At 41.4% G+C, this 282,985-nt stretch overlaps 18 protein-coding genes across 39 annotated transcripts in view; 9 read left to right on the top strand and 9 right to left on the bottom strand.

Annotated features, from left to right (window-relative positions):
- Positions 1-290: 290 nt before the first annotated feature.
- Positions 291-13,313, top strand: LOC115375805 (metallophosphoesterase 1). The gene is made up of 9 exons (XM_030075353.1): positions 291-1,160; positions 1,342-1,450; positions 2,078-2,181; positions 3,077-3,157; positions 4,521-4,629; positions 7,020-7,100; positions 9,960-10,082; positions 10,351-10,491; positions 12,265-13,313. The coding sequence occupies exons 1-9, from the start codon at positions 910-912 to the stop codon at positions 12,448-12,450; spliced, it is 1,185 nt and encodes a 394-aa protein (XP_029931213.1). The 5' UTR covers positions 291-909; the 3' UTR covers positions 12,451-13,313.
- Positions 13,314-15,199: 1,886 nt separating this feature from the next.
- On the bottom strand, positions 15,200-56,756 carry gnal2 (guanine nucleotide binding protein (G protein), alpha activating activity polypeptide, olfactory type 2). 2 transcript variants are annotated; one of them, XM_030074404.1, is made up of 12 exons: positions 56,053-56,756; positions 48,577-48,649; positions 47,765-47,819; positions 47,468-47,587; positions 40,645-40,742; positions 21,160-21,214; positions 20,982-21,055; positions 19,172-19,230; positions 18,850-18,970; positions 18,263-18,393; positions 18,037-18,104; positions 15,200-16,569 (listed from the first exon to the last, which is right to left on the bottom strand). In XM_030074404.1, exons 1-12 carry the CDS (start codon positions 56,564-56,566, stop codon positions 16,423-16,425), a joined length of 1,515 nt encoding a protein of 504 aa, XP_029930264.1. In that variant the 5' UTR covers positions 56,567-56,756; the 3' UTR covers positions 15,200-16,422. The 2 variants fall into 2 exon arrangements, with proteins under 2 accessions (XP_029930264.1, XP_029930265.1); XM_030074405.1 differs by lacking the exon at positions 56,053-56,756 and adding an exon at positions 48,939-49,378 and having other exon boundaries at positions 15,201-16,569.
- On the top strand, positions 56,405-72,202 carry LOC115375092 (serine/threonine-protein kinase MAK-like). The gene is made up of 16 exons (XM_030074402.1): positions 56,405-56,498; positions 60,265-60,416; positions 60,613-60,757; positions 62,495-62,549; positions 63,173-63,294; positions 63,989-64,071; positions 64,405-64,537; positions 64,840-65,011; positions 65,901-66,068; positions 66,746-67,075; positions 67,435-67,625; positions 67,706-67,824; positions 68,696-68,800; positions 70,830-70,949; positions 71,290-71,385; positions 71,739-72,202. Exons 3-16 carry the CDS (start codon positions 60,657-60,659, stop codon positions 71,888-71,890), a joined length of 1,947 nt encoding a protein of 648 aa, XP_029930262.1. The 5' UTR covers positions 56,405-56,498; positions 60,265-60,416; positions 60,613-60,656; the 3' UTR covers positions 71,891-72,202.
- Positions 72,187-75,168, bottom strand: LOC115375094 (transmembrane protein 14C-like). 2 transcript variants are annotated; one of them, XM_030074406.1, is made up of 5 exons: positions 75,053-75,168; positions 74,817-74,906; positions 73,061-73,162; positions 72,883-72,970; positions 72,187-72,697 (listed from the first exon to the last, which is right to left on the bottom strand). In XM_030074406.1, exons 2-5 carry the CDS (start codon positions 74,890-74,892, stop codon positions 72,640-72,642), a joined length of 324 nt encoding a protein of 107 aa, XP_029930266.1. In that variant the 5' UTR covers positions 74,893-74,906; positions 75,053-75,168; the 3' UTR covers positions 72,187-72,639. The 2 variants fall into 2 exon arrangements, with proteins under 2 accessions (XP_029930266.1, XP_029930267.1); XM_030074407.1 differs by having other exon boundaries at positions 74,817-74,903; positions 75,059-75,121.
- Positions 75,169-75,279: 111 nt separating this feature from the next.
- On the bottom strand, positions 75,280-81,245 carry pak1ip1 (PAK1 interacting protein 1). The gene is made up of 10 exons (XM_030073554.1): positions 80,915-81,245; positions 80,425-80,587; positions 79,269-79,389; positions 79,089-79,163; positions 78,943-78,995; positions 78,684-78,829; positions 77,499-77,596; positions 77,129-77,228; positions 76,692-76,821; positions 75,280-75,611 (listed from the first exon to the last, which is right to left on the bottom strand). Exons 1-10 carry the CDS (start codon positions 80,990-80,992, stop codon positions 75,502-75,504), a joined length of 1,074 nt encoding a protein of 357 aa, XP_029929414.1. The 5' UTR covers positions 80,993-81,245; the 3' UTR covers positions 75,280-75,501.
- Positions 81,246-82,384: 1,139 nt separating this feature from the next.
- On the top strand, positions 82,385-90,101 carry LOC115375214 (poly(U)-specific endoribonuclease-C-like). 2 transcript variants are annotated; one of them, XM_030074598.1, is made up of 7 exons: positions 82,385-82,445; positions 84,728-84,827; positions 86,676-86,787; positions 86,912-87,033; positions 88,050-88,162; positions 89,198-89,351; positions 89,582-90,101. In XM_030074598.1, the coding sequence occupies exons 1-7, from the start codon at positions 82,435-82,437 to the stop codon at positions 89,840-89,842; spliced, it is 873 nt and encodes a 290-aa protein (XP_029930458.1). In that variant the 5' UTR covers positions 82,385-82,434; the 3' UTR covers positions 89,843-90,101. The 2 variants fall into 2 exon arrangements, with proteins under 2 accessions (XP_029930458.1, XP_029930457.1); XM_030074597.1 differs by lacking the exon at positions 82,385-82,445 and adding an exon at positions 84,242-84,366.
- Positions 90,102-90,907: 806 nt separating this feature from the next.
- cc2d1b (coiled-coil and C2 domain containing 1B) lies at positions 90,908-108,734 on the top strand. The gene is made up of 26 exons (XM_030074520.1): positions 90,908-91,009; positions 91,306-91,425; positions 91,560-91,704; positions 91,950-92,053; positions 92,187-92,306; positions 92,958-93,101; positions 93,779-94,106; positions 94,861-94,979; positions 95,957-96,035; positions 96,639-96,719; positions 97,486-97,631; positions 98,038-98,110; positions 98,395-98,534; positions 98,647-98,776; positions 99,103-99,275; positions 100,156-100,281; positions 101,070-101,128; positions 101,348-101,464; positions 101,891-101,964; positions 102,280-102,338; positions 102,453-102,504; positions 103,216-103,315; positions 104,414-104,504; positions 105,000-105,122; positions 105,232-105,281; positions 105,518-108,734. Exons 2-25 carry the CDS (start codon positions 91,363-91,365, stop codon positions 105,241-105,243), a joined length of 2,658 nt encoding a protein of 885 aa, XP_029930380.1. The 5' UTR covers positions 90,908-91,009; positions 91,306-91,362; the 3' UTR covers positions 105,244-105,281; positions 105,518-108,734.
- A 1,387-nt stretch (positions 108,735-110,121) lies between these two features.
- zfyve9a (zinc finger, FYVE domain containing 9a) lies at positions 110,122-144,331 on the bottom strand. 3 transcript variants are annotated; one of them, XM_030074518.1, is made up of 19 exons: positions 136,206-136,381; positions 129,299-129,404; positions 128,179-128,286; positions 124,572-126,034; positions 122,991-123,090; positions 122,269-122,445; positions 121,783-121,946; positions 120,532-120,640; positions 119,923-120,045; positions 118,863-119,018; positions 117,509-117,733; positions 116,002-116,084; positions 115,669-115,773; positions 114,625-114,775; positions 114,335-114,415; positions 113,974-114,136; positions 113,321-113,426; positions 112,557-112,733; positions 110,122-111,706 (listed from the first exon to the last, which is right to left on the bottom strand). In XM_030074518.1, the coding sequence occupies exons 3-19, from the start codon at positions 128,246-128,248 to the stop codon at positions 111,545-111,547; spliced, it is 3,615 nt and encodes a 1,204-aa protein (XP_029930378.1). In that variant the 5' UTR covers positions 128,249-128,286; positions 129,299-129,404; positions 136,206-136,381; the 3' UTR covers positions 110,122-111,544. The 3 variants fall into 3 exon arrangements, with proteins under 3 accessions (XP_029930378.1, XP_029930377.1, XP_029930379.1); XM_030074517.1 differs by having other exon boundaries at positions 120,511-120,640; XM_030074519.1 differs by lacking the exons at positions 128,179-128,286; positions 129,299-129,404; positions 136,206-136,381 and adding an exon at positions 144,325-144,331 and having other exon boundaries at positions 111,545-111,706; positions 120,511-120,640; positions 124,572-125,594.
- Positions 137,207-142,933, bottom strand: LOC115375163 (transcription factor BTF3 homolog 4-like). The gene is made up of 6 exons (XM_030074524.1): positions 142,808-142,933; positions 141,652-141,713; positions 140,778-140,891; positions 139,784-139,985; positions 138,195-138,254; positions 137,207-137,883 (listed from the first exon to the last, which is right to left on the bottom strand). The coding sequence occupies exons 2-6, from the start codon at positions 141,703-141,705 to the stop codon at positions 137,837-137,839; spliced, it is 477 nt and encodes a 158-aa protein (XP_029930384.1). The 5' UTR covers positions 141,706-141,713; positions 142,808-142,933; the 3' UTR covers positions 137,207-137,836.
- Positions 143,752-149,220, top strand: txndc12 (thioredoxin domain containing 12 (endoplasmic reticulum)). The gene is made up of 7 exons (XM_030074523.1): positions 143,752-143,925; positions 144,362-144,422; positions 144,649-144,701; positions 146,936-147,009; positions 147,276-147,345; positions 147,788-147,871; positions 148,166-149,220. The coding sequence occupies exons 1-7, from the start codon at positions 143,826-143,828 to the stop codon at positions 148,243-148,245; spliced, it is 522 nt and encodes a 173-aa protein (XP_029930383.1). The 5' UTR covers positions 143,752-143,825; the 3' UTR covers positions 148,246-149,220.
- Positions 149,221-149,275: 55 nt separating this feature from the next.
- On the bottom strand, positions 149,276-168,248 carry gipc2 (GIPC PDZ domain containing family, member 2). Its single transcript, XM_030074522.1, has 6 exons — positions 167,597-168,248; positions 155,342-155,527; positions 153,583-153,763; positions 152,565-152,677; positions 151,764-151,845; positions 149,276-150,806 (listed from the first exon to the last, which is right to left on the bottom strand). Exons 1-6 carry the CDS (start codon positions 167,867-167,869, stop codon positions 150,655-150,657), a joined length of 987 nt encoding a protein of 328 aa, XP_029930382.1. The 5' UTR covers positions 167,870-168,248; the 3' UTR covers positions 149,276-150,654.
- A 2,131-nt stretch (positions 168,249-170,379) lies between these two features.
- dnajb4 (DnaJ heat shock protein family (Hsp40) member B4) lies at positions 170,380-174,528 on the bottom strand. Its single transcript, XM_030075276.1, has 3 exons — positions 174,067-174,528; positions 172,614-173,194; positions 170,380-171,486 (listed from the first exon to the last, which is right to left on the bottom strand). Exons 1-3 carry the CDS (start codon positions 174,275-174,277, stop codon positions 171,256-171,258), a joined length of 1,023 nt encoding a protein of 340 aa, XP_029931136.1. The 5' UTR covers positions 174,278-174,528; the 3' UTR covers positions 170,380-171,255.
- Positions 174,529-178,065: 3,537 nt separating this feature from the next.
- Positions 178,066-184,493, top strand: slc25a24l (solute carrier family 25 member 24, like). The gene is made up of 11 exons (XM_030074860.1): positions 178,066-178,129; positions 178,256-178,405; positions 178,524-178,650; positions 179,100-179,187; positions 179,495-179,606; positions 179,828-179,983; positions 181,692-181,829; positions 183,092-183,202; positions 183,474-183,641; positions 183,724-183,862; positions 183,952-184,493. The coding sequence occupies exons 2-11, from the start codon at positions 178,283-178,285 to the stop codon at positions 184,131-184,133; spliced, it is 1,344 nt and encodes a 447-aa protein (XP_029930720.1). The 5' UTR covers positions 178,066-178,129; positions 178,256-178,282; the 3' UTR covers positions 184,134-184,493.
- An 883-nt stretch (positions 184,494-185,376) lies between these two features.
- On the top strand, positions 185,377-197,512 carry fubp1 (far upstream element (FUSE) binding protein 1). 8 transcript variants are annotated; one of them, XR_003929718.1, is made up of 21 exons: positions 185,377-185,534; positions 185,997-186,120; positions 186,609-186,644; positions 186,769-186,808; positions 186,922-186,968; positions 187,080-187,151; positions 187,261-187,318; positions 187,412-187,574; positions 187,736-187,834; positions 188,250-188,345; positions 188,438-188,540; positions 188,934-189,173; positions 190,088-190,248; positions 190,441-190,592; positions 190,854-190,930; positions 191,098-191,232; positions 191,575-191,649; positions 192,271-192,333; positions 193,691-193,848; positions 194,176-196,224; positions 196,830-197,512. XR_003929718.1 is itself a non-coding variant. In XM_030074902.1 (20 exons), the coding sequence occupies exons 1-20, from the start codon at positions 185,442-185,444 to the stop codon at positions 194,182-194,184; spliced, it is 2,001 nt and encodes a 666-aa protein (XP_029930762.1). In that variant the 5' UTR covers positions 185,377-185,441; the 3' UTR covers positions 194,185-197,512. The 8 variants fall into 8 exon arrangements, 7 of the variants coding, with proteins under 7 accessions (XP_029930762.1, XP_029930764.1, XP_029930766.1 ...); XM_030074902.1 differs by having other exon boundaries at positions 194,176-197,512; XM_030074904.1 differs by having other exon boundaries at positions 191,101-191,232; positions 194,176-197,512.
- A 73-nt stretch (positions 197,513-197,585) lies between these two features.
- Positions 197,586-216,840, bottom strand: miga1 (mitoguardin 1). 3 transcript variants are annotated; one of them, XM_030074910.1, is made up of 16 exons: positions 216,722-216,840; positions 215,171-215,348; positions 212,616-212,787; positions 211,275-211,396; positions 210,267-210,399; positions 209,831-209,967; positions 207,642-207,765; positions 206,367-206,467; positions 203,301-203,410; positions 202,816-202,888; positions 202,535-202,621; positions 202,346-202,444; positions 201,647-201,781; positions 201,265-201,318; positions 200,883-200,999; positions 197,586-200,081 (listed from the first exon to the last, which is right to left on the bottom strand). In XM_030074910.1, the coding sequence occupies exons 2-16, from the start codon at positions 215,267-215,269 to the stop codon at positions 199,866-199,868; spliced, it is 1,779 nt and encodes a 592-aa protein (XP_029930770.1). In that variant the 5' UTR covers positions 215,270-215,348; positions 216,722-216,840; the 3' UTR covers positions 197,586-199,865. The 3 variants fall into 3 exon arrangements, with proteins under 3 accessions (XP_029930770.1, XP_029930771.1, XP_029930772.1); XM_030074911.1 differs by having other exon boundaries at positions 216,669-216,786; XM_030074912.1 differs by lacking the exon at positions 216,722-216,840 and adding an exon at positions 216,316-216,384.
- A 1,523-nt stretch (positions 216,841-218,363) lies between these two features.
- usp33 (ubiquitin specific peptidase 33) lies at positions 218,364-242,839 on the top strand. Of its 4 annotated transcripts, none has more exons than XM_030074451.1 (24): positions 218,364-218,523; positions 222,569-222,667; positions 223,888-223,941; positions 224,108-224,170; positions 228,770-228,916; positions 229,313-229,421; positions 230,759-230,828; positions 232,375-232,488; positions 233,201-233,279; positions 234,598-235,051; positions 235,209-235,349; positions 235,595-235,710; positions 236,204-236,376; positions 236,709-236,779; positions 236,886-236,919; positions 237,048-237,093; positions 237,218-237,398; positions 237,560-237,686; positions 238,282-238,451; positions 239,411-239,492; positions 239,636-239,744; positions 240,394-240,496; positions 241,210-241,278; positions 241,613-241,770. In XM_030074451.1, the coding sequence occupies exons 2-24, from the start codon at positions 222,584-222,586 to the stop codon at positions 241,768-241,770; spliced, it is 2,754 nt and encodes a 917-aa protein (XP_029930311.1). In that variant the 5' UTR covers positions 218,364-218,523; positions 222,569-222,583. The 4 variants fall into 4 exon arrangements, with proteins under 4 accessions (XP_029930311.1, XP_029930314.1, XP_029930312.1 ...); XM_030074454.1 differs by having other exon boundaries at positions 235,598-235,710; XM_030074452.1 differs by lacking the exon at positions 218,364-218,523 and adding an exon at positions 222,393-222,410.
- Positions 242,840-243,023: 184 nt separating this feature from the next.
- On the top strand, positions 243,024-265,602 carry zzz3 (zinc finger, ZZ-type containing 3). 5 transcript variants are annotated; one of them, XM_030074291.1, is made up of 13 exons: positions 243,024-243,171; positions 248,636-248,910; positions 248,947-250,448; positions 253,831-253,969; positions 255,034-255,181; positions 256,563-256,675; positions 257,456-257,527; positions 257,934-258,035; positions 258,407-258,502; positions 258,739-258,888; positions 261,655-261,786; positions 263,473-263,573; positions 263,748-263,892. In XM_030074291.1, the coding sequence occupies exons 2-13, from the start codon at positions 248,701-248,703 to the stop codon at positions 263,890-263,892; spliced, it is 2,910 nt and encodes a 969-aa protein (XP_029930151.1). In that variant the 5' UTR covers positions 243,024-243,171; positions 248,636-248,700. The 5 variants fall into 5 exon arrangements, with proteins under 5 accessions (XP_029930151.1, XP_029930152.1, XP_029930150.1 ...); XM_030074292.1 differs by having other exon boundaries at positions 248,636-248,874; positions 248,935-250,448; XM_030074290.1 differs by having other exon boundaries at positions 248,636-250,448; positions 263,748-265,602.
- A 1,040-nt stretch (positions 265,603-266,642) lies between these two features.
- ak5 (adenylate kinase 5) overlaps positions 266,643-282,985 on the bottom strand; it is an 89,379-nt gene continuing 73,036 nt past the window's right edge. Inside the window, exons 12-14 of the mRNA XM_030075176.1 lie at positions 270,218-270,334; positions 269,305-269,514; positions 266,643-267,526 (exon numbers count right to left, since the gene is read on the bottom strand). Coding sequence (XP_029931036.1) covers positions 267,452-267,526; positions 269,305-269,514; positions 270,218-270,334 — 402 coding nt within the window. The 3' untranslated portion in view covers positions 266,643-267,451. The remainder of the gene's footprint in view (positions 267,527-269,304; positions 269,515-270,217; positions 270,335-282,985) is intronic.

The raw sequence follows: 282,985 nt of genomic DNA on the forward strand, positions 1-282,985 counted from the left end.
CATGATGGTTCCCCAGAAAAATCCCGGATGTTGTAGGGTTTTGATTTCAAAATAAAAGTGTGAAGTTGGCACGAAAACAGAACGAACAGTTGCTTTTGTGGTGTAAAGAGCATCACATCGCAACGTAGCCTACTGCAACTACAGAACCTAGGACGTACCACTTGATAAATTCAAATTACCCAACTACTTTAAACCTGACACCTCGTTCTGTTAGTTATAGCCTATTTTAAATGCCACCATTTTCTCTTCTTCTTTATTAGGCTTGATTTTGAGTTGATACCATGTGTAATGTGATTAAATCGCCGCTGCAGTCCTTATATGTGCAAACCTGGCCGATTAAATGTTAGGGTGAAAGACTGTTCAATAATGAGGGTGTAATAGGCCTACATAGTGTATTTGTGTACATAATGCACATGCATTTTTTCTACAAAATTTCAGTGGACATGTTTTTGTATTGCTTATTTCTTGTGCTCATATTAGGCTATATTCTTCTCTTGGGAGTTTGAGCGACTGCATCTGACACAATCTCCCACTGGGGATCAATAAAGTATTTCTGACTCTGATTTTATTTCGAGATTAATGACCGGAAGTCCTTCATTCGTTTGGTCTAACTTGGCACTAGTGAGAGCTGAGAAGAGCGCCCCGATTGCGAAATCAGCGGCTGAGTGCTCGTTTGGCTCTGTGACCACAGGCTGAAGAGGCGCAGGGGACATTTGTTTTTTTCATTCAGCCAGACCAGACGGGATAGTTAACCGGTGCGGCTGCCGAGCAAAGTGCCATGAGCATCAGGCTGGAAACCTAAAAAAAAAAAAAAAAACACTGAGGTTTGGAAAAGGGGAAGATGCCTCATGGACCGCTCCATCACCAGTGCGCCAGTTCAGGGCATCCCAAAAGCCGAATAACAAAGAAATGCCGAGGTTTAGCGCCAGATGGATCGCTGTGGTCGTGCTGATTTTCGTGGTCAGCGGCGTTTTCTTCTTCTGCGAGTACCTCATTTATTTCCCGACGATCCTGAAGTGTGCTTGGCCGAAGATCAGTCATGTGCGTGGGGGAGAGGGCATTGACGGCCGGCCGATGGACTCAACTCTTCGCGCAATGGTGCTGTCGGACACGCACCTTCTCGGAGCCGTCGGGGGACACTGGTTCGACAAGCTGAGAAGGTATTTCAGCACTCATTCATTGCTGTAATCTCGATGCAATCCCTCAAATCCCCCCTCCCCTCTCCCGGCCCCCACTCCCCCCCTACCCCCCACCCCCTCTTGCATGTGGTCAACACAGCTCTGCAGAAGTGATTTGTAAACAACAATAACACCGGTGACCGACATGTGTCCAAACGCACAGGGAATGGCAGATGGAGAGGGCTTTCCAGACCGCACTGTGGCTGCTCAGGCCCGAAATAGTGTTTATTCTCGGGGATATCTTCGACGAAGGCAAGTGGAGCTCGCAGAAGGTATGCAGAGCTCCTTCACGCTGCTTTGTCTCCAACACTGATGATGTTTATGCAATATGTGCATGCACAGGGCCACCGGTCCCCAGCTTTCGTGAGCCATGCAGGCCCAAGAGCATGCAGGTTGTCACTCCAAGCCAAACAGACAGGGCAGCTGCGACCTGCGTCCTTCTGACTCTAATTCATGGGAATTCCTATACCATGAAATATGATTGCAGTGAAGCACTCACTAGATTCTCATTAATTTTCTGAACTGAGAGGCATTCATGTCTTAATTTGTATGCCATGGCTATTTTGCCAGAGGAAGAATCCAAACCCTTGAATTTGTCCTTGACACAAAATGAAAGAGAAATATTAAACATGGCAACAGGGATAATTTCGATACATATCACTATGGAAACCATGATGTAAATCTGGTAGAAGTGGACATCAAGATGTAGCTGAAGGTATTTAATAGGAGATATTGGTCCCCTGCAGGTACAAATATGATTAAAGAATCTAAATCAAAGCCCGTGGTGACCCGCAGGGATCCCATTAACTCTCATGGGTTTCCCAGGGGAGTTTTCCATAAGGGATAATTGAAAACTGTTGGCAGACGCTACAATGCTGCCTGTGTTGTTCATCCTACAGGACTGGGAGGATGATGTGCGCCGTTTCCACAGGATGTTCAGGCATACCACTGACACTGAACTGGTTGTGCTTGTTGGAAATCATGACATCGGCTTCCATTACGAGTAAGATTATGCTTTACAGTCTCATTTTATTGGCTACAACCTTTGATCTTTGATACCGTCTGGCTCTGTAGATCATTATCAGGCTCACTCTGAGAAAAAAAAAAAAAAAAAACTACATATGGCAGTGGTTCCTAGACTCCTGTCTGGGGAGTGAAGAGGCTCCCTGAGTGGTTTCAAGATGGTCCCCAGCAAAATGAGTTGTAGCCTAGTTTAATTCCACTGTTTCTTCACTCCCTAGACATTGGCAGGGTGGTATAATGTATGAGAGTGACAGTTTTGATTAATGGATTCATTATTCTAGTCACAAAATTATGCATGCAGTCAAATCTGACCACAAAAGTGTTCTCAGATCGCGTTCATAGGGATGAAAGCTTATCATGTGTGTCTGCTGGGAAGTCCTTGACTTAAAAAGTTCAGCTCCAAGGGAGGCGGAAGTTATTGGTTGCTTGAAAACATCACACAAAGCCTTGTATATTCATGCAACAAAGCCGGTACACAAAAAGAGCAGATTGGCTTCCTCCATATTACATTTCCTTTGAGGAAAATATTTGATGAGACAAATACTTAAAATTTCAGTCAGATATATGTGATTTTTTTTGTTGGAAACTGTTTTTCTTAACATCATAGGAAAGGGAATCAGCAGCGTGCCTCATTATACTGAGATGCACTAATCTATACACTATGGTGCTTTTTGCCTGTGATTTCATGGAGAGGATAGGCAGGATTAGGGAGACATGCAGTGGCTTAAATGTGCTTTGATACGACATTTGCAGCAGGAAGTAAAATGGCACACCTCTTATGTAACAGTGGAATGATATACGGCTGGAGCTTTAGAAAGCGACAGCGCAGCAGGTCTGAGGAGAGCGGCCTGTGATGTGCACTTCTGTCTCTGCAGGATGGACTGGTTCAAGTTGCAGCGCTTCGAGAAAGTCTTCAACGCCACCTCCACTAGGATCGTCACCAAGAAGGGAGTCAAGTGAGTAACAAATGTCAAACTGGGCTGCCCAGGACTTGACGCAGAGCTGCACGGAGGACCTGGGATTCAGAGGTCACAGGCTTAATCCCCTGTGTGCCAAAGTGCCTCTGAGCCCGACACCAGTTTTAGCATCCTGTGGCCTGAAATATGTGTTGATGTGTTGACAATAAACACACAAAAGGAGAAGTCAAGGCATGCTGTGTGAGAAACGATAAAGAAAATAGATAGATGGGATTTTATTTGCATTGGGTGACACATGTGAAACAAGGTTATTATGTTATTATATATTATGGATATTATGAACCAAATTTAGGATGAAAGCTACATGTAAAAACTGTCAGATGGAATTTTAAAACTTGTAATCTGGAATAAAAAATAAAGCAGCTCCCTGTCAAAATCATAATCTGAACCAAAACTATTTTCAAACTAAACCAAAATAAGAATATAGGCCTGGTGAAGTCATGTCTAGTCTCTTTTTTGTTTGTTTGTTAGGAGGGGGAGAAGAAAATTGGATTAGGAATGACAAATTTAGAAGGAATTATGAATGGGAAAAATAGGAATCCTTAAAATATCTGATTTAATATTTGTATTACGTAATACCTGTTACAAACATTTACAAAATGTCTGTTCTTAACTTCCAGGATTAAATTCTTTTAAAATACCTCCCCTACCATAAAAACTAAAAATACTGAAGTAACAACTGAAACTAAATAGAAACTATAACTAAATATTTCTAATACGAAATTAATCTAGACTGACAAGCTGAAACCAGACAATTATAATAAAGAGAAAAACAAACCCCAGATTTACATAATAATCATGATTTTAAAAAACTTGCATTTTCACAACATCATTCATCAACATGTCGATGCCTCTTTTTAATTCATTAAGAAAAAAAATGAAACTGTGCAGTGCAGCAGCATTTCAACAGGATTTTTTTTCTCTGTAATCTGCTCAGGCCTGTCAGAGAGGCCTTTGTGATGAAGCCTGGAAATTAACTTGAACCTCAGTGTGCGTTCTGAGTCTGGTTCACCTGAGAGAAACGGATCAAACCACGACATTTCTGAACTATTAGAAATCTACGACGGCGTACCAGGGCCATAGAGAAAAAATTATGGAGCTAGGGGAGGAGAGGGGTGTTGTTCAGAGAAAAAAACTTTAAGAATTTCAGAGGTTTTTTCCTCATCAATATACGACATTAATCTCTGTTGTTTTTTTTTCCCCTTAGAATGTTACCCTCTCCTCCCCCGGCTCTGTAGTTTTTTTTTTTTTTTCTCCCTGCAGTGGCCCCAGTAAGCCGCTGTAGAAATCATCCCGGTGTGATAATGTGTGTTTGATGGTGCTTTGCTGTGTGTCTCCTCAGCTTTCTGCTGGTGAACAGCGTGGCCCTTCATGGTGACGGCTGTCCGATCTGCCAGTCGGTGGAGAGGGAGCTGATCAAACTCTCCAGAGACCTCAACTGCTCTCTTCAGGTGGGGATCAGATTCCTGCGATAAGACAACGATCAATACTGTGGTGGCAAGTCAACACCAGGGTTTTGAAAACAATACCAGTGGCCAATTGAACCAATCAACTCAACTACTGTTTAGATAGATAGATAGATAGATAGATAGATGTACTTTATTGATCCCAAAGTCATGCAGCAGCAGGTTGAGCAGACGTTATGCAGGAATAATATTAGACAACACAAAAGAGAAATCTGTATCTTAAGAAAAATAAAACACAACAAATAACACAATCAACACAGTGGATCAGTACAAAGAATATAAGAAAGAAGAACAACCTTTGCCTCCACTATAAGAGTAATAATAAAATATATATATATATATATATATATATAGATATATATATATATATATATATATACTAAAATATATCTACAGAATATCTATAGATCTTTCACCTTTGAACCTTTGCATAAACTGTATGTATAATGAAATATATCTGCAAAACATCAGAATAGAAAATGCATATATGGAATAGATGTAAATTCATAATTTATGATTTTTAATATAATTTCAATGTGGCTGACTGGGTGGCAGAGACTGTCAGCTGTATGGAAAAACATTTTTATAATATATATAATTCAGCTTATAAGTATACATAGAACATATATCTATATATAATTAAATAAAAAATATATAGATGTAAATATTTATTTTAATTATGTGTTGATATATATTCTATATATACTTATAAACTGAATTAAGGTGAACTTGCCAGAGTAGTATTGACTTTTATTATTGTTTGTTATTGTAATATGAGGGTATTATGATAATATGAGGGTATTTTTTTATATCACAATATGGTGACATGCTGTGTTGTCTTTTCCTGGTTTTCCTGGAGTTTTCTGAACGTATTAGATGTTTATAGCTGCTCTGTTATTCGCCTCTACCTGCTTAGTCATCATATCCACATCGCCACAAGGATTTTTTTTTTTTTTTACGAAGAAAATAGGGACTAAAGATCTAAATATCAATACCATTATAGGAGAATTTGGCCAGCCCTGCCTCGCTCTGTGTTCTTATTGCCTTATTCAAATACCTGAATCACTTAAAGCTGCAGTTTATAGGAGTGTAAATCAAAATGAGAGCAGATAAAACCATCACAACAGGACATTTTCATTCAGCTCCTCTGATTTGAAACCACTAGTTAGTTGGGTTGCCTTGTTTTCTGTTTGAAGGCTGTGGGTCAAAGTTTCTGTTTCCCTGTTAATATTTATACCAAGCCTTCGCTGTGCTATCAAATCAGGTGTTGAGAATCATGGAGTTTCACCGGTATTGATTGGTATTAAACTTTATTCATATAGCACTTTTCATACAAAGAAATGTACCGGTAATTCAAAGTACTCGACAAAATAAAAAAGAGCAGAAACAAAGGGTAATATAAAAACACAGGAATTTAAAACACATTAAAACAGTTAATGAAATAATTAAGAAGTAAATAAAAAGATTGAAGAATACAATTGTATATTAAAACCACTCCTGAGGTTAAAAGCTAGGCTCAAGAGGTGAGTTTGAAAATTCCTTTTAAATGCATTAAGTGGCGACGCGGTGCTCAGGTCCTCTGGCAGGCCGTCCCAAAGACACAAAATGCTGCCTCGCCAGACGCCCTGGTCCCTCTCCTGGGAGCAACCGGAGGACCCGAGTGACCGCCGGGGCACATGTCTGTATCGGGGGCTGAGGCCATTTAGAGATTTATTCACTCATAAAAGAATCTTAAAATGCCATTAAAAGCCAGCGAGGAGGTTTTAGGACGGGGTAATGTGCGGTCTCCGGCTGGTCTTTGTCAGCAGGCGGGCTGTAATCTGCCCAGTGCGCTCTCAGGTGGACCAGACAGGAAAGCACTACAGTAATTAACTACCAAAACTCCGAGTACGCCGACATCCCCATTAGTTTCTGGAAGTCAGTCACACACTGAGAGCCTGTCAGAACCTCAGACGAACTCCACAAGTGCTCATGTGGTGTGAAAAACGTGAGGCAAGTGATGAAAAGACTGAGGGGGGAAAAAAAACTCTTGAATTGCTAAAGAGAAAAAAAAAAATCCTGATTCTATATCTGTGATCCAATCATACTTGGGATGAGAGTTTTGTTCTTTGACACATCAGCAGTATCTGCAGCCTCCACAGATCTTGAAACGGCTCGGAAAAGGAGTTTAGGCGGCGTGATAAAAGTGGCTGTTGACAGACTTTTTGCCTGTAAACAGTCGCCGTCCTCCCCGAGCAGAGGCAGGGGGGAGGAGACGGACATGAAATAAAAATGTTGACTGGTGTTCAGGAGTGCAGCATGTGATTGCAGACAAGACAGTCAATGAATAGTTGATGTGTGTGTGTGTGTGTGTGTGTGTGTGTGTGTGTGTGTAGAGCGTGCAGTCCAGCGGCAGCGTGAAGGACAACTGTGAAGGCTCGCAGCTCTATCCTCCCACACCGCCCGTCATGTTACAGGTACACACACGTCAGCGTGGGTGGTTTCCACTTTGCTGTCATTAACACGACTGGAATAAACTTCTCACGGCCACAAAAACTGAACTGGGAAAAGTTGGCTTCTTCATTGGCTCATTTGTATTTTCTTTTTTCTTTTTTTTTTTAACTTTAATCCATTGACTCCAGTGATTTCACGATCTTCAGTTCATCTCACAATGTGATGTATGATTTTCTGACCAATCACAATGAGTTTGGCAGGTGAATTAGCAGCCTGGATTGGTTGAGCCAGGTGTCGCTGGGTAGATTTTACTGTTACTATTTAGTAATTAAGTAATTAATAGTACTATTTGGTATTACTGTTTACTATTTTACCAGGTGAACCAGTGATTTCCTTACAGACAAGACAGTTGACAAGGACCTATCACCTAATCATTTCCCATTGATTACACCTGTGGCCGAGGCGATGTAATTTGCTCATTTGCAGCCTGAGGAAGGTCACACTTCACACTATTCTTTATTCTGGTTGCCATCAGCCTCCCGAAAGTCTGTAAGCTTCCTGAGGTTCACGCAACAAAAGCAACGATAAAAACAAGCAATGATTAAAATCACGTTGTATCGATAACACCAAAAGACAAATACAAGCCAAAGTAAATAAGTAAGATTACTCTACATATGAAACAAATATAGTAACCAACAATGAAAACAAAAATGGAACTGGAAAAATGGCAAATATGTGGCAAGGAAAAGCATAAAAAAAATGAAGAAAATCAAAAATTCTGAGACAGAAAAAACCCAATAATATCCATAAGAAATTCAGGAGTTTTTTTGAGTGACTCTGCCAGAGCATCTATTCTTTTTTTGTTTGAAATTACCGGAAAGGTCACACCTGCTCCACAGGTCAGACTCACGGTGCGTTTGGATGATCCTCGGCAACTCGAGCACCCACCTGTCAGCGCCAGAAATCAGCAGTCGAACAGTGGAAATTAAATACGAGCACTAAGCCCAGGCTTTATAATGTGTGTAAATGATTTTAACCCAGTGCAGGCCAGCCAGCACACAAGATACTGCTCCATCCACTTTATTAGGTCCACCTGCACAATCTTAATACATTCCAATCCAAATGTTTCGCCTTAAAGTTTGCTTTCCTGCTGCCTGTAATGCTCAGGTTTTCTTTCTGTCACAGTAACAGAGGTGTTCATTCAATTCTGTGTTTGGCACTGAGCTCATAGTTAGTGCTGCTGTTGGACTGGACTGCATTTTACTCAGAGGTGTTTCCACTATTCTGTCTCTCCTCACGCATATAAACAGGGAGGACAAAAAATTAGAAACACCTCTCAATATAACGTAGTCCAGTGCAAGATCTCTGCAAACTACAACCTCAATAATAAACATAGAATTAAGTTGACACATTCTCCACAAAGTCAACACAAGAACTGAACATGATGAACTTTGTTAAAAGGTAGAATTGATGGCAGAGCTGCTGCACTGAACTGCATTAGACTGTACAGGTGGAGCTGATAAAGTGGACAGTGTGCATCAGTGAGTCCATTACCACCCAAACACAAACACCTGGTGATGATGAGCAGGTCAGGAGACAGTTTTCTGACTTCAGCAGGAGATGAGATCCACCTGAACGCAGCATCATTTTGACTGTCACTGGAGGAGATAATGGGCACTCTCCATTTGGATGTGCTGCATATTACATGGTGACAAGGGCAAAAAAAAAAAATGGAATGTAAGCAGTTTATACTCTACATGACTCCTGCCCAGCTGATCAGACACTGGGAGACGCGGTGGTGCCGTCCAGGCCAAACATCAAACTCACACTGCAGGTCTGAACAGGAGCAGCAGACCTACATTAAGTTTTCAGTGTGTCAGTGTGACTGACATCAAGTTCTTGTTTATTTCTGTGGTCACCGTCATGATGCAGAGCACGTGGTCATCCTCTCCTCTAATGCTGAGTCAGCACAGCACAACCGGCATGTGCTGGTTTGTGTGCCAGATTTAAACGGAGAGGACGGCACTGACCGGTGCGGTGCCGAGAATAGCTCCCCTGCCAGAAAGTGACTTCTTTTGGCCAAAGCGCTGCATTTTATGACACGTTTCATGTGATATTGCAGTTATCATACATTTTTGAGGAAATAGTATACAGATATGAATTATTCCTATGTATTACTGAACACTTTAAGGATTTCTATACTTTAAGCTGATTAAAAAAAGAGGGATGCCTTGGTAACTTTTACTACTGAAGCTATTTTGGCCACAGTGTCCTTGGTTTGAATCCGGCCCAGGCCCTTTGCTGCATGTCATCTCCTCTGTCTGCCCTGCCTTCCCTCTCTCGATTCACTGTCTGTCTAATAATACCAAAAAATAATAATCTAAAAAAAAAAAAGAGAGAGAGAAAACAGGTGACTGATATAGTGAAATCTTCAGCCGCAGTCTTCATTCTAAGGTAAAAATGAGGTGATGCAATGATTAATGTGGCCAGAAATATTAGTAAGATTTTCTTTTCACTGGCGCTGTGCAGGTCGGATTTTAGAGTGCACCAAATTATACATCAGCGAACAGTTTTAAGGGGTTTTGCAAATGTCATGAAATCACTGGAGAGGGTCGACACATGTTGCCTTGAAGTGCTGAGAGAGATTCAGAGTGCTGTTCGGGCCTCGAGATCTCAGGCAGGCAAACGCAGCGTCCTCTTTGGCATCTCCTCTCAAAACTCACCAATACAAATGATGTGATTATCATTATTAATATCATCCATTTTAAAGAATAGAGTTGGTTAGTGGCTGCACATGTGCGGCTGTTGTCAGAGCTTCATATTTCTTTTCCACACATGAGCAAAGGTCGCTTGTTCCCCTGACTGGCTGCTCTGCTCCCCAGCACTACCCTCTGTACCGGGTGAGCGACGCCGGCTGCACGGGCCAGGACGCTGCACCGCCTGAAGAGCGACATCTGCTGTTCAGAGAGAAGTACGACGTGTTGTCAAAAGAGGCCTCCCAGAGGGTGAGCATCCAGCACTCCAACCACACTGCCTGTCGTTTCTTTTTCTTTTTTTCCCCCCGTCTCTCTCTCTCGCAGCACAGATTTCCTCTGAAGCCGCGTTACCCAGTGAAAATACAACACTGCTGCCTGCTGTCAGAATGAGTCCCGTACAGAAATAACAGATGATGATGATGATGATGATGAAATTGATGATGTAAGCGAGCAGCAACCGGTTTCCTCTCGGCTACATGTTAAAACACCGGCTTGTCCACTGTCTCTTGTTGCTCAGCTACTGCAGTGGTTTAAGCCCCGCCTCATCCTGAGTGGCCACACCCACAGCGGATGCGAGGTTCTCCATGACAACAAGTACCCAGAAATCAGCGTGCCGTCCTTCAACTGGAGGAACCGCAACAACCCCAGCTTCATCCTGGTAACTATGACACCGCTGTGATGTGAAGAGTTTTGCTCCAAAAATAGTTATCCACCATATGGTGTAAAAAAAAAAAAAAAAAAAAAAAGACAAATGCTTTTTAGGAAATGATGTTAGGACAAAAATAAAACATAAATGGCATTTGGAGGATTGTGGGTAACCTAATTCCCCGGGAAGAGAAAATGATAACACTTGTACAGACAGAATCCTCTATTAGATTCAGCATCAACATCTGACAACATCTGAATTATTATTTTGAAGAGAAAAAAAAGGATGCAGACTGCAAACTCCTCATGTTTACCTCACGGCGTACAACCGTCCAGATGATGGATGAACAGTAGCTTTCACGCTGATTAATTTTTTTGAACAAAATAAGAGAGTAATCCCTCCGACCTCTACCTGTTCAATCAAATATCTAATGCATCGTTGCGCATTAGAGAAAATTCAGTGCATGCCAGACTTCTGTGTCAAAGTTTAATTTATTTGACAAGCTGTGATCTCACCTGTGCCGGAAAAAAATGGACATCATGGACAGATCAGTCCCATAAAGGTGCCCTCCACCTTTTTATGTTTATGTGCCTTAAAAAGATCATTTCCATGTCTATAAGGCTTTTGAAAAGTCTATCTCAGATCAGTAAAGTAAGGAATTTCAAAGTATTGAAATAAGTAAATAAATGCATAACTAATTTCCTTGTAAAATAAGAAAATAAGGGAAAAAATCTGCAACAAGTTATCCACCAACATGACTGTTGTTGTTAATTGTTTTGGTGTGTTTTAAATTTTAGTCAAGGAAAGAAACCCTCACAATTCATGTTTTAGAAAATCATGGAAAAGTCAGGGAATTTTACATTTGATGGAGTGAGAATCCTGTGGTTTTTTTTAATTAATTAATTTATTTGTAATGACCTGTCCTTTTGTCAAACTTATTATTTTATCTTGTGTATTATGCAAACTTTCCCTTTATCGCTTCAGTTGATGTTATAAAAGTGCAGCAAAGGCTGGACTCTGAGGGAGGAAATGTGCAAAAACATTAAGAGAAGGTGCACATTTTTGGTTCACTTTTGAAAAACAAAGAAAAAAAACGTTCAGCACTGATAATTATCTTACTGTCAAGTGGCTCTAATGTGTTGCTAAAAATGTGACTGAAAAGTAAATCTAGAGGTATTGATAATATGGGTTAGGATTAGACTAAAGTCAAACAGACAAGAGGCATAGTTGAATGAACACTGAACTATGCAAATCAAGTAGGGATGTACTGATATGTTTTTTAGGCTGATACCAATACACACTGTATCTTAACACCCATAAGAGCTGATAATAATGTGCATTTTTGTTAAGAATCGTAATACAAATGCATGTTCAAAACAGGTTTGGCTTGTCTGACAGGCTTATCTTAAGACAGTTTTGTTTAAACAGAAGATCATGTTAGTTTTACTTTGTTTGCAAAATTTTGCACTCATCTTAAGTGACACACTCCAAGAATAAAGGTCACACAAGTGCCAAATTCACAGTCAGCCAAATACAGATAGTAAAAATAATATTGGAACGATACAAATGTGGTTTCTAAAAGCAGATATTGGCCCGATACCAAAAGTCTGCGGATGTATCGGTCTGTTATCGGTCTGCTCCTGAAACAAAGTGTTGCCAAAGTGTGTCATCCACCAGTAATGTGAAGTGAGGAGAGCCAAAACATCTGTTTGTCCTGACAGCACTGAAATCCTCACCTCTGAACCCATAAAATTCACCAGTGCTATCCCACTCCCCCTCCTCCAGGCGTCGTTCTCAGCCGGCAGCTACGCTCTGTCCAAGTGTTTCCTCCCGGAGGAGAGCACGGTCATCGCCGTCTACTGCTCGGCCGGCGCCTGCCTGCTCTTCTTGTTCCTGGCTCACTGTCTGTGGATGAAAGGCCTGCTGCAGTGTTTCAGCCTCTGCCTCCTGGGCAAGCACAAGTCCCTGTGAACTCCGTTTCCCAGCTCACCCAGCGCCGGGCCGCAGCCACCAGCCCACCGGGGATGGTAAAATAAATACTTGATTTGAGGATTTGCAAATGTGACGTTCCTCTACCGAATGGGCCAAAAATGTGTTCACACTACCTTGATTTGGTTGTCAAAATATTTTGCTGCACTGTGAAGGACATCCAGCACATAAAAATGTATATTTTAAAGGTCTTAAAACACTCAAACTTGATTACTTGTGATATCGATGATGATAATAATGGGGTTATAGTGATGACAAAGCTGACATGAGCCAAATAGTTTTCAAATTATTACTGACACTTGTTTTAACTTCTTTTTGGAGAACCAGATGGATGGGTTTGCTACATCAGGAAAACTGTCAGGTGAACTGTCAAGCACAGAAAAGTGAATTTCACTGACTTTCAAATACTCTTCTGTGATTGGCTAAATGGTGTGGCCCTCATTTTATTTGCCTATGTAGAAAACTTCACACATCTGGCATTTACACAAGATGAAACGACAAAAATGTATATGTAAATACCATTTGTCTCAGACCTGACATGAGGTTTTAGCTGGTCAGATGTATGTTGGTGGTTTATGTCTCTTCACTCTGATATTAACCTGTGATCTGATGTAAGCACTTTGATAGTTTTACATCCTGAACAGTTGTTTCCGTTTTTGAATTAATGTCCGATAATGCATCCAGATTGACACTGGTTTCTCTTCGTTTTTATGACGCACATCTTAATATATTTATTGCTGACTTTTTGTGCCAAATGTTTGTGAGGGTTTTTGCCAAACTGTTCTGAATTGCCAAAAAGTTTGTGATGAACTGTACATAATAATAAAGCAGAATCTGCCATCTTACAAGTGTGAGGGATTGATTATTGGGAACTCAGGCATGGATGAGGACCGCTCCTCACACTGGAAAATGTCACAATACATTACGTAACATTCAACTGTTATGTTGTCACCTTATAATTCAAGACATGGAAATTAGGGCCAGGTGAGGTGGACAGAATAAATATTACCATAATCAAAAGAAATGATTCTGACACCAACATCAGCTAACATATGCAAAATCATGTCAAATACACATTGTAGACATTTTACTGATTTTGAGTTGCAGCCCCCTTTGCACAATCCACATTGCAGTTGTCCCAAAAGCTTAACTGGTATAGATTTAATACGGGAAATCAATATGCAATAATGGCTTTTATGTGGCTTCACCTCATCAGTGTACTTCACTAAAAAGAGCAAAACATCCTTAGTATTTTGTACATTCATTGAACCGCATGGTGATAATAAAGTACGATCAAGCTGTAATCCCCAACTCACACTTGTGCTAATTTGGATCAGGTCTTAGTTTGAGAGATTTCATTTGACAACAGTTGGTGTGTCATGGTAACTCGGTATAATTTAATCATGATATGACTGTTGAAAGATGATAAACAAAAGCACTGAATTACCGCCCAGCCTGACCGGAAATCCTCTGGTTGACTTCCCATTATACTTGTCAAAAACTTGTGTAGGAACCTTTGCAATAAAATGAAAGTGGCATCCGTGACATAACCCAGCGGTAACAAATTTGCACACAACTGGACACCAAGATGGAAATAAAGCAAAGTCCTCTAATGTGCCTCTTTATTTAAAGAAAATAAAAATGTCATTTAATCATCCTCCCAGGCCAAACAAGGTTTCGCACCTCCAGTCAGTTCACTCTCTTTTGGGGATAGACGTGTACTGTAGCAGAAGAAAAGGCTGATGCTGTTTGTACAAGGAGAAGAGCTTGTCTTGTTGGGTGCTGCTCACACATTCATAGTGCCTGTGCCATTGGGTATGGCTCCAAAGGACCAAAGAATTACTAATATTGCACGCTCTCATTTATTCATCTCCATTCTAAACATGCTTTCCTATGTGTGTATGTATACATATTTACCGTATACATACATAGGTATGTACACCTAGGCACACACATAATTAAACATGTATAATTGTACATATATATTTATATAGACCTATAAATTTACATGTACATACATTTATAAAAGATTACACACAATGTACACTCGCTCTCATACACACACGCACGCACGCACACAATGCGTCTGTGAGTCTATGTTTGTTTTATGTACACATGCGCACAGGCACACACATCAGTACAGATCTCAAACATACTTCATATCGAAAAAACGTTGGTTCCTATTAAAACAACACCAGGTTGCAATTTGGACACTTTCAATGGATTTCCAATGTTTGTTTAAAGCTGTGAAATTCAAAACAAAAAGGAGGAAAAAAAAACAAAACAAAACAAAACAAACAAACAAAAAAAAAGGCATGGCGCTGCAACATCTGGTCTTCACTGCAGGTAAGTGGTTAATTTGCATAATGTATACAGGTTTTTAGGATTTTTTCCCTATTTTTTATTTTTTACTAAACAGCATTTCCTTTTTTTATAAACCAGAAAAAACTAAACTCTACAGAGAAAGTCCCCTACCCGCAGTCTTCCGCTGCCGATAGAGTTTGACATCAAGCTGTACAGCGCAGTCGAAAACATACTTACATCTGAGCTCATTTACAGGTACAGCCATAATCAAGGCACAAAGATCTACAAGTAGATTTGTTTTTCTTTCAATAAAGTTGTACAAAATAATATTACATTTTACAGTCTGTACAGGATAAATCAACCTTGCACAGTGTACAAGTTAACCAAAAAAAAAAAAAAAAAAAAAGAGAACAATACATTTTTCTCTCCCATCCCCACCCCTCCCACCCTATCCCGATCAATATCTCTAAGCTAAAAGGATGGTTGTGTGGAAAAAGGGACAGGTCCGAGTCTGTGGAGGCGGCAGCTCCATCTCCGTCCAGGACACACCAGGCTGAAAGCGGCGGCAGGGCTAAGGTGCAGAGAGCTCAGTCCTTCTCCTTCATTTGAATCCTTCTTCTTTCTTGTCATTTTCCTGACACCCCCACCCCTTTCCTCCTCCTCCTCGTCGTCCTCCCGTCCTCCCCCTGGCTCACTCCCTCCATCCGCTCCACATGTGTGTCTCTCAGCCGCTCGGTCCGCCCTGCAACTCGGCGCGCTAACATCGTGACAGAGTAATAAATATTGTGATGCTACATTGTGTGTATGCTTCCTCCAAAAAAAGTTATTAAGGAACCTGATGCAAAGTGCATTATCTCTTCATCCGCTCTTTTTTTTCTCTCCCCCCCTCCTCTCCTCTCTGTTCATCGTCTTCCACGTGGAGAGGAGAAGTACAGGAACTGTTATGGTGGGGGGGACGGGGCAAAGGGCAAAGGTCATGGTGGCGATGCCAGCTCTTTTAACCGGCAAGTGACACACAAACATAAACACACAAGCACACACTCGCAAGCACACCATTCCTGTCTCTTCCTTTCTCACTGACGCACACATTTACACACATACACACACATACACACACACAGCCTCTACACTGAGGTCCTGTAGGTGTGTTTTACGTATCCACACCCACCAGTCCAGGTCCAATGACAAAGCTAATGTCAAATAAGAAGGGCATGAAGGGGGGAGGGAGGAGGGGGAAATAAGGAGGTAGCCCAAGGCTTAGTGGAATGACAAAAAAAATCAAGGCATTCAAAAGGATTAAAAGATCAAAAAAAAAAAAAAAAGAAAAAAAAGAAAAAGCGGCACGCAACAACTTTGTTCCCCAACCTTCCTTTTACATCGGTGAAATGGGGATGAATAGGTCTCCAAAAAACAAAAAAAAAAAAAAAAGAAAAATACAAAAAGCTAACTTAAGAAGAGGAAGAGGATTTGACACACTTCAGTAGTACTTTATAGTCCTCAACAGGAAAGGTGGTCAGGGGTGGGTGGGTTTTGTTTTTTTCTTTTTTGGAGGGGCAGAGGGTGGGCTGCAGGGGGCGGGGCAGGGTGGGACTGGGGGTTAAGGATGCAGACTGGTGGAGAAAACACAGAAGGCTGATGGAGGCGCTCCCATCACAAGAGTTCGTACTGCCGGAGGTGCATTCTCTGGATGATGTCCCGGCAGTCGTTGAACACCCGCCGGATGTTCTCTGTGTCCACGGCGCAGGTGAAGTGGGGGTAGCAGTAGTGTCTGCCGTCGCCGCTCGCAGTGCTGATCCGCTGAGGGAGAGAGACGAGACACGTCAGGAGGGCTGAAACAGAATCTGGGACATTCAGAGGCTGTGAGAGTCGGCTCCTGTGTCGACAAGTATCCGGCCTGCTGAAGTGTCGGTGAACAAAGACACTGAATTCCTACCAGCAGCTGAACCTGACCTCTGACCTCCACGTGAAGACAATTTCCCTTCAGAGATCAATGAAGTATCACAAGGTGTTACAATGAAGACCCAGAAGAACCGCTGGCACGTAAAACCAAATCTGGTTCCAGTCCCTGTAACTTTAGCTAAGCATGATGAACTAATCTGTGCTGGAATTTACCTTTTCTAGGCTTCGTATCGGTAAAAGCACATGACCAAACAGCTGAATATGAGAATCGTCCAGACTGCGGTTTAACTTTTTGTTTACGGGTAAAAAGAATTTAATCTTATATTGACTCAGTTTGTGCTTGGTTCATTTTGTTGTCAACATTTTCCAAGCATGGTATACTCAAAAGACAGCATGTTTTGGGGTTGATTTCTTAAGTTTCTTTGGAATATGTTCTTACACCTGTTGAACAGCACAGCAGTTTGTTTGAAAAAGGACTGAGACTTGCATTTTCAGGCATCTCAATGTGGTTATTTGGCACAAATATTGTTCTCACATGGTCATCTGGGTGAAGGAGTAAACCAAACTGCAGGAGTCAAATGCACAATCTCAAAAGGGGAAGCATTAGAGCCCGCTGAACACCATGGGATTAATGGATTTACTGTGCATTAACAAAGTAACTGATGGGTACTATTCATACTCAAATACAGACGAGCTGGCATCCATACTGATGTGTTAATGTCTCTTCAGTGATCTGAGATAACTGATATATATATATACAGTAATACTACTAATAGTAACAATAATAGGACTGAATGTATGACGGGCAGGATGTAATAAACTTCAGAGGTAATGTTGCACAGAAGTTCATCTGCAGCCAGTTTTAACTGCCCACAAAAGTGAGCATCGGCCAGCTGTCTCTGGTTTATCAAGCTGCAAGAAGTGTAAATGCAAGACAACCCAGAGGCACTGACTAAAAAAATACTCAGTTATGAATTAACCAGATGAAAACTGGTCGTGAGGCTGCACTGGACCCTGATGCTGTCTTAGGTGAGATAAGACAATACTATGTTGGTATGTGTTTTCTAAGGCTCTAATTGGCAATTGTTTTTTTTTTTCTTTGTTCGTTTGTTTTGTTTCATTACCACTCCACCATCAGTAATTTCATGATGTGAACTACAACTGAACTGGTTTGGTGCTGAAAAGCCTCTGAATGCTGAGTGCTGAAAGCTTTGTCTCGTGCTGTTGTTGTTAGATGTTTTCTTCACTCATTAACTTGTTGGTTAGTGTATCAATATAGGCTAAGGCCGGTGGGTAATTCGGGCACCCGGCAGGTTATGACCTCTGTCCACCACTGCACTGGAGTCAGGCCTCACACATACTTACAAGAAACTCGTCTCGGATGAAGAACTTAGCTCTCGTCACTTTTGGGTCTTCACCAGGTTCAGGAGTTGCTGAAAGAACCACAGAAAAGGTTATATTTTGGATATGTTATGTTTAATTTTGGAGAAAAGTATTGATCTCAGTTGTGTGATCTCATCATTTTTATGTTACAGAGGAAACATTAGTTTGGTGTTTTTGTACTATGCTAGGTACGTGGTAAGTAACAAACCTTCATTTGGTATGGTGTAGCGAGCATATTCAGGGAAGTAGTCTTCAATTTTGGATTTTCCAGCTAATACTTTCTCAGCCAGCATATCCTGCTTGTTCAGGAATAAGATGACCGATATAGTGCGTAACCATCTGAAAAAGAAATACATAAATACCAAACACCATGAGAATGGGATGTTCACAAAAACGGGCACATTTTGCAGGTTCTGAAACCCTTGAAAGCCGAACTGCCTCCACTTCAACTGTCTTGGAGGAAGCTGACCTCAAACTACAAACCACAGTGATGCTCAAAGTTTTGACTGACATGGGGGTGAGATACCTTGCTAACACAAAATGAGCTGTTCAGAGCAGAGTTACACAGATATCAGGGCCATATTGACATTTTATTAAATACTATATATCAACCAGTCAATGTTTTTCCACCTATGTAATTCTGTGTCTTTATTAAGACAACAGGAAAGTAGCAAAGTAGGAGGGATGGAGAGAAAATGCTCTGCTGGACATCATACGTGGCTCCGAAGGAAAAAGATCGACAATTTGGTTATCTCTGAGCAAAAAGGTCAAAGTTAATTCAAAGTACTGACTCACCTGTTGTTCCAAATACTGCGGAAGAGGTCCAGGGCTTCCCGTAGCCTGTTAGTGTTATTGTCTTCCCTTATTACCATGTTGTAGCTGCTGCTGGCCACCACAAAGATGATAGCAGTGACGTCTAGACAGAGAGCAGAGGACCATCAGACACTGTCTACGTATTACGCACAACTCCAGCTAACATGATACTGTGCCGGGCTGAAAATATTTCTTGAGAAAAAAATCTGATCAACGGTATGTGAGACACATTCTGTACTTGGTAAACAACATACAGTGTGTTTATTTCAATAAAACAACAAACACAGGAGGCTGAAAGTCTCACCATTAAAGCACTGGATCCATTTTCTCCTTTCATCTCTCTGGCCCCCAACATCAAACATGCTGTGGAGGAGACAAAATACTGGGTCATGCTCATACACAAGACACTCACTGTTGCCCTCAAGCACATAGATGGTTAGTGTAAAAGCATTTCCAGGGCAGCCCTTTAAAGGATTATTCTTATTAAATTTTTAATTCTTGCCATCATTACATTTCATTGTATTTCTGTTTCAGGCTGATGTGCTCCCTGTCTCATGTTTCCCTTGTACGAGATGTCTCAATGGGAAACACCTGGATATGCAAACAATCAATTATTGAATAAATAATATGCAGAAACCTCCCTATTTGCATGTACTAAATACCTGGTGTTACCCTGCTTGGTTGCTTGGAAGTTATTAAAGCTGAATGGTGAAGAATATACACCCAAAGGCCAGTCATGTCATGCTGCTTATCTATCAATCATTTACAGTCATCGAATCAGATACAGAGGCCCGTTTCAGATTGTAGAATAAATGTGCTATGTTTGCGACTACGGCAATGGGTCATCTCAACTGACATCATCAAAGAAGTTACACAACATTTACTTGAGCCTTTTACTGGTTGCTGTTTTAACTGTAATAAACAGTCCATAACTTAACTGGCTCAGAAATCACTGCAGCTAAATGCAGGGGCTGACGTTTTAGACAGTTAGCTGATGCTCTTTTCCAACACCTCAGCACGTTGGGCTTCAGTGCTTTCTTCATGGACATGTTGCGCAGAACAAATTTATGACGTTTCAGTCTCTCACCACAAATCTAGGGCTGCAATTAATGAATATTTTATTGATATTGATTGTTATTGATTTTAAATTAATCATTTCATTTATAAAATGTTAAAACTCATGACAAATGCCTTTCATAAGTTCTAAGAGCCCAAAGTGATGTCTTCAAATTGTTCCCTTAGAATGGCCAGCAACCAAGAAAAAAAAAATCAGAATGGTGTCTAAAATGGAGGTAGGCCCGCACACAGCTGTATCTTGTACAATGTCTTGATTTTATTCACAAAAAGAACTGTGACATTTCACTCAGAGACCTTCATTTATTGTGCAAAATGTGCAGAAATTGTTCATTTACATTTTGTAATGATATTGAACTGAGAAAAGCAACAGAGTCAAACAAAGTCCACACACACACACACACACACACACACACACACACACACACACACACACACACACACACACACACACACACACACAACTCTACACTTGTGGTCTACACAGCTCCAAAGTAAATGTTCCTAACCGCTGCCGGGAGAGACAGCCTACTGACAACAGAAAGTGTGAGCTGGTGTGTCACTAAATAATTGTAGGTTGGGGTAAGGCTTCTGAAAACTAACCACATTATACCAAAGTAAAAAATCATTATACTTATGATTATGGGAACACTGGTGATGCTAGAAACACAACGCATCCCCAAGGATCATCAAAAAGCAAGTCCTCAAAGGTATTTGCACTTCTACATGGTTACCAATGCATGTGTGTCAATGCATGTTATCTGAAATCTATGCTTTAGGTAGTATATATAAGAAATTTAAGATACAAACAGCAAAAAGCAGCCACTAACTAGCTCCCAGGTTAGCAAATAGACACATAGCTAGAATGCTGTTGTTGTTGTTTTTTTGACCTACTCAATTTCTTAAATAAAATGTTTCACAGTAATGAATACGACAAGAATCAACTAAAACGCCACCAAAGAGCAAACTCAAAGTAACCACACTGAGGCTGTTACCATTATCATGTGAATGTGCTTGACTGAAATCTGAGGAACACTTACTGAAAGTTCACTTTGTCTACTTGGAACCTTGTCTCGAAAATCCCTGAAGTTAACACTCGGCAGCGAAGCAGGTCCTGGAAAGCAGGGAAGTGAACAGATGATTTTGTAACTTTAATACAGGCAAGACTTTGGAGGAGATGCCTTGCATTGAATCTAGGAGACTAACAGGGAGACTAACCTGGTCCGTTGGTGTGTAGTCGCTCTGTCTTACAGAGTCAATTCTGTCCAGGAAACTGCAAAGAGAAACACCAAACAGAATTAGATTTCACATAACAGTCTAGCTATTTCATAATGACATGGAAAACAGATATGATCAAGATTCAGGAACACAGAAAATCAAGGGAAAGAGCTGCATAACTATTGAAAACTAAGAAATGAATGGTAGTTGTGTCAATAAATACAGATTCCTTGAAAAATGGCATCCGTCAAAATTGCTTACTGGACAAACAACCCTTAAGCCACTTTTTGTTTAGACCAATAGGAAAACAGAGCAAGTTAAAACCAGACAACACCTTTAACACTGTCTGCATCACAAATCCCGGCTCCTCTGATCACATGTAACACATGTTAGATCATTCACTAAACTCATCTGTTGTGTAGAATATGAACAGCGACACAGACTGTCATATGAGTTACAGTATATGTTGTGAGTGGATGATGGCGGCCGCCATGTCTGCCTCCCTGTAGGAGGTTTGGCAAGCTGGTGCTACGGCAGCATGCAGCCACAAGAGGGCAGGGCTGCTCAGCCTGGGCTATTTTGGTCTGTCTCTAGCTGGAGTGATTACATAAGGCGGTTATTGTGGAGGTTAGACAGCTTGCTGTTGCTGTCTCTCCACTACTGAGAGCATGTGCAGCGGCAGCAGCAGCAGCTGGGCCTCTCTGCAGCACAGCAGGCTCAGGACACACAGTCACACAGACCCCTGGTTGGTCTGGATCACACAAGGATGCCAGCACAATAAGGCAGCGATCACAGTGCTTAAGATAATGCATAAGCAGCAAAGCATACTGCTTCTCTTTCCCCATGGAAATTTCCCTGATACAACCTCTATTGCGGTTGCATTGGTTTGTTGGTTCCTGGGAGTCCCGCCCTGTCAGATTCTGATAATTTGGAATGGTCAGAATGCCCAAAACCTTGCTAGATTATGTTGAAATGACATTGATGAGCAAAGCTTTTCAGCCTAGAGTTGAGCCAAGTTGAACATGAAGCGCCATGGAACCAACCTGCCACCCTCAGCTCCACTTCGGAGCTCCTACAAGGTCGGCCATGATCCACTCGAGAGGAAGCCAGCAGTTCAACAATGAAGTTTCATCAAAAAGTATATTGTTGCATTTATGTGTTAAATTTTTTAAAAAAATAATAATGTATTTGTTTTTACTGGATGACAGAAGCTTCATCTAGGGGCGGGCAAGAATAGTCCACTAGTTAACAATAGACTATTCAGCGAAGCTTACTAATTTTTTCCTTTTTTATGCTTGAGATTTATATCATAACACAAACCAATAATATTTGGGATGGTACATTTAGAGACATCCTCTTAGATTTACATCATTACTTCTGCAGCACTGCATGCTTTCACCAATTTTTTTTGTGACCAGGAAAAAGTTGCGTATCCCACGAATTTTATAAGGGTTGTGGAAAGCAGTTTTAAGTATGGCCTATTAACATTTCATCATTCATCCGAAATATGTCATCATACAAAGACTGCACATTAGACCAAAGATGTAGGCCCATGTTCAACACAAGCACAAAGGAAGAAATAGAACAGAAAGATGTAATTAATTTAACATGACACAGATGATTAGTGCCACCCAAAAACATACAATTCATGCGTTTTCATTATTAAGATAGCCCAGTAACATATTCCTGAGCCTATCCACAGGAGAGCCTATTCAAGCGTGACTAGTGGACTAATCATTTGAACAACCAACAAACTAGTTGACCTTGAAAAAAAAATGTGACCTGCACAGTCTCTCCTTCTATCAGTCCAGATTGAAATTCTGTAATTTTCCAGCAAGCCGTTTGACCACCAGGTATCTTCGATAAGATCTTTGATATTGTAAAGAAGAATGATTAAGTCTTTTAGAAACAGTTTGCATCTGGTTACTTTTACAGTTTACATTTCAAGAATTTGGTTTGTACTTATTCAGGCTGATTTACAATGAATACCACAGTGGACAATGCTTCAATTCCTAAATGCCCATGATTTCAAGAAGCCAACTGTAAGGAAAGCACAGGTCACAGTCATATTAGTGACTCGACAGCAGACGTGAGTAAGACGTTCTAGAAGGAGAAATATAAGTAAGCGCTAAAGAGAAAGGTAAGTACTTTTTCAGTCACAGTAAATCAGTGCTAACAGAAGGTGAACATGGTAGAGGGGAGATGGAAGGGTCGGGTACATATTGAAGAGATTTTCCAGCCTACAGCAGAAGCATTCCAGCATTTCCAACCTATAGCAGAAGTTTTCCAGCATTTCCAGCCTATAGCAGAAGATGGGGAATGACTCCTGGTTACTGTATATAGGACACAGATGTGGGTCAAACAGGCTATCTTAACACACAACCCCTCTATTTTTCACCCAAACTGACTGTAGCCTCTGAATGTCACAAGACAGACAACATCACTGCAGCTGCACATAAAGTTACAATTACTGTGGTCAGTGTTCACTGCATGGCTTCAACCAGGGCTGGTTGTCAATTCAGTGTCAATTAAACCCATCCAGGAAACTGATTTTTGATATCTACAAATGTGAAAACCCCCAACAAAGTGATCTGCTATTAAATAACTGAGAATGAATGGTCTGTTATGAACCTTTAGATAATGGTTACACTTTGCAAACTGAGACACCACTCATGCTCCGACAACAGTATTTTAATCAAATCAAACAGTCCTACTACCTCCGAAAGCGTCTGTCTACCTCACACAGCCCAGAAAAAGGAGAAGTACAGGTATTAAGGAACTCAAGAGTTTCTCAAATCACAGACCAAATGATGCATCTAAAACCAGGCAGCACAACAGATACCAGCAAATGAAAGAGAGTCAAGGGTCAGAGGGTGGGAAGTGGTAAAGAAAAAAATATATACATTGTTATGCTCCAATCAGTAGCCTATAATGATTTTATCCAATTTTGTGAGATGTGACACAAGGGAAAAAGTAACTGCCAAGCTACAAAAAAAAAAAAAAAAACACTTCAATATTTGAATTTCATTTCATTTTTTTTTTATTTTTTTTTTTTTTAGCTTTTATCATTAAATAATTACAATGAAATAATTCCAGTGGCCACAATTCAATACCATGTACTTATTAATCGAACAAGACAGCGCTATGTTTTCTTCCAAATCTGATCAATCTAGCCTTGATGTGACAGTATGTAAAATTCCCACAATCCTTTTCTGACTTTAGAGTACCTCTATAACCCAGAAACTGTCCATAGAAGGGTTATTACTTTTTGGCCGAGTTGCAAAGCCAAACAATTTAACATTACACATCAACTCTGACCTGAACATCAACCTCTCTGGAGGCCTTAATGCCTAAACCTGAACCTTGCAACTTGTGGCTTGCTTTAGGACTCAGCAGGTTCCTTGAAGAATTCAGCAAATCACACATTTAATGAAATCGATTTGTTAAATAGAACCCAGTTGGAACAAGGCTAACACATCCTGCAGTCCTTGACTCTCAGTTTAAAAAATAGAATATATGGTATCAGGGTTTCAAATTTCCAAACTAGAAAATTAATTCATGCAAGAACATACTTCCCCCACAAAAACACATTTATATTCACAAAAAAACATACAATGATATGCAAACTATGCTCAGACACTGACACACAAACAGGCAAAACAGCTCCAGCTTTTTGCCCCATCACTGCAACAATGTGGGAGTATTTTTAGCCAGCCTTCCTTGCAAAAACCTAGGTTATAATTACTGAGCGCTTTGTGACTGCCATGTGACAGAAGTGCTATTGGTAGAGCACTGGAGAGCCAAATATAGTCCTCGTACCCAGCAAGAAAAGAACAAGGGTCCTGGATCCAGAGGGAAAAAAAGCCGAAAAAGATAACATTGATTATCAAGTGGCTTTCCAGATAATGCCTTATCAAAAGGTTTGGGTGCAGTTTCAGGGACTACAGCTGTTCTGGTCCAGTGCTGCAAATAGACGAGCTGGGTTTCAGGTCCAGTGAGATCTGTGGTCTGTGTTGGTTTGTCCAATTTCCTCCCAGAGCCATTCTCTATTGGCATCAAAGATCATTCAGTCCTGTGGTCTTCCTGGGCAAGTGTATTTCTGCATGATGGTTTAGTTGAGTAATGTGCTTCTGTCTGCATTTTTGGGGCAGTTGCTCTCTTTTTCTGCCTTTGTGAGTTTTACTAATAGGCTACCGTTTTTTCATTATGTTCTTAGTATGTCTGCAATACATTTAATTTACTTGTTATGATTTATTATTTGGTATGACTCTGAAGGCATTTATTTGCTCCTGTCAAGTCTTTTGGAAATTAACAAGCAACATTAATCCAATTGTGATTCTTGTCTGTCTTCTACCCCAGCATCAAGAGGCTTTTGCCATCCTACCACAGTAAAAAGAATTTGCTTTTAATTGGTAGGTTGGATTAAACAAACAAACAAACAAACAAACAAACAAATACACTACTGTGACTGTTACATCTTACAGTCTCTCTTTGTGTCTTCAGGGCTGGGTTGTCTCTGTATTTAGCCGACTCACATTGTACTCATCTTGTGGGCCAGTCTGTGTTGCTATGTATAGGCTTGGCTGTGGACAGTATCTCTCGACTTGGCCTGGTCTTTCTGTGTGTTGTTGGCCTCATCTTTCCAATAAACACAGACACAAGCATGAACACACAGACACAGACACAGAGTATGGGTAGGGACAGTTGAGGCTGTGGGGCCTAAGGGGCAGCCCCCACACTCCCACGTGGTTCAGGTCACATGTGTTGCTGCCCATTGAGCACTGAGGAGGGTGGAGGGGAGATAAGGGGGGTGGGGGTGTGTGTGGTGTGGGCAGGACAGTAAAGCGCTCAGTACTGGGCTTGGGGACATGGGTCACCCAGCTCCACAGGGGCTCGTTCCTTCCACCAGAGCACCAATACAAGCACCGCAGCCAGGCCACTCTGTGCCATTAGGTTGTTTTCTCTTAGTTATGGAGAGCTACAAACTAACAAACAAACAAGCAAACATGCCAAAATACAAACAAAGCTACAAACAAACAAGCAATGATGGCCAACTGGCAAAGGCCTGAGCCAGACATGACATCCTAGAGGCAACACTGAGATGATTACAGATTGCTTCAAACCGAATTAAACATTAAAAATTGTGCCAAATTAAACAGTATGTATCAGGGCCTTGCCCTGTGGCTGCATTACAGCAGAACGTGGTCATTTGTAACTAGCGGTGGTGTCCAAAAAGCAAAAATTGCCAGGGAACATTAATGAAAGCGAAGTAATAGTGAAAAGTTGCAACGACGCAGCGATGAAGGCTGGAAAAAAGCCCCCACGGACAGACAGGCAACCTTCACATCAGTGCCAGTGGCCAGCCTCATGTGCTCATTTGATAATTGGGTTGACTTTTTACAAATAGTGGACCATCTTTAATTAGCAGTGGAGAGAGTCCGATCAATAGTTTCCATATTTTGAGCCGCTCAGACTGGCATAATGGACTTTCACTTTAGCTTCCAACTGAGTAGTGACAAGCGCTTTAAAACTCACTGCTGGATGAGGCAGTAACACTGTTAAACTTCCTCTACACAGCACAGCAGTGTAGAGGAAGTAATTAAATGTGTTTAAAAACTTGTGCAGTATTTAAATGCATCTTCTTAGGGTGAACGTGCATTTAAACAAATCTATTCCTTTACCATGTGCAACTATTTTCATTTATTATGTACTCATCATGCTATTGCAAGCTAATTTTGCAGAACAAACAAACAAACAAACAAACAACAAAAAAACAAAAAAGAGACACTTAAAGTAACAATCCAAAATACACAATAATCATTTTCAGACTGACAAATGACCATTTTGCAACTTCTGAATGCAGACTGACTGAAGCCTGTGCACAGATCACAAAAGGTTTTCCATTTGCTGTTCTAAACACTCAGATGACTGGTAGGTCTTCTTCGGGAAAAATCCACAGGCACACAGGAAGTGATGCATTATGCCTTACTGGGAGCAGTGACAGCAGTTTGTTTGGAGTAAGTACAAAAAATCGTCACTGCACTGGACACACTGTTTGACTGACAGGTGATCTCTGGGAAGTGCAGTGCAAAAACACCACAGTAATGACAGCCTAGCTTCAAAAATATCACACACACACACACACACACAAAAAATAGAACCTCATGGATTACCACTTCCAATCTTTGATTACTTACAAAAGCATAAGTAGTATACAGTCAAGCTGCATTCTCATTTTAGTCTGAAGACATTTACTGTACTTTTCATCTGCTCCTATCAATCACACACAATATCTTCAGCCACACAACAATGTTCATCAGAAGACAAACCGTGTCAGATACACAAAGGTGGCACAGCAGATGAATCCACGTGCAGGACAAAGTGAGGGTGGTGCTGTGTAGGCTCCTGGTCACCTGGTGGAAAGATCTGAGCCCAGGTTCAACTCATTCATCCAGACAGAAACACTGTGCAGTTTGGGAGATGGATCTGAAACTAGACAAATCCATCAACGGCTCAGTGGGTACTTCCTAAATATAGGAGCGAGAACGGAGACACTCCTGAAAGTCAAACCGAATCTTGTGTAAACAAAAGTGCCTGCTTTATCTCAAGGCCGCCAATTCGCTCTCCAGGGCCGCATCAAGTCATGGTTTTGAAAGGTGTTGTATAAAAATGTAAAATACATTGTAATGCCCTTTTGTCTCTGTTCAGTGTCTACAAGGACCATTACATTACATCTGCTTAAAATAGTCTCAGTCCCCAAATTCAGTGTTTAAGCTACAGTGGGAACACGGGGACTCCTTGTACAAAGCCTCAGATCAGGCCTGTGGAGCTGTCCACTCCCAGCCACACATTTCATAACTAAACTGACTTGAGGTTACCTCTAAATAATATTTCAGTCTGATATTAATGCTCTAGATGTCACTAGGTGCTAAATTAGTCTGGGTAAAAATAGGAAACCAAGTAAAAATAGTCTAATCTAACAACACTGGGAAGGTTTCAAAGCCCTCACCCATGAACGGCTACAGCCTTGATGTCAAATAAGTTGTTCCGGTTGGAAGTCGACTGATGACCCAGTGAAAATGAGCTTCTCCTCTTTTGCCTAATCAAAAGTCAATAACCAATATCCAATATCAGACAGTGGAGTCTCCAGTATCCGTGCAGATTGCATAACCCTGAGCTGAGCTCGGGCCTAACAGAGACATCGAGGGTACTTAGAAAATAACTGCATCTACACTGAGGATATTAAGCGCTCCACAAGAACCAAAGTATGTTTTTCTTTGATGTTTCATATTGATCAGATGTTAAGTACATAGATTTCCCTCAATCAAATCTGGCCAAAGCTGGACAGAGAAACTCAGGCTGACCAGGCCTGAGTGCTGGTGTAGCAACAAATGCTGTTTGTGTAGTTCTGAAACTGGCCTCTGGGTGGCATCCCTTCGCTCCTGCTACAGACAGTCTCTCTTCCACACTGACCCTGCCTGCTTTTAGCAGCTGGGTTCCCATGGCAACCCCAGTCGGTCGATACCACTCCTCTCTCTCTCTCTCTCTCTCTCTTTCTCTCTCTATCCCCCCGTCTCTTCCTAAGCCAGGCCGCACTTGTATCCTTCCATTCCCAGACTCTCCCATACATCAACACAAAGCAGAACCATGCATCTATGCTAGCTCTGTCTGTGGTGTTTGTGTGTGTGTGTGTGTGTGTGTGTGTGTGTGTGTGTTTGGTGGGAGGGCAATGCAAATTTAGGCCTATGAAGAGAATTTAAAAAAAAAGTGCCACAGTCTCAAGCACATAACCAAAAATAAGTCCCATTTCAGATGAGGAGGGGAGTGTAGCCTATATTGTGGAAAGAGACACAAGATAGAAGCTACAAAACTCAGTGATAACCTGAAAGATGCAGCAGCAATGTTCTAAGAATTGAGAACTGAACCATAGGGATAACTAAAACAGATACTACAGTTCAGTCAACTGGACCCCTGTGAGATTAGATCGGTTATAGTAATGCACACAACAAAATGACTGTTTTATGGCCAGGTTAATGCTTCCCTATATACACAGATAGATAGATAGATAGATAGATAGATAGATAGATAGATAGACAGACAGACAGATAGACAGATAGATAGACAGATAGATAGACAGATAGATAGATAGACAGATAGATAGATAGATACTATGCATACACACATGAAAGAGGAAATGCTTATGCTGTTTGATGAGGTCATTTACTAAGGTTCTTAAAGGGTCTTCCTGTTCAAAGTGCTGATTGGGAAACACAGGGTTCAAACCCAGCACATTGGCTTAAGGCATGCTGCTTAGACAGCAGCCAGTCTGCACAAATTACTAAGGTAGTTTCCTAAATCATTTCCATGATACCGGCAGATCAAGGGAATTTGATCTGATGAGATTTGATGCGTCAGTGATTAGTGGGACATCTGTACAAAGTAATGAGGGCACAATGTCACGACTCAATGAACAATGAACAGGTGAGAACAGAGGTTCTCAAAACAGGGCCAGAAAACCCACAGAGGTCCTGTAGATGATTTCAGTGGTTCTTCAGCAAAATATTATCTTTTTATTCAATTTGCTGATTAGTACAATGATCCTCCTTGATTGAATCAACTACTTAGCTTACTCCACTTCTACACAGTAGCAGGAAATGCTAAATATATAATGTAAAAACAGCAAATATAAATTAAAACTGCAACAATGATTTGTTTTTAACCTGCATGTGAGTTTTTGAACAGGAAATGTTTTCACTTCAAATTCTGACAAAGCTCCACTTCCTCAACTGACTGGACTGAAAGTAAATTGATCTTAGCTAATTCTAATATTGCACCTCTGGGCTAAAGGTTTGACATAGGATGCTCGTCTATTAGGTTTTTCTTGGTACAGAGAAGCTCTAGAAGCCTTTGATAAGAATGCCTACAACAGCAAATCATCCAAATTTATGGCTAAACCAAGGTTTGTGCTCAAGTCAAATGTTTGCCTAAGTTAGCCTGCAAGCTACCTCCTGCAGTCCAGCCTGATGAAACACCCAACAGCTCAAACTGTCTTGGTAAACAAACGGCAGTGAGGGCAAAATATAAAAGGTTTCTATAAATAGCCCTGTGCCCCCCTTTGACCACATTCCGCAGGAGGTGAAAGTTTAGGCTTGTTTGACCGGTGGCAGAGGTGGAGCAGCAGGACCTTTGGCCTGGGTGTGGCTGGACACCGCTAGCTGCTAGCCTCGCTGCTATCCAGACCCACAGGAAGAGGCTGAAACCTGAGCTAGCCAGGCCAAACTTCAGCAGCCGCTGTGGGTTTAAAATCCCATGTGATAAAGAACATGCTAGTGTCGATGCTAACACAAATGGTCATGTGCTTTCTGATGGATTTAGCATGCCTTTAAGTCTGGTGCTGCACTCTGATAGGCCCGGCTCAGCAGCAACAGGGAGGAAGTGAGGAGCTGGGAGCCCCTGTCATGATTAGACAGCAAAATGTCTCCTTGCGTGTCAAACCTCTCTTTGATCAATTCAGTTGCCCCTCTCTGTCTTTAGTAGGGCTTGTGCAGGGAGGAAAAAACATTTGAGCTCTTTCTGTGTGTACATGTGTGTGCATGTGTGTGTGTGTCTGTGTGTGCGTGTGTGAAGGAGAGAAAGACAGAGGGAGGGAGCAGGAGATCATATGGGTGCATTCATACAATCTTGCATGTGTTCACTTCAATGATGTGTTTTATGTCAAGGCATTAACGCAGAAGGTATGGTGCGGACGTATATATACGCACGCACACACACACTCGCAAAACCAACACAGAGGCGTTTTGTGTCTCACCTTCTGCTACTGACCTTCCCTTTGTTTACAGCGCATTGGCGGGATACTCCCTTTGATTCGGCTGCGCACACGTGACCCTCCGCCAGTTTCTGCTCTGCAGTGCTGCTGCTAAAAATAGCCTCAGCTTGCCCTGGCTCCACAGCTAGTTTACATAAGCTCTAAGGGGGGTGGGGGGTGGGGGGGTGGAGGGGGAGGGGGAGAAAAGGGAGCAATGGAGGGGTGGGGGGAGAGGAGGGGGAGCCTCAGTGAAAAGAGAGAGAGAGACAGAAAGAGAGAACGAGAGAGAGAGAGAGACAGTGAGCGATCGAGAGAGAGAGAGAGTTAGAGAGAGAGAGAGAGAGAGAGAGAGAGAGAAGGGAAGGGAAGCTATGGACGACCATGCCACAATCTCTGAGCAGGGAACCTGCAGCGCCACTGCTGTCCTCCAGCAGTCTGTGCCTTTACACTCCTGGTCAGCAGCAGAGAGTGTGTGTGTGTGTGTGTGTGTGTGTGTGAGAGAGAGAGCGAGACAGAGAGAGAAAGGTATGTGTGTATGTGCGTTTGTGCGCGCGCGCAGTCGGTACACAGTTACAGACTCGCAGATATCCGCCATTCACCAGCCTTATTCCCCACTCTGTGTCTCTGTCTGTCCTTTAAAATGGACGCACATTTTAACCCAAAAATAAAAATCTATTTATAGCTACAATTCCCCTTCTTTAAGTGGAACACAAAAATCCCATTTTCCTCAGATTTTTCCCTCCATCACTGTTAATATTATAGATTAGCCATACAAAGCTGATGATTAACAGAGTTTCATATAATCTAAAGGTGAAACAATTGGGTTAATTAGATACAAAATACAAACACCAATAATATGAAAGTTACTAAATATTTGCCCAAAAGAAAAAAAAAATGTGTTCATTCACCATCAGCAATAGTCCTAATGATCATTTTGGTTTTCAACAGCCTTTTTCCTGTGTTGTTTTTCCAATATTACTCAAATCACTGACTAAACTGCACACAGGTTGTCAGAGCTTTACAGCCCTCTGGTCTCTAGAAACAAAATAAAAACACACCAGCAGTGTGTAGCTAATCTTGTGACATGTAGCATGCTATGCTGGGCAGCTTTAGGCCCTCTTAACCATTCCCAAATGCCCAGAATAAACAATAGAGCTTTCTAGACTCAAAATCAACAACTTCCCCTCATCACTTTTCTTTTAACATTTAAAAGGCTCTAAACGGACAGCAACAAACACTCATCACTGACATTAAAATGTTACTATTAGAAAAATGTGTCTCCAGTGCCTTCAAACACATGAAGATGTGTTGCAAAATCATGTACATGGCTTTTCTGAAAAACCTTTCACACACTCCATGGCAAAGGCCTCATATAGGAATCTATATGTGTTCAACAACATCTTCTTTGGTGTAGCTTTGTGGCCTCCAGAGAGAACTAGAAAGATAGACTGAGAAAAAGAGAGGGGGGCAGAGTGAGAGAAAAAGAGAGAGAGAGGGAGAGTCCCACAGGGGGTTCAAACAACCTAAGGACAGTGGTTTGTGTAGATGGGAGTCCCACTGAGCTCCCACTGGATCAGATTCTACAGAACAGCTCAACTTCAGACAAGAAAACCACCTCTTCCTTTCACTCAGCAATGATGCTCATGTACACAGAGACTCAAACACACACACATACATACAAACACACAAACTTTCCTAGTTATTTCTTTGAATATTCCTCAGACAGCTGACCACAGGTCATCTGATTTCCACAAGTGACACAAAGGTTTTTGTTAATCTGGATTAGGGCTGCCTGATATGAAACATATACATGTATATCTATATCTATCTATATTATGTACACACAAATACGCACGATTGTGTGTACAGTATACATATTTCGTGAATATTTTAGTTAAAATTGTGATTTATTTTGCGATATGATAAATATTTGAGCTAACATGTTATTCTTAGAAGGCTAAAATTAATGATGCAGTTCTGTTTGAAACGGGGCATAAGTAAACATTAATATATATCTATATATATATATATATATATATATATATATATATATATATAGATATAGATATAGATATATATATATATGTGTGTGTGTGTGTGTATACATATGTGCGTGTGTGTGTGTGTGTGTGTGTGTGTATAAAAACATGTTAACTTGTGAAAGTGCTGTGTATTCAAAAGCGCTTTTCAGAATAAGGTTTGGTACTGTTTCACAAGGCAATTTCTAGTGTTGAAATTCAACTTGACATTCACTTTTACTGTTTCCTTGGCATTTGGTCATTATGCATTTTCATGCAGGTCCCTTGTGTTGAAACAACTTGGTTGTGTAGCCAGTGTTACCTGTCTATAACTGTCTAAGCAAAACTTCATGTTTTACATAGGACCTGAGATTGTCAGACCAAAAACACTGCCAACAAAATACTTCAGATACTTTATGGGGACACATTAACTAATCTTGACATGATACTATTTAAAATGCTGCACTACCTATAGCACTACCTGTTGGTAGGTCTTACCAAACAAATTTATAATCAACAGTCTAGGAGATAATCCTTAACTTCTGTGTCAAACAAAAACAGATAACCAATCAAAAAAGCAAATGCAGTGAAATATAAACACACAAATCACTCAAAGATGTAGTAAACAATTCATGCCTGCCTATAGCCCACAGAGTGCCTCGGTCCATGTCATTCTGCAGCCCTGCCTTGAAATGGTATGTGGATGCTAAAATGGCTAAAACATGAATATACTGTGAAACTAAATGGTGACAGAAAAAAAGCAACAGTGACATGCAGCCGGTGTATAAATATCGCTCTCTCGGGCTCTTCTGTGAACAGAAGAGGCTCCTTATTGAGGAGAGCCAGTGTTTGAGAAGCGTAGCCCTTCTGTTTCTCTAGGCCCTTCAGGGGCCGGGGCTGGCTGACAATGCTGGCCATTCTTACTGCTTTACTGCCCCAGATGACTGTGTCAGTGGCCCCCAGGCTGGTGACAGAGTCCCGTGACCACCACTACACCCCAGCCCCAACCCCGGCCCCAGCCTAGGCCAATAGCCATCCCAGCCTATGTGCCTGTCCTTAGCACCATCTCCAGCTCAGCTCCAGAACAGCTGTGATCCCACCCTAAGTCACACTGCCCCATACTGGACCAAAAACTATTATATCTACATCTCCGTTCCCAGCCCCGTTCCAAGAAAAAAAAAAAAAAAAAAAAAACCTCACCATGGGCTGGCTTAGGTAGACCCATGTTCTGCCAGACTGTTATTTTGTGCTATTAAAGCAACAAAAATGCCATAACTCTCTTTGCAATTTAAACATTTTTCATAAATGTGAATTTTTTTCCATCATAAAAGGTTGTTGTTTATGTTGAAAGGTTGATAAATCATATATACATAAAGGAAAGACAATATCTTCGAATCATTCATTTAATTTAACTGATATATCAATGCACAGACAGGAAGGACAAGTCATCGTGCTCCATGCCCATATCCCCTATTTCATGATCATTCTTGTGATATCATATAAAGGATCTAAATTACCATTAAAGGCAACTTTATTACAATTTTTGGAGCGATTGTACTTCATTTCAGAAATGCACTAAGCACAACAGTACAAAGTTCAGATGTGCTGAAGATTTCATAGGTCAAAATGTTAAAATGAAGACATGGGTTTGAACATTTTAACATATGTCTTCAAAACAGTGACCATGTTGCCAGTTTCCCTGCTCAGTGTAATGTTTTTGAGCATAGCCATGAGAGAATTCAAGATATATTCTTGTAATAAACAGCTTATAATGGTCTGTAATGATAACACCCATTTCCCAATCCATCCTAAATCGCTCTGACTTTTCCTCAATATTTGATCTTTAACCTGTCATTTAACCCCCATTAGCATCATTGACGTTAGTGTGAATGTTTATGGATGGCTACAACAATAGGAATCTGATATTTGCCCCAGCTGGAAGGGGAGTTCAGGGTGAGCCAATATTTTGTGCCTTCACATGTGTATTTATTAGGATGTGTGATATTAAGACATCTGATTGTCACTCACATTCTGCAGGACTGAGGGGATTAATACTTGAAGGTAAAACAGGATGATCATTTGGACTGGGAAAAAAAGACAGTGGACAAAAAGTATGGGTGAAACATACAGCAAGGTATGGCATTTGCAATGCTTGAGACAAATTTAGTCCAGCTTTGGTTTGGCTGTTTTTATCATTACAATGGAGAGACAAATTAATAGCATAAGCATAATACATAATGAGCAGCCTGCCCAGATGAAGTAACTCATGCAATTTTTTTTGTTTGAGATTTATTTCAGATGCTGTGACTAGGGTGCACCAATATAGTTTTTTAGGCCGGTATCAATATCTGATATATTCCTGCTCATAGCAGCCAAAACAAATGTGCATTTTTGTAAGAATCTAGTATACTGCAAAACGCCATGTTAATTTTATCCTGATGAATTGTATTAAGTGACACAACCAGACAAAAAGTTACACAATGTTACTTTTTACAGCTAAAATTAGCTGATATAGTCTGTTGATATATTGCTGAATAACTAGCTGTGATATGTGTGGCATTGAAAACCTGACTTTTTTAAAGATTATTTTTGGGCATTTCTGCTTTATTGGACAGTCACAGTGGAGAGAGACAGGAAAGACAGGGCAGAGAGAGGGGAGGATGACATGCAGCAAAGGTTAAAGGCTGGATTCAAACCCATGCCGCTGCAGCTTAGCCTTAGTATTACATGGTATGCAATCTACACCGGGCCACTGGGCCACCCCAAAAACCTGACTTTTCTTTGCAATTTGGCATTCAAAGAACAGACAACTTTCATGCTAGCAAACACAGAAAGCATGTTGGTGAACCACATGGTGCTGGCCAAACAGTCAGTGGTCTTTCAAAATGCACTAGCAGTGTCATGGTTCAGTAAACAGAGAGGTAATATTTGAGATGTAGCCCACACAATATGTTTAATACGAAATCTTCTGGAATCATTGTACTACTGATTACAAACCCTGACCCCAGCTCCATCCTACCCCTATACCTAACCCTGAGCCTCAGCCTTGTCTCTTTCCTAAGCCTCATCCTCCTCGTAGGACTACAAACCCAGCTACATTACTTATCTGATCTCATGGCCTCGTTTCTGCTTTACAACCTTGTTGTATTCCCCGACTGCAGCTCCAACCCCAGTCCCATCTAGGGCAGCTCTCCCCTGGTTCAGTGCCCGCCGCTGCCTGGCCTTGGAGCAACACACCCTCCACTAAGCAACGGACACAGGGGGAGCTCCATACCAGCCCTACCAGCTTCTAACACAGAATGACAATCGTCCTCTACAGTTAAAAATAACTCACTATATGGATTGTGTCATATTGGCTGGGTGACTGTAACGAACACAGCAAAAAAATGCAGGAGGCCCAGAAGTTAAGACTGTATTTGTGTGGAAAATTGTTTGATTTTGCCGTTGACATGTCCAAGGCATCATGATGGAACCAATTCGCCGCCGCTGAAAATAGCTCATAATCAATCAACATACATGTCTGTGCTCTTAAAATGTATAAATGTGCATTGCAGAGGGTGAATCAATGGGTGACAGGGTGACAGGATCCCAGAGCATCAATATGGACGTGCTATTTGGCATAACCAGCGCTTACCCACTGGCACCATACTTATTTCCAGTGCCTCTGTCAAATGGGCCGTCCAGCTTTAGCCCTGCTGGAAAAAAACATATCTGCCAGTGGAGCAAGGTCTGTGAAGGACGACAGACAAAAAATTGTTTTGAATGGTGGATGTACATAATCTATAACAATATATAATAACTAAGTACATTTATTCCAGTACTGTACTTCAGTAGATTTTTGAGGGACTGGTACTTTTCTTGTGTATTCCCATTTTGGGAGACTTTGTATTACTGTTTTTATTGGAGGAAGTTGCAAGTCATACAATGTATGACTTGCATTTTGCATTTTTTGCATTTTTTCAGACTCCCATTTTGTTAGTTTAAAATTTGACTCTACTACATTCCAGAGAGAAATATGGTGCTTTTTACTGCACTACAATTATCTGGTGACAGTAGTTATTAGCTATTTAGCAGAATAACATTTTACACACAAAGATGCCTTGCATTGTTAAAGTGTAAAGTAGTCAACAATATATGAAGCAGTATACTTCTAACAGTTTAACACATTAATAATTTAACACTCTGAAAGGACTGTGCTTCACAATGACTACTTTACTTTTGATTCTTGGGTACATTGTGCTGCTTATACTATATTTTTACTTAAGTAAACTCCTAAGTGCAGAAGGTGTACTTTTATTGGATTTTTTTCCCTTTATGGTATTGCTATTTTTACTTAGGTAAAAGATAAGTACTTCTTCCACCACTGATCACATTCACGTCTTAAAATATGAGATACAGCCTGTTTGCCTGTTTTATAGCAAAATATATATTACATTTGACTGCAGTTACTGTAGCATGTAGAGTTTGGTTGCAGACAGCCAATCTGTACAAACAGCCTCTTGTAGGCCAACTTCCTCTATAATTCACTTTCAGCATGACTGAGGGCCTGTAGCCACTCTTATCACATTCTTGATCCAAGATGTAGCCTACTTCACAAACTTTACATCTGTGGAAGAAAACTGCTTCAGTCCAAACAGAGAGTGAGGGAACACAGTGGCTCCTAATATGAGAGTAGGTGTGAAGAACCAGAAGTGGATGGGAGATGAAATGACAAACTCCCTGGATTGAAAACAGTCATTATAAATGGTCGTAACAACAAGAGAGGGTGTGAAGAGGCCTTTACACACGGACAGGTCTGCTGACATGTAGGACATAGTATCTGTGGACTCCCGCCCCTCCCACCCCCAACCGCTTCCAAAGAGTTCACACGGAGGTTAAGACTGAGAGAGGAAGTAAGTGAGAGGCCATGCTGTCTGACAAATTCCAGGCATCACTCAAACGCACAACACTGACAAAAGAAACATATTGAGATTTTATTTATTTATTTATTTATTTATTTATTGCTGAGTAGTGTGGTGCCAACGGGAATTTTGCAACATGTGAAATGTGAAATTCAAATCCAGCACAAAGAAACTGCTCCAAAGATTGTGGGAGAAAGAAATTGGATGCTGAAGCTCAGGTTTTGCTATTGCTGAATAAAATGGAAGATCCTGTCTGATGCACAACTTGATTTGTAGAAAAGAGATTCTGGCTGTTCAGGAGGCTATTTGACACACCTTACACTCTCCATGCTTACAAACTGCAGAATCTTTTAGATTTGGAAATTGCAATATTCAGTATCACAATTTTGTTTTATGTTTGTTGTTGTTGTTTTTTTCAGCGCTACAGCACAAACAAACTTTCCTATAGACATGAAAAAGCACTTGTGCAAGTAACACCACAACCCAAATATAATAAATGTCAAACACTGCACAATGAGGAGAAATACAGCAAATTTCTGCATATTGTAAGATAACCTCCACACACTAACAATGCGCAATTAATCAAAGTAAAACTGAAATCTCTATTTGCACATTTGCAATGGATGTAATTTTTATAATATTTTTTTCTTTCACACCCTACCAGTTGAACGTTAGTTTGATCCAAGTTTGTAGGAGACACACTGTCCATAATGCTGACTTGCTGGCCAAGCAAACAATGCCTTACCAGTTTTTAACCAATCAGAAGCCTGACAGACACTGATAGGCAGATAGCAAGGAGGGTGGAGAGGAGAAGCAAACCAATGGAGGAAGTAAATGGCAGGAGGAGGAGGAGGTTGTTGGTTACAAAGAGGATGACAACATGTATCACAAACTCTCCAGCTAAATAAATAAATAAAAACTTTTTAAAGAGCTGGGCATTTGTGGTCACATTTAATTGATCCCAACACTACACCACCAGGGGAATAGTACAGAACTGTATAGTGAGCAAGTACAAGGAAACCAGTAAAACAGTAAACCATCAATCGCCAAACTTTCATCTGAAAACTGCTAAACTATTAAAGTTTATTCATCAATTCTTGTCATCTTCCATGGTGTTACATTAATCATGTTTTCTCATGTCACTAGACAACTGTATTGTTCAGAAGTTGCTGAGGGCTTCACCTAGTTCCAGTGAAAGTTTTTTAAATAGCTCAAATGGTTTCAGTTATGATAATGTATCTTCCTTCTGATGATGTATTTCTATGCTTTTATGCACTGCATCTATGCTTTAGGCCTTGTAACGAAGAAATAAAAAATGTTAACTAAGTGTTTATCAGATCTCTATTCAAATCAAAATTGCAGTTCTACAGTACTACAATAATAGCAATGTGATTTTTTTTTTTTTTTTTTTACATTGTGTGCAGTCCTAACACACACACACACACACACACACACACACACACAAACACAGAGAGACTCAGAGCAGCAAAGACAAACACAGGCTCTGGACTGTATCAGCTCCACCTTACAGATTCATATGACTCTCTAACCATCACCTGACTCTCTCTCTCCCCTTCTTTCTATGGAAGCTGGTTTCAGGCAGGGCAACCAGGGAAGAGTTGACCCCGAAGTCAAATTTATGTTCAAGGAACGGAAGACAATCAGGAAAACAGTATAGAGACAGTTTGTCTACGTGCTATACCATCTTAAAACATCGACACTACACCCATCTCAGAGATTGCTGACAACGGGACAATATTCCTAGTCACTGATAAAGCATGCCTTTGACCGAACCCTGGGAGATAAAGGGAGCCAACCTTTGGGATGGGAGGGGACAACTTCCACCAGGCTGCGCACCATGTTGTTCATGGCCTCGTATTTACATCTGAATCCAGAGGTGAGTCAGAGAGGAAGCAGAAGGAGAGCGCTGTAATCAGTGACTCACTTTGCATATCCAAACTTCCTTTTACAGGCAAGAGAGGGGCCCACCACCATGTACAACCAGCATAGGTAGGAGCCATCCAAACACTCTGGGCCACTGTGGAAAAAGGCCATGGTTTCTATGCTTTTCCATGCTACAGTTATCAGCATTTCCTAACTATAGTACCTTAAGGAGAGTTTTGTTAGGAAACACTCTGCCATGACTCAATACAGGTTACCAAACTTGTTAGACATAGATTTGTCAATGAAACCAAAAAGTCCAGCCTTAGGGCCACTGAAATTTAGTTTATCGACACACTGAGAGTAAAATATTACAACCCCTATTAATGGAATGGCCTATCTTATACCAACCACAGCATTATTACAGCTTTATAAACCTTTGCAGCAAAAAGGTACTGCTACCAGTCCAGGCCCATCCATTTCAGCAGTTGGGTATTTCAATAAGGGCAGATCAGGCTTTGCATATTGCCATGGTGAAATGTCAAACCACTGACGTGAGGAGATATGTACGTATAATTTCCACAGGACAAACACAAGTGTCCCTTGCCATGCCACACCCAGTGTAAACATATCTGCGCCATATTCATACATTACATGACACCGGCACACACAGGAGAGCTCTCACCTCAAACACAGCATTAAGAGGACAAACTGAGCTGTAGTCTGACAATAATTTACAAGCTGTAAAAATAAAGTATCCTACCCATCATGATATCAAATAACTGATTACATAATTCAAGGTATTTATAAAGATTTTTTAACCTGTTAGTATTAAAAGCTCAGAACTAAACCATAAAATGTCTGGAATAGATGAACTCACTATTGTGCGCAGTCGATGAGCTGGTACTCATTGGACCTCTCGAAGCATGCCTTTACCCCTTCATCGTCCCACAGCTTCTTCGCATGTTCAAAGAACTCCTGTTCAAAAAGAAAGAATACTATTAAGGACCAGCCAACATATGACATACATATTGGACAACAAAGACTGAAACATACAGCATCCTGTAGTTTTGGAAAATGTATCATGAGGTGAAACCTAGGATGTCTTAAAACACACAGCTGAAGTAGTGAAACTGATGCAAACTGCACTGGGACATACACACTGCATGTACTCTGGAATGCAGCTCAGGGTAAACCCACATAAACTTAGTGAGGGAGACTTTAGTCTCCTTTTAGAGCTCATGTAAATCCTTATGCTTTAATTTCATAGAACACGTTAACTTACGTAATGCAGAAAATATACTACAGGACCTATTTCAGAGTATTACAAAAATGTCAAAACCACGCCACTTTGTGTAGACAGTATACATATGTGTTACACTGCCAGACACGCATATACATACACTGCACATATAGCAAATGCAAAGGATGTACAGCACCTGCTTGCATGCTTGTTAACACTCACACATACGATGAAACCATGATAAGGAAACTGTTTAGAAGTTTTGAAAATTGTTACCTTAGACGTAAATATGATTAACACCTGATTAAACTCATGCTGCCAGGACAAGAGGTTATTGAGCTCAATAAACCATGAAATATCCCAGAAATGTTTGGCAATATCTATATCTATATATATCTATATCCATCTATCTATCTCTGTCTAGATAGATAGATAGATAGATAGATAGATAGATAGATAGATAGATAGATATCTATATAGATATCTCTATCTCTATCTATATCTCTATCTATCTATGTATGTATATATATATCTATATATCTATATCTATATATCTATCTATATATATATAGATAGATATGTAGATATATATATAGATAGATAGATAGATATAGATAGATAGATATATATATAGATATAGATTTATTTATTTATTTTTTACATTTATTTATTCATAGAAAACTGTCTTGATGTACCTCTTTCTCTGAAACACAGTGTCACAGTTACAGTTGTGTACATTCACAGAGACCAGCTGTCCAGTACAACCACTGATCTCTACTGCAGGTCCACTAGACCAGCTGACCTGCTCAGTTCACTAGTGGCTTCTGAGGGAGAAAGGAATATTTGTATGTCACTCTCTCCACCAAGGTTTTCCAAGCTATCCAAAATTCAAAACTGGACACCTTCTGCTCCAAGCTAATGTTGATACACTGTAACTCAGCAACAATTACAACCATGTCCTTCTTTGGATAACACTACTAACAAAATTAGAGAGAAAACAATTAATTACATGGCCTAAAACCTACAAATGTTGCTAGCGTTCCTGCTGCAAAGGGAGCATCCATAAACATCATGCTGTAAATTACTGTACACAGTCTCAGTTCTTCAGCTGACTTCCTGCTCCTGGACAATGGGGAGCATTATGAGGGGAGCTCATCTTATCAATGACTTTGAGACATTTCCCAGGACTCTCTGTATGCCCTAAACAAAGATGATTGGTCTTATATCCCTCCTCGCCTCCTAGCCTGTGCACATGTTTTTCAGATGGGCCCCTCCTCTAGCCTGGAACCACCACATGACCCTCTGCACTCCGCACTTGCTCTGCGCTCAGACAGGGGAGAGGGTGAAAGTAGCCCCGAACCAGAGAGAGAGAGGGAAAGAAGGAGCCTGATAAATGATCACATGCTCCAGGAGATCTCCTCTCGGCAGATCCGGTGATTAAGTTCAACATGGAGGAATCCGCTGATCTCACAGACAGACATTGATATTTGTTTACTTTCATTTCTGATACTGTGCACATGAATATAGGCGTTGACTTTAGCACACAAATGGCCACAAGTCGGGCAGACAGGAATAACTGTGATGCTACCGTGTTAACTGCGACACCTACACAACTTCCTGTATCAAAGTATCATGATTGACATTAACTTTCTTGCACCACAGTGCTGCATTAACAATTTTTTTATTTTTACAGCCGATTCAGTGTCTTACAACAAAGCATGATACGAACGGTAACTTTGCTTGCTACAACACTGACACACCACACACACCCATGCTCTCACTCATGACTAGCAAAGGACATGGGGCCGTACTTGCCTTCTTGCCTGTATTTGCTTTCATTTCTGTTGCAGCCGTATCCTCACACCCACCTTAACTAATATCAGTAAGGGTCTAGTTAAACTGATTTCATTTTTTTGTGGTGTTAGTTGTGTAGTTCTTGCCCAATTTAAAATTCTTTACACTAGCAGACAATGGAGGACCCAAGAAACAGGGAAGGGCCTGATAATGCAAGCAAATGTTAGACTTGATGGAGGGAGGACGAGGGGTGGTGGGGTGGAAGGGGCAGAGAGGAAAAAAAGCAGAGTATGGTCCTCAGGGCTCTTTTCCACAGAGGCGTGTGACACTGGGCCTTTGAATAAATGCAGTGTGTGCTGCAGTGCCCTACAGAGGAACTGATAACACAGAGAGAGACCAGGAGGGAATTTGCTTTAACACAACTTTTTTAACTCTTTCCTGTGCTCTTCCCAGTCATACTCCACTTCCACCCCTTGTCCATCACCGACCACTGTCCGGCGTCTCAATCAGAACCGGTTCTCAAGTCTGCCTGGCGACCCAAGCAGTTTCAATGTTAACACGCGCTGGGTACATGATGTAATATTTCACTTGAATCATATAGGTCAGCCTGACAAAGTGAACAAAATGGCCTAAATCTGATTTGATGGAAACAAAAGGGAGCAGATGGGCTTTGGCCAAAGTACTCCATCTCAAGTGGGTGCCTTTACTGGAATTCCCTTGGGTAAAGTTTTGAAGTGACCTCTAGTCTTCCCTCAGAGCAAATGCACAGCTATAGCCAATAACCTTAACTCATGCACGCATAGTCAGCAAGCCAAGTTCCTCAGAAAGCCATTATCACAATTTTTATTGGATTTGAATAAAATATCTGTATTAGATAACAGCACCACAGAACAGAGACCTGACTTTCATGGGTTACTTCAGTTAAAGAGTACAGACAAATTTAGCTGAAAGAGAGCAAAAGGAAAAGGAGAGAACTGTTCGAGATTTCATCTTTCATAACATCTCTCCAAAAACAGAGCAGCCCTTCCTGCCACCCTTTGCCCCACAAACATTGCAGATCCTCAAGTAATCAATTACAGAAAAACAAACCTACTAAGGGCTGAAGCTTTTTATCATGAGAAAATCCCCAGAAAAAAATCTGCAAAACCGAACAAAAAGGGGATGCTTTAAAGTGTTTTCCTCCACAGCTGTAGTGTAGAACAAGAGCAGCACAAAGCAGGTCATGTTCCTAAAAAGAAAGTCAAAATTACAGGTTGACCCACACACCCTGACATCAAACAACACTGAATAACCTAACACACTAGCTGACAGTCACTGATGCACTCTCAGGGTTAGCTGCTGTGGGAGACTAACCCAACGCATCGATCAATAACTGTGCTTTAACACTCTGTCTTAAAACCCAATAAAAAGTAAGTCTATTCAACAATGGGTGGGGCTGGACTGAGGGAAAAAAACAACATGTACAGTACGTCTCACCTTCCAAAGCAACACAACAGGTTTTCCTATGGACTACTATCCATAGAAAAACCCAATACACCAAAAGAAAGAACACTCCACCAACTGAGTCCTCTATTGGACCAATCCTTGTCCTATTATTGGAAAAGTACTGAGAAAACAAAACCCAAAACATTAAGGGTTTGTTGCTCAGCCTAGTCCAGACTGAAAACTTCACATGAGCAAAAATATCTGTTGTAAATTAACTCTTAGTCTTGTACTAGGCTGAATTCTTGGTCAAGCAACCAGCCCTAAGAGATCACCAATGACACCCAATAGGCAATGCAATCTGTTGGATTTAGCATCAAACAGAAGAGATTGCATGTGGGCTCTAACATGTCTGATGGAGAGAAAGCTATACAGTGCTTAACAGGAGCCAGGGCTCATTTGAATTTGCTCCACTTCAGCCGACAGAGGCTGTCAGTTGGCTAGCATAGCCACCGCAGCGGCATTTGTTTCCATTTTGCATAGACAACCGTTTGTATCAGTCCTTTATTTTCCATGGGCCCTCTGTTATCCCTCGCCGCCCTGCTCAGGTTTTAAACAGGGAAAGGGTTTGAAGGTGAAGACTATGGGCTACTAAAAGTTTGGAAGCTAATTTAGATGTACTGTTGCAGAGAAAATGTTGTTTTAGTATGATATAAAGTTGTCAGTTGTTTAAATGTGTGCAGGACCAATGTTAACTACCTTACAGTAAAATCCACCCAAAAACACTTGATTATAAAGTAACTAATGACTATGTACCTTGCAATTCTGGGCTCCCTTTTCGATTGATGGTGTGTTTTTCTTATTTCTATGGATAACTTGAAAAGCACTGGTGATGTGACATCCTGGTAAGATATTTCCAGAGCAGCTACAATCATGCTTGATAGCAGAAAAATTTTCAACTGTCTAAAATATCATTTTTTGGTGTTAGTCCCTCAGAATTAAAGAGCAAGGACTTCTAGTCTCTATTTTGAACCAGTGTTAACAATTATTCAGGGAGAAATCCATCCTAGAAGAGGAAAAGATGCCAAAATCTCCATCAACAGTAGCCTCAATAGACCACAATGCAGTAGACCACAATGCAATGCAGCCATGGCTTATATTTGGCATATCTGTTGTTGGTCATCCTCTTTAACAACTTGTTTTTGTAAACTGACGTCATGGCCTGATGTGTCTCATTGTTCAGTTCTCTCCTCTCTCACTTTTTCTTGAATGGAAAACGTTCACTAACTTTCTCTCCACAAATACATATACAACACAGAGAAGCCCCCCTCCATTGGGGGTTGTCGCAAATCAATATAAGAAACCTAGAAAAATCAGCGTCTACGTCCTTCATTTGAATCAGTCGAGTAGGCAGGTTGTGGGAAAGTGGGCACACCAGAAAACATTAATAACATCACTTCATCACAAAACAACTCCTGGAATGTATTGAACATCACAGACGGATGATATATAACAGCATGAGAGCATCTGAGGGTGAATTTTTCTTTTTAGGTGAGACTTTGGAATTAATTAACTTGGCTGACCATGACATCATCTCTCCAACCGTTTAAGTTACAGTAAAACACACCGGCACATTTCAAAACGGCGCCAACAGGTGAAAGCCACAGGTTGCCACTTGGCCGTGTTCCTGCACTGCTGTATTAGATAGCATGCCTGGTGGCACTGAGTGACAATGTAGTGGTGACACTGACGACACAAGTGAAGCCTGAGACTGATGACAAGTGCAGACACTCCAAACAGAGCCATGTTGTTCCCCTTAGCCTGGCCAGGCCTGGGAACTCAACGCCGGCTCTCCCCATGGCCTGGGCCCTCACACAACACAACACAAGGCTTCAACATCACAGGCTAGTGCTGCCCTGTTCATACCCTCACAGTGGGCCCTGTCAGAAAATTAATACCTGAATCCTTTTAAGGGATATCCTTATGATGTGCTGTTAAATAAACATGCTAGGACAGAGATATAAAGAAGAAATACCATGCCAAGATGTTAAAGAGACACCACAACAACAACACTGCTTATAGGACAAAGTATGGCTATATGTAATGGTATGTATTAGGCCTGAGGTCAATGGTAGAAATCTGAGCAATAGGGCACTGAGACTAAATAACCAGAAAACCCTCTGAGCATCCAGCCCACAATGCCTAAAAATTAGCCAGTGTAAAAGCTGTTGGAATAGTCATGTGCCAGATAACAGCTCAAGGGTCAAAAACACATATGAAATTTGTTCCTCTTAATCTTCATTTATAAAGCTGAGAGAAAATAAGCTTCTGATATTGAAGAATTACATCCAGTTGCTCCAACCGATGTACTGCTTAGCAGTTTAGTTATTACATGATGAAAATAGGGACCACTGCCAATCCCACTACAGGTAACACCAAAAACGCTGATCAGTACACCAAATGGAGATAAACTCGACTCTTACTTCATACATAACAGCATAGAGTGTGAATAATTTTTGTTTACATGCCAGCTGAAAATGCAAAGAGCACTGATAATTCTGTAAATAACATCAAAAACTTCCAAGTATCAACCTACAGCTTTGTATTAGTTTTTTGTTCCTGTTTTGTGGAGTTGCATCTGTTCAGTTTAAACAAGGAAGACTTTGAAAATTATGTAAAACATTATCTGCATTTCCAACACATGACCTCGCGTTATCAGTTGGCCGATCACAACTGAAAAGAATCCCATGCTCCTCAACTTGCATTCAAATCCAAATATGTCTGCTCCAGCTAGAGTGGACTCAAACCTTGAGCAGGCACTCGAATCAACTAACTGTTGATCTCATAGAGTTGTCATTTCCATTTCTCCTTCATATTCCCGGAGGGGAAGACAATGCCTTTAGCTTCGGTTTATTAAAAAGACCCCCCCATACACATAAAAAAGAGTAAAATAAAGAAGCCTGGCAGGATTTTGTCTGCTACAGTTAAATTATATCTGAGCTCCTGAGCTGCAGCGCTAAGATATCTATTACTGGCCATGGGACCCTAAAAAACCACACATACACCACACTCTTTCTTGTTGGCACACCCACACATTTCACATGCATGCAACACATACATAGGTGACAAGAACAAAGACTAAAACAATGTATGAAGTCTTCCGTCTCCCCTTGTTTCTCTCTTACCCCCCACCCCCTCCACACACACACACATGCACACAGACTCAACTTCATGAACATCTTACCTGTGAATAGTCAAAGTCGGAGAGAGGCGCTATGCTTTTGATGTATTCGATTCTGAATTGGTCCTCTGGGTTGGCTAGCGGGACTGGGGGTATTAAAGTGCTCATCGCAGACACTATAGTCTACAAAGCAGAAGTTGGGGGAAAAAACAAGCATTAAGCAGGATAAATACAGGACAAATCAAATCATAAGCCTGTATAATCAGTGAAATGGGATTGCTGTGTTCAGTCTAAAAAAATAAAAAAGGGAAACTGAGTACAATTTCAATTAAAAGGGAGACTGATACAGATAAGACTCACCACTATGGCATCCTTCACGTTTTTCCGAATATCTTGGATTTTCTGTTTCTTTTCTCTGCATGAGAACAGGAGAGCGGTGTGAGGAAACAATTATTGAAGTGTAGACTACAGCAAACCACAAAAGATGCATCATCAGTGTGGTTTTGAGTAGGGCAGAGGTTACTGCAAGGCTTCACATTATCACTGATGCAATTAAACATACTGGTGAGGAGAATGGGGAGCAAACAGGTATGAAATGCAGGACGGGGTTCGGTAGATTGCAATGTAAAAGGACGGTAAATATTTTCTTCCCCACATATAATCTCAAAATAAATGTGGGATCAATCTCCCTAACCTCGATGATCCAGCCTACCCCTTGATAGATACTTTAAATTCATACAACATTCACAGGATATTCATACAATTACAGGACTGTGACATTGTAGGCCTGTTTAAAATAGACCACTGGTAAGATCAATGCCATGCAAGGCCTTGCAGCAAAACAAATCATCAATAGGCCTATCGAACCCAACCTATCACCCTTTCACATGAAACGGCAAACGGTGAATTTTTGGCATCTGCTGTTATATTCAAATCTCGTGTCTCGCATACTGTACCATCTAAAATAAAAAGGGAGGAAAATGGGAAGGTATATTAGCTGCTTTGCATGGGATAGTGGGCCCAACAGGCGCTGCAGTGCCTGAGGAAAATCCATTCACAGCTAATATCTGGCCTCGACAGTCTCATACATGGGAAGACAGACCACAAAAATAAGCGATGGGTAGTTTTTTGAGGCATAAATGTGTTTAAGAAATGCACTGAATAACACTCACTCTGCGTTGAAGCCGTTGACGTGTAGAATCCTCATCTGCTTCACAATGGTGCTTTTTCCGGACTCTCCCGCACCTTCGAAAATAAACCAAAAAAATAAATACATACATAAAAATATCACCCGGATAACACGACCGATAACACCCTGACAAGCGTAAAAGCCATAGAATGAGAGAAAACAACATGTTTTGGAAAACGAAGCTAGTTAATTGTAACGTTATAGGCTCTGGGGCTTCGCTTCCATCAATATCCACCCCCATGACATATTATTGCAAGCGCTGTCAAATGGGGCTACGTGTTCAGTAAACGAAAAGGGATATGGGTTACATTTCTGCAAGCCGTTACGTTTAAAAACCAACCTTACCCAGTAATAAGAGCCTGTGTGTGGCTTTATACGCTTGTCTTTCCTTCTGCAACTGTTTTTCTATTTTTTTATTTGCCTCTCGTTGTGCCTTTTCGTCGATGCGTTGATCTTCAGTCTTGCTGTTGCCTAAACAACCCATCTTCCGTCGCCCTAACCCTTCCTTGTGAAATCGTAAAAAAATGTTTAAAAAAACAATAATACCCGGGGTGATGTGGTGGTGAAAAAATACCCAAAAGGAATAGGTTTGCTGTAAAAATCTGTGCGAAGCTTCTCCGTCGGAGGGAGGAATATGTTCCCCGTTACAATTCCGCTTTAGCCGCAACCAACCGTCATCCAAACGGATTCTTGATTTGCAAACCAACGAAGAATGGCGAGCCGTTAAAAACAGAAATAATGTCAAAAAAATATAAATAGGGTGAGAGAGAGAGAGAGGGAGAGAGGGTTTTCAATTTCTGGGAATCCAGTCAACTGTTCCTATCTCGTCTCCAACCCCTCTCTTCTCTCAGTATTTTTTTTTTCTATCTGAATTTCTATCAGTATTTCTGTCTCTTTAACTCAGCACTGCCTCTCTCTGTGGCACCAGGAAGTAACCGTGAACCGTGGAGGTGGAAAACAAAACCTGCGTTAAACTGTAACGCTCTCTCAGCCCGCACTCATATCGCGTTTTATAACTTCTGTGGCAAAGGGAAGGGAGCCATTCATAACTAAATAAAAATGCCTCTCTAACCCTGATATCTTAACTAATCGACGAGGGGTGGAAACTTTACGCAGCTACACACACAGGCGTTTATGGAGGGGCTGGGTCTGTGGGGTGGCCCTGACCCAAACTGGCAACCCACGTACTGTTCCTGTGTACTGCCTGGACTTTACCTACCGTGTTTTTGTTTTTGTTGTTGTTTTTAATTGGGGTTTACTTGGTAGGGGCCCACCCAAAAATGTGCCCAGCCAAATTATGAATAGTTTACATTAATTTCAGTGTTATTCAGTGAAGGAGGAATTATGCCAAACTGAAAATCCACAAAAAGAAGATTATAGTCATAGGTTCCACTCTTATCTCTGTTATCTTGCCATGTGCAGTGTACAGTCATAAAATGCTAAATGCTAAATCAATGTTAAATCCACAGAAAAGAAAAAAAAAAACGTCTCAAATGGGGGTCCCTTAGACAGTATCTTACTAAAGATACTGTCTGGGTTTAGTGGCTAAGTGTGTGTCTATTTAGGGTTCTGTGCTATAAAAAAAATGAGACCTTCTGACCGTATCCTACAGACTTCATAACCTGCTAGGGTTCAGCTGAATCTCTTGTTTTTGTTATATCTGCTGAAGTACCGCTGAGCAAGAAACCGAACCCTTGATCCAGGGTTGTTACACTCACCTGGCTGACCTTGTGCCGCAACCAGAAGGGATAAAAGTTAAAAATTATTTTCCATTTGGAGACTCAAGAAATTGTATCAAATCATAAATAACATCATAACAAAACTATTAACCATACATACTATCCAATAGAAATATTCAAGTGATACCAAAGGAGATAAAATTAATCAGGTACGACACAGTCACTATAAATTCATTATTGAATACCACAAAGACACTATGGGTCCCTATAGGAATATAACAGGACTGTTATAGCAACGGCAGAAGGGATAAAAATAAAATACCATCAAGTACAATAACGTCACTGACCCCACTATAAATCCTTATAGGACGAGATTACTTGTTTGGGAAGCTATATATAAATGTGAGATAATGAGGTGTATAAATATTATCTTTTAAAATATAATGTTATGTTGAAAAAAATATAAAAAACTAAAATTCCTGCCCCCTAATTTTTATGTTTGATAGCAAGAGTTCCCAAAATCTGTCACAGACCCTGATAAAGATACAGTTCATACTACAGAGGCCCATTTTATAAAGGATTTGTCACAGGGCCCCTACACCTGACAATATTTCTGTTGCCTGACTGTATTACAGGTGGGGGAGATCATGGTGGAGAATGAAAACATCTGATCAGCAAAGCCGTTACGTTTTTCTCTTTGTACTAAATTAAAATGGAAAATATACTGATATTAATAATCCACACTGTGATGGGGACAGCTTGTAATCATCTCAAGGAACCGTGTGGGTTCCTGAACCCCACTTTGGCAACCAATATTCTATGATATCCACCAGTCTTAGACAAATTAATTTTCTTTTCTTTTCTTTTCTTTTCTTTCTTTTTTGCATGTATGTTGGTAATAAACAATAAAGTCGTATCCAATGCGTGTGAAAACAGGGTCAGCTCCATGAAAATTACACACTGGTTGTGCAACTTTTAGTGAAAAACTATGAGGTTAGACAAATGTTCAATGTTGTGAAAAATGCCTTATATTTTTATTAAGCCTGGTGAAGCCTCCTCTCAAGACGGACGAAAGGTGTGAGCTTGTTGAGGTTAAACTTTTCAGTGAGTAATGCTGAAACTGCCCTCAACCAAAATGTCTTATTTGTAGCTAATAGCAGTAGATACTTTCCTTAAATGACATCTCTCTCACTATGCGTGCATGCGTGAGATAGAGAATGACTTCAGTAAAGTGAGCAGGTCTCTTGCTCAACTGATAAATGAAGTGATTAGCTTATCACTGTCTTTAGGGTCATTAGAAGAGCAACTGGTAAAGCTGGGCTGTCTGGCCTTATCAGTAAGCCAGCCGGGCAACGTACTGTACACATAATCCGTAAGTTACATTTCAATAACTGTCAGGAAATAGGAAAACTCTGTATGAGTGCCATAACTGTTCAAGGAGCAACTGTGCCAACTTGCATACACATTAAGTCTTGATTTGGCTGTACAACTCATGAAACGGCTAAATTGCTTTGCTCACTCAACCTATGAAAGTCTCAAGGCATTGAATGATTCAATTCAGAACAAGAACTAAGTGCAAAATGTACTGTACACCTGCACTGCAAATGTTCACGTCACCCTGTAGCACAAGGAAACCTTCAATGATTATTAGTCATGTGTAACAATGAATGTACAGCTATTGTCAACATTATGCAAATAGCATGCAAACACTTGTTTCATGTAGTGAAAAGAGTGCAACAAAGTTGTGCAGCATGCAAATGCAGACTGGAGCCCTCACTTCATCTGTGGTGGTGGGGAAATCAAACTCCCCGTCCTCCTTCCTTCTCCTGTCTCTCCACCTTATAGATAGCAAGGTCAAAACAAGTGACTGGCCCACATCGCTCTCTAGTGGTGACAGGGAGTAAAGCATACACGCCATGGCTACTATCTCGTGCACAGCCACTGTACTGCAGCCCCTTTTGGGTGATATAAAATGAAGCTCTGTTGTTCAAATCAGCTGGCTTTATGGGAAACCTAATTGTGACAAAGTTGTTTTCCCTAATCTCTGTATGTTCTCATGTGAGTTGCAAAACACACTGATGCGGGATTTGTTTCTCCTCAGACGTACAGGCCTACATGCTGGACCTGAATTGCTCAATGGCTAGCACACAGCCAGGGTTAGCAGTTCAATTCCCACTGGGGCTGCCCATATTGAAAACTAAAACACACTCATGGTAGTGTAAGGCACTTAAGATAAAAGCATGCGTCTTCTGATATATGTACCCATGAGCCACCTATTTGGTGTAGACTCAATTACGAACTCCCAAAAATGCATCATTGCATCCAGGAAATATAACAGAAACTCTGGGAAATCATTTCCTGCAGCACTTAAGTTGGCTGTAGTAAAACAAATGGACTTTCTTGCTTGAGTTAAAGATGACAATTGCTTGTGGAAATCACAGACAATATATCAACATTTCAACGGTTATTTTTCAGTGAAGATCTTCTACATTCTTCTATTGGTAACCCAGATTCTCTTTGAAGCATGCAAAACACACAAATATCCAAATGAACTCAGGCTAAAATTACTTCAATCCCTCACATTCTGAAGCTAGAAAGGACAAAGTAGAAGGTAGAGGGTCTTGATCAAGCTACAGGGTAAATTAAGCGGTAAGCAAATCCTGAAGGGGGAAAAAAAAAAAACATAGTCCAATGTCCTTTTAGTGTAGTTCACTTTCAGCTGATACAAGTATCAAGACAATTCACACTGTGGCCCTGCAATCAATATCATAAAATATGACAATAATTCATACTTCAGTAACTTCTGTTGATCATTACATTAACTTGCAACTCCAGGCAGTGAGTAGCAAAGTTCAGCAATAGTCAATGATAAAACCCATTTAGACAGAAGCAAAGTTCACCTGACTTTACATGAGCCATTCTTCCATTTAAAGGGGAGGGCTGATGATAGTGTAGCTTCTACTCTGTGCCTCTGTGGATGAATAAGCTCCTCCTAAAATTGGTTTCACATTTCTGGTAAGTGAAATGCATACTGGACAGTGCCAGGAAAAACTGGCAAAATATGGCAATTGGTGACATCCAACAAGCTACTCACTGGTTACAGCCTGCCCTCCTAAGTGATCATTTCTTTTGACAGTACTACATTGCTACCAGCCTGTTGTTCTGGCTCATGAAAGCGGGTGATAAGGCTGAGATATGAAACAGTCAGTTAAGGACATCTAGGAAAGCTGTAACAGATGTTATCACACAGAGTCCTGTACTAAGAATCTGCTCCATGAGGCCTAACAATAAAGTAACTTCCTTTCCAAGAAATAATAGGAACTTGCCTCCCAGTTTCCCATTCCTGCATTCATGTAGGAATACAAATTTTCCTCTATTTACACACAAATAAGCTCAAAGATGTTAAGTGATGAAACTGGATTAAAGGTTACTGCATTTAAAAAAAACAAACAAAAAAAAACATTAACACTAGTCAATGCATCATGCAGTGCATGGACTTTATTTTGATTCACACAAAAAAAAGACAATTCCTCTAAGCAGGCCTGACCATACAGCATTTGTACTGACACTGCCTCTCAAAAGGCCTCCACTCAAATAAATTATATGAGCTGGTGTTGTTGGCCAATCAGGGTCCAGTGTTATGACCCTTCTGCCTTTGAGGACTTACTCTTGACATTCATTCAATAAATACTTGTTTTACCAAATAACATTTATTTGCAAACCATCATGACGAAACTTCTTCTTATCTTGAGCCCTAGTATATTTGAAAATAAAATCATGAAAACGTAATGATTTGGGATCTTGCAATGTAATTCGAGGCGAGTTTTTGGTTTTGTCCCAGCCATTTTATGAAAACTACAAAGAAATGTTGTCTTTTTTCCCTAGGCTATTGTAACTGTGTCTAAATTGCAAGTTGTTAGCTTGTGGTTTGTAAGACGCCACAAACTTGATTCAATTTAACCAAAAGTTCAACTGATCAACTAATGTGGCTATAAACAGATGGATCCCAGCTCCAGCTCAGGTGGGATATTGCAGCCCATTTAGTATATACTGTAGTTCCTTATGGCTATCATTATTCAACTAAACGCCTGCAGCAATACAAACAGATAAAGTGACCCAGATTAGCTAGCATACGTCGCCTTGAAATGTAACACTATTTGGAAGGTGTCCACTTTCAGAGGAACACAAACCACCTCAGTCCTCTGGCATGCAACAAGAGTCCTAGTGGAGACCTGGAGGGTATAAAGTCCCAAGGCCTCTTAAGAAAACCCACAGAGGCCTGAGGCTCATGCCGAGGCTCCTGGGTGTACCTGGACAGATAACTCCCAAAATAAATGCGACTATGTGGTGATGGACAAACACCCAAACCATAATGACAGATAATAGGTTGAAATTACCCAGCAACCCAGGTGAAACACTTGCTGGTCTAAGAAGAGCTGTGGCTTTCTACAGTGGGTCACAGAGGAATGTGTAACACTTGTCTGATGGACTAGTGGACGTTCTTTAGGACGAGCATTACCCTGGGGATTATATAGCCCTTCCTGTGTGTAATTAGGGACAGGTGTCAGCACAGGATATTAAGTGTATAGCCACTTGGTTGTAAGCAACAACAAAGTTATCATTCATGACTTAATAGCACCTTTTAAGTAAAGGAAATAAATGCAAAATGGCATCAGGTGTGATATAACAGTGTCAGTAAGTGGATGAGTGATGCTTCTCTGTTATACTATATGTGTCCCCATTTAAACCTTGGTTTCTTGATTGATGTAGTTTGTATGAAACTCACAGCCCTTGTACTCCTGACAAAAACTTTATCATTCAGATGCTGAGGTGAAAACTGATGCATCACATGTGCAGTATTAAAATCGGCATGGGTCCACATGTATGGCACAGAGGTAAATTAACACTAACCACAAGCCAAATAAATGCAATTAAATTGCGCTTGCATTTGTACATTTTGTCCTATTTGAGGATATTTCTGTCCTATTGAAGCCTATTCTCTTTCCTACTTTAATAAAAAATAAATAAATAAATAAAGCTTGGTTGATGAAATAGTGAATGTGCATGTTCAGTTTTAGAAACCACCTGCTACTTGTGTGTCCTAACCTGGTGCAGGGCAATAGGCATATAGATGTCTGGTCTAATAAAGCACCTGCATCTCAGAACACACAAAAATATTCCAGGGACATTACTGGGATGTTGACTGACATTTGCAGATAAACTACAAGCCATATAACTCCTTGGAGGCCAGTGACTGATTGTGTGATATTAATACGTTTCCATAGGTCACGTGGGATAATTAATAAGAGGAATATGAGCTCTGTGATTTATATGGACCCAACTATGCCTTTATCCCACCACAGATTTATAGCCTCTGCACTTGTTACCCTCTGTATTGCACTGTACTATACTATACTGTACTACACTACACTACTCTACACTATGCTGGTTTTCAGAGCCAATATGACTTGGTAAGTAATTGGTCTCTTTCTCAGAGTGTCCATCTTGACACATTGTGTTTAATGGTTATTTAAAAACCCTACTATGTCCTACTATGTAACTGCAATAGGACAGCAGGCCCACTGGTGTGCGGCTGAACGTCCATCTTCATCATTTGTCATTGACAGCCGCAGGGGGTAGTCTTCACAGCCAAGGCAGCCAACAGCCTGTAGCAATAGGCCTCAACAAAGCAGTGGCATAATTTCTGGACAGGCTACGTTTTGGTTTCTAATAATAAAACGCGCTCATGCAACAGCAACAACAAGACAGGCTGAACGTACCGAGCAGCAGCAGCCGATGCGTCTGTTTGTACTCCCTTTTGAGCTCCTTCAGCGCCCTGTCAATATTCTTACTGACTTTCTTCGCCTCCTTCTCGGCCTCCTTCTCCTCCACCAGCAATTTGTCCCAGTTTTTCTGCTTTTGGGTGCTAGTCTTCTGCAGCAGTTGTAAGCGTCGGCCGCGGTCCTTCCCTGTCCCCTTGCCTCCTCCGCCGCCTCCTCCACCGCCACCTCCTCCTCCGCCACCCCCGTTCTGTATGAGCACACCGTCAGTGCCGGTGTCTCCACGGCGGTGCTCCCCGGCCGGGAGCCTGGCTGGGTCCCCGGGGCGCACCGGGCCGCCGCCGCCGCGTAGCGACGAAGTCTCCCCGCATCCCCCGGTGTCCTCCTGGCGAGCTCCCCCGGCGCGGGTCGGCACGGCTGCGTCCGGAGGCTGGTCCGAGTCCGAGGTAGCGTTGGAAATAGACCCGCTCAGGTCCCCGAAGAGCCGGGGACGCAAACTGTAGCACAGCCCCATGTTGAAACCAATATTTGTCTGTGAATGTGATTTTTCATAAATTAAAATATCAAAAATCGCGGTTGCGCCACCAGCCCTAACGCGCCATCTTCACATTGGAGCTCCAGTGGTGTGATTTAAATCCGAATTTGATCCGAAAATGTGAATGAATTATGCTCCGACATTTGCTATATGTCATTTTGCATTTTCACCAGGCAGCCTACGCTTCGTAGTTAGTGGATCACCTGATCCTTTAGTGGACACTGCGGGTCCACCTTACCGTAAGTAACCAAAAGCACAGCCTTGGAGAAAAACGCTGCTATCCGCTGTGCAGATGGTCAACAATTTAAGTGCACAGTTGTTAGGTGCAATGCACGGCACGTCATGTTACTACAGTATGGCCATTTCGAGAATGCTGGTCATGATTTTCATTCCACACATTTCATGCCTGCATATCTGAGAAACTACTGTACTGTACTGAACCTGCCCTTCACACAATCTGAGAAATGTAAGCATGCTCCTTCCCTTATTTAGTACAATTAAGCTCGAGAGTTTCCATTCCACTAATTCAATTACACGCTTCCTACAAGCCTACTAGAAAAAAAAATATCACAAACATAAGACTGTGGAACATTTTAACAAGACTTTTCAATTGTCTTCATACACAGATAATAATTCAGGTATTGTGTCCACACAGCCTGCATTCCGATGAACTGCTTTCAACAGCCTCATGAAAATGTCCTTATTTAATCATAAAAAATAACCTCCGCCAATCAGATTGTACCCACGAACATTTATGTCCAGGAAGGCGCACACCTTTAGTTTGAACCAGGACTTTCAAAGTTAAATGATCCCCAAGGGTTTAGATATTCACCAGGGAGAACAAGAAACACTTTAACAACTTAATTCAAGAGCAGCAACATAATCAGTGAGCTCAGACAATACATTTTCATCACACCTCACTGTTATCTCCACAGTTACTATAAGCTATAGTTAGTTGTGAGGTAAATCCAATTGATGTCAAAATGTTGCTGGATGTTTTCCAGGGAGGGGTAACACAAATTCAGGTCCTTGTTTCTATCTGTAAATTGCCTTGGGATCGAAAAAGTTTAGCTTTACCCCGACTATGTATACCCCAGTGAGTTGTAGGGATATAAAACAGCCACTAGATGGCGCAATTACAAAGCGAATGTGCAGAGATTTGACTTATGCTGGTGCTTTAACAGCCAACCCAGTTTTATCATAGATAGATAGATAGATTTTATTGTCCTTTTTCAGGATAATTGATCAGTATTGTAACTTAATTGTAGTCCACATGTATCAGATACAGGCTACATTTGAAATTTTCCTGTATGCATTTCTGCAGGCTTGTGAAAGAAAAAGGTGAGATATAAATAAGATGGAAATATAGTTGCAGCTCGAATTTATGTTAGCTGGCTAATCTTAATACTTTTATGAATACATCAGGTAGTAGATGTAAACATGGCTTAGGCTACATGCAAAATGCATCTTGCACACAGTTTCTCTGCTCCTCTGTTTGGCAAGAATTAAAAATTCAATAAATTCCAGCAACTGCTCTTAAAATGACACCTACCCTTAGTGAGTGACTGATAGCGCTTCATTAAAACAAATTATGGTATATTGTAAATGTAAGCAGGCCATGTCCACCACTGAGTGAGAGAGTGATCACAGTTTTTGCAGTCTGGTGTTGAATGGACGTTCAGAAAATTAAATGTTTTTCTCTCTCTTGTATGTGCATCACAGCTTCTTGAAATTATATAATATTATAAAACGTATTTTTATATATATGAGATGGTATCACACGCTTTCATTCGCATATTTTTTATTTAAATTTATTTATTTATTTATTTATTTATTAACGCTCCCTCCACGTTGCCAAGGAGACGAGAAGCCACCCTCACCTTCACATCACATCTCAGTTTTCCACACCCAGCATCACTTTATCGACACAATCTGCCACAGCGAGCACGCAAATGCCTTAAACGGTAGGTGTACATTTCTCAGTGTTGCTCTTCCGAGAAATGACAGCCGTGTTTGTGATGTTAATCGCGATAAAAGTGCAGGCTTGGTTTCCTCCGCAGCACAGGACCTGCAGCTGGGCTTAACGTTAGCTAGGCTAGGTGATGCTAGTTGCTGTGACTAACCCAAATAATGTGCACACAGCATCTCTGGTGTCAAGTTTGGTGCACATCATCAAGTGTGCAGCCGGGATTATAGTGAGGTCGTCTAACACGGCTGGATTTTGTGATGTTTCAGGAGTCTACAGTACAATACAACAGTTTTGTAAAAGGTGCAGGGAAAAAAGTCAAAATTTGAAAAGTTGTAGGCCTACTGAGGTGCTAGGATCTTGATAGTAGGTAATAAAATCATCCTAACCAACAAGTTTGCATTTAACAGTTTGAACCAAATTTAAGTAGAGCAGACATGTTTGTTGTTGTTTTTTTTTAAGACTCTAGCCAAGATCTACTGTTTAATCCTGTCTGGTGCAAAGTGTAGGTTAATAGGACATTAAGTACATGGCATGCACACACACACACACACACACACACACACACACACACACACATGTTGGTTTCCATCACTTCTGGGGACATTACATTGACTTACATTCATTTCCTGGAGATTTATCCTAACCTTAACCCTAACCACTACCTGCCTAACCCTAACCCTAACCCTAACCTTAACCTAACCCTAAAGTTATCTTAGCTTTAAATCAAGTCTTCACCCTAAAATTAATGGTGCTCCCTTATGGGGACTTGCTTTTTGTCCCCATAAGGGAGGCGAGATCCCCACAACGTGACTGTGTAAACAGATTTATGTCCCCACAACATTAGCAATACCAGGTACACACACACACACACACACACACACACACACACACACACACACACACAGCTTTAAGTATGGCCCCTGGTGAGAGGGTGAACTCAGGGCTGACCCCACAAAATCTGAGTATCCTGCTGTGTGTCTACCCTGCATGGTGGTATTCATATGAAAAATATGTGTGTGTTTGTGATGTGAGGTGCTTTGGATGAAAGCATCCCCCAAATGGTATATATGTATACTTCAGTAACAGGGACTGGCATGCCTACTGAGGCTACTCAAAACCACTGACACACTGAGGTGTTATTGCCAGACACAGGAAAGTAAAGCTTTATGTCCTGTTTCATAATTGTCAGAATTAGAGTTAGCCCAAGATTTCAGCTTGGGGATGTATCAGATATTAGTTAGTCAGTGTCACCTAATACCGACATTATGGAGCCTGTAAAACCTGCACATGGGATTAATTTTCTTTGCACATTTGGGATTTATAAATCCCAGTTTCCTCTGTCATTGAATAATTGGAGTGGAGAGTGTCAGTGTCCCATGGGCCAAAGGCTTTCACAGCAAAATTTAAGTGGCAACTGAGAAGTTTCCAACCTGAGGAGGAGAGGACAGTTTTGCAATGTGACACTTTCTCCGAGCTCTGGTTGTGGTGATGACACTGCCCTCTCCCTGTTCCTCCCTGTGGGAAACCACTCTGTTAATCCAGTCATGAATCCAATATTAGTCTCCAGTATCCCCCAGTGTGGTCCCATTTTCAAATTCAGTGAACTTAATAAAGTAAAATCTCTTTTTTTTCCTGGCCTCTCCACATGAGCCAGTGTCCTGGTGCACTTTCTCCAGCGCATGTCAGCTTAATCCACTTCCCTTCACAGGGGATCACCCTTCCTTTGTCTGCCATGAAGGATTATCCGAGGATAGGTGAGACACCGCAGAATACTTCAGCCGGGGCAACAGGCAGAATCGAAACAGCTCCAGTTTTTCTTGGTGGATAGATCCTCACCCTTCAGGATCTGCACAGAGAGAGGTAAAGGTGACAGCTCATGTTTTATTTCAGTCTTTCTAGAGGAGATGGCAGTGGGTAGCGTCACTGTGGTAGGGAGGTAGTAGCAGCAGCAGGATTGAGCAGAGTGAAGGGCCGTTCAGTCATTGATCTGTAGAGGGAGGTCACATTGCTTTTGTGCTTGTGATGACTGACTATTTGGCCGTGTGGGACTGTCAAGGGTCCTCGCTGCAGGACAGGCAGGGCCCGGTGCCTCTGTGGAAGATGAACCGCTACACCACGCTGAAACAGCTGGGCGACGGCACCTACGGCAGCGTGCTCATGGGCAAGAGCAATGAGTCCGGAGAGCTGGTGGCCATCAAGAGGTGAGCACCGGCTGCATTCAGTATTTCTGGTATCTGCTCCGGGCACATGGAGACATGCCAGGGACGCAGTGTTTTGTGGTGGTTGTGTCTTAGTCTTGTTTTGTCTTGAAGCTTTAAGCTGATTAACCTCTGAGTACTTTGAGGAGCTACACTCAAACATCCAATAAATCCTCACATGGACGTGAAGACGAAGAGAATAGATAAGGGTAAAACTCAAGCTGAATGTTTGGACTTTACTTGCAAACCTGTTAGATGCAGGTTTATTGAGGAAAATGTCGTGTGCCCTGAGCTGTGTTGAGTAAAGCACAATAGCTGCCTGTCAGCCTACCATGTTGTACTTTTATTATCTCTGTCCAGTCATGTCTTCTGCATTCCCAAAGAGTTTATTTTAAGGATCAGCTGTTTAAGAATCAGTCTGTCTTAGGCTGGAGTTAATAATGAATGTTGCACAGAAGCTCTGCCAGGCACTGTTTGTAAATGTAAGGTTATCGTGCAAGATGATACTACTGATGACAGTGAAAGGAGTGAAAGTCGACCGCACAGCGATGCCCCTGGAGTGAGGGAAAGGCAATATGAAAGTTTGTCATACTGAAAAGAAATGATAGAAGATCAGGTTATACTACAGGTGGAAAATATAGCCATGATAGTGTAGTTTACATGTGTGAGGTGTAGCTGCGTATCCATAATCACAGTTAAGGATGTCCAGAGCTTTTACACAATGGTTACCAACATTTGTGGTGACTGTAAAGTATAAATACGTGAGAAAAAAACAAGAAAAAACAGAGAGATAGCTACCTAGATCACTGATTCCCACAAAAGTTTTCACAAGCAATAAATAAAGCAGGGCTGATGACACCGCAATGAAACTACACCAGGCACAATTTTTATTAGGGATAATGTTGGCACTTCATCTGTCCAATATCAATTTTACAATGAAATATCGTTGGCCCAAAGTGAAAATTTCAGCTGATTTGACATGGTGGTGTGTGAAATAGGTCAAATTTGCCCGTGGTTGGGGCTGGCGTCAGGACTGTCTCAGGGAAAACATGAATGTTATAATTTTGTTTGAAAGAAAATGTTACATAAACAGAAATACAGCATGTTTTACATAACATAAGTAAAGTTGTATTTTGCCCATTGAATGTGTACATTTTGAAAAACAAGCATTTTATGTCTGCATCTGAGCCATTACATTACAGTAAGACTAGGCATAATAATATTTTAATTCCAGAACAGGAGAGACTCTATGCTCTCTGCAATTAGATGGAAAAAATTACAATATCGGCAATCTGGCAAAAGAGTTGGAGAATATCAGCATGTTTGATATCGGCAAAAAATCCTAGTTTTTCATATAAGAATACTCTCATCTCAGCCTAAACCATGAAGGGGGGCTGCAGTACAGAAAACTGTCCTATTACTCCTTAATTGAAACCCCGAACATCTGCTCAAGCTAAATTTTTCTGTTGAGGTGAGTACATTTCTCCACACTCAGGACGTGCATAACTGCAGCAAAAAAGTAGAATACAAAACGTTGTCCCAAACGTCAGCGAGCAAAGGCTTAGTCCGCACAAATCTGGGCTCACCAGCGAAGACTAAATTTGCCTTTGAGATTTTTTTTTTTTCCGTGCCTTCCATCAGCCAATGAGAAGAAAAAATTTAGGTGAAAAGTGTGAAATGAGTAGTTTTTGACATTATGTTGTTTTTTTGTTTTGTTTTTGTTTTTGTTTTTTTTGATAGGATGAAGCGGAAGTTTTATTCCTGGGATGAGTGCATGAATCTGCGAGAGGTGAAGGTAAGAATCATCGCAGCGAAAATTAATCCGCCAAGTAATTCCCTCAGATGACCACAGCCTGAGTCACACTGTATTACCAGTAGCTGCAGCTAGGCGTCACCGGCATGCATCTCAAACCACCAATCCTTCAGCCAGGAAAATTAAATTCTTATCAGTGCAGCATTAGTTTGGATTACAACCTGATTCATAAAGGAATTCTGGGTCCAGTAAAGCCACTGATAGTTGGGGAAGAAACAGTTGTTTAATCTATTTTCCTATAATGTTTTATTTTAGATATAAGCTAAAAATGAAGAAAATATAAGCTTCAAAATGCTCTCTTCATGATAAATCGCAAACTTGATCCGCTGTGCAAGTGAGTGAGCACGTTTTAAATTAACATAGTAAGTGATTCAACACTTGAAAATGAGCTGAAAACAGGTAGGGAGATGATACTTGTACTAAAGACGTGTATAAATGATTTTGGCTGGTAAACTAACTCGCTGGGTGAGCCAAGAGGTTCGTTTTGGACGACATGTGGAGGCAAGTTGAAATGTGCCAGACTTGCTTTGATGCTTGGGTAATAACCTCATAATAATAAATCTACTTTTTGTCTGCTTTGCATAATTTGATCGTTTTGGCATCAGTCGCTGAAGAAGCTGAGCCATGCCAACGTGGTGAAACTGAAAGAAGTCATCAGAGAAAATGACTACCTCTACTTCGTCTTTGAGTATATGAAGGAAAACCTCTATCAGCTCATGAAAGAAAGGTGAGGACACGACAGGCAACAGAGTAAATTAAGCATTAATTAAGCATTAACATTAAACATCACAAAAGGCAGATTTTTTATTATTATTATTCAGATTCAGTCATTTTTCTGACTTAATTCTGCTTATTTCTGAACATGAGAAGTATTTGGGTCACCGTGTGTTGGTCTCCGTTTCACAGACACAAGTTGTTCCCAGAGGCAGTCGTCAGAAACATGACATTTCAGATATTACAGGGACTGTCCTTTATTCATAAGCATGGTAGGTGATTTGAGCAGGGCCTTCCGGTGCAGATGGAAGAGAAACTGAGACTAAAGACATACCGTCATCAGGCTGTCCAGCATTAACTACGCACAAATAGTTAATAATTGTGTAAACAAATCCAAACTATGACAAGGAGCATGGTCAAACCTGAAAGGTGAAGTGCTGGATGGTTGATCAAACAAGATATCTCAGGATTTTCTTTACTGTAACAAAAATGACTCATTTTCTCTTTGTGCCTCACTGAGAAGAGGAGGTGTGAGCGGTACCAAAGCCTAACTGTCCAAAATTACTTCAAAAGTATTTTTAATGTTCATGGCGTTGGTGTCACTTTCACTTTGGCAAGGAATGTTTTTTTCTATACATTTTTCCTTTATCCTCTTTCTTTCTTCCTTTCTTTCCTTCTTTTATCTGTTACCATCTTGCCGCTGCCAGGGAAGACAAGATGTTTTCTGAAAATGAAATAAGGAACATTCTATTCCAAATTTTGTCTGGCTTAGCGTTTGTACATAAGCATGGTAAGAGACTTTTCCTCTCCCATTTCCTTCCCTGTCACTCTAAGACTTGGCTTGAGCGTGCTGTGGCAGTTTTTTTTTTTTAAAGTAATGAGTTGTTTGAGCTGTTTTTGAAATTAAAAATATGAACAAATAATGTATAAAACTGTGATGCACACCAATGGAAAGAAGAGCACAAGAATATTCAGCTTAATGCTGTAATTAGTTGTTGTCATAGTGTTAGTATTGCTAGTAGAAGGAGCAGTGGTAGTCACATACAGCAACGATTACAGCAACGATTGTGTTTCTAAGAAAATTTTCTAAGTAAAAGTAAGTGAATACTTGTTTTTGTTGCAGGTTATTTCCATCGGGATATGAAACCAGAGAACTTGCTCTGCATGGGTCCAGAGCTGGTTAAGATAGCAGATTTTGGGCTGGCCAGAGAAATCCGCTCCCAGCCACCTTTCACTGATTATGTGTCCACAAGATGGTAAGACTGTTGCTGCCATCCTCCCTCCTTGTGTTGGGACTCATCTTTTAACAAGTGTAGTCAGGGCTGAGGTGAACCTTTAACGTACAGTAACACCTGGGGTAGTGTCACACAGCATGCTCCGTAAGCAGAGGCATAAACACTTAAAATGTTGATTTATGTGTTGATGATCAATTGTTGATGAAGTGATTAAATCGATCCTGACAAGGAGAAGGTATTTTTCCATTCTTCCCAGCTCTACAGGCACACAACTTGCAGTGTCATTAGTTGGTTCAATGATTGGTGGCCTCCTGTCTGTCCAGGTACCGAGCGCCAGAAGTTCTTCTGAAGTCCAGCACCTACAGCTCGCCCATCGACATCTGGGCCGTGGGCTGCATCATGGCCGAGCTCTACACACTCAGGCCGCTGTTCCCTGGCAATAGTGAGGTGGACGAGATCTTCAAGATCTGTCAAGTGCTGGGAACACTGAAGAAGGTAAGGGAGCAGAATGTAATAGCTTGTGTGTATTTGATGCTGTCACGCATGCATGTAGAAACACAGAAGCATATACACAAGGGGTGGGGAAAAAACTCAGTTAACTTTTTTTTTATGACTTTTTTTTTTTTATTAGAGAGCTGATTTTCAGTTAAGTATCATTTGAAACTCCACAATCTAAGGATTTGTTTGGTACCAAGCATGTCATGCTGGGTTGTTGGCAAGTGACAAAATATTGCTCCAAACCTAGGCTAAATTTTGATGAGGGAAAAACTGGCATTTTTAAGGGGGTCCTGTGACCTCTGACCTTAAGATATCAGAATGAAAATGGGTCTTATGGACACCCACGGGTCTCCCCTTTGCAAACACGCCCACTTTATGCTAATCCTATGCAGTTTGGGGCACACACCATGCAGTTTTTTGCATGCAGTACAAATGTGTTACAAATGTGTTATTTTGGCCTATTCTATAATGGTGTATTTTTGCATAGTGTGGCCTAAACAGTCTTGAAGGTGCATACATTTGGTGTGACTGGAAAGATGAAACTTTTGTGGATTCAGAGAGCCTAATGTTATTCATGTGTGATGATGTCAACTCCCATAGTAGCCACTTCATTAGAGTGAGGCCATTTTTTGTTTAAAATGACCCATTGTGACCTTTAGGAAAATCACAGCTTCGTGAAACTTTATAACCACAAACTAGAGGATAATTCAAAAAATGAAAATTGCAATAAATTGTAATTGAATCACAATACTTAAGAATCACAATGCATATGGAATCGTCACCAAACTATCGTGATGGTATCAAATCAGGAGATGGGCATATCGTCTCAGTCCTAATATACACAGATTAATAATTTGTTATTTTCCTTATGTTTCTCACCCATTAGGCAGACTGGCCAGAGGGCTACAACCTGGCTGCCTCTATGGACTTCCGCTTCCCCAGGTGTGTCCCCACCAGCCTGAGATCCCTGATCCCCAACGCCTGTGATGAGGCGATCGCTCTGATGAAAGACATGCTGCAGTGGGACCCTAACAAAAGGCCAACAGCTGTTCAGGTGCAGTTGAACCTATTAAGTTTAAACATACATTGGTGCACGCTGTGAAACAGGATACAGTGATGACAGCGGTGAGAACAAAGACAGCAGTCTAATGTTGAGGGTGGTGACAGTATTTGCAAAGTAACATGACCATTTGGTGGATGCTTTTATCCAAAGCTCCTTCGGGTATCATGAGTGCATCTATTTTTAGCTTGGCTGGCCCATGTGGGAATCAATCACCTTAACCTGGCAGTGTTAACACTAGGCTCTACACACTGAGCTGCACTAAGCCAGTGCACACACATTTACCTACACAAGATACGAGACAGATGCACATCCAGATTAATGGATGTGCATCAAAAATCAGTATTAATTCAAAGAGGCACTTCAGCTTGATACTATAAAAAAATAATGCATATGCCAGCAAATATCGCAAGCATGGCTATACTCAGATATTGGCGGTATTGTGTGTTGTATCTTATGTCTTGCTGCAAGCATCCCATAAAGGGTGTATCTGTTACACCCCTCTGCCCCCCACTGGCCGTGCAGTGGCAGTGTGGGACTCTTTGGGTGGTGGATGGGCTAAATTGGTTTAATTGCTGCCCACAAGCCAGGGTCTTAATATATCAAAGTCTGCAATTTGTGAAATACCTGGTGATATTTTGTCATTGGGTTGTATGTTGTGTATTTTCCAGGCTCTGCGGTATCCGTACTTCCACGTGGGCCAGGCGCTGGGTCCTCCTCTGAAGTACCTGGAGCACCAAAAGGCCCAGGTTAAGGCCGCAGAGTTGGCTGCAGAAGCTAAACCCCTGTCCCTCTGTAAGGCTGACCTGGAGTCCTGCGAGCCCAGTAAGACCCAGACTGAGCCCATGACCTGTGTCATATATCACCACCAGCCCCTCCAGCAGATCCCCCTTCCCCAGGAGAACATGGACCAAAGCACCATGGACCCCCACACACTGACACCTGAGCAGCCTGAGCCTCTCAGCCTGGTGAAGAACAAGCAGCCGGGGAGCCAGCAGAATGTACTTATCTCTTATTTAGGGTTTCATTGTTGCTGTTTTGGTTGAACTGCTTTTTCATATCCATTGTACGTTTCCAACCTTTTCTTTGAACACAAAAAACTGTAAAATCTTATCTTTTCTATTCATGCCCAGGATAATGGTTGAAATTAGATGTAGTTTTTGATTTATCAGAGAAAAATGACATTATTATCAGTTTCTCATAAATCCCAGCATTAATGTGGATTTGATTGTGAGCAAAATAATTACACGGTAGGCCTGTCATTTTAGAGAGATGAGAGCAGCATATATAAAATGTGAAATATGAATTCACAACAAACCATAGCAAGGAAGAAAAAGTCATCTTTCCCCTCCTATGACAGAGAGCAGCGCCTTCAGGAGCAGAAAATAGCGTAACCGGAGTGAGGAGCGGACGCAGGCGATGGGGCCAAACCTCCATCAAATCTGCCGACAGTTTGGAAGAGTTTGATGATGCAGATGCTGGTGTTTCTATTTCCAAAAAGCCCACCATCAGTTCTCTGAGGGCTGGGGCACAGGATTGGTCCAGCCATCGGTGAGAGCTTTTACCTCCTATAAAAAAAACGTTTTCATTACAGTGCTGCAAAATTATAATGATGCCTTCTTGTTGCTTAGATTTTCAGAGCCAAGGTCCTACAGTAAGCAAAGTGCAATAATCAGTGGGCTAAACAGAGCCGAGTCCACCACCTTGTCCGCCAAGCAGCATTACCTCCGCCAGTCCAGATACCTGCCTGGTAAGACCACGTGATCTACCTCTGGACTGAGCCGCTTAACTTCCCTGGTGACTTGGGCGCCCCGGTGCTTCACCATGTAGAGCCGCACCATGTTCCCCTGAGGTTAAGCTGCAGCGCCCTGGGTTCAAATCTGACCCCGAGCCTTTGCTGCATGTCTCCACTGCACCAGTCTAATAAAGCAGAAATGCCTGAAAAAAATGAGCTTTAAAAAAAAAAACCTTCCCTGGTGATTGGATATAGGGTGTAAACCTTGTGTACACCTGACCAAAAAATGACATAAATTAAATAAATGTTAAAAAAAGAAATAGCATTGTCAGAATCTGCATTTGAACTTCTTTTCTTCCCTAAGTAGTGCCATGTTTATTTTACATTCTGTTTTGTTACCTTACGTCAGTTGTACACTGAAACAAAGCAATTAAAAGCTGTGATGAAATACAATTATCAAAAAGAAAGGAATAAGAAAAAAAAACAAGTACAGATTTGTGTGAGATTAGGGACTGATTAGAACATCTCTCCTCAAAACTGAAACAAACAAACACACAAAAGCATAGATGGAAGTGAATTTGATTAATGAGTTTAAAAACATTCTGGGTAAAAAGAAGATGCATAAAATGAAAAGAGAAATCAGAAACAGACTCTTGGTTCTCGCTACATGTTCTGCTGATTGTGTTGGAGCTCTTGGTGCACACTGTTTGGGTTTGATCCCAATTTCCAGCTGTTACTTAGTTGGCACTTGCTCTTGTATCATATGAAAGTGATAACTCTGAGGACAAATTATCCACTTTCCACATACAGTAGGTGCTAAGTCTGTATCGTGCATGGCATTGGCGTGATCCGAGTTCTTTTGTTCGAAGCTGTACGTCTTTTTCAGGAGTAAATCCAAAAAGCAACTCCTCGGTGCGAAGCCAGGCGGCGGGCAGAAACCTCTGGGGCGGCTCGTGCTTAAGCGCAGGACAGGGGTTTTACCTCAATAAAGGTAGGAAATATTCTCAGATAAATGACGTTCATGGAGGGAATTGTCTAACAACTCCCATGTAGCTCCCTGTTTGAGTTTGAGTCAGGTGGGGTTTACACAAAGTGCCAGATAAGCTGGCAGGCACAGAAAAGTATAATCATTTCTAAGATGAATATATTTTATATCGCCTGTGAGAGTCTGACCCAGCTCCTTGCCAGTGAGAACATTTTCAGTAGCCGTAATTCTTAATATACATTTTTCTTGGAAATATATCACCTGGCCTGTTTTTAATGCTTTGAATTCAAGGTAAATGAGCTCACTTATTTAACAATGGATCAGGGTCATAATTAATGACGTGCAACGGAATTCGAAATTACTAGACAACTCTTTGAAATGATTTATTTACCAAAGTGATAAAATTGTACCTCCTTTTGGTGCGTGGCATTTGTTAACTTTGGACTCTTGTCTGAATTTCCTCACGTCCTGATGCAGCATCAAACGCCTCCAATTCTGTACTCAAAGCAGGTTAAATGATGCTTTAAATTATTTGGAAATAATTGCTTGAAATTCTGCTCCAGGTCTTACCGTAATATGTAGTAATGGGCATACAAGTGATTAGTTTAACAATGTTTGTAAAAGGTTTATGCCTCCATTTTGACTTATCTCGTACTATCACTCAACCTCTTATCACAATGTAATGACCTCTACCTACTGAACCACTTCTAGATTACTAACTGCAGGCCAGGCTAATACAGTTTTGTAACCACAGCAGCTCTTACAGCATCACACAGGAAAGGTCCGTGTGAATTTGCTTCCCCTTGCCATTCTTCGTCTCCGGTCCATTTCACGGTGGCTGATCGGAACAGTGTTTTTGAAACGAGCTCAAGCAACACATAGTAATGAAAAGAGGAAACCTGTTTTATTCAGTTGCCCATTGCACCAAAAGCACATATTGTTTCCCCTTTATCCCTTATTCATGAGATCAAGGGGAGTGTTAAGCAGCCAGGACAAGATCACATGTCCATCCAAGACTGAGGCTGCAGATCAGGCGTCAGATCACTTTCTTTATCTGAAAGATTCATTTTGGACATGGAAACAGGTGACAGATTCATTCGCACTGCTATCAACATCCCCCCGCTCCTCCAGCACCTCCTTCCAATGACACTTGATGTATTTTAAACTGATTCACAGTACACACACATCACAGACCTCTGTCTCACCTGCATCCCTCCTCTCATTTTGTCTCTCTTGGTGTTCATATAGACGTTACTCTCCCCAAACTAACAGACAAACAGCCTCTAAAAGAAAAGACCCTCAAGGATCTTGAGCTGTCCAAAGGTATCTCCCAGTTTTCCTGCAGAGGAAAGAGCTATAACTACAGTAGTTCATAGGATTAGAGGTGGTGTTTGTGTTGACTTGTGACTGATGTCTCGACCTATCTGTATGTTTGTTTCCAGTACTGTGTATTATGTGGTATTGTACATAGAATTTATTCTTGTAGGATTTATGAGAGCATTTGATAAGTAAAAAAGTTAGTTTACTTGTGAGTGAGTTTACTTGTTGGATTATCGAGGCTCAGATTGGAAGTGTAAAACATTTCAGTTGTGAGATTACACTGATACAAGTAGATAAAAACAATGAAATCACTGTAGAATCGTGAGCTAGATCAAAGGGCTGTTCAAATTACAGACTAATGTGTAACAGATTGTTTCACTACTTTATCATAGCTAACGTAATCTAAAAGTAACTGAAGTCAAGTTTATTTATACAGCACATTTCATACAAATGTGCTTCTAGATAAAAATAAAAGGATCATACAACATATTGGATAAGGTGTTACGTATGCAAAAACACATAAAATAAAAACATAAGATAGGTATTCCAATAAAAATTGAATAAGATAAATAATAACTGATCTGAATACAACTAGATGATAACTGAAGGTCATCTTAAATACTAAGGATTTACTTAGTGCTTTATGTTACTAGTTACAATTTTAACCAGGTAATCCGTAATATATTTATATTTTGAATTGATGGTTTATTTTCAGAATTTTTCATGAGCGACACCTACAGCCCAACTAAAACGCACCTGTCACCTTTCCAGAAGAACGAAGCAGGAGGAGCTGGACAGAGGATTGTCCTGGCACCAACAGGAGGCGCCTCTGCCAGTGAGTTCTCATGTCCAGTCTGAGGTGGACAGTGTAATCCCTGCTGAAGTCAGAATTACTTGATATGTGATCTGTAGTTATGGTATGAATTAGCTGTGGGTCAGATTATTCTTATGATCTGTTTTAATCTGTAAGGAGTAGCCCATTATCACTGCCAGTGATTTATTAATGTGACTGAGTGATGTGGTGTGAAGTCAATGAGGTCAGGGCGCATAAACTTTTTTTTGGAAAAAGCACTGTTTGACCGTGACCTGATTAACCTGCTCTCATCAGTGTCTTGTCTTTCAACCTTTCCGTCTCTGATTCTTAATTTTCTTTTGGTTTTCTCTCTTTGCTTCAGTTGATCTTACATCCGCTGCTGATCTAAGAATTGACGCTAAAATTCAGTCATCCAAGAACAAGCCTTCTTCAAGTAAACTGTCTTCCGTCAATGCAGGTAAGAAAAAAAAAAAAAAAAAAAAAGTACTGCACTGTATGGGTGTAATAATTGAAGTTTTACATCAATTTCAACAGCACTGTCTTACAATTTAGGTTTTTACGGACATGAAGGAAGTTTGGGGGAAACAAATAAGCCCATAACGTTTTGGAAAAATCCTGGAAATTTGCTTCACAAATACTTATGTCTGCAGTTAAGCTCAACTGAGAATTGAATTGAGAACTGAGGATTTTTATTGTTATTGTTCATGTATAAGCCGCTGTTTCAGAGAAGATATGGTCATGAAAATTTGCCTCAAACATTTGGAAAAGTCATGGAAATTTATTGGTAAAAAAGTTTCTGTCTCCTCCCAGAGTGCGCAGGATGGAGGAGCAAACCTTTGAAAGATCACGTCCCAGGATCCAGCAGCAGTGCCGCAGGGAGGAGCACTTGGTCCAGGAACCCGCACGTGCAGCCAGTGCACGGACGAGTCGACTGGACGGCCAAATACGGAGGTCACCGGTAGCACAGTCCACCGAGAGACTTCACCCAGAGACTCATGGGAGAAATCCCTGCTGCACAAGAGCAGTTTCATGCTGCCGGCACGCTGTGTGCAGCAGTTTTCTTCCTAGTTTTTTGTCCTTGTATCAACTGTTATCCACTGTCCTGTGTCTTTAATGTTTTCTATTATTCTATTTCTGTGTTCACTTATTTATAATCAGGGTCGAGTGGGAGATCGAGCTTCAGTATTTGTTATGTATATGTTATTTTTTTAATGACTAGTGATTGAAATAAAATAATTATTTTTATTATTGAAATCAGTAAATTAATCATCCAGACTTTTATTTCTCAGGCAGATTTGAAAGCATCATTTACATACATGCATATAAATATATACATTTTAAAGGCACTGAAAAGGCACAGAAAAAATAATAGATTTGATAATGACAATGGGGCAAAGATCATTTTAGCCCATGCTTACTTTTGGGAAGCCCAGCCCTATACACTGTACAAACAAAAACTAAAAAAAGAAGAAAAAAAAATCATCATAATGAGTCAAAACATCAAGTTATTGCAACAAATACATTTTGTGCTTTACCAAACATTTGTAGTGAGAATGTATTTTTATACTACATTTTTTACATGTAGATTTAACATCAGAGGAAACAACACCGGAGGAATGTTTGTGAACATTCAGCACTAAAAGTGAAGATTTGTCATGTCATTCAAAATATATTCTGATATACAAAAAAAAAATGGCTTTGTTACACATTTTCAAGACTCATGTGGTCTCTTTAGCATTCCAGTGATAATCTTCCCCAGCATCAGTCCACTGCAAAGAGACAAAAACAGTTTATAACAGGGCAGGAAACTAAAAAGCCTGAGGAAATACACCAGCGTCTATTTGTTTATAACTAACTGAATGTTTTTTTCTAAATCTGGCACTCAAACTGGTGCATAATTTTAATTATCCTTTGAACAGTCACATTGATGCTAAAATTACCCAGGGTGTCTTACCTCACCAAAGCCATTAAGCCGGCCGGCATGAACTTCCAGGAGTTCAGGAATCTCACTCCCATCACAACAGCCAGCGTTCCCGCGGTTCCTGCATTTCTCAGTAAGAGACAGAGGTGTTGCCGGGTGTTTGTAAAAGCTGCAGTCAGACCGTCAAGTTCGACAAACTAAACTTGCTCACCTAGTGAGAGCCAGACATTCTTGGGATTTCGAGATGCCAGATAAGCACCGATTCCAGCCAGGAGCCCAAACAGCAGCCCTGCGGCCAGAGAGGTGACGCTCCCTGTGGAGGAAACACAGCGACACCAACAGGAAAAAGTCACAAACGCAGCTGAAATCAGTCGACCTTTTCTCTGTAGACTGATGTACACCTTCTATCCAACATCAGCTCTGTCCTCTACTGTCGATAGCTGTCCTGATTTGGAAATTTGTTGTGCAGTCGGGTTAAAACGACATACAACAAGAGACATGATATAAAACTTGGCACCAAACAACAAAATCGGCTCAGAAGTGCAAAGTATGTTTAGGGTGTATTTTTCCTTTAATTGTCCAGTAATGATTATGTCTATTGATTTTTCATGCAGAGTCAGTAATGTGTTTCAGTGTCCTCTAGGTTAGGTGTGATGGGTCTCTCTCTCTCTCTCTCTCTCTCTCACACACACACACATACACACACACACACACACACATTTATTTATTTATACATGCAGAGTCATATGTTCCACTTATTGTGCAAATTACAACCCATACATCAAAGTTTCTTGGTACATTTTTGCTTGAGTACTGTATTTCACTACATTTTAAATCAGATCCATTACAGAACAAATTACCAATGACAGCTTGTGGAACCTTTCACAATAAAATGTCAATCAGCAAAGATGAGAAGACCGATCTACTTCTACATCGTTGGCTCTACTTTTTGTCTTTTTTCCAAATTTTCAATAAAAGATGCACAATGAAAAACAGAACATCACCATTTGGACTCAACTAGCAAAAATGTAGAATAAGTGACTACAGGAGAATAACACGTAGACTCCACCATCATATTATGTGCTTATTCCACATTTGTCAACTGAGTGTACAGGGTCTTCACTTCAGACCAAACTCAGCAATTTTGCAGAATGTACCTTTAAAAGAATGTAGCTTAAATCTTTTACTCATCCTTTAATAACTGCATGTAAAAGATGACACCTAACACAGTTACTGTTGTGAAGCAGTAACTCAGTCACTTTTACTCCATTTAAATGAGCTTCTTTTTTTCCTTTTTTTTTTTTTTTTAACTTCTATTTCATGATAACTAGATTTTTACCTCTTTGGATACTATTGTTAGCTCCCGATTCTTTTGTTGAAAGCCCAAGAACAGACCGGAGTCAGTCTTCAATTTTCTGATGCAATATTTATTATGGTCACATATAAAGCAAGGCAGTGCTGGTCTCAGTGTGACAGAGCTCCTGCAGGATCTCAGTCAGAAAGAGCCCCGATATCAGGAAATGATACACATTTATGTTCTTGGGCTGGGCCTGCCCCGTACATAGGTTTGACTTATACGCAACCGAGAATAATTGGCCAGTTACCCGGACATGGACAGGCCAACCACTGTCCACGCCTTGTTTCTGGAATGTGCTATGCTATGTGTGTGAATGTTGACTGGGCGTGTATCTAATACAACAGACCTAAATAACAAGATAGAGAAAGTACATCTGGCTCCTGCTGTGTCTGTCCTCTGCTTAGCAGCCAAGCTGCCCTGAACTATGTAATACATTGGATAATGCAAGAAACACTGAACTATACGGCCAATTGTAACACTATAGTAAATTATCAGCAAAGTGACAGTACTTCTACTTGAGGAGTTGTACTCTCTCCACCACTGGTTGTCAGGTTTCAAAAGTCAAAATTGGTCAAAATCTTGTGTAAAATTATCAGTCAGTCAGTCCCACCTGCTTTCACATAGCCCATAATCCCTCCTGAAGAGACCAGGGCGGCATAAATGAACCCGACCCAGTCCACAGCCATGTTCAGGAGTCCTGAGGCCAGGGAAACACACACACAATAGTTTTACCGACAACACAGTGAGAGCGAGTTAGCAGCTCGACACACTCGAGTCAAGCAACAACAGGTTATAACAAAGTCAACCTGGCTCATCAACACATCGAGGAAAGCAGTTAAAACATAATTATACCTGTTTTTCACCAGCTGTGTTCAGCCAACCAGCTCCAAACAGGTTCCAAATGTTTGTTTTGAAAACTTTACTTCCGGGGTCATCTGGCTACATTTCGAAATAAAAGCCACTTTGTTTCCTTTTATTGGAAACACAACAAACACATCTTTATTTTATTTTAATGTAATCCCCAATGAGCTGACTTCACTGCTGCTATGGGAAGAAAGAGACTGAGTCATAACTGGTCTCAAGGTCAGCAAATATATTTTTTCAATTCAATAAAACCTGTACATTCAGAGGAGTTTTTGTACAAGCTGTGTTGTATCCCCTCCTGGTGGCAAGTGTCAGAAAATACACTAGCAAGAAATAAAACAGTTCAATCTGGCAAATGCATCACAGATCAAATGAGTGCAGACGGCAAACAGTGCTTGGATATAAAACATTTATTTATTGTGTTTTTCGTTTCATTTTCCACGGTCCTTTTTCTTCTTCTTAGGTTTGCTCTCATCTTCCATAATGACTTCTTCGGTCGCAATTCTGACCCTCTTCGACTTTGAAAGCTCCTGGGCAATTTCTGTGGACGGACAGACGGACAGACAGATGGACTGTGTTACATGGACAAAGTGCTACAGGTATCATACGAGATCTGCCTCAGAGAAACATGACTGAACACACACACTCTTTTGCAGCTTCCCACTCATAAAGTAAAACACACATTCAAACTTGGAGCTGTTGACTACAGAGCAGCAACAACGGAGCAGCTCGGGATTTACCACTGCATGCTGGATCTACTGTAAATATGAACAATAAACTGGGAGGAAAAACATCCGCCTCCTATTGATAACTACAATATGTGGGGACTTTTTGCAGGCTGCGCCGTCGCCCACATGGCATCATAAACTGAAGAGAGTCAACACAGGCAGCAAACACTGCAGGGGATCCACCGATGACAGCAGCCCACAGTAAAAAAGTTTAACACGAGCAGTTATATTCACACCAATATCACCATATTTGTTTACAAAAGAGAGTGGTATTTTCGGCAATTTGTTTGTATGTGAATTAAAACTTAAGATATATATAGAAATAAGTGAGCACTGAGCAATCAAATTTCCTTGGGTTGGCAAAAAGCGAAAGATGTCCACTTCATCAGCCGTCTGCCATAAATTCTACCTTTTAATAGTCTATAATGTTCAGTTTTTGTTGACATTGTGGATAATGTGTAATTTAATTCTTTGTTTATTACTGAAGTTGTAGTTTGCAGAGGTTTTGTACTGGACTACATTACATTGAGAGGTGTTTCTAATTTTTTGTCCTCCCTCATTTATATACAATGAGGGAGGACAGAATAGTGGAAACACCTCTGAGTAAAATGCAGTCTAGTCCAACAGCAGCACTAACTATGAGCTCACTGCCAAACATAGTAGTGAATGAACACCTCTATTACTGTGACACAAAGAAAACCTGAGCATTATAGGCATGATAACAGTAAACATCATGGCAGAACAGTTGGAATGGATTGTATTAGATTGTGCAGGTGGACCTAATAAAGTGGCCACTGAGTGTGTATTCCTCAGTATCCCCGGCCAATATCCACTCTCGATTTGTTTCAAAATAAAATGAAGTAAATCAGATCTCCATTTGCATTGCACACCACCTTGAGACGTTGTTGCCTTTGCGGCTGAAGACTCGGTGCTCTCCTGCGTTGATGAAGGCTTCCACACAGCCAGGCATGTCAGTCTGGCTGTTGTGTTCACTTCTCCAAGGAGGGTGGGAGACTGCAGCTCCTGGTGGGCACGTAGGGAACATATTAATAGATTGTAAACAGTGCCCCCTAGGCCCTGGGAAGCCCTGCCTCTCTACTCTGCCTGGAGTTTTTTTTTTTTTTTTAAATAAATCTCTAGCATTTTTAGTGCGTATCTCCTTAGATTTTAACTATTATTGCCAAAGAAGGACTTTGTTACTGCTTTGATCATCACACTGAAAATGTGCAGGATTTTGAAGCACTGCAAATGTAAATGTGTATGCATGTAAGTCAAGGCTTTGTAAATTACTTATTTAAGTACGCAAAATGAAGATGAAAACGAGACATGCCTCTTTCAGGTGGAGTTTCCACATTTTGATGAATCCGTCGTTTGAAGCCGTCACCAGCACACAGCAGTCCTCCATAATCAAACCGTCAACCGCTTTCACCCTGAAATCACATGATACACACGGTTTTGTGTTGGTTTTTTTTTGTTTTTTGCAAATGTGTTTTTTACTTATTTACTGAGAAGCAGTGAGATGTGAGATTAGCTGTTCTGATAATTTGTGCTGATTTTAAAGAATCAGTGGTATCAAACAAACACTAATAAAAAGACTACTGCTTCAATTGTTTTTGATGCTGATCTGATTATTGCACCAGCTTTGAGCCTGAAATGTTTACAGCCACACACATCCTCGTTTGGATTTACGTTGGATTTACCTGGTTTCATGAGCCTGGAACTCACAGAGCCATTTCTGTGTATCCACATCGCATAACCTCACTGTTTCATCGTCTCCTGCAACGGCCAGGATGGAGTTCTGGAAAACAGATTGAATTAAAACACATATTCAATAATAATCACTTAATACTTCATAATTACTGTAAACAAGTGCAACTACAGTGGAGATGACTGGCTGTTTCTTTTTAAGTTTATGGTAATCTTGTAGTTCGTCCCTCTTCTTTACATTTTTTGTGCACATCATCAGCAAAGGGGGCAAAGTTCCTCCCATCAGAAGAAACAATTTGATACGATTCATTCTTCCACATATTGAGAAACAATCACCAGACACCCACAGGATCAAACAGAGATGTCCATCAGAAAATAAAGCCTCAAATGACACCTTATAAACTTTACTGTCATATCTGCTGTCATTTAGGATGTCTTTGATAGTGAAGACATTCAGTAGCTCAGTCTGACACCATTTTTCTAACCTGCAAAACAGAAGTAAATGCCCAAAACTTTAAATATATGCATGTAGCATGAATTGTAGGAAATGAAAGCTTGGTGCAGCAAAGCAACTGAAGCTATCATCCTCCTTTATGACCACATTTCCCATATACCCCATTGCTTCCTGGGCATAAAGAGGATCTTTTTGCTTGGTCCATTTCCTCTGGACAAGCAGCGCCCTCTTCCTGTGTTGTGCTGTCATGCAATCTCCCCTCACACTTCAACACAATCCACCAGATTTCTCAACCAATCTGAACCAATGGCACACAATACAAAATGCAGCTGCTGTCACACTTGTCAGCAATGGTCTGGATTGATAACAGTAATGAGAATTATGTAGAAACATTAATGTAGTAATGATTAATTGATGTTAAACAATACACACAGCACCTTTGAACTTAAGCTAAAAATATATAAAATAAGGGATCAGCTGCAGAATTAGGGGTTGAATAGTGTTGATGGCAGATTTGGGTCAAACAGTGCTTGCATTGATTCTTAAAAACTGTTTTAACTTGTATTAAGTCACGAATGGGTGGAGTTTACTGCATCAAGACAATTTAGATGTTATTGTAAGTTGCAAACACTACCAGGCTTGCACTTAGGTAAGCGAAAATAAACCACAAACCACAGAAGAAGCTACAAACACAGTCTGACGCAAAATATGACTCTGAACTCACAGTTAAGAACTTAATGGAGGAAATCCTCTTGGGGTTTGTGACTGTTCCCATCAGCGAGGCCGTCTCCAGTTTGTAGATGTCCAATTTATCGGCGATCACCACCACGTATTTATCCCCATCAGGAGACCATCTGACAATGTGTGCATCTGAGAAAAGCAAAGAGAAAAAGATAATGTCATGATAAACGTACAAATATTAAAAAAAAAAAAAAAAGTTGTAATCTTATCGGTTCAATTTCATGACTAATGAGACAACTTACTCTGTTTTATGTTTTTGATGAAGGCCGATCTTCCGTCAATTAGATTCCACGTTCTGATAGGATGAAAGAAGCAAGAGTCACTTTTCTTGGTCTGTTTAACAAATCTTTTGCCTGAACTGACTGTTTCATGAAACTCTGGGATTTACCTGAGAGTCTTGTCCGTCCCAACGGAGAGGGCGAGTTTCCCGGACGGATGGACAGACAGCGACGTCACATGGCCTCTGGAGAATTAAGCATGTCAGGATTAACCGTGTTGCTTTGACTTCAATAACAGTCGCGAAGATAAACATCTCACTGCCCTCTGCAGGTCGCCTCTTTCTGCTTACTTGTGAGCTTTGATGGATTTGAGGCACTCCCACTTCTTGGTGCTCCACACACACACCAGGCCGTCCTCCGCTCCGCTCAGTAAATGAGAGTCGCCATAAAACTCGAGACAGGTGATGGTGCCTGTGGTGCGCAAACGAGTGTGTGTCAGCTGTGAAAATCACAATCTGCTGTCTGTCTGATGACATTTCACATTCTCCACTGCAGCAGCCCAGAGAAACAACAACGTCTATAAAGCCATCTGCAATGTGACTGAAAGTGTATGCAGATTGGCTTAACAAAATTCAGTCTTACTTATCTACATCCAGAAACCAAAAAAAGGGGAAGAGATCGGAACTGAAAATAACAAACAGGCGCCTTTAAGATATATGTAATTTTATATCCTAATGAGTGTGTTCAATCCACAAAACAGAAATCATAAAAACTAGGGCTGGGCAATATGGACAAAAATCAAATATCTCGACATCAAAACTTCAGTGATATTTTTCAGGGCTGACTGCTGATGCTTTCATAAGATGTTCACAAACAATTTTTAATAAATAATCATTAGTTATGCAGATATGATCAGGCAGATAGAAGCAAATTATAGAACTGCAACAAAAGAATGATAAGGTCAGGAAAGCGCATCTAGTTTTACTTACTTCCTGTGGGCTTTAAAACTAGAAAACGACAACACTCGTGCAATATATCCATAATCACAGAGAATTTCTAATTTCATATCACAATACTGACATTACCATTAAATCACCCAGCCCCACTAAAAACCCAGAGCGCTGAAAATGTTGAGTTAAATAAAATACCCGTAACAAGACAGCAACTTTTGAACTTCAACGTGTATTCAAAGTAATTCAAAGTACTTGTTAACCTACCTATATGGGACTACATAGGTAAGAACCCAAACTATCACTTTAAGTTTCTGAGCACTACAAACAACCTGAGATAGCATTTAAAATAGTGACTTAACAGATATCATTAGGTGGAAAGTTTTGTTCCAACACCTTACACAACCATGGAGCAGTCAGCATCAGTTTTGGTTGCTCCAGTGGGATTCAAACCCAAAACCCAGAAGCCAGGTGGCATATTGGCCTCAACATCAAACTCAGTGGGGGAAAAAAAAAAAAAAAAAAAATCCATAGAAATCTGGCATCTTGTCCTTACCATCGTGATGAAGCAAAGCTCCATGCTCAGTTTTCTTCCTCATGTTATACACCTGGATGGTCTCATCTTTGCTCCCTGTGACCACAAACCTCTCACTGGCGGCCACAGCGGATATGGAGGCAGTGTGGGCGTGATGTGTGAAAAGCGCCTCGGCCGTCCATTCCTGCATGACGGATGAGAGGATGAGGAGCAGTGAGGATGAGGAGCAGTGATGGCTGTCACAGCATGGGGCTCTGGTTTGTGCCACCAGGTCAATCAAATCCTGTACTGTCCATTACACTAGATCATGGAATTACACACAGACATGCTGCTGTAGTTTTGCAGGGAACTAACACTGACTCCATTGAACTGTTTAGTGTGGTTTTCAACCCTGATCCCAGTTGGCTATTGATGGAGAGACAGCTTCAGAGGAAATCACCACAACAATGACATTTATTCATCACAAAACAACAGACATGGGGGTAACAGACGGATAAAGGTGCACACTTACTGCTTCACCAGTGCCCACTCGATAACCAAAGGCAATCTGCTCGTAGCTTCCAGCAATGAGCTCCACCACAGCTGCCATGCTGCCACTTGTAGCTGGAAGGGGCTAAGCTAGCTAGTAAGCTCACTCCAGGTTTCAGCTAATTGTTTTAAACTCTGACTTTGCCGTGAACAAAGACAGAAAAATCAACGCGACACAGAAATATACCCGCAACAGTTCGACATTAAACGACGCAAAACGCCGATATAAACCAGCGTTCACATTTGTTTTTGGAGCACACAAGTCCCACAACGTGAGTTCAATTCGCGCATGCGCACAGGGTGTTTGCGTCCCATTGGTTGTTGGAGGTTTTTTATTTTCAAAATAAAAGTCCGTTGGGTGCGTTCCAGTCAACTATCGTCCCATTAATTTATTCCAGCTCCGGTAGCTCCAAAAACATAAAAAACATTTTCCTTGTTTATCATTTGTTACTCGTCAGTTCAACGACAGGGGATTTTTAACCTTACAAATGACAAAAAGGATAAATTGTAAATTAAGAGCAGCTTGGTGGACTGAGGGAGATGTTTTGAATTTTAATAAGGACCATTCAGGGTTCAGCTGAGGATAACTCTTTGTAAAGGGGTTTTTCCCACATCTATAATTGCCTTACAGCCCACTTCTGTCCCTGCTTTGGACGATGTCACAAGGGGATTCCACCAAAATGAACAATAGCTTACTGTCATTCTCGCATGTATAAGTTTAAATATACACACTCAGTCTCCACTTTATTAGGTCCACCTGCACAATCCAAAAGAATCCAATGAAAATGTTCTGCCATAAAGTTTCCTTTTCTGCTGCCTATAATGCTCATATTTTCTTTTTATCACAGTAACAGAGGTGTTCATTCACTTCTGTGTTTGGCATTGAGCTCATAGTTAGTGCTGCTGTTGGACTGGACTGCATTTTACTGAGGTGTTTCCACTATTCTGTCCCCCCTCATGTATGTACATGGGAAGGGGCAAAAAAACTAGAAACACCTCTCGATATAATGTAATCCAGTGCAAGAACTCTGCAAACTACAACCTCAATAACGAACACAGAATTAAACTGACACATTTTCCACAATGTCAACAAAAACTGATCATGATAAAACTTTGTTAAAAGGTAGAATCGCTGTTGCATTGAACTGCATTAGACTGTAGAAGTGAACAGAAAGCCTCTGCTGAGATCTGGAACTAAAATTTGCACGTAAAGTCGTGCAAAATGTCTGCTTGAAGCATTTCAACACCACAGCTGCTGACACTCGCTCTTACAAAACAGCCCCCTTGTCTTCCACGTAAGCCCACTGCAATATAATACAGCAACAGGATGGGAGCCGCCCTTCCCATAACAGGAGAGGTGGGCGGGAGGCGTTTCCCTGGCCCGTGATTGGCTGTTTACCCTGGCTGCTTCTTGATTGACGTGTCAGATAACTGTTCATATGTAATGTTCATTACCTCAGGGATGTGAGAAGTCAAGAGTTACTTCTTCCCCTGAGCGACATCATGGCAAGGAGGTGAGTTTGGGATGATACAAGACGCGGTATTTATAATACATTTATAATAAGTTCAAGTGTTGATGCTTTCAGCCACTTTCTTGCCTTCTGATTCATGCCAGATGTAGTTGCTGAAAACAGGCAGATTGCAGTGTAACTTGATGCTCCTCTTTGTTGCGGCTCCTGTGAAGAACAAGTCAGATTTCTGCTCAGGTTTGGCTTTTGCTGTGCCTTTAAAGCACAAATGGCCTCTGCTGAAACAACTGTGTGTGACTTCTTAAGGAAGAGTATAGATCTGCTCCAAGTGTCTCACAGTGGATTTCTTTATGTTTCCACGGCTGGACTGAGCAGTAGAGTTGGTATTTGTTGTTGGTGTGCGAGTATGCGTGTGTGTGTGTGTGTGTGTGTGTGTGTGTGTGTGTGTGTGTGTGTGTGTGTGTGTGTGTTTGTGTGCAAGTCTGGTAGTGATTAGTGGCCTGGATTATACAACACAACCATCAGGACACAATTGACTGTAAACAGACTCCGCTTCAGTATAAGACTCTCTCTCTCTCTGTGCTCTTCCTTGTGATATTCAGAGTTGAATTCAGGCTATTTAAAGAACAGTTTCTGTCAGATGCTCCTTCCTGTCATTTGTGTCTTACTCATAGTTTGCCAAGTTTGCACACACTATTGGCTGTTTTTCCCCTGTCAGATGACAGCAAGGGTGTGGTTTTGATTAAGATTTTCAAAGATTATTTTTATGGCTTTACTGCTTTATTTGATAGTGTACAGAGGAGGTTGTGAGAGGAAAGCTGGGAAAACAGTTGAGGGTGCCTGCAAACAAAATTCATGCACATGCTCAATTCATGCTCAAACCCATAGCATCAAATGAACACAGTATAGACAATATCCTGCTTTACATGCTATGGAAATCTCTGTCAGTGCATCAAGGTTTTGGTATAAACCAAGACTTGAACAGAGAGCCAGGCATTGCTAAACTCTATATGGACCAACAGGGGTTTGTGCAGACTAAAACAATTAAAAAACAAAGTCTCCTGTTTTCTGTTTAGGCTTCAGGCGACGGTCTAAATTAAAAAGTGCAAATTACAATCCTCATTTTTCTGGCCTGCCTTTGGGAGGGGAAAAAATGCAACATCTACCAAATTGTGATGCAGAACCCAAACTATTACTTTCAGTCTCACAGTCTCAACTAGAACTTCTCATGCACAAATTTAAGTGAAAACACATTTTGTTGATTTGTTACAGAGGCGGTCGAAAACAGCGTTTATTTTGGAGGCATCGCTTATAACATTTGAATCACGTGCTTCCAGTTTTACAGTTGAGCAGCTCATAGTTAAATATTAACACCCGTTCAACAGTGGGCTGAGGATAAAGAGCTGATTAGAATACCAAGTATTGTATTAAAATAACACACAGGGTCAGGCAAATTATCAACATGCTAAACTAACTTCTGGTACAAATGCAGACAGAGCTGAAAAGCAGAGTTGAGCTGAGGGTCCTGGGTTCAAATCCGACCTCGCCATCTGCTGCATGTCAGCCCCGTTTGCTGCATGTCAGCCTGTCTCTCTCTCCCCTGCCTTTCCTGTCTCTCTCTGCTTTGACTGTCAAATAAACCAGGAAAAAATCCCATCAAAATTGGGGGTGTTGCACAATGATGCAGCAGAGAGTGGCTGCTGCAGTGGGGTATTTGTAGTGCAGGACTTCATGAGCTGATGGCTGGCAGGTGTGTTGATCACAGGATACTGATCAGGTGTGTAAAGTGACAGGTAGAGTGAGAGATTTTAACTCGCACTGAAAATGCTGAAATAAACAATCAACACACACACAGCAGGCAGACCGGCGGTCACAGAGGATGTACTATGACACTTTCAAAGCATTACCTGTTGCTGTCTGAGCTCTCAGACATGAACTGCAAAGTCCCATTCCACCCATTTCACATGTAAATAACTAAAATCTAACCTCAAAAGAATGGAAAATTAGATCAAATTGATATGCGTCTGGTAAATGTGTCATGTTTTGCATATTAAAGTCCCGCCAACTGTGTGTTTGAATTTGATTGAATTCATCACTGGTGGCAATGTGATTTAATTCTATGTTTGAAGAGTGTCACCCGACTTTCCTGAAACAAATTGAGATTGGGATTACGGTTTTATCCAGAAGAACCTTCTCTGAACTCTCCCTTAGGCATGAAAATACATTTATACATTTTTAATTGATATATTTTAATCCCAGGTATCCCATTATGGCTTTTCTATTTGGCTCATTGTGAGGCTGAGTGTTTGTCTCTGCTCTGTCCTCAGGCAGGGTGTGAACCAGGAGCTCTCGGAGGTGCTGAACCAGCTCTGGCGTCTGGATACCAACCGTCTCAAACCAGGGACGGATTACCGCATCTCTCTTCAGGTCAGGGCTGGGAAACTCAGATTGAGCATAAAATCTGTCATGAACATGTTATAATTGGCCTTATAGTTCATGTCTCTTGTAGTATCCAATGTATGTTAAAGTTCAATGTTTCTTGTATTATTCAGAACAGCTTGACTGCTAGCAGAGGGCAGATAAAGCTGGAGCCAGACATATTTTCTCTATCTTGTTTGTTAGGTCTATTGCATTAGATACACGCCCAGTCAACATCCACACACTAGCATCACACATTCCGGGAACAAGGCATGGACAGTGGTTGGCCTGTCCATGTCCGGGTAACTGGCCAATTATTCTCGGTTGCGTTTATTATATTTGGCTTTTGGGTGAAATTTATGGAAAATGTAAAATGTTCACGCTACAGTGATATTATATCATGAAAGTAGGGCATTTAAGTAGAAGCATACACTGGTGATTTCCTCATCTCAAACAATTTCTTGAAACAAAAGCCAACAACAGTGGTGGATATACCACAACAAAAAATGTCAGCGTCAATAACTTGTCATGTGCCCTTGAGCATCAATTACAGCTTGACAGCGACGTCTCATGCTGTTCACAAGTCGACTTATTGTCTGCTGAGGCATGGCATCCCACTCTTCTTGAAGGGCGGCCCTCAGGACATTGAGGTTCTGGGGTACAGAGCTCCGAGCCTCTACACGGCGACTCAGCTGATCCCATAGGTTTTCTGTGGGATTCAGGTCTGGAGAAAGTGCAGGCCACTCCATCTGAGGTACCCCAGTCTCCAGCAGCCATTCCCTAATGATACGACCTCGATGAGCTGGAGCATCAAACACCTGATGTGAATTTTGCCGTTAAACTCCTTGTTAGAGAACAGCAATTTGTGCAAAAAGTACTGAAACATTGAACAGTTGGACATGTGCATTCAAAAGTTTACAGAAGGTCACATTAAGTTCACCTGTAAAGGTTATAATGCATTTTAGGTTCATCCTGAAATTTCACCCGAAAGCCGAATATCCCTAACTTTTTGTGAGTAGTGTATGTACGGGGCAGGTCCAAGCCCAAGAACATAAATGTGTATCATTTCCTAATATCGAGGCTCATTCTGACTGAGATCCTGCGAGAGCTCTGTCACACTGAGACCAGCGCTGCCTTGCTTTATATGTGACCAAATAAATATTATATCTGAGAGCTGAAGATTGACTCCGGTCTGTCCTTGGGCATTCAACAAAAGAATCGGGTGCTAACAAACATTGCCTGACGCCTGGCTGAGACTCTGTGTGAACCACAAGCCAATTTATCCAAAGACTCACCTGCCACAAAAATGGATCTCTCTGTATGTGCTCTATATAACTTATGAATTATGTTTATAATTAACAAACGAGCAAACAAGCCTCAAGACACAATAACATTAAGTAAAATGAGTAACTAAATAAATAAAAACTTGTTACATACCTCTATGTATTTATTTTTTTATGCTCAGTGTTTATATTTTTTTATTATTAGTATTAATTTTTTCTTCCCATCAGTGCAGTCAGTAAGGATTACACAGACAACCATGTACAAATGTTGCATAAATAGTGGTCATATTTATTTTAAAAATATGTGTAGAATTTTCTCTTAGACTAATTATACTTTTATCTACTACTTCTATACTGTTTTCTTTTTATGCTACCTCAAGAAAGGACTTTTCCTCTAATTTCTATAATTTTTACACAACTTTCCGCATTATCTTTATTTATTATGTTGTTTATTTATCTATTTATTTATTTTCATTTCTGCTCAACATCCTTCGTGCATAGAGTCAATATGTATATTCCTGTCTGTGTGTATGTGTGTGTGTGTGTGTGTGTGTGTATGTTGTTCTTTTTAAAGGGGAGGGCAGGCTATGTGGCCCAGGGAAGTCACCATGCCAGAGACAGAGCCAGGGCTCCGCTCTTCTCCTACGTGAATGAAGACAAACTGAAGAGTATTGAGACCTACGCTCGTAAGCATCTTTACCTCCTTCTTTTTTTCTTTTCTTTTCTTTTCTTTTTTTTTTGTTTTGTTTTTTGCTTTCTTAGAGCCACCCTTTAATACACTTCAGGAACACCAACTCTCCTCTCATGCAGATTTCATCAACCTGCTGGACAACTACGAGATGTCCACAGGCGTGTCGGAGACCGTGACTTCAGAGGAGCTTAGAGAGAACCACCTCTTTCTGGACGCCATACTGGAGACCGACGTCATGAAGGTGCAGGAGCTACAGACTTTAAAATGAATGTGATGGGTGTATAGCTGAGCCAACTTCTTAGTGTGGCTTCTTATTGTTTCCACTATGTTTCTGTGTAATAATGTGTCATATTTCTTCTATGAATACTTCTCCTCCTACTACAACTGTACTACAAACTGATTTATTGATTTGCTGATATATATGTCTTTCCACATTGTATTCATTGATTTAATTGTTCAATGATAGGTTTTTTTTTTGTTTTTTTGTTTGTTTTTTACGTAATTCCTCCATTACTGGCTTAGAGTGTCCCAGAGTTTCCCTATGATTTACAGTGTAGAATTGGTTGCCCTGCCATGAAGACATGAAAACCTGAAATAATTTAATTAATCTAAATTTCAGCAGAGTTTTAGTGTTATAGGATTGTCTAAATGCTGAATGAGAGGCTTTTTATAACCAGACAAGGATAAAATAGAGGGGAAAGTACTCAATACTCTTACGTTTTTGGAACAAGAATAGAAAATGTAAAGATGTTTTATGCCAGCGGGGAATACATGCTACTGGCTGCCTCATTAGAGAAATATTGGTATTGGTATTAGCCTATAAAAACCTTTATCACTCGAGCCTTCTAACTTCTCTTTTCACTGGAAATATTATATAGTATAATATGGGAACAAGATGAATACTTTGCGGATTATTTTTCTCACCATTTTCCACATCCCTTTTCTGGTTTTTAGACTGTGCATCCTTTTTAATTGGAGCATGGCTTAGAGATTTGTGCCCAGTTTACATTATTTTTCACACCCTGCTTACACGCACTGAACTTTAGATTTGTCTTTCAGCCACAACTATTTGTTAACCTGTAAATCTGCCATGACTTGTCATAGCAATAATTCTTCCATCATCTTTTTCTTCGATATGTTCTGTTTTCTTGCATCTGCAGCCACACCAAATGGGGTTGATTGTTCCTCTGCCGCTGCAATCAAGCCTTTTCTGTGCCTGGAAGATTTAAGGTTTATTATATCTCTGTTCCCTCACAGCATGCTCACAAATATCTGGTGAGCAAGGGGCAGTCACCATCAGACCAGACGCAGTTCAAGAGGCAGCTGTACGACATCTGGTTCCGGCTCTACCACAGAGACCGGAGCGGAGGGTTAGTGTCACAAGAGCAGCCCAACATTTAGACAGACCCACATTTAATCTCCTGCAGAGCGACCTGTGGAAGTATCTTTGTGTAAGACAGTGAATCCCTGAGTACAAACTAAGAAAGCAAAGTTTATTTGAGTAGTGCTTTTCACAGACACTGATCACAAAGGGCTTTGCAACAGCATAGTGCAACATACAGAGAGAATACTGAAAAATTAAAGGTCACCTGAGGCACGTGTAAAAAGAGCAAAAGTTAAAAACAGAGCATATGAAGAACACAGTATATTAAAATGACACATATGAAAACCACTGCATAAAATACACATGAAAAACAATTTAAAAAAAAAATAAAAAAAAATCCTACCAGATGACATGACTCAAGCATCAGAAGAGAATCAGAAATTTATATGTAAATAAATCTCACAAGTATACATTTGCTCACTGCTCAGATCTATTCAGAGTTGATGCTTTGTGTCTGAGAAAAAGACAAATGAAAAAATCCATGCAGACTGGATTTTAGTTTAGGACAAACATTTCTTGGAGGTGGAGTTGCTCTGGAGGCAGAAATAATGTCAGTGGCTGGTTTAAATTGCAGTGGATTTTTCTAAATCATAAAACACTGAAGCCCAGTGAAAAAGACAAGCTGTAAGAGAAGAGGCAGCAAATATTATGAAGCTATGAATTGAAAAAAATTATATATTAGGATATATGGTATATTGAAGGCAGGGTTCCCATAGTTGCAAAACTGTTGTTTGACTCCGCCCACCATTTGGAGTATTTCTGCCTGCAGAAAACCCCTGCCATCTAAAATGTTTGTGTAAAAAAAAAAAAATTCCAATCTGCAAAATGCGACATCCCTTGCTTTAGGTGTAATAATAGTCAATCTATAGAATTATACATGTTGTATGGCATTGAAGTCATAATTCACTAGAGTAGAGGAAACAAAGTTTTGGTGGAATGTGGACCGGGGGTGGCACACATGTGGAGACTCAACCACTCGACTGACTGTTTTCTGAAAGTAATGACCGTCTCTCCCCTGCAGTCAAGATTCCTGTGGGTTTGAGCATGTGTTTGTCGGGGAAACCAAGTCCGGCCAGGAGATCATGGGCCTTCACAACTGGGTCCAGTTTTACCTGCAAGAGAAGCACGACCATGTGGACTACAAGGGCTACAAAGCGAGGGACAACAAAGACACAGTAAGAAAATAATCCTTACTGCACCATCTCATGTCTGCTGAACACACTGCTTCTCTGTGAAACCAAGGATTTTTATTATTTTATTTATTATAGATCAGTGGTTACTACAAATAAATCCACATCCTGTGAACTGCTGCTGGTATCTGCCTCACAGTTTGAAACATCAGCACATCAGACACGAGTTACACCATAATTAACACTGATTTTTTGTTTATATTTGTTTTTCACAGCCTGATGAAGATGACCATGTCTTGAACCTGCAGTTCAGCTGGAAGGGGCTGGTGAAGCCGGTCGGCGGCTCCTTCATCGGGGTCAGTCCTGAGTTCGAGATGGCTCTCTTCACCATACTCTTCCTCATATCGACTGAGAAAATGACGTCTGAGGTGGTGAAGGTGGACGAGTACGTGATGGAGCTGGTGGTCTACCGGCATGGGCGGTCCATCGGCACCTCCTTCCCTAAGCTGCTCAGCAGTAACAACAGAGATTTGTAACATCGCACCTCTCTGGCCTGGAAAACAGTTTACAGCTGTCATGCAGATATATCTTTTATAACTTTAGAAACAGTCCATAGGCAGTGTATTTTTTTTAGACAACCCCAGATCAGATTCATTTGCACTAAACTTGGGCTAAAACTAACTAAGAGAAGGTAACATTGTAGCCTACACCTTCTGATCTGGGTTGTTAATGATCACACTTATGTCATGTTTTGTATGCATCTGTAAAATGAATGAATAAATAAATAAAGCTGTTTGTGCTTCTTCACATTCCTATTAACCCTTATCTTTGGGGTCAATTTGATTTCACGCATTTTTAAAAAATAAAAAATATAAGAAACATTAACATTTTACATGTTCATTTTGGCTTTTTGTAAAGACAGTGATGAACTATAACATGCCATTTCTAAACACCCAAAAAACAAAACAAACAAAAAAAAAAAACCCAAACAAACAAACAAAAAAATCTTCTTGAGATGAAAAAGGAAGAGGAACTTTGATGTATAATGGGGTGAATGTGGGAGATTATGTTTTATTTGAAGTGCAATTTAAGGAGTTAACAAGACACACAACGTACCTGACAGAAACATTTGGGTATCAGTTTTTATTATAATGATTTTTCTGAATTTTTCTGGAGGTTTAAATTACTGGGGATCCCAGTTGATAAAAAAAAATGTTAGTAAGTTTGAGGGAAACGGGGGTTAAATAAATTAGGGTACATAATTCAGTACATTCAGAGAGAAACAGCAGCAGCAAACCGCACACCAGCGCCTCCCTGGCTCTTGTTTCCTAAATCTGTCCCGGAAGAATTTTTTTCCATCAAAGTTAAAGTTTTTTTTTTTTTTTTTAATTTATTTATTATTATTATTTAAAAAAACAAACAAACAACAACAACAAAAAAAAACATTATTGTTTGCCTCAGTGGTTAAGGTTAGGGTTAGGTATAAGTTGGCCGTGACTAGCATTAAGGACAGGCTGTAGAAAATAAATGTAAGTTAATTAAACCTGACAGAAAAACACTCAAGTGCTGCAACGCTCCCACGTTGCGCCGACCGCGCATGCGCACTCAGCCCACACGTCCTGTGTCATGTCAACAGTCAAAACCTCAGAGCTGGCTCTTCATCTGAGGGCTGACAACCGGCTGAACAAGTGCTGAATGAGCAGGTAAAGAAACACGCCGGTTGAAAGTGTGCGGGGATTAAAGACGGGATGATCACACCGCCGGTATTCGCAGTTTTATGCGCTGCTAAATAAACTTTTCGGGGAGTTTCAGGAGCGTTAGCCTAGCGAGCTAACGGTCAACGTCAGTTGGTTGTTAGCATCAGAGGAGGATAACTGTGCTAGCTAGCCGCTGTCTGTTTGGGTGAGGCACCTGACCGCCGTTCACATGATTTGCTGTACAGACCAGCTTGTTAACACCACAAAGCGGACAGTCTTTTTTAATTAGTTCGTGTTTGTAGGTTTTACCCGGGTCCGGTCGGTATCCCTTTGGGTTTGTCGGAAAAACAAGCCGCAGCATGTTTGCTAAGAAGAAGAGGGCACCTGTGCCTAAGGGTCAGGGCGCTGCTGCAGCCAAACAGGTGAGCACAACAACAACAACAACAACAACAACAACACTGACATACACAACTGGTGAGGAATTTATTGTAAGCTGCCAAATTAGTCACTGTGGTAGTTGAGGTATGAGGAATCTGTGTGTACTTCCTCGTTCCAGATGGGTCTGTTTGTAGATTTCAACCCCGAGGAGATGATGATGGGTATGGAGGAGAACCTGGACGATCCGGATTTGGAGGCTGAACTCGCTGCTATTACAGGAAATAAAGCCGCTGCTGGAGGAAAGGCCAAGCAGAAGGCGAGGAGTGAGTGCACCACTTCTGATTTGTTGTGGCTGGGAGCTACTTAATGCTTTCCACTTTGCATTTTATGTAGGATGATGTTTCCTTTGTGCCCCGTGCCAAGTTGTGATTGCATGTAAGTCGCTGATATGCTCCTGCAAGAAAGCAATCAAGACGAATTCCTGCATCATCATCCTCTTGGGAGATTTAAGAGATCTTGGTTCTGACAGTGGCACAGTATCAACTACAATACCATGTTTGTGTTTTAGCTCCCTTGCCTATGGAGGACATTGCAAGAATGGCTGATGATTGTATGAGAGATGTAGATGAGGACGAAGATGATGACAACTTGGAAGATGATGAAGATCTTTTGGTTGGTGTTTCATGTACTGTGCATTCATATCTAAAAGTATGCGCCTGCATCCCAGTGTATTTCTCAAATGTGGCATTGTACATGAGCAACCAAAGTTTGCTTGTTGATGAGTTGCTGTTTTTTTTGCCATCAGGCAGAGCTACAGGAAGTGGTGGGTGAGGAGGAAACTGAGGATGCTGTGACTGCTACCTCCACATCCTCTGACACTGTTGAATCGTCTCCAGCTAATACACCGGAGTCCCTGTCGCCGCAGGTAAAATAGATATTGCTTCGTTCCAGCTGCCTCACTGATACAGCCCTGAAATTGACACTAGCCACCAGAATATGGGTCAGATGAGGACAAGCATTTTCATTTAGCTGCCACTGTGGCTGATGTTCTTGAAAATTCACAACCCATTTTTTTTAGTAGAATAACGCCTCTTATCAATGTTCGATTACTTGCTGAATTGGTTGGCAGATTAGACAAACTTGCAAATCGCTGAAAAACACATATTTGGATGGAGATATTTTACTCTTGGTGGTAAGTCTGTCTTTAATTCTAGTCACATTTGCTAGTAGACAGCCAGCTTATGTTTGGTCAGTGTATTAGAAAAAAACTCCTTATTCTGCCTAGTATGTTAACTAAAAGTATAAATTTAAATCCAAATGCCATTTTGGCTGGTATTTGAAAAGGTTTGTGACGTGGCTTGCTGATTGACATAAATGTGTTCATAACCTATCCTAAACTAAATATAGAAAAGCAGAAGCTGCAAGCCATATTTTATTCCCTCTGTCAAACACTCTACATCAACCCACAGTTTCATATACCAAGTAATTTCTAGACCTAACTTAGTTTTACAGTATGAGCAGTTTTAATAATCTTGACGATACTTAGCTGTTGCTCTGGTATTTCACTCTTCCAAAGCATCAGGAAACAAAGGTTCCTGCAGCCCCAGGCAGCCTCCAGCACACCCTAGAAGAGAGGATAGCTATGTACAAGACAGCCATACAGAATGCCAAGTCTGCAGGAGAATCCTCTAAAGTCAGGAGATATGACCGAGGCCTGAAGGTGGGTGAGATTACTGCCGAGACACAAGAGTTACACCCAGAGTTATGTACTAAAGGGTCACATCTAACAGGATTATGTCTTTTAATGTATCACAGTTCTTGAACAAAAAGTGTAATCAGTTTACAGATATGTTTTTAAAAAAGTAAAAGGAATGTTTTCTGCTTTTATAAATATGCTTTTGATTCATTTTTTTGGTTTTGTGTAGGTCCGGGTATCGGTGCTGATTTCCCTATTCGATTCAGTACTGATTTTTGATTCCACATTGATTTAGTTAGGGATATTTCAGTAATGATACCAGGTTTCCCTCGCTTCCAGATAGCTTTGATTTTGCCCAACTGTTCTTTGCCATCATGGTTTCTAAAACCAAAATACAGACCTCCAGCTTTTGGCTCAGTAGTGCTGGTTTCAGAGGGGGAGCGCCTGCCAGTGTTAATTTGTTCGGTCAAAACATGAAATTGGGTCAGATGAGTTTGTGTTGGCTAGTAGTTAAACAGATGACAGTTACCAAAAATCTTCACACATCCACTGAAAAAGAGCACTGATTAAAAGAGCGATCTCAGGATTTTAATAATCATTATTGGATTGTTCAAATGACGATTGTGATTAATCTGAAAATGAATATTTTTACCCAGCTCTAGTTTTGAGTAATGATTCCTTGTTACTGTTGCTCCCTGCAGACCCTGGAGACCATGTTAGCTGCTGTCAAAAAAGGGAGGGCTGTGAATGAGGCTGAGATCCCTCCGCCTGTTGCCTCTGGTGCTCCCTCTCGACCCGCCGTTCCCCAGCGACCTCCTCCCCCGGTACCCTCCCCACCTCAGCCTGCTCCCCCCGAGCAGCAGGCAGAGGCAGAGCCTGAGACAACATCAGTTGTACCAGAGATTGTCGAGCCCAGCGTTGAGGATGATCAGTCATCCTCTGCCACCCTGCCCACTCTGAGCAGCCTGCCCTCGCCAGAGGAGGAGGCAGAGGAGCCCAGCAGCCCGTCCCAGGACAATCAGTCACATGGTCAGTTTTAGTTTGTACAAACCAATACTCATAGTAATATTGATTGCTTTTTAATATAAACCTAAACACATACATTGGTCATAGGAAGTGTTTGTCTACTATGGTACCATCCCAATGCTTTTTATAATTAAAAAAAGAAGAGAGATCTGTTGGTTTTGCTGCAGGCTTAAGGGTTTGGCAGAGCAGGCAAATTTACTTTCCCCTACTTACCCACTTGGTCTCACCAAGTAATGATGATTTTGAAATGTTCAGACTACAACAAAGAAGGTGTAGATGGCAGTGTTGCTCATGTGCATTAGCTCACTAGTGCACAGATCCCACCTCAGCAAAAAAGTTTGAAATCAGAATAAAACCTATTGAAACAAAACAAAGACATAATATAGCATGTTGGAAAAACTAAACAGACCCTTTTGTGGGCTTTTTTTTTTTTTTTTTTTTTTTTTTTTTTTTTTGTTACATTGAATTGTGCAATTGATATACTTAAAAAATTGTAAGTACAGAAACGAACTTACAGGCATGTAGGATTATTTGTGATAGTGGCACACTTTGGTGAATTTATTCTCTCAGTTTACCTTTTTACCTGGTTTGCCTGTTTTTTCCATTGTAAGCTTCACCAGTGTGTTTTTAAATCACAGGTTTTCAACAGTCAAGGCTGAGCCGTTGCCTCCTTAAAACACATAGCATTCTGAATATGTGGTGAATACAGGCTTTCATTGTTGTGGCTGTTGTGTCGTTTTGTCCGGTGAATCCACAGTGGGCGAGGCCACCAAGGCGATGCTTTTGGAGAGGCAAAAGGAATACAAGATGGCAGCTTTGAAAGCCAAGAAGCAAGGAGATGTGGAGCAGGCAAAGCTTTACATACGGACCAGCAAGGTGAGTTAAAGGACTCACTGCATCCTGAGGGAGGGGGGTTCGGTTAGATGGTTGTGGGACTTTTTGGCTAAATCCTGTAAGACATTGTTCATTTTTACTGGGCTTGGTGGGGATTTATATAATCAGTGAATGCTTGTGGTTTGAGATAGGAGCACAAACAATTGCAATCTCCAGTTAGGTAGGTTTCAGAGTTTTGTAAAACATCTTTAAACATTGGTTTACCTTGCTTTATCAAAAGGCTGACAACAAGAGTACAGTCCATGAAAACTGAAATGATTTAGAGTTGAGTAAAAGATGACGGAAACATATTTTTAAGGCACACATTTTGGCACATCATGGGGTTGCAGAGAGATACCAGCAACTTACGGCTTGGCAATATCTGTTCACATTTATATAAATGTCATATTCTGTAGTTGTGTGAATTTAAACAGTGTGGTATCAGTATGATGACCAGTTGTTTACCTGTGTTGTTTTTTCCTGAATCGTATAGTAGCTGAATTTAATCTCACCCTTGACTGATGTGGAAGTCAGTCCCATTGTGTTCAGTCTTTCCTTGATTCTGTGTGTGAGGTTGATGCATCAGTGTGCCTTTACAAACTAATCACACAGTGCAATGAGGCATGGTCTCTGCTGGAAGTGGAAGCAGCATTTCCACATCTATTTGCTGAGCGTGGGAATGTAGCAGTAGGATGAGGAGCAGCGGTGATAGTCGATGCAGTGTGCTTGTTAACCTGATGTTTGCGCAAACCTTTTCCAATGAAATGAAACAAAATGAGGTGATCTCACTTTAAAGTATCCTTCAGTTATATATGATATACGCATTTATTCTTGACTTTTAGTGCAGCTCTAGACTCAGGCTGCACTTTCTGACTGCTTCGTTACTCTCTCAGCTATGTGAAACATGCCAGCCATTTGAAAGATGACAAAGCCCACTATTATGTCTGACTGTCTAGGGTTGTTTGTCTTTCTTGGTGCAGAGGTTCGATGCAGTGATCGAGGCGTTGGAGAAAGGACAGCCAGTTGACCTGAGTGGCATACCTCCCTCTCCAGGACAGGGTAAGACAGGATCTTAATGAAGGATTTTTAATTTTTTTTTTTTTTTGCATATTTCCAGAGATGAAACCCTGAAGCAAAGAATTTATCAAACAGAAATAATATGAGAGGATAAAAATATTGAAACAGGAGATGCAATCAGTAATATGTGCAGGTGAAATAAAATTAACCCTGAGGGACTTATAAACCGCATCGCACCTAAACACAAACATAACAGCAACAAAATCACATTGTCAGGCTAAGACAGAATTGCACTGGATAACAGAATTTAAGAATATAGATTACATCCATAAAAATAACAGGAAATAAAAATCAGCTCAAAGCCTTAATATTTGGAATATTTTTATCACTCATATAGATTATAGTAGGAAAAATAAGAGACTTGAGGTGAAATACACAGGGAAATAAAAACTGAGAGAGCTTATGAGGATCTCGCATGGGGAGAATATTAATAGTTCACCAATAAGCATATTTAGCAAATTGCAGGGGATGCGTGAAGTTGTTTTTTTTCCCTGATGTGTTTTAAGTAGTAGTTGTAGTTGACAGTATCTGTTTTTTGTATGTAACACTGTATGATTCAGTGAACCTCATGTTTTTCTGCCATAGTGGAGGGAGGTGCAGCGCCAGTGAAGGAACCCTCCCCTGGTCAGAGCACACAGGCCACACAGCCGGCTGCAGCAGACCCAGGTGATAACAAATACTCCTCTTTAAGAAAAAGTTGTTTTGCCATTCAGTTTTCTAATCTTTACACCTCACCCTGTAAGAGGTTTGTAAGTCTAACATCAGTGGTGTACATTTTGTGTGAATCGATACTCCTTTTTGCCTCTCTGTGTATTTTCCTATGGCAGCCTGCCATTGTAAGATTATTATCAGCCAAACTGGAATATATTTGCACACATTTTGTTTTGTAAATTGTACTGTAAAGAGGCCAGATCCAGCTGTAGCTTAGTAAAAAATATTTGCACACCTTTGCATGACACGGGTCGTGCATTTCAGCATCATCTCCTGAAATTCACCTCAGCTACAGAAGAAGTAGACTTAAGCCGATGTTGACAAGCTGTTTGGATCTAGTCTCCAAAACTACTCTCAACATGATAAATAACATTGTGGAACAAGAAGAAACTGCTCGGGGCAAGAAATGGAAACAGATTTGTATGACCAGGCAAAAAGAGATGTGTTCAGTGACAAAGCTACTGTGGTTATACTGAAGCTATTAGCTGCATTTCTATTATATTCATCTTTCATACAGCAGTAAAATTTGCTCATCTTAAATTTATTCTGAGTCATTATTCTTAGCTGTATTTTTTCCATTGTTACTTAATAACACTGGTTTTTAGGTGATTTTTTTGGTTGGTTTGTTTTAAAATAATATTTCATCACGTTAAAGATACCCAGGACTCACTTTTAAGAAACAAATGTAGGGAAAACAATGTAATGTTGTCTTCTCCCTCAGCCCCTGCTGTCCCATCAGCCCCTGCACCTCCTAAGGACGTGCTGGAGGCCCTGGAGCAGAGGCGAGCCAAGTATGCGGAGGCATCGGCTCAGGCCAAGGCCAGCGGAGACGACCGCAAGGCCCGAATGCATGACCGCATCGCTAAGGTACGTTGAGCCCTCCTTACCGTTTCTGATGAGAGTCAGGTGATACATTTCCCTAATAATGAGCAGAGTAAAGCTCAACACAGTTTGTTTTGACTGTCCAGTTCAGTCTTTTAGGTGTATAGCTCTCATTTGATAACAAGTTAATGGTAATGCAATTTATGAGACATTTCAGCTCTAATTGAAATAGCACAAAGTCCATGCTAATATTGTAATTACTCAGGTTTATGTATTTACATATTTAGGGATAAATATTGAGCTTTTCATTGCTTGTCAGGACTTTGTTGCTAGTCTAGTCTCCCTTCCTCCTTAAAAAAGTTACCCCTCACTGCCCCTCAGTGTATCACAGGAAATTCCCGTAGCAACAACACGTTCAGTTTCTAAATATTTAACCTCTGCCCTGCTGCAGCAATACCAGAGTGCCATCCGAGCTCACAAAGCAGGGAAAGCTGTCAACTTTGAGGAGCTCCCTGTTCCCCCAGGTGAGATTATTTATGACATCTCTGTTTTGTACAGACAACATAGTTCTGAAGTTTCATTTGGTTCTGCCAAATTGTGTTTTACAGAATTTATGGCATAGATATTGCATATTCATTTCTAAGTTGCAAGTATTTTTCTATATCAGTGCAACCAAAACAAATCCCCGCACACGCTTTTTGTACTCTGCTAATGAAGTGATTCTCATGTTATAAACTGTCAGCCTGCGTTGATTTAAAAAAAAAAAAAAGAAAAAAAAAGGAGAAATGATCTTGTTTGTATTTTACAGGCTTTCCTCCAATCCCTGGCCAGGAGGCGGCAGGAGCTGAGCAGGGATTTGCTGCTGTGCTGGAGGCAGCCAATAAACTCGCCTCTACTGATGCTACCGAAGGAGGGGATGACGAAGAAAATGAGGAGAAAGAGGAGGAGGTGGGCTGGTGAACTGCATGAACCAGGACTGCATAATATTTTAGAAGTTATTACTCTAGATCAGTAATGTTCGACCTGTGTCTTAAATCTGTCTGCTCTCTGTTATTTGCAGTCCAAGCCTCCTGTTCCAGATAAGCCAAAGAAGCCCATGTTAGCTGTGCCTCCAACGGCTCCGGTGAAAAAAAGAACTCCCTCTCCTTCCCCTGACAGAACGGCCACCAGGGAAGGCCTCTCCAGTACAGGTCGGTCCCCGCAGAAAACGTCTGAGCAACAAAAATTATCTCCAAAACACCATCAGATCAGCAAATTTTCTACAGTGAGAAGAACACTATGGGGTGATCTTTTACCTAGTTCACACACCTTATGCCTAGTTCACACTGGACTGTTTTAGCTTTCATTTTCCACCAGGTTAAATATCTCTATCTGTCAGAGACCAGCGACAGCTAATGGGCCAATGAGAGCACAAGACACAGGGCCAAGTTCACACTATACGACTTGGTCTAAGTTTCAGAGTCTGGTGTACAGTGAGTTTGAATTAGATTTTCTTTCTGTTTTGTTAATCCTGCAGCCGTTCAGCAGCTGGACTTCCTGGAGGGCCGCAGGAAGCAGTACATGAAGGCGGCTCTGCAGGCTAAACAGAGGAATGACATGGATCAGGCCAAGCAGTTTCTCCGCACCGCCAAGGGCTTTGAACCCATGATCGAGGCAGCCCGCAGCGGCAAGACTGTGGACATCAGCAAGGTTAGAACCTGCTGTGAAAAAAACACCCGCTCTGCTGCTTGCAGTTTTCTCGTGTTTTTCTTAACTGAAATGATTCTGTAATGGAGTTATCCAACCTCATTTGCTACTCCAAATGGCATGTGTCTTACACAGATCCACCAGGGGGAAGAGATTTGGAAGCATGCAAAATGATGTTTCTAGCTTTTTTTTCCCTGGATATTGCAGTTATATTAATTGTGGTAGATATGGGCACAGCCTTTTTTGTATATTTGCCTTTTTCAGTGCTTAAAAAAATTGCCAGGAGAGAATACGAGATGCCGATGTTTAGAACTTGTTCAGATTGAATAAATTAAAGCATGATTTATTGGCCAGATAACCAACACTGCACCAGAATACCCTTAGTAAACTGACACACCTTTCATGCTGAGATAAAATTGCAGCATCTTGTGAAATGGAGTATGGAGAAGTTAATTTTGCAACTCTGAATCTGTCTGAGCAACTCTAAAAGACAGAGGAAGTAATAGATGACTTGTCTAAATTCAAATTTAACTTCACTTCAAGTATCACAAAGTATTTTCCCAAAACAAACAAGGAATTAAAAACAATGTGAAACCCTATTATAAAAGCGGAAATTCAAGCCATTAATCAGTGCGAAGCTGGGAAAATGTCTTGAGCAGCAATTGTAAGGTGCTAAATTTTGCTTTTGTAAACATCAGCATGTCTTTAAATAGATTATGATTCCTGGATATTGTTAACATAAGCAAATATAGACCATGGTTGAGATGACTGGTGGCTTCTGCCTTACATCAGTGATATGAGTAATGCTAATTTTTCTTAAAGTTATTTTAAAACCACTGGCAGGATTACATTTCCTCTGTTGTTGTTCCTGTCTGCGTTGCAGGTGCCATCGCCCCCTGGTGACGAAGATGAGGACTTCATCCTCGTGCACCACAGCGACGTGCAGATCTCAGAGAAAGCAGAGGAGGTTTACACACAACTGGCCAAGATACTCAAAGAGCAGTACGATGTAAGGCTGCTTGAACAGGACTAAAGTCATAACCCCAATTATCATGACCGTTTTTGTCTTCATAATATTACTGTTGATTATTAATCTTGAAGACATCAGGAACAGAAGGACTTTATATTATTGGAAATTATAACAACATTCGACTATTTTCAACCACAATGTTTGTTCAAGAACTTACATTTCTGTGGTGCGTTAATTAAACAAAATTAATTGTAAGGCTGGTTATGCCTGGACAGAAAACACAGCAGCAGTCAGTAGTATATGTATGTAGTATGGGATATAGCAAATTGATATTGTAAATATACGCAACTAACAATTTCAGCACTAGACTGGATGAATGTATGGGATGTTAACATATTTAGGGTGTGCAAAATAATATGAACAGCTCTCCTTAATACTTGGATCAGTTCTTGAAACAAATTGGATATGGGTTCTAAATTGATGTTTTAATTCAATGCATTTATTTATTAAGTGATCGTGGGAGGAATATTTCAGTGTACAAGTAAACCACTTTAAACTTTTATGCATGCCATCTGCTATGCAGGATGACACCATGCCTAATTAATTTCCTCAGTGAGAATCCCTAATAAATAGAAGGAAACTTGAGCTCCACTCTTAAGGATTTGAGTTTCCGCAGCTTTAGATGAACCTTTAGAAAATCTGTTCTGATGGTTTCTTTTCCCACACCCCACTTGGTTACTCTGCTCTGCTCTGTAATGCCTCGCTGATCTCAGGACTAACTTAATCCTCAAGATGTTTTTTCATTTCTTTTCGCTTTCCTCTTTTAGAAATGTATGACTTACTCCAAGCAATTCACACACCTGGGGAATGTCACAGAAACAACAAAGTAAGCCGTCTGTACCACTCAGAGCATTTCCATGTTTATACACAAACCCCATTTCTAGCACCAGATTACTGCTGCATTTTGAGCTCCTGATCAGTGAAAACTTGAGATAAGCACTGAAAAACAAAAGCCTGATGTAATATATAGGTAACAAGGGGTAGGGTTGTGTCTTGAAGAGGATGTTCACTCATATGTGTGTGTGTGTGTGTGTGTGGACTTAAGGTTCGAGAAGATGGCAGAGCGTTGTAAGAAGAGTCTGGAGATCCTGAAGCTGTCTCAGGCCAGAGGGTTGGATCCTCCCAAGCATCACTTTGAAGAGAGGACTTACCACACCGTCAGGTAGGTACCAAACTCGGACAAAATGTACAGCTAGTATATTCAGCAAAATCATGTTCGGAAAGTTTTGAGTGTTTTGAGTCAGGAGTTATCAAGGTAAAATGGAAAACTGCCTTGTTGGGGAGAGGTTGAAAGTTTTAATGAGATTTTATGGCAGCAGGACCATAAAACCTCCTGCTAATCATGTGAGGTTATGCAGTTAGGTGGTGCCAGAGGTTTGCCTTTTCATTGTATTATTTTGGAAGGAAATAACAATTTCTGCTTCTATTTCACCTGTGTTTTCTCTTTTCTTTTTCGTTACTTTTCTTGCCCATCTCTTTCTTAACATTCCTGTATCTCGATCAGTCACGCGAGGGTGCCAAGGAAATACATCACTCACTCCTTCTCTGCCGCTTTTAATGTTTTTTTTCCTCCCTCTGTTGCTTGCAGGATATTCCCAGAGCTGAGCAGCACTGAAATGGTGGTGGTTGTTGTAAGAGGGATGAATCTTCCTGCTCCCAGTGGTAACGTTGACTTGCTTTATGTTTAAGCAGCTTGCTCTCAAATGAGTCCAAACTTTGTTTGAGAAAGTATGGAAAGATTTTTTTTTTTTTTAAAGAGGTCTCAAATGAAAAGTTAAGGAAATGTAGAAATGTCTCTAGTATGGAAAGCACTGTCAGGGGAAATATTGTAAACACAACAAACGACAACAAATTTTGTTTTACTACTCTCAAATTGTCTAATATGTGGTGAGGAACGAGGACTGAGGGAGAAATACAGAATATTCAAATGCAAAATGTTGATTGCTTTTTTAAAATCTCTTTCTCTCTCCTCCTCAGGTATCCAGACAAATGACCTGGATGCCTATGTCAAGTTTGACTTCCCCTACCCCAGTGCGGTGAGCGAGCTAAAGCTACGGCTCATTTCCTTTTCACAATCAATACAGTGTGCCAAGAGGTCGCTAACTGATGCCGCTTTCACAAGTTCTTGGTTTCCTTTTTGTTACCAACAGGAACAACCGCAGAAACACAAAACAGCTGTCATCAAGAACACTAACTCCCCAGGTAAGACAGGACTCCAGCTGCAGCTCTGTGAAGGTGTGACTTAATCTGTTGGGATTGACAGCATGGCTATTTTCAGAGCAACTTCTAGAGATCTAAAAAGAACAACAATTTTATACTAACTATAGGCTATATATCCACTGTGGAGGTAAATCCTGTCCTGATGATCATCACTCAGTATTTTATGATGTGGAGTCTCCAAGCAGTGTTATATTGTCAACAGCGTATTTAACTTGCTACATTGTTTTTTAATTACATTGTTTTAATTTTGCATTACCATTAACTTTTTGAGTGTCCCTTTTCTTAAGTGGTTGATTTCATTTTGAGACAAAGCTTTTCATGCTGTTGCTGCTATAATGAAGATTAGAGAGTACGAAAATGGCAATCTTTGTTTCGCATCTTAAAGTTCATTTTTTAAGTTCCTAATAGAACACATTTTTTAGGAGTGTGTTAAATATATTTCATTCCAAAGCGAGATATCCACCATTTGTAGAAAATGGTGTCTATTCTGACAAAATCACATAAAAGTACAGCATATTACAGGTTAGCATTGAAGTCACAGTCACACTCTGACCTTGTTCAAAAAGGGCTGTTTTTAATAATAAATAAATAAAAGCATTTGTTTTTGACTTACTGAAGTGAAGGACTTAAATATTTTATATTCTACTTAAATGGTAGCACTGCATAAAATTGCATGTCCTTATCTTTAACCAGAGTACAACCAGAGCTTCACGCTGTCCATCAACCGGAACCACCGGGGCTTCAAGAGGGTGTTGCTGTCCAAAGGCCTCAAACTGGAGCTGCTGCACAAAGGGTGAGTCGCTCCAGACCCGCTCACACTACTTTCCTAAATCTTCACTCGGCTGCTGAATATTTATTGTGACCTTGAATAAGCAAAACTGCCCTCTAGTCGGGTAAACAAAACAGCAGGTTAGCTCGGAGACACAGAGGCTGACTAATGAGCCTCCTGCTGGTTTTAACTATCACCCCGGCAGGAGGGTTTATTTATCGTAGCTGAGATGGCGATGGGAGGGTTGCAGGTTTATTTTACTGACCATCTCTTTTGCGATTGAATGTGAATGTGGCGCTGAAATCTAAACTGCCTCAGGTGACACTGCACTTTGTCTTCTTCCACGAAATACCCATGTATATTTGATGCTGTTGTGTACAGTGTCTGAAATTAACTCTTCTAACTCACCTGCCAAGGGCTGGACAACTAGACAACTACCAAGAATTTTTACTTGCCGAGATGATTAATGTATATTTTTCACAGAAACATCACCCTACTCCACTGTTTTTTGTGTAAAAAGTTTTAATTTTCAGCTTGCTCAATCACAGTTTGCCATTTCTTTTCTTTTTAGCATTTCAAAAACAGATTATTCTTTTCTTGAAAATAAGTTTCCACTGATGCTAGGCTCATTAAACATGCAGGCAGTGCAGAAATAAAGGGAAAGCTTGCCGAAGTTGAGATGCCACAGCTTCATGTCGAGCCAGGAGTGAAACTGGCAGCCAATCAGCCGTCTGTTTGATACAGAGCCATTGTTTTGCTTTGATTTGATTGGCTCGTGGTCAGAAAGGCTGCGTGGTGGTCAGCACGGACAAAATGTGAGAACATGCAAAAACCAAAGACCGCATAACAATGCCTTATGTGTTTACGAAAGACATATTATCTGGACCTTGATCATATTTGCCCAGGCGACATAAATAAAAAGACAGTTTGCAGTTACACGTGTGAAGTGGTCAGTAGACTTAGCACATCCTTCATGGTCAGAGAGTGAAAACAGCAGCCTGAGGTCATGGTGTTTACACATGCAGTCGTGTCAGAGCAGCTGAAGCGGAGCGGTGTGTTGTGCTGTGTCATGACGGTGAGACTGCGGCGGTGATGCTGCTGCTGCTATGTGTCGTCTAACAGGGGATTCCTGCGGAGTGACAAGCCGATCGGGACGGCCCACGTGAAGCTGGAGAAACTGGAGACGCAGAGCGAAATCAGGGAGATCGTAGAGGTGAGGCTTTTTGAGCGCAGCAGTAGAGGAACATAGAGTCTTGAGTGATTTTACTTCTGTCTCGTTGCTGTGGCTGAGTTTGATGCTGAGTCAGCAGCTGTGGACACGACAGTCTTGTTCCCTAACGTCCTAACATTTGACTGTACTGAGTAGCATTCCACTAAAATTCAAATACTGAAAGATAAGGTGTACATGATATTGACTCAAGGAGGCCTCAATTAACAGACAGTGCATTCAGAACAGAAATGACACCCAGAGTTGATTCCCAGCATGCAGCTTTTCTGTTGTGTTTAGCCCTTGAAAGTTTATTCTTATCCGTGTTGTGCTGAATCTATGTTAAAGACAGGAATCCCAGTATTATATTGTATCGTTTTATTGTTTTACTGTGTGAAGCACTCTGTGTCGCATGTATTTGTATGAAAAGTGCTCTGTAAATAAAGTCTCACTGATTGGTTGGGAAACTGAGCGTCTTGTCTCTCATGTCTCCTGCATCAGGTGATGGACGGTCGCAAGCCCACAGGAGGTCGTGTTGAAGTGAGGGTCCGTCTGCGGGAGCCGCTGAGTGGACAGGACATGCAGACCTCCACGGAGCGCTGGCTAGTCCTCGACCAATCAAAGGTAGCCACACGACCAGCATTCCTCTGTTTCCACAGAGTTAGTGTGACATCTAACAAACTGCAGCATGTTTCTGTGAGACTCTACAAGTTGGTGTGTTTTTGTCTCCCAGGTTCTTGTTTAGATGCTGCTCCAACATTAAAGATCGCTAACATTATACAGGTAATTATTTTCTCCTTTTCTTGTTTGAAATGAATGAGCCTTTACATGTTAGACAGGACGGCTGTGCATCACATACCCTTCACAAAGCATCGTGCTTTCTTCCTCCAAGTAGATTTGATCTTTTCTATCTGATTGTTTTTTATACCCCAACATGATTAAATTAACCTCAGAAGTCACATTTCAAAATTACATTTTCTCTCAAGATATCCAACACAAAACCTGTCTTTGTCTTCCAGATTAAAGGCACTCAATCAAAAACACTCAGAGGAAAAGGAGGAGGAGGAGGAGGAGGAGGAGGAGGAGGAGGAGGTAGGGAGGATGTAGAGATACAGATGAGATGGAGGGTCTGCGGTGTGGACCGCCACACTCTGGCTGTCTGACCCGGACCCACACGGGTCTTTGCCATCTGAAACTTTGCACACTGCAAGACACAGAGCTCTCTTTGACACGGCGGCCCACCAGGAGGAGACAGGGAGCCGCCTTGTGGAAGGCAAGCTGGCCTCTCGCTGCTCTGCCTCGCTGGCGTGCCTCTCGTCTCCCTCTCTGCGGTCTGGGAAGACGCTGCGGGACGTGCACATTCTCTTACCGAGCGTTCACACAGCTAGCAACTTGTGCTGCCAGTTGACGGAGATCCGATCGCTGCCTGTGACCAGAGATGCTGGCCGATGCAAAGCGCGGTTCCCTCGTCTGTCGGCTGGACGTGGGGGCGCCGCGTCGTGCACCAACATCGCTATAAATATACACCACAGACACAGCAGCAATCAATGATGTGTCAAGTCAGCCATCAGACGAGCGGCTAGCAGGGTGAGCGCAGGGTTAAAGGGGTGATACACCAGGCAAAACTTATGGGCAAAGTGATTTAAAGCAGCATTTCACTCTTGGCTGAAAAGTTGGCCCCATGTATCACTCCTAACTTTGACAACCGAGGTGTGGCCTTGGCTCTCGTTGAAGGGGCTTGATGTTGAGCTAACCTGATCCTGCTGCCCTAGATGAAAGTTTATATCAAAAAATGTGTACATATTCCTTCTATATACACGGCTCTGGTTTCTAGAACTGCACTATGCACTAATACCAAAGTAATCACTGTTGCTGTAAGATCCTGCATATTTGAATTTGCATTCAGCTGCCACACTTGTTACAATGACACGATAATGTGTGTGAGATTGAACACGGGAAGGAGTGTTGTCACTTTGACTGTTAGGAGTCTTTATTTTATTTTATTTTTTTTTTTTTTTCACAAATCCACACAATTCACAGCAAAGGAAGAATGCAGGGCAGCCTTATAGATGTTTTAAATAGCTATAACTGATAGGAATAAGCCAAGTGATAATTCTCAGTGGTACTAAAAGGTGTGAGATGTGAGATGTCATACTTAAAGATAATTATTTTGAAGAGTACACCCCCTTTTCTTTGACACATATCAGTTTAATTTGATTAATATGTCCTCTCACTGTGGCACTAAACAGTTTTAAAACATTGTCACCTGTAAACGGGTTTGGGACTGTTTGATTTATTTGTTTATTCTCATGAAACCTGGTTTACACTGTGTAGCACCAGGCTGCGCACATCAGAATCAGATGACTGAGCTGAATTTAGCTGATTATTATTTTTTTTTTTTTAGCTTTTACTATTTTAGGGAAAAAAATAAATAGATCTGGGTTTCATTCCAGAAAGTGATGAATCCATTTTGGGAAAAGAGTCTGCAGTTTGAGAAGTATCTGTACTTCAGAAAGGCCGATGATGCGGTCCTCCAAACTTTGGAAGTAAAGGTCACAGACTGATTAAAGTTAAATAAATTGCATCCCATATGTTTTATTTCAGTGCCATTAATTATTTTTGAAGACTGCATCTTTTTTTTCTCCATATGGTGAAATCACATTTTGGAGTGAATCTCATCAGTGTTTTAAAGGAGTGGTGGCATTTGAAGACTTGCTGAAGAGGAAGCCATAATATGATACGCTGAGCCAATTCAAGCCCATTTCCAGCCGTTATACCTCCAACATGGCAGCAGTGAACCGCTGCCCACTGTTATTGTGTTACCGTGGTCGCAACATTTCCCTGTCCCATTTTATTTTATGCCGCATTTTCAGGAAGGCTTTGTACTGGTTTGAGGAAATGGGACCTGAGGTTTACTACAAACTGGCCCAGTTAATTCAGCGACAAATTAAGGCATTTAAATATTGTTACCCATCTTTTTTTTTATTTCCTATTAGAACATGTTTGACCCTCTGCTTGTTTACAAAGATGAATGATGTCAGATTGTTTGTGGACACAACATTTTCAAAATGTTTCGTGTTCACCTGGGAAAAATCATCTCTAAAGTATACATAACTTTTATTTGTTTTACTGTGGACTGAAATTATCTACTTTCCTCAAGAAAAGTATCATATCTTGTTTTCATTCTGCACTGTCAGTTATTTTCCACGAGTAGATTATTATTTTCCAACTGATGGAAATGTTATTTTTGAGACTGCTCACTGTTGAAGGCTTCATGAGGATTCAGTCAATCAGAAGCTGATGACCCTGAACAGGCAAAAAATAAATAAAACAAATAAAGCACTCATTTCAATTTTCTATAAGTTTTTTATTATACATATACTACAGTTTTTTGATAAAGACCGCTTTTATTGACAAAAAAAAAAAAAAAGATGTACAGGGTTTTTGGCTTTTCATACAGTTCTTTTTGACTGATGTCAGTGTTTAATTAAAAAGAAAATATTAAGGATTTTAACAAAACCCAGTCAATGACAGGATTGTATGAATGGATTTTTCTTTTTCCTCAGTTCAATCCACAAAACAGAAAATACTGTCAAAATGCAAAGTTGATATGCTCTCGTCACCATTGCAAGCTCGTTTCTGTATGCATGCAATGTTATAGTTTGGATAGTAACATATTACAACTGAATAAAAAAAAAAAGAAAATGCTACTTTCAATAAAACAAATTGCACCTTTTGGATATAGGACATATTGCACAACTTCAGATAATGCCAAAAAAAAAAAAAAAAGGTAACAGAAAACAGGGAGCGAGAGTCACAAAAATAAATCCTCGGTACGTCTCCTCTTGGTTTTGCTAATTTCTAGAAAGAACTGCCGATGGTGGTCGGTGAAAGCTTCTCCCCTGAAAGCCGTGTCGCACAGTGAAGACACAGTGATGAGCAACTCGGGCAGAGACGATCACAGCAATTAATTTGTAACTGTTGACCTTCGACCCCTCCGTCACTCTTTTCCCCAACACTTTGATCAAGCTTCCACTAACATCGTGCTACAGAAGGTCCTAAAACATTTCAAACTGTGTAACAAATGAATATGGTGCAGCTACAGGTTTAACTTCAACTTGTTTGTCGACGCGTCATCGGCTCTTCTGCAGATATTCATGTGATTGTCTGACTCGGATGCTGCTGATTGCAGGTGGAGAGATCCTCGCTTGTCATATTAAGATTGTTATACTCAAATAAAATGCTCAACAAAACCGTTTGCAGTTATGCCACTTGTGTGAGTAGCCTCTTCTGGTTTCACAGTCCCATTGACAAAAAGGATGGAGAGATGTTGCTTACAGTATGCAGGATGTTTACTATACATGGAAATCTGATGGATCGGTGTGTTTTTTGGGTCTAGTCAGGTCCGATTAAAAAAAACAAAACAAAAAAAACAGAACACATTTTACAGGTTTGAACAGAAACAGCATAAATACATTCTTGTTTTTTTTCCTCAGGTCCATGTCACTGCAGGAGAGAGAGGGCAGCCCAGGGCTTCTCTTTGAAAAGCAACTAGACCTCAACAGCCCAAGCTCGCTTACTAATTATTTATAGGGACACTGGAAAGTGTTGAGACCTTTGAAGAGGGCAAAGTGTCTGATCTACAGGGTTCCTACACGGGCCAGGGGAGTCCTGGAAATTATGGAAGCTGAAAGGGATCATTTCAAGGCCTTGGGAAAGATTTCAAACAGCAGAAAACGTCACAGCTACACATTATTATGTAGTTAAAGACTCCAGCTCATGTCACTTGCTTTTTGATATGGGGTCTGTTGTGAATACTGACAGTCAAGTTATGACATGATATGACCTAAGTTAGTGATTTTCAAAGTGGGGTCCCACAGGGGCTTCCACCAAACAATTTGAATTTTAATTCACTAAAAATGATGCTACAAAAAAATGTAGCAATGATTGTTTTAATATTGGGTTTTGGTCTCACCGTTTCAAATATATTTGTCAATTTTCAAGTATAAAATCTACTTAATCATCTACACTGAAACTATCTTTTCATAGTAAAGTCCCGGAAAGACTGGACCACAACAAAGTCTTAAACCCCTGGCCCAGGTGACAGTACATACTGAATACTGACCAAAATCTTCAGATCGATTTATCAGTCAAATGAAGTAAAAAAATGTGTAGGAACCCTGGATCGACACTGGCACTGAACTTAGCTTCAGCTGTTGGTTTAAGTGATCCTCTCTAGACTCAGTCCCACTCCGTTTTTTTTCTCTCCTGTAAATGGCTTAGAATCCAGTGCACTGCTTCTGCATTTTAATACAGTTCTTTATATATATCTATATATATCTATATATAGATTTATTTATTTATATATGTATATATCTTTACATTTTCAACAGCTATTTTCTTTGTATGGTAAAGAGACATCGGAATCAGTAAAGTGGTTTTTCTAACCACTGTTGGACGAACACAGAGCTCTGATGTTGCTGAAGATGGAGGAGCTTGTTGGTGAGAGATTAGGATTACGGGACGACACTCTGGAGTAAAAACCGTGCTTTCCCACTTCTCTGCCTTCCAGTTTCATGTGCGGACTCAGGGTGACGCTCGGCCTTGCTTATGGTTTTGAGAATCCTTTCAGCATCTGTTCCCCTCATTAGTGAATTCAGAGTTTCTCAATAAAGCATTGGAACCATTTTTTTTTTTTTTTTTTTGTTAGCAAACTTTCTGTCTAGGACAAAAAGGGTGCTTTGATTTAAAAGTTAGCATGTAATCACACAGCCAGCACAGCTGATTTCACAGAGCATCAGTCAAAAGAGTTGGCCTGCTTCGAGTCCATGACAGCCACTTCAGTAATACTGTCTTTACTGCACCTTGTAGTCCGACTGCTTTGCAGCTCAATCGAGAATCAGAGACCCTTTGTCTGGGATCTCTGGAGGCTACAGTTGCAGGGCTATAATGGAGAAAGTGTTCTGTCCAGAAATTATTATGTACAAACCAAAACAAATCAAAGCATTTGTCCGTGTCATGAAGTAAAGCATCTGGTGATTAATGGATAAAGCTTAAGAGGCGAGTCTGAAGCCAAGAGGAGTTGTCTTTTTTTTTTTTCCTGTGTCCTCCTTGATGAATCGCTGCTGCAGGCACTGTGCACCAGGGTGCAAAGAAACACTATCACCACACAGAGGCACTTTCTCTCCACATTCAATGATTTAAAAAAATCTTTTTTCAAAGTCAGAGGAAAATTATGATGACAAGTCCACAGTTTTCAGTGGTGGAAATGCTTCTCCCTGGCAGTCTAGAGCATCCGTGCTACACAGAGGCCTTTGCAGATTATTACCCAGGGTGCAGTGCTTCTGCCCTCAGGACCCCTGGCTACCACAGTGGCATTGGAGTGAACCGGGATGGGAAGTAATAGTGTTGAAGAGGAGAAGTGGAGAACACAATGCTGGGGTCAGACCTGGGTCAGAGAGTAGGCGCAAATAATCCGTAGCGCATTTTTTAGCCTGCTTGGAGCACCGATAGGTGGGGTTCACAGGAAATGCTACAAATTTGTGGCACAAATATTAAGCACAGGAAAACATGAAAATTTATTTAGTCCGATTTGCAACTAATCTGACACTATTTGACCCATCGTGCTGCAGTGAAGCCCACCCCTCAGACACCAGAAACAGGTTAAAACCAACAGGAGCTGATCACCAGTTTGGTTTGACCCAGGCCTGGTCGGGGCAGCTGACGACAGCACCTCATCCTGTGAACGAAACTCAGTGAGGAGGGCGGAGTGAGACCAACAGACGGTCCTGCTCAGAGCTTCCTCGGGCCCCAGGCCTCTGGAGCAGAAGGAACGGTGGATGCATAGGTGGAGTTGAGGAATGCTACCCCGCCTGGCACAGCACAGCTTTCAGGCTCTTTGAAGTGCAAATGGTTGAAGGGAGCTGGCGGAGAGGTGAAGAGATGGAGAACCAGGGTGTGGGATAACGACAGGAGGTAAAAAACAAAAACAAAATAATAATAACAAGAGAAGGTAGCGGCCAAGCTCCTGATGCCTTCTCCGACCCCTACGAGATGATCTCCAGGATGTAGAAGACCAGCTCCATGACCACAGGGCCCTCGCTCAGCTGGCACGCCCCTCCATGGATGACAGGGATCAGGGCGCTGTCCAGGTCACTCAGGTACTGGGGCAACAGGGGCTGGCCGTTACTACCTGCCAGGTAGCCCACCTGCAACACCGGAGTGAAGTGTCAGGCAGCGTGCTGGCTGCTGTCATCACACCAGAGAGCATTCAGATTCATAAAAACTACATCAAAGGAAACTGGACTTTCTGCATAATCTTGAAGATGTTTCACTATTCATCTGAGAAGGTTCCTCAGGTGTGTGACCTTAACAAACATTAGCTGTCATGAGATCAAGGTGTGAACTGCCCACAGAGGTTTAAATGCCAAGGAACTCCATACCAAATGAGAAGTGAGTAGGCTTCTTGGATGAGTAGCGAAATATCCAGATGCCTTAGATTTATTTATGGTAGCTATACCATGACATGGCCTCTAAAATCCAGTCTTGACACTATTTCAAATAACAAAGGAAACAAATCTGTTTGAGGAAGTGTTTTGCCCACCAACGTGCCCTAAAAATACCCACCTTATAAATAAAAACATAAACATGAAATATGTAGATGTGAGTGGTCTGGTGGCTCAGACCAGTGCAGGCACCATGTGCTCGGCCTCCATCTGAAGCCCAACATGCCACTCTGCTGCATTCACAGAACCTGAGTGAAGTACAATGACTGTGCAGCCCCATTCAAGTCCTGTGGCTGCATCTCTCTTTCTCCAGACATTGTCATAAAACCTAACAAAATGCTTCAAAGAGGGTGGATTGTCTTAGTCTTGCTTAAAAAAAAGCAACTCCAGATGACTGTAAAGATTTCAAGCCATGTGTCCAGGGTAAAGACTGAACTGACAAGACGATTCTCTCTGCTTTGTGCGTTTCTTTTGTTCGATCTCAATAAACTAATAGTGCAGAGGAGAAAAGACAGCCTGCTCCCATTTAATATTCAAATCACTGCTGTCCTACCTGGTCGGAGTCCAGTGTGACCCGCAGCCCCAGCTTCGCCATGCCGTCCTCCTTCAGCAGCTTGAGGTGTGGGCAGAGCGCCATGCAGAAAGCCCTCGCCACGTTTTCAGTCAGCCGGCTGTGGTCGGCCGGGTCACTCAGACCGTTGGGCTGGTCTTCGCTCTGAAGGAAGAACACCTAAAGGAATGGAGGAAATATGGCCTCAGTTAGAGGAGAGATGACCTGAAAGTCACTGGTTTGAATCACAGGAACAGATGGGAAGAAAAGAGTATTGCTCTCCTCTCAGCTGACTTGCCCTTCAACAAGGCAGTGCTGGAAAAGAGCTTCTGTGCTAAAACTTTTTTTTTTTTTTTTTTGGATATATGCAAAATTATAAAAGTCCAAAGAATGCCTATTTTGGGTTGCTTACAAAGAACAAGAAAAGCAATATGGTCATGAAGCTGCACTGTAATTTTGCACATTAGAGACTCCAACTGGCAGCGAGAAGTAACGTTGAATTTTGAGGACTGCTGAATAAATTCTGATTCATCCCTTCATGTGCAGTACACAGATTACCTGCCTGTACTGACACCAGAACTGGATTTGGTCACAGGTGATAGGCATCAGATTCTCTTCTCCTCTGCACCCCCATATCAAGATTAAGTCTGATACAACAGGTGGGTTTTTCACACTCACATGCATCTTTGAATCAGATTTATGCAGTGACACGTTCTTTTTATTTTTAATCAATTAAGTCCACTTATTGTGTGCCTGCTGTGCTGTACCTCTGTCCAGCGGATGACCTTGCCGTTGGCTTTGAACTCCGAGCCGTGGAAGATCTTGACACTGGTGATGGACTCCATGGACTTCCCATCGATGGGACTAATCACACTGTGAAGCCGAAACACACCACAGCAGTGCTCAATCAAACAAAAATGATTCAGTATGCATATATACAGATACAAGTGCAATGTAAAATAGAGAATTGTAGAAAATGTAACAGCGCTTAGTGAATCAGAGTAAATCTGCGTGGATGATGCAAATTATTAACTCATTTTCTTCAGCAACTACTGCACCGTGTGTGCTTAGTTAACTGTCCTTGTTAAATAAGGACTAAAAAGAAGAGAATATACCACTGCTGAGAATATTATATGTAATACAGCACTTGGTTAAATATACATAAATTATATTTAATGTTTAAAATTACATTTTAGTTTGCAGATAATATCAGACTGCTGTGAAATCAACTGCATCAGTCAGTATCTCGAAGCAATGTGAGAGCACATCATTCTGTAGAGGGCTTCACCAGCCATGCATAATATGTTTTCACAGCCAAGTGCAAATGTAGTGGTTGGGAAACTATTACTTCAGCTGTCCCTTTTCTAGCTCTCCTTTCCCCTCCGGAGTCTTTCATGCCTTCACTCCCTCCCTCTCTCACCCCTTGTTGAAGTTGTGGTCGTCCTCTGTCCACTGGATGTGGACGTGCTCCTGGTTCTCCTCCTGGTCGGCCTTGCCACAGGCGATGCTGAAGTCTTTCATGTCCCTCAGAGCTTGCCGTAGAGAGTCCATGGTCTCAGCCGTGATCTGGATCATCACACCGTCTGATGAGGGCAAAAAAAAAGATCCATCATCACTATCTTTTCTTAAACCATGTGACTCCAGTTTTGTTTTCAAAATGTGGGCGTTGTGAAGCTTGCTGAGACTGTAACTGTGATTAAGAGCTTTGTAAACAAACTTGACTGTCCAATAAACTGCAGTGATTCTTTAACAGCTGAGCATATTAAACCGAAAATTCTCACCTTCCACAATGCTGGTCTTGGCTAAATAGCCCGACGAGGCTTTCAAAGCACCACTGAACACAAAGAAGCAGGCGCCTGTGACTGAAAAACCAAAGAGCAAAAGAAAACATAACTTCAGCTTGTCTAAACACTTTTCATCAACCACCGGGGTCAAACGAGTATGAGGCAACCTGGCGAACAACCAGGTAAGAGAAATAAAAACACTAAAGACTCCTAGTGTCTGTGATGTTTTAGTGTGTCCAGTGACGACTTCTCAGCATTACTGGCAAGGTGAGGGTGTTTGTGTGTACCTTTGCGCGGCTGATGATGAATGCTGATGGCCTGCGTCTGGTAGTTTCCATCGTCGTTCTGGACACACACCAAGTGGGAGTCGGCCCTGTCGTTGAAACACGCCCCCATGGCCAGCACATGTTCATTGGACTTGTTCATGGCCTTCATTAACTGCAAGGACAAATAATATCCATGTATAATTAAGCCGCCCTGTGGGTGTGTGGTGAGGAAAATGGGCTTAAGAGTGGCTGCTTGGTTAAGCCTAATTGCAGTGGGCATGTGGGTAAAGTCCTCAAGTTAAGTGGGATGGCGCTGAGATGACAGATTGTGGAGAAAGACACTGACGCTCATGAATATCAATAGTTGAAAGATACCACATATTAATTCCGCTAAATCCCCTCTTCCGCGTTTCTTTGAAGCTGTCCTTCACAAATCACAAATAAAACTGAAAATCTGGAGGGCTTTAACCACTCGCTGTGCTAAGGGCCCGCCTGCAAGCTGTTGTGAAATGGTCCCCACTTCATTTTACTGGGTTCCCATCTGTCACTGCATCAACAGCCAAACGCTACAAACCAATCAACCAAGCAGCACTACTCTACCCACCATGGTTTACTTCTCCGCCAAATGGCGCTTCATGTGCATCCCTTCTTGCAGTTGGACGAGGAAATAACATTCAATCACACCCGAGGTAACACCATTATAACAAGTCAGCAACCCACGCCTCGCGTTCGCACCACACAGACCTGGAATTTTTGTCACGTATCACCTACGCATTCTGTGTGTGTGTTGTGACGGTCAGCGAGCTTGAAGGGCTCCTCCACTGACGTCACAGCACCAGTTGAGTGTTTAAATTATGTTTCCGCCTCAAAACTGATGCACAATCACTGCCACCAGTCCCGATCAGAATGGTCAGTTGAGCAACACATGACACACAGCTCTCTCTCCATCAGCTGAGAGTAACCTCTGACATTGAAGTGGCCTTGTAAACCAACCAGTTGACTTGGAAGGTTTGTTTTACATTCTGTCAAATGGTTTGTGAGCCATTTTCATGCATTAGTTCTCACCTCGTTATAGCGATTGCTGGGGATCTTGATGCAGGTCTTCCTCACCTCCATGTCCACCACCAAACCTTTCACCACTGGCAACGTGTACTGGTAGTTACGGAAGTCCTGAGACGCAGAGAGACAGTCAGAAGAGAAGAGAAAGAAAATTCATTAAAAAAAAAAAATGTCCACCACAAATTCTTATAAAAAATGACATCATGAAATGGAAACAAATCAGGGTAGTTATTAATGAACAACACGTAACATAAGTGTCATGTAATAACCCTGTTTGACAAAATGATAAAGGAAAACACTTTAACAGATAAATGTGGAAATACTGAATTATTAACTTACTGCAAGCAGATTCATGATGGTGTGGCCGGTCTCTCCAAAGAGGGGCTTTCTGAATCGCACACTGAACAGTGGGCACGGATAGACTGCAAAACACAACGTTCAATTATTACCAGATACATTCTCACCACCATGCTTTCACTTCTCAATTTTATTTTATTATTTTAAATTCGGTTATTGTTAATATTCAATTACTTTTTGATTGTCTGAATTACCTCAGCAGAATAATGTCAGTTGTTGATTTTAGGTTGATCGTTGTCTTATGAATATGAAACATTTATGGTAATTGTTGCTGTTATACTGTATACCTACATGATGAGTTTTGTTGAAATTCAGTTTCCGCAGTCCAATCAGCAGAAAATGTTAGTATGCTGCCTTTTTTGTTTTGGAAGTGAGAGGTTTCCATGTTTCTTCATCTCAACTGCATGATCTGCACCCCCTCCCCCTTCTTTCAATATTTTATCATTAATATGCAAATAAACCAAGCAGAAGACCCCACACAAGCTTCAAACAGTGAACTGCGCCTACAGTTGAGAGGATGGCTACTAATCCACAAGTGAAAAATAAGGCCGCTTTTCACCAGAAACCAAAGCGCCTTAGATGACTATTTTTAGTCTTATCTCAGCAAACAGCTGGAAACAAGATCTCACCACAAGCTTTCATCAGCAACAAAGACAATATCACCAGAGTTCACCTGGTATCTCTGCAACGAGACACCCAAACTACTGTCGGTCACTGCTGGGGGTGAGGAGGTGAGAGAGCAGGCACCTGCACCGTTTGTGTGGCAGATTAATTTCACAGTGATGTAAAGATTTTGTGTCTAAGAGCCTCAAAAACTTAAGTGGCTTTGTTAATGTATTCTATCCACGCACACTGGAAGTATGTATGAGGCTTAACGGAGCCAGGCGGTGCTCGGTGCTGGCAGCTCCGGCTCTGTGAGGAGGGGATTTGGTGTAAGAGAGCCTCTCCGACAAAATCCCTCCCAACACTCCATGGTTAATGTGAGGAGCTGTGAGAAATGTATGAGAGGTGTATATGAATGAGCAGATTGGTACGAGGTCTGCGGGCTTCGTTTGACAACTCACTTACTAAGCTTTGTAAATTAAGTCGGATCTTCATACTTCACCATATTAATAAAACCTATTGAAGAAAATCCTCTCTGCTCTCGCTCAGCGCCACATAAATTTATTGACCAACGTTTCAGCTCGGCTGCATGCTCAATGGAAAGATTTTCTAAGGTCCGGCATCAACAAAACATTTTAATAATATCATATAGCACTTACCAATAACAAGATGACACAATTTGACCTTTTTAACCGCATGTTAGCTCTCTTCAACATGACTGTGTGTTTGCTTAAAATTAGAATAAGTCACATTTATGTTGTCTCTTGTTTGTCCTTTTATGCTCTGTCAAGTGTTGCTAAACTCTGATTTTGAAAGGTGCTACATAAATTAGACTTATTGTTTTTTTCTTAGAATATTGCCAAGCCCAGTAATCCTCCAAACTCACATCGGTACTCTGCCCCTAGCCGCAGCATGAGTCGGATGGGGAAGACCTTCGCCCAGGGCGTCTCCCACTTCTGGATCAGGATACCGAAGAGGTAGGGTGGGTTGGGCAGCAGCAGGTCCTGCAGCGACTGGAAGGAGGGGCTGATGTACAGGAAGCCGCCGTGCTCCTTGCTGCCCAGGAAGCTCTGCGTGAAGAACGAGTGGCTCAGGTGGCTCAGCACGTTGCCTTTTGCAGAGGAGGAAGAAGAGAGAGAAGTTGGTGATTTAGGAGATAGGAGCATGAAGGGGAGGAGAGACACAATGGCTTAATGGCGTAGGAGTTCTGGAGAAGATAGGTATAATAACAGGGAGGTTTATGAAGTGAAGGAGAAAAGAATAAGAATGTAGAGGACAAAATGGAAAGGAGGAGAGGAAGTGAGAAAAAGAAACTGAACTCAAATGAGAAGTAAAGGTAGAAAGGAGGAGAGAAACTGGAACTCTCATCCTATAAAAGGTGACATACAATGTTGAAGCTCTCAATACGATCCCTGGATTATTCTCAAATTATTCTCATCAAAGAGCCTTGCTTAGTCCGTATAAAGTTCTACAAGACTGAGTGAAAACATCTCTCTGCAGCTGCTCGCTGCCTAACCCTCTCTGACAGCCATGCATGGTCGGCCTACGACTCATATTACACACAAAGGGCTCATGTTACTAATTATCTCTGGGTGAGATCACTAGCTTTACATGGCACACAACACAATAACCCAAATGGTGAGGCAAAGCTTAGTGGTTGGGACTTATGCTAAAGCCAGCACTTCTTCCTGAGGCCTGACTGACAGCAAACTAACCAGGAATGACAGAGACAATATGGCCTGAATTTGCCACAGTGTGCAGTGAATATGTAAAAAGAAACAGCCTGAGGCAAGCAAGCTGTCAAAGTCACCCGATATTAGCAGGTTTTCGCACCGCAGCATACGGCGGCAAAACGCAGGACAAGCGGTGGTGGGGTGCCAAGCCTGGAGGGAAGCGACCTGCCAGCAGGACACTAATGTTTGCACCATTTCTCCAGAGGAGGTCAAGACACAGTTCAGTAGCAGTGGACGGTAACCTGGTTTCCAAATAGAGAACGACAAGGTGCACCTGTCATCTCTGCGGACCTAAAAGTAGAGCTAGAACATTTTCCCCTTGCATCACATTACTTTAGGGCTACCTCATTTTTAACTGGGCAGCACCTGACTGGGACAGACGGACTCACCTGTGGACCTCTGGACTCAACTACTAATGAGCTATTATTTTCCCCAAGGGGGGCTCATGGTGGAGACCATCTAATTTCCTAGTGGGCCTCCTGGTGGAGCTGCTGGTCTTGTTCTTACCAGTGAGCGCCTCTTGGTAGAGCTGCACGAAGTGGGTGAAGATGTCCTTGGGGATCGTCTTCTCGTCAGGCAGACACTGGAGCAGAACGACCACCTCTGCCTGACCGACGGCGTGCATGCCCTTGGTCGTCACGTACCAACATTTCCTGTTTACGTCTGTGGGTTGAAGGAGCATCAGAAACTAGGTCAGAAAACAGTCAATCATAGTTATCCAGCTGCAACAGAGCCACAATCAATTCATAAGAAGAATAAGAAGAACTCCACTTTATTTTTGACCATCTGATTTTGGGGTATATTCATGCATGTTTTTGGAAGAAAGACCTTTTCTGGACCTTTTTCTGGACTCAAGTTTCCTGGCACCATCATAGCCCATTATTAATGAAAATACTCAATAATTCATAGCGTCAAAATACAGATAAAACACTTTTACCTAACACATATTTTGAGCCCTTGTACAAGGAGGGTCAGAGAGAGAGGGGTCAGTGGAGATAGAACGCTCAATCTAACAAGAACTGTAACTGCTGTTTCCACTGGAGGGTTAGGGTTGTTCATTTTGCCCCAGGGGGGTCTTGGGTCCCAAAACTATCCCTGCAACCGAGGGTTTTTTTTTTTTTTTTGGTTAGTGGTGAAAATCTCTGATTAGTTTACTGTACAAAGCAGTATTATCTCCACTGTCCTCTAAAAACAGGAACACACGACAACAGAGTCGACTACACTATATCGCAGCTGAAGTCCGTTACTCTGCGTAAATGCAGTTTTGTCTTTTCAGCTCTTGCTTTTCTAGCAATCTCCTTTTCAACCTCGGAATGTCTCTCCTGTTTACGGTTTTGCTGTTGTCAGTCGCACACAGAATGACTAGACACCTCCTCTTTATTTGCAATAAGCTTGCTGTTCGGCTGTTGCTGTGTGCAGTGGAAATGCAAACACACAAGAGCTTAGGGTGCTCCCTTTACCCCTGGAACGCTGCTCCAAAGGCAAGACTTGGGAACTATGGCCCTGTAACTTTTTGGTGGAAAAGGGGCGATGCAGTATTGCTTTAATAGTTTGCAGGGGAACTCACAATTGACAAGCTTGACCATGGCCAGCAGATTAGCGTTGAGCACGAAGACCAATGGGTCTGCTCCTCCCTCCTCCAACTGCTGCATAAGGATGATCTCTGATGGCCTCTCCTCCACTGCATAGTCTGGAGGAGGGGTGGGGTGGAGGGCATGAAGAAGAGAGGGATTGAGGTAGGAGTCAAGGTTAAGTTAGATACAGGAACACAAATAATGGATGATGGCAAAATGATGGACATGTCAAAATGATCATCAAGGAAGAGGAAGGGGGAACAACAGGGTGAAGATGGTGGTGGTGGTGGTGGTGGTGGTGGGGGTCACAGATGAGGTAAGAGAGGGTAGCTCAGGAGGAAATACACAATCAGAACAAACTCCAAAGTTAACAGCTAGTCTCCTTTTCCCGCCTTTATCAATCTCAGCAAACCCCTTTATGTATAAATCCTCTCTGTCCCCTCCCCCAACAGTTAATGAGTAATGGTGACATGAGCCAGGATACAGAGCACATAGAACAGACTCAACTAATACAAGCGCGAGCACAAGAACCAAACAGAGCAATGAGGAGGCAGCACAATGGTGAGGATGAAGGCAAGCACCTGTGATGTGGCCTCCCGTACCTCCTTTGACTCCAGTGGAGATGAGGATGGGAGGGAGCCCGTCCTCCGGGATCAGACTGAGGGAGCTGCCCACAGGACTGCCCACCGGGGCTGCGGGGGTGTGGGCTGCCTGGTGGTGGAGAGGAGGGGTACATGGAGGTTATAACACAGAGGGAGAGGTAATAACATAAACTGGTATATTTTTTAAATTGCTCTTATAGGCAGAAATATATTAAGCAGAGCCAAGACAGATAGCTAAGTAGCTCTCAGTTTTACACAAAAGTTAGCTTAGCAGCAAATAATGCAAGGCTAGAGGTCCCTTATGGGGATTATCAGCAAGGCTGGAATGTGTTTTTCACTATTCAGATTACTTGTCTGTAACTACCCACTATATAAATTACACTAAAACAATTGATTGAGCCCAGAAGTGGTGAAGCACTTAATACCTTTATTGGCCTGGGAATGAGTGAGTACACCTGCCTTTCCTACTTTCTCCATAAAAACAAATGTATGCATTCTATTTTTGACTCTCTTTTCTTTTCAAGTTAATCTCATAGTGTTAACAGGGGAGAGCAGTTCTAAAACATGGCAGCAAGGAGTGAAAATGGAGGTTGACCATTTAGCATTTAGAATACTGTTGCTTACGCACACATCTCTTGTGAGCTGGTCAACTCCCCGCTGAGCAAAAACCATTGGCGATCAAACCATGCATAACTAAGTTCAAGCCAGTATGACTTTCATGGTGGCTGTCATGGGAAAGACTGACTTCATACTCAAGTTTGGGGCCACAAGCTGTTTGCCAAGAATGCCATCTGAATTTAAGCCATTTAAAAACTGCAACAATCACTCTGTTCATCGGGCCATGAATCACCCTGACAGTTGGCATTCGAACTCCACACGACTCCAACCGTAAAAACAACTGAATTCAATTTATTGTTCTGTCATATGTTGCGGGGCAAACTTAAACTTGTTAGCCAACTGCCTATATGAAACCCTGTACATTGCAGTTTTGAGCATTTAAGCTTAACATCATTGCCAACTCTGATTAAGCCAACAAGGAATGTCTTTTTCTATCTCCGTTTACTACGTGTTCACTGCAGTTCGTGACCCAGCCAGGAAATCACCAACAACCCCAAACAAGAGTTCTTTATGGCAACGTTTAGCTCACTACTAAGTGGTTAAGTCGCCACAAACAAGCTCAACAAATAGCATTAGCCGTGGGTGAATGCATTGTTTTGTAGGTGACTTAGTGACCTTTGGAGCCAAGCCTACCTCTGAGGCTTCAGAACCGGAGGATTTGTTTGAATATGGGGAGACTGCCAGCGACCGGGAGGGGGCTTGGCTGGTGGTTGGAGGTTTGGGGGGCTCTGCTGTCTCCCCATTAGGTAAGATCCCATCAGCAAACCACACCCTCCTCTGCTCCCGTGTTAGTGACCCTGCAGGTAAGAGTCATGCAAAGAATTAGAGAGGCAATGTCTTTTTTGTTTATATTTTTATCTCCATGAATATGCAAATGAACACACACACACACATACACACTGTGAAACACAGCAAGGTTACTGGAACAAAAAAATGATTCAGGCAACAGAGGGTGTCCTGTTATCAGGAGTGGCAAAAAAAGCAGAACGCAAAGGCGGAACTAACAGGAGAAATCAAGCGATGCTTCATACTTTAATGTGGTGGGGACAGATTGAGACTATAAATGTAAAAGGCGAAAAATAAAGTGGTAAGAGGATTTATCTCTGGTAAAGGTTGTACCCTCAGAGCCCGGCTGCTTAAGGACTCCCACGGGCACCATGACGGTTGGCGGGGGGGAGCTGAGCACCCCAGAGGCCTGGGCCTGCTGCAGGGGGGGGATGGTGGAGCAGTACTCCGCTGGGTTGTTGGGGTTTGGACTCTGGTTGCTTCCAGCTGCCTGGTTGTCCCATGATGGAGCTGAGGGTGACAAGAGCAGATTATGACTAGGGGTTGAAAAAGGGGGTAACACAACATGGTCTAACTAATTTGCTCTGGACAATAACAGAGGCTGCAATGCCTACAATATAAACACTGGATCAGTTTTGATGAACAAGCAACTGTGCCTTATGGAAATTATTAGCATGGATGTTAATGCATTTTCATCCAATTAGACTGGTTGATTGAAACCAACATTTGTATGAAGAATTTTTAAGGAACAAATGAACACACTCTTACATTTACTGATTATGATCTTTCAACATAAAACATTTTAAAATGCTTTTACATGTATGCATTATAAGAATAATTAACTATGGAATGGAACTATGGAACTATGGAATGGAACTATAGGAATTAACTATGGCTGAACATTCATCACAACATTATCCAAATTGCAGGAGTTGCAATTTTTTTGATAAGGTAACATGTGACAAATTAACATTATAGATGAGGTATTGTGGTGCTACAAAGATGCAGTGAAATTTTCCCAATGAAAATGGAAATTATGATGTAATGGCCCTCACCACTCATCAGAGCAGAATGGCAGGTGACACAGACGCGGGCCTCCTTCCTGTCCATGTACATCAGCCTGCACTTTAGACTGCAGCACGCTGCGCAAAATACCTGAAAAAAAGCATATACATGCATTTTCAATTGCACACTCACACACACTAGACTTAGTGATGTACAAAGTGCCTTTTGTTCCAAATGATTTTATTATGAACAATTATAAAAAAAAAAATAATAATAATAATAAAAAAAAAGCCATGGTTAAGTGTGTGGCAAACCTAAAGTTTTTACAGACATTGATCTCCTTTACTTTGTTAACATCTCAAAGGGCTGCAGCTGTGTACAGGGCACTTTACTTTCATTGGATTAACACCTCATTATACATGATTATCCTCTAACTCATTTGGTAAATTAATAGATAGTGCCTAGCCTACACATAATCAGCTTGCCACAACATGATCAGCTTGTTTGTTGAACCACTGGTCAAGTGGTGGTCCTGTATTGAGCATCCCACTGTGTCTACTGTTTGCTTAGTGCTGGTGTCAGTGTTATTGCAGTGCCAGCTCCTCCCTGCTCAAGTGGCAGTGTGTGTTTGTTTACCACCCTGGGAAACTAAGCAGCAGTTCGGCCATTTTCCAGTGCAGTGTCAGCGACCGCATCTCCACTTTCAAGCACTGCATGGATGCGCGGCACCACAGTGTGGCCAGCCAGAAAGCTATCTGCACACCCGCTGAGTTAATCTGCTCAGAAAGGCCTAAAAAGGAACTCATTCATCAGACTACTGCATTTAATTATTTCCCTGGTCCATTAAGTCCAACACAGCTTCTTTAAGTCACTGATGGAGTATTACTCTGAGCTATATTTTAAAATCTGCCATGTGCTTCTTCTTCTCTCATTTCCATCCTTGCACTCATGTTTCATATTTTGTTAAGCACCTCATGGTGATTTTGTTTTGTTAAAAGTGGTTTTATGATACGTTTTTACTTGAGTAAGTCCTGGAAGAGCAAAGTCTTTATTGCGGAATGGCATTCATAACTTGGACTGTAAACCAAACATCACAGGTTTAATCACTGAAGTGCCACATACTATTTTAAGTCGCTCTGGAAAGCAACGCCAGTTAAGTCCCCAAAATTTAAGTACTGATGTATGGCTCATGGTAGAAGTTTGAAAGAAAATTCCACCCTTATGTTTATATCATCAATCTGTGCAAGAGAGCATGTTTATCCGTAAAGAGTAGTGAGCTGCACTCTCGCAAAAAATGTAATGTGTCTTGTCGCTGCGCTGAATTCTGGTCTATTGAGGCAACTGTTAGTGGACATATTTATATCTCTTCTTATGACACGCCGGATTTCTGCTTGTATGATTATTTAATATCAATGTTAAACGGGGAATTTAAAAAATCATGTTTAAAATGGCTGAAATTTCTACTCTTCAAGCTGAATGATGTCATGTTGTCTACATTTTGCTAGTTAACTGCAGGAATGAGAAAAATACACCTAAAGTCAAATGTACATCAGCATAATGACTGTTTTTTAAAGTGTTAAAGAGTTTTAGGATGGATTTTTCCTTTAAATTAGACACAGAGCCCAACTGACCTTGCCACAGGCCCTGCAGTGGTGCCTCCTCTTAGTGAAGGTGAACTTCACGTCACACTTCATACAGACAGGAGCCTGGGAGTCAGGCACCCACACAGGGGCCACCTCTCCTAGGGAGCTGACAGGTTTCCTGGACAGAGCCCCCAGCTGGCCTGCCTGGAGGTCATTGTCAGGGCTTTCTGTGGGCATGAGGGAAGGAGAGTCAACACCCTCTCCATTCATCCCAACTGCACCCTGATCAGCCACACCGACTGGTGTTTCTGAGGGTCCCCCTGCCCGACACTGGTTCTCCAGGTTCTTGTTCTTGCCAGCCGGAGAAGGGCCAAGCTGATTTTGGACCTGGCCCGAGAGCGGCCGTGGGATCTGGAGCTTGAGGCTGACCGGTTGCTTGGGTCGTGCCCCTCCGTACGGCACGCTGACTGGCTGCAACCGATTGTTGTTGAGTTTTGTCTGAACAGTACCGGACCCCATTGCTCCTCCATCGCTACTCTCCTGTTTGCTTTCTTCCATTTCTTTCTCCTCGGTTACAGAGTCCTCTTTGGAGGGGAGTGAACAGGGAGAAAAGCTCTCCTCCCTCTCCATCTCCGCTGCCACCTTATGCCTGGCATGGATCCCTTTCTCCTGCTCCAGACCGTTGGGGAGGCTTGTTGTCCCGGAGAGCTGATCTATTCGTCCCTCTTGGCCACCTGTCGTCTCCTTCTCCTCCACTTGGAGCCGATCAGCTGGCACACTGTTTTCCCCATCCTCACAGCCATCCAGAGCGACCCCTCCCCCATTCTGGAGACATTCCCCGTGGTGTTCCTCAGAGTTTGTTCCTTGTCTCTCTTGACCAGAGTCCTGTGAGACAGCCATAGCAGCCTCCTTTTTGGCACTTTCCCTGCTTTGCGATGCTGCTTCCAAACATGGATGACTGTCCTCAGCTGCAGCCTCTTTCCCTCCAAATTCCTCTTCAAAAGTAAAGTGAGTATGACTGACGTGGGGGCCTCCTGCCCCCATTGACGCGGATTTCGGCTCCTCATGGGACTGCTGGTTTGAAACAGCAGACTGGCTGTCTGAAGCAGGGATAGGAGGAGAGTTGCACTCCTTGCTGAGCCCTTTGGGGTCTGGGCTGGCAGGGCTTGCCGGGCAGCCGTTCTCCAGGGTGCTACAAGCCGACACGGGGGGTGGTGAGAGGTCGTCGGTGCCCACCAGTTTGCCGATGTTAGGCTGGGGGAGAGGCGGACTGTGGACGTCTGCCGGCCTCTCTTCCCCCCAGGATGGAGGCTCAGGACCGGTTAGCCGTTTAGGGTCGGCCCCCGGGGAGCCACTGGAGGACGAGTCTGGCAGGGTCTTGAAGGGCAGCGGACTCTCCTGGGGACTGAGGTCTGCGTGGGCCAGGGCGGGGTTCAGCGAGAGCAGGTGGGCCGGCGGGGCTAGGATCTGGGTCCACTTCGCATCTGAGAGTGTGGGAGTGTCCGTCTCATCTGGGAGAGGAAAACAGAGGATTAGCTGGATGCCATAATTGATGTCTAAGCTCAGTGCTTTGAGGTGGAAATATCTTATATGATCCCAGAATTGTTAAATGTTGCCAGTGCTCAAAAGTATAGTATCCAGGGTTTCTATGCATTATCCAATTCAAAATTCAAAGACATCACAATTGATTTTTAGCTACATGTTTGTCATGCATATACATATTCCAACTGCTACATGTGCTAGCGGCTTCATCACTTGTCAGCCTTGCATTAGTGGCTTTAGCAAAAATGATAAGCCTCCGGGTGCTAGCGCTGCTTTCACAAGATCACCATGCTTTTTTCTTGCTATAGCTGCCTCGCCTATGCTAGACATGATTTCATACACAGTCTGCACTATGCTCTTTTCTCTGTTTTAGAGTCCTTTGCCAACCTTTTTTTTTTTTTTTTTTTTTTAGATTTTAGACAGGTAAGCCAATTCTCAGAAAACTTGCATCTTCCCATCTTGTGCCTTTGGGCAGGATGGTGCTTCATAATATGGATAGGTGTTTGAATCGTTCTGTCCCACCCACTCAATGGAAAACATTCAGCTGGCTGCTCTAAATGTGAACAAAATCAAATCAATTTATTACTGCAGTGTCTGAATGATACTTTTAGAAAACTGCTTTTTAGATAACTATAACTATAAGAGATTCTGGCAACACTTTTCCTTATTCTGTTCTTTTTCCATATGTATCCAGACCTGGAAATCATCAAAATCATATTCCATACTTTTTCATACTTTTCCAGACAGTGTAGGAACCCTGAACAATATATCTATCATTTTTCACAGCAGGTTTCCTGTCAGTTTCAAGAGGAGAAGAGAAAATAGGTGGTTAATGACAAAGAGATCATGAGCCACAATAGCAAGACAGGAATCCTCAAACGAACTGCCTAAAGAGAACTAATACAGAGACACACACTCCCAGGTGATTGAAAGAGCTAAAAATGGGAGAAAGAAACCAGGGGATAAATTGAGAAATTAGGCTGGCAAGGATTGGGAAATTAGTGTTTGGATGGACTGGGAAATTCTGAGAAAGTGGGCCAAACTGCTCTGCTCCCACGGGAGCCATCAGTCAACCTGACACATGAATGCTGGGGAATGTGAGCGGAAATTCTTGCAGCATTCATTTACACACACACATGCACACATACACACACACACACACACACATGCACTCCCTCTCTCTCTCTCTCGCTCATATATGCATGCATAGACAGAGTCCACTGTGTTAGTCAAGCAAAATAAGTCCATGGAGTTATAAGCATATCGCTCACCTCCCTTCACTGGAATTCATCCTAAGCTGTTTCAGTATGTGCTGTACCAGGTTCAAGCAACCACATACACACACACATATACACTCGCATATCACACACCATACAAACACAGAGTTAATCTGCCAAGCTGGAACTCTGGCAGAGGACACAGATAATCACACACAGCCAAAACACACACTGAGCTCACAGTGCCATGGCAGAGGCACATACAGTAGTCATCACATACTGTGTGTGTGTGCATGTGTGTGTGTGTCTGCAGCAGGACTGGCTGGTTTATTCAGAGGTCACCTATGAAGAATCCAGGAAAAGAGCAATCTTTCCTATATAATAAACAGACTGTTTGTACAGCCAGCAGATACCCCCCGCACTAATGCAGTGTTTACTTTACAATTATCATAAACAAACTGTGGAATCAGTGTTTCAAAAAGCCCTAATATCATTTTCTCCCTAGTGTGAGCATTAAGTGTGAAAAAAAAAAAAAAAAAAAAAACACCAACAAAATTTTACGCTCTTGCCTCTGCTTTGCACCAATTACAGTCTCACACAAGCCCAAGGGAAATGAATAATCCAATTAGTCCTATTCCCTCTCTGCCCACCCTCATTCACCACCTGCAAATATTACTAAAACTCATTGGGCAGCACATCGTGTGACACCTGCGTTCTCATTGCCATCCATTTATTCACGGGTGACATCATGGCATCCAAGCCACGGCTCCGTTCAAACTTCAACCCCGCAGCTAATGCCTTTCCCCAATCTGCATTTCACAAGCGCACCGACTCGCTGTCTGTCACGGTCTCGTCTCCCCTCCACACCTATTAAGCAGCTCCGGGCGGCGGCTCACCTTCGTTCTGCTCGAACTCGTCCAGCACCTTGTCCAGGTTGAAGGCCTCGGCCTGGAAGTAATTCTCCATGGGTCAGGAAGCTCCACCCTGCCGGCGGCCGTGTGAACCTGGAGACAGGACAGCGGTCAGCATTCAGACGAGCATGTCCGCAATATCAAGTCAAGTTTGCATTTCCATGTATTCCATGTGCTGCATTTCCTCTGTGCTGTATGCAGAGGCGGACATGGATCTCGAGAAGAGCCTCATGTCACCCTTGCCCACTGAATCATATCTTTCCTATCTTCCTCCTCTTCTCCTTATAATATGATGTCTTGAGGTAAGAATATCCCTTTTTACTGTCTCCTTGATTTTTACTTCTCTCATTTTCCTTCTTAGCACTTCCACAATAATTTGAGGAAATAATGTGACTAGCTCTCCTTTCTGTTGTTGCTTGTAATGTTGCTGATCAACGGAACTATGTCTCTTTGACTGCTGCACCCTTCAGAAGTTATTCTGAATAAAAGCATCAGATAATTGTCTGAGATGTAAAATGTTGCTATATGGGTTACAAACAGGATTCACTGACATTTTCTATTTCAACATGACACACTTTGTCATGTTCTATTGGCTCCTGCACTGACAACGGTTAACACATTACCTCCCAGGGTCACCACCTTATCAGATAAATTATAAATAGGGCTGGGTGATATATTAATATTGTACTGATATCATGGTATAAAACTAGATATTGTTTGGGATTCTGGATATCATAATATGGCACAAGTCCTGTCTTTTCCTGCATTGCAGTACATGCAAAAAAAATTCTAAACTTATTACACTGTTCTAGCAGTTATTATGTTAACCTTTATGTGCTTGGTCATCATATCCACATTACTATTGGTTGTCTATCAAAAATCTTGTGCATAAATATCTTATGAAAGGTCAGTCATCTCTTCAATATTGTCACAATATCAATATCAAGGCATTTGATAATTTGATAATTTACATTTTTCCATGGTTTCAAAGAGCTGAATATAATCTAAACCCTCTCCATATTTTCTTGACTCTGCTGGAACATCTGTGTATAGTACATTCACATTGTAGTCATGAAGCAGCGCTCCCCTCTCTGTTGGTTCTCACCTGCTCAGAGGTCCTCCTCAGCAGTCCCAGGCGGCGGTGTTGGTCTCAGCGGGTGTCTCTCTCAGCTCTCACTTCATCCAGTCTGGCAAGCGCCGAGCGCCCACACCTGAGACACACAGAGGAAACACCAATCACTGAAGCTCTGCTCCTCAACCACACCGGTGTCTGACTGCTGGTTGTATTACGAGGTGCTGCGCTTGTTTGGTTACAGCCGAGAACAGTAAATTCCACACACTCATATGTATGAATGGAGTGCTTAGTAAATGGGCTTTAGGAAAATAAAGCCGGCTGGTCTGCCAAAGAGCCAGCTCAGATGTGCCCTGGGATTTTCCTCAACTGCCCAGCAGTGTCAAACTAAATTATTCCATTAACTTCAATTTAATTGTGTGGTAGTTCAACTTTATCCAATTTAATGTAAGCTGGGTAAAGTCCAGGAGCTCAGTATGGTTTCCAGGAAAGATCATACAAACATAACTTCTAAACATGAAACATATGGATGAAGCCGCATTGGGCAACTTTGCATGTTGGTGGCTCCAAATGGCAACAAGAGGTAATCGTTTCAAATTTTTTAACTTTAAATCCCAAAACAAATAGACTGTGATTGTCTGAGTGCCCTTAGATCAAAAAACAAAGAGGAAATGTTTGTGAGACCAGCTTTTTCTGAATGAAGGGCTTGTTCCTTTCATACAGGGAGACCGTTTGTATTTCACTCCTTGCTTCCTTCAGGTGGGGAATTTCCAATGTTCAGCACTAGAATTTCTTTTTGGGCAAATAAGACGAATGAACAGCATCTCAATTAGGAGAGGATCCGATGCTTTTCTGTACTGCAGCCTCACTTTGATTTAGTCTGATAAGATAAGGTTCCATTTTAATTATTAAATAAAAATCTTATAGAGCGCAGCTTTTATAAAATAAGAAAAAGCTCATACCTCATTATCATTATCAGTTAATATTTGGCTGTTCAGAAGGAAGTGTGCTGTGGCACTGAGAAGACAGAGAGCCACTGAAGAAAAGCACCACCAGTAAGTGACTCCTCACCACTAAATTCTCCACAAAGCATGTTCAGTATGATTCAGATTGTCAGAATGAACTTTCTGAGTCTGGGACACTTTAAAATCCTATAAATAATGTAAAAACACAACCTCTGTATCAATTTGATAACAGAGCACAGCATCTACCTTAACATGTAGTGGTCATTCACCGCAGCGTATTACACATATTATCATTAATAGTGAGCTGTTATGCACCCAGGCTAGACGGGACAATTGGTTTCATGAATGGGAAAACAAGTGAAGCCTGAATGACTGCACAGTAATCCTGCCCAGTGTGTCCTTCCTTGTTGATGGAGAGACCTTGTAGTAGAGTGGAGGAGGAGGAGGAGGAGGGGGAGAAGGAGGGGGAGAAGGAGGGGAAGGAGGAGGTGTTGGTGGGGTGGCGAGTGAACAACAGCCAGGCTGAACTTCAGGGTCATTCTCATAAGGACAAGGGATTACACGAGAGACCAAATATTCCGCGGAGTGAAGGCCTTGGAGAAAGAAGCGGAGTCAACACATTTTCCGCTTAGTTTAAGATGCAAGCTTGGCCACACCGTCAGCACAAAACCGTGAAGGCACAAGACAGGAGGGGTTGAGCTACACATGTAGTACGCGCCCATGGGTCAAACCAATTCGGCCACCCCAGGAACAAGCTTGACAGAGGGAGACCTCCTGTAAAACCCTGGCGCTGGAGCCAAAATAAAAATCACCCTCAGGTCTGACAAGAGGTGGTACAGCCCCAGAAAAAAAGCATCATTTCAGCAAACCAATCTATGAAATAAATAATCCAGCTGCAGTGAACAAAACAACAAAACAGGGTTATCATTAAAGCACACTGCAAACCATGCAAGCATGGTCCAGATGGGGCAGCATGACTTGGTTTGGGGAAGCACTGTGGTTTAGATACAAACACTTAAACATGCACCAGGTAACATCATAGCTCAATACAAACAAGCAACTTAAAAAGCAATAAACATAAGTCCTTTTTATAATAATAATCTGCAACATTTTCACGTAAATCAGCCCCCTTTTGTATTTGCAGACCGGTCTAAGAATAATAATTCAGTAATCTATACAGAGTTTATTAAAGCTTTTCATTTGCTTTTTGATTTGTAGTTGTTCTAACTATCCAGCACTTGGTGGGTCTTTCCTGGGAAAAATCCTCTCTGGTGTACAGAAAATGGTGAGTTTGCTTGGAATAACCAAGAGGAAAAGCTAGATAGCAAGTCTGAGCAGTGATCATGTCTGAGTAAACTACACAAAATCAAACTTAAAATCGAACACTATTTAGTACCAACGATGTTGCCAAAATAATAATTAAGAAGACAGATCTTGCAGCATTTCAAATTTAACTCATGTCATTTGGTGGAAGCCTTACAGAACCATGTGTGCATAATTCAGTGACTATATCCCCTGTGGAAAACCGAGTGACCTGCTCTACCCACTGAGTGACACAGGACAACAGTTTACATACCACTATAGCTATTTAAAAAAAAAATCAATCAATGAATCAATCAAAACAGAGTATCGCGATATTATATTTCACAGGTCTGTATTGATTCTCTAGCCACTTGTGTTGACATACCGGGTGTCCATAAAGTCTCTTTACAATTTAACAAATTTATTACAAAAGCAAATAAATGAACAAATCTGTGGAAATTATTACAAAATGAGGAGTAGGTATTGAAGTTTTTTTGCCTCATTTAATACACCTTTGCTTCAGGTCGTTGATGTCCAATGTGATGTGTCCAATTCAGTCAACTCTGTCAAGTATTGCAATGTATCATGATACAAGTCGTACTGCAGCCCGTGCATCATGATAAATGTATTGTGAGGTCTGACATACCAGCTGACAATTTAAAAAATTACAGATATTTAAGCAGGACTACTGCCATGCAAAAATTTGTCTCTGTCAAAAAGAAGTTGAGCCATCAGCTTCAGTCAGACTCCAGTGTTGCTGATGTGCTGACAAACTACCAGCAGTCTGTGTAAGCAGCGCTGTGGTGGCCAGGTCTTTGTGGAACAAACACAATGCAAATGTCTCAGGGGGGATGAAGCATGAAAATGACCGAGCCTTTTTAATCAACAAGCAAAATATACAAACAAAGCGCACGAGATGAGCTAATTTGGTTAAGGGTGAATTAGGTTCATCTGACCTGACCACGGAACACTGAACAGGAACAACATCCAAGCACCAAACTTTGACCTTTTCATAAACAGCCTGTTTGCACGTTGGCAGGCATTTCTGTCCTACTTCTGCACATTTCAACCAATATGACCTCCAAGAGCCTCAGCAAAGAGATTTCCCCTCACACTCTGAGTGAATGAAAGACTCCCTAAAACCACTCGCACCATGAGAGCGTGAAATGCTCCGGTGCACCATGGGACGGTGCACGCACAACAACACACATCAACACACACACACACACACACACACACACACACACACTGGCCACACCTCCATCAGGACAGGAGCCTGTCCCTGATTAAGATTTAATTACTCTGCAGAGGCCCTGAATTATGCATCTTTAGTCAAAGTAAGTGGAGGCGTTGTATTTTTAGCCATGTAAACTTGGAATAAAGCTCTAAAGGAGACATATGTGCAAGAGAGAGTGTTAGAGAGCGTGTCAAAGTGAAAGTGCGGGGTCCTGCCTGGATAGTTTGTACAAGCTAGACTGTCTAAAAAAACTTCAGTTGTGTGAGATTATGCCTCTCCCAACAACCTGACCCTCAACTCACAATCTAATCTCTTATCAAGAAGCAAGAGGCAATGCAATGCTTTCATCGTGTTTAAAAAAAAAAAAAAACATCAAAGAAGAGCAAGCAATTACTTGTAGCATGTCCTTAAGTAAAACATGAAAATCAAGACTGTGCGTGATTGTTCACTCCCACTAATGCATACCTAGGATGCACCTCTTTTTAAAATCACTGCTTGTGGAAATTGGATTAGATCAACGTCACTGCACAGAGAATGAAATATGAATGTGTCCTGCCTAAGTTCCTACAGATTTCTGTCAAATTGACAACAAAATCACAGCGCATAACACGAATACAACTAGTTATGAAATGATAAGTCAAGCTGAGATGATCAACTAGCTATGTTTTTGATCGATTCATCGTTTTACTCATTTTTCCAGTAACAATCCCAAACATAAGCTAATAATAGCTTCTCTAAGATGCTAATTTTTGCTTACCTTTCTCCATTCATATCATTAGAAAATTAATGAATGCTTTGGGGGGTTTTTTGGTTGCTGATCAAACCAATTTGAAGACATCACTTTGGTCTCCACTAACTTCCCATGAGCATTTTGTCATTAACATTTGATAGATGGAAGAAAAAAAAAACTTCAATAGATTACAAAGAAAACAATTGTTAATTGTGGTCCTAAATGCAAGAGAAAGTGAAATTGGTGAAAAAATGTACAACTTAATATGCATCAATCACTCAACACTGACCCTAAACAGAGTGAGACCTGAGCTAGGGACTTTATTCTTGAGTCAAGCTAACTGCAGTTGATCTCCATTCCCTACAGCCTGCACTGGCCTTCGCTGTAGGCCAGACATGCTAATGGCCTAACATTGTACTAACACGATAACCATGCCTGACTGGACATCCTGGCATGGCAGCAAAATTAAACAAGCCAAGGGTATGCTGAAGGACCTCAGACATGTTATAACGCTAAAAGGCAGGAGTTCATTAAGTCCTCTCTGTCGGAGCAAGACCCTATTTCCTGTTATTGCTCTCGTCCTCCAGACAGGATCTGCTGGCCTCTGACGTGCCGGTACGGGGTGGACACAGGAAACCTCAAACGACCACTTCCACCCTTTAAGAATGGACTGACATCACTTTCTAACAACTTGAGCGTATGACTGAATGACACATTATTATGTAATGTTTGACGCCTTGTTTGGGAGTGGACTGGGTGTAAGACTGGGAGTTGTCTTCCCTCCTCTAGCAAGAGGACCGATTACTTTGATTTTTGTGTTTCAGGAAGACTTTCTAAAGATTGAGGAAGCATAAAAGACATGGAGAAAGAACAATATGCCACGGGTTAGTATCTTTCCAAGAAATAATGGGTCAAACTTGCTTGTGGGGAGGAGGTTGTGTGTGGGGGGGCGGCATTTCTCTTCAAGATGAGAGGCTAAAAGACGTTAAATCCACTGAGATTTTAAGACAGGAAAAGGTGAGGGGAGTAGCTGTCCTCCTGTCACAGAAAGCTGCTCTTAGGCTGCTTGCTTCACAGCAAATGTCAAAAGCTATTATGAGATTCCTTTCTCCCTGATGTTTTGATCTACATTTAAAACACACACCAAAAAAAACAAAAACAAAAAAAAAAAACAGCAAAAGATGTGCTGCCATCAGGGAGAGACTTGTAATACGTTCTGAAAGCATACAGTAACCTACATCTTAGAAGTGTCTCTCTCTTTCTCTCTCTCTCTCTCTCTCTACACACACACACACACACACACACACACACATACACACACACACATACACACACACACACACACAGCTCCACTTCGCATGGAAGCCTGTTGGATCAGTCTACTAAGGTGATCCCCCTGGATTTGAACACTGCTTTAAGATCCACTTTGATATTCGCTTCTCTTGCTATATGTACAAAACCTGCACATCTCGAATGTCAGGTAAATGCTTCACATCAAGTTGCCTGTCAGCTATCACACCATCCAAGCAGGAGGGATGTCAAATAGGACCAGACAAGTGAATTATGGGTGGTAAGTGGTGGCAATTTGCCCCCCCCCCCCCCCCCCCCCCCCCCCCAAACAAGATTATGTCACATTATTTGGGGGAAGGCTACACTCTCTCACCTCGTCAACCCTTTAGTAACAAATTGATATTCAATTCCTCAGTTATGATGGCTATTCCAGGTGACACTGGGATGGGCCAGCTTCTTCACATTGACTACATGTCGTCAGGATTTGAGCAAGGCCTGCAAGACCAAATGATGAGGGAGGACAAAAGACACGGCACCAGGAGCCCCCCCACCAAAACCAGCATCCAAGAGCAGAGAGATGACCATTAGCTTGGATTATGCAACCATAAGTGGCACTGTGGTTGTGTACAGGCCAAAAGAAGCCCTGTATGAAACATATTATTTATGAGGAAGACTGGGTAAATACGTGAACAACTGCACTGTGTTATTACATTAGGTATGTGACAGCAGAGCATGCATTAAATTCCACAGTGGACGGTTTGTTTGTCATAGAACTTGGACAGGAGTACCGACTGTGCTAGCTGAATTCAACGTCCACTAACGTATTTCCGAGGAGGCCACGAATAACTTTCAAAATTATTCATTATAAAGCCAGCTGCTTTAACATTGCTGTAGAAAGTAATAGCAATCTTAAGGGCTAAATACTAACGCTAAATAGTAACACGTTGTACCGGGAAACGACGTAGCTGTTAGCACCAACGTTTCAGCGGGCGGTCGTGCGCCGAGTAGCCGCAGCTACTTGCTGCTCCAACGGACAGACATATCGTCGTTGACCCGGTGGCTTTGTGGGCTAATAGCCAATTTAAGCGGTTATAATATACTTAAAATGCAACCCTCCTGGACTAATCCTATCAATTTCCAATAATTACTCAAGCTAGCCACCCACTGCTAATGTTTCAGGCAGTGTTTGCACAGACCTCGTAAAGCAAAGATGCTACATGTACCTAACGTGTAACCGTAGGATTTTAAAAAATACACAACCTTCTCAACCGTTCAAACAGATCATATCACTAAACAAATAAAATCAATTCACACAACCCGTGGGTAATATGATATTTTGCCGTTGCAATGGCGGTGTAACGTTAGTAGTGCCACAACAGACCTGTGAAATGTCATGAAAACAATTTCAGTGCTCACCGGAGGAATCCTCATCTTTACGCACAGTGCCACGAAACCGCTCCGTCGGAATCCGTCATACCTAATCGCCTTTGAACGCTATTTTTGAGGATCCTCCTGTGTGTAGCCCACTACCACCAGACTCACAACAGTGCAAGTCGGAAAGTACAGCCCGTAGTCTACCGTAGTTGTGCGACAGCTCTCACGAATCCCTCCCCCAAGGTTTAATATGGGTACAAAATAAGGACCAGCGTCAATCTATCCAAAACAAAAAGGAACAGCTTCTTGTCACGTATTTCAAAATAAAGATATTGTTGATTACCTTAATGGAAAACTATGCAAATGGTAGTTTTTGTCTGACGATACGTTTGATCTAAAATGTCTCAATTAATATTTTGTACATATCCATATCTTTAAATTCTGTCATACGGTCCGCAACTTAGATTGTGGGCTTTTATTTCGAAAGCAGCAATAATGGATTTCCGGTTTGCGCTTACTAAAGCTGTGTGACTTGACGCAGGTTAAAAAAGCGGTTCTGGTACTTCCAGCCGCAGCGGCAGCAGAGACATTTTGGCTCAAACCGGGCAAATGCTGAGCCCCGCAGCTCGGTCCTGCTCATGTTACGACACCCTAGAGCCAAAATGGCATTCATCCCCTGTAACCTTGTAAGACAGCTTTCCTGTGTCAGTGAATCACAGCGCCCCTTGATGAAGGTGATGCAGCAGAGGACCGTGGAGCGTCACCGATAGTGATCAGCGAAAACAAACGGGATTTAACGGCGGATGGAAACCCATCTAAATATTTACATTAGAGTTGGCCTATCCCAGTTTAATTTCCCTTTTAATCTGACATTAACAGTGTAAATCCATATTGCACAATATAGTAGAAAGTCATATCAAACTGATGCAAAGTTTAAAGGAAAGGGCATAGTGCTGAAACTGCATAGTTAAGTATGTAATAGTTCAGACGATATTGATGAAGCTGCAATCTGGTGTATCAGAAATAAACAAAGGGAGGCGTGCTGCATGGCTTTTGTCTGCAATATTTATTCTACTGATGAAATAAGCACCAATTACAAATACTTCACATACTATACAGACCTCACCCACTGCTTAAAAACTGTCCATCAAAGCAACTATGTAGAAAAATATTACTGCTTAGTGTTCAATTTGATTCCCATTAGTTGGCACTGAGGTGACAACTATTCTTCCACTGACCCACATGGGAAAGAAAAAAAAAAAATCTTAAAACTCAAGAAAAAAGGAATACATCAATAGCCCAAATGTTTTATTAAATCAGAAATCACCCTCCTATATAAGGTGACTTCTTCAGTCATTTTTATTGAACTTGAATAAACAATTTCTTTAAATACTAGCAACGTGTAACCATGTAGAAAGCTTACTTCCAAGGCAATTGAGTCCTTTGGGTGCTGAGAGCTGCACAGATCCTGGTCTTTCAGCAGGTCCACAATACTGATAGCCTACTGAAATAAAAAGGTGATGTATCTGCATGTTGTGCTTTTGTGGTAGATACACTGATGTGGGTTGCGTCTCCGGAGAAGACACAGTGCAGTTCTTTGACAACCGTTTCCCCACAAGAGGAAATGCCCTTCTGTGAGTGCACAAGAGGTAAAACGGTTGGAGGTTTATTCGTTAATTCGCTTCGTTCTTGGAGGCCTCGTCGAAGTTCTCCACAAGATCTGTAAAGGGGAAGATAAGGAAGCACATCAGATTTCATCCAGTATTTCGTAAAAATGACAAACAGTTTCTGAAGGATAAGTAAGGAATTGAGTCCAGCTGCTGCAAAGGAGTTTTCTTCTAAGGTAGGAAATCAAAAATTTGCAAACACTGATTCTTTCTTATAAGTGCTGCCTAACAAATGAAGATGCTTCACTTTCAAAATGCTCTGAACTAATTATGTCTCGTGTAGAACATTTCAAATTCGTCCATCAAATTAAATAGATCGATAACCCAAGGCAATAAGACAACAATCGATCATCTGCATCTGTACCTGGCACATCATCATCCTCCTCATCAGCGTTATCCTCCTTGACTGCTTTTGTCTCCATTGCTGAAATTTAAAAAAGAAAAACAAATTCAACATGAAAAACATACAATTCTGGCTACAACAACAAGAATAAAAAAAATAAATTCCTTGTTTGTGACGACAGTTTCATGTTCATGTGTGATGTACAAATCTATGGGTCTGCATGAATGTGATGCACTGATGCAATGAACTCAAATTTTCTCACTCCTTCCACACATTTAAATATATAAATTCTCCCTTTTTAACTACCATTGCTGAGAAAAAGCTGCCACTGAATATTTAAAAAAAGCTAATACAATTCATAGCTACTCCATTTTTTAAGCTTTTTTTTTTTTTTCAGCAATACGTCACTGATCCCTGAGGGTAAATCTCCCTTTTCTTTGTTTTGTTCCCTTGTGCCGTAAAACGAGACATCAGGGTCATCTACAGAGCATCTTCACTGGTGCTGGTAGGGATTTGAGGCCACAGCACACTTGCCCCGGAAGCAAATTTCCACAGATTTGTATGAACAAAAACATCTTGCTGATGTGGTCAAATTCTTTGCGAACGTCTGTAGCTGGTCTGGAATATCACGTGACTGATTGTGCTGCCTTGTGGAAGAGCATCTCCACTTCCTTTTCTGGTTCACTGCCTTTGTTTCCATCTCTGTGCTGACTTTCAGAATGAATCATCTGGGCCCTCGGCTTGTTGACCTCGTTAGTGCGTATCTGCACCTTTATGAGCAATTAAACAACCTCTAAGCCCTCAGATTCCCTCACGCTTTCATGGCAGCCGTTGTTGTTGTTCCGAACATTTGTTTCTCTCAGTTACCTCGACTGGCGTTGGGAGGACGACAAAAGAAAACAATGCGAATGTGTTGTGAATATACGCTAATTTGTATGCTGCCACGTGTTCGACTGCCTTTCTATTTTGGGAAAGTTTGACCTCGTTGTGAGCATACCGCTGCCTTTATTGTCTAACTCAATTACATTTCAGCAGGGTGGACACTTGCCAACACAGAGGCCTGAACCCCAGTCCTTCATCCTGCTGCTCATGCTCCACCTCATGTTAGTGGTTAATGTCCGGTGATAAATCGATATCCTATCAATGTCTGATATAAAACTGCATATGACCTGGGATTTCAGATATTGCAATATCGTGATGTGGCATAAGTGCTGTCTTTCCCTGGTTTTAAAAGCTGAATTTACAGTTAAGAAATCCAGCTTTCTGAACTTATTAGACTGCTGTGGCCATTGTATTATTTTTCTCCACTTGCTTGGTCATCATATCCACACTGCTACATTACATATCCATGTTTAGCAAAAATCTCCTGTGTGTAGATATCTTATGAAAGCACAGATATCATGATATTTAATATTGTCCATATCACCCAGACCTATCAATGGTTATCAAATCTGCTGAGTTTTCCTGTCCATTAATAACTTCTCAAAACTCTGAATACTAGATATTATAAGACCAGAGGGAACCTTGACTTTGTGCCTCATTACATGGATATGTGTGTGTGTGTGTGTGTGTGTGTGTGTGTGTGTGTGTGTGTGTGTGTGTACACCCACATTGCCGGGGGAACTGCTCGGCCAGCTTGCGCAGGTTGGTGAGGCTGTCGGCTCCTAGCTGGCTCAGGATGCCTGGTAGCATCTCTGTCAGCTGCTTGGTCTCAGCATGGCCCGTGATGGCGAAGGTGTTGGCAGACAACGAGGCCTGCACTTTGGGGTTGTTGAAGTGGATCACTGTCCCGTCGTCTTTTATCATGTTCACCTGAGAGGAAAAGACAGTCACGCTTACAGCATCTTTTTGGGTCTGTTTTAGCCTTTTAGCTGAGCACAGTGGCTTCTCAGTGCCACAGCACTCGAGCAAACTCATGAAATTTCTAAATTAGTACGTCAGGTAACCAGGTAGGGCTGTTAAAAAAAAAAAAAAAATTCAATAACGCAATTATAGATTCTGCCGATTCAACTGCATCAATCTGCTGAAAGAAATAAATGGAAAGAATCGACTTCAGACTGAATCAAAATGAAAAGCATTGAATCAAATCTTTCATGGTTCTCCAAAAAAAGGAAAAAAACAGGCATTTAATAATGTTTTTTAAGTAATTTTTGAGTAATTCTGTTGTTCCATTCTTCATAAGAAAATAGAGTGTTTATTTAATGGATATAAATTAGCTGGAAGTACTGAATCAAAATGTTGACAGCAAAATGTGGACATCTACATTATTTAATTAAATTATTAAAAGCTTGCTTTAATGGTCACTGACTGTGAAATACAACAGGTAAATTAGGCAATATCGCTGATGAACCAGTGAAGAATACTGCTGAGCATTTATCTGTTATTTCTGTGTCTTTATCTTCTCTAAAGCAGTTTGTGACCAACCTGTTGGCTAGAAAGCACTCTATAAATAAACTGAACACATCTGCATGACTGGAGTATGCTGAAGTTCAGCTCTCACCATCTTTTATCTCACTTTACAGTTATAACTCGACCAGGACAGAAGAGAAAAAGCTTTACACTGATGTTAGGTTTTTTTTTTTTTTGCTTTCAAGAAGACCTTACCTCTTCTATTCCTGCAATGTTGTTCACTGCCAGTTTCTTCAGTGAACCCTGGAGTTTTTTGTCATCAGCTGTTGCTGTCTTGTGAACAACCTTTTTCTTCCTGCGGGCTGTTCCCTAAAGAGAAGAAGGGCAGGGAGGTCACGTCAGTCGAGGGAAAGAGGAATAAAAAATTACTGAGTAAACAAAAGTTACCAAAACACTTCACATTACCAGCTGTCTTTTGTATCTAAGCGGGACTTAAGGAAACCCTCCAAAACCCTTTACAGTCTTTTAGTTGTAATAAACAAATACACCCTTTCATTCATTTTTATGGGGAAAAAAGTTCATGTGAAGCAGTTACAAACACAAGACTCGACTTAGGCTACAATGACATTGTAGAAAAGCTGTAACACACTATTCTCTGTGGGAGCTGAGGGCCCCCTGGTGAGATTAGTCACAGACAAATGGCAAATAGCGCCATCTAGTGTATGAATGAGGTGAAGGCCTCACAGTGAAACGGGAACAATGCCTCAAGCCACAGTTGAATGGGTCAGTGATCTCACCCATAAAGGGACTGCTGAGGTCAGGAGGAAAGACCTGGCAGATGTTGCATGCCGTCAAACTCCTTCAACCGAGCAACAACTGACCCAACAGGACAAAACTGGGTGTTACATCTTAAAGACTCTGAGTGACGCTACGACAGTGTGTGTGTGTGTGTGTGTGTGTGTGTGTGTGTGTGTGTGTGTGTGTGTGTGTGTGTGTGCGTGTGGAGCATGGGCGAGAGAGTTCAGGAAAGTTGTACTAACAAGGTACAAAAGAGGCTTAACTGCAATGTTGACACTGCCGTTGCAAGCTTTAGGGAATGTGGCATGCTAAAGAGATGCAAATGTCCTACCTTTCCGCCTATCCGGACTTGCGCCTGAAGTTTGGCGAGTTTTTCTTGATTCATGGCTCAATCTGTAAAACAAGTTACACAGAGATGAAGTCCATCGGTGTGACTAAAACCAAATGACATGAAGCTGAGACATGTTGAACGAAACACAGGCCAACAACCTACTCCTTAAACCCAACCAACCTTCACAGAGTCAAGAGCATGTCAAGTCAAGTCACTTATCTATACAGCACATTTAAAAACAGCAGGAGTTGACCCAAAGTGCTTTACAATCATAGCAGAAGGATTTACAATGCAAATGTGCAAGATTAATAAAGTAATACATAAAAGCTGAGACTAAAATGGAAAGCACATTGAAGAGAAAAACGGCATAAACAAGGATAAAAAAAAGAGCAAATGAATAAAACCAGAAAAAATGAATAAAACCATCAACATGTGTTTATTAGATTACATTTTATTCACAGAGAAAAACGCCTAACAGTGTTTCATTGGTACACCACCACTGCAAGAGTAAATGTAAAATTTGATTTAGCATTTTAGTTTAGTATTACTATCATCCATAACTAAAAGAAATGTAGTTCAGATGTTTCAGGGATAATGATTATATTGGGATTAAACACATTTTAGACACTAAAACCTCATTTTTAATCATGTTAGACCAAAACCGCGACAGATATGGGGGAAATAATGAATATATAGCCCAAAATATCACAGCTGCACACAAATAATAGAGTAAAACACTGAAAAAGTTAATTAGAAACACTAAAAATGTCAATTATACCACATTATTCTCACCGGAAAACTTGCTAACCAAGCTCTCCCGAGAGACAACGATTGAGCTTGTTTGCTAAACTGGCCGTATCGTCTGACAGCTGGTTAAATTGAAGGCAAATATACCGACAAAGTATAGCTGACACGGGTTTACGAAATACCTCTGAGAGCAAAGTTTAAGTTGACAAATCTTTACCCGTTAAAGCCAGACTGCTAGCTAAACGAGTACCACTGACGTTAGCTAACGTTAGCGGCTGGCTAGGCAACATAGTTAGCAAATGGTCAAGCTTTTTGTTGGCTGACCACCCAGACAGCTAACATTAGCGTCAAAATATATAATAAAACACACTCCTAGTAGAACTACCTCGCTATTTATATTCATATTTACCTGTGAAAGTGATAAAGCAGCAGTCCGAGAGGTTGCTCTCTCCACTCATGAAGCTGAGGCAAGGCTGGCTAACTGAGGGAAAGGAAATACATGTCAAGTCAGCGAGAATAAGAACAATACTTCCGGTTACATTTTTTTAGAAAATAAAACTCATATTCATGAATTTGTCGCGCGTCGCAACGTTTTAAGGGTTGCTTATTGAAAACATGTTATAAACTAAGAACATATCTGAGGTTTATGTTTTGTAAAATTGAAATATAGTCCTCTTTTTTCCTAAAATTGGACAAGTGTGTGCTTTTATTTGCAAGCGGAATCGTTAATACTTCCGGTGTTGTACTGACTTGTTGTGTTTGACTTGACGCACCAGAAGCTGCAGGAACACGCGGTTTTACAGGTCTATGGTATGGATTATAGGTCTACGGTATGGATGTAATGTCATGTGACCAGCTCCAAAAATGGAAGCACACACACACACACACACACACACACACACACACACACACACACACACACGGATATATTTACAAAGCTAGGTAGATATACATATAGATATAGGTAGACACACAACATTTGAAATACAACAAACAAGATTTCTAATCCCAAAACACAATGTAATTAAGTGCGTTTTCCATTCTTTTACATTAATTTAATTTAATTTAATTTAATTTAATATTTATTGAATGTGTGCTTGCTGTCTGCCTTTAATTGTTTTATTAATTGCACTGAACGGTAAGGGAAGCCGAAAGGGTCATTATTTATTGAAAGCCGCAAGAGTCATCTTTCATCTCGTTATTCCTGTCGTGCAGTAGTTTTATATCAAAATCTATCACCAAACCAAACAGTATTTATAAAGCAACCAGAGTGCAGTGATGGACTTTTAATGTGAAATGTGACGGCTCAATGTCCCGCCCATGGAAATTTCTACGGCGCCGCCCCTTTTTTATGGCCACCCCATCGCTTCCGGGTCATTGTGTGACGAGCAGCTCGTAGCCGTAGATTGCAAGAGAAGCCATTGAAAATGCAGTCGTCTCTAGTGAATATTGCGTTATTTTCATCTTTGCAGGTCCTGTTTTCCCTGTCTTGTTTCCAGGCGGTTGTGGCTGCAGGAAACAGCCGAGGTGAGTCACATTCACACGGGGAGGCAGAGCCAGGCGGCAGGATACTTGTTGGTAGCCACAGCTGTGCATCCTCAAAGCTTTGCAGAGGCTAGGTCTCTTTAAACCCAAGGTGATGCACCACAAAGTCTTCATCCTGGTGTGCTTTACCATCTCTTTCCAGTTAATCTAATCCTAATCTGTTACTGGTGAACATCATTTGCTGCATGAGTAGTGTGCAACAACCAAATCAAATGACATACCTACAGGTGAGAGCTGAGCCTTGAGTCCTGTTTGTCTGTGGTTTCCTATTGAATTACACTGAATTCCAAGGTAGTAGCAGTGGTTAACAGGAAGTCCTCCTTTACTGGCATTGATATCTGAGGCAGACACACCCTGACCTAGAAATATAACACCTGTTACATGAGGCTGGTGTGCTGATCAGCTCACTCACCCGCAGGTTTTGGAGATAATATTCACTGGAGAACGCTGGAGGATGGGAAGAAAGAGGCAGAAGCCAGGTAAATACTGTACTGACTGCCAAAAGATTACACACACTTATTGTTTTACTAATTAAACACATCTAGGCCACTTCATTTGCATATACTGGCCAGTCCTATTCCATAGAAATAACACCTGTCACTCAGTGTATATATTGAAGTGTTATTCATCAGTCCTCAGATATAGTGGTAGTCCAGTGCTTGATATCCGCTTTGGCCGACTTGTTCATGTGTTTGTGTTGTACAGTGGGCTGCCAATTATGGTCATCATCCACAAGACTTGGTGTGGAGCCTGCAAAGGTAAAACAATTTTTTTTTTTTCCTCCACTTGCAGCACAGATGAAAGATAATTTGTGTGGGTCAACTCAAGAATTCCCTTACTTATTTGGAATTGGTTGTAGGAATTATTCCACAACAAACCAAAAAAAACAAAAAAAAAAAACCCTAATAATTCGTTAACTGTTAACCCATTTCACGTTACACTATTTAACATCAATTTTCTGTTAGTCCCTGCAAAAAAATTCAGTTGCATCTTCCCTTCCCTTTAAAAAAAACGCGGCTTGTGAATTTTCATGCCTGGGTGCTGCTTTATAAACTGTCAGGGAAACCGAACAAAGGTCGTCTTCATTGGTCCTGTCATGTTTTTGCTTGAGAAACTCAGATCGTCAGGAGGGAATACGTCAACTTCAGTGGCAGTAATCTTTTCTGCCACTTCTCATCTACATCAGCTCAGCGGGTCCTCCTGTCAGCTGACGGGACAGTGATGACTTATGACAAAACAAAATGGATTCGGGCGGGGATTCAGTAATAATTCAGCTTCAGTCTGATGTTTAGAAGCGGTGATAACAAAGGAAACAGTTTAACCTCTTAAACTGAGCCGGGGTCGACTGCAGGCCAACATAGTGTCTCCCAGAGGATGTAGTGGGTTTTAAAGAGTGAAGATGCTGGTGTCATGGGAAACTAGACGACCCAAGGATGCCACTGGTTAGTAAGTCATTCTAGGTGGTGGACAAGGGGACTTAATATGACTCCGAAGTTAGGCGAAATTTGGCGAGGGAAAAACTAGTGTGGCTGTTCAAAGGGACTTGCTGACCTCTGACTGGGTCTCTTCTTTTCAGACTTACCCACCTCATGCTAATCCCATGCAGTTTGGGCCACAAACCATGCAGGTTTTTGCATGCAGTACAGTTGTGTTATTTTCACCTAGTCTAAAATGGTGTTTTTGTGCAGACTGTGGCCTAAACAGTCTTGGAGTTGCATAAATTGGGTTTGACTGGAAAGCTGAGACTCTTGTGGATTGAATGAGCCACAATTAATTAGTGTGTGATGATGTTAGCCCCCCATAGTTTCATTGTAGTGAGACCATTTCTTAAAACTTGATGTCGCTGTATAAAATGACCTATAGTGACCACTAGGAGTATCACAGCCTCATGAAACTTTACATCCACAAACTAGAGACCAAGGGCATACAGGGGATGTCTGGTTTTCCAGGGATATTGACAATAAACAGGACTCCCTGAGCAATTTCAAGAAGAGAACGCTCACCAGCCGATCACTGAAAAATGCAATTCTTACAGAAATCTCTAGAGGTCAAAAGTTTTTGTCACCAAATGACAGTGTCACTTTTCCTGTGGTGTTCTTCAGTGTCTTGGTGTCCAAATGTGGTATTTTGGAGGGATTTTTTTTTTTTTTTTTTTACCATGTTTATCAATTGTTGAGTGGTCAAAAATGCTTAAATTTTGCACCAAATCTGTGTGACAGATGGCATCAAAAATCAAAAACTGCTGCAACAACTTAATTGAAATAATTGAGCATAGGAATGACCATAATGTTCTAACCCCTATACACTAAAGAAAAAAAAAAAAAATAGACACTCTACCAAAAAACTATGTTTATTACAGACTTATGACTAAAATAACTTGACACAGTGCTGCATCTCAAATTAATCTTCATGTTCCCAGCGTTCAGATGATACATACCATTTTTATTTGGCCTTTTATCTCCCCCTGTAGACCCTCTGACGCCCACAGAAATGGGTCAAATGGCAGCTGCAGTTATATTGCTGGGACTGAAGTAATAATTCCTTACAATTCCTGTTTCTGAGAGAAGGAATGATGTCAAGTGTTTTCATGCAATACTTTTCAAAGATGAAGCTGGTGGGAAAAACAAGGGGAGAAACATCTGTACCTTGATGCCCTCGTCTGTATTAAAACTCATGCCTCAGTACCACAATTTCTAGATGCATGTTTGTTTTCTGGCTTTAGAAGAAAGTAGGTCACAGTCATTAACATATTAGATTGCCCAGACCATCTGAATACATAGGAGTTCTGAAACTGATCAGTGTTACCCTTTCATAAAGAGCAAGAAGTTCATACCTAGTGACATATCAACTCCGACTCCATATGAACTGTTAAATCTTGGCGCACAGGGAATACATGTAGACACTAAAGCTGGTACCATAACACCAGGGCACAGGTTCTGCATCTGTCAGACTCTGGATAAACATTAACCGTGTTTCTCTTCTTGTACTTCAGCTCTGAAGCCCAAATTTGCTGAGTCCAAGGAAATCTCTGAACTTGCTCACAACTTTGTCATGGTCAACCTGGAGGTAAGAAAATGACGTTTTTCCACTGTGATGCATCAGGGCAAAGGTTATTTGACTTTCTTCCATGCCATTTTGTTACTTAGTTTATGTGATTCAGTTGTCTGTTCTTTTTTGTTTGAGGTGTTATGTTAAAACTGTATACCCTGAGACTTTTTTCCATCTTTCCTGCACCCATTAGCTGTTTTTTCCCCTTGTTTTTATCATTGTGAGTGGGAAGGTGAGGTTTGTTGCCAGGCCTGCACATCATCATTCATCTCTTATTTCAACAGGATGAGGAGGAGCCAAAGGATGAAGCCTTCAGCCCCGATGGTGGATACATTCCTAGGATTCTTTTCCTTGGTAAGGAGGGGGGTCGTGTCAGCCGTCTTGTAAACATTTTTTTGAAATCTTTTGGAGAGGCTGATTACACGGTTGCCTGCCAGTGTTGTGCACGGTGCCTGTTATATTGGAAAGTTTCCATGTGCTGGATTTGAGATGGTTTGAGATTATAGTGAAATGGCAGGATGTTTTCAAAATAGTAATCGAGGATCAGTAAACTACCCACGATGCTGTGCAGGGGAGGAAAAAATAAAATGAATCAATCACAGGAAGCAACAGTGTACAGCAATGCTGCACAAATCAGGGTTTGAGATTAGGTGTGGGTTGAATAGAAAAAAATTAATAGAATATTTACATCTTTCCATGCAAGTACACAGAGTATATTGTCTGGATTTGAATGAAGTGAGCGAAACTCAGATATCATCTGTTGGAAATTAATTTGGACCCACCACCACCCCCACAGATCCCGCTGGTAAAGTGCACCCCGAAATCACCAACAAGAACGGGAATCCCAACTACAAGTATTTCTACAGCAACGCAGAACACGGTAACAGTCCTTATCGTTCTTATTGCATTAGTTTCATTTCAAAATGACATATCTGACCCTTCAAAATGATCGCAGGCATAAAAAATAAAACTATATTGAATGTTATTAGAGTCAAAAGCAATCTAGAGCTCTTTGCATAGAGAAGTGACATTCGGAAGGATGCAATTAACCTTTTTTATGTGGCCATTAACAGACAACGGGTTTCCCAATGGATATGAAGCATTTTTGGAATGACACAAAAATGCAGGATGGATACCTCAAACTGTTTTTTATTTCCCCCTCTCTTTCTCCTAGTTGTGTCCATCATGAAGGAGGCACAGGAAAAGCTGACAGGCGACGCCTACAGGCAGTCGCACGTCGGAGATGAACTGTAAAGGAGCCAGAGACGGGCATAAGGCTGCAAGGGCTACGTTTCCATTACCCGAGCCTTTGCCTCAAGACAGCCCATCCCACTATTTATAGTCAACACTTTGGAAGGTGGAGTCCATCTTACCATGTAGAGCACCGGTGCTGAAGAATTATTTCCCCCCATCCACTTCTCTCAAAACCTGTCTAAGTTCAAGAAGTTTCTTCTCCATTCTCGTTGTGGTAAATACTGTGTATAGTTCAGATCTACTGTACTTGAATAAAATGCCATATACCTACTGTCTGTAGAGGATGAATAACAACTCAAGCCAGCCCAGTTTACTGCAGTATTTGATATTAACCCACACCTGTGTACTCTGTCATCGGGTGAAAACCTCATAGCTCCAAAATTTGAGCTTCTTACTTTTTTTTTTTTTTTTTTTTTTCAGAAAACTCATAATTTTTTATCAAATCAGAGGGAGATACTCCTTCAGGTTTAGTTAAAACATGAACATGGAAATCAACAGAACTTGGACTTGTGGGTTTTCACCCGACAGATACAGTAAGGTACTTCATACTGGTAGAGAGAAATGTCTTCATGCCTACTTTGATGTGCTTCCAAAATCCTCTACAGTACTGAAATTACAAGTCACAATATTTGCCCTGGTTTATATATATTAAAAAAAAGGGCGTTGTACTTCTGATTTGTTATCATCCGTACTTTTATAGTAGGAGAAACCTTTTTGTTGTTGTTTTGTTTTACCTCAGTTATTCATTCAATGTTGCCAAGACACACTTATTTAGCTAAATATACATCATCTCTTTATATGGTTCCTTTTTGGTTTGTTTTGCTGCTTGTGAAGTGGTACCATTTGGTTCATTTTTACTGGCCTTGTTTATCTGTTTATCTGAAGAAGGGGTGAACAACGTGGTGAAGTTGTCCTGTCTTGCTGTATTTTATACATGTACACAGCCAAGTGTGCAAATAAAGTTTGTTGTTTGAATTTCGTGTGTGTGTTCACTGTTGTGGGAGACATACATTCATCACACAGCAATCAATAGTGTTCTATCAAATTTTTATTCTCTAACAAACAGTAGTGATCCCTTATGGTTCAAAACAATGTGCAACTGTCTTGAAATGACTGAGCCATTCACAAGCAGTCAACATATGACATTACTAATCAAGTCACTATTTAAATTCAGTTTGACAGTGATTTAAATAGTGCAGTTACAGCATGTGAGTGCATGTAAGTCGTTGGATTGCATGTGATCCCATTCCAGAAACAGCCTTATTAAAAGATGGCTGAATTATCAAAGAACTAGGTTTTTTTTAAGACTGTAAAAATATCTTCCAGCATAAAATTTTTCCATGATAAAATAAATTACCGCAAAAAATAAGTGTGCATCTACTATAGTATACCTCAATTCTTCTACAAAAATAGCAGAAAGGGAAGGAATGTTGGTTGGATTTGTGTCGTCAACTTGGCTAAAGGCATTCAAAAAAACAAAACAAAAAAAAAAAACCCTCTTGCTCTCTTGGCCTTGCTTTGTCTCTGCTTTATAATCCAGCTACTGACAGAAGGATGGCAAGGCCCGGGTTGAGAAGTGTAAGGGCACAGAAGAAATTCAATAAAATCATGTGAAAGAATAAAAGTGACATCAATACGACCACGATCAAAACTAAAGAGCATTTTCCAAAGTGAGGTCATTTAGAAAATTAAAAAGAGAGGACAAGGGGAATACAACATTTGCCTGACCAAATATTGCTATAATCACTATAATTACACTAATTACATGATGCTGTTTCTAAATCAGCAGCATTCTGACAAAATACATATATATAGATATATATATATATAAAAAAGAAGCCTATAAAAAGCTGTGTCATACATGTGATGGTATATTCAAAACAACCACAGCTATAAAGCAGTGTGATTAAAACTGAGTGAATCATTTACAATTTTAAGACATGTTTCAAAGAGGTGTGTACGTACCATTTGTAACCAGTGTAAAAGACCAGGTATGACCAGGTTTGTTCAGGCAGGACGGCATCATGTGCTGTCCCGTCTCTGAGGGGGTTTACACGAGGTTTATGCGACATCTGGAATTAATCACCAATTCCTCAGCATGCCGGAGACGATTCCAGTGTAGGAGGTGCATGCCACAATTCATGATTATCTTTTGAAGTCAACATTGAGACGCTGACATTGAAAATTTCCTGTGTAGACCCCCTCTACCTTAGTCGATGCGTTAATACAAAACACTCCATCGAAGTGCAACGCTACACCTAAAAACAAAGTGATAGTAAGAACACTTCATCCACCCCCCCACACCCCCTCCTGTGCTGGTTGAAATTTGTCCAGTTGGCTTTTGAGGATATTAGGTGCAGAGAGTTGGGATAGGAGGGGAGCGGTGGGGTGGGGAGGGGCGCTGCCAATTTAAAATCGTCCCTGCTTGGCGTCTCCGATGGCCCCCCACACGTCGAAAACAAACTCATCCGGGAAGGCGAAGTCTCCGAGGGCCTCGTCCAGCGCCATGGCGAATTCATCCGGGTTCTTCTTGTCTCGGCCGACCTCGACCATGGTAGCAGCTGCAGGGGGGGAGGCTGGTTAGTGTATAGCCCAAATAACCAAAGAGTTTGTCTTCTTGTAATTCTCATACATAACCCCTCAACCTTATTTTTATGACAGTGCGGAGGTTTCCTTCCATTCACTGAGGATACTTTTGAGTCCTGAGCACCTTAGAAAGACTCATCATCTACTCAAAATGAAAAAGCTACCAAAAACTGACTCATTAAAACATATTCACTCACTGTTGAATGGTATGGAAGGGACTTAAATATTTTAACATAAAAAAACTGGCAAGTTGCAGTTGACATCTGTTCTGTCCAGACTCATAATATTTGTAGTGAGGAGTCTGAAGGAATTTAAAAAAAGGTATTAAGTATATTTTTTGACATGTACGATTTCCATGAATAATTTCCGGTGAGAAACAAGCTGTCTTCACTGAGAGACTATTTTAAAGGAGTGGTTGTCACCCAGGCAGAAGAAGTGAAGTGAAGTGAAAACGCTGAGTTATGGTGTCGAGAAATGGCCAGAAAAGTATTTTTGCAGAACATTATGATGTCACAGTGAAAGTGACTTTTGACCTTTTGGATATAATCATTCTTATTTTGATATGTGTGTCAAACTCTGTCATAATTAGCGTATGAATTGTTGAGTCATGGCCAGGGATGTGTCTTGTGAGGTCACAGTGACCTTGACCTTGACCTTTGACCTCTAAAATCGAATCAGTTCATCCGTGCATTCACAAGAAGGGGACAGTCAGACAACATGAAAATATAACACCCTTAGCCACAGCTGTCACCGGCACAGAGGCATAAAAACATTATAGAAGATAAAATGACTTAATGCAGTTGAAATGTACAGGCAGCTCATCCTTTAATCTCTCTGTGCATTTTCAGTGCAGGATTATCAGCAGCCAGTTCCACTTTAAGAACTTAATCAATACTGGAGGCGTGACACCCACTGCTAAAACTCTTACTCACCGAGTTCAGTGTCTCTGATGCCCATGTAGCTCTCCAGGAGGTCGTCCACTTTCTTTACTGCTTTCTCCTCAAATTCTGTCGGCTGGAGAAGACAAACAACATGTGAAGTGGCGTCTTAAGTGGGTTTAGCCCTGCCTGAGCTGCATGTGGGTGAGTGAACTCACTCTAGTTTTCTTGCAACTTAACAGAAGAGTACTGAGATCCAAAATGCCAGCATGACTAAACTCGAATTCAGGAAAAGAAGAGAAATAATCTACCTATATCAAAACCTGTGTCACATCCCCTACCTAAAAAGACCTAAAAAATCCCCTACCTAAAAACACACACAAATCATGCTTTACTTAATTAGGTTAGGCATAACTTGGCATAAAAAACAGCAAACATTAGTATAAAGTGTGCACAAAACAAAATGCATAAATAACACAAAGAGTAATAAATGCAGCATTATCTTCTCTTTATTAAAAGAGCCAGAAATATAAACTGCATCACAACCTGTGCAGCAGAGGATTTTTTTCCCCACTACAGACTAACCCTCACACCAGCTGTTTACAACAGCAAATGTAAAAACTGGAAGCTGTTGTGTTGTATGAACTGGCGACAGAGATTAGCAAAATGGACATTTATTCATGTGAAAATGTCACAGATTATTATTATGTACCATCAAGTGAGATTTTCTTTTTCTCTCTTTGGCTTAGCTCTCTTTTTGTGCGTCAGTAAAACTGTGCAGGTGTTATCAGGAGCAGTGAGGTATTTCCCCGTCTCTGCTGGAGTCGGGCCTCAGTGTCACAGACAGAAACTTACCACCTCCTCTACAGTAGCCGGGCCCTTGGAGCGCAGTCTGAGGGTTCCTCTTCCTGCGGCGATCTTGTTGTCGTTGGCAGGTTTGGCGCCTCTTGACCGGGGCTCCAGCATTTCTGTTCATCAGAGGAGAGAAAAATTTTTTACAAAAATATACCAAGACACTACGCTGCAGATTACTAGCATTATCCAAAGCAGAAAGGCTGGCTGTTTAATGTGGAAGAAGTTTAAAGAAGAATACTAATATCATGCAAACCTAAAGCTGTAATCAAGTGATAGTTGTGTTCTTGTATTCATGTAAATGTTTTTTTTCCTTTCAGTCTGTTAGTGTTTCACCCTAGCTACAGACTGTCTTGTTTAGTTTCCTTTCTAAATATATTTCCTGATTATGTGTGACAATAAATATTGCTCTTCCTTTCCTTTCTTGATTGCACTCTGTCATTACTGGGTGTATATCTTCCCATTATGCTATTAAACCTACTTCAGTGAGACATCGCAACTAAACTCGGACTGCATTTATTAATTAGATCCCATTCTTAATTTAAGCAACTTTTTTTTTTTTTTAAAGTGAGTCATTTTTATACATGGCTGGCTGATGAATTCATAAATGGGTATGTAAATATTATGCAGCAAGGTGCTCTAAAATCCAATCCGTTCATCTGCTCTACAGGGAGCCCGTGGTTTAAATATGAACTTTCTCTAATGAGTTTTCTATTCATTATGTTCACAAGAATGTGTCGACACACAGACAGGCAGACGAGATGTGAAGATATGTCTCTTTTATGCACAAATATGATCACCAACAGCAGATGTGATTCATTTCCCTGCTACTTCTGCTTTTCACAGACAAGGCTATCATGTGCATGATGACCTGTTCTTCCTGTGTCATGTGGGTCAGCATGAAATGTGTCACTATCTTTATTCCTGATGTTTTGCTCAAATGCCACCCAGACAAATTCCTGTAAATTTGTTGTATTAAAGTTATTTGACCCCATTTCTCCGTATCCTGCGTCTTACTCACCGAAGGCCTTCATGGGTTCGACCAGTTTGAGAGTGAAGGATTTGTCTCTGGGCAGCTCTTTGAGCATGCGGGCGACCTCATAATGTCGTGTCCCTACAATGTTGCGCCCGTTAATGCACTCTATGTGGTCGCCAACGCAGATCACCTTCACTCCGTCCACAACGCTGCCCTCTTTGATGCGCTGCAATGCAGGGAAAAGGGGTGGGAACCGAGGAAAGATAAAGGGGTTGTGTGAGTCAATGGCAAAACAAAATAAGAATAAAAATACCCACCAAATCAAGTTAATAAAGAGCTTATGGGAGTGTTTTATAGCACAACAATGTATAAAAATATACATTAACACAAGAGATAACAAATGCATCACAAACCCAACAGAGACCAAAAGTGTGTGTGTGTGTGTGTGTATATACATGTGTGTATGTGGGACAATACAAGCGCAAAGCAGTCTGTGGTTTTTGCTCATTCATCAGGTTATACCAAGTAATCTGTTCTCATGTGTTTTCAGTTGAGCTCATTCATATGAAACCACTTGTCTCAGCAGAATGCAAAAATTGTTATTATTAAAAATGCTTTCACAGAGGGTAAAAAAAACCCAGTTTATTTCTGTGTGAGACTTCAAAAGCCTGAAAAAAAAAAAAAAAAAACAGAAACAGACATTTGCGATGCAAATCTGTCTGCTCATTTAGGAGCATCTGAACTGCTTGGGTTTGGGATCTTGTGAATATGAATGATTTATGTGTGGCCCATTTCTCCACAGGAAGACAAATATTCCTGATGCCGTGCTTCATTTTGTCTTCAAGTCTTCAAACTTATACCTTCAGCTACTCTCATCGTGTGCTCCTTGACTTAGATTGCTCTAATTTAAATAGTCAACAATTTACAACATGGGACAAAAACAGCCCACTAGTATCATATACTACACTCTGTTTGTGTATAGTATGTGCTGCTATGTATGCTGCCTTATTTGAGGCCACAAGAATTGAACAGTGGTTGAGTTGATGAGTTGAAATAGTTCAAATTTAATAATAATAATAATAATAATCCAAGTGCCTTCAAAGCCACTTTTAAGCTTGTGAAGACACTTCAAAGTGCTGCAGACTGAATCACCGCACTGATCCAACTTCAGTGTGCTGTGAACGCCGTCCGGTCATCAGGATGCAGTGCTGCTGCAGCATCACAGGATGGCACATGTGAGCAATTTGTTCTGGCAGAGCAGACTGAACTCAAACGAGCCAATTACACCAATCTCCATCAACAGAAGCAAAACACCGAGTTGAAAGGAAGTTTTTTCTTTTTTAAATTGCTCATGATAAGTCAGTGACTGACTGAACATGCAATTTCTTCATAACTTCTAACTACTAATCAGCTGCTATCATGAATATAATTTGATATCCAATGATATTCATTTCCATCTACTCGGCATAAGAGAGATTAAATGTGATCACAATGTTCCTCTAGTGCAGGAGACATTTCAGAAGATTACTTGTGTGACTGATACAATATTACCGTACACTGTAACTGGTTTTATATGAGACATACAGCACATATATCTTACCTGCACAATGCCATCAGTTAGTTTGTTTTTACACAAGAAACAGATGTTGACTTTTTTTTTTTTTTTTTTTTTTAAATCAAAAGCTAGCATAATTTAGGGATCAACCCACTACTATCAATGTATACCGCCTCCTGATATTCTGCGCCCACTCACTGTATGGATTTACTCGTCTGTGTCCCTTTGAGGCTTGCCCTTCCTCCTCACCTTTATGAAAGCGTAGCCGGCTCCGTTGTCAGTGATGGTGAGGCCCAGAGCATCCTCAGACTTGAACACTTCCACTTCCTTCTTGATCCCTTTGATGTGAGCAAAGATAAAATCCTCCAGGCCAATCTGCCCCCCCAGCAGCTTCTCCATGTCAATCTTGTGGGTGTTCAGGGTGCAGAAGAGGATCTGCACGCAAACATGCAGGCAAACAGGTTACACACATGCAATACTTAACACATACAAAACCTGTTCGCACATCTGTTAAGCATGAAATTACAAAGAACCAGTTCAAAGGCAACTATTACTACTTGTAATCTGATTTTACAGGCACAACAGAACATGAGGTGTTGTTGAAACACCTCTGACAAAATTAAATAGCTCCACTGTCGCTTATACTCAGGAAAACTGATTACGACGAGGCCCCATGTGTGGTGAAAAAGCCTAGAAAGCTCTATTGCATCTACTGCACACGATCAAGAAGAATCCCCGACTGTCTATTTTCAGTCAAAGCTTGACAACCGAGTTGGATTCAAATATAAGTGTTTCATCAGAGTCTAGATGACAGAGCACTGTGTCAGCATGCTAAATACAGGAATCAGCAGGGAGCTCTGGCTTTATTTGGGCTGGGGGGTTTTCACCCCACGGTGTCATCACAGAGTGTCTGTCTGGTCCGAGGCAGCTGTGTTTTGAGTCCCGGCGCAAGATGGGGCTGCCATGAAACAAACAGGGAAACTGACCTTTCCCACTGTGCCAGAAATGTCGAAATCTGGCTTCACACCTTGTGACTGCAATGTTTTGGCAGGACTGGAGTGACGGCGGTGGAGTGGGGGGGGGGGTGGGGGGGGGGGGGGGGGGGGGGGGGAACACCAGGAACACGATACACCGGCTGCCTGATTTAACAGCACTTGAAACTGGGTTGGTCTGTGGGAGACAGGAGGAGGAGCCCGGTGGTGGTGAATCATTTATTCAGCTCTACCTCACCCAGACAGAGCACACTGGGCTATTAATAGGCTCTGTTTTCAACTGCTATTCTTCTCTAATGGGACACCCACACACAGGCATACTCTTGTTGCAAGGTGCACGTGTAGTTTTGCATCAAACTTCCTCTGTGGGATCAGCTGCCACAGGGTATTTGAAAAATGCCAAGCCAGGATTTGCTCACCGACTTCCGAGTCGCACAGAAGAAAAGGGATTGATTCACGCAGGTTCATCAGAGGGATGAACTTTGCGCACCAGTGAAGCTCTGGCGGCGGCAAACCCAGCCTTGTTTGGGCCCTTTTGTGTACCAACAGGCTCTGTGCACACACATCAGCTGACATGGACACAAGCGTTGCCTTGGGTTACCACATTATAAAAGAATGGGATTAGACTGGAGGGGAGGGAGGCTGGTGGAGGTGGGAGGCAGGGAGAGAAAGAGAAAGAGAGCGGAGGAGGGGAGGAGGAGGAGGGGTCGGTGGATGGGTACTGTAGCTGAAGTGGCTGCTCTGCTCTCTTTCCACTGCAAACTAAGGCTGCACAATATATTGTTTCAGCATCAACACTGTGATGTGCGCATGTGCAATAGTCACACTGCAGGACGTGCAATGTCAAGTAAGGCAAATTAACTCAAACGCGTCATGCAACAAAGGAAAACTTGCAAGGTTCTCATTTTCCAGGAGGAATCCACAAGAAAAGATCATCTGATATTGAAGTAGACGAAAGCACACAGAAGAGTGCAGACTATGAGCTACCCTATGTGCTGAGCAAACCTTGGGAGAGACTCAGCAGCAAACTGTTTTGCCAAACACTCTGAAAATTAGTTTACTGTATGACTCAAACACAATATAGTGCAGAAAAGAAAATACACTGCAAAACTCCCAAAGCCTCTCAAGGTTCACTTTTTCATGTTCTCTCTGTATCTGTTTCAGTTTATTACACACATCATACAAGTCGAGAAGATATGGTTCGCCGACAATATCTGGCTCTTTGCCAGGAGTCATATGGCCTTTGACTGAAACCGCATTTCAAAAAGAGCACAAATTACAATAGCAAAGTTCAAAATTACTACTAAGCTCTGTCCGTCTGTCTGTCTTTGCACACACACGCCAGTTTTTTTTTTTTTTTTTTTTTTTTTTTACAGTTGTGAAGCATCAGGCTATTTTAATCCCCCCCATGTAAATAGATTACTTCAAACACTTTTACCTGTGTTTTCTCTGTGTTCTGTTGACTTTCTTTGTCAGAATCAGAATCAGAAATACTTTATTGATCCCAGAGGGGAAATCGGGTCAGCAGTGTGTTTTATAAACTCATCCCAAAAAAATCATCGCACATCCTGTGTTTTTTCACCCATGATCAGAGTAACACAGCCACAACAGGAAAAACAAAACATTAGGCTGATGGTCCCATGCGGAGGTTGTAGAAAGAGAGAGCGAGAGAGAGAGAGAGGGAGAGAACCATGTGGGTCAAGCGAGCTAGACAGTGAACAAAGAGAGAGAGGGCAGAAGTATCCAGAACAAACGTTTTTCAAAGGGTTTACATCACCATTACCGCAAGAGGTTCACAGTTATAACTGTGCACAAAGACTTTTGAGCTGATAGGCACAGTAGTATACGAGATTATTTAGACACACACACACACAACCAAACACAATACCCTCTAGGCTACCACTTAATGGAGAAAATAATTTAGTCTGATTTAAGGGTTCCTGGATATAGAGTTTGTCACTAGTGATACAGAGACTCTGAATGCACAGCCATCAGTTCACTATGTGCTCAGGGGAAAGGGGTGCACTTGATCCGTTTATCAAACAACCAAATCAGGCAGCGCTCGTTTTCAGGTTGTGGTCGGTGAAAAGTGGGGCCTGTTTTGGTTGATCCTGCATGTCACCTGCCTGTAAACAAACATGAGACACGGCTACTGCCACAGTTAATGTCGCTCGGATGCTCGAGACAGGCGTTCAGTTACAAGAGGCAGCTTTTTGAGCGTGCGTATTCCCACTGTCAGCAGCAGCACCTCGACCCAGTGCTGGTTAAAAGTTAAAAAGTTACTGTCACAGAGCTCGTCCGTGCCCTAATGTCGGAAACACTTAACACACACACATAAAACTTGCAGTATCCGGATCTATCTGCACTTACATCTTGCCGACACATAAATAAATCTGTTGCCTGAGTTTGAGAGTTTTACCGTCCTCATGTGCACCGGGAGGCCGGTTTATCTTCCACCACACAGCTTAGTCTTACATTTGAATATCCTTAGAAATGGCAGATTACATGTAAATAACACAACTGTGACACATATGTCCATTTGTAAAGTTTATTAAGAGACGTGATCTTTTCCATACTGGAGTCAGAATCGCATCAGTAATACTGAAGTAGAGGGGTTCACACTGGTATGTGGACTAAGTGTGGTAGAAGTAGGAGAGAAGATTGATTTTGTTAGAGGGAGAAAAGAAAAGGAAAGTACCCAAATGATCTGTACTTATCTTTTTGTGAATAACACACAGCACGTATCTGGTAGAATTTCCCGTGTTGTTTTATATCGCAATATATATTGCAGGGAAGAAAAAGATATCGCCACGTCATTTTTTCCGATACCGTGCAGCCTAATATAAAACCTCTCCCTCGAGGCCAGGGCATTATCCGTTGCTATGTAGGAGGAGCAGCAGCAGACGCCTACAGCCTGTTTCCAAGGCTGCCGATTGCATGAATCTGCTCCTCTCCAACTCCTCACCCCTTGCTGCGCTCACACACCACCATGTAGCTAAGATGCAGCGATCAGCGTCACACCGCAACGCCTGCCGCTCTCCTCCTGTCACCGCCCTGACTCACAGGGACAGATGCTACACCTCCCACTGCATGAGCAACACTGACCGAAACCTGCATAATGCATGGAAAAGTGCAGGTGAAAGAGGGAGGGCTGCAAACTGATCAACATCACCCAACAGCAGTATTTATGGGGCAGTGGGAAAAAAACAGCAGGATGGATTTAATTTGAAATGAAGCCCAGAAGAATTTAATCTGTGTACATTTGTCTTATAGTTTGTAAGATGGTGGTGAAATTAAGGTGAAAAGAAATAGTTTAATACTTCTTTTTACCAAAAATAAACGCTTTTGTTACTAGTAATACTTCTGATCTGAAGAAAAAACATGGAGAAACTCAGCTGTCTTTTTTTTTATTAATGATAAAATAATCTCACCCATTCATTTCTCAGTAGTAAACTACTCAATCCCTGTAATATACATTTAAATAATCTCTGTTATGTTCTGAAATATGTAAATGGAAACAAAAGCCAGCATCAATTTTTCATTCATTTTTAAATATTCATTTTTGCTGTGTCACTCCTGCAAACCAAAAAATGAGTCACCGTCTAAAACTTACATAACTATTTGATGAAGAACTGAATAGAGAAAATTAACCTTGTTATTACAGTTTTGTGTTCTTCAGCAATGACATTTCTGGATGCAAAACACCAAAAATGACCTGCACTTCAATTAAATATGAGTGTTTTGTCATGAAGCGTTACTATATTGCAGAAAAATATTATATGCTAATGTGAGTGCATGTAGTGAAGTCCACATGATGCAGACTGTGTGCCTGCTCCTTAAGTCTCTTTGATCTGTAAAAGCTGCCCACCTACATGTGTGCTCATCAGCTGCAGCCCTAACTGAGAGGGCACTTGTCTTGCCTGCAAAGCCAGACAAATACACACTTAAACTGGCTTTACTTTGAAAAATCCGTCATTGAGACAGTGCAGCATAAAAGCTTGGGAAACCGGTTTCTTTGGTTACTAACCCACTGTCCATTTACTGCCTTTTCAGCAGCCGGTCTTTTAAGGCGAGGGAGAGAGGGTTCAAGAGATTAAGAGGATATTGCTCTTATGGTCGGGAATAACTCATGTGCAACAATTGGATCACATTTTTTCATTTCCTTTTTTTCCAGTCTCTTTTTTTTCCTTTTTCAGTCTCTGTTTTTTAAAAAATTTGAAATAGTTAATGCTGATGTAAGCTGTGCACAGCATTAAAGTGAGAGGCACAGAGTTTGTGATGAATTTAACTGTTCATTCAAGGACAGATACTGAATAACTTGTTAAATAACCTCTCCTCTAACTGAGGCGGTTCATTTCTCGACAGTGAATCGCACTCATCAGCATGTAAGCCAGTGTAATCATTTACCAAATTGCGGATGTAGGATTCCACAGGATGACAACAGGATGCATGAATGCAAATCTGAACTTCATGATAATCAAAGCCAAAACAAACTGCTGTGCAGCATGGGTGCAGGCATATAAAAACACATTTTATATTTATTCTGTGGTATTTTTTGAAGATTAAACCAGCGTATTTGACAGCTCACTGACTAGTAAGAAAGATGGAGAGGGTTGTTTGGCAACCAGAGGCCAAACTCTCCTCCCAATACATCAGCACACACACATGCACACACACCCACTGCAGACAGGTGATGACAGATATTACAGCACTATGGAGCCTAATCTCGTCTTTATCAGCGGTTGTTTAGTCTCCACCGTCACATCACTCCTTGAAGAGACCAATGAGAGCTTGCCTCAGCTCTGAGAACCTGTTGCTGTTGTTGACCTGCAGGCTAAGGTGCCGTGACAACGCTCTCCTCTACACTGCTGGAAAACAACCACTTAATCAGACCTGATTCATTATTATCAGCAGCGAAAACACTCATGGGATCTGTCTCTGCTGCCAGCACGTTCCTCGTTGTTCCTCGGGGATGTGTAGCGTGCACACGTGGAAATAGTGGTCGCTTTTCCTCACAATTACGTTTAAAATCAGAGGCCTGGACAAGCAGGACAGCACATCATTTGCTTGTCACACGTGTAATAAGGTCAGAAACTATTTATCTGCATCATGTTGCCTTAAAAATGCAACCTAACGTATAACATCTATTATTACAGACACATCAGGTGACAAACTGACTCAAAACAATCTAAAGTAAAATTTCATTCTAATTTATTAAACAAAATTAGCACAATGCAATTAACAGTGCACTGAATGATGGCCTAAAATCTTTTTTGTTGTTGTTATTGTGGTTGTGTGTTTGTTTTATGGCACTATATTTGTTGGGCTGACATTATGTTGTGTATAAACAGTAGATGCCTTTTAATTCCTGACACTTTTTTTATTTTGTGAAATTTTATTTGTAACATATGTATTTATGAGAAAATGGTTGGATAAAAAGTTGAACGATAACTGATACAACCTCTGGTTATTATGTATTGGTAGGTTAACCAAAGGATTAATCGACTAATCAGAAAATAACCAATACATTAATCCAAAATATATATATATATTGTTCGTCATAGTCCGACTAAAATGTAGCTGTTATAACATCATATAAAAATAAAGAGCATGAGTGATACATATGGATACACGTAGCTACTGAATGGATATAGCATTGCAGGAAATATCACTATACTCAGCTGTATGAATTATTGTTCCACAGCTGTATGGTTAATTCAGTTGAATGAGGTCATTGTAAAATAGAGTTAAAAAAAAAACTGTTACCCTGAGTGCTACTGAGCAAAAAGGTCATCCATGTTACGGTGTTTTTTTAAAAATGATTACTTTTAATAAAGAAAACCCAGGACCGGGCAATTTATTGATATTGTACCAATTTCATGATATAAAGTGAGATCTCACATGGGATTTTGGATATCGTATGATCATGACCCGGCACAGCCTAAGTGTTGTCTTTTCCAGGTTCAAAGGGCTGCATTAAAGATCATTATATCCACATTACTGAATGGTTATTTATCAAAAATCTCACTGTATAAATCTTGTGAAAACACCAATAGCCATCCCTACAATACCGTCACAATACTGACATCAAGGTACTTGGTCAAAAATATTGTGATATTTAATTTTGTCCGTATCGTCCAGCCTCAGGGAAGCCTCAGCTGGTCTCTTCAGCAACAATAAATTAATGCCATGCATTCCTTTTGGAGCAGTAATCTACTCAGTGCCTGTGATATAAGTTTCAGTAATCCTTGGCATGTTCGGAAATACGGTGACACAAAAGCAAACAACTCTGTAGATGTGGAGCGACGTGCCTTCACTGATCCTTTGTTTGAACACAAAGAGTGTTTCTGTCTGTGCAAATGGCATGAAGACGATCTTCTGACCTTGATGTTTGCTACACTGAACAGCGCACTTTCTATCTCACCTTATAGCTATATTAGAAATCTGACATCCTCATATCTTGATAGTGACAGGAAACCCACATCTCACCGCATTAAAATCACTTGAAGTGCCTAAAAAAACAGACTATGGGCAGCTTTCGAAGCACAGTGCGTTTTATCTACAGCGCGTGACACATACTTTATAATCAACAGTCTAAATAGTTTGAAAACCAATGGTTGTTTGGTTTTCAAGGCGTCCATCAGGCATTGGGATGTGAGTGTAGGAGCCACTGCTAATAGGAACAGCAGACTTTGGCTCCATCAAATGAGATTGCTACACCACCTAATCCCCATGATTAATTAAGAAATGTTTGGCTGCAAGCCTGGAACAAGCCAAACAAAATATAATTACCTGGAAAAAAGAAAGGAAAAAAAAAAAAAACAGAAACAATGCATGTGGCTGTGTCAGATGATGCACGACGGCAGCCCAGATATTCAAAAACTAGGCAAATGAATGTGTTGCCGCTGATTAGGGAGCAGGTGGACAAGAGGCAAAGTCACGCTGCCACACCTCAAACTCCACTGCTGTGGCAGCAATAAACAGACTTTGACCTGGGCAGGCTGGAGATACAAGATCCCATGTTTCATGCAAAGACAGGAGCCATACATGTTATATCACAGGGCCTGAACACACATCATGACCAAATGGTGAATTTGAATTTTCAGAGTAATATCAACAGTTAAATATATGCATCGTAGTGTAAAATAAGAGCTACTGTCTGAGTAAGGCCCAATGGTAAAAGTGAATTCAGACGCACTGTGATGCAATTCAACGCCTGTTTGGAAGCAAACGAATATATGAGGTGAGTAATGAATACAGAGCAGACGACGACAACGTTCATTACATAATTAATGTAAGGCGCAGTATGTACTCAAGTAACCCCATCGTCACAAAGCCACTGGTTTACCAACAACCACAGTTATGGCCTCTACGTGGCTCTCTGTGCGACTGGAAGATCATATTACATCTTCTGGTTTCATCTGGAGTGCGAGGCCAGATTCAGCCTGATCAGATTCAGGTGTTCAGTACCAAAGAGTTCCTCCAGGAATGTGATTGATTTTTGTTTACCCAGATCAGACATATTGTTTGTGTCTGGACATTTAAACATCTCTGATGAACAGCACTTAAGGCTTAACAATGAATCAAAAACTTATCAAAACTGCAATATGGCCAAGGGAAAGGTCCAAATCGCAGCAGCTCTAATTTTTGGATAAAAGTAAACTGTGTGGCAAAATAACATTATTAACTAAGTATTGTGGTGCCCTGACCTACAAATCGTTTTCTCCAGATGTGAGAAAACATGTTTGGTTGGTACAGACCACAAAAAACAAACAAACAAAAAAAATACTCTAGTGAGAGACTCAAACCTCAGACTCAGCAGCCACTTGTCAAATGCTTTTCACATTACAAATTCAATTACTGTATGATGATAATAATACAATACAGAAAATATACGACATAACTTCCAAAGCCTCTTGAGGTTCGCATTTTCTTGTTCTCTCTTTATCTGTTTCAGTTGATTACAGATATCATACCAGCGGTCAGGAACCTGTCTCTCACACACACACACACACACACACACACACACACACACACACACACACACCGGGCTGCCCCACCTCTCTCTGTCTCTGTGCCTCAATCCGCTGACATATGAAACAGTGACGTGTCTTTTACGTCTCATTTTTTACAGTTGTGAAGCATCGGGCAATGTAAACCTGCGCTTGTTGACAGATGACATCAGCCTTTGACACTTTTTATTGTGTTTTTCTCCCGTGTGTCTGCTCCGTGTTCTGTTGACTTTCTTCATCAGCAGTGTGTTATGTAAAGTCGCCCAAAAAACTCAATGAACATCCGTGATTGGAGTGGCCGCAATAGGATTAAAAAAAAAAAAAAAAAAAAAAGCTTGACAGTGAATGAGGTGAAGGAGTGAAAGTAGCCAGAACAAACATTTTTCAAAGGTTGTGAATCATCACAACCAAGAGAGGTTGTTCATCCTACAGTCATAACTGTTCACAAAAAAAAAAAAAAATTAGGCTGACAGGCCCAATAGTTGCTGGGATTAGCTGTAGACAGACATACAGGCTCACCAGAAAAAAACGCATGATCCCCCCAGACTAGCACCCCATGGACAAGAAAAATTAATTAATTAATTAATTAATTAACAACATCATTACATACAGTCAAAAAATTATCATTCCCACCAAAATTGTGAATCACGTTACAACCACAGTATGTCAGAATAGTTATATGATAATAATAATAGCTTTTTTTTTACAATTTCGTCAACCCCTAACAGATATTCTGTCACTAAAAATACGTAAATTTGTTTCACTCTGAGATGTTTATCAGAGCGAAAATGCACACGAACAGAAGCACAATGCATTCAGCAACTTGAGGTTTTAAGTAAAACTGGCTCCCAGCTGATAAAACCCTTCTGACTCCTGTCCTGGTGTTTTGAAATGAATCAAACCAAAAGTAGGGAGGGAGTCAAGATTGTGGAATTTAAAAGTGGAATTTAAATGATTTATAAATGGGCACTGATGACGGCATAAGCTGCAACATGTCTCCGGTGTCTTTCTGAGCAAAGATCATTTTTGGGTGTCTCAGTTCAGCAGGGAAATAAAATGTCTAGGTTTAGATCTGCCTCTTCTACGACTGTTCAGGAGCCCATTAGAAATTGCAAATTCTTTAATCCTTAATCTGCAAAAAGGTTGTTGTTACAACCTCTTCCTCTGACAGCACTGATACGTTCTCTGCTGACAAGATGTGACCCAGGATGACGGGTGCCAGAGAGAGTTTGGGTGATGTTTGTGGAGGGAGGAGGCCCCGTGCAGAGCTGCTCCCCTGGGTTGTCCGGGACGCCCCGGGCTCCGGCTGGGAGGGGTTATCTCCTTAAAAATGAGGCTGTGCCCACTGAGCCGGACATGAGGGACTTCCTCTGTCAGACACTGTGGGGCAAAGCAACTAACTGCATCACATCACTCTCTCTCGCTCTCTCTTTTTCTCTGTGTCTCTGTTTCTTTCTCTCTGTCTGTCTCTGTCACTATCGTTCACATTTCTGTACAGTTCATTGCCCTACCACATTCACATACACACACTTTTTGCATCTAAGTCAACAGATGCCAACATAGCACAGCCTCTTAACATGACATCTTGATATGCTGAATTTGATATAGTTATATTTTTGGAGCCTGCCTTGAGGCTTGTTTTCTCAGCAAGGGAGGTTTGTAGTGCCATTTTATGTAAACACATAAATATAGCAGCATTTTGTCCTGCAATGAACAGCGAAAACAGCAACAATAAGCTGATTCCTGTAGGAAATTTCATCTTTTTGCTTGCAGGCTGGCCAGAGGTCAGGCTCAGCAGCTACAGAGCAGCGCTCCTGAAGTTGGTATGGATTCAGCGATTTGCTCAGAGACACTTTGGCAGGGAAGATGGGTGCCAACACAAAGGGTTTGGAACCCGGGTCTTCCAGTTCAACACGCCGCCAGGCTAATCAGCTAAAATCCAAAATGTCAAGAAACCATTTAAATCTTCTGCAGCACCGTGCTCATCTCAAGCAAAAGAACACGCTCTAAGGTGGTACAACAAGTTCAGACAGAGGCAGAAAAGTCATTATGAATGTTATTGATAGACATGACAGAACAAATCCCACTAGAAGAGTGGCTGGTGTCCGTTTAGAGAAAAAAGCTGCTCAGTTTGGAGCCTCATCAGCAATGTTTTTCCTGGTTACTTTGGTAAGGACTGCACTGTATAAACCTGTTTCTGCTGCACCAGTGTCGCTGAGACAAACTCCTCTACATTAATTGAACTTGGCAATTACAGTGATTGTTTTCTGAGCTTCAGAGTGTCACGGGGAGGAGGAAGCTCGCCGCTCCACCTCCTGCTGCGTCCCAGGCTGACAGCAAGCTGGCTCGCCAGCCTATGTGGTCATAGTCAGCGTGACAAAAGACAAACATACCTCTGACACTTTCCTTTGAAAAGAAGAGCCTTAAAGGTGTCCCTCTTCTAAACTTGCTTTTGTTTACAGGACCTTCGCCCGGAAATGCAAAAACTGCTGTCATTTGCAAGTCATTTGAGTGGAATGTCGCCTTGACCAAACAAAGGTCTTCCTCCCCTCCCTCTTACTTTGATGCCAAATCGCCACGTAAAGGTGTATTATCTAAAAACAGGCACACATTAAATTGCTATTGCATCTCAGGATATGATGCAGGCCTCTCAGCTTGAACGTGACCTGCTGGTATTATGCTTGGAAAGCTGAAGGTGTGTGTAAAGGGTGTGCCATTTAAGCAAACACTCACTGGTCTGGATATAAAATAATCAGTTGACTTTAAATGGCTAATCACCCTTTAAAAAACAACTTGTCACTCAACTCTTACCCATACTTCTACAGAAATGCACGTATGCACGCTATCCAAGCTACTACTGAGTAATATTTTGGTGTTGAAATAATCCACTTGTTTCCACTGCTGACCATTTTATCAAAAAAGAAGAAAAAATCCTTCATATTCGTGGCTTTTTACAGCATAGGTAGTTTGTTTCAAGAGAATCAAAGCTGACTTTAAATGGATGATCACCCACGAAAAACAAATTGTCAAACCTTTACCCATACTTCTACGACAAACATGCACATCAGTCAAGCTTTAATGTACTTGTCTCAGGTGCTGAACATTTTTATTTACTATCATTTCCTTCATACTAATGGCCTTTTTTCGACTTTAAATGGCTGATCATTCCCAAGTACGCATGTTATTCAAGCTTTAGTAATAGTTTGGTGTTGAATTAATCTACTTGTCTCCAGTGCTGACCTTTTTATTATTATTATTATTATTATTATTATTATTATTTTATATCACTTCCGTACACTAGTGGCCTTTACAGCATATTTAGCTCTATAATAAATTAATCTAAAGTGGACCCTGGTGGGATTATCTGACCGCTTTGGCACAGTTCCTCTCTTGATTTAGGGAAGAGTGAAACTTTGGCATTGGATATGAGACTAAATGACATTATGGGAGGTTTTTTTTTTTGTTGTTTTTTTTTAAACAACAGACCAGGGGTTGCTTACCTCGGGTGGGTTGATATTAAACGCCTCAGCTATTTTCGCGTACAGTTCCTTCACGTTGGTAAATCCCTCAATCCTGCCGGTGGGGCTGCCGTGGGCGAGCTGCGTGTGGAAGACCAGTTTGGGCCGCAGGTTGGCAGGTGGCGGCGGGAGTCCGGCTCCATTCACGGCGGATTTAGCCGCACTCCCACCTGCGTGTCCGCCGCTCACCTCCTCGTTCTCCACCAGTTGCTCCCTCGTTGACTTGTTTTTCTTTCTCCATGGTCCCAGCGGCATTTTCCCGTCGTCGTTGCTGTTGTTTTTCGGCGTAGAAAAGTAGTCCGCCCCGCTACCAGAGCATTGAAGTGGCTAACCTGTTGCGCTGGGAGCCTGAGCGCTTCCCCCTTCCTGCCTTCTTTCCTTTCCTTCCCTTCCTTCCTTCCTCCTTTCCGCTCACCTCGCCACGGCTTTCCTCACCTTCAGCCAAAGGAAACAGACTCGACTAAAGTTCTTCGACAGTGGCTCGACCCTTAGCTTGCAAATTACTGGTGTAAATATTCAACAGGTAGGTGGTGGTGGTGGGGAATGTGGGATGTCTTCCTGTCCGCTGATGCTTCGTTAAACTCTGACACAACCTGCTGGTCCCCTCGGCAAACAATAGCGACGCTGTTTTCAGCGTGCCGTGCGGCGCAGGCGCAGTGGCGACTGCTCGGGGTTAAGCACCAGTCACCCAAATCCACCTGCACGCACACACCACCACCAGAGCCGGTGTCCCCTAGTTAAAAACAGTTAGCCCATCCAACCTGTCTGACAGGCTGGTGCATTTGAACATAACCTTTACAGACCTACAGAGCTTACAAATGATCTGCATCGTATGTACAGGTCATAAAAATCATGTTTAAGATGTTAGGGGTTAAAAAAAAAAAAAAAAGTGATACATGATATCAGTACTGTAGGACATCAACCATTCTGCAATGCATAGGACTTTCACTAATCGGTGCATGAAAGTGCATATCAGTGTGATCTCTTAAATTGTTTGCTTGAGGAGAAAATAAAGAAGGTTAGCCAGGTGGAGAAAAATGTATCTTGTGAAAAGGGTTTGGAGATAGACAAGAAAAAATTGAGTCAACATCCAACAAGTCACAGTGAAATAGTGTCTAGTTAGTGTCCAAATATAAAAAGTGGTTTTGAGACGGGACTGGGTTTTGGGAGGCCCATCCTGCGTTCCCTGCAGGTAGTTATCTCTCATATTCAGTTGTTTTCATGTCACAAGCCCCCAAAATAGATGCACATTAGAACCAGGGAACTCCATTTGATTAAACCTTCAAGCAGAGATCCATCTGGAAGATTTTTACTGTTGTTAAATTAGCACTGACTTGTAAAAACCGTCTACTTTGGAAAGAAAATTGCACTGTGAAATCAGTCTATTATCAGAATCATGATTCTTGTATTTTTTCTAAATGGGATAATTTCGAGAGAATTTTATAATCCTGAAATTAAACAGTTCTTGATTTTGCGTGGAAGCCCCTCGAGGACTCCTGGAAGTCCTTGGACCCAACATTGAAAAATACTCAAAGCTGAACTGCGCACAGAAGTGGTTAAATTAAAATAATGATAGAAAAAAACTGGCAAATCATAATAAAGAATCCAGTGTGGTTCTGAAAATGTTCTTTTAATACTGCAATTCTGCCACTGGCCAAGTGTTTAGAACCACTCTCTGGTACTACATAGAGCCCCTTCTGTTAAGATTGACAGCCCTCCTTAATGTGCAATATTGCTTTGTGGACTATTCCCTGACTATAAATAGGCCTAAGCAGTATTAGCGGCATTAAACTGATTATTGTGAATAGACCATATTTCACGGAGAGGCAATCACTGAACACAAGATCAAGCAAAGTAGTAGTTGTAATACCTTTTCAGATTCATTCCTACACTCTACATATAGTGAAATAAATTTGGTTGCCTTTTGAGAAATGACAAGTTTTATAGCCGTGATGTACTGGCAAATAAAAAGGTTGGTCGAGTATGACCTCCAGTTAATGATAATCATGAGTCATCATGAGTCAAACAAACAACAAAATAAACAAAAAATTGTTTTTTCTTCACAAATGTAATACTTTATGTTTTTTTTTTCTTCCTTAAAACACCATGTCAAGCTAAAGAAGAGTCTAAGCACAAGTCCACTAGTAATAAGCCCAGGTCAAATCCATGTAGGCAGTCTTGCCCTTTGCCCTCATGGTTTATAGTGACCCACATATCATTTTACCTAATCTCTAATATATGTGCATTTATCTATTTTTACTCATGACTGTATGTCTAAAATGCTTCCCCATGCAACAGGAACACTCTCAGCACTTAAAGACCTGGATGCATCTAATTTTCTGTACTAAGCCAATAAACTAAGACTGAAGATTACGTCTACAACATGAAAAGTAAACGACAGATAGATAATTTTTCAAGCCCTGGTGGAGGGGTAATAAAATACTCATCTGTTATATGAAATGGAAATATCACTTAATATCAGCTTATCTATGGCTTAAATGAGTCCCAAAGCGTAAGTTATTATTGGCTTGAAATGCTATACTTGACACTGTGAGCTTGAGAAACAATGTGTGCAAATACAGGCAGCCAAGTGGGGCCCCTCCTGTCTCACATGGACATGGGCTTGCCCCTGTGTGGGCCCCTGTCCCGTGATGAGTGATGTGGCGTCCCCTGGTGGGAAAATGCACAGGGCTCTGTGTTGGCAGCTCATAGCCAGCAGCTGAAACCAGAGAGCTATATTTACACATTCATAGTTGTGCCATTAGTAAGTGCTGAAGAAATTCAACCAATATATTTTTAATTTGATTTCTGCACATAGGTACTGGTTTAAGTCATAACAGCCATAAAATGTTCACATTTGAATGTTAAAATATACATTTGTTGTTTTTCGAGTTGACTCTGAAATAGTTCAAGATCAATTCATGTGGAAATATTTATCTCGAAGTCCAAGAGTATCTTCATATGTATTTTTCACAAATGATCCAGCTGAGATCATTTAGATGATTCAGAGAAACTTTGCTAAAGTTTACTGCAAAACTTTATGAGAAAGTGCTTTGTTTTTCCTCTGTTTCCCACCATTTTATAAGGTATACATTAATTTTTAGCTTTAAGTCAGCCTCCAATTAGAGACTTGTATCTCTTCATGAGAAAATAAACGTTAAAGACTATTAACAAGTAACAGACTTCATTGATGGAGCCTTTCAAATGTAAATAAAAGCATGAGAACATGCTGTTTTGCACAGCAGTTTTCCCAAGTTTACTGGGGTTGTTTGGCAACTGGAGACACACTCACTGCCAAATCCTTCCAAATCCAACACAAACAACACAAAGAAATAAAAAAGATAAAGCGATTGTGGCTAAGGTCCACATACATAAAATGTTTACTCTCAGATATCACCAACCTCAGCAACCTTTTACTTGCACTTATATCAATGCGGCGGCATGCACGGTATTTATAAAAACACCAAATACATAAAAAATAGAAATTGCACATTCTTCAGAAGGGGGTCCATCTGTGAATTGTCAGCATTGTCCTTCTGTGGGTTTGTGTGTGTGTGTGAGTGTGGGTGTGTGTGTGCCTGGTAAAGTGAGTGGGTGCTGGCATGTGGATGTCACCCTTTGCTTTGTCCATGCCCTTCCTCCTAGGCGGGTAAATGCCGCTTCAGGACGTCCTTAGCATTGCCAGGCAGAGTTTCAGGAAAGTTCACATCAAACTCCACCACCAGATCCCCTCTCTGCTCAGGGTTTTTTGGGAAGGGGAGACCCTGTCCCGCAACTGTCTTTCTCATGCCAGGTTTGATGACATCCGTGATCTTCATGTTGCACGTCTTCCCGTCTATCGTAGACACGGTTACCGAACATCCACACAAAGACTGCAAAGACATGAACGTGGGAGTCAGAGATTATGACAACGAAGAGAATGAGTAATGCAACAAAGCATGCACAAATCAGTTCCTATGCCAGACGTAATGCTGGATTTTCCTCCCCATTATATCAGAATACGGACAGATTCATGAGGGCTCAAAATAAAATGTGTACAAGTTGCTATGCTCCTTGCAAAATACTTTCCTTAACAAATGGCAGCTTTCTTAAGTTCTACTCCTACCTTAAGTGCACCAACAAAGACTCTCTGCTGCTAATTATTAGTTAGGAACATGACATAACTTATGCAATTTGGTTGGGATTTTTTATCAGCGCCATCAGTGCAAACAGCTTCAACATGGCTGGGAACTAGATTGAACAACAATCCCTTTTGGTTATATGGTAATTTTCTACCCGTTTATGTGTACAGAACCATAAACACTGCAAATCATACAAAATTATTCCTTATTCATGGTCACAAATGTGTTTACTATGCTTAGTGAGGTTATGTTTTGGAACAAATGCTGAATATCACTCCTTTTCAGAGAAGGAATGGGGCCTCTTGGGATTGGAAGTCTATAATGTGATTTAAAGGTTATTTAATTTGTCTTTTGTTCTCACAGAATGACTCATGTCAGACTCATGTCAACATCCCAGGACATGCTGCAGAGCAGATCTGCAGTTGTTCCCGTACAGTGGTCAAACTATTCAGAGAAGAGGTGATGAGATCTGGGCCTGATCATTGAGAGCATTAGAGACCATATAAGTACATCTTGCACCGTGTGTGCGTGGGCAGGCCTCTGCTTCTCTGCCCTCCTGGTGATACAGCTCCTATTTCTCAATGTTCATGATCCAAATTACATAACTAGACAGGCAAAGTGCCTGAAGTTCAATACTATGCTCATTCAGTGCACCTGCACTTGACAGGCAGAACAAGTTGGCCTGAAGACTGCCCACATTTTATTGATTTCGGCCAGGCTTTTCAAAGTCATGAGCATTAAAGCATCTCTTGCAGGCAGATTTAAGGTTATTCTGAATCTGCCTCGTGTGTGACTAATGTGTCTATCAGATGCTATTAATATTGGTACACTACACTGATGCTTAGTCAGAATGCGGGCCAAAATAGAAAATGCCTCACCTGTCGTAAGCTAACCCGCACAGGATACACAATGTTAGAGCCTTCCCGCCTAAAGTGTGGGTGTGGCTTGTCCTTGATGACGAAAACAATGTCGGCAGGAATGGTGGTGGGCGACTCATCTCCCTCCCGTGGAAAAGTGATCTTGGTGCCTTCTTTCCAGCCCCGCTTAATCTCGATAGTGAGAATCTTATCCTCAGTGCGCATGGTCCTGCCATCCGGGTTTAGCCTTTTGCGAGAGATTTTCATCCTCTTGGTGCAGCCGTGGAAAACCTCCTCCAGGGAGACCCTCAGTTCGTGGTGGATGGCCGGGTCTTGCTTCCGCCGCTGCTGCCCTCCGAGGCCCACGTGCCGCTCACGAGGGAATCCGTTCAGGTTGAAACTGGTGAAGGAGCCAAAGGGGTCGTTTCCATCCACCTCCATGTCCTCGTCATCTCTCCCGTTGGCCTTACGCCCAAAGAACATCTCAAAGGGGTTAGCACCTCCAAAGAACGTGGCAAAGGTGGCGTGCGGGTCCCCGTGGAAGGTGTAGGTGAAGTTGCTGCCTTGTCCATCACCAGTGGGCCCGTTCCCTCCCTTGAGGCCTGATGGGTGGCAGAGATGATTCATCAGTCATGACATTTTAAAACTGAAGAGCTTTGTGCCAGAATGGACTATCTACCCATCTAAGTGATGACTACTTGTGCAAAATGACTGACAGCACAAGATTATGGTGCACTTTAAAAGGACATTAGGGGGGCTGAATCCTTCATGGACAAAATGCTAAGAACAGAACATCCTGGAGCGATTTAACAATGAAGTTAGGTAATGACTGTCCCCCTGTTATGCATATACTGAAGCCTATATTGTTATACAACTGTCAATATGTCAGTACAAATGTGTAATTACCACGTCAGTGTTGGCTGGCTGAACTGGGATTTTTCCCCCCTCAATATCCAGTATGAATATGGAGAGGGGTTGATAATACCAACCTCCATCAGGAAATAAAAGCTTTAAGATCACATACAACAGCATCTTTGCACTATATAACACAATGCAACATAACTGGGCTTTGACTGGGCTTTGACTCAAGGAAGAAAATGGATTTTTTCCCCCCATGAACACCACCCACATTTGGGGGGAATATGGAAGGTGCAGACTTTTATTTCCCGCACAACAGGAATAACGGGACTCAGAGCAGCAAATAAAAACTGGAGAAATCCTCATCATAAAACGCAAAGAAATGTAAGCGCATATGGTCTGCCAAACAGCTGATGTCTAGGCCTGCTTCTCGATACAGAATGTGACTTGAATTACAGCCAATTCTATTTTGCATTCAGCAGGGATTTTTTTTTTTTTTTTTTTTTTTTAACATGCCTGATGTCTCACGGGTTTATTATAAGGAAAAATTTTTAAGGCAAATGAACACCCGTCAAACCCACAGTGATGATGCAAAAGCACACAATATTTACATTACCTTCCTCTCCGTACTGATCATATATTTCCCTTTTTTTAGGATCACTGAGGACTTCGTATGCCTCGGCGATCTCCTTAAATTTCTCCTCAGCATTTGCAGCCTTGTTTTTGTCCGGGTGCCATTTCAGCGCCTGCTTTCTGTAAGCCTTTTTGATGTCCTCGTCCGCAGCTCCTTTAGAGATACCCAGGATTTTATAGTAATCTTTCCCCATTTTTCAGCCCACCCCCCCAACAAAAGCCCCGGTGAAGAAGAGCAGATCGGGCTGTGTGGTTGACGGGCGGCTGTCAGCTCCAGCGCAGCGGCTGTCCGGCGGAGCGGCGGTCTGCTCTAGCGGACAATAGCAGCGCAGGGGGTGATGACCATTTAGAGGCGGCTCGTCACCGCTGTGGACCCTGTGTTATTTATCCGAGACTGGATGACCCTCTTTAAATAGCCACTGCGTCCTCCCCTGCGTCCACAGCGCCAGCGTCAAGCCCGATCTAGGAAACAATTCTGCTTCCGGTCAGACTTTCACATCTCAGCATCTTCAGTTCTGGCAAATGATCACCTGCAGAAGTCTAACATCCGTCATGCATGTGCAATGACATTATTAACACTCACTATCATTGGTAGCCTTTAAAAAAAAAAAACGTGATTTCATTTATTTGTTAATTTATCTTTTTTTTTTTTTTTTTTTTTTACTTCACATATTGCACCGTTTATCTTGTTTCTGTTTTATCAATTTGTCTTTTGTCAGTCTTTGCTTGTGAAGCATTTTGCAAGTTAGTCACTTTCAAAAGTAGGCCACAAATAAATTAATCAATAAATTGTATTATTATTTTCTATTAATAACACTCCTATTGCCAGGGTCGTGCAGAGACATTTGGAGGGGCAGGTGCTCAAAGTTAAAAGGGGGCACATGGAGCACAAATTTGAAACACCATACAGAAACATACCTCACAATGTAACTGGTTGAATTGTTGCAACCCATATTCATGAAGAATGTAACATGGAATCACAACATACCATATCATTGACACCTCATATATTTGTTAGAGGCCAGTGCAAAGCAAAAGTAGTGTATGTTTTACCTGATGAGGTACACTGAACAGCTTCTATTGAAGGGGCTGGTGAGGAGCCTGCTGCTGCTGATATTGCTGGAGGTGGGCTGTATTGATCTGAGAGTGTAGACACTAAAAAGAGCATGGGAGCGATAGTAGCTGATTAAACAAGTGTTATGTGATCATCACAGTGACATTTCATACCTTTTCAAAAATTGTACTGTATAGCCACGAATTTAATCCATTCATAATCTGCCCTTTATTATCCCTAGTGCTAATAATAAAGTAAAAAATAATTGAATGATGTATTTAAATATTTTTGTGCTTTTATTCAGTTTGACTATCCGCTTTGCGCAAGACAGCAAGGTTCTAGAAGTTAAATATTTTGTATGCATATTATATTTAATTTGTGTGTAAATGTTATAAACAAACAAGTACTGATATGTTTAAATGAGAGGTTGAGAAAATCACAATTCAAATTCTTCTAATTATTATTGTTATTGTTGTTGTATTTATACTGTAATAGTCCAAAATTATGTGAATATGCATATTGCATAGTTTTAGTGAAATAACATAGTTTATGCCTCATTGCCTCTAGAAACATAGGAAAAACACTGCTTGAGAGTAAAATAATACATGACATCTCTCTAATGCACTTTGCCCATGATAAGAGAAACATACAGAAACAAAAAGAAGCCTGACATACTTTTTCCCCGCAGCACGCTGTGTGTGGTTAACTCACTCACTCACTCGTCTGACTCTGCACACAGACGACACAGAGGATGCTCATTGCTCACTTCACTTCACCGCTGCAAAACCTACTCACCAGTTGTTTACTCCCTCGGGTCTTCTTCGGTTGCGGGAGACTAGCAGCTTTAATAGCTACATGGCATGTCTGGTCACTTCAGGGCAGTGAGGGCAGAGTGAGGGCACGTCGTGGATCATGTGACCGACCAAGGTAGATCTAAATTATTCTTATTTTGGGCCACACAGACAGACTTTCACACACACACTTACAATAAATAAATAAATAAAATAAAATAAAATAAAATAAAATAAAATAAAATAAAATAAAATAAAATAAAAATAAATAAAAATAAATAAATATCACCTTGACAACAGGGCACTTTGGGCATCAAGGGGCAAAGGGCCAGGTGCTAGCTTTGCATTGCCAGTAATATCTTAATAACTCATATTATGTTTGTTTTCTTTTTTTAATCTCACTGAATTATACATAATTAAAGGGAGACTATGTAATTTCCAATGGGAAGACCCCCCACTTTGTTATAATGTTGTGGTAAAGAATAAGGAATGCCACTCAGTTTTCAAAGGAATATGACTTAGAAATGCCTCAGAAGTTCAGGACAAATATTTTACACCATCATAACCCAAAATATAAATGCGTTTTACTCCATTTTTCTAGTGCATTTGAGATCAAAACATTAGATCCAAGACAGGCATTTAAATGTGTTCCATTGACTTTACTGGTTATTAGTCTTGGCATGAACCTGAGGGGTTTTATTCTCCCCCAGCCTCATCTTTAACATTAGTAAACAAAGTGGTGTGGTGTATCTCTACAAAGAGTAGCTTATCTAATTCCCTGATTCAATTAAATTGTATTTATTTACATATTATTAATTATTATTACTATGGTGACTTTGTGCAAATGCCATGTCTAAGAAAAAATTACATACAGGGACAACACCGTAAAACTAAATCTGGTAAACCCTTCAAAAACTGGCGTAGATTTAACTGTAGACACCAGATGTTTATTTGTTTGCAAAAATTACAAAATTGGGATAAAATACAGTAAATCGAGGTTAAACAAAAGAGCAGGTCTGTGGCATGATATTGCTTGTCCTATTCAATGTAATAAATCTTGAAATCTTGAAATATTTTTGCACCTATTCACGGCTTGCGTAAGAGCGATTTAAAACACAACTGTGATTTTTACTCTTGTGCCTCTGATCTTTATTAATTTGTGTCTTACCTCCAAAGTGCATTTATTTTGAAGGTAACTCATGTTGTTTTCCGGTTTTGTTGCGCCTTACCCCTGATTGATTGACGCAGTTGTGCTCCGGAATCCAGGGGTTCTTTCTAGAAAGCAAAGCCCGAGGCACGTCATGTACCATAACGGGCTCCTGTGGAAACCATCCAGGTGAAGAAACATGTCACTCCTGCCTGTTGTCCTGCAATAAACTTATAATAAACACGACATGACACAGCACAGTGACAGCTGAACCCCAGCAAAATACATAAGTAAATAAATATAAAAATAAAATAAATACAACTCCAGAAAATTTCCTCTAACTTCCAGTCATTACCAAAGCAAAACTATGGGCCCATGTAGGAATATTACAGGGAAATCATACCACAGATGATAAAATACACCATGAGATATATATTTCCACTGGAATATTATAGGATCTGTAACTCATGATATATACATGAACATGAACTCATGAACTTGACATGACAGACAGGGGAGACAGCTGTGTGTGTGTGTGTGTGTGTGTGTGTGTGTGTGTGTGTGTGTGTGCAAAGACAGTGAGTGTATATATTTTTAGCCTTTGTTCCAGTTCATCATTGTGTTTGCGTGTTTGTGTGTGCGTGTGTGTGAGGTGGGGTTGGGAGGTTGGGGATCTCTCTCTCTCTCTCTCTCTCTCTCTCTCTCACACACACACACACACACACACACACACACACACACACACACACACACACACACACGTCCAGACCATTTCCAGTTTACATTTTTTTTTTTTTTTTTTTGCACAGATTTCCCTCCTTCATCCTAATTCTTAATCTGGGAATTCAGTCAGTATCCTCCACAAACACACAGCAGGGAGCGTGAGGATGGATGGCGGCAACTGTCATCTGTCTGCAGCCACAGCGCCACCTGCTGGACTGCGGTGGAAATTAGGTTTTCACTGCGGGCTGCCGAGCGTCCTGCGGGCCAGAAGCACTCCTCACTGCAGCGGCCCAAACGCAGCCAGTGACTCAGCGCCAGCACGGGGCTGCAGGTTAATCCCACGGGGACTTTGCATGCTTTTTCCTCTTTTCCCCTTATGCACATGCAGCTGTGAGTCACTTTGCATTTTATTCTCAGAAGCTATAAGCTTTCATTAAATTTCATTTCATCAAAACAGTTTGTGGCTCCTTTTCCCAAACGAGCCATGGATCAGTTCCGCGATTTATTTGATAAGCTGGACAAAAACCAGGATGGCTTCGTGTCGGTGGCAGAGCTCCACGGTGAGATGAGGAAACACGGGATCCTCTCGGTGGATGACAAGGTTCAGGTAATGATCTCATAATTATCTGGATGGCACACACCCTCCTCCCCTCATTAATCCACTCAAGTAGTCACCATCACCTTAAACCTTTTAAATTATAAAAAATGTTCAATTTTGTCTGCAGAGTATTGTTGATAGTTATGATCAAGACAAGGACGGCCGGTTGGATTATAAGGAGTTCCTCAGCTACATGATGGACCGAGAGAGGAAATGGAAAATTTGCTTTCATGACCTTGACAAGAACAAGTGCGGTGAGTGTAGAAATTTAGGCTTATTTAAAAAATACCTCATATGAAAATATCACTATATACTCACACTATTACTCCCTGTATGACTATTATAAGAGTGTTATTTTACTTTGCTGTCTTTCAAAGTGTATATTGAGTTTCCCTTGTGATAGGAAATGTCTGCTCCTGGGTACATATGATAAATGTGAATTATTTCAGAGCAAAAAAAAAATGTGTTTTTTTTTCAAGGTCACAGATAGGAGAAAGACATGCCCCTTGAAGATATGTTTATAGTACACAATACACTGTGCAGTACTTCAGACAGACAACGAACCTTGTACTCATAAAGAATATTTTGCAACTTTGTCCCAGGAACTATAAAGGCTCTATCAGTAGTGTAGAGAATGGTTTGGAAATCAATCCCATCAGCTGATATACCTCTGTGTAATCCTATCCATCTCTTCTCTGATCAGGGGTGATTGACCAGGAGGAAATCATACATTTGTTTAAGGAGTTAGGAGTGGTCATATCAAAGCCGAATGCAAAAAGAATAATACAAATGTAAGATTCCTTTGCCCACTCCTATTCCCTCATAAATGCTGCAATGGAACAAAAAACGTTAATAACAATGTAGTGATGGGTTCAAAATTTGAGGCACTTTTCACTTATTCACTCTAACACCACACAAGTGCTTGCAAAATAACTGTGTAATGGTAATAATAGATTTTTTTTTCCAGACACAATGTGATCCCCATGACTAAAAATAACACAGAGCTGCATTTGAACATTATTCTTTCCAGCTGTTTTGTGATGAAATGCCGCAACAAACACTAGATATTAACCGCGGTCATGTGTTTGCCACCTCTAGGATGGATAAGGACAGTTCGATGACGGTGGACTGGGGCGAATTCCTGCAGCATGTCATCCTGAACCCTGCAGACAACATAGGGGAGCTGGTGTCCTCGTGGAAACACAGTCTGGTAAGAACGGCCTGCATTGTTCCCTCTCATGTCAAATGGATGATGATGAGAACCTTGACACTTGTCAGATCCATTTTAAAGTGATAATTAAGGCCCCTTCCTCCATTAAGAACCAAATAGAAATGACTGCTTGCTTAAGCATGAATAATTATTGCAATCAAAAGAAATTAAGGCACCACAAAGGGTGACACAATACAATTCCCCGGCTCCTCTGGCTGCAGGTTTTTGATGTGGGTGAGAGCCGCACAATGCCCATCGAGTTCCCCGAGGATGAGTCTGGCTCTGGGATGTCGAGGTTTGTTGCGGCGGCAGGACTGGCAGACGCCGTGTCCCGAACTGTGACAGCACCCATCGACCGCCTGAAGACCCAGCTACAGGTCAGCTCCACATTCAGGGGACATTTGATGTGTTTGATCTGACACATCAGACCTCAGAGGATGACAGAAAAACATCTGTTGTGGTCCTGGATGGAGGAGAAAATAGCAATAACTTGACAGCACCATATTCAATATAAGCATAAATGATTATAGCACATACATGCATGGCACTGGTGAAATCATCTTAATGCTGGCTACACCTCAGTTTGCTCCAAAGTACTGTTTTCACTTTTAACTGTAATGTTTGATTTGCAAGCAGAATCACTTCCACAAATTGATCCCAAAGCAGCAAATTAACTCCAAGCTGCAGAGTTTTTACACTGGGGGTTATGCAGGAGGTAAAGCTCGCATGGCTGTTATGCAAATGTTGACTGTGAACCGTAACTGATGCATGAGACTTGAGATATCCTGGAGTAGTGCCATGTGTAACATTATACATATGTTTAATTATACATACCTTTCAGCTCCAGGTTTGACAGGGAGTGTCCAGGATGTGAAAACTCCTCAAAGGCAATATGAGTCTAATAATACAACCAGAACATAGCTGGTTGTATTATTTTGCAGAGTTTGCTCTCTAATTTTTAGTTTCTTTAATAGGCAAGTGCACCAAGCCAAACAAACATAACCACATATATACAAAGTGAGGGCTTCCATCAGAGTTTGCATTTTTTGCTTTAATTTTGAAAGATCTGGTGTTCCCTAAAGAAACGGAAGCTTGCTGGTGCATGTTGATCAATATTTGGTAGCAGCAGCTTTCCCTGCCAGGAGCTGATCCCTAGTTGGGCCATGTTATGCTATTTTTTATTCAATATAGAATCAAGGTGTATCTTAATCTTATCAGAGGTTGTCAACGTTGTTTTTGTACCAAAAACGGTTTAATCTGTTATCTCTGTAGGTGTAAAGATAGCCTGTTATCAGCCAACCAGTCTGCAGCTTCCTAGTTAGGTTTCTAAACCTAAGATGTTTCTTTTCCTGATTCAGCACCAGCAGAGTTGAGTCATACACAGAAGAAACAAAAAAAAAAAAAAAAAAAAATGACCTGCTTATCCCAGTTGGATGGCTGCTGGATCCAGAATACTTCTGAGGACGTACCTTGTGGTTTGAAATGTTACACAGCAGCAAACAGTTAAAATCCTCTATGGGAGCCTTTGGGTGTGCAGATTTATCTGTTCTACATTTGAGTCATACAGATAACGCAGTGCACTGAAGCTATTATTGTTATTAACAAGCCCCAGACCTGATCAGCGTTATTGTATGTGGTTGTGTGTGTGTTTTGCAGCCAGTCCTTCTTTATACACATCATATATTGTAAAGTCTGGCCTGGAGCGGCAGTGTAGAGTGTGTCGAGATGCTTGGGAATCCCTTTGTTGAGCCTGCTTTTGACCAAGACACACTCACTTTATAGTGCAAGCTCCAGCAATGTTTTTTCTGCAGCCGACCCCGACCTCTGACCTCTGTGTGGACGAAGGAATCCAAGAACAGATTCTCAACAGTGTGTCACAGTGTTATCGTGATACTTTGTGCAGTATGTTTTGCACTGTCCCTTTTCACTGCATGTGAGCTCCTGATGTTCTTGTACCATGTGTTGCTGTATTTACTGTGAAACCCAGAGTGACAGTGTGTCTCAGTATGGGTCCAGATGGCCGCACAGTTATTGTTCTTTGTTGTTAGAGGATTGTGATGACTGTGTTTTCTGTGTGCTGTGCAGGTTCATGGATCCAAGGCGTTCTCCCAAGGCTTTCAGGAGCTGCGGGCGGGGGGAGTACGGGCCATGTGGCAAGGCAACGCTGTTAACATGCTGAAAGGAACGCCACAGTCCACACTGCAGTGTCTTATCTACGCCCAGGTGAGACATGACAGCCGGGCTCTCATGCTGCCTCTATCTCTCTCTCTCTCACACACACACACATACACACACACGCACACATGCACACACTCATTAGAGAGTTTATTTTAACCAGCATGAGGCATGAGCTGGGTAGGGTTTGTAACAGAGGACTGCTCAATGAGTGAGACATTTAACAGTAAGAGGAAAGTAGCTGAAAGTCACTTCATTATTATGTTTTTGTCTGTGGCTGACAGTTTATCCTGAGGCAGCGAACCTAACTGGTTTTCCATGATGCTTATAGTAAATACTAACAATTATTATTATTGTAAATAGTAAGAATTATTTGCCAGCATTGTTACAGGTCATGGAAGTTCTGTAAATTCATGGTATTTTGACTTCCACACAGGAAAGTCAGTTAAAATAAAAAAAAAAAAAAAAATTCATTCATCATTCGCTAGTGACTGACAAAAATGTAATTTTTGCTTTCCATTGCATTCACATTGTGTTTGCCTCCTCTGCAGATTAAAACAGAATGATAAACTTAGATAAATTTAGGTCAAGTAAAAAACATACGCCTAGTTTAGTTTAGTTTATTATTTTGCACATAGTAATAATAATAAGAATAATAAAAACTGCATAATACAAACAGTATACAAAATACATGCAAAATATATAGATTGGGAAGAGAAAACAATAACTTAAAAAAGAAAGAAATGTGCAGGAGGAGCCAAAAAAGCCATAAGGGCGTTTTGGGTGGCCCTCCTGAAATGAGACATAAATAAAAGCCAATACAAACAAATGCATGAAAAATCTAAGGAAAAACATGATAACTAAGTTCTTATAAGTGTCCTGTAAAAGAGACTATATTACAAGCCCAGTGAATATATTCAGACAGTGAGAGTGGTTCAACTGGTCCAAAAAGAAAAGTAAAGTCTGCTTCTTAAAAAAGTTTAGACTGGTGGGATTTCTGATCTGATCTGGGAAGAGAGGTCCTCTGAGTCTGATGGAAAATTTGGAAAAGGTTGTCCAGATGGAGGTTATTGGCTGACCTTGTATTGTAATCATGGAACTGAAATAAATTTTGAAAACAAACCAGGAGTTAGTTCTCAATAGATTGAAAAAAAAAAAAGAAAGAAAATTTGACAGTGGTTTACATATCATAGGTCATGGAAATACAACATTTTAATCATGCAAACTCGGGGAATTTTATTTTGCCAGCAGACTGTGCACACTGCTTTGCCAACAGTTTGTGACCGGGTGTGTGTGTCTGCTCCCTCCAGATGAAGGTGTACATGCAGAGCAGGACCCAGGACAGCCTGTCGGTGCAGCAGCGGTTCGGGCTGGGCTGTGTCTCTGGCGCTGCCGCCCACGCTGCCTTCTATCCTTTAGAGGTATCCGAGATCATTGTCAGGTCTGAGTGCTTCAACATTTCTGCCCTGTCTTATGTTTCCTAGGAGCAGCTGCACACTTGGTTTAATTCCACAGTTTTGAAAACATCAATATACCATTGTTGAATTAATTATGGTGCCTTGGTGTAATTATCCTAAACAATTGGCTGAGATAATTAGTAGCCTCTATCTCACACCAATTTAATCACAAATGCATGAACTACTTGTTGATGTAGGTTTGTGTGAGTAATTCCTGTCCTCTTCTCTCTCTCAGGTGTTGAAGGTGAGGCTCAACCTGCAGCAGGCCGGCTCCTATAATGGGGTGATGGAGTGTGCCCGCTCTATTTATAGAAATGAGTCTTTAGCTTCCTTTTACAGGGGATTCAAGCCCAGCATTCTCTGTATGATCCCCTATGCAGGTGTGGAGTGCGCGGTACATCAGGTGAGCAGGAGCAGCGATCCAAGATGACGTTCATCTGAAAGGCAGGCGACTAATTTAATTTATTGGCTTCTTATTCTTACAGTCAATCATGACCTGGGCCAAGAACGATCCGACTTACAACAGCGACACCAAGCTCTTTTTCTTCAGTTTTGTGGCCTTTGCCTCTGGACAGGTGACCAGTTACCCGCTGGCAGTGATCAGGACTCAACAGCAGGCGCAGGGTTTGTATCTGCTTTAGACTCATCGAACACTTACTTCCTTTGTGGGTTCAGCCATGTTTTTACTCATATTCATCTTTCTTGTTTTGCAGCTTTCTGCTCAGTTTCAACTCCAACCTCAAGTGTGCTACAAGGACTTATTGGAATCTATGCGAGACATGGAGTTCGAGGATATTATAATGGAATGGGAGCCAGTTTTGTGCGGGCCGTCCCGTGTGCCCTGCTTAACTACACTTTAACCACAAAGCTAGAAAATCTATTCTCCTCAACTTAGTCTTTAACTTGGCAAAATAGTTTTCTTTGCACTAGATAACATCTTATGCTGAACTATTGCCTTTTAAAAAAGTTTTTCAGGGATGCAATCAGGGAACTAAAAGAAAAGGGAAAAATAGGAAAACTGTGATGTGTGTGTCCGAGAATAACTGAAATCCTGAAAGTCTGAAATAATTTATTGAATTGCAGTGATCTTCAGGGGACACAGACTTCTTAATACCTCTATGGCTACACGCTGTTGAAAGCCTGTAGTTTATGTAATAGTTCACCACTGAAAAAATGCATGGGAGGACCTGAATGCAACACGCTGATGAGTTGTGAGAAATGAATTTGTTTGCCTGGTTGACCTGAAAGACGCCACTGTGACTAAATGTGATGACAGCCCTGCTGTATCAGCTGAGGGACAGGGGAGCAGTGTTAAACTGTCTGGACAATAAATTTTATTTCCTACCTAGGACTCCTCGTCTTGTTTCCCACATAACTGAACAATAACTTTTATGCCCTTATTCCCATTTTTGCACTATCGCATTTGTTGAGTAGGACTGAAGTTAGACTATAAACCCATGCATTTGTATGTCATTTGCAGATGTTATTGGTGCAGCAAAAAACAAACAAACAAACAAAAAAACATTTTTTTCAGCTGTATAAAATTAGTCGTTTTTTAAAAAATCTGAGTTAGTCACCACTGCAAGAAAAAACTCGCAGCTTCAAACACAAGTATGAAAAAAGTCAATTTTGAAGGGAAAAGTCAGATTTCAGACATAAAGTTAATCACTTACCAGAAAAAAACTCTATGTTTGAGACATTAACTTTAATTTGTGAGAATAAAAAAGTCACGATTCTGTGATATGAAGTCTCAACTACGAGACCCCCCCCCCCTTTAATCGAGTTAATCCAAGACCATGAATATTCATGTTACATTTTTTTTTTTATCAGACAAGTTGCTGTCACTTCAATGTATAAATAATGTAAAAATAAATTACAATGTACAAGTAACAAAATGTAGAGAAAGTAAGTAACAAGTAATTTAATAGTTTTTGCCGAAGCTGTGATTTTTTTTTTTTATTTTATTTTCAATAGTGGTGAATTTTTTTTTTTTTTTTTTTGAATATTTAAAAATATAAAAGGAGGCTATTTTTATCCAAATGGTTCGGTATTTATAATATTTAGCCAAATCAATAATCTGGATTACAGTGGAATAAGGCGCCGGATGTTGAGTCTCGTCTCGCGAGATAACCCGCATGACCACGAGGCTGCCGTGAATGAAAACCGCCATCTTCTCTCGCCGAGGAGGAGAAGCGCAGCAGATATGGCTGACTACAGTAACGTGGCTCCCCCGTCCTCTAATGCTGGCGGCGGCATGAACGACGCGTTCAAAGACGCTCTCCAGCGGGCGCGACAGGTAGGTGAAGCCCGTGGCTCGGCTCGGACAGACTGGAAACACGCAAATCGGCAGCGAAACCGTGAATTTGTGCGCTGCGCCGCGGGAGCGCCAAGCTGCAGCATCACACACGGCTAGCTAGGCTAACGTTAGCGACTGATAGCTACGCAGTATCGAAAATGTAAAAGTAATGGCTAACTGGCTTACGAGATAACACACTGTGACACTATCCATGTTTTCATAGCAATAATAAATCCAATATGAATCGCTGCTGTGATGTTAGACTCTTATTTCTGCACTTAGCTTGGTAGAAACAGCTAACAAACATGCATGTAAGTTAGCCGGATAGCTTGTAGGCATTCCTTTGTTGGGCCCGACATCCGGACCGAAACAAGGCCGCAGCACCGTTTCCAGATATACTTTACTCCAGAGGTGGTGAAATGCACTAAATGATGTGGACCTTGTGTGTATGTTGTGTTTTAGATCGCAGCCAAAATTGGAGGTGATGGCGTTGCGGCACCTACAACAAACGAGTTTGGTTACGGAGGCCAGAAAAGGCCCCTGGAAGATGCTGGTGGGTATTTTCCCATGCCTAACCTCAATATAGGTCAGTGGCTTAAGTCGATTTATTGCAAGTCCCGTCAGTTATGCTTGCCTATATTATGTCTTAGCAGCTAAGGTAGTGTATTTGGACAGGAGAAATACTGTCTTTTGCTTGGATCGGATTTTTGTCGATTTGGTATCTATCCTTGTAATCATCTGTGTTTCAGTAAGAAATATTATGTCCTGTCTTAAATGTGAAATTTGCAGTTTTGCTAATGATAACATTTGAAGGCAGTTTGAAATATTATATAGCATGTTTCAAAAGTCAAATTTCTCCTTCATTTTATTACATTTAGTGGTTTAAAGGCAGCTGTATAGACTTTGCAGTACTCTGTTCCTTTGCTATAAACATGTATATTTTACGCAATGCTGACAAGTCATTTTCAGCTACATGGATCCTAAGCTGCAGCTCAGAGAACCCGTCCAGGTCAGTAGAGCGATAATGGGTCTAATGATGGGTGCTTATGCTGGCTGTTTGTTGTGTCTTCACAGACCAACCAGAGACAAAGAAAGTGGCTCCTAGTGACCGTAAGTATCAGCTCACAGGGTGGTGATTTAGGTGAAGTAGCACTTATTCATGATTCCCTGTACTTGGCTTGTGAGCGTGCACCAGATGTATTTGAAAACCAAATGTGTTTGCATGTCTTTCCAGCATTTTCCTCAGCCATGGGAGGAATGGGTGGTCCCCCAAGGTAGGTATTCAGATTTGTTTTGCCTTGTGCTTTTGTCTATACATGAAGTAGTTTTTCCTGTTTGCTTTTCGCCCCATGTTACAAAGTCCATATTAACATTTACTTATTTTCAGATCCACATCAGAGGAATTCAAGGTTCCTGATGGAATGGTTGGATTTAGTGAGTTGACTCTGTTTTACTAAACATTAAACAGAACACATAACATAATTGGTGAGTTGGAGTGGAATTGAGCTTCTGGTCTTATTTTACTCATTTTTTTCCCCCCACCAGTTATTGGAAGAGGAGGTGAGCAGATATCCCGTATGCAACAGGAGTCAGGATGTAAAATACAGATTGCCCCAGGTATGTTTAGGTTCACAGTTACTGTTATGAGCTTTCAGCAGTTATAAATAACAATGTAGGTATGTGTGACTGTAATAAGCCGTGCACTAACTGATTCCTTGTGTTATAGACAGTGGAGGAATGCCAGAGAGGTCGGTGACATTAACAGGAACACCAGACTCCATCCAGTAAGTGTTGAGCATTTTTCGCCGGTCTGAATTTTTTGCCGGTTGCCCATTGTGTTTGATGGAATCGGCTGATCTTGGTTTTACCCCAATTAGGACCGCAAAGAGGCTGCTAACAGAGATTGTTGAGAAAGGACGGCCAACCCCAGCATTCCACCACAACGATGGCCCAGGCATGTCCGTCCAGGAGATTATGGTCCCTGCCTCGAAAGCCGGACTTGTCATTGGCAAAGGAGGAGAAACCATCAAAAGCCTTCAGGTGGGTCTTCAGTCACAACCAGAGACCAAATGCCAAGGCAGCAGAGTGAAGTGAGGACACTGCCCTTAAAGCTGAGGGCATATTTAGCTGTGTGGGAGAATTTTCAATGCACAAAGTATCTTAAACTGCAAATTTTGATCATTTTTCTGGTAAATTGACAGGAACGAGCCGGAGTGAAGATGGTCATGATCCAAGAAGGTCCACAAAACACAGGCGCAGACAAACCTCTCCGTATTTCAGGAGAACCCTTCAAAGTTCAGGTGAGTGGTCAACTGTGTGATTAAAGCACTTATCAGGGATGTGAATAACATAATAAGTGTGACATGGGTGAAGAAGTCTAGGTTCTTAGCAACTTTTTGATTGGATATGATTTTACTGTTTTCTCTACTTTTTTCCATTTTCTTGCTTTTTGTCTTCTTAAAGATGTTCCTGTTAAGAGCCCAAAACAGATTAGTTTTGTCCTGGTATGTTCCTGAAGTCGTGAACAAAATGGAAACGTGTGGTTTCTGAATTTGTTAACTTGGCCTGAAGATGTTTTGGAGATTTTGAATTATCATTAATCTGCAGGAAAAGCCACAAAATTTTAAAATAATTTTAACATAAAGCTACAATAAGCACAATCTAATGCCTTGTAGACTTGTAGTATATGAACCTCTACTCTGTTTGTTTGTTCAGCAAGCCAAAGAGATGGTGATGGAGCTGATCAGAGACCAGGGCTTTAGGGAGCAGAGGGGCGAGTACGGCTCCAGGATGGGAGGCGACAGTTTAGATGTGAGTATTGCAGTTGTATCATTTCTTTTACCAGCCATGGGATGAAGGATTGAATTTGTCTCTTAACTTTGGCTTTCCTTCTCTCCTTGAAGGTTCCTGTTCCCAGGTTTGCGGTTGGAATTGTGATTGGGAGGAACGGTGAAATGATCAAGAAAATTCAGAGTGACACTGGAGTTCGGATCCAGTTCAAGCAGGGTGAGTGTCGGCTGTACATGAAGACCTTATTTATATATTGTTTAGGTGCAGGTTATGTAGCCTTTTGGTTATAGAGGCTGCCCACTAATGTGTCTCCTTGACACTCTGTTAGCAAAAATGTCATGTAGATGTGTTATACTCCCATAAAAATGTGTAAGGTCTGTGATGAAAACTCATGCACCACGCTGAATAAGTGATGTATAACCCCTAACCCAAACCTAATCTGAGACCTATACACACATACACATGCATACTTGATGGCAACATAGTGGCTTAAGAAAGCAGTCATATCACCTGAGAGTAATCACAACATAAATTTACCACTGTGTTTCAAGGCCATTTCAAAACGGAAAGTCCCTTCAAAATCTTAATTGGGCTGCTCTGTCCCTGTAGATGACGGCACCACCCCAGAGAGGATAGCCCAGATCATGGGTCCTCCTGACCAGGCTCAGCACGCAGCAGAGATCATCTCTGACCTGCTGAGGAGCGTGCAGGCTGGTGGCCCTCCAGGACACGGGGGTGGCCGGGGCCGAGGCCGTGGGCAGGGCAACTGGAACATGGGCCCACCTGGTGGCCTGCAGGAGTTCACCTTCACTGTTCCAACCATGAAGACCGGCCTCATCATTGGAAAAGGCAAGTGACTCATTGGCACCCCAGCAGCAGTTCTTCATCTGGGATTTGACTCAAACTATTTTGAGAATTTGATTTATTTCGACATTGGCAAACAGCCAGCAAATGCTATGAAACGTAGCCAACACACTGCTTTCACATGCAGTAATCGAGGGGTTTCTGTCCATAGGCTTTTCTTGGGTGTTCTGTTTGCAGGCACACTTAACTTTTTTTTTTTTTTTTTTTTTTTTTAAGAGAAGAGAGCTTTGACCTGACAGGATCTTGTCATGAAAACAAAAGTGAAGCCTAAAATTCCCCTGTTTGTAAAGACATTTGTAAACAATGACTTCTACTTTTTAAATAGGCAGTTTTACACATCAAACAGGCCTAACACTAGATGGAAAAGGTAACATGAGCACAGCGCAACAGTTCATTAAATGCCACCGCACTAATCCAGAGCCTCTTACGAGTGACCAGGTGCAGGCCCTTGTCTTGCTGATAGACTCTTTGAAAGCGTTCATGACGGCTGATGGAAACATGCATGTTGTTTAAGGAATTCTGCCCTTGACCTTTCAGTTGTTGAGTACTGGTCTAACTTCCTTATTATGCCTCTGTATTGACTATTCCAAGGTCTCAAGAATTTGACTTTTCCCTGCACTGTTTTACTGTGCTGCAATATTTAAGATGTGTCAGTATAGCAGTGTCATGGATGTGCTTTCAGATGTTTTTGGTATTGATTTTTGCCTTTGGATTCCACATTACAGCTGTTCTAATGCTGTTGTGCCAGGGATTAATTTACTGTTGGACTTCACTGTTTTTACTGTTGGACTTAACGTAACTTGTTCTACATGAGGGTGTCTGTTGAATGCCCCAAGTGTTAAAAAAAAAAAAAAAAAGTGTATTTCTGTTGGGTGAAAGTTTGTTTTTGAATATTCCAGGTGGTGAGACGATCAAAGGCATCAGCCAGCAGTCGGGGGCCAGGATCGAACTGCAGAGGAACCCTCCGCCCAACGCTGACCCCAACATCAAGATGTTCACTGTTCGCGGCTCCCCTCAACAGATAGACTACGCCAGGCAGCTAGTGGAGGAGAAAATAGGGGTGAGACACTGAATGTTTGAGTTTAAGTTACTGGACTAGTTATTGTAAACAGACAAAAGTTGGTGAAAATAGTTTAGGATAACGTTTCAAAAGATGTCTGTGTGGGATATGGGAAATTGCAGTGGAAAATAGTAATAGGATAGTAGAGAGAAAATCTGGAACTAATCTTGCCCAACATGTTTTCTGTGTCAGGGACCAGTCACTCCAATGGGTGGCCCACATGGCCCCCCTGGTCCCCATGGAGGTCCTGGCCCACATGGCCCTCCTGGACCTCCCGGGCCTCCCGGTGCTCCCATGGGCCCGTACAACCCTGGACCGTACAACCAGGGACCTCCGGGACCACAGTGAGTACAGCAGCCAAGTCTATTTTTATTTGAGGCCATGCAGTTATGTAAAGCCCGTGTTGATTTTGTTTTTTTGCCTGGTTCCTTTCCAAAATGATCATTTTGTCACATGGTTGTGATCGTTACACTCATTGGTTTGTTACAAAGGAATTTGGGCTAATTCCAGTTGCTGTCTCTGTTGGTCACTTGCATTAAATGTAGTTAAATCTCCTGGTTGACATGGAGGGCAAATTTCTTCATTTTTTTCTTGTCTTTCCTCAGTGGTCCACCTGCACCTTATCAGCCTCAGGGATGGGGTAACGGCTTCCCACATTGGCAGCAAGGCCAGCCTGATCCCAGTGAGTATTCTCTGTTAACACAAATTCATTAGGTGTTGAAAGGAAAAGCAACCCACCAATACTCAGTGCAAAAACAGCTTTTTGGACCGTTATCATGGCATGTTTACACCTTTGTCTTAACTTTAGTCAAGTGTAACTAAATCTGTTTTCTTTTTTTTTTATTTTTGTGGGTGCAGACAAAGCGGCAGCTGATGCCAATGCGGCGGCTTGGGCAGCCTACTATTCTCAGTACAGCCAACAGCCACAGGCTCCCATGACTCCGACCACCGGAGCCCCAGGCACGACTCAGACCAACGGTCAAGGTAACATCCCTGCTTCTCAGTAGACGATCTATCTTTACCTCTTTAGACGAAGCCAGATCTGTTTAGACAGAGTAGAGCAGCGTAGTTTAACAGCTTTTCTGTAGTAGTTTTCTGTGCTCATCTCCACTTACTGATTTCCATCTTTAATTTACTTTGCTTTTACAGAGCATCTGTTTTTCCTGTTTTCTTTTTTCTTTTTTTTTTTCTTTTTTGTCACTCCATGGACAGAATAGTTTTCCGCCACCATCCCTAGGCTGAGAGCTGGTCCTAGGCAGGTGGAGGACAAACTGCCATCGTTTTTTAAGAGAATGGTTACCAATTACATTGTACCATTTTTAACAGGTGACCCGCAGGCGCCAGGTCAGACTGGACAGGCAGATTACACCAAGGCCTGGGAGGAATATTACAAGAAAATGGGTATATGAACGTAGCTTCAGTGTACACCTATTGCCAAGAGACAGTCTAAACAGGCACTGGGCATTGAATCGGCTTCTTTTTGAGGTTTGGAAAGAAAAGCAAGTTTTGCTGGGTGGCCGTGGAGGGTTTTTTTTCCCCATAAGTGTGCCGACACTTGGTTTGACATTTCAAGCCAGTGCTGTTTAGAATGTGATTTTGACTGAGCTGTCAAGACACAGAATCACCTATATGAGTGTAAGAGTAGCTTATTTTATAGAGTACCTTAGGGCTGTGTCCATATTGATGGTACAGTATTGCCATGTGCCTGCTCATGTGCCAATATATGAATGTATTACTGCTGTCTAATGTGCATACTTGACTTCATGTTGAATGAAATGTGTTAAGTGATGTGTGTAGGTTAAATGAAGGATAGTCGTCTGCTAGTGCCAGCTAATGGCAGTTTGATTATACTTGGACAAAATGCAAAGTGAATACTAATTGATATTGAATTTGTAGGTTGTGTTTTTGTTTTCTCCATGGCTGTAAGTGTAGATTGGGAGTTGTTTTTATATTTCTGGAGTCTCTTGTTATGCCTGTAATTTGACACTTGGATGCCTTAACGCGGTTTCCTTCTCTTTCTAGGTCAACAAAGCCAGCAGCCTCAGGATTACACAAAAGCTTGGGAGGAGTATTACAAGAAACAAGGTTGGTACTTCTGCTTGTTAAGTCAAACTCAGAGTCACAATGAAATAGCTTTTTTAAGCCCTTTGCTTCCTTAAGTTGATGTACATGTTGTTGCACAGGGCAAAATGCAGAGGCATGATTCAGAAGTAGACAGATGAGAGAGAGGGGAATTTTTATTTGATGGGTGTAGTATGATTGTGAGAAAATGTGATGTGGGCTTCTCCTCACTCCTATTAACTTGGAAAGTAGTATTAATATTTATAATAACATGGTGATAATGATAGTTTATCAAGGTCAAATGTCAGGTTACAGGATTGACTTGATTTTCTTGTTTCTGGTTCACATGGAGTTTATCTTGTTGACAATTGAAACTATGAGTCATATGTAGTTTAGTTTATTTATATTGTTTACAAATCAAATACGCATAAATTCATTATTAGAACTGATTTATAGTGTTAGATAAAAATTTAGAAATTGAGCAGTGCTCCTTAAGAGCTGGATGATGGGCTCCGGGCAGCTGTGCTCCCCTTGCAGCCCTCTATCGTAGAGCAAGCTGCCCTCACAGCTGCCCCAGAGAAAGGCAGAAGGTTTCTGTCCTGCCACCTAAAGGATCAGTGGTGGGTTCGTTCCCCTTCTTATAAACGCCATGTCAAATGATTGAAACTCCTTGGATCATCATGACATGATCAGTGTTAAAGCCAACAAGTGATCATTTAGTACGTTGGGGTGCGTGAGAAGCAAGTGACGTGTTTCATTAGTGAAATGTATCAAAGAGCATGTTTGCCAGAAAGTTAGCCTCTACCTCTAAAGCCACAATGAGATGAAAAGACAATAAATGCAAATGGTTAACATCAGATTGTGAACAACACCCGCTTCCTGCCTCCACCAATAATATAACAACTCTAAATGTTTCTGAAGTGGCAGCATGATAAAGCGGAACATTTTGGGTGTTTACACATGAAAAGCTGTTTTCTTTTTCCTGAGGCATTGTGGTTGCTCCCTGGTGGCTGGTATATGTTTAAGAAGCTGGGATTTGTGATTGCATATGTAAAGCAGTCATCCAGAAAGGCATCAAATTAAGGAAGCAAACTCCTGTTTTCCTGTGACTTAATAGAAACCACAAACAGGCAACACAAGATTATTTAAAAGTCTAACCATATGAGATCAATTTAGGTCAAAAAAGTTATTTTGTGATGGATTTATTGGAAGAAGTTTTTATTTATGCCTCCTGGCACAGCATGAGGTCATGAATAAAGATGCACTGTATTCCAGGAAGTCAAAGTAATGGCAGTTTGTCATTGGTTTGTATTTTGTTAGTTAGGGAGTGCAGGCTGTTTTCCTCTTTGTTAATAGTTCCTCTGTGGTTTGTCCCCCCCAGGTCAAGCGGCCCCTCAGGCCACGGCGGCCGCAGCGGCCTCCCAGCCTGGAGGCCAGCCGGACTACAGCGCTGCCTGGGCAGAGTACTACCGCCAGCAGGCCGCCTACTACGGCACGGCCAGCCCTCAGACGATGGGCGCCGCGCCACAAGCCCCTCAGGTACACCCCCGCTAAGAACCCGCTCCTCTGCATCCATTTAATTCTGTCACCTCCTCTGTCTCTCTATTGATTCTTTTTTGGAGTCTCTCTTAACCCCCATTTCAACTCCCCCCTTTTTTTGTTTTGTTTTTTAAAGATGGTTTCAATTTGTGCCCTAACCCTCTTCTTCCTCAGGTTTAACAGGTAACTAGTGGATGCAGCAGCTCAGCACACTTAATCATACTGTTTCCTCCCTGTACAGGTTTTTAGCTTTTTATTTTGGGAAGCTGAGTCCAGTTTTTCTGCTGTTAACATGCAATGTATCTTCTATGTATTTCTTCTGCACAGGGCCAGTAATGTGAAGTGGACATAAAGTAAATGCTACATTGTCGAAACAAAATCCTTTGTTAAATGTTTGGATGCAGACGCCTTGATGAAGATCTTAAATTTCCTTGGTTTGAAAGTGTTTCACATAGATGGCAGATTACCCGGCGAACACGTCCTCTTTCATTTTTCTTTTTTGTTTTTGTTCTTCTTGTAAATGCTTTGTTTTTAGTGAGGTAATTATACATATTGGTCATTCCAGCCTTGTATTTACATAAAATGTGGTTAGAACTCATGTTTATTAAACTGTAGTCATTACCATGTAAATCATCTCAGTTTTAAAAATGCTATTGCCTGTTGTGTTTTGCAATAAAACAAAATGAAACCTCCTGTGTTGGTAAGTTGGGGTGGTTTTGGAAAAAAAAATGGTTGAAATGTTGTATGTTTTTATTTTACCATGGACTTTTTGGAAAGACTTCAAATGCAGGCCTTCTCTGGTTTTGTTTGTTCAAAATGGCTGACTCAAAGTTGCAATGTCCTGTCTGTCTCTCTCCAACTGTCTACAAAGCTCTTAGATACATTATTTTGCGTGCAATGATCTTGAATGGTTCAGACCAATGCATTTCCTGATAGACATTTTTTTTATACCTCCATTGCTCTGACTCCAGCAGTAGACAGATGTTTGTCATAAGAAAGCGTAGAGGTGGCTCATGTTTGTAACTCATGCATTAACTGCGTTGCTATGGCATTCTCTTCAATCTTGCCTGGTTTGCTGATCTTGTTGAGGTAGTATGCACTGTGTTTTGCCTTGATAGACACTTCCTCCCCCACAGGCAAGTTTAGAAAAGCGGTAAGCAAGTATTTTTTTTTTTTTTTTTTTTTTTTTAAACATGTTCCTCAGAAAACATGGTTGCAAGTAATGTTGCATATTTTTAGTGTTTTTGTGCTGTTCTTTTGCAGGACAGTAAGGTAAATTGTCACTGTATCGAATTCATTGCATTGAAAAGTTTGTTCTCTCCCCCATTTTCAACTGTCTGACAGTGAATCCACATGTATGAATTTGTTGGACTTTTTTTATATATATATATAAAAACACATTTTGACAACATAAAAAGAATTACACAAGTCGTGTTTTGCTGTGCCCATTCTGTTAGTGTTTGCCCAGTATAAGAACATAGGTTGGTAGAGGGTCGGGGGTTGGCTAAGCAGTCCTTCATCCATGACTTGAGCCCTCCTATACTGTAAGTACACTACTGTGACTTTTAAGAGCCAAACACTTTTCGATGTTTGACAAGTTGCAAAAATATGTAGTATCTGTGAAATATTGCAATTTTCCCCTCTTAAGTTTTGGGTAAGTATAAAATGTTTTTTAGAGGAGAGGCATAGTGCTTTGGACTTGATGTTGAAATTTTTTTTTTTTTTGTGCCACATGTTTTTGAGACTTTGCATTTCCCCTTGTTTGACTCCACTGACTGCATAACATCCAGTCTCTGAATACATAAAGGATGTTGATAAAGTTTGCATTTTAGATGTAGATTATCCTTGTAGGTAGCAATTCAGTGCCAGTTGGACTGTTTTGTTTTTGTGAACTCTGAACTGAGGATCACTAATATGTAAGATTTCTCTCTAACATTCTTGGTAGGAACTTTTTAAGGCTGTACATGTGGTTTCGGCGTTGTGAACATCTGACCTGCCAAGTGCCATTGTGTAGTTGAGATTATCATGTTTTTCAAATGCCATTTGTTACAAGATGAATTCAAGTTGCCCAGAAAAGTCTTGTTGCATTTATTACTGTGGTTCCAGCACCATTTAATGTAGCATGTATAGGTCTCTGCTGTTTCATTTTCTAATGTCGTATGAGCATGTTGGAATGCCAGTAGTGGAAGTGCTTCTGACTAGCGCAGCCATGTAGATTTTCCTGACATATTGTCTGAATGAGCACTGTCCTGAAAGGCTGTTAATTTTTAAGTCAAACATTTGACTGCATTGTTCACTGATGGCAAACAGTGCAATATCTGATCTTTGCAGTGTCATCCCAGACCTTGCACCTTAGGTTCTGCTGCAATAACACAGGTAAGCGAAACCTAAGGAAACCAGTGTTTTTGACCAGTGACATTACCAATATACATGCGAAAAATGCTTACCTGTGTCGTTACATGCCTAAATGCATTTGTGCTTAGTCGTAAGCAATGTCCAGGATATTGAATATCAGCAGCCCTTGTTTAGATGATTTGCCCTCATGAATGAATTGCATGGTATGAGCTATATGACTTGATATAACAAGTTTGACTCTTACTATTGTCTGATGTCACACAACTTGAACAAAAGTAATACATTTGTTGCCTAGGCTCATTAAGGAAATATTGTCATTGTAGTATGTGTTTAGTATTTCCGGTTATAAGCCTTATTTTTGCATTCCGGTAAGTCTGGCAGTGAGTTTACATCAATGATGCTCTAGAGAACTTGACTTTGTCCTGTGACTTGGGTAAAAAATAAATAAATAAATAAATCAAACTGCATGCAATGCAAACGTGTTGCCAGAGGTTAGGAATATGCTCAACAACCAGGTCCCAACAGTCAAATACATGATTTTTTTTTCTGTGGTGGTGTGAAATCTTCCCCAAAGTGCAGTGCAAATCTACTATTGAAACACTGCTGCCTTCACTTCTCGCTCACAGTGTTGGAGGATGCTGCAAGCTTAGGTCGTAGAATCAGGCCCTGTGGTAGTTTGTCCCAAAAGGAGGAATCCTTTGAGTCAATCCCACTGCTGAACGTAGACCATTCGAGAGCTCCAGTGATAAGGTAAAAAAGCAATGCAATGACATGCAAATTCTGTGACTGCAAAGTGTTGGTCAGATACATGTTTTCAGCTCGGATTGACTGTCTTTTTCTAACCATGCCATAGTGTATTTTAGAGTTGCTTGATGGTTGTCTCATTTTTTCTTGATTCGTTTGAATGCCTTCACCAATAACTGTCATGAAATGCTTTAGAAAGTTGGATGAGGACCAGGAACTGATGTACTTTGTGGATGTCAGTGGCAGACTTATTTTTTTTTGTTTTTGGCAGTAAAATTGGGGTAGTGATATTTAATTGAACCTCACATTTCTGTAGTGAAAGGCCGCGTTATGTATGAAGCTGTTGACTATGCGTACGAGATGCTCTCTTCCTCTGAGCTAAGTGTTTCAACACAGAGTTCGTGGGGGTATAGAAGACAAAACAGGAGTGAGAAATAAGGAGCATGCCTTAGAGGTAAACTAAAGGTTTCATGTGCTGTGTATATTATAGAATGTATTGTTTTTGGAATCACTGTTGACTTTTGCAATGTTGCCATGTCCATTAATAAAGTTGTAAAACTTCAAATTACTCAAATGTCTTTTCTATTCTAAAGGATTTTTTTTTTTTTAATTTAATTTAATGAGAAGAGATACAAATCAGCATTGCACATGACAAACTTTATTTGCTTAATTTGTGCACAACTTCACAAAATGAACTCAATGCAAAATCATTTTTCTTCCATATGGACAGAATAACTTAAATCCATCTTTTTAAGTAGTATGTCACAAATGACACCATACAGTAAAAAATGTTTATGGTAATGGTGAAGTCCTTGGGTGACAAAGCGGTAGAACACTTGATGGATCTCAAACCGATGCCTGTCCCCAGCCCACTGCGATGGGACTGGGCATTTTAAAAATACATTAAAGTAACAATTCATGAGTCCTGCATCATCTCCTGAAAAGCCATTTTATTGCTCAGAGCTTTCACATGGTGCATCTAGAAGGGCAGTAACGAAATTAACAGACATTTTTAAACCCCTCAAGTGAAACTGACATTTTGCACATGATTTACACTGACATTCATGGAAAACAAGGCTTAAGAATGTGCATTGATAAGGCTTTATAGTACATTTTCATGATGGACAAAATCTGAAGATGGTGTTATGCAGAGCTATAGGAATATATATAGTGTATTTGTACAGTGATTTATACTCATGTTGACATGGATCGGGCCTTGTGGCTGCATGTGTATGACTTGCAGGATTATTGCACGGCGGTTCTGTGATGTGCTCTGGTGCAGAGGCAAAATTCACAAGAAATGTTAGCTATGTGTCTGAAATTGGATATCTATAGTTGCTATCAGTCAAAAGGTCACTAAAGCCAATCTTAATTTAATCCAGCCTCCAGTACTGCAGTTGATGCAGGTGGACTTTTAGCCGGCAATCATATTTGGTCAAACAGTTTTTCAAGAAACTGTTTCATATGCAGTTTACTTGAACTAGCACATAAACTGGAGGTGCCAATTTCTCAAAAGCAAAACTACGCCAAGACTCATGTCCTGAAAAGTGGGTTTGATAACTCATCATCACACAGGATGTTTGTAACTATCCCAAAACATCTCATAGTAACTACTCTTAATACTAGAGCAATACCTGACTTGATGTCAGCATAATTCAAACTGATTGCCTTTATGTTATAGGATTCCTCAGCAAAATACACTTGCATCAGGATTGCACATCACAGTCTGTGATTCTGCTTTGCATTTGTTCTGTCGGACCTGGATAAATTTCTTTTTAATTCGTCTCTGGTTCACATTTTCTTGTACAGCACTGGCTAGATAGTCCACAATTCAGACTACATTTGAAGCAATTCACAAATTCATTGTTACATAGAGGCACAACTACAACTTCTAAAAATAGATATCTCACATAGTTTTACAGTACAGTAAAATAAATACTATGATAAGACAATTTTCCCCACACATACATTTCTCAGCAGCACTGAAACTGCCCATTTACAAAGCATGATAATACTCCAAGAAAAACAAGGTCAGTCTCACAGCAAAGTTAATTATCGCTTAGATACTTTATATTCAGAAAAACGAACAATGTGCATTGCCATGGCACAGTGAAAATGGGTTAGGAGAGCAAGTGGCTGCACGGTGGATAATGGTGTTACGGTGTTAAAGGCAGATGAGGGGCTCCTCCAGTACAGATCAGCGAGAGCAGCAGTCATGATGGGGAGCGCTGGAGGATGACGTCCTGCTGTGGCTGATGGAGTCGAGACCTCGGGCAAATACTCTTGAGTTGTGTTCTTGGGTTAGCATTTGGTTTAACCTGTTCTGTGTGCCAGATGGGTGGAGCATGGAGACCTGTCAGGTAAGCTGACAGTCACACAAAGATTTGTTAATGGCTTCTTTAATTATCTGGCACTGACTGTATTGCCGTGCTGTGGGACCCCATCCATGTGGTGCATCATACAGCCTGAGGGTGCTATCATACCTACATTTAGGTTTCTTTGGTCTGAATTTCCAGAAAAATAAATCTGACTCCAGGCCTTGCAGTGGACCTGTCTGCAGAGATAGTTTAACATAAGCATCAGTCCAGACTGAGATCTGTCCTCATTCCATTCTTTTATGAGAGGCTTTCCAAGGGAGTTGACCGCTATCTTGTGTTTTGGGGTTGTTTCCTGTATTTAGTTCAGATTACCTTCTCAGCCTTTAATTTAACATGGAAGAGGGGAAAGAGCCACATTCTTGGGCCAACTGAGCGGAACCAAATATCCAGATAAACTGAACTAAAGGACTAAATGTTTCTGTTTCCAATAAAACACACCAAACTTGCTTGGTGTGAATGCACCCAAAAAGAACTGCTGAGGAAACTTTTGAAACAGACAGTATTTGCCCCAGGTCTGTTTTAGGCATTCACTACAGTCTGTCACTGCACGGTCTCCAGCAGAGTGCTGGGCACCAGCTGTACCTGTGGAGAGACGCAGCCGTTCAGGTGGCGCAGGGAGTCGACGCCCAGGTAGGCCAGCAGCAGCTCAGAGCGCCGGTGCAGCAGGTGCAGCATGTCCTCTGCCAGAGTCTCCACCGAGCAGTAACGCACCTTGTCCAGGTCAAAGATGTCCTTCAGGAAGAACAGCACCTGGTCCTGAAGGAGAAACACCGTGTGAGAGAAATCACACAGGAAACAGTGCATTTCAAGACATTTCAAGAGCCAATTCAGAGATAAGACACGACAATATTCATAACAGGACTTCTAGAAAACATAAGGTGTTACAAAGCAGAGTGCTCAACTTTCACTTGTGCAACACCAGCCTAAAGGACATTATGTGTGTAAATGGTTCAAGGACAAACATTACAAATGTGAAATTTTGTAGAAAGGTTAAGGTCTAGGTAGAAATTAAATGACATTGATGAAAATGTGTGAAGTCAGAAAATGAGTGAGAAACTGCCCTTGAAACATTTTGTCAGTGAAATTCAAATTGAAGAAAAGTGGCTTCGATAATTCAGTCTCTCTCTCTCTCTTTTTTTTTTTTTTTTTTTTTTTAAAAATCAAGCTGTCACACATTGACATGCGAACACAACTGTCCCCTGAGGGCCACTATAGCTGACGTGTGAGAGCTTACAACCAGCACAGAGTTTTTATTCAGACAACCTAATCAAAGCCTGAGGCGGTCTGTTAATCTAAGTGATTTTATATTATGAATTAACATCAAGCATCATAATAGTACCAACTGAGTGTTTACTTGCTAAATAGCAATGCAAATATTGTATACAATTTCATATCCCAATAAATATTTCCCTGAGAGGACCAAAAAGCCTCAGATCAAAAATAAAGCCCTCTGGAAACAAGTTAATTTGTTACTCTGCGTATAGCTGTTTGAATATCATGTTCACAAGGCGGAGCTGGCAGGGAGCGTTTCATGTTAGCGCCGCTGCTGGGACTTGCCTTGAAGAAGCAGCAGAAGTCGTGCAGGGAGCTCTTGGGTCCCAGGAAGCCCCAGGCCAGGACGGGGCTGATGTGTTCACACACCGCGTAGAAATGTGCAATGAACCCATCAGGCACCTGCCACAGAGAACAGGTTACTGCTGAGACGGGATTTTAAGGTCACACAGTCAGCGAACACACTACTCTAAAACAGACGACCAAGGTAAGGGCCAAGACCAACACTTCTATGACATGGGATATGTATTTGTAATATTTATCAGACTAATAACTCACACTATGATTAACCAGCTAGTAGTTCCAGCCCTACTGACTGTGGCTGGAGAAAAGTGATGATCTTGGTAAGTTATTCATTTCTATGGAAGACGATGTTTCAGACGCGTACCTTCATGTGCTGTCTCTTCTGCTTCAACACTGTCCAGCAACTAGACGCCACCGCCTGTGAGATACATAGACATGAAATCAACTATGGAGTGACAAAACTCTCAACATTAAATATGAGGATTTGAAAGCAAATCTAGAAATTACTGATAAGGGGACCAAGCCTCTAGCCTGTTAAACACTGATAAAAGATTGGGTCTTAGCACTTTCTATTTTTTTGTGTGCAGTTTAATATTCATGGCATTTTACTGTGGCACAATTATTCCAAGCCATTATCATTTGCATATTAATTGTGATGCTTCTGGTGCTCTGAAATCAGCTGGAAATGACACTGAATAACAATAAAAGCGTCAATCACAGACTACCAAAATGACATATTTGCTCACCGTCTCCTTGAAGGAGCTGTTGAGCCAGCGGTTGTTGACCACATTCTGGATGGAGACCGGCGGGTTCTCCAGGTCCTCAAACGAGTCCATCAGGATGAAGTCCAGCACTATGTCATAGAAGTTCAAGTGCTTGACCTGCCGAGGACGAGCAGTTAATTTTAGGCCGTCGAGAGGCACCGAGTAAAGCAGACACAGCAGAGTCTCTGTGGCTCCACAGACACGAGACTTAACCGCAACAAAATCACTTCAAATCTTTGGACAGTCACTTCTGATTGGCCAGTGTATTTTAAGGTCTTATTTCAGAAGGAAGCAGGTAGCCCCGCCAACTGATTTAACTTGGAAAAAAAAAAAAAAAAAAAAAACATCCAGATTCCAGAACAAAAGAAATGCAGCGATTCTGTCAGAGACCTGTATCCTGTGATTTATTTTTTAGTATTCTGTAGTTTGTAAAATTTAGCAGGTAAGAAATAAGCTGTTTATTTCATTAGGTCCAAATGATCTATGCTTCCTCATGTAAAAGAATACACTTCAGCAGTTTATTACCATAATCCATTCGAGAGAAACTATTCCCAGGAGTAAAAATTCTTTCAATGACATTTTGATTTTTTTTGTTTTCATGATTTCACTTTGTTTCAATGATAAAGCTTTCCTGCTGCATACTGGTTACACTCTGGTCCCATCGTGGCCTTGAGAGCTTACCCCTCGTGTTGCCAGCTCCACCTCTGTGTTCTCCCAGTGCTCTGTGTGCTCCAGGAAGGAAATCATTTCTTCAAATACTTCCTCAAATCTCTTTGGGCTCTGGGAACCAACCAGTAGGAAGAGGAAATTAGGACAAGAGGTCGTGGGAGAGGCAAGATCTTATTCTATAGTGTGTGGCTTGCTTCTTACCTTTCGTGCTTTAACAATTATGGAAGACAGTATTTTCTTTCCTGTGTCGGCCAGAAACGTCCTGGTTGCCCTCTCACACAAGATGAGCTGGAGACAAGAAATATTCCATTTAGTATGAATGACTCTGTTTAATCAGTGAATTACAAGGTTTTAATGTAACTGTCATCACTTCTCGAACATTTCCTGTCAAAAATACAGCTCCCATAATTTTCCCATGATCACATGTCTAGTTGGATCCTTGTTACTCTGCTCTGCATTTATTATTCATCAGGCAGTCTTACCTGACATGCCTGCCGCACACAGTGCAACTTGGCCAGGAAGTCGACGTCCCCAAGACACTCCAGCATCTCAGTTCTGACAATAAAAAATTGAGCGGAAAAAAAAAAAATCAGATTAAAATGTGTACAAAAGCAAACAAATTTATGATCTGAGCCAGTGGTGGTCAACATTTTTGGCTTGTTTCCTTGTTGTGGAAGTGGACCCTCAGACTACTGTTTAAATGCTACACATCCCTCCGAGCCTGCAAATGTTATGTATGCTGCATGCCTCACGGCTAAAATATGCACTGAACATAAATTTGATGTAAATGTGTAGAGTAATAATGCATGTCATGCTGCGTTTCCCGGCACCGTGCATCCTGATGTCCTTGCACAGTGTATTTTGGTATGTGCTATGTAGCTCTGAGCTCTGAGCACCAAGAGAAACTTCTTGCCAGTTGTAAAATTCATTCTTTGTCATACTGAGGGTGTTTTGGGGGAGATTTTACCGTAGCACCCTGCAGGAGATCTTGCCATCTTCAGCCATCTGCAGAGCCTCGTCGTAGAAGGGGTGGTGACCCAGAGCGAAGGCACTCCTCAGCTCCCTGTGCTCTGACAGCTGAGGCAGACACGACAGCAGAGGAAGGAAAGTGAGGAGGAATTAGGGCTACGCCATTAAGGCCAAAACAATAATCCTTACGATTTTACAAGATACTGATGCTAGCTAATGATTAGACTCCAAGAATCCAGGAGGGGTTGCACTCTACATGAAATTAAATGACTATATTATATATTGTCAAGCTGTCAGTTTATAATTGTGAAAACTAAAATCACTACACAATTAAGTGCTAGCAATTATGCAGAACAAGGAGGCACGCAGCAAGAAACTAAATCAACGACGGCTGATGTACAGCATAATTACAAAAACAAACCAAGTGTTGCATGTGGTAATTCCCACTGCAGAAGTCATTAGGTTTGGACGAATCCACTGCCCTCCCAAGTCCCATATTTGTTTTATTCATTAATATTTTATCAGTAATTGTTGTGGTTTTTATGCTTGTGCAGATTAGTTTCTGTCCCACGTAATGAAATGGACAGTAAAACTGCTAAATACTTGTACACTGTTACATACATTATAATGTTTGGTGCATTCGAGGAGTGTTTAAATTGACTTTTTTTGAGAACATCCACTTTTCCTGCACCTGCTTCATCTAACTTCTACTTCAGTTAGTGATCTCGTTTGTATCCCAGAATGCCTCTTGACAATGCTCAGAGTATGGGGGTGAACTTGATGCGTTCAGCCGTGACTTATACATGTGGGTGGAGAGAGCAACAGAAATAACAAGAGAGCAAGAGAGCAGGAGCAATGCATTGTGGTCTAATGAGGCAACTGTCAGGGGGGGAAATCAGCATCTTTGTCTCTTATGCAAGCACAAAGTTTTAAGAAGTTAAAAAACAAAAACAGATCAACTTTGTATATTAGTTTCCAGTTGTCTCACCAGTTTTATCATGATGGTGGCAGTGACATCGTGAATGAGAGCGAGGCCCCTCTATCTTATCTCAGTGTGAAGCTGCAGAGGAAACAGCTGCAGAGTAACAGCAAGCTGTATATTGTGTCCTGATGGAGGAATGCTGAAGGCCTATTTATAGTGACTCCTTTGCACTCAGCTTGAGCACTGACCCAGTTTGACTACTAATAGCTCTGCCTTGCACTCTTGGTGCTCAGCAAATGGCAAAGAGCAAGGCTGAGGATCAAAATCACTCCATTCAAAACATAATCTAAACCTGCACCTTCCATAGGGTTTGTTCATGGCGACTGATTTCTAGATTTTGAATTCTAATCTGCATACAATTCATCTCTGGCACTGATTTCACTGAATGTGCTTAGGTGCTGCTGCTCCCCCAATTTTAACAGCAGAAAGGGTAAATACACCAGAAATAGGGCTGGGTGATGCATCGATATCAATATCGTGCTGAAACCCGACAGGCTATCATCTGGAATTGTAGATATCGTAATATCACGATATGATAAGTGTTGTCTTTTCCTTGTTTTAAAGGCTACATGACAGTAAATCGATGTAATTTTCTGAACTTTTTACACTGTTCTAGGTGTTTTGGTATTTGCCTCTACCTGCTTGATCATCATATCCACATTACTAATCAAACCTCTCTTGTGTGTTCATATCTTAAGCTTTAACAGTCGTACCTACTGTCACAACAGTGTCACAATATTGATACGGATTCAGTCAAAGATAGCATGTCGTTTGATTTTTATCCATATTACCCAGCCCTATTCAGATCACATATATTTGCAACTTGTATTCACTTTACCCAGATACAGAGAACGCCTCAGCTGGCAGCAAGGAGAGAGAAGACGGCTTGGTTTAAACACTTCATGTTCACTTCAAGGAATTCAACTTATAGATTCAACAACTCGTCAAATCAATAAATGTGTAGTCTTGTTCTTCCTGGATCGGGAGCATCAGCTGCACAGGAAACCCAGCTCGAGCCCCCGCAGCGTCTTAATGACTAAACGAGATAAGGTAAGTACCGGTGAACAGTGGGGTGGTTCACCGCCAGCAAGATCAAAGCTCTCTGAATCAGGCCCCCTGCTGTGTCCCAGACAGAGTTTCAAGGGTTCAAGCAGCCTGAGATTATATTCTAAAAGGTTCATATGGGGTTCAGTCCCATAAAGAGTCCCATTTAATATACAGCTCCACTTGATTGAAATAAACCGGGCTGTTGGCTCTACTTAAGCACTCCATTAGTCTGTTATGTGCATTTCTTGTTTGATTTAAAGCTTCACAGTTACAGCTAAAATGATCATATACATTGCTTGGGTAGATAATGTGATTACCATTTTTTTTTTTATCATGTTTGCTATTTTTGATCTTGATGTTTCATGGGGGAAAATCATTTCATTGCACATTTTATGTCTTGAATACTTTCAGCTACAGCAGGCTCTCTACAAAGAAATAGAAATCTTTGAATATTATCACATTCTGCTATTATTAATCGTGCAAACTAAAACTGCTATTTACAACTGGACAAGAGCAACTATAGGGTGCTACAAGTTGGAGCATCGGAAGATAACTTCTTGGTTCACAGAATCAAACACAAAGTGTGCTGTAATCGGTCAAGTCATGGTTTTTGACAGCTTTTTTTTTTATTACTGCCACTAGCAAACTTTCATTTTTTTGGTGGGTTTGAGTACATTTGGTGTTTTCAGATTATATTTGAAGTAAAAGTGAAAAAACTGACATTAAGTGAGTCAAGGGACAACACTGTGACTCACTCAGCGACGGAGTATGGCAGTAGAATAAGTCTCAAATCCTTGATCACAGACAGCATCGCAGCGTCACCTATCAGACTGTTCTGGGGGAAACTCTAATGATGTGCTGAGAGTTCTGCTGCTGCCTTCTTCAAGGATGTGAGGGATTTTGTGAGGTTTAAGTGAGGTAATTGGTGAAGACTGGAAATACGTTTCATATTTGTTGAAAATCTTAAAAAAAAAAAAAAAAAAAATTATGTCAACTCCAGGGGGAGCTGCCTTTACAGGTGACTGATTGTCTTACCTCAGCAGCAGACACAAAGGAGTCAGTGGAGGCGATGCTCATACTGTCCCTCAAACAGGGGTCATCCAGATCCTCTCTGGACAAAACGTCTGCCATTTTATCTGCAAAAGAAAATGCGGGACAAATAATAGAAAAATTAGTTGCAAATAATCAAATGGGCAGCAGGATGATGTCCTTCAACCAAGAGGACTGACGACTTCCCTGTGGAGGGAATTTCTACTAAGGAAACCAATGACATTAAACAAACATATTTTTCTTCTTCTTATAATTGTTATCATGGGCATCACTTTATAACTATTTGTAGTATCAGGTGGGAGGGGCTAACACATAGGACAGTGCATCAAGTGTCAGATAATTCAAACTTTTAAAGGAAATATATGAAAGTGAATTTAGCAAAATTTCTACGATTGATAATGCACCTGACACTACCCAGTTGTGCAAATCTGCCGAATCAGCTAGCACTGACATTATAATGATACATTATTTGGCAATAATACTTGCCCCGGGGATGGACATGAAAAATAAACAGCAAAAAAATTCTAAAAAAAATGAACCCACATGAGACCAGGTTTCAGGTGGAGGTGTAAATAGGATTCAATTGTTTTGTTAAAACTTTGAAATCCCAAGTCACAGCTGCTGCAGACACACATTTTCTCTCCTGCTCTAGTATTCCCTTTTGTGTCCTGCTATTTTTTTATTTTTTCCTGAAATACCATACACTGTATTACATTTCTATCATATAAAATGGTTGTTCAATGGTAACAAGAGCCAAAGTACTGTGTCTTAGCCTTACAAGAGTCACAGGCCATCAGGTTTATTGATGCAAGACGAAATGAAAACAAAGGAATTACAGAAGGCGTTCTCTTCAATCATTTATGGATTTATTTATTTTTAAATTTTGTTTCTAGCCTTTTTGCCTCAGCAAATGAGTGTTTCACATCAAGTGTGGGTGCTGGTTAATCAAGTTATAATGGTTCAGGGGGAAATAACCTAAACAACAAATTTCTTAATAACACAGGTACCAAATGACAGCGGCAGCAAGTCAGAATAAACAAGTCATACAATGAAATTGGCAGTGGGAGGAAAAAAACAAACAGGCATATGAATATAGGAATATCGACAAATATTGGGTCATGGAAATGCAATATACAATGCAACTTAAAGGAAAAACGATGGATTTTAATTAGCAAAATGATGCACACAAATTGTGTGTGTGTGTGTGTGTGTGTGTGAGAGAGAGAGAGAGAGAGTAGGTGAGCGTGGAAGCTGACTCACCCTGGCTGTTGCTGTGGGTTGACGGCTCTGAGATACCCAGCGCGCCCTCAAACTCCTCCTGGAGGCGGTAGGCCCTCTGCAGCAGAGACTCCAGCTTGTGGATGAACTCGGCGCTGAGGACATCCTGAACACAAAATACTCAAGTTGAAGTGCAGGAGCACGGCTCACACAGGCTTCACCACACAGTGCTCTGATTCCAGTGTTTAAAACTATCGATGTAGTGTTAGTGCACACTGAGGCTGTGCACGGACATGAAATGTAATGAAATCGAGATGAAAAGGCAGAAGAAAACTGGTTAACTGTCCCTTAACAATGTCTACTTACAAAATTAATTACATACTTTAAGCCTGCACTGCACTGCACAGACTAGTTAATTTTACAAACAGTTTGCAAGATAAAAAATTTGAACCTTGATATTAAGAAATAATATAACATGCTGACAGCAGGCTGTACACAGCACACAGCAACCTGTCTTTCTCCTTTTTTGGATTTGGCTCCCATGTTGAGCAGAGAAGTGTCCTTACCTGACACCGGAGTTTAATCTGGCCACACAGGGTGGCTCTAATTACCAGGGAGAAGATGCTAGTCACTACTGCAGCCTAACTGTGTGCCTTAGGTTGATAAAATAAACTTTTTTCTTTTCTAGTGTAGCTTGTACATTGGAATAACACCGCCGTAAAACAGACTGAGACACTGGTTTACAGATTAGTGATTCACTGACCATTTCTTTCAATTTGGACAGTGAGCACAACCACAATACAATGATTAACCTCCATTAAGGTCACAACTGCAACCTGTCATGTGCTTTTTCTTTACATGGAGTCTAAACAGTTCTCCACCCTTTAACAGGCGTTTCAAGTTCGGCGTAATTAAGTTTGCGTAGATGTTAGCGTATGCGCATCACACATAAAAATATCAGCATGCTGAAAGCAGAAAATGTTGCTGAATCACTTTATGCATAATTTAAGTCCTTTGTTGACAAGGCTGAGCAAAGCTTTTGAACAAGGTAAGGCACCCATACAGCATAACAGACTAAGACTGTGTGCCAGATAACCAAGGCACTGACAATTAAAATGAGATGAAAATCTTCTTCCTCCATGTTGTGGTGTCTTCTGCTGGAACTAAGTCCACAGATTATGCAGGTTGCTATGTGTTTCATGTTGCTGGATGTGTGTGTCATCTGATAAGCTCTAAATTATAATGTTTGCTTTATTTTGTGATCAATTACTTGTTTGTATAAGGAAGGTGAAGGACCATCACAGTCACAAAAGTGAAATTTGTATGTAGTCGGGTGCTGGAAGCGTCATATACTGTTTTTAATGCAGATTTTCCATGCTGCTTAATGTTTTCCCTGTAAAATACATGCTGTCTGTATTTAGATTTATTTTAGTTTATGTAACGTCAATGATTTTATCACTTTTCTGCCATGATTTGCATGCCTCTATTCTACTGAGTGTTACTTTTTTTTTTATTCAGTTTCATGGAGCCTATATTATGTAACACCTGTCTAGTAGCCTCTGACTGACTCTGGCACATTTACTGTAATGATTTAATAATGTGCACTCTTCCTGTAAAATAAACCACATCAATTAAGAAAAATAAAGTTAAAAGGAGGTATTCCACTTCATCAGTTCTTTCCTGGGAAAGAACTGATGACATTGCTGTTACACAACCAAACTCTGTGAGACAGGTAGGCTGTCAGAGTGCGCTGGTTATTCATGAGTCTAACCTTTAGGGCAGTGTCTGTGGGCAGTCTGCTCTTCTTAGTGTTTGTTCTTCGCTAAGACAGGAGGACGGTGGACACAGGTGGACAAAGAGAATAGAAAACTTTGGCAGGATTCAGTTTCATGCCACTAAGGTTGCGTGTGGATCTCAACCACTACACATCTTGTTGGTTCTTAAGTGGGATTTGCAGCCTAAAGCAGACGCCGTGTAATGCTTTTATTTAGTGGAGATGCAAGTTAAATTATAATAAAGCCATTTACAGTCTGCAGGGAGATGGGCATGTTATAGGGAATTTAAAAAAAAACAACAACTTCCCAAACATGTTAAAAGTAACATGAGGCTGCCCATTTTTTTCTATGCAAATGTAAATATGTTTGTGTGATTATAACTCATTTAAAACGCAACTATCTTAAACTACAAAGTGCCTTTCCTTGTGTGTAGAGGTGTGTGTGTGTTTTATTAACCTCCATGCTCTCCTCAGCGATGGCGTCTCCAGCTCCTGTTTTGATGGAGGCACAGTTGTCATCATCCTCAGTCTGCCTGTTCCTGAATGTCAGTGCCTGCTCCCAACGCCTCAGAGCCTCCTCAAACAGCTCCATACCTGGGTACACACACACACACACACACACACACACACAATCAATCTCCTGAGTCTCCTAACGCAATCAATAATTGAGTTTGGCTCTAAAACATTATGCAACTAGCTAAAGAATCATTGCTAATTCATCAGTAAGTATCTCCAAAATACAAGGGATCCAGTCTGTCAAAGTGTTTGTAAAAGATAACTAAGTGCTTTTTAAAGTAGCATATTATACTCTTAATCCTTAATCCTTTCCACACTTTTCTAATCCATTCAGGATTACAAACTCAATATCCAATGTGGTGTGTGTGTTTCTTTACCCATGAGGTACAGGTTTTCCGGTGTGGTGACAGGTATGCTGACCACATTGCAGATGTCATCATCCCCCGGTCTGTCCCAGCACGTGGAATCATTCTCACAGGTGCTACTACTGGACGAGTTCATGCTTTTAACCTGAGAGGAGAGGACATGTACAAAGTAGAGGGACACAGTAAAACCTCAGGTAACAGTAGGGGCAACACACAACAAACACTAGACATGCTGAGCCTTCCAGCTGCAGCATTCCACCTGTGTTTCACCAAATGGGTGCACTGATAAAAAATGCAGGTCTAAATAACAGCTGTGCAGCTAGATCAGTCTTAGCTGGACTCTGGTCAGACACCATCTGCAAGTAATTCTTCCTTTGTCAGTGCAACATATTGACTTTCAAATATTTTCATGTGATTATCTGATCTTTCTGGCGATCATTATATTGTCTTGTGTCGCAACCCCCACCCAGCACGGCACATATTAGAAGATGTTATCTGACACAAATTCACTTACTAGACCACTGAATCTATCAAAGTGTTCATACCAAGCATGCCTGGAGTGGTTTATTTTAACTAAGGGACATTTATGCTCTAACCCTAACCTAAAAATTGCTTTAGTTAATTTAAGCAGATAGAAATTTGGGTGGCACCATATTAACTGGACTGAGACTGCATGAAACATTTAAAAGCCTAGCGTAACAAAATGACCCAGGGGCAAACCACAGTTTGGACTGGTGCTCATATTCAACAACCTCCTCATGTGTTCTCAACTGGTGTGAGAGCACTAGAGAAAGTCTCTGTTCAACAAACAGCACAGACACTCAGCTATTTATATTATAACCATTATACCTGTGCAATATAAACATTAAAAAACAAATAGAAAATTCAACACAGTAAAAGTGTATTATTTTTTCTTTCTTCATACTATTTCCTTTTTACACTCATTTAAATGGTATTATGTTGTTTAGTTTCGTCAATAGAAATTAAAACACAGATAAATATAGCATGCTTTTGTGTTACCGAAGCCAGGCTCTGCAGCGACCCCGACAGTTTTCTGTAGGCTGCTGAACTGAGAACCGGACTGCAGGAGAAGCCATTCTTGGAGTTGAGGGAGACACTGCCGTTCTGTTGACTGGTGTTGTCTAGAAAGGCAGATAAGCATACAGAGATAATGTTTAGTCCCACACTACACGAGCCTGCGTCAGGATTACACACCGGATAAGCCATGCTAGCTTGACCACTGCACTAGCAAGACTTGGCAAATAGCTTTTTCTGCAAGTTGTGCTCCTGCTTGAGTGAGCACTGCAGCAGAAACTAAAGTAGCTGTCACTTCCACTCACTCTCCAAAATTAACTTTTGGCTAATCTGCTGGGTCTTGTAAACACACTAATATGTTTCCTGCCTAGAGAGAGTTTTGCTGGCCAAAACAATACTCTGCACATTTTTCATAAAAACACAATATGCCCCTTTTTGCGTAAACATGACAAAGTTTTCAGAAGTTTAAATACAACTGCTTTATGTAGAGCCAGCAGTCAGAGGTATACCAAGTCAGGTTTTTTTTTTTTTTTTTACTTTAGTCAAGGTCCAGAGTGTTGGCTGAACAGCAATAAAGTCAAGCCAAGTGTTGCCCAAGTGTTGTCCTTACTGATTTATCTGAGACTATCTATCCATTCACTTACACCACATTTGGCACTTAGTGGATGTTAATTTTGGACCTGCTTCTATAGTTACACTATATTTCTCATGTACCGCTCATCACATCTGGGCTAAATAGCATTTACAAATACTTAATGTTCATTTTATTCTCCTTGGAGTGCCAGATGGGTGGCATTTAGTGGATTAGTAATTTTTTGTTACTTTTCATCACATTTTGTGTCAGCTCGACACCAGTCAGTCAGTCAGTCACATTAAAGTACAATTAACTGTCTTTCAAATGCTTTCCCATCACTGTTTAAACTTGTCTCTTTCTCCGGTCATTGTATACAGTTTTTGTTGTACTGTCAAAGGGGGCTAACCCACCCATATGACACATCAGGTATGGCTAAAACATGAATGCTGAGAATGCCAAGATCTTTTAAACCCAGGTCAATGGTCTTTTGATTCCAATTAATTTGAGATTTCTTTCAAATTGTCCTTTTGGACTCTCATCAGTGCTAAGTCTTCCTGAGTGAGATTAAATGAAGAAAAGCATTTCTCAGTAGCCCGCTGATTATAGTGTGAGGTACAACAGAACCAGCATTACACATCAGTTTGATTACATCACAAACTCACAACTCGGCTAAAATATTAAACCGAGGTCACAGGTCAGTGGGTCTCTGGCTGTGAAATCACAGTGGCGGACGCTTCAGCAGGACTTCTTACTTTTCTCTCGGGAGACTGGAGGGAGAAACTCAAAGCCGGCTGGCTCCCACTGGGGTGAGCGGCCCTTCTTCCTGCCCTTCCTCCTTTGGAAGCGGCGTGCCAGGTAGAGGAGGGAGACAGCGCCGAAGGCTGTGGCGGCCACCAGCTTCTTGGTGCCTGTGCTGACACTCACCTATGGGAGAAGCAGAAAAGAGGGCAGCTTTAAGTTTTTCATTTATGTGTCTTGAAGCACAACACGAAGCAGGCTGGAATCTTTTCTATCTGGGCCAAAAACTTGTCTTCATTGAGCTCAATTTCTCATTAAAGCCAGATGTATTTTCCTAACCCACCACAGTGGTTAGACCAACACTCACAAACTGGTCCTGTTTTACTGTTGCTGTTATTTTTTTTTTTTTTTAACATTACACCTAGTTGAATACCAGATCGGTTGATGAGAAGGTAGTGTTTTTAACCATGTAATTAACCATATTTTAATTGTCAATCTATAAATTACTTTTTTGATTCATCATTTTGTCTCCAAGTCAAAAATTAGGACCAATGCTCATGACAAGTTGCCAGACCCCACAATGTCTCAATATTTCTTACTTAGTGTGACCGGCAGCAAAACAATAAATAAATAAATAAATTGATGAATTTAAAAAATCAATAAGGTAAAATAAAATAATAAAAAAAAATTCTGTTGCTCAACGAACTGATTTATTGATTAGTCATTTCAGCACTGTTGCAAGCTGAGGCACAGAGACCAATTCCTCTACCTGCAGCAGAGTCAACAGACCAAATGCATTGCAGCAACCCGACCTGTTACATGCTAAGTAAGGGGCTCAACTCACTTTCTCTCAACTTGAAACTCTTGCTTTCATGCTACCACATACCACCGTGTGAATGTAGCTGAGGACAGATTTTTCTTTCAATTCTCTACCCTCAGAGTGAGATGTGAATGTTATATCCACAAGATCGCACCAGGAGTTGGGTAAACTGCAATAAATAAATAAATAAATAAACGATAAAAGTGGAATTAACAGTCCTGTGACAGATTACCATCTAGTGTTACACTTAAGGAATAAATCCCTGCCAGATAGGAAAGTTCAACTGAGGATGCAAAAGCCTGAGCGTATAAAAATCAAAGAGGATAGTGATGACATAACAGCTCTTGGAATCAGCTACCAGTCTGTTGTCTACAATTCAAAGAATCAATTTCACCCAGCATGCATAGCCCCCGCAGAGTCTATAGATAGCTACACTTAATAACAAGGGGGTAATATACATCAACACCACTGCCGCACATTTCCACCAACTGTGGATTACATAAAACAGTGAGTATGGAGCTATGACAACAGCCATAATATTGACTTTCAGACAGGTCTTTGCCAGTGAATGGATATTGATTGCACAAACAGTGCCACAGCCTTGCAGTGTTTGCAAGTTGTTCCGGTCTTCAAAGCCTGCTACTACCAAATGTCAAACATGTTCCCACCAGATTACAACTGATATCCAAGGCGCTACGTGACCCTAACCACAAACTCTCCTCATGCTCAGCCTGCACACTCTACAAAATGAGACAGTCAACTGAATAATCATGCTTATTATCCTGAAAGAAACACAGTTTGAAACTGTGCACACAATGACATAACAGTGGACAATATATAAAATATTAACAAGTTAAAATCATTCATGCTCACCAGTCAGCCTTGCAACACTCATGGAAAAAGCCAGACACTGACTTTTGGCTGCCCTTGCTGTAGTCTGCAGACACTGTCCCATGTATCCTTAACCTTCTCCTTCGCTGTCTAACTGATACTGTCCTGTCACTCGAAGCCTTAAGGTGAAATTGCTCAAACAGATAGTAGCACATTTCTCCAAACATATGCAGACACACAGTCCTAACCATCTTAGAAAGAACACAGGTGATTAGGGATGCACCAGATTCAAAAAGGAGGAACTTTTCAGCCAGGTCATACTGCTTTTTACTACCGCTACCAAGGACAGAAAAAACAGAACACATCTGGTAAATAAAAAGCTGTACCAAAACTCATTGTTTCTAGTACAATCAAAATAAATTACAAATGGCACTAATTCAGTCCTTCAGTGTATGTTGTATTTTGTATGGTGTATATGAGTTGGTGTCACGTATTACTGACATTCATATGTAGAGATAATGTGATTTTTTTTTTGCGTTTGGTGAAAACAAAGATAATTTTATTCTATTTAAATCCACAGGAAAGTCATTTGTTGGCAGGTTTTATCATAATTTCAACACTATATTAACTGACCTGAAGTCAGTGACCCTATCTTATTATATATATTTTACATTTCATGCATTATCTGATGCACTTTTCCAGAGCAACTAACAACAAATGCAAGTGCTGGTTTGCCTGTGATCGGGCAATGTGACCTCTAACAAACCAAATGCAACTTTTCCACCATGGTTCACATCAAAGAAAATTAACAGAAGTGTGACAGCAACCTCCTCTCTCAACCTGAACATAAAAAACACCGTAAGTACTCCAGTTACAAGGCCCCTGACCAACTCCCACTGTATTCAAACATGTCCTCACCTGTGTCAGGGAGTTGTAGACGGAGAGAGGCAGGTCGACCATTCGCAGTGCAGCCACCTTGACGGAGAGCTGGGAGCTAGCGAGTGTCTCATGTGTCATTGTGGCAGTCTATCCATGACTTGGCAAATCTCCATCGCTATTCTGTTTCCATCATCATTCTGCTCTGGAAGGGCTGGAGCTGCAAAAGAATGACAGGAATGACTGACATGCAAAGGTTTAACCTGTGGGGCAGGGGCGTGACAGGGAGATGTGCAACATTAAGCCAGGGACATACATGCAAGTAGAAACGCTCACCTCACCCAGCTAGGTTAGACCACTAATACAAAGGAAGGGCCACCAGTGGCAGGAAAACATTTACAAGCTGACATCACATTGTAAACATGTCTGAGCGTAGAAGCTGCCTCCCTTAAAACTAATGAAGTACACAATTGTTTTCCTGCAAATTAAGCACCTACTTCTAACCATCTCAAACCAGTCACGCTCTGCAGGATTACATATTTTAAGCCCCTGTACGTCCACCTGACATGAAAGCATGTAGTATCCAATTAAGTTGACAGGAGGGACTCAGAGTCCTTGCAGCCCATCACATGACTGACAATGCTGTTGAGTCTCTGAGGGACCTCAACTAAATCTTTGTTTTCTAAAACTGTAACATCTAAAACATATCTCATACAGCAATGCTGCAACTGTTCACATGCATTGACCAGACCAAGGGTTATTTCAGGGAACTGATCATAAATAAATGGAAATTCTCATACGTTAGAGTTCAATTTAGCCCAATTTAAATGACTCTGATATTTCCACACAAGCAAGAATGCGGGCTAAAAACAAAAATAATAATAATAAAAAAGTTCAGCACAGTTAAATTCAAAATAACTGATACTTGTGCTGTATTTACTTCAACTTAATCTTCAAAGATTAGTTGTACACATGTCCTATGGCACATTAGGATATAACAGTCTCAAATTATATATCCTGATTGATGTTCTGGCTTGAATTAATAAAAGTGAACTAAAATCACAAACAACGACACTGACACGAGAAGGAAGGTGGACGGTCATAATTTGCCCTTTATTTAACCTTACACCCCTGCATTAAACCAATGAATCTTAAGCCCAATAATTAAATAATAAAAAAAAACCCACCATGTGCTGCTGATCCTATCCACCACTGTTCTCTTACAACACAGAATGATGTAACCCAAATTGTATCATTCAGTATAACACAATGACAAGGACAGACAATGTAAAGACTGTAAATATATTGACTTTAGACAAGTACAACGATAAACGGCACAGCAGCTTGAAGGCTAGTTGCCAGGTTAATCAGAGATTAGCACACGATGAAGCAACGATTCAGCACCACCTGGGCAGTTAGCCGCTAACGTTAGCTACCTTATGCTAATGTTTGCTAGCTATGTCAGATGTGTTAATCCGGCGAATTATCTTGAATTATAAGGTGTAAATCATTAAACGCGTCTAAAACGGCATGTCGATACCTTGGCCCTAAGAAAACGTGTCATACTGAAGGCATAAACGGTAAAGTCTTTACATTATGACCTCTCCTCCTCGGCTTCTCTCTGCTCGGCCGGCCGGGCTCCGAGTCCGCGCTGAGCACCGAGCAGCTGCACGCGCAAGTCAAGGTTGTGTTTCAAAATAAGAGCCTCCTCAATGTCATTTTATAGAGCTTATGCGCCCCCATCCGAGTTACTGAAACATCTCCTTTAATTGTCTTTATTTTAACGTTTTAAAGTCAGTTATATTAGTGGCGATGCAGAGGAAACTTTTCCCAAAGCAATGCCACAAAACAGCAGTACTTTGAATTAATAAACCCAGAGCAAGTCTAAACTCAGAGTCCAAATTTTGCCCAAGTTCATATGTTAAACTCAAGTTAAGCTCCTTTGCATTTTTCTCCCCCCACTGGCTTTAAATGAATGTTCTTAGCAAAAAATGTAATAAGACGGCTTAGTTGGCGCTTTGCCCTGTGCAAGATAGATCTCAATGCAGCCATCTTCAATAATTTGATTTGGTGCAAACCACTCTGTTTCAAAATTTAAGGCTGACTTCCAGTGTCTGGTTTAATACAGTATCCGGCTTTTATTTCATTTTCTATTCGTTGCAGAGAAGCGTAAATCAAAAATAGCAATAATAATAATATAAGCCAGACAGCAGAGACACAGATGAATTAAAATGGCAAAACAAGTGAGGTAGGCAGAAGGAATATCCAGAGCATGACAAAACATGTGAACTAAACAATACATTTTATTCATACATGAATGCATCCGGTCGCTGCCTTGGCTGACCCTTTCAGTAGCCATCAATCGGTGGCAAGGCTATGTAATGCAATACCCCAATTATCAAACAATTTTGAACCAAATTCCTGCTTCAGTATGTGGCATGCTGAGATTTATTATTTTTCTTAGTCCCAAGAATGTTGGCTATATTGGGATCTGTGAATGCTGGGTTTACAGATTATAAATCATTATAAATTTATGCTAAAGTCTGTAACATATATTATCCAAGAAGATTTGGGTGTTATATAGTATATATTATATATTTTTTTCATACTTATAATATTGATTTCTATTGTTTCTCTAGTAAAGCACTTTGAGTTGCATTTCTTGACATGGAATGTGCTATATAAATAAAATTGTGTGTTCTTTTTCTTATATTGCGTCCTATACAAAAAGATTCTTCACATGATGTAAGGTATGACTAAGACCAGTCCTGTCAATGTCCACAAACCCACGGCAGTAAACTAGGTGGCGCTTGGGATGGGTTTCCAGTATTTATCATTTCTCACCACCAGGTGCCCCCCCGTTCCCTTCTTTCAGCCTGCACTCGCCCTTAATTAAAGGACTCAAATGCAAGAGAAAAAGCTACTTTATGTAAGACTCAGTGTGCAATGTGCTCATAACCAAGCATATCTACAGCGGACGCAACAGAGTACAAGTAGGTTCACCTGCACTCTCGTTTTTAAAATGTTTTGTTGAATATATTGATTTTAGTGGAAGACAAACAGAGATAAATTATATTTCTCTTGAAATTTGCTGATAAATATAACTTAAATGTGCTGTATTGTTAAATCATACGAGGAGAATAAAGACAAAAGAATAAAAGTACCATAATATTACAGCAATAATGATGGGGAGGGTGTTGTATTTTTTTTTTTTTTAAACCGGAAAGAGGGCGGAGATAGCCGTAGTACCACCTGGAAGTTGAGCGAAGCGAACAGCTAATGTGAAGGATTGCCGTTTAAAACATGAATGTAAATACGAATTGAATCGGCGTTTTAAAGAAACCCGGGGCAGCTGGATCTACCTAAGGCCAAAGTTATTTCTCACAATCGCGCAGGTAAGAAAACGAAGCCACGTTATATTTATTTAGTGAGCGCTGTAGCAAGCTAGCCGCTGCTGACTGTGTCACTATGGTACCGTCGGTGATCATGTAATACACGAACGTTAGCTGGTTAGCATTAGCTTGCTACCTAGTTAGGTGGGTAACGCTGACCATTTAAGCCAAACAAAGATGGCTAAAATCGTTGATCATCTCCTAGTTTTGGTAAGTCACTTTATGTGTCGCTGTTTAGCTTGTAAATGACAAATTAATAATTTCGGGGGTCGGTTATTGCCACCAGTTAGCTAACGTTACCCGCTAACGTTAACGGGGAACGACGTTAGCGTTGCTAGTCAGCCTGTGACGCTGTCAACGCCTCGCCTAGTTTGACAGCTCATTTTCAGCGCCGGGCCAGGCCAAATCCACAGGGGCTGTATCTGTATCACGTCCATCTACACAGAGTTAAATTAGCAGAAACCTAACCAACATCAGTTAAATAGTCGATAACTTGAATTATTGGAAATCAGCCGAGCTATACCATCTCCGTTTTGTGTGTACTTGGCTAACATTAGCTGACAGGACAACGCCACGCTTGTAACATCAGGCATTTTTTTTTTTTTTTTTTTTTTTTTTTTTTAGCATTAGGTTGCCTTTCTATCCCCTGCCCGCCAGCTAAGCTTTACTATTATTAGGCCAGCTTTCTATCTCGCTATTTTGCAGTATTCATGCACGTCCCATTTAGCTTGTACCTAACGACAACACTGAATCTGACTGTCAACACTGGTTTCATGTGCACTGCCGGGTCTAGGTCAACGCCCCATTGTCAGTGTACCACCTCTTTGTGTGCAGCAATGTGGAAATTAAATGGAAGAGCTCAGCCCAGTCAGATGTGGAGAAAGTGAAAGGGCTGGGCTGCTGTACTGTTTGCCAAACACGGATGCTTTTCCTTGGCCAACATTGCATAATCGCCGGAGGTTTGGTAACGTTATACTGAAATAATTGGCGAGCCTACAGGGATTGTCCTGCTGTATACTGTATACAAGCTGTGACGTTAATAGTGGCAGCTAGTTAGTGGAAACGCAGTGAGTTGGTTGTGACAGTCTGGGCGGATGCTTTTAAGTTGAGGTTCTGTGCCCTGGCTTTGTGAATGGGAGAGCAAATGAAATTGTAACTGAGCTTGTTGCTTTTCCATTTATCTGCGTGTGCTTGTTTATTGCATGTGTAGGCAGTATTGATGTACAATAAAGACACTGCTACATGTGGACCAGTCAGATAGACAGGCCTGATTAATAGATAGACCCACAGATGACTTTGCTGAGATGAGGAAGCAGGCTTATTGATTTGTGCAGGATTGGACATGACCTGGGTTTCTTTCCTCTTAGTGCTGGTTTCCCAATTGACTTGTTGTTAAACTACATGAGGCAGGCTATATGTCTTTTCACTGTATGACAGAACTGGGTGAGATCACTGTCTGCATCTGGAAAAAAATCACTTTACATAAAATGTATGATCAAGAATGATGTCCCGCATATGTTTGTGCATCTTGGTGCTTCCTTCACTTTCACTCCCATTTGTTAGTATCAGATTCAGCCGATATAGTGATTGGCATGTCAGAGCTGTGCTAGCTCCGATATAAACAAGGTAGGGTCATGCCAGGGAAATGCATTGTGCCCCCTTGCTGTTGTTTCAGTTTCAGCTCAATAGCTCCCAGAATCACATGGAGCACAGGAGAGAGATGTGAGCTGACAAGAGCTCTGTTGTCATCATGGCCTTGACACAGAAAAATTCCCTGACAGCCAGAGCAGCAATGTGAAGTCTCTAACAAAGGCTTCAGTCTGTAACCTTGCTGTGGGCTATGTGGTCACACTTAAAATCTGTGGTTTTGTGGGTGACAGAAGCATTGGCGTGTCAGGTCTATATAGAGACACTTGAAGTTGGAAGGAAAGCCGCTTAAATTAAGCAATGACATGATTGGATTCTGATCACTCATTTTGCATATAAACCTGTACATAAACAGACAAAAATTATAGCTTAATATTAAGAGCTCTGAATAACCACAGGACTTCTTTTAGTTGATACATTTTGGTCATACTTAATACAATTCAACATCCCTTATTATCTCTTTTTTCATTTTTTTCCTGTTGGTACATTTTCAGGTTTTCAGTTTATTCACACACCAAGCATTTTTGTTTAAGGCGCTTTGTCTTTGTCAGATGAAGCTGCTCCCTAAAGAGTACCCGTCTTAAAACTGTTGACCCAAACAGCGCTTGTACAGCCTGTCACATAAGAGCAGTGTGGTTTCTGCCTGCCATCACACAGTTGTGTTTGTTTTATGGTGCTGTGGTTCATCAATTACAGTATGCAGAACTGTCTTTATAGGTGGACCCCAAGTTACTCATGTGCTTTGTCACTCCCAGGGGTAAAATGTCTCACTCAGTAACGGTAATCAAGGCTGTGTGTGAGCCTCAGTCTGCAGAGGAGATGAGGGTGTGGGTCCTCTTACTCAGCTTGATAATGCAAATCTCCAGTAGGTTCCTGTCATCCCGCTTTACATGGCCTGTATGTCTTCGCGCTTCCTCTTCTCACAGAGGAGAAAATGGGCCAGTGCTGACGTCACGCACCCCCTCCCCACCACTCATGATCTGATGACATAGGCTTGTGCTTCTGCGTCGTCTCTCTGCATCACACTCCACAGCCTCAGGTCCCTCGCTCCCGCTGAGGTACCATCCGTCGACATGCTGTTTTGTGTGTGACTGTTACTGTGCACGGGATCCACGTTCCTGTGCACAGACCTTCCTCTTACATCTGAAATGAAAAGTAACAGCAGCTTGAGTTGTGCGACTTGTCAGATTTGTTTCTGTTTGCAGGTGAATCACAGGTTGAGCATGAAAGATGTAGATTAATAAGATTAGAGTAGTGATTTTCACAGTGGAGTCTGATGTTGTCTTCCACGTTTCCTCAGGAGAAGAGTGTAATTTCACTTTGTTTAAATATCTCATAAGCATTTAAATACAAGAAAGCTCATGTCCATACAGCGTCACTGATCTGACATTTAAATAATTGATTATAATAATCATAAACATAATTTCTTTGTGTTTTTTTTCTGAATAGTTTTTGCTGATTTTCACGTAATTTCTGCTGATTTTCTGGTATTTGTTTTGCTAATTTTCAGGTTATTTATTTATTTCTTTAGTCAGTAATTTCTTAAATTTTTAATTTAATTTAGATTTCAAATCTTTTATTTCATTGCCTTTTTGTGTGTTCTGTTAATTTTTTGCTAATTTGCTAATCATGTTCCCCCCCATGTTTTTGAAAGAAATAAAGTGAATTTGGTTAATTTACTAGACATTGCTTTAACACAAAAATATACTGTATATGAGTGATTATTTTAACATTATTTTTAATCTCCTTTGTGAATCTATTTGACAAATATGACACCTAGACGGTTTGATAATTAACACATGCCAAATATTTTTTTCTGATCAAAGTCCTGAGGGGAAAATCATTTTAAGTGGGGGTCTGGTGTTTAATGGGAGTCAACTTAGGGATCCAGAGCATGAAAAAGTTTGAAAGCCCCTGCATCAGATCATTCAGAGCCAGGTTGTTTTTATTTTATACTTAGGCCTAACTGCCTAGTCACTCGGATTTGTGGCCTTTTTCAGTCTCTTATAATGGAATCAGAGAATAAAGTCACTGAAGGCCACACTGTTCAGAAATACTGCCAGTTCCACATCAGTTGTTAAGATGTCATCAGTGGTGTGATGTGCTGCTTGGCATATCTGGTGCTGATCAGAAGAGGAAGTTGTCAGTACACAGACCTGGACAAACTTGTTGTGGTGTCTCGGGTTACAGCAGCAGACTATTTTGCTTGTCTGTTCTATGCTTTGGATATCTCCTATCAGCAGGTATCAAGTATCGGATGTGGGGTTGGGAATATATATTCTTATTTCTTCCTCTTTTAGTAGGGTATTACAAGACGTCCTGCATTTTGTGTTCCTCGCTTGTATGAAAAATGAAAACCCCACCCACTGAATGCTGTGTTTGCTTTGCCTCTCTCGCCCAGACCTGTGGCTGAGCGATGCCGTCGGGGTCTAGCAGCGACTGCCTGCACCTGGACTGTGTGGGGGAGATCACCAAGGAGGAACTCATTGAAAAATCCCATGTGAGTTCTCTACACTCATGATCCTGTCCACTGGTGTACTGTATTAAGCCGTCCTATCACACACTCTCTTTATTAATCTATATCAAAGTCTGTCAATAGAGATGGCGTGAGCAGAGCCTCAGGTTATAGGAAGTATTTTCCCTGAATTGTTTTTCGCCATTTGGAATTTTACTTTGAACGTTAACTGCTGCATTACTCAGCACTGAATCACTGGAGTCTACTGTATAAATAAATAATGCTACAGGGTTATGTTATAGTCACTGCCTTTAAATGTTTCAACTTCCTCTCTGAGAAATCATGTTTTACTGTCGGTTCTGTAGGTGAAATGGTACTAAATAATACAGGACCCATTACCTCATCAACTGTTACCATGATGAAGACTCCAGCCAAAGCCACAAAATCTATTCAGATATGTTCAGCACTACATTTTATTGTATTCTTTATTGGCAGCGTGGGGAAAAGAATTAGAAGCTCTGTGATTGGCTGCTTCATGAGGCAATACACTGTGGGACACATAGCGTCCTAAAGTTGTTGTGTACACACCCTTGTACCTAACTTTTTTTTTTTTTAACAACTGACTTGAATTATTTCAGTGTATTTGCTATTTATTTGTACTGGTGATTCAGCCGAGAGAGTTTTATGTCCATCCAAGTGTTGTAAATGCTCAAATGGACGTCACGTTACATTGCATTCAGAGAAATGAATAGGATTTTTTACTTCTGGAGCCCTGGCCGCCCCATTTGACACCCCCCACTTTGCAGCTATATTTTTCAGGTCTCAATTCAACATGTCAAATAAAAGCTGCTTATTCTGTTCTTCACTATGTCTGCTGGTATCTGTAATTTTTACAGTATTGTACTTCATTATTTGTCCACCGGGCCGGCACCTATTTGGCTGGGAAGGAGTACGCTCTCTCTGTGGTCCATCTCAAGATTTCCTCCCTTTTTCCTCATTTCACCTTTTGGTTATTGGGGGAATTTTTTCTCGCCCGCTAAGAAGGTTAAGTCAGGGGGTGTTATCCTGTTTTGTGTGTTCCCTTGCCCTTTGAGATGGTCAGTAGTGATTTTTGGCTTTAAATAAAGCTGAGCTTGAATAGGGTAAGCATTCCTCACTGTGCCTCTTTTCGAACCATGCTGCTGTCTCACTGTTTTTTTTTTTTTCTTATTTGCTCTGGGGAACAGGGATGTGACGCTAACCTGACTGTCTCAATAATTTTCCAGGGCCAGTGCCAAGACTGCAAAGTTGGAGGACCAAATCTGTGGGCGTGTCTGGAGGTGAGAGCACAGGGCTTCTTACAAACTTCTAGATGATTAACAGCGTCAAGACTACGAAATGAGACTGGTTGCGCCGCAGCAGGGCACAGAGTTGCAGTTCGGACAGGTTGAAATACTGCCTTGTAATTGTTCTTAACACTTTGGTTTCCTCTCTGTTTCTCTCCAGAATGGCTGTTCATACGTAGGATGTGGAGAATCTCACACTGACCACAGCACCGTCCATTCACAGGTGAGAAATCCCTGCTCTTGCTAATGCCTCTCTGCTGGGAAAAAAAAATGCTTAAATGATGATGTGCTAATGCACAAGGGTGAAGAAGGGGTGTGACTGTCGGGGAGGAGGTCAGAAGTGGTGTGGAATAAAAAAAAAAAAAAAAAAAAAAGGCACAGAATGGAATTGAGGCATTGAAGAAAAGCAGAGGCCTCAGTTCAGAGTCCCAGGGGCCATGACTGGGAATAACACTGTCTCACAGCACTGCATTATTTTTAACATCCTCTCTTCAAGATCAGAAAGCCTGCATGTGCATCTGTAAGCTTTTGAAGTGCACACTTTGTGAAAAGCCATCCAACTAGCAATGTCTGACTACATCTAGAAATTCAGCCAAATTTCAGTGCTGGATCATCCATTATTAATCCCTTGTTCCTCAGGGAAGTGGGGGGAGATTTACTTGTACTCTCAGCTCCATGGATACGGTGTCTACCCCTCCTGCCTGCTCTGGAGTTCTTTCTCAGCTTCTGGCGTTCCCAATGTAGTCTGAGGCTTTTGCTCCCAGCACACAGGGGCAAGCGGGGTTAGAGAGAGCAAAAGAAGAGAAAGCAAACATGTTATTTGCCCTGCGTATCAATATCTGCACAGCTGCTGAAACCACTGTCCAGAGAGAACCTGTCCTTTAGATTTGTAGTTCTCATCTTAGACAAAAGACGGACAATGGATGAAGGAAGTGTGATTTGAGCAGTGCATTCCCCGTTTTCATGATACGGGTCTGCAGCTAGACGTGCACCCTTTGTGTTTTTCAGGGGAAGCCATCTTTAAATCTTTATTAGAAGGGAGCCATACTTAATTAGTGCTCTTGAGGCCTTGAGGGGAGGGAAGCATGTGTATTTCTTGACTATACAATGAGGAAGAGACTACTGCGGGAACAGTTCAGAAGGAGATGGTATGAGGGATTGACGGCCTTAGCTAGCCAGGGTGTAAGTGTGATTATTATGAATGTAATGGGTTTTTAAAAGTCTTCAACTTGAAGGTTATAGATGAACTAATTTTATAAGTTGAAGCTCCGCAATGTAGTGCTGGCAGAAACAAAGATGCATAATTAGCATTTATAAATAGAACTTACTCAGTCTGAGTATACATCTAAAAGAACCTTTGAAGAAAAATAAACCAATAGTAAACCCAGGAGATTTTTCACCTTTTCACATTGTAAATAATGCATGGTACGATCATTATAGTCAAATGGTTGCTTTCCAGACTCAGTTTTTCAGGCATCTGGTGTTTCTCTTAGATTCCCTCATTTGATCTATGCATGCACAAACGAGACAAAAATATTTTTCAGTCTTTTTCTGCCAAAAATTGTGAGCACGGCAGGAGTTCTGACACAAATAGACACTTTTCTCCTATACAATATCTACCCTATTGTAGTTTTTGTGTGTGTGGGAGAGGTGCAAAGGATCTGTTCTGTCTGCGTATAATGATTTCGTTGGTGTTAAACTCTGCACAAAACCAGAAAACCTTCATTATAAAGTTGCCTAAAACATTTCTCCTACTGAAAGGGGAAAAAAATTCAAAACTGCTCTGTGCTGCAGTTTTGAAATTACAGAAGTCAGTACTGTGATTCATTTTTTTCTTTCAGTTAATGATTTAGCGCTAGTTCCTAACTAAATCCAACGGAGTTGTACCAAATTACTAGGACAAAGTAATACTGTGTAAGTTACTAAGCAGATAATGTAATTCAAAACCTTCTGTGGGCTGACAAAATACATCTTCCAAGTCCCATAAATCCAGCTTGTTATTAATGTCCTGGCTGGTCTAAATCCCGTCATAAATTATTTAAATGGGGTAGTTTCATGGCCGCTCTCAGTCTGGTGTGTCCCCTTCTGCCAGTGCTGCTCTGCCTGGCTGTGCGAAGGCTAATGCAGCCCTGATGAATAATGCAGGGCCTGCTGGTCGGCTGCTGCTCACGTTCAGTCTTCTGTCAGGCTGCCAGGCTGCTGGTGTCTGTCTGAGCAGCAGTGGGTCAGCAGAACTCGGCCATGTTTCCACAGCACCAGTCCATCCTGCTGCACTCCTCCTGTAATCTTAGACACACAGCTCCTCAGGCCTGGTGTCTTATTGCGGTTGATGCTTTTCGGGGATGCATTTGCGGTTCCAAAATCTGCACAATGTACTAATGCTGCATGCTGCAGAATAATTGAGTTTTTGTGTCTTTAAATTCTGGGGCATTGGGACATAGATTTTGTGTGGACATTTAACAAGGAGTCTCAGGGTCGAAGAATGGAGTGATAATGTTTCTTTTTTTTGGTTTTGGTTTTAAAAAATACTTGATAAATAAATGTAAAAAACAATATCAGGTTTTAAATTGGTTTCAGTGGGACAACTACTAAAAATGCTCTACTTATAAAAGACCATTCCAACCTTTAATGCAAATACCAAAACAGGCAAATCACCATAATTGAGTGAACAGTGTGAAAATATTTTTGGCTGGAACAGCAGGTGTTGCAGCCGCAGCTGGTTACCAGCCCTATCAGTTCCCGTGTCTCATAAGAGGTTAGGCAGTATCAATCATATTATAACACAGTGTTATATATTTTACTGAGATATGATATTTTATCAAGGTATTTTTGAAAATAATGTCCTGGGGATGTGAATTATCATAATGCATTAACATCTTGTTTACATCATTGTTTATACCAAACTCCTCTGAAAAGAGAACAGAAATTCTTTTTAAAACAACAAGTACATTTGTAGTGCCTCCAGTCAGCCAACACAAGCATGGATTTTCTCTCTTTAACATGTAAACTGCAAATAAGCTATGCAAGTGTACGCATATTCAGATATAACAACCACCCATTCTGTAGTCTCATTACTGCAACAAAAAACCAAAACATCAAACAGTAGAAGATATGCTGCTGTAGCAGCAGGTTGTCCAGCTTAAATTATGTGCAAATTGGGTTGGTGCACTTCCTGCCATACTGAGGCACAGCTTGCTTCACAAGTATTTATGTGTGACTGAACAGTGGAAAGTGCTTTGTATTTCCACCCTTAGCTAAAATGTGTCATGCAAAGCTTCCCTACAAGATGATCTATATTGCCTGGTTTTCCAGCATTATCTGTCTTGAATCTGACAAATGTAACTGTTGCAGTAGGCAGCCATCTTTATCATTTCTCTCACCTTGCCGCTCAGATGTTTCAGAGTTAGTTCACACTTGTCTGAGTGGACAGCTGTGCAATTAGCACTTCAGCTGCAACTTCTGTTGATGCTGATGTACATGAGTTAATAAATACCAAGAATAATGAGGTGTTTGATGAGATAACACCCTGTGAATTGATCTAACTTCACTGAATGTCATAACTTTCACATTTTCAAATAGCCCAGTATACAGTAATATCAGAATAGTGCCTAACCCTATCACATAGTTTAACAAGCTGAAGAAGGTTTATGATTGGTTTATGATTTGCCTGAAATAGGGGAAGAGTCCTCTGGCTTTGTTAGCTTAGCATAAGGAGGATTTTTTCTCCTTTGTATAAGTTTGATTTGACTACCAAACCAGTATTGGTATTATTGATAGGCAAGTCAGCTTGCCTGGTGAAACATCTGTAATTTATTATAGATACTGCAATGAGTCCAGAGTATCAGCACTTCAAAGTGGCCTAACAGTGTGGTGCGCTTGTATCCTCCTACATAGAAGTGAACGCCATCCTACAATATAAATCAGCATAGTTTATCTTAGTAGAGTTTGTTGGATTTATTTATTCATTCATTTATTTATTTATTTGTTAGCTATTCAGCTTTCCTGAACAGTACAGTATATAGAGAGACAGAAAAAGAGGTGGTATGCCTAAGGCAATCTGAATCACCAGGATGCCCCCAAGCTTGCTAGTTTTAACGACTAGAGAGAAACGAGAATGTTAATTTAACTGTATATCATTCTGATTTTGTGTAACTTCATTGTTAGGTGTGCTACAGGAACACTGTGCAAAATGTTTACCGAGCATATTCACTGCAGAACAAGACTGGCCAGGCCATCACAGGGCACACCTCGGCGGGCTATTGATTGACTTGTGCCAGAGATAGTGAAGCTGGGTGTTGGCAAAAATGGAGAACATGTGCTCTATCAAACTTCTCTGGATAAATGTTAACATTGGCAATGAAAAGCTTTATTGCCCTGAGGGGAATCGGATTTGCACATCATGACTCCGTGTAATAGAAAAACACATTTAGCACATCAACAATACACAGTGGCTTCATAAATAGCAAACAGTAAAAATGTCTGAGATTAAAGAACAGGTGCAAGGAGTCAGTGTGAACAGTCTGTTTGTCTGGCATTGCTTTTATTAAGGAGTTAAATGCTCTGTGGAAAAAATGACCCAGTCTATCTCTTTTACTCCAATCTGGTATTATGTACCTTTGTCTAGAGGGTAGGAGGTTTTATTTGGTGCGGAATGGGCCTGATGGTGCACTGGTGTGATAGTTTTGGTAATTGTGTTTAGTGGCAGTCTTGTTATCTTGCCACCTATTTTGCACACTTGGTCCATTTTTTGTTTACTCCTTGTTTTCCCTTTGTTCATTCTGATATGCCTATTCACAATTCTCTCTTAAAATGTTGTGTGCAGGAGACACGGCACAACCTGACAGTGAACCTGACCACACTCCGGGTGTGGTGCTACGCCTGTGGCAAGGAGGTGTTCCTGGAGCGGAAACTGGGCCCTCGCTCGCCCCTCACCAACAAGCCCCTTCCCTCGCCACATAATGCCAGTCAAGTAAGGACTGCTTGTTAACATGTTTTATTCTGTAAAACTGTCCGACTTTTATATTGTTTATCCAGTCCCAGAGGGAGATGATAAACAACAGCAACATCCATAAAATGATGAAGTTCTTACATATCCTAAGAAAAATAATATACAGTATTAATGTTTCTGATCTGCAAATCTGTTGTCTGACATAGGTTGATATTTGTCTGCCGCTCTTGCTGCATAATTGCTCTGTTACATAACTCTGTTCTCTGCTATCAGATGCTGTCAAAGCACTGAATGAGCTTTGCAATCATAAATTCCACCTTTCATTCCTAAGAACCTATTTGAGATATCAGCACCAGGTGGTTTACTGACTTGATAAGTTGTATCTGATAAGGTCTTGTGTGTGTTGTTTTGCTCCAGGAGACCTGCAGGACTCCTGGGAGCCCAACGTCTCTGCGAGTGCCACCCAATGGAGGCTGTGAAGACCTGGACATGGAGGCAGAGGAGGAGGATGACTTGCGTACCCGAGGTCGGCAGCAACGCTTGCAGAGATGCAGTGTTTGTCACGTTAAAAAATGAATGACACCTAAGCTTGATTTTTACTTGCAAAGCTTAACAGAAAAATTCTGTATGAGTGGAGTCTCATAAAGAATTTATTGTATTGTATGTACAAAGAATATTTATCGTATTATTGACAAAAATGTTCAGGAAAGAACAAAGTTTGTACTATCTACTCTCAATCTGTCACACATTGTATTTACTGCTGCAGAGAGAGAAACAAAATTTCACATTTTTCACTGCAGACATGGCTCATTATTATTCACTCTCAGACATGCATTAATGTGCTGGGCGCAAAGCCAAATTGCCCATCTTGACAAATTCCCAGAAATGTCAGACAGTATAGATGAATGTGTGCAGCCTCGAGATCAACAAATGGGGAATGAGGAAATACCTAAACATTACTAATGTAACCTATACTAATACATCTGTTTTAATTTTTGTAAACTACAGTTAAAGATTTTCTATGGTAGGCAGCATTTTAGTCAATGACATTATTACGACTTGACTAAATTTAAAAGAGATTTTTCACAGAATTAAATAAGGAAACACTGCATTGTTGACTTGTGAGTAAGCTTCAAATAGACCATCGTAGTAATTAGCACCAGTCTCTATTTGGATTGTTGTTTCTAGTATGGGTCAAGTGATGTGAAGTGCAGTAAATGAGTGTCCCAAGACCAGTGTCTTTCAGCCGGACTGCAGGGTGGTCCTGTGTAGCTCTGCGGGTAGAGCAGGGCACCGACTCTTTCAGGATGAGTGGTTCAGTCCCCCCCCCCCCGGAGCCACCCATCCTAGTAATGTGTTCACTGAGTGTTGTGAGATGCTTTGGACAACAGCATCCACCGCATGGCATATGTTATGTTAAACCTCATGTGGTGTAGCTCTGGCACTGGCACCAGTCGCTGCCTCAGTTGTTTTTGTCACAAGCACGGGTCACATGATAGGGAAGCGGAGCAAATGAGCGTGCCTAGATTAGTACCTCTCAGGACAGAGTAGCTTGGTCATTTAGGATGAATTTGCCGTCCCAACATAGCAGCAGACATCCACTCTCCGCTACTGATGCTGTGTCAACTAATTTTTCATCCACCCGTCACAGAGGCTGGTTTAAAAATTCACCAGCCAGCCACTGTCTGTGCTTTCTCTGGATTATATTACTTTTAGAATAGAAAAAGGGCCTCTGAACACTGGTTGGTCATTTGCCCAAGTGGCACCTTGCTGCTGCAGTCAAAATTTACAAGCGTTTGATCAGTGGCTTGTTTTAATTTCCCTGGTGTGTATATCAAAGTTGTGGTACTCTGTGTCCCCCAGGCCTGACAGGACTGAAGAACATAGGCAACACCTGCTACATGAACGCTGCCCTCCAGGCCCTGTCCAATTGGTGAGACCCCGTCCTCCCATCATCTGTCTTTCTGCCTCCTGCTTCACCCCGCATCACCTCCACACCCCATGCCACGTGCTCTCTGTTTTTCTTTTTCTTTTTTTCCCTCCTCAACATCACCGACTTTCCACCCGCTGCTCACTCTTTCAGCAGGCTTCATTTCAGTAGCCATTTGCTGTTTTTCACCGGCTGCCTTGTTCTCATTGACTGTGAAAAATGACCACAGCTGTGCTCATTTGAGAGAGAGCGATGGCTGAGTGAAAATTGCTGCAGTGCACCATTTGTGATGGCAGGAATGGCCTTTTGTTGTTCCCTGTCGGGTCTTATGTTTCTGACTGAACTCCAACTCATCTACTCCTCTATCCTCCTTCTTTTTCCTTTTTTCCTTCCCCACCATATGTCTTTTTTACACGACTCTCTTTACTGTTTTCTCCCAGGCTGCCACGGGTTTCATTGTTTATTAGATTGCCAGTCCCTCTGATTTATTCTTCAGGATCAGTCTGTTGGTGTGGTCATTTTAATTGCAGAGCCTGAACTGTTATTACTTAAACCTTTGCCTGCTGTTTCCTTACACTTTTCATTCTTATTTATTTTTTTATGGAACTGCAAAGCACACCAAAGCTCTACGAAGTTCCTTATTATGACAATTTTCCAAGGGTTTGGAACAATTTTAGATTAGGATAAACTGATGATGCCTAGTCTGGATATAAGATAAAATGGGAAGAGATGTGGGTCAAAATTTGCAATCTAAATCATGTTCCAAAAATAGGAGGGATTGAGTCATAGAGCGGCAGAAGGAGGGACCTTTTCTGGAACTTTCCTTTGATGTCTGTTTGTATGAGTGCTGTTTCTTTCGGTTACTGTCGGGTCATTATTCAGTTAGAGGGACTTTTCTCTTGCCAAGGAGAGGAAGCACTCATGCTTTATTCATTCTGTGTTTTTGCTGTCTTTATCTTGTAAATTTGTTTCCACTCAATATCCATCAACTGAGACAGAGGTTCTATCTCAAATTAAGTCCCCTCAGCAGTTTCTCTTTTCAGCTGTGAATGCGGTATTGTTTCGTTTGCCGGTACCTTTGAGAGTTTGCGATTCACAAAGGGACACATATGAATATAATGAAATGAAGCAAATCAAAAGATATACTTGGAAGAAGGAAATGATGCTATTTAGGTCTTGAATGTAAACACCCCCACATTTTCATGCCTATTTTCACAGTCGTGCTTTGATTTCTGTATCCTCTGTTAATGTCATTACAAAAACATACTCAATATGAGATGATTTCCAGCCAGGCGCCAGCTCGGATTTTGTGTCTCAACATCTTTGAATGAGTTCATAAACAGTCTTGATTTTAGTGATTGTCACTAGATAAATTTGACTTTGTCATTCTTAAGGTAATTTTGAGAGGTGCACTGTTTTTCAGAGTAGACAGCAAAACACAAAGCTTTTAGTTGTGATGATCAAAGAAAAACTCTCATTTAGGGCAACTGGTCACTAAAAGTTTGTTTGGTACTCAGATGTGATATATCTGTCTGTCTGTGTGTTTCAGTCCGCCCTTGACACAGTTCTTTCTTGAATGTGGTGGCCTGGTGAGGACAGACAAGAAGCCTGCACTCTGCAAAAGCTACCAGAAACTAGTGTCTGACCTGTGGCACAAGAACAGGTTGGCATTTCTCATTTTCTTCCTTTGTTCATCAGGGCATCCTCCTTTCAGTAGACAACACAAGCTAAATGTGTGATCAGTAGGAGTGCACCGATATACTGGCAGACTTTTGTTATTGACCAGTGTCAGATGGATGGCATCTGTCTGATATTATTTACACTGCTGATATATGGATATTTTGACTGTAGAATTGATATTTTTGTGACCTTTTAATTGTAAAATAGGTTTTAAAAGATAAATAAATAAATAAATAACGCAATCAAAAGATATCTAAAATCTTAACCTCTTTAGAGCAGCATTTGGACTAGGTTTCCTACAAAAACACATTGTCTTTGCCGATGTGGGTGGGAAAATATCAGTATTGGCCTGAAAACAAAGGGGGCATCCCTGCTATCTCTGCCCTGTTTCCTGCCCTGATCAGGGCAGGAAACATTTTCATCCCCTGGCCACAGCTATGTGTTGATTCCAAAAGTCACTGGCCACTTTCATTTCTTTACCAGCCAAGTATGATTTTTAAAATAAGACCCCAGAATCATCGTTGATTACCTGCCAAAATGGCTGGGAGAGTAGACAAGCTTATCATTCAGAGCCAAAATTTAGTTGCATTTTTGTAGCAGCTAGTCTTAACTTCCCACTGTGCTTTATATGAGGCTCTATCCTAGTGCCTGGAGTTGTTATTGTGTTGATAATACTGTGTTTTGTGGAATTGCAGGCCCTCCTATGTGGTCCCAACCAATTTGTTCCAGGGGATCAAGGCTGTAAACCCCATGTTTAGGGGATATTCCCAGCAGGTCAGTCCTCCCAGATGGTGAATTGAATGTGCAACTTCAGTGCATGTGTTGCTCTGCAAAATGTAAGCAAAATAAAGAGACACTCTTCACTGCTGGAAACACCTTGAATGTTCTGTTTGCAAAATAATGTTGAAAATTAATCATTGTTTTGGTCTGAGAGAAAGTGTGTCTTGGTTTTGCCTCTGTCTGTAGCAAACAAGTAAATGTGAGAAATGGGAAGTTAATGATGTATCAGTGTAATAATGTGTAACTGACTTGTTTGCTTTTTGTATAAATCCAAGTGAACAATGATATAATAGATCAAGCATTTCATATAAATATCTGTGTCTGTCTGTGAATGTTCTCTCTTACTGAGAATTTTTTTCTTAGAATGAGTTAAGACTGATTTTGCCTTGCCTTGAGCTGGGTCTGCAAACCAGCCTATCTTGTTGTCCCAGAGCTTATATAGTCATTCCTTTTTCTCTTCCACTCCATATCCCACGAAGGTCCATCTTTGTGGGATATCCATCTACATCTTTTGTGCATGCCTCCGTCTACATTAGCTCCAGCTCAAATCACTCAGCCAGATAAGGGAAATCCTTTGCATAGTAATTACTTACTCACAGCCACTGACTCACAGTTTCTTTCGCACACACATAAATGCACACAATAAACTTCAAGGTAAATTGCTTGATTTGATTCCAGCTTGGACAGCAGTATTTTAGGTATTATAGATATAAGGGATTTTGTTTAACTGAAGCAAGTCTTTCCTTCCTCCAGTGTCTGTAAATCAGGGATTTACAAGCCTGAATAGTGATATGATAAAGGGGCCTGTTTCCTCTTGGCTTGCCAATGTTTGTTCAGAGGGGTTAGCTGGGGAATATTCATTCGCCATGCTATGCTGAGCTGCACAGCCTTGGAATTAGCATCGCCATGAATGGAGTAACATTCAGGGTCCTGGGAGAAAAGTGTTCATTTGGCTAGAGTGGGAGATTGGATGTTTGAGGTTCATTAAGTTTGATTACAGATTCATGAGCATTTGGTTTCAGATTGTGGGATGCAGAATTGGGATAAACAAAGAGGTAAAATGGATGTTTCTTGTGATTTGGAAAATAGCTTCAGGAAAGCTCAGCTGTGTTTGTCAAACTTGATTGTGTTTGGCAAGAGTAAGTGCCACATTATATTTGAATTCACTAAACTGGGACAGGAAAGTAACTAACAGGCGATAGAGGTCCAAGGCACTGCGACTGTCAGAATTTACCAGCTACAGTTAATTTGCCACCTCATTAACAGATGATGAAAGCTAATGTTAATGCTGTTATTCCCCTACGGCATACAGGACTCCCAGGAGTTTCTACGCTGTCTGATGGACCAGCTTCACGAAGAGCTCAAGGAGCTGCAGCCCGAGCCTGATGACCAGTCCAACGGCATCACTGTGGATGACAGTCCTGATGATGACAACCACAGCCAATCAGATAATGACTTCCAGTCATGTGAGTCCTGTGGCAGCAGCGACCGGGCCGATAGCGAGGCGCAAAGCAGGAACGGGGACGGGCGTTTGATGGACGATACGAATGAGGCCGAGATGTTGATTCCTGAACGAGATGAGATTCAGGCCAACCGAGAGTGGCAGAAGGAGAAAAACATGATTAATGACCTGTACCGCTCCGGGGGAAACGGTATTGTTGGTGGAGGCACTGGAGCAGACATGGACAAAGATGTTGACACCACCACAGAGACCACGCCCATTATCAGTAGCCAGGGGGCCATCAAGGTCCAGAGCAGAACAACAGGTAGACTTGTCACAAGCTCTTTGTCATATTCATATGTCTACAATTGGATCAATAGATTGAATTTGCTGATTGCCCAAAAAGACAGTTTACTTTTTTTATATTCAGCATCACATTTCTGACCTTGCAACTCACTAAAGCTTGGCCCACACTCCTCTAGATTCCTTCCCAGATGTCCATATGTCCAGCACCACAAGACCTCAGAGTCCTGTCCCCATGGATGGACACATTCCCAAAATATCCAGCAGCCCTCCCAAAGCTGCTTCTGGCTGGCCCAGTCTTAACTCTGCACACAAGAAAGGTACTACGCAATTGTTGGCAAAGGCCGAGTAGGATGTAAAAGCCTCTAAATAATCAGAAGTGGTCATATCCAGATTGAGAGCTTAAAGGGCAGAGTCATATTAATGTAGTTCCATCCGGTGTCTAGCATTGCTGACTCCTACATGCCTGGGGTGCAAAACACTAATCCCAGATTTAAATGACGTATCTGTTGGACCAAATCTCTGAATCTCCCTCCCTCTCCCCCCTCTCTCTCTCCCTCTGTAGCAGTGACCACATTCACCCCACCAAAGAACAAGCGTCAGAAGAAATACCGCAGTGTCATCTCAGATGTATTTGACGGGACCATTGTCAGCTCAGTTCAGTGCCTCACCTGTGATAGGGTGAGTGTGGATGTCAACTAAAAGTTTTTTTTTTTTTTTTTTTTTTGAGAGGGTAGGAAAGCTCATTGTGTCACTACAATAGGCGTGCACATAAAGGAAGGTGGCATATCATCCCAAGCCATTTCCATGTTTTGTGGAGTTAAAAAAAAAATACAGAACAGAAAAAAGTACAGAACAATTGAACATCAAGGTTGACCAGTGATGTTGATACATATCTACACTGTAAGTGTAGTTGCAGACCAACTTTAATTTCACTTCATTTGTGTTCATTTGTGTGAAGAATTATCTTCCACTGAAACAACATGGAATAACATGGTCAGGTTGCAAAGTTATTATTGGCAGTCTTCAAATCAAGTAAAGGAATTAACAGTCTGATATAAATATGGAATATTAATTTCCAAAATAAGTAAGAACCCTGAAATGCAACCGTTCAGTAGTCTGTATCCACAAAGATGACTGCTTACTGTGTGTGTCTGTGTCCTGTGGTTGTTAGGTATCTGTGACCCTGGAGAACTTCCAGGATATCTCGCTACCCATCCCAGGGAAGGAAGACCTGGCCAAGCTCCACTCCTCCACCCACCAGACCTCTCTGGTAAAAGCCGGCTCCTGTGGGGAGGCTTACGCACCGCAGGGTTGGATTGCCTTCGTCATGGAATACATCAAGAGGTACGCTAATAATATATTTGTGACATTGTTGATTTACATCTTTCCACTTCAGGCATTTAGCTGATGCTGATATCCAAAATGTCCAACAGTGTGTGTGCAGGCAGGAGTCCAGTGTTACTTAAAGGCATGTTGACGGGATACATTGCTATTGCTATTACCGAACCTATGACCTTTCAGTTATGGACAGCGACTTTGACCCTTACCCAACCTGGCTGCCCAGGAGTTATGTTCATAGTTATGGCAGACATCATTAACTTCTGACATCTTGCACATTTAACATCACCATGCTCGTTATGTTCAAGGCTTAACCCTGTGTCTCTTCCTATTTTTAGCTGGTTCTGGGGTCCAGTGGTTACACTACAAGATTGTCTTGCAGCATTCTTTGCCAGGGACGAACTAAAAGGTGAGCAAGTGGATGTCACCTCTACCAGACACACCAGAAATATTAAAGCCTGTTTAATACTGATGTCTGAATTCATTTTTGAAATGTCTTGTCCGGTATCTTCCAGGGGACAACATGTATAGCTGTGAAAAATGCAAGAAGTGAGTATCTAAGATTTTTGCCTCTGCTCTATATTCAGTCATGGCTATTTAATCGTATTAGTTAAGCTGAAAATAGAAAAAAGACAGGCTCCATGATGCTTGTTCATGTTCTTTTTTTTGCCTCTTAGATTACGAAATGGAGTCAAATTCTGCAAAGTGCAAAGTTTGCCAGAGGTATACAAACATTTCTTGCACTAGATGACATTTCATTTTTACAAGAAAAAATCTCTCTATTCTTATATCTTTAGACACAGACTTTGTGAAATATAATTTATTTGTGTGTTCCTCTGCTCTCTAGATCCTGTGCATCCACTTAAAGCGCTTCAGACATGAGCTGATGTTCTCCACCAAGATAGGCACCCATGTCTCCTTCCCGCTTGAGGGCCTGGACCTGCAGCCTTTTCTGGCCAAAGACAGCACTGCCCAGACCACCACCTATGACCTGCTGTCGGTCATCTGTCACCACGGCACCGCCAGCAGTGAGTGGGCACAGCCGCTCCCCCCTGACAAACTGGGGGAGTGGCATAAGTTGGCACAACACACTAGAAATGTCCCGCATTCACCAGCTTCTGGGAATATTTCACACCTGCTTGTTAGGTTAATGGCTGCTGGTCTAACTCATTCCCATGTCGATTCCCAGGTGGCCACTACATAGCGTACTGCAGGAATGACCTCAACAATCTGTGGTATGAGTTTGACGACCAAAGTGTGACTGAAGTGTCAGAGTCCTGTGTCCAGAACGCTGAGGCTTATGTGCTCTTCTATAAGTAAGTTATCAAAGCAGACTCATCACTATAATATTCATTTATTATACTATTGTACACAAAGACTAACTAAGAACTGAGACAGGGCAATTTATCAAACTTTATTTTGAATTACAATTTTTGTTCCTGAGGATTATGAAAGCAAGATAATCAAGATAAAATGATTATTATGCTACATTCCATTTCGCAGTCATGCTCTCATTTTGTCTTGTGGTGTAAATCCAGTGCTCATCTTTCCTTTTCAGTGGTGCACTTTTGCCCCTCCCTTAAGGTCCAAATTCAGTCTCAGTCAGGCTATGGCATGTTTATATTTAAGGTTAAAGGAAATCCACTGTTAACAAGACAAAAAAGTTCAATAAGTGCATGATGTTTCCAAAGTCAGTGAAATAAATAATCATGATCTCAACATTAACCAAAATGATTGGATGATTATGATTTTTGCCATAATCAAGCAGTCCTATAAAAACTGATTAAACCCTGATAAAATGCACCAGGCTGCACAGACGTTGTCAGCCTTTTGAGAGCTTGAAGCGTACCTTTGGTAACTTAGTTGCAGCAGTAATTGATCTGTCATCTGTTCTGTTCTGTCCTGTCACAGAAAGAGCAATGATGATGCACTGAAAGAGCGTAGGAGGGTGTCTGGACTATTCAATATGATGGAGCCCAGCCTGCTCCAGTTCTACATCTCCCGCCAGTGGCTCAACAAGTTCAAGACCTTTGCCGAGCCGGGTCCCATCTCCAACGACGACTTCCTCTGCTCCCATGGAGGTATATAACGTCAGGCAGACCCCATCATCTTCATGTTGATAACACAAGGTCAAGACATCTCTGTCCATGGTTCATTCCCCCTGCCCTGTGCCCAAACGATCAATGGAGAAATTTCAAGACATCCCTTCCCTTTGCACAGTTTTTGCTTTTGATCTTTCAGAGGGATTTGAGAAGCTGACAAAGACTCTTGTGTATTCCCTGCAGAACATAGCTGACTTCAAAGGGGTTTTGACTTCTCTTTGTGTGGATGTTACTCTCAATAGAGGAGAAGAAAGGATTCAAAAAGATTTTTGTGCCCATCACGCTCTGTTTTGTTCAGGGGGCTGTATTCACAGGGTCTTGTAACTTATGGGATTTAAAATTAAGTGAGAAAAGACAGATCATTTGTGGCACAGCTTTCATAAAGACTACACTGGCTGTAGAGAACAGTGTATCATCTCCTGTGAATAAGCCCTATGGATTGTTTCCTCCTCTGTGCACCTACTAGCACATAATATCTGGCAAGACAAGTAGATAAATGGAAAGTAATGTCAGTGCAAAGAAAGCATGATTGATATGATCATATATAGTCGGTTGTGCTGTTCATATTTCATATTTTCAGTTGGCAATGATAACACAAAATAATATCACAATAACCCTGCTCAGTTTTACCATCCACTGACTACAATGACTTTAAGTGGTAGGCAGTGGACACTCCCTCAGTTGTGCTGAGGCAGATTTTTGGATACTGGAGATGAGGAAGGCGGAGGTGGGCCCAGTAATGACACCTTCTCAGAAACTATAACCCATTCAATGTAGCAGTGATAACACTTTGGAACAGATAAGTGTCTGACTCACTAAAACAGATTTGTATTTTTATGACTAATCTACACATAACCGGTATCTCTGAAATGTTACTCTGTATGGTGGTGCTAAGTGTTGATGTCTAACGGATGAATGCTTCACTGTATTTTTATCAGGCGTGCCGCCCAACAAAGCAACGTTTATCGATGACCTGGTAGTAATGCTGCCGCAGAATGTGTGGGATCACCTGTACAGCAGGTAGCTAACCAAGCTAACTCCAAACCTGGCTTGGGGCTTTAACCAATTTCATATCTCCGCTTATTTACTGTTCTCATAGTTCTACTTCCACTTTGTGGTTATGAATTCAGCTGTGTGAGTAAAGGTCAACTTGCTCTCTGTAGGTATGGCGGTGGACCAGCCGTCAACCACCTGTACGTTTGCCACACATGCCAGACTGAGATCGAAAAACTGGAGAAACGCCGCAAGACAGAGCTTGACATGTTTGTCCGGGTAAGCCCTTTGTCAGTACAAATACCAGCAGAGCTATAATCATTTCTGTCTGAGCAGTGAGGAAGACAGAGCTGTGGTCAGATAAGGTAATAATGGGCGTGAAGAATAATGTATTGTGTGTCTGAGCTTGTGTGCAGCCAGTACTCATGGGTGTGTATAGGTCTATTCTCTAGCCTATTTAACTAGCTGATAGGCTGCTTGTGTTGGCACTCTTCACCCCGACAGGAGATGAGAGGTGTGAGCCTGATGAAAGCCTTATCATTAATGCATTGGGACAGATGCAGCTGGGATTGTCTGCCCAGTCTGCCCACTCACACAATAGCTGCATAGAAGGAGAGGTGTGTATGTGTATGCATGAGAGAGAGTGCTTCAATAGGCAGATGGAGGGTAACAAGAGGGTTAGAGATTGTGTCATTTCCAAGAAAAGATTAAATTGCCGAAGCGCGTGTGACTCCCTTTTAATTGTAATAACTACCAGAGAGAATTGATTAGGTTTTCCATCTCCTCTCCCCTCAATCCTTTCATCCTCACTGCATTTTTTTTCATCTCCCTCGTGTTTCTCCTCCCCATCCCCTCCTGCCTTTCTCCTCCACTTACTCCTCCCCCATTTCCTCTCGCTCCCTCTCCTCCCCCTGCTACATCCCTGTAGCTGAACAAGGCGTTCCAGGAGGAGGAGTCTCCAGTGGTCATATACTGCATCAGCATGCAGTGGTTTCGTGAGTGGGAGGGCTTTGTCAAAGGAAAGGACAATGGTGAGTGGACAGAGGTCTTGCTTCTCCACCCCTAATCCTGCCTAAATGGTTGTTTAAAAGGCTAAATGTTCCTACTTGACAGTAGCGCCTTCATCTGATATCTGGTGGACGGTGATGATTTATCATGGAAAAGTCATTTTCATTCAGCTTAACTCACATTTCCCTTTTTAAAACTAATGGCACGTTAAGTCATATATACATATTTTATGGATTGTAGAAGATAACAAGTAAATTTGTTATATGGAGCTTCCAAATTTTCTACAGTTACCAAATATTGCTCGTGCTCAGATGAAACTGTAAATGTCCCTTTCCCTCTGTTGATTTATCTTCAAAGAGCATCCCTTATCTCTTGAGTCAAGTTTGCCTGCTGCTACTGCAAAATGAAGCGTCAAAATATATTCCATTCCCTTTCACTTGTCCTAATTTTTTTTTTTTTTTTTTTGCTTCTCTTGCCTTGTATCGTCATATCAATAACAGCTTTCATCTTGCATATCTACAAATGTTTTTCCTATAACTTCTGCTCCTTGATTATTTGTTTACCCAGTGTCGGGAGCAGTAATTGCTTTCATAATGTGACTAAAACATGTGACATTAAGGATGATTGCACTCAGAAGCAATTAGTGTGGAGAATATAGCTTTGAATACATTAAGCACGCTTATTACTACAGTATGTAGGTATGACTGTTTTTTTTTTTTCTTTCATCCTTTTGAAGATCCACCAGGACCAATTGATAACTCCAAGATTGCTGTAAGCAAGAACGGCCATTTAACACTCAAGCAAGGTACAAAGCCTTTAAGTTATTTCTCTACTTCATTGTTTGACAAAAATAGAATTTAAAGTCTTTGTTAAGGGGTTTTAATCGGAACAATACAATTATGGAGGGAAAGTATCATAACTTTAATGTCCAGCAGAATGTGTAATCAAAATCCTTAAGGACAAAAAATACATCACTTCTTGTTAGAGTAAGTCTTTCTGAATGTCAATGAATTTTGCTGCGGCTGTGAATTATGTAGTCGTGATATTTAAGTGCGTGTGTGTGTGTGTGTGTGTGTGTGTGTGTGTGTGTGTGTGTGTGTGTGTGTGTGCGTGTGTGTGTATTTACACCAACCCCGCAGGAGCTGACTCAGGGCAGATCTCTGAAGAAACATGGAACTTCCTCCACTCAATCCATGGTGGAGGTCCCGTGGTCACCATTCGGCCCAACATCAGCCACCAGGAAACAGATACATCACAGTCAGAGGAGAAGATAGAGGTGGAGACACGCTCAGTTTAGCGAAGCATCCAAGAGAAAACAACAAAAACACTTAAGAAATGAAAAGCCTTTTATTTTGCACTTGACTTTTATTTCAAAAGCATTCAAGCAAAGGACCTCATCTTTACCACTACATGACAGCCTTTAACAACTGACAGAGGGAATAAATATGTCTGAAAAGGTTTGTCATGTTGTACATATCTGTATAAAGATCTCTTAAATTTCTATTAGCACTATAGTATTCATGTGTCGGGACGTTTCCAGAACCAAGCATTTAAATTAATGTGCAGCTAAAGATTCCATTGAATGCCACGTTTCTTTTTCTCTTGACCAAATGAGCAAATATGTCCATGTGTCTTGTGTTGCTAATAGTGATAAATCACAATGCATTTTGCTGTAGATATTGACATGATTTTACTGTCGTATGAGAATATTGTTCAATGAAAAGTAAGCCGCGCAAACCGACACTTTCTTTCAGCAACAGAAATCATAAGGTTATCAAGGGACTAATTAACTGTGTAGTCTCAGGAATGAATTTTGTGTTTTGCACTGTTCTGTAGACTGGCATAGTGGCATGCTCACACAGATGTCTGGTTTGTATTTGAATGTACCAGTACTGATAGTATGTGGGTCAAGAGTCTCAGCACTTGGTTATTTATCCCTGAAGGGTGTGATTTACTATGATGTTAATAGATTTTTGTAGAAAATATGTGGCAGGCAGAGTCTGTTAAGAATGCATGCTTTGATAACAATTAACTCACACACAAACTAAAACCCAACTGAACATCACTTGTAGTTGCATGTAAATGCAAAGCTGCTCATAAAATGTGCACACAATCACAAAAATCTGAAGCTATCTTCACTAAATTGTACATCTGCAGGATACTTAGAGGTCTGTAATCATCATCAGCAACAGCAGCAATCAAATTAAAGGCATTAATTTATGTGAATGGGCATGGTGTTGCTTAATGTGTTGACTGATAAAGGGTAAACAAAGAATGCTATACTGTAATTCCATACTGCATATGGATGTCTCCTGACCCTGATTTTTGCTGGCTGACGCTATTAAACTTGATGAAAATATGTTTAAGAGTATGGCCATAGTTTGATTTTGTCATCCATTGCTGATTTTGGTATGTCATGAATGCTTCCAGGATGATTAGCGTGGAAATTAAGACAACAAACACCTATTATCCTGTGTTTTGCTCATCTTAAAAGTGGTCACAAACTAACGCTCATCACCTAAATGAGATGACCCCGCGGAGTATCTGACACATTGCACTTTTGGCAGGGGCAAAAATGTAGCCACAGTACAGTGTTGCATTTTGATGAGCGCGGCTGAATCTGCTCACACACCCCGACTAGTTGACTGGATTGAAAACATGGCTGCTGCCGAATGTGCAGCAAATTTACGGAAGTGAGGTATGTGTAATTCTTGAGCTTCAAAAGCCATTTTTAACAGTGAACCTCTAGTTCGGTGTTTATAATACGGCCAATGATAAAACTTAAGTGTATTTGCTCAACAAAAATGCCTATGACCGGCGTAATCGCAGCACACAAAATGCATCGGCAAAGTTGTGCGCGGAACAATCAGCTAGCTGGCTAGCTAATGTTAGCTTTCCGCCGCTAGCTGCAGCAGCTAACTAGCTACCTGTCTTGGTTGTGTTGCCTTGTTGCTAACCATGCTAATTGTTTCTATACGTGTCTGCTACACTTCAAATATAAACGTCGGTGTGTCATACACTGTGTTGCTATTCACTTGCACTCCACATTAAATACTGTTGGACGTAACGTGTGTGTGAGTTGTCTGGCTAGCTAGCTAGATTGAACTCTAACGTTACTAACTGACGTTACAACGCTAACTAAAGGTGATACATCGCAGATCGCCACAGTTGTTTTCTACTCGATGCAGTTAACAAGCAAAACTAGCCAACATGAGCAGGCTAGGCTAGCTAACTCAGCTAAGCAGTCGCTCACAGGGGGGGAAAGAAAACTATCCAGCTAACACCACGATGTACTCCTGGGTTATGTGTCATTAGAAAGGAAAGCATGTAAGTTATTACTCGAATTTCGTAGATGCAACAGCCTGCGGCTCGGTGTCTAACGGTGTATGTGTGCACCCTAAGTTAGCTAGTCTGCTAACGTTAGCCCGCTAACCAGCGAGCTAACCTAGCTCAAGTAATGAACGTGTGGAAGTTGGTCTGTGCTGTATGTGCACATCAGGCTTGTTTACCCCAAACATCTCCCAGGAGTTAATGCTTAACTTCTAGAGGTTTGCCTTCTGCAATGTGGCGTTAATTTAAAGAGCGGCACGTGCAGCTGCAACACCAAGTCTAGTTAGTGGGACTGCATCCTCGTGCCTCTCAACTTTGTCGGTGTTGGGCTCGCGGCAGCTGGTTAGCCGGGATGTTGGGATACGAGCGTTTCTCATCGGTATGTGTACCCATGCCACTTCGCGGATTTTGTGTTGCAATTAGGCCCTGTGGAAGTATTTAATTACAGGTTAGCAACAGAGATGAGTAGTCCGGCTTGATTGTAAGGGTATGTAACCGCATGCTTGTCCATCATCCAGTGCTTTAAGTAATGTTTTGAACCTAAGATAACGTACGGATCCATTACGGACGCTAGCCTAGCTAACGTTAGTGTCACTTTCCTCCCCCTGACCGCAACAATAGCCTAAATACTTTGGTTGTTAGGTGTGTATTTACTTGTGCTTTGAGCTAGGAGTCGCAAAACTACTGAGTAAACAGTCTTTAATTGATGTTGACCAAATGAGAACATCTCAGCCCTGGTCAGGTGGGCTGCTGTTAATGTAACCAGCACGTGTTCTCGGCACAAGTTCACAACTAAACACGCGCTTTATGGAACAGGAAGTTGCCTGATTGAGAATTATGGTCACGCATCGCCTACCAGGTAGCTGTATTGATTGATTGATGACCTCTGTTGGCGCTGTCATATTGCGCTTTGGGCTTTGAGTGTTGTGTTTATGTTAAATATTGCTGCCCGTCAACGTGATGCGTCTCACTCAAACAGTATGTCAGGTTGAGCTGCGACACGAGTCGACCAAAACAAGTGACACCATGTAACGTGAAGACTTTTATTAACGTGCTCTAATGCGGTAGTAGTCAAACCTTGCGGGGAATTTTCTACCACAGTTTGTTGGCGTGCCTGCTGAAAAAGGGATAATGTAACTTCATTCATTAGAAGTTAGCCTAGTGACAGACTTGCCTGTTCTGATCAGACAACCCACTCTGTCTATGGTTTTATTCCCTTCTACAGTAGACACAGCAGAGCTTTTTTAGATGAGGGAGAAATCTTATAATAAATGGAGGTCTGTGGTCTCAGGCATATCTATCTTGGGGGTTCTTGGCATGAAAATATTTGGGAACTGATGCTGTAATGTATGGTTTGTTGCTTATCCATCAGTGTTGCACAGATGAATGGGGTTACCCAAAAATCATCACTCCTCATTACAGGCACTCTGAAAAAAAAAAAAAAAGAATAATTGCCAGCTGTAGCATCTAAGCCTATATGGTAATTATTTTGACAAGGAAGTGAATTAATGTATATTTGAGCAAATTCTGTGCTACTGTAAATGGATGTGAGGTTTTTGTATGTTTTTTCAATGTAACTGTAACCCTCATCGTTTTAAGAATGGTCAAGTAATGATTAGGTTTCTAGTTTTTGAGAGCACCTCAGATGAGTAGTCCTAATTAGTTTTGTCGTGTTGAGTCTAAGGATGAGTGCTCAATCTGAATAACCTTCCCCCTGTCCCCCCCTTTCTGTTTTTCTTTCTCTCCCTTATTTTATGCATGGTCAAATCACATTAGCTTTCTCAGCTGGAGTCTTTAGTGGAGTGTGAGTAATATGTGCATGTGGTGGTGCTCGTTTCAGGTGACTATTATCTTAGCTCCCAGTAGAAATATTATCAAATTGTATTCATAGCTGGAGTAGCCTCTGGCTTTAGTGTAGCTGTGGTTCCTCAATGAAGGAAAAAGGAGGTATTGCTGCAGGAAAGGCAACTAAGAGCTATTAGATTAGGTCTGACAGAGGTAGGTCTACAAATTGAGGTAGTAGAAATTCAGACAAGCGGGCATTACACTGACAATGCTAATTTGATGCCATAATATCTGTAATATCTGTCCTCTACAGCAGACTACCATGTCTCATCTTATGTGGAAGGACAACAGTGAGATCACTCTCCTTCTGAATGTCACTTTGATTCCCGCTCGATTTTATTGTTCTCTGTTGTCAGATTTATGAGATGAAGCCATGACCTCTTGTTATCGACGGGATACTTGAGCAGGCCACAGAGCAAGTTTTTTTTTTTTTTTTTTTTTTTTTAATATGAGAATGTGCTGGAGAGAAAATGTTGTCCTTTGCAGGGCAGGAAAATATCTTTCCCTTCCATCAGCTGCAAACCTAGAGTTTCACCAGCCATGTGCACTGCCATATGGATTATTCAGAATATAGTAAGACCTCCAAATAATTATTGGCTACTTACCAAAGTGGATAGTAGAGTACACTAACTTCTCAACTTGGGACATACTTGGCCAGTATTTGGCTGATGGCTGCTGTTAATTTCCCATCCCAGTCCTAAGTCTACATGTCACTTCACAGTGTAACTAAGGGTCTTGTTGAAATACCTTTGATCTACAGGATATCTCCGCAACACACAGAATGAGTTTTGGGGTGAGGGTTGTTGTGCTTTAAAATGGGTCGTCATGTCCTAAACTTGTGTTGCTGCTCACACTATAAGCCTGTAATCCCTGAAAGATTATTGTTCTGTGAGTATTTCAGTTTTACATTTTGATACATTTCAGAAGGGTAACAACCTGTTTGTGGACTGGAACACCTGTTGTATGGAGATTAACAGCCTGCTGTGTGTAATGTGGCTGCAGTCAGTGAACCAGTAAAACATATTCTTATTTGTATGAAAGAACAGAATAATTGAAGAATACATGATATTTACTGGCATTGAATTATTATACCCACAGAATATACATGTGCGAACATGCATATCCTGTATGAGAACACAGTTTATTTGGCTATTTTTGATTGTGAGCAGGGCTGGGCAATATCATTATTCTGTCAATATTGTGATATGAGACTAGGTATCATTTGGGTTTTTGGATATCGTATTGTGATCTGACTTAAGTGTTGTCTTTTTCTGTATTTAAAGACTGCATTACAGTAATTAATGAAGTTTCCTGAACTTACTGGACAGTTCTAGCTTTTGTCTTATTTGCCTTTAATCACTTAGTTATCATAAAGGCATTACTGGTGATTATCAAAAAATTGATTCTGTAAATGTTTTGTGAAAGCACAAATAGTCATGTCCACAATATCATCACAATATCAAGGCACTTTGTCCAAAAATATTGTCATTCTCGATTTTGTTTCTTATCGTGCAGCACCAATTGTGAGGTAATGCACATTTATGAAAATCCTTTTTTCAGTTTAGCACCTTTATCATTTAGACAGCGCGGTCATCCCATTTCTCATTATAGTATGTACAGGGCTGGAAATTGTGTTTTGTCTCTGGGCTTTGTGTCAGTTAAATTACACATTGCGCCTTAGTCACAATTGTCTCTTGAATTACAATGCACACACAGCTGAGCCTCAAAAGCTCTACTGACATTTGAAGTGTCCAAAGAGATTGTTTGAGCAAGCATTTATGCTTGCTCAAAGAGCTGACCCCATTGTATCCTGTTCTGTCTTCTGTCAGTGCAGCATCTCACACCTCTAAATATATTTCTTTTGGAAAGGCCTTGGGTGAGATCTTTAATTTGCCTGTAGACAGAAAGTGTTGCTTAGCTAAAATGACACCAGAAATCAGTATCCCTCAGGTGCAAAATGAGAAATGATCCAAAAGCTCCTGACATACCAAGTCAGTGATTGGTTGTCAGCCGTTGCTGGGCTGTAGGTGACTGACAGTCATATAGTTTGTCCTGCACCATCAGCCAAAGAGTGCCAGCGGTTGACTGTTGCCTTCTTTTGCCCTCTGATTGACTGTTCAATCAAAGTGAATTGGGGCACGAGAAGAGAAAACAAACCTGTTTTGTTTTTATGTTGTGCTAACTGTGGTAAGCAAACACCACAATAGGGCTGACAATGCAACTACCAGCCGCATCTTCTCGTCAGAGATATTTCCAATTGGTGTAGTGTAACTGTTGAGTAGATTCAGAGTTTCTTAAAAATGATTGGCTAATGCTAGTTTGTTGCTTTATCTGGTGACAACCCTGAGACTTCCGTTTACTTTTTTGAGATAACTCTCACCTCATGGTATGGAGTGTTATCTCGTCTCATACAGGCTCACACGTGCACTAGGCTTTTGCGTGACAGAAGTAGCGTAGCTCTTTTAAGCGATAGCTCAGTGCATAGGTTGTGTGTGTGGTCAAGAGAGACAGTGAGGCTGGTGCTCAGAGCAGAGTGTATGAAGTTAGCACTGTAGCTGTGAACACAGCAGAGCAATGTGTGTACTGTTTAGGCTATTTGTCAGTGACTAAATAATAGAAACTCCTCAAGACCCAAGCCAAATTCCCATGTTTTTTGGTTAAATTAAAGGGGGTTTGCCCAGAATTTTGCAACAATGGATTTCCCTGACATAACCACCAGGCTCAGCTAAGGTGGACTAACTTGACTCGTCATCAGCTCTAGTCTGTGTGATGTATTCATGGACGTCTCTTACCAGGCAACCTCAGTCAGCATTTAGTTTTTGATGTTGGCTTGGTGTATGCATACATACATTTTTAGTTTGGTGGGCCTCAGCTGGAATGAGACCCCTTGCCCTTGCAATGTCAGTACCATGGACTACCCACTGAACTGTACAGGGATACAAATTTTGGTAATTTACTAACTAATAATATATGTGTGTGTTTTGCAGGTGCCCACATTCTGCAGCAGAGGAGAGAGCACCAGGATGAGGAGACTGTAGGCATCCGCCGTAGTATGGCCGCGTCCCGTTCCTCGCGTGTCACAAGGTCATCAGTGGGGCTCAATGGATTGGATGAGAACTTTTGTGGTCGAACCCTCAGGAACCGCAGCATTGCACAGCCAGAGGAGACCTCCGTGTCTCCGCTGCCCAGGGCCCGCTCACCTAAGAAGAAGCAGGACTCAAAGCAGGACTCAAAGCAGGACTCAAAGCAGGACTCAAAGCAGGACGCCAAGCAGGACGCCAAGCAGGACGCCAAGCAGGACGCCAAGCAGGACTCAAAACAGGACTCAAAGCAGGACACCAAGCAGGACACCAAGCAGGACTCAAAACAGGACTCAAAACAGGACTCAAAACAGGACACCCAGCAGGACAGCCAGCACCAGACCTCATTGCAGGGAAAGGTAGCTGACTCAAAGGCATCTCCAGCTGAGTCGGAGCAATGGACCAGCTCCAGGAAACGGGGAATGTCCTGTTCAGAAAAGGACATTGGTCCAGAGAAGTCCGAGAACTGTGAGAGAGGGAAGGGGGCACGGGATGCCTCTCCTCAAATTAAAAGGGCCAAGCGGTGCTCCCGCTCTGGAGATTCTCAGGGACCTGACGAGGACCCTCAGCCTCTGAAATCTGAAAGTCCTGTCTCTGTCCCAGAGTCCAGCAAAGACAACAACAGTGAAGATTTGCCTAGCCAAAACTCTGCTAACACAGCCACGTCCTCGCCTGACCTCAGTAAAGAGGAAGTTGAGGTAAAGGAGAGCAAGGCAGAGGATGGCCATGTTGAGTGTGACGGGGCAGCTGAGGCTCCAAACACTCACAAGGCCTCTAATGGACTTGGAGAGACTAAAGCTGAGGATAAGGAACCTAACACGCTCACTGGAGAGCCTAGCGCAAATTCCACCTCTGCCACCAATTGCCCTTCGCTGCTCAATGGTAGCCAGACGGGGGCTCCCTCATCCCCTGACCCCATTGTGCCTTGTAGAAACTCTGTCCCCGGGCAGACGGAGGCTGCCCCGGGACAGAGTGGCTCAGGGGAATCGCCGGCGACATTGGAGGCTGTTCCAGAGGATCCTGTCCCTGAGTTGATAGTAGCTAAGGAGCAGGAAGTGGAGGAGGTTGAGGTGGATGTGGTGGGCGAGTCCATGTGTCTGGCTCACGAGGAGCAGGTGACAGAGGGTGAGAGCAGTGCCAATGGCCGGCCACTCACACTGGTGCAGGAAGCTGCTGCCTCCACCTCCTCCACCACCGCTAACATGAACAATAACCCAATCAACAGCAACAGCAACTCAGGAGAAACCACACCCCCATTAGCACCAACCCCCTCCCCCACAGAGCCAGGATGCAACCCCTCAGTTTCTGGCACACCCCCCTCTTTCACAGAGCCTCACGAACACAGATACACCCTGCGGACTTCTCCTAGGAGGCCTGCCACTAGTGGCAAACCCTCCTCCCCCAAACCCAACTCCCCTCCCAGAGACAATGGTCCCCTGAGGGAAGAAGGGGAGTTGGTGGTGGGGCCAGAGGATGACTGTCCCATGCTGGAGGAGCCTACTCCCTCAGCCTGCGTGGGCCCCTCCAGTGGGGAGCAGGCCCCTGTGGATCCTGGGGACAAGGCAGGTGGCGAGGGCAGTCGGCCTGCGGAGGGTGATGAGGCTGGGAGCTGCAAGGAGCCAACACAAATCCAAGCAACAGAGGAGGATGATGAGGAGGAGGAAGAACCAGACGTGTATTACTTTGAGTCTGACCACCTGGCTCTGAAACACAACAAAGAGTATGTGGGAGCCCCCCTGGGATTCTGTTCTCTCCTCTCCTTCTGTTGCTGTAGCTCTGTGTCTTTGAACACGCATAGTGATCCATTTATTCTGTGATCATTGCATCACTTATGTTTGCAGCTTTGAAGGAATTTGAGTTGCTGTTGAGTTTATGAGGATTATGTCCGAAGTATACATGTATGTGTTCCTCAAGTGCTGGATTTTCTCAAGGATCTGTTTTTGTTCAGTTAACTCCGTGGTCAGTGTTTATTACACAGAGCTATTTTTAATGTGGCTGACATTATTGACCGTTTACATGTGAACAGTACTCTTTATACTTCTGCTATATGATAATGGAATGCAAGCTTGCGTTGATTAAGAGAAAAACAACTTAAAATGTCATATTCATTGCATGCCTGAATATTACATCAGGATTTCCCAGTTATCACATTAAGGTTTTTCATAATCGGACAGTGCTTTATTTATATTCACTTAGTGGTGCTGGCCTCCCACATCTATAAAAAGGTTTGATTTAAATACAATGAAATATCATCATTGGCCTTATCAGCTAATGGAATGTGTCATTTACCTGCACCAACCCACAAACGTAATGTCTTATTATCTCAGTTGATAAGGAAATATTGGTGTGTTCATGTGAATGTAGCCCTGATCTCACTTGATAATGAGGTTTTAGATGTTGTCAAGTATTTCATTTCCACCTTCAGTCTGGTCCCGTGTTTGTGTGAACTAGCTGCCAAATTTTGGATTTCTAAAACCCTTAGGCAATTGGACTTTAAAATTACTATGCTGATTGCCTTTGTTCCCTCTGTTCCTTGATTAGAACTAAGCCATAAGGCAAGTATTTTAGTTGAAATGGATTTCTCTATCTCAGGTTATGTTTATTGTTTTGTTAGGGCTTGTCACATAGGATTGAGTGCATATGCTTATGCTAGTAGACAGGTTGTCCCATTGTGTGCTCAGTCAGACTCTAACTGTGTTGTGGCAGGTCAGCTGATCCATGCAGCATCTTCATTTCAGGGGCTCTGGGGCTTATAGTTGTCCTCACCTGAGACCCCTTTGTCATCTGTTTGATGCCAGTATAGTGAGTGGTTCTGATTTGGAGAATGGCTTTAGAATAGGATTTCACTACTCTCATATTGCCAGGTAATTCGATCAGCTGAAGTTTTGCGCCATGCCAAGGTTTGGTTGTGCTGAGTAAGAGGATTTTTGAAGGCACAAATCAATGCTGTCAAGAGTCATTTTTATGGAAGCATGACTGGGCATTTTAGGTTGCTGAATGTGGTGAATTGACACCAATGTGATTGACAATGGGTGTGCTGTAGATGATGGATAATCTACACACAACCTTTTGGATTTCGGTACTGTTCCCTCAATTACTTAACGCTTTCAATAAGCAAGCCCTGATCCTTAATAATTAGGCTTAAGCATAGAAATTCTCTTTGACTGGCTATGTTTTTATTTGGACCTTGGGCCCAGTAGGTGGCAATGGAACACCAGGCATGTCCCTGGGTACCTGGAAGTATGCCAGCATACTGGGAAACATAGCCAAGGCCTCCTTTTATCCCCAGGACAGATTAATGTACAGATCATCCATTTATCTGAGAGAGCTGGCAAGTTTCAGTTTCCATTTGTTACAGAGAAGATCTGGCTTTTGAATCTGCATCAGCCTGCAGTACAGCGAATGTTGCATTTGTTTTGGTGCAGAGTTGACTCTACAACTTGCACAGTAACACAGGACGTACTGACACACTGTACAAGGTCAGAAGGGCCTTGTACAGTGTGGAGAGAGGTATTCTCTTAAAATTGTTGGAGGTCCAGTTTCACAAGTTCCTCCCCAGCAAACATCCAACCCATCATATCTAACTTTTCTTGTTATTTGTAGGCCTACATGGATGTAGTATTGAGGTTCGATATGTGCATAGGTGTGTGTATATAACTATAAAATGTAATAAAGTACAATTTAAAAAATAAATACCTTTCCCTGCCAATCTCACATTAGATGCATTGTAAAAGTAAGAAAAAATAAATAAGCAGGCCTAAACACAAATCAGAGTACCAAAATGAGTTTCCCTTAAAAATAGAAATGAAAATAAAATGCTGGTCACTCATCTGAACAAGACTGGGGTCTTTATCCTGAAAAATTAATCTACCAGAAACAGAAAGTGCCTGTTCCAAAACTGGGGTAACATTAGGCATAACAAAAACACAGCAGTGATTATTTTGAACAAATGCAAATTTATCTTAATGACATCTTTGGCATTTTTCTTTTTCTCTTACATTTGCCTCTCTCACTGAATACAAGTGCTTCCTGCGGTACAGTTGCTTTAATTGGTGGCAATGGTTGAGTTTTAAATAACGCATAGGGTTCGACAAGGCGCAGAGATGCAGTGATAAAATGTTTGCAAGCTGTTTCGCAGCCCAAGCAGAACCATTACCGGGTCCGGACCTGCACCTGAGTTCGCTGATTGGTGATGTCTGGTGTAGAGGGGTGTCGTCTGAATGGTAAAGAAGGGATATGAGGCTAACACAGTTGACTCGTCTGAACATTTGGCCTCATTGTGTAGGATTTTAGAACCACTGGCAGCTACTGAATGAATTGTGTCCTGTGCATTGATTTTCATTCATGTCGTGTTAAGGGAGATTGATCCACGCCGCCTCATTGAGCACCTGCATTAGGTTATAGCCATGTAGAAAGCTGTGATGTTCCTGTTGAGTCCTCCACTGCAGCTCGTACTACTGTAAAGCTTCTGAGTCAATACTACACTTAGTCATTCTGAGCTCAATTTGCAGTTCTTCCATCGCCCCCGAGGGTGTGAGCAGAAAGGTCAGACTTCAGCACTGAAGTCTCCTTAAGCACTCGAAAGCCAAAGTGTGTGTCACGCAAAGGTTTTGATATTTCCTGTAAAATTTGACCGCAGATGTGCACACTTATTGATCAGACCAATGTTAATGTATTTCCTCTTACTAGGGCAAGAAACTAACTTTTAGTAATTACTGGCCCCAATTTGTAGTGGATGACACTTTCACAAATATGTAAAAGAATTCATTTTTTTCCAAAAGAAAACAACCTGTAAGTGAATTAAGTATTTGCCTTGACAGGTTTTCCAGCCACTGCCAAAATTTAGCAGCATTCGGGGCGGGTTTGTTGTAATTTCACTTCAGCCTCACTAACATTTTTGAATGCATTTCATTGAAATTTGTAAAACTAATTGCAGCATGCCTTTCTTGCTACACCTATTTAGTTTCTCAGCACCATAGTTGAATTATGCATGGTCTGTGGTCTAAAAGTTTGATGTGCTGCTGCATGGCAAGTGTCAGGTTAAATAATGTAAGTGGTCCCTTCCTTCCAGTGTTGTCTAACCTCGCTCCCCTCTGTGTCAGTTATCAGAGGCTGCTGCAGACCATTGGAGTGCTTGAGGCCCAACGCACGCAGGCCATCCTGGACCTGGAGACTCTGGCCCGCCACCAGAGAGAGGCACTCGCTGACCCCATCAGCTTTGTGGAGCATCTGCAGAAACGGGTAACAAAAATACAGACTGTTCCCCTTGATACACTACAAAGTATTGAGCCTAAGGGTGTGCCCATCTTGTAAGGGACAGTGTATTTTATGGTAATAACAAAATGTATTTTATGGTAATGAAAAATGCTACCTAGTGCACTCAAACGTATGTGCACGTTGTATAAAATGTATACATATTACTAAATAGACTAAATAGATCTTTATTCGCTGAAATGTGACTAATTAAACAAATTATGTTATCTGAATTAAACATTTTTTCAAAAAATATGTGCATGTTTTCACTTGCGGGCATATGCTTTATTAATAAATTAATTTATTCACCTTAATGATGAAATTGAGCACAGAAAATATTCATAGTCGGGGTGTGAAATCACCTGGTGAAGGATTTGCATGGAATGAAAACCTGCATACTCTTTGACCATCCACGCTATTTGATTTCCCGTCTCTCATCTTAAATTTAGATTCAAAAATAACCAGAGAGCTCCTCCTCAGGGATCTGTGGTTTTGTTCCAGCTCATAAGGAATTAAAAGGCCTGCAGAGATATAACTGTGGGCCAAACCAATAAAAACACAATTATAATGTCTGGTCATTTGAATTGGTTAAGCAATGACTTGACGTCATAGAAGGTCTACAAAGTACTTTACCAAAAAGTATAAAAAACAAGGAATAATGTGACTAGAAAGTAAAAACCAAAAGTTGGAATCTGCCCTTGTTCATTTTTCACTAAAAAAGTAGGTTCACTAAAAAAAGATGTGTACTATCTGTGATGTAATAAAAATTGTTTCTTAACAAAATGTTAGGTAAAACGATTCCAGTGTGTTTTAGTGAGTTTTAAGATTATTTTGATGATTACCAGGATAACATCAAGAATCACAATTATTTTGGCCAGGATAATCTTGACATTAAATTTTTATATTGTTCCATGCCTACTGGCAGTGTGCTAATGTATCTGTAGTAGCTGTTTATCTCTTAGCTTCTCTTCCTTGACCTTACTGCAGTGAGGTTAACAGAGGTCATGAGGTCTTCTTGATAAATTCTGACCGCTGTCCCTGTTGACCCCCAGGTGAACCTGGGCTTGCCCTGCCCCCAGCGGGTCGTCCAGTTGCCTGACATCGCATGGGAGCAGTACACCTCAGGCCTGGGAGACTTTGAGAGAGAATTCTGCGACAAGAAGCGCAAAACCAGGCGGCTGAAGCTGATCTTCGACAAGGGTATGTAGAAATAAAGAACTAGAGTTGTTATTTTCATTAAAGGAACAGTTACCTCTTACATCTAGTGCATGCTGTTCCTCCAGATAGATCATGGATGGATAGTCTGCTTCTCTTTCCGGTCTCTTGACACCCCAATACAATTGGGTACAATGTGAAAAATCGACATGTCTTTGCAGCATGTCTTTGCTATAACAATGATGGTGTATCTATCCGTCCCCAACTAGTACAGTTTCAGAAAGAATAGATTTGCCAGCTAGTGATGTTTGTCTGGAAAAACTTAACAGTGAAACTCTTTGTCCCTAAGGATTGAGGATTACATTAACCGGGTTTCCACTGTCACACCAAATGCAGTGTGCTAGTGCTTGCCAAGGCCAGTTGGATTTCCATTGTCACTTCTGGTCTTTGATGGCACCTCAGTGCAGCTATGTTGGGGCCAGTTTCTAGGTGCTAGTGGCCCACTAAACACCCATGGGCTAGGTAGGGCTAACTGAGGTCTGAGGCCGAGTTAAGAGTCATAAGTGGCGGGGGCGAGTGCAGCTGATAAGTGCAGATGTCAGTGCAGCAGCTGGCCTTTGTAGTAGAAAAATTACAAAAAAGAAAAATGCAGAACAAGTGGCAGTACTGGTGAATGAGGACATCAGGGCTCCGCTCACTATCTGGGCAGAGGATAATGTTCATTGTCAAATCCGCGGTGTTTGCTGAAATGAGGACGTTATGCAAAATATAGTGAGAGAGCTGGTGGTGGTTGGCATCCAACACGCAATGGGACAGGTCTGTGAAAAAACAAGAAAACTGAGGTCTCAGTACAAGGCACTTAAAATACACAACACACAATTTGGTGTCCAAAGGAAAAAAAATCCTGTGGTATATACTTCTGAAGTAGTTAGTTGGTGCCGGGTTTGCAGACTTTTAACTCCTTGCTTCCTACTTCACACTCACGTGCATGGATGGGACAAGACTACGGAGCTATCGGCACAACAGTAGAAACGTGAATGGTTTTTTGTTCTTGTGGCTTGATGCTGAGGGCCATTATCACCATCTGGCTTGAAGATAGCTTGAAGTATCTGTGTCATGTTTTTGGAAAGAGTTTTTGCTGTTCAGTTTTTCACAAGTAAATGTTTGACTGTTTGAGCTGTGCAAACACACCCATCCAGCCCCGTTTTTTGGGGGAGAGACCTGGAAACTTGCAGATTGGAAACCTCACCAAATCACACAGCAACTGTAGATTACACCACACCAGAGGAAAATGGGAAATTCTTTTTTTGAGCATGTGTATCGGCTTAACTGGGCCTTTTAACTCTAGAAAAAAAATCATTCAGATTCTACATTCTTAAAAAATAGTAAACCAGAAATACTAATTCTGCTCATTTTCACTCTTCAGGGTTGCCTGTCCGACCAAAAAGTCCCGTGGAGCCCAAGAGGGAAGGCGAATCCTCCACCATGTACTCCTCTCTGCCCACTAGTGATGCTCCAGAGAACGGCAGGCAAACGCAGGTACGCCTCAGCTTCCTACCCAAAAATAATTTCTATCACACACAAGAGCCAGTGCTGTCACCATAACAATGGGAAAGCGACTGTCTCCCAGCGCTAACATTAGTGGAGTCACAAGCGCTGGTGCAGCCACATTGTTTCCTAGCTGCAGCTGGTGAGTCACCGGTCTCCTGCAAGGTGCCCTACATATCATCAGGTTATTGCTGTTTTGCTCACTCCTACTGGCAGAGTTAAGCATTCAGTGCATGTAAGCCCACAAGATTGGTATCTATGGAAACATGAGGAGTCTACCCCTCTCACTTCTACAATTGCTACTGAGTCTTGGCCTTTGTTATGTGTTTGTGTGTGTGTGTGTGTGTGTGTGTGTGTGTGTGTGTGTGTGTGTGTGTGTGTGTTTTCCCTCATTGTATGGGCAGTGAGGTTTCACTTTAATTGATCCTGGAGATTAAAAAGCTCCAAGGACTTGAGCGCTGAGCAAACAACTCCTTGATTATTTCTTTCGCTCTCCCTGTTTGATAGTGTGAGCACATTTGCATTCTCCCAGACTACACTTCATGAATTGTGAAGGGATTTTGTTTGTCTGTCAAAGGACTCGATGTTTTCCCCGTCTTCCCAGTGACACATCTCCAGTCACATCTGACAGCCTGGCATTCTCTGTCGAGCTGACAGATTCAGTGCACCCGGCAGTTCATATGCAGACATCTCTTCAAATGGAGGAGTGCCCATTATTTTTTCTATCTTGTCAGTCTTTTAACAAGTCTGTCACTGGTGTCTTCTTGACAGATGATCAGGGGGAGGTTATGTCACTCAAACAAGCCTGACACATTTAACCAGCTGTGGACTGTGGAGGAACAGGTGAGTGGCAGGACTGGAAATGGATGAACTGTGTTTAATAACTAAACTTATCACACACAGTAAATGTACAGGAGTTTTATACAGACATATTGTTATTCTACATATGAAAAGTTTATTTTCAGTTTAGTTTCTAACCCTAACCCTAACAAGCGCTGAAATTATATTTTTTGTAGTTACAGTTATATTTGCTTGTTTTAAAAGGACCAGAATTTGTTTTACTTATTATTTTACTTGTTTTACTGCCAACCTGTTTCAAAGGCTTACATTAAAAAATGTGGATACCTTGTTTTATAATGAAAGTTCCCCATGTGTCGAACATTCGACCTTGATGTATCAACAGATAGCATTTGCATTCTTACACTGAGAAAAAAAGTTGTTCACTTAGTTCATTGTGTGCCTTTTACAGAAAAAACTGGAGCAGCTTCTCCTTAAGTTTCCACCTGAGGAAGTAGAGTCCAGAAGATGGCAGAAGATTGCAGATGAGCTGGGCAACAGAACAGCAAAACAGGTGATTTCCTGTTCTTGTATAGATAGAAAGAGAGGCAGGGCCTATCAGAGGAGAAACGAAGCTAGATTATATGCTGCAAAGTACTTTGTTGATTGTCGATGAACCAAATGTAAGCATCTATTTTCTATATTCATTTGCCTGTCATGATGCTGGACCACGTGGACTTGAAAATCTGGCGATCTTCTCTATTAGAGCAGGCTGTTAAATGGCAAGAATTAATCACTGCAGTACAAAAAGGCATGAACAGACTGGTATCATGCGTTAACTGCGCCTCTCAAGTACATACATGTGCCTCGTCTCAGTTATTTCAAGTGTTCTTTTTCTCTGTTCACAGTTATTAACACATCCATTTTCCTGTTAAAACATTCCAGGTTGCCAGTAGGGTTCAAAAGTATTTCATCAAACTGACAAAAGCTGGTATCCCCGTGCCTGGAAGAACACCCAACATGTGCATGTACACTAAAAAGGTAAACATTAGAACCATACCGAGTAACAAGGCACAATCAAAAACACACAAACTTTTTTGATGTACTACCTTTGCAATATTTTTGGATACCATTTTAAAGTGCTTTAATTTTTATTTTTTTAATTATTGCAAGAGGTAGCACTTTTGGTGTAATAGTAATTAATAGTAGGTTTATGAGGAAACTGTTAATAGTTGTCTTTATAATGGTTATATCACCGGTATGTGTTTGTTGCCTAGTCATCCAATAAGCGGCAGCACCACCTTAACAAGCACCTGTACCGGCGGTCGACATTCCTGACCTCTTACGAGCCCCCGGTCTACATGGAGGAAGATGATGAGCGCGCAGCTTATTATGGCAGCGTCCCGGACCCTTCTCCTGATGACTCGGTCAGCCACAAGTCAAATCTGTCTCTCTCTTGTTCTTTGTGTCTCCCGTAGTTTGTCCTTTTCGAGGGGCAAAGCTGTCTAGCGGTGCAACTGGCTCAGTTGACTAATCAGAGCCCGTGTTCCCTCGGCATGACTCTAAAACAGAAATATGACCAAGCCTGCTTTCCCAGACGGCCCAGTCTTGGTCGTTCTGGTTGTTTCCTTTTCTTAATGTCGATGTGGTTAATTCTAGGATTAGTCAGGATATGAGGATATGTCAGTGCATTGTTACTCTAGCCAGAGCAACACTGGGGTCTCTGTGGGGTGACAAGTCAGATACTGGGTACAAAACAACTCCTTGTGATAGCTATAGCTCTTTGGCTAGCATTAGCGGTATTGACTGGACCTTTTTCGGCTTTAAGTACAAGTGTTTTCAGCTCATTGTGTGTTGCAGCCAGTTAGTTAAGGTCCGTACTCAAATTTGCGATGTATAAATTAATCCTCAACTGGTACTCAAGCCTGACTGACACTGAATTTTTTCAGAGCTGATATTGATTTCTGGGACTAAAAAACTCCTGATAATGATGTATTGGCTTTTCTTTTTTCAATAATGCAAATACACATTTGTAGTAAGGAATCCTCAGATTTGATAATCAAATAGTAGTAAACAAAAAAGATATGTACTGCAGGCTTTACATTTCATAGTTGAAATTAATTTCTTAAGACAGTCCTCCCCACCATCTGCTCGGATGTATTACAACAAAGAATTGTAAACAATGGAGTCTTACAGACAGACTGCTCATGAGTGCATTTTGCTGCAGTGTGTTTTTGTGTGTGTATGATATCAATATGTCTGTGATGAGCTAATACTGGCTGATAATGTCAGCCAGTTGATACATCAGTTGTGCTCTAATTGGTACACTGTCACTCTATTGGTATTTTGCTCCCACAACATGTTTTTGCCTTAGAGCTGTGTAGTACTGTGCATATCTCTTGAGCCAACTACCGTCTTGGTTGGGCTGTGACAAAAAGACATTGAGGAGGTGTGTGTGTGTGTGTGTGTGTGTGTGAGTGTGAGAGAGTGAGGGAGCGAGAAGGAAACGCAGAGATGTTTTTGGGGTGGGACGATGTTCAGTGTTGATGCCATGCATCTCATATTCACTCCCAGCTGTATAAAAGTAAATAATTTGGATTTTTTTGGTTTTGATTTTTGTCATTTGTGTGATGTCATTATCGCCTTAGCCAAGAAGTCAGGGATAACTGGAAATTTGAAATGTACAGTTGGTATACTTGGGTTTGATAATTTCATCTGTTGTATGTATCCTACTGGAGCTTCACAGAGAAAAAACAGGTGGTGAGCTTGAAACCAGCACTAAGCTACTTTTCACTTGTTCGATAAATACCTTTTTAGAGGACACAAAAATGGTATTAATTTCCTCCGGGAGGTGACCTTTTCTTTGCCCTTCTTGCTTTTTTGTGTTCTAATACTTGCTTGACTGTGGTTCTCGACTTCTTAATTCATCCATTCACAGGCTCACATTATCCTTCTCGCTCTCCAGTCGTAGCCTCCTCTCAGTTAGCCGTTACCTATAAGATACAACATTGGTGAAATTGTCTTGTTACGAGCCTGTTGGAGATTGTCTTGTACCTGTCTAGTTTATTTGAATCGATTTTTGACATGGGGAAGTTAGCAACTGTGTGTGTGTGTGTGTGTGTGTGTGTGTGTGTGTGTGTGTGTGTGTGTGTGTGTGTGTGTGTGTGTGTATGTGCTCCCTGGGGAGCACTCCCTGCCTCGTCCCTTATGTTCACCCCCCTGCAGTAGACTGCCTCTCCTCCCTTTAACACCTTTGGATGAAACAAAATAGCTGCCCCTGGATCATACACATTTGTACTTTCTCTTCCTGAATCTCAGCAGTGTGCGCTGTTGAAAATGACTAAACCTGGGCAGGGGGGGCTGGCTCAGACCCAGACTAGCCTGTCCTTCCATCTGAACTGCATGACTTCTGCCGTCCGCTGTTATCCAAGCTCTGACATTTTCTCTCTCTCCCTCTGATGGCAGTAACCTTTAAGTAAAACCAGGTCGCTGTGCCCTGCTGAGAACACAGCCTGCCTGATCCACCAGTGTATTAACAAAAACCTCTTAAAACTGCTGGTACGGAGCAAAGTCACCAAGCTGCTGCCAGCATGAGCCGCAAGAATTTATTTCACCAGGTTGTCCTTTACTTTGGCCATTTTTGTGGGATGCCATGAGAGACGAGGGAGGACAAATGCGCTGGCAGCTTAGCAGGATTTCAGCATTTGCAGTCCAGAGGCATTTGTTGTCATGATTTGAAGTGTAACTAAGTTGTTGTTTTTTTCCAGTGTGGTAACACCCTTTTTTGTCTGGAGCTGACAGGCGTTTAGTCTCTTTATGATCGACACGGGCTTGAACCCAGGTCATTAAGCTGAGGGACACTCTACTTAATCCAACACTTGTTTGCACACACTGAAAAAACTGTTATGTTTATGAATATTTTGTTGCTTGACTACAAGTAGACTGATCAGTAAAAGCCTTTCCTCTGTGGCTGTTGACTGTGTTACATAGTTGTTTTAAGGATTGTTGAGAAAATGCACCTACTGTAATTTGCTTTAGACAAAAGATTCTGCTAAATGGTGTCATTTAAATGTTATAAAACATGGAGATGTTTCTCCAGAGTGGAATTAAGATGTTTTTGCGTTTGGATGCACTAATTCCTATCCCTTGTGTGTTTGTGTGTGTGTGGCTGCCCCGCCTTCCCGCCCACCCAGGATGAGGACGTACCTGTGGAGTTGAGACACTTGCCAGAGTACAAGGAGCTTCTGGAGCTGAAGCGGCTGAAGAAGCAGAAGCTACGGGAGATCCAGGAGGAGAGCGCTGTGGTGCAGCACCTTGGCTACAAGGTGAAGAGCTGCACACAATACTGCTAATCTTTTCCCAAAGCAAGCAGTCGTATTTTAGAACTCCGGTATCATTTACCCTGCCTTTTATCCAGCTATTGGTTTTCATTGATTCTGCTGTGATATGAAAATTAACTTTCATACTTCAGACTTTCTTCACACCAGTATTCCATCACTGTAATGAACTTGTCCACTTTAGTTTTTTTTTTTTTTTTTTTTTTTGGTAAAAGCAGCAGCATTGTTGTGTTTTGACTTGAAATTGGGCCCAGTGAAACAGTCTCTCCGCCGGAAAATAGTCCCAGGGAAATGTTTGCTTTACACAGCCAATTATCCGTTTTGTGGCTTATGAATGCCGATGACTTTGTTCGCTGCAGAATATTATAAGCCGGGTGTTTCAACCAAAAATGCAAATTTGAAATCAAAGGATTTTGATTATATGTTGTGAAATCTTTAGTACACCCACTCGATTTGCAAAATGGTTTGTGGCAATGTAAAATGTGGTAAATTATTGCAAATGGGCCCAACATTTAAAACCACTGGTGAAGTCTTTTTAACTGGGGTTCTTACCTAGGTATTAACCCCGTTTTTTCCACATCACATCCTCTGTATTGTTGAAATAAACAACAAAGGCCACTCACATCAATCTTTGGATCAAAGAGCCTTAAGCTGCTGCAGGCTGCACATCACATTGAACTGGTGTTCATGAGTGCAGGGCTGTAACCTCAAGACAATGAGACATGCATTAGCTGATTTCACATTGATTGTAAACAGCTAGCAAATGCATCAAAGCAACATCTAAATCTACTTATCAGAAAACCTGGAGAGTAGTGTTTGTAATCCCTTCAGATCCCCTCTTATGAATGATGCCACTCTGTGAATGAAGACATTAAGGAAAAAAAAGAGCATTTCTCTCACGGGCAGAGTTGACTTCGCTGAGACTGACTGTCAGTCAGCTGTCATTCCAACATGACTGACATACCCTGAGACCACACTATGAGACACACATTTAAATATCTTAAAACATCCTCTGCGTAGCACAGCCCCCGAGGAGAGAGACATTCGCCTGTACTCTGTTTACTTACGCTGCTTGTTGTTGATGATGTTTTTGGACTTGTGTTGAAACCAGCCAGTAGAGGGCAGCAGAGATCGTCATCAGGATTTTAGCTGAGGTAGTCTGTTGCACAATCAAATGGAGTTGCTTGTTTCTCCTCGGTGTCATCATGTGTAAATGCAGAACTGTATAAATCTGACTACACATCCATATTACTTGAAATCTGCTGTGCATGTTAGTTTGCTACCGTCCACATGTCACTAAAGAAAAACTGCCTGCTAGGAATAGTCTTAACAAGAAAAAAATAATCTGCATTTTTCATACATATATACCACCCTACTCACTTTGATTCTCATTCATGCAGCCAGTCATATTTGACACACAGTCATTTTGTTTTATTTTGATCTGATTGATGGTCATAAAGATTGTACAGTGGTCAGCAGGGACAAAATTCAAATGTAAAACAGCCACCAGCCAGTGTCGCTGGTGACCTTTTGTGTGATTTATCTGTCAAGGGAAATTTTTGAGGTGTTTGATGCTTGTTGGCTGTCAAATTTGAATCCTGCCTACGCTAACACAGCCAGGGCATGTCCTCAGCCTAACATACGTGTGTGTGTGTATTTGTGTGTTGCATACAGTGTGACATGTGTGGCATGGAGCCCATCCAGGGAGTGAGGTGGCACTGTCAAGACTGTCCCCAGGACAACGCGGTGGATTTCTGCTCCAACTGCTCTGACTGGTGAGACCCCCCACCCACACACACACACACACACTCACACACACAAGTTGGTTTTACTATATTTGCGGGGACATTGTATTAACTTACATTCATTCTCCACAGTCTTTCCCTAATCTTAGCCATAACCAACTTCTGTCTTTTACCATTTAAATAATTTTTTTCTCTGTCCTCCAGCTTGTTCAAGACAGAGACCCACAAGCCGAATCACCACTTGGAACCAGTGTACCAGCCACAAACCTTCCTGGACAGGGACTATTGCCTGCCGCAGAGCACGGGCTACAACTACCTGGACCCCAACTACTTCCCAGCCAACAGATGACAGGGTCCAAGGCACCCCTAACTCCAGGCTCTCTCCACATATCCCACAGGCCACTCTGTGCATGGCTCCATCCTCCAAGTCCAAGATAACCGCTTAACCCGCCGCCAGGCAGGAAGGCCAGCAGGCAGGCAGGCAGCCAGGGGCCTCAGAGCAGACCACAGTGCTGGTGGTGGGGGGGCCGTTGGTAACTGGCCTCCCTGACTAACTCGAGCAAGGGCGGCCATGTTGGTTCCTCAGAGCGGGGGCCTCGCTCCACCTCAGCCAGGTTAATCAATGGATCTCTGATTTAAAATGATACACTATTTAAAAAAAAACAAACAAAAGAAAACAAAAAAACAAAAACAGAAGGCACACCGACATTCCTGAGCTCTGTAACTCCAGGAGGGGCTGTGTTTGTCCCTGTTTCCCTCCTCCCGTTGCCCTCCAATACCTCCCTGTGCTGCTTTCAAACTGGAGAACTGACTGTCAGTCTGGTGTCAGCACCACCTAATGGAAGCGTGCGGCTGACCAGTGTGTCATAGTGGACCTTAACTCATCAACTGAGATACACATGGGTGGTTAGTATGTGTGTATGTGGTCTCCGTGTTATGCAAGAGTGAAAAAATGTCCTAGCTAGGTAATCGTAGATTGAGTATTTATGAGTCCGACTTCCTCAGTGGAAGTTAGGCTGCTGCAGAAGAATTTGGGCAGTGTTTTTTGGGCGGTGGAACTTGGTGTCGAGACGGCGTCTTTGGCTTCAGACCGAGTAGGAAATCGTTCGCAGGAGCTTTGCCGGTCCATGGACATTCAAAAGACAAACCTGTTTGTGTTAAACGGACTTTGCGCCATGTCAACATGGGGCTAACCTACCACTGTCACTCGACGCTGCTCTCTACCCCCCCCTCACTTTTCACCGTCTCTCACAAACACACACACACACAAACACACACACAATCTCACATTTGTCATCTCTGTTTCCTTTTTAAATGTTTCAGCTCCCCCTCACTCTCTCTCTCTGTCTCTCTCTCTGTCTCTCTGTCTCTCTCTCTCTCTCTCTCCCTCCCTCCACTAAACAGTCTGTGACAAAGAAGCACTACAGCTTGGAGAGCTAATATTGTTGAAGGCAGATGTGCAGGCGAATGGGAATGTATGGAAAAATGTAGAAGACTGTTTTTTGTTTTTCTGTTGTCCCCCCCCTCCCCCCAATGTGTGCTGTTGTTGATCATGTTGAGTATACAAGTATATGGTGAAAAGTAGCCAGCGCTAGTTGCTGTGTGCCATTTAAAAAATAAAAAAAAAAGTTTTTTTTTTTTTTTGTTGTTGGGGAGGGGAAATTCCACCTTTGAACTTGGCCACATCTTCTCCTTTCCTGCGTGGAACCATTGCCCCACGTCAAATTGACCCAATTATCATGCCTCTAGATCCTCCTTAATTTGTAAGTCCACTTAAAGGTCCATTTAAAAAAAAGATTGTATTTTTATTAATCTATTTAAAAAGAAGAATTGAGGTAGTGGTTGCTGCCTCTACAGTGGAACTACCCACGCAATTTTATACACATAGATTTTGTTGTGCTTGAGTAGACACCATTTTGTATGGTTTTCGTTTCGTCTCCTTCCCTCACCCCCCTTGCCCCGCTTCAGTATCTGTGTATAACAGTCTGTTCTTATGTAAAAAAAAAAAATAATAATGTAAAAAAAAAAAAATGCTAGAGGAGAACCGTGGAAATAAAAGTATGTGAAAATAGTGTTTCTACACCTGTGGTTCCTGATTTATTCTTCTGTGAATGTGTGTTTAACGGGGCTGCATAATGAACTGTTCATAATCACCGTCTGTGGTTTTTAGTAGGTACAATTTACAGTGGTAGTTTTCTGTAATGTTGGTTTCTGTAGCAGTTTCATTTGTAATGTCCAATGTAGTTCGGTGCAGTCAAGATGTTGATCTAAGATGAGAACGGTGCAGTGAAATAACGTCAATACCCAAATCAAACCTAGTAATTACATTTAATATTGTAATCACAATATGAAATAGCAGTATAATTATGCTTCTCTGAGCCATCATCATGCAGCCAGTTGTTAAATTTAATGCATTCCCTCAATCAAAAGGAACAAGTCTACAAGGATTGAGGTTATTCATATTTTCATTTTCCATCGAGAGAGCAACAACATAATAACTTGGAAATTCGCTTTCCAGGAATATTTTGAGACTAGTAATCTTTGGTTGCAAAAGATGTACCCCAAGGGCCACATAGCATGGCCAAGTCCTTACCACAGTGACCCTGGTGAAAGAAAGCAGACAAGATTGCAACATTATTACCTCTTCCTTCCTTTCAAAACAAAGAAAATGGACTTTTTTTTTTCTACAGGAAGGTTGTTCAAGTTGTGCTGTACAAAAGGAAGTGAACGAAGGAACTGTCAAGAATTAAAAACAAACAAAAAGAGACTGACCAGGTGCCATGAGGAAGAGGTAAAAATGCTGCAATGTTCAATTTTTATTCTTCTGTATGTCCCTTGCGATCTTCAGAGGCCACTCTCACATATAACGTGCTTGTACTGGATTACATTCTATGAATTTTATCAATGCATGAGTGAACGTATGAATTATCCTATTGTGCATTATGAATGGACCGCCAAATCCCCACTCCCTGAGCTCCCTTCTCTGTTTGCACAACCCTTGCTGTCAGCCTTTCACCAGCAGATGGAGCCGTCGGATCAGTTGTGATCGTTCTTTGGCCTCGAGCCCACAAAACATAAAAACACACACTCAAACCTCAATTTAGCAAATGAAGTGGCTTTATTGAATGTTAAATATCCAACTCAAACAAGCACTTAAATGTAACATTTTCCTGTATGGGAAGCCTGGAAACAGCAATGTATATATGTATACATGTATATATATGTGTGTATATATATATATGTATAATGTATAAATGCAATACTCTTAGATTCTTTTGCTTTTCCGTTAAATGCACAAAAGGCAGTAAGCTTGATTGTAATTCTTGCATGCTCGGTACAATATAAAGAAGCATGCTGTGTATGAGAGCATGAATGCACACACACTTTGTGCCCACACACTGTTTGACATTTTGCTTTTGAGCATGGTGGGAACCCTCTCTCAGCGCCTTGGGGAACACAGGGCACTCCGCTCTGAGAGGTTCAACATTCAGCTAGAAACAAGCTCTCAGCCACAGCAGGTGAAGCTATTTTCTCAGTACGGTTATCTGCCTCGGTCAGGCAGTTGGCAGTAGATACTGAGGTCAATGTAAGAGAGTAGACGATGTGAACAGATGAGGCTATACAGTAGGTGGCAACCGGGCGCTTCTTCAGCGTTATAAGCACATGTGGGTTTCACTGATACTGACTGCCAGGAGTATTTCAAAACATTGAATGAACATGCACGCCATTGGAGTTCATTGAGCATGTATCGGATGCAGGTGTGAGCTTGTGTCTGTTTGTGTGTTTGTGGGTGTGGGTGTGAATCTCCTGTGACTGATATGGCAGAGAGAGAAAACGAAGGTCTTCACAGGTAGTTGCTGGACCTTGAGGGGGGTGAATGGGGGTCGGCAGCGGTGAAGTTGTAGTATTCAGAAGGTTGAACATGAGTCCATGGCCTGGCAGATTTGCGCAAACACTTCCTCTGGTGACCTCTCGGCGTCAATCTGGAGACAGAGGCAAACTGGATGAGACAGGGCCTTTCAGATGCGGTGAACGTCTAACATGCTATCTAGGCCAGCAGTCGTCTGTATCGCAAACCTCTGTAAGCTCACGCCAGACTGATGACCTCGATGCCTGTTGTGACATTTAAACTCAAACTCGGTACCTGTGAAGGCATTTAACCGCTCAAACATACACATACACATGGTGTTAACACAAACCAGGAGCTGGTTATAGGGCAAAATCAGAATTCAAGAAATAGAAATGAAATTATGTAATACGCTTAATAGATTTAAAAAGTTATTTAAAAATAATATTAATAGTAAATATAAAACAAAATTATGAACACTAGTGTACTTATGGACTGCCTTGGGACCCTTTATATATATACACATTTTGTTTTTGTGTCTTTCATTTACTTTATTTTATTATTTAAGTGAGTTGACAAAATTTTAGTAATGTAAGAGGTATAGGCAAAATAAGCCTATACCTTTTCGGTCAGTGTTTATTTGCATATATTATATATTTGTTTTGGTTTTCCACTGAAAGGACATGAAATATTATTTATTGTTTAAATATTTGTGCATAAGATATCGTCTGTTCATGGGTGTATTTGATTTCTGCTGCTTGAAAATGACCGAAATAAAACATTCATTCATTCAAGGGGTTAACAAGGCCATCTTTTTATGGCTCCAAAAAATCCTGTCCATCAAATGTCGCCAGGCAACTTGTGCATCGTTGAGCTTTGTAGCCAAATGATTGCTCTGTGGACCTGAAAGTCCAATATTTACCTCATTGTCCCCTGTATTTTCTCTACAGTGACAAACTGTCTTGTTCTGCCAGAGTGCTGTGAGAAAATATTGGAGATAAAGAGGTAAATACTGGACTTTTGGACTGACAGTGTAATTATTCAGCTATGAAAATGCTTGGATTATTCAGCATGAGCTGCTTAAAGCAATTTGATGGACACTTTACGTCTTTTTTTTTTTTTTTGGTGCTGTAGAAAGAAGTTCCTGTCAGTAGTTTGGGGGAAGGCTGAGACACTGTGTATGGCGGTCCTGCAATCCTCAAATTGGTTTTACTGACCTTGGGGGTGAGTTCATGTCTGAATTAATGTGGATTATTTCCCTCTGTACTTCACAGTGGAAGCTGAAGCGCTAACACCTGTAGAGTTAGTGTGAAGCTCTGCATGGGACGTCATGCATGCAAGCCCGGATTATCCATACAGCGACTCATTTTCACGACTTCACCCCCTAGGGGCCACCAGAAAAACATGCTGTGCCCTCATTGGTTGAAAAAGTGCAAATAAGAAATTAGAAATGCGCACCATATTTGTAGCCTGCCATAACACCTGAGAGTAAAACAATGGCCTGTACACTACACATTAGCCTGAAGCAACTGTCTAGCCAGTCATGCTGAGAAAACAGCTTGTACTGTAGAAAAACACTATAAAAGCTAATTTTTCAGGATTAGTAGGCCTATTGGCTGACCATATACTGTATTTTCACCTTCTCATCATTCAAAACAAAATGAGCAAACATGTATATGCTGCACCAAATATGAATTAAAAAAAAAAAAAAAAAAAAGCTAGAGAAAGTAGTGCGATATTTAGTGTGTCTGCAATATCTGCCTTTTTTGCAAAAAAGAAAGGACAGGAAAATGCAGGCAACAGGGTGCTGTGGTCCGGGGGCAGCAGGGAGCTTTACTCTGGGCTTGCACTCATGCATGGAGTCACATGCACACACGTACACACACACACAGACTCATAAATAAACAACCATACCCTGTGCAAAAGCCTCTTGTGTTCATAATGATCCACCACAGGCTGGCTGTCGCTGCAGAAGCTCTCGGCCCTCCTGTCCCAGGCGCCGTCTCTGTCTCTGTCTCTGTCGGGACAGCAGGAGCTGAAGGAGGAGCGGCGGCGGCTCTGCAGACGGCTGGACATGGTGTCTGAGGAGCAGTCCAGCAGCAGCACCGCGCTGGGCTCCCCCATCTGACACACACACACACACAGGAAACAGACGGCGCAGTGGGTGGAGGTGTCATTTAAGCTCCTTTTTTTCCCCTTTCAGACATGCGATGGGGAGTTGTACAAGCTTTGTCCTATTTTTTCCAATCAGAAATGCACAAATTTACTGAATGTTGAATGTTTATCTGTAGAATGATGTGTCGTCTGTCTACTTGCCATTGTCTGTCCTCTTGTTTTATAGGCCATGCAAACACTATATACACCGTAAGTATGAGTATTTTCTTTGTTAGTGTGTAATTTGTCCCCTTGTCTCCACATCTATGATCAATTTTGGGCAAATTTTAGCCCATTTATTGCACACTCATTAACATTCATCTCTGTTAGTCCTTGTTTCCTCTGTTATTCACTAAATTGTTGGTTGGTCTGGACTTACTTCTGCATCTACAGTGCAAGTCAGATTTGATAAACATTTGTCACACTGACGTACAGTTGCTTAAACATATAATGATTTGTTGAATTTCCTGACCACGTCCACATCAACAGTCCACAAAGAGCTGATTATGTGGTCATTTCTATCTTACTCCCTCCCCTGCCATTTCTCTTTGCTTTACACATCCTTCCTCCTAGGTTTTTCTTGGATACACAAGTCCTGTTCTTCTCAAACGCCAGACTATTTTTTCCTGTCCCTTTTTGTTCGGTGTTCCTGAACACACCCCTGCCCTCTGACCTTTGCCTCGTACTCCTCAGCCTGTCTCAGGTCTCTGGGGAAGCCGCTGAGCACCAGACCCTTCCCCTGCCGTACGGACGACGCCACCGCCTCGCACATCAGCTCCAGCAGTGTGTCCTGGAGACATCACACACACACACGCACACACACACACACAAAGGCAACATTTACCATATAAGTATCAATAGATGCAACATGATGAAATCAACCTTGACTGACGGATAAAGATGGGCAATGGGCAACGATATGTCTGTTAAACACACAGTAATAAACGTCCATCATAATGTGATTTTGCTTCATATTCAGTGTTAAAATATTGTTATTGTTTTTTTTCTTTTCAAACAAGCTGAAAAAAATCTTCCAGTGGGATCCCTTGTTTCCAATGCAGTTTCACTTGTTTGAGGAATTTTTCTGGGAACAAGTATAAATATGTTGAAATAATAAGACAGATCAGCCCACTAGAATTAAGAAAATTACATTTCATTCAATTCAGTCTGTAAACAAACTGATTGGATTAGCACTGGAAACAAGTGGGGGTGTTTCATCCCACTGGGAGTCATTTTCCACTTTTTTGAGAAAAATAAGATTTGACTACTGAATATGAGACTGAATGACTTCAGACTTTTTTTTGCAGCGCACACACTGTTAGGCCTTGCAGCGCTCTAAAAGCTACTGCCCTCCCTTTCATTTACACATTCATGCAAGCACATATCCGTGTTGTGTACATGCAGTTGTATGAATGAATGTATAATGCGTTATGTATTATGCATGGCTCATGACTACAAGGTCTCTGATTTGAAAAGCAGATTACAAAACAGACAACAAAAATAGAAGTGAGGAAAGTCAGTGGAAAACACTCTCCCCTCTCACAACGACTACTCGCAAAGTGCTCTTGAGCAAGGCACTTAGCTCCCATCTGCTCCAGCAGAGCTGCTAAGTGGCTGACAGTAATGGGTGTGAATATGAAGCTGGTTGTCACTGCAAAGGAGTAAGCGAGGCTAGTCGACTTCCCCTGGATAATAAAAGTTAAATAAAACATACAAACTACAATATAACATGCTGTACATATTATACCACATCAGATATGCAATTTTAACTTACAGCCCTACTACAGTGATTCCACTGGCTCAAATGGATTTTAATGAGTTTTACCTGAGGCCATTTCTATGTCACTTGAGCTTAAGACGATCTACTGTCCATTAACCACGGTCAGCTTCACTCTGACGCTCACAAGGTGGCTCATTTCTTTAGACGCTGGAGAGTCAGGAAGACCACAGCTCTGAGGGGATAGGAAGCTCAAGATCTACCTCATATGCAAACTAACCAGTTGCCATATTTAACAACGTCTTTCATCTGCCGTGCGTACAGCAGTGTTTTGTCTCTGTGGAAACAGTGGCTCCCACACTGAGGCGCTCAGTGAGCACAGGCTGGCTGTCTTCTCTCCTTCAGAGGTAGTTATTTGTGTATGGGAATAAAAAAAATGCCAACACAAGTAGATACATGGAATTATAAAATGACTTGCCAACGTGTAACAGAAATACAAAAAAATTGTGCAGCAATCTGTAAACTTGAATAGCAAAATACATGTAGGGTTGAATACCATATATAGTACTTAAGCTTCAACAGCTATATACAAATATGTAAAGGGCACTTTGCAGGTGAATGCATTTGATGTCATGGGTTAGAGTCAGAATTTCATGTTTTGTAGTTGGGCTTCATATTTTTCTCTACTGAAACTGATCATTGCTAGTTTGGCCTACTGTGATGGACTCTAATATTTTTGACAAGGTAGCCTATATTTTTCTAGCATTTGTTATTTATGCATGAAGATGTTGGATGCTGTTTTTGCATTTCTTGAAAACCTGTGGAATGACCCCTATACGTCTTGACTGTTGATTGGCTGCCACCTTGACTTAACTAATCATTTGTTATTTAATGGCATCGCTTTGGAGACACTGCCACTGTAACTCAATTTTGCTAAATAAAAGTCACACCCAGTACAAAGCATTGTGCAGCTTATTCGCTTCATTTGTGTAAATGGTTGCTGGCACTACAAAATCCTGTATATCACAAAGTTTGCAGACATACTTGGCATTTTTTCCTGCAATTTCTGGAAGACAAGTTGAAGAAGAATTGCTGGCAAAAACAGAGCATCACCCTCACCAACCTCAGTGTGCACAGCGTACAAGACACTACCCATCTGCTAATCTTGTATGCAAACACCTGGAGGGCTGTTAGGGACCACACCTGGCTGCTTTTTTGTTGGATTCCCATCGGTTTCACCGGCATTCAATGGCATTTTCTCAAACAGAAACTTGGCAGCAACTTTGGTTTACGATGTGAGTTGGATTCTGGAGTTTTTAATGCGCAGCACCAGAGGGGGATGCTGAGTGAACGTCCACCCAGGGAGCTGTTTCATGTACCGGCTCTCCCCAGTGCTGTGTTCCCCCATCCTTCCTGTTTGTTCTGTGCACACTCGACTGCCTTCACCAGCATGAGAACAGACTTAATGACAGGTTTTCTTCCAAGTCTGCAGTTCTTAGTCGTGTCCTGGTTGATGAAAGTGTCCACGGTCCTATAGTCCACGCTTTTGTGCATTTGTAAAATTGTAAGTCCGCTGCAGGCATCTGAAACTAAAGTTGTGCACATTGATCTAAGGCGCAAACCCTCATTAAGGGTCAGGAAGTAATCAGTTACAAGTGTCTGAGCGCCGTGCTTGACAATAAATTGGAGTTTGATTGCAACACTGACATGCTGTGCAAAAAGAGCACTAGCGCCTCTTGTCTGAGGGAACTTGCTGAGCTCCAGACTGAGAAGAGAGTTTCTAATGAGTCAGTGCTGACTTTTTCAAGGATTTGGCGGTATGGTAATCTTGGCATTAAAGAGACAAACGCTCTAGCAAAGACCGTGAAGGTGGCGCGTTAGATGACAGGAGCTGAGTCCAGTAGCCTCGGTGACATATACCGCAGATGAAGCAAATGTTATTCATTTCCATACATTAGGTGGTTAATGAGCAACCCTCCGGCCAGATCGGTTCAATTCATTGATATTCATTCATGCAGCCATACTTGCACGAGTCCAATCCACCTGGCTGTCATGTCCTTTGACTTCGGGAGGAAACCGCATGAAAACGGGGAGAATATGCCGACTCAAATCGAACCCCGATCCTTTTTACGGTGAGGAGAAAGAGCTAACCACTTCAGTCTCACTTATGAGAAAAAACACACTTAAGGAACCCGATATCCCTCTTGCCTTAGGCCGCCTAAATGTTCACTGTCAGTCATAATGCCATGTTAATGATTTATCTTATTCTACTCGCTTCAAGCTCCTTGCATATGCGACGGTTAACCCTTTAATGTTCCAAAAGCCTGCCAGCAGGGGCCGGCTGACACACTGTCTTAAAGCAAAGTGAAGATAAAAGAGTGAGGAAAAACCGGCACGGGCATTTTCAAAGCGCTCCCTTGACCTCTCACTTCAAGATATCTGACTGGGCAGCCACCATGCAGGTGTTTGCAGGGAGTACAAACGTGTTATTTTGACCTGTTGTAAAATGGTGTATTTCTGCATTCTGGGGCCTAAACAGTCTTGGAGTTGCATAAATTGGGTTTGACTGGAAAGCTGAGACTCTTGTGTGGATTCAATGAGCCACATTTGATTCATGTGTGATGATGTCAGCCCCCACAGCAGCCATTTCAATACGGTGAGGCCATTTTTTTGAAACTCGACAATCACTGAATAAAATGACCTCTTGTGACTTGAAACTTTACTATCACAAACTAGAGAGAAGATGTCTGATTTTCCAGGTATACTGACAATAAATTTCAGAGCAATTTCAATGCAATGTCAAAGGTTTTTGACACCAAATCAAAGCATGAATTTTTTCTGTGGTGTTCCTCAGTGTCTTGGTGGCCTAATGTGGTATTTTGGAGGGATTTTTGACCATGTTTATCAGTTCCCCAGTGGTCAAAAAAAGGTTAAAGTTTGCACCAAATCTGTGTAACAAATGGTATCAAAAAGCAAAAATCGCTGCAGCAACTTATGACCTGTAACTGAACGTGGGAATGACCATCATAAACTCCCATCATAATGTTCCAACCTAAGAACAACACTCAGACTTAAAACATTAATAACTTTGACCCACAGCGCTGCAGAGCTGCATCTCAAATCAATCCTCACCCCCACCATCACCGCCCAACCCCTCCCCCGTCTGTCTTTGTGCTTAATGCTTGTCTCACTGGGACACAGATTTGAAACTTTAACTTGAAATCAAACTTGGCTATAGGAAGATATTTTCTGCCAGGAAGACAATCTGCTCATCCCTGCGAACAAAAATAAACAAAAATAAACTTCACCGCAGGTAAAAAAAAAAATACTTGGTGATATTCTCAGTTCAGTGTCAAACAGGTGTACAACAGTAATATTGGCCATATCATACGGCCTTGTCAACAGTGAGATATGCGCCTAATTGAGTATTCATGGGTGATTTTATAACCCTGACTGGGGCTTTGGGGTGTCAATGATGCATCAAATTATGTTCAACACCCTCGTGAAAACAAGCAGCCCATTACTGTGGGCGGCTGGGAGTTTGGGATATGCATCAAATATTGATGATTCTTGCTCTTACTCTTGACTTGGGTTGAAAATTTACCTGAAGCAGCAAACTTTGATGCTCTTTCCACCTCTGGCTCTGGGAGTTGAGCACACTGAGACTGCAGCAGGGGGGAAAAACAAAAAAAAAGATCCCACAGCTCTGAGGTGCAAGTCGCACTGCTGCTTTCTTTCTCTGTGAGTGTAGTCTGCATGGAGGAACCTAAACATAGCACACGACCGTGGCCAGACAGGAAGCCCACCGTCTGCAAAGGGATCACAGTTCACAGAGAATATCGATGCTGCACTTCACGGCTGCGTTGCCAGGCAACAGTACTGTAACATTTCATCAAGTCGAATTCTCGTCGTGCTGTTTCTCCAGTTTTATCCTCACCGCTCGACCACACAACAGCATCTTATTGTGAGATAAACGCTCCATTTTACTGTTGTTGTGCAGCGCGTATCACTTTGTTAGGTGCACTAAACCTTGAGCGGTGTACTTTATCTGACCCAGTTTGGGATTACTTATCCTCGTATAAATCTTTGTCTCTATCTGACTCTCTCTCTCCCACACACTCATACACACAAAATAAAAATCTAAGCCTTTGGCGATGCTGATGCCAGTGAGCACATGGGACATGGCCTTAATGTGCTGAAAGGGGCTTAGACAGCTGAGCCTTACTTGGATGCTACTGTTTCGCCACCAAGACTTATGTACTTGTGCATTTTTTTTATTAAATTCAAAATAGTTATGACAGGTATAAATATAAGTATTAATATATTACCTGTAAATAAATTCAGTGCAGTGTTCTTTGAAGTGATGGATAACCCTCTAGTCACATGAGTAACACTGAATTGCAAATGTCTCTTGAATGCAGAGATAGATGACTCCTTTTGTACTGTACGTCTCCTAAGGCTGGGTATTGTTGAGAAATTTTCAATACTTATAATATTTTCAATTCAATAATTCGCTGACCTCAACACTGAGTCGTGAACAATACCCTTTTCAACACCAATTTTATAAAATCTCTTCATCAACTCAACTTTATAACATCTCTGGGTGTAATGTAAGATTTTTCCTGCAACCCTCTCACATGTGTAACGTTAGACAACCAATCACCAGTGTTATTAAATCTTCGTACAAGCATGCTGCATGCTTATTGGCTCAATGACGCTGATGGGATTCACTCCTTAGGTACTGTAATTTGTAATTTGGCATTTTTCCATACTCAGTAGTATTGAAGCAACTTGGTCGGTGCCATAAGAGGCACCCAGCCCTCACGTCTTCACTCCACCGCTTGACATAAACTTTAGCAGGAGATGGATTTTAGCTGCAGCTCTATCGACTCGGCATGGGAGAGAAATCACCGTCAGCTATGAAGAATTCAGCAGACCTCCATGCACGTCGGCCTTGTCTCGCTTGGAGGACGGCCAACCAAACGCGGCCCGGCGGTCGAGAGAGGACGCCGCTGTATGTTTTAAATCAAACGCCGCAGTTTACCTGCAGAGCAGTTTGGGAGCTGAGCTGCTTTCATGCGGCTGTGCGGTTGTTCTGCAGAGGTCAGGCCACATCCACAAGTTTTCGTTTGGATCCAGCTCTTTAACAAGTTTGTGAGTTCACAGGAGTGCCGGAACAGATTGGACACGTTGTCAGAACATTTCTTTTCAGGTCTTTGTGAGGAGCCGAATCGATATGAGGTGGTGGTGAGAGAGGCCGGCCGGCCAGCGACTGGAAGGCTGCCAGTTACCAGGGAAAAGTGAGGAGCGAGCGAGAATGACTGATCCTCCCCGCTCCTCACACAGCCCCTGTCAAGGTGCCTTTAGAGAGGCTTTACGTCACCGATGATTTATTGGGCTTGTTTGGTTGTGTTGGAGGTTTCTTGAGTCATTAGCGTTGTTCAATAACTCCTGCAGATATATTATGCTCATTTTGTGCTGTCAGGCAGTTTAAATCTTCCTCACTGCACCTTTGAGCAAGGTGTTTGACTCCCTTTCACCGCGTTCGTTTTGCTCTTACGTCACATTTGAATACGGTTCCCACAGGGCGTCTACAGGTTTCAGAGGCTTAAATGTGCTTTTAAAGAGCTTTTGGAGACACATTTTAACCAAACTCAACACTTTTTTTTTTTTTTACACATATAATCTTTTTCTTATACAAATCAGTATTTCAGGGTATTTCAGAGTAACTTTTAGCTGGGAATATGGTCGTGATTAACTAGATAGTTCTGTGAAATGTCGTTATAAGTTTTTATAAGTGTCCTTTTAGGTGGTGCTGTAATAAATCTGCCCAATATTTCTCTCCGCAGCACTTCACAGGTAAGTGTAAGGATTTTCTGGGATTTCTCTCTGCTGCTAAGTATAACAGGTAAGAATAAAGTGAGTTGGTTTAATCAACAAGTACATAGAAATACGTGGATAAATGAAACTAGATAAAATGTTTTATGTTGACATTAAGATCTCACAAAGTTAAATTCGGGACTATTTAATGACTTTTGAGGCCTGATAGTTGTTAATTGATGTTTTAAGATTTTTCAAGGACCTGTCGGCACCTGTCACTCCGTCACTTCCCTAATGAACAAAAACAAAGAAAACAAACTGCAAAATTCAAATTACAAAATAAATGTAATTGTAATCGTTACTGAGGAAAAATGAAATGAAATTACAGTTAATAATCAAAATCAGGATTACAAAGGGGCTACATCTGAAAATACTCTTTTTGGTAAAAAGCTTATATGTAGAATATAACATTCATCCTGTTGTTTTGTATTTTTTCAATGAGCAGGGATTTTTTCTTCTGACAAATTTTCAGAGGTTTTTCAGCAAAGCCTCTGGGACAGATTTGAGTGCAACATCGTTAAGGGTAGGAGCGTCTCTGTGTCCGGACAGGCTCATTAATCCGGCAGGTGGCACTCAAATGTTGAGCGTTGGTTTTGATTGGTTCTCTTGTTTGAACTTGCTCCGCCTCCCATCTGCCAAACAAATCAAACCCAATTTGAGTAAGTGTGCCAGGCCTGAGACCAGCCGAAAGCGTCAAGGCAGTTTGAGATGTGCAAACTTGTGATTTGTTTTGGTGGCTGTGCTTCCAAATCAAAACATTTTGATCTTAATTCAAGTTATCCTGAAGAACTTTTAATAAATGTCTGCCAGTCAGTGTTGAGTGATGTTGTGGAGAGGTGAATTCAAACCTCTGTTTTGGTACACTTTAAAACATTTCTTATTAAACTAATCAAAAAGTAATCAAATGTAATAAGTTACATTTCTTTGATGAAGTTATTAAAGTAGTTTACTTATTACATTTTTTTACAGGGCAGTTCATAATCTGTAATCTATTACATTTCAAAAGTGACCTTTCCAACACTGCCTGTTAGTTACCATTAATGTTACCACAAGGCCACAAACAGATGATGCCTATTTCTAAAGTGCTGCTGTGAGACTTTTTAGCCTCAGATCCACTTGTCTCTGCTGGCGATGTGCCGTGAGTCTTTTAGTGCGCAGAAAAGTAGAAAACCCGTCTACCTCTGTACGAGATGTGTCCAGTTTCAACGAAAAAGGCATGGGGAAACAGAGAAACCGCCTACTTATTTAGCGTTATTACACTGCGCTTTGGGTTGAGTGTGATGAAAGAGTGTGATGTCATAGTTCCTGTGTGAATATGGTGACTTACTCTCATCATCGTCATGGAAGTGTTTTTTACACACTTCTCGGTGCCCCTCCGGTCAAAGGCTGCAGCTGTAGCGGGCAGAAGTGTCAAGTGTGTGTGTGTGTGTTGTGTGTGTGTGTGTCAGTGTGTCAGGCAGGACGTTGCTGACAAAGAATCCAGAGAAGGAGCGCGCTCAGTGAATCTTCCTCCGGGTGGGGGGGGTAAAGGTTAAAAATCCTATGTGCTTTGACAAATTGTGAGCATGCAAGCAGTTTGTCAAGCAGAGTGAATGGACATGCTGCCAGACTGGATTCCCTCTCAAATTTGTTACGTGTGCAGTCAAATCAATATTTTTGATTCATTCCACCAAAGGATTGTGCCTGACCGTGACAGACAGACAGACACACACACACACACAAGCCTTTGAACACGTCAGGCACCATTGGGGTGAGTGATAGACGGGGTGTGTTTTGATGTGAAATGTCACAGGCACCACAACAGACCATTTTAATTAAAGGCACCCAGACAACCACTGGAATGACACTGGGGATTAATAATAACAGTAGCAATACATTACTGTTCATAGCCTCTGCAGCTGTAATGTGGCGATAGGACGCTGAACATGAAGGCAGGAAACTAAATATTTGCCACAGCGGAAGATGAATTCAGATATTTCACCCATCGCCGGCCATGCACGTCAAAAATGTGATTATTATGCTATTAAGGCAATATTCCTGGTAAGCAAACACCGCAGCACAAAGCCATGATGCTGGAGTAAGCATAATCACAGCGGCATATGTGGAGTAATTTGACTGTAATCATGTTAAAAGACAGCCGTCGGGACGTGTAATTGCATTTCACATCTCTTGAAACGGGGTGGAAGCTTAATGGTGCTGCTGTATGTAAAGGGGGAGGTCTGGGCAAACATGTCAACCCTTTTTGAGTTCAGAAGAGGCAAAGTTGACAGGACACATTGGCAAAGCACAGATGTGTACATGTTGGATGGACGGTGACGTTTTTAGACGAGCGGGTTCATCGAACAGGTCTGTGACGACGGAAAAGCACAGAGGCTGCGACTAGATGTGTGACGTCGTGAGGAATCAAGGCTGATCTGATAGGCAAAAAACTCACATTACCACATTTCTCGCAAGATAATCAAAATAAATAGAAGGGTTTTGACTCTGATTTCACAGAGAAACGAGTGGATTAACAATTTGACGATTCAAATTACTTCCTCTTTTTTGTGTGGAAGATTCAGTTTGATTCAAGTCTGTATTTGAGTCAGCGGCTCGACACAGCACTGCCAACATTTTACATCCATTAAAAAACCACATGCAGTGATGTAAGACTGTCCTTTTCTCCAAAAATGTGAAAAAAAAAAAACAAACAGAAATACTTCAATACCTCAGTTTTTCTCCAGATAAGTCTCGGTCACTTGGGTTGTGACTCCTTGACTTTGCAGAGATTTCAGTCGATTCACAAGTGGACGATTCATATGATCTTTTTTTTTGTGGAAAAATATATTATTCATGACAAAAACATATTGACTAGAAAAACCAAAGTCCAGGTGAACTGTGAATGATTCAATTCTATTTTTTTTAATGACTCGGGCCAAAGTCAGAGAGACTCATTCTATTTATTGTTTTCTTAGCAGGTTGACACAGTTGAAATGGCAGAATTTATAACTGATGTACCAATGCAGTTAAAATGTGTTACATCCCTGTACTTCACACATGTAAACTGGATTATTATAGGGACTTGCCAAATTATGGAAACATGTAAACAGCCTAACTCAGAGATGTCAGCGATACGGCCCAGGAGCACATCTTATCCAGCCCCCAAGATGTTTTGGAAGGAAATGGAAAAAATTAAACACATTTTTTTCATCAAAACATATTTTTTAAATTGAAATATCTCCTTCTAATTATTATCAACTACGTGTAATAAGCAAAAATAGAGGTTTCTATGGCAATTTGATAAATTAATGATAAATTAATGATAAATTATGATAAATTAATTAGACCTAGCATTACAAACTATCCTTCGGCTAGAAGTAAAGTTAAACCCAGCAGGCAAAAGGTTGACATGGAGTGGAAAAATTTTCAAGAAAGACAATTAGAGCAGTTATTTTCCTCTGGGAGGTAAATGTCAAACCTGTATATTATTGTGTTGGTGCATTTCTCTCTTCTGCTTTATGTAATTCTACATTATGTGCTATTTTGATGAGCCAACATGGCATTTCTCATTGATTGGTCGGGTACAAATTGATTGATTTAAAACAATAAATCAGAAAGTAGCCTAAAATATCTATGTGTTGATTTGAGTCGTACTGTTGTGAGCAAATAAGAATCGGGCCGCCCTGAGGTCTCATTTAAACGAAAGCGTCCCGCTGCCTGATGCGAGTCCGACACCCGGCCCACCTGGACTGTATTCCTCAGAGGGTCGGCCACAGTCGGGGCAGCCGTTTGTCTTCCACAGACGTCAAAAACACTTAGCAGCTCACACTCCTGACAAGCCGGTGACTGGTGCTGACTTCCCGCCCTGATAAACATGTTTACCTCCTCTCCACAAATATGTCTTCCTTCCAGTATGTTTGGAGTCATAGATAATTTATCTGGTTTGCACTCTGTCACTGAGTCGCTGCAGCAGTTTCCAGCTGCAGGATGGGCTCAGACAGCCATGCCAGCTCTATCTGGGACAGTGTTTATAAATGTGTAATCTTTGTGAGAGCCACTTTGAGCTCTCTCGACTCTATCGGACTGCAGCTCCGTCCCCCCATTTATGTCCTTAAGCCCATTTTTTGCAGGACAGCATGTTAAATATTCCATCAGATTTCCCCCCCGTTAGCTGTTTTGAAGTGTACCGGATTCCCGCTGTGATTAAATCCACATTCAGTGAATTGGAACGAATGCATTTGTGTTGATGCTGATTGTGTTTCCCCGCTCAGTGACGGCATGTGTATCGCTGTTGTGTCGCTGGGCTTCAACTCCTCGAGCCGCTGCTGTTTTTAAAGTGGTAATACAAGAGATCATTCTTGTTTTTTTTGCTTTTTGTTTTTTTTTGCAGACGTGTTCGGTGCGACACAATCATCGCTGTGCCATTCTTTCCAGAGATCACTTGGCGATCAATCAGTGTGTCCACGTCTTTTTCCGTGTAGCTTCTCCTGGTGGAGTTTAGGAGTTTCTGCAGGAGCTGTTGTTCGCTTTGTCAACACTTTTTTTTTAGTTTAAATGTGAAAAAACAAACAAACAGAAATACCTCAATACTTCTTTTTATGTCCAAATAAGTCTGGCTCACTTAGGTTGTGACTCTGACTTTGCAGAGATTCAAGTCGATTCACAGGCTGTTGATTAAAATTACCTTTTTTTGTGGAAAAAAATATTATTCATTACAAAAACATATTGACAGAAAACACTGACAAAAAACCCAATCATTGCTGTGCTCCTCTTTCCAGAGATCACTTGGCAATCAAACAGTGAGTCCACGTCTTTTTCTTGGTGTTTTGTGTTTGTGAAGTTTAGGAGTTTGTGCCGTTGTTCTCTCATGGCGGCGATCGCCTCGCTTCTTGTATTGAATCCAGACAAACTGCTGTTGCTGCTGCACTGCCTCCTGTGAGCCGGAGGGGTTTTCTCAGCAGACAGCGGTTGTTTAGAAAGGCAAATGTAAAACCGTTCATGAATTGGCTGTAGGCTGAGTTGCTCTTGTGGTGCATCGGCCATTTCTTTATATAACAATGTTGCAGTTAATCTCTTTAGACTCTGAAGACCATATTTACAAAGACACACATTTATTGCAGATGAAGGCTTAACTTAAGTTTTATCAGTATGAATTTCGCGTGACTCCTCTTAGTCTGATGCTTGTTTTTTTTTTATTGTTTTTTATTCATCAGGCAGCGATCACATAATTTGCTTTTAATTTTTTTGTCGTCTTGCATTTGAAAGAGAGTCATTTTCAAAAGGATCACCCTCTCTTTTTTTTGCCCTCCTCTCTGCCTGTTGAGCAAATTACACAGCAGCCATGGCTTTCTCAAGGTGAGAAGTTAAGGACGTTCTCCATTTGGGTGATAAATAACGAAAGTGGTGTATGTTGTGTTAGTAATCAGTGATGCAAGTGATGCATTTCAATAAATTCCTACATTTTTGAGGTCTGTTACCACTCGTCAAAATACGCATGAATTGCATCAAACATGTCAGTCTAGGTCTGGTCTTTGACTCTGTCCTCCGCTTTGACGGCTGGCTTACCTGTGTGCTTGACATGCGGCATCATAATCAAATACAAACTGGACTGGACAAACAGGCCTGCATAGCTCTGTGTTTAACTGATTTCAAAATAGGCCTACACATGCCAGTGTATTTTTTTTTTTTTTTTTTTTTGTCTCCTCTTCATAAGAGTTTGATAAAAACAGCAATAAAATGTCAACAGTTTTCTCTATTGTCATTCTATAATTACATAAAAGCAACAAACTAGTTTTTTACATTAAGGATTCTGATGCTTTTGCCACTGCTGATTAGGGATGATTGCAAATCATTATGTCATTATGT

Source organism: Myripristis murdjan, chromosome 17 (assembly GCF_902150065.1).
Source record: "Myripristis murdjan chromosome 17, fMyrMur1.1, whole genome shotgun sequence".
Lineage (NCBI taxonomy): Eukaryota > Metazoa > Chordata > Actinopteri > Holocentriformes > Holocentridae > Myripristis > Myripristis murdjan.

What these genes read in the sequence shown, in the direction of transcription:
- LOC115375805 (XM_030075353.1), top strand. Translation starts at nt 910, where the DNA reads ATGCCGAGGTTTAGCGCCAGATGGATCGCTGTGGTCGTGCTGATTTTC. An exon ending in CAAAAGAGGCCTCCCAGAGG is followed by an intron (nt 10,083 to 10,350) that starts GTGAGCATCCAG and finishes CTTGTTGCTCAG; the next exon opens with CTACTGCAGTGGTTTAAGCC. An exon ending in ACAACCCCAGCTTCATCCTG is followed by an intron (nt 10,492 to 12,264) that starts GTAACTATGACA and finishes CCCCTCCTCCAG; the next exon opens with GCGTCGTTCTCAGCCGGCAG.
- gnal2 (XM_030074404.1), bottom strand. Translation starts at nt 56,566, where the DNA reads ATGGGGCTGTGCTACAGTTTGCGTCCCCGGCTCTTCGGGGACCTGAGC. An exon ending in GTAGACAAAGTGAACTTTCA is followed by an intron (nt 19,231 to 20,981) that starts GTAAGTGTTCCT and finishes TCTCCTCCACAG; the next exon opens with CATGTTTGATGTTGGGGGCC. An exon ending in TCATCCGAGACGAGTTTCTT is followed by an intron (nt 16,570 to 18,036) that starts GTAAGTATGTGT and finishes TCTCTCCCTCAG; the next exon opens with CGGATCAGCACTGCGAGCGG.
- LOC115375092 (XM_030074402.1), top strand. Translation starts at nt 60,657, where the DNA reads ATGAACCGCTACACCACGCTGAAACAGCTGGGCGACGGCACCTACGGC. An exon ending in CAGGATTGGTCCAGCCATCG is followed by an intron (nt 67,626 to 67,705) that starts GTGAGAGCTTTT and finishes CTTGTTGCTTAG; the next exon opens with ATTTTCAGAGCCAAGGTCCT. An exon ending in CCAGTCCAGATACCTGCCTG is followed by an intron (nt 67,825 to 68,695) that starts GTAAGACCACGT and finishes CGTCTTTTTCAG; the next exon opens with GAGTAAATCCAAAAAGCAAC.
- LOC115375094 (XM_030074406.1), bottom strand. Translation starts at nt 74,892, where the DNA reads ATGGCTGTGGACTGGGTCGGGTTCATTTATGCCGCCCTGGTCTCTTCA. An exon ending in TATGGGCTATGTGAAAGCAG is followed by an intron (nt 73,163 to 74,816) that starts GTGGGACTGACT and finishes TTTCCTCCACAG; the next exon opens with GGAGCGTCACCTCTCTGGCC. An exon ending in GGCTTAATGGCTTTGGTGAG is followed by an intron (nt 72,698 to 72,882) that starts GTAAGACACCCT and finishes GTCTCTTTGCAG; the next exon opens with TGGACTGATGCTGGGGAAGA.
- pak1ip1 (XM_030073554.1), bottom strand. Translation starts at nt 80,992, where the DNA reads ATGGCAGCTGTGGTGGAGCTCATTGCTGGAAGCTACGAGCAGATTGCC. An exon ending in CATCAAAAACATAAAACAGA is followed by an intron (nt 78,830 to 78,942) that starts GTAAGTTGTCTC and finishes TGCTTTTCTCAG; the next exon opens with ATGCACACATTGTCAGATGG. An exon ending in TTCCAGGCTCATGAAACCAG is followed by an intron (nt 77,229 to 77,498) that starts GTAAATCCAACG and finishes ATGTGATTTCAG; the next exon opens with GGTGAAAGCGGTTGACGGTT.
- LOC115375214 (XM_030074597.1), top strand. Translation starts at nt 84,287, where the DNA reads ATGACACTTTCAAAGCATTACCTGTTGCTGTCTGAGCTCTCAGACATG. An exon ending in CCATTCCACCCATTTCACAT is followed by an intron (nt 84,367 to 84,727) that starts GTAAATAACTAA and finishes CTCTGTCCTCAG; the next exon opens with GCAGGGTGTGAACCAGGAGC. An exon ending in GAGTATTGAGACCTACGCTC is followed by an intron (nt 86,788 to 86,911) that starts GTAAGCATCTTT and finishes CCTCTCATGCAG; the next exon opens with ATTTCATCAACCTGCTGGAC.
- cc2d1b (XM_030074520.1), top strand. Translation starts at nt 91,363, where the DNA reads ATGTTTGCTAAGAAGAAGAGGGCACCTGTGCCTAAGGGTCAGGGCGCT. An exon ending in AAGATGATGAAGATCTTTTG is followed by an intron (nt 92,054 to 92,186) that starts GTTGGTGTTTCA and finishes TTTTGCCATCAG; the next exon opens with GCAGAGCTACAGGAAGTGGT. An exon ending in GCCGGCTGCAGCAGACCCAG is followed by an intron (nt 96,720 to 97,485) that starts GTGATAACAAAT and finishes CTTCTCCCTCAG; the next exon opens with CCCCTGCTGTCCCATCAGCC.
- zfyve9a (XM_030074517.1), bottom strand. Translation starts at nt 128,248, where the DNA reads ATGGAGAATTACTTCCAGGCCGAGGCCTTCAACCTGGACAAGGTGCTG. An exon ending in CCATCATGAATCTGCTTGCA is followed by an intron (nt 115,774 to 116,001) that starts GTAAGTTAATAA and finishes TCTGCGTCTCAG; the next exon opens with GACTTCCGTAACTACCAGTA. An exon ending in CAAGACCAGCATTGTGGAAG is followed by an intron (nt 114,137 to 114,334) that starts GTGAGAATTTTC and finishes TGCCCTCATCAG; the next exon opens with ACGGTGTGATGATCCAGATC.
- LOC115375163 (XM_030074524.1), bottom strand. Translation starts at nt 141,705, where the DNA reads ATGAATCAAGAAAAACTCGCCAAACTTCAGGCGCAAGTCCGGATAGGC. An exon ending in AAGTCCGGATAGGCGGAAAG is followed by an intron (nt 140,892 to 141,651) that starts GTAGGACATTTG and finishes TCTTCTCTTTAG; the next exon opens with GGAACAGCCCGCAGGAAGAA. An exon ending in GGAGGATGATGATGTGCCAG is followed by an intron (nt 137,884 to 138,194) that starts GTACAGATGCAG and finishes TCCCCTTTACAG; the next exon opens with ATCTTGTGGAGAACTTCGAC.
- txndc12 (XM_030074523.1), top strand. Translation starts at nt 143,826, where the DNA reads ATGCAGTCGTCTCTAGTGAATATTGCGTTATTTTCATCTTTGCAGGTC. An exon ending in GGCTGCAGGAAACAGCCGAG is followed by an intron (nt 143,926 to 144,361) that starts GTGAGTCACATT and finishes ACTCACCCGCAG; the next exon opens with GTTTTGGAGATAATATTCAC. An exon ending in TCCTAGGATTCTTTTCCTTG is followed by an intron (nt 147,346 to 147,787) that starts GTAAGGAGGGGG and finishes CCACCCCCACAG; the next exon opens with ATCCCGCTGGTAAAGTGCAC.
- gipc2 (XM_030074522.1), bottom strand. Translation starts at nt 167,869, where the DNA reads ATGCCGCTGGGACCATGGAGAAAGAAAAACAAGTCAACGAGGGAGCAA. An exon ending in CGAACCCATGAAGGCCTTCG is followed by an intron (nt 152,678 to 153,582) that starts GTGAGTAAGACG and finishes TCTGATGAACAG; the next exon opens with AAATGCTGGAGCCCCGGTCA. An exon ending in CGGCTACTGTAGAGGAGGTG is followed by an intron (nt 151,846 to 152,564) that starts GTAAGTTTCTGT and finishes TGTCTTCTCCAG; the next exon opens with CCGACAGAATTTGAGGAGAA.
- dnajb4 (XM_030075276.1), bottom strand. Translation starts at nt 174,277, where the DNA reads ATGGGGAAAGATTACTATAAAATCCTGGGTATCTCTAAAGGAGCTGCG. An exon ending in TGATCAGTACGGAGAGGAAG is followed by an intron (nt 173,195 to 174,066) that starts GTAATGTAAATA and finishes GCCACCCATCAG; the next exon opens with GCCTCAAGGGAGGGAACGGG. An exon ending in TGCGGGTTAGCTTACGACAG is followed by an intron (nt 171,487 to 172,613) that starts GTGAGGCATTTT and finishes ATGTCTTTGCAG; the next exon opens with TCTTTGTGTGGATGTTCGGT.
- slc25a24l (XM_030074860.1), top strand. Translation starts at nt 178,283, where the DNA reads ATGGATCAGTTCCGCGATTTATTTGATAAGCTGGACAAAAACCAGGAT. An exon ending in AGTGTCTTATCTACGCCCAG is followed by an intron (nt 181,830 to 183,091) that starts GTGAGACATGAC and finishes TGCTCCCTCCAG; the next exon opens with ATGAAGGTGTACATGCAGAG. An exon ending in CTGCCTTCTATCCTTTAGAG is followed by an intron (nt 183,203 to 183,473) that starts GTATCCGAGATC and finishes TCTCTCTCTCAG; the next exon opens with GTGTTGAAGGTGAGGCTCAA.
- fubp1 (XM_030074902.1), top strand. Translation starts at nt 185,442, where the DNA reads ATGGCTGACTACAGTAACGTGGCTCCCCCGTCCTCTAATGCTGGCGGC. An exon ending in GAGAACCCTTCAAAGTTCAG is followed by an intron (nt 187,835 to 188,249) that starts GTGAGTGGTCAA and finishes TTGTTTGTTCAG; the next exon opens with CAAGCCAAAGAGATGGTGAT. An exon ending in TAGTGGAGGAGAAAATAGGG is followed by an intron (nt 190,249 to 190,440) that starts GTGAGACACTGA and finishes TTTCTGTGTCAG; the next exon opens with GGACCAGTCACTCCAATGGG.
- miga1 (XM_030074910.1), bottom strand. Translation starts at nt 215,269, where the DNA reads ATGACACATGAGACACTCGCTAGCTCCCAGCTCTCCGTCAAGGTGGCT. An exon ending in GGAAAACCTGTACCTCATGG is followed by an intron (nt 209,968 to 210,266) that starts GTAAAGAAACAC and finishes GTGTGTACCCAG; the next exon opens with GTATGGAGCTGTTTGAGGAG. An exon ending in ACTTCTGCTGCTTCTTCAAG is followed by an intron (nt 200,082 to 200,882) that starts GCAAGTCCCAGC and finishes TTTCTCCTTCAG; the next exon opens with GACCAGGTGCTGTTCTTCCT.
- usp33 (XM_030074451.1), top strand. Translation starts at nt 222,584, where the DNA reads ATGCCGTCGGGGTCTAGCAGCGACTGCCTGCACCTGGACTGTGTGGGG. An exon ending in AGCTGTGAAAAATGCAAGAA is followed by an intron (nt 236,920 to 237,047) that starts GTGAGTATCTAA and finishes TTTGCCTCTTAG; the next exon opens with ATTACGAAATGGAGTCAAAT. An exon ending in AGCTTGACATGTTTGTCCGG is followed by an intron (nt 239,745 to 240,393) that starts GTAAGCCCTTTG and finishes ACATCCCTGTAG; the next exon opens with CTGAACAAGGCGTTCCAGGA.
- zzz3 (XM_030074290.1), top strand. Translation starts at nt 248,701, where the DNA reads ATGGCCGCGTCCCGTTCCTCGCGTGTCACAAGGTCATCAGTGGGGCTC. An exon ending in GCTCTGAAACACAACAAAGA is followed by an intron (nt 250,449 to 253,830) that starts GTATGTGGGAGC and finishes CCTCTGTGTCAG; the next exon opens with TTATCAGAGGCTGCTGCAGA. An exon ending in TGTGGACTGTGGAGGAACAG is followed by an intron (nt 257,528 to 257,933) that starts GTGAGTGGCAGG and finishes TGCCTTTTACAG; the next exon opens with AAAAAACTGGAGCAGCTTCT.